General features: G+C 37.7%; 1 protein-coding gene, 2 long non-coding RNA genes, 1 other non-coding gene and 4 pseudogenes across 9 annotated transcripts, besides 7 other annotated features; 3 read left to right on the top strand and 5 right to left on the bottom strand.

The window, feature by feature from the left end:
* Positions 1–13,229: 13,229 nt before the first annotated feature.
* Positions 13,230–13,336, bottom strand: LOC124900920 (uncharacterized; annotated as a pseudogene).
* Positions 13,337–13,655: 319 nt separating this feature from the next.
* Positions 13,656–18,383, bottom strand: LOC105377397 (uncharacterized). Its single transcript, XR_939161.4, has 3 exons — positions 17,413–18,383; positions 17,232–17,302; positions 13,656–14,075 (listed from the first exon to the last, which is right to left on the bottom strand). It is a non-coding gene; the product is annotated as an uncharacterized LOC105377397 (long non-coding RNA).
* Positions 18,384–76,429: 58,046 nt separating this feature from the next.
* On the bottom strand, positions 76,430–79,395 carry LOC107986192 (uncharacterized). Its single transcript, NR_165235.1, has one exon. It is a non-coding gene; the product is annotated as an uncharacterized LOC107986192 (long non-coding RNA).
* Positions 78,048–78,447: a silencer, noted in NCBI's record as "silent region_15657". NCBI's record gives its function as "represses an Ori minimal core promoter by ATAC-STARR-seq in GM12878 lymphoblastoid cells {active_cell/tissue: GM12878}" and the evidence as "EXISTENCE:reporter gene assay evidence [ECO:0000049][PMID:35858748]".
* PDE5A (phosphodiesterase 5A) lies at positions 78,381–212,782 on the top strand. Of its 4 annotated transcripts, none has more exons than NM_001083.4 (21): positions 78,381–78,665; positions 99,888–100,476; positions 110,573–110,662; positions 140,041–140,112; positions 141,775–141,864; positions 144,215–144,352; positions 146,822–146,889; positions 153,439–153,547; positions 154,548–154,635; positions 164,551–164,726; positions 168,166–168,225; positions 181,490–181,636; positions 186,125–186,250; positions 188,046–188,140; positions 196,051–196,138; positions 199,481–199,581; positions 201,253–201,330; positions 202,586–202,649; positions 204,530–204,604; positions 205,932–206,015; positions 208,447–212,782. In NM_001083.4, the coding sequence occupies exons 1-21, from the start codon at positions 78,514–78,516 to the stop codon at positions 208,582–208,584; spliced, it is 2,628 nt and encodes an 875-aa protein (NP_001074.2). In that variant the 5' UTR covers positions 78,381–78,513; the 3' UTR covers positions 208,585–212,782. The 4 variants fall into 4 exon arrangements, with proteins under 4 accessions (NP_001074.2, XP_016864280.1, NP_246273.2 ...); NM_033437.4 differs by lacking the exon at positions 78,381–78,665 and adding an exon at positions 79,145–79,190; NM_033430.3 differs by lacking the exon at positions 78,381–78,665 and adding an exon at positions 79,448–80,035.
* Positions 79,488–79,537: an enhancer, noted in NCBI's record as "active region_21857". NCBI's record gives its function as "activates an Ori minimal core promoter by ATAC-STARR-seq in GM12878 lymphoblastoid cells {active_cell/tissue: GM12878}" and the evidence as "EXISTENCE:reporter gene assay evidence [ECO:0000049][PMID:35858748]".
* Positions 79,668–79,947: a silencer, noted in NCBI's record as "silent region_15656". NCBI's record gives its function as "represses an Ori minimal core promoter by ATAC-STARR-seq in GM12878 lymphoblastoid cells {active_cell/tissue: GM12878}" and the evidence as "EXISTENCE:reporter gene assay evidence [ECO:0000049][PMID:35858748]".
* Positions 137,360–137,486, bottom strand: LOC124900187 (small nucleolar RNA SNORA11). Its single transcript, XR_007058534.1, has one exon. It is a non-coding gene; the product is annotated as a small nucleolar RNA SNORA11 (small nucleolar RNA).
* Positions 163,804–164,004: a silencer, noted in NCBI's record as "peak5097 fragment used in MPRA reporter construct". NCBI's record gives its function as "represses an SCP1 promoter by STARR-seq MPRAs in K562 erythroleukemia cells {active_cell/tissue: K562}" and the evidence as "EXISTENCE:reporter gene assay evidence [ECO:0000049][PMID:32103011]".
* Positions 174,462–175,071: an enhancer, noted in NCBI's record as "OCT4-NANOG hESC enhancer chr4:120453269-120453878 (GRCh37/hg19 assembly coordinates)". NCBI's record gives its function as "activates a minimal SCP1, AML or CMV promoter by ChIP-STARR-seq in primed H9 embryonic stem cells {active_cell/tissue: H9 hESC(primed)}" and the evidence as "EXISTENCE:reporter gene assay evidence [ECO:0000049][PMID:30033119]".
* Positions 207,593–252,402, bottom strand: SEPTIN7P14 (septin 7 pseudogene 14; annotated as a pseudogene). Its single transcript, NR_037630.1, has 9 exons — positions 252,052–252,402; positions 246,943–247,002; positions 246,358–246,454; positions 245,334–245,468; positions 244,206–244,289; positions 213,748–213,852; positions 212,662–212,752; positions 209,282–209,374; positions 207,593–207,624 (listed from the first exon to the last, which is right to left on the bottom strand). The product of NR_037630.1 is annotated as a septin 7 pseudogene 14 (transcript).
* Positions 216,558–216,657: a silencer, noted in NCBI's record as "silent region_15655". NCBI's record gives its function as "represses an Ori minimal core promoter by ATAC-STARR-seq in GM12878 lymphoblastoid cells {active_cell/tissue: GM12878}" and the evidence as "EXISTENCE:reporter gene assay evidence [ECO:0000049][PMID:35858748]".
* Positions 252,302–252,841: an enhancer, noted in NCBI's record as "active region_21856". NCBI's record gives its function as "activates an Ori minimal core promoter by ATAC-STARR-seq in GM12878 lymphoblastoid cells {active_cell/tissue: GM12878}" and the evidence as "EXISTENCE:reporter gene assay evidence [ECO:0000049][PMID:35858748]".
* On the top strand, positions 252,557–257,615 carry GTF2IP12 (general transcription factor IIi pseudogene 12; annotated as a pseudogene). Its single transcript, NR_135112.1, has 2 exons — positions 252,557–252,939; positions 257,060–257,615. The product of NR_135112.1 is annotated as a general transcription factor IIi pseudogene 12 (transcript).
* Positions 273,077–273,180, top strand: RNU6-1217P (RNA, U6 small nuclear 1217, pseudogene; annotated as a pseudogene).

The raw sequence follows: 288,358 nt of genomic DNA, 5'->3' as shown, positions 1-288,358 counted from the left end.
ACAACTTTGAGCCTGTGTTTGTGGATTTAGGTCTATATAGAGTCCCTTCTTATCTGGAGTTTCACTTTCTGAGGTTTCAGTTACCCATAGTCAACTGTAATCCAAAAATATTAAATGGAAAATTCCAGAAATGAACAAGACATAAGTTTTAAATTGCACACTGTTCTGAGTAGCATGATGAAATCTTGCACCACCCTTCTCTGTCCTGCACAAGATGTGAATTATCCTGTGTATACATGCTGCATATGCTACCCACCTATGGTCACTTAGCCTTCTTGGTTATCAGATCAACTGTCACAGGATCACAGTGCTAGTGTTCAAGTAACCTTTAATTTGATTAATAATGGCCTCAAAGTGCAAGAGCAGTGATGCTGGTATATTGTTAGAATTGTTCTATTTTAATATTAGCTATTATAGTTAATCTCTTACTGTGACTAATTTACACATTCATCTTTATTATAGGTATGTGTGTATAGGCATGTATTACTCCATTTTTCTATTGCTATAAAGAAATAACCTGAGACTGGGCAATTTATAAAGAAAAAGAGGTTTAATGGGCTCACAGTTCCACATGGCTGGGGAGGCCTCATGATCATAGCAGAAAGTGAAGGAGGAGCAAGGGCATGTCTAACATGGCAGCAGGCAAGACAGCGTATGCAGGAGAGCTGCCCTTTATAAAACCATCAGATCTTCTGACGCTTATTCACTATCAGGAGAATAGCATGAGGAAAAGCCGCCCCCATGATTCAATTATCTCTCATTGGGTCCCTCCCATGACATGTGGTGATTATGGAAGCTACAATTCAAGATGAGATTTGGGTGGGGACGAAGCCAAACCATATCAAGGCAAATGCATAGTATATGTAGAGTTCGCGATTATCCACAGTTTTGGGCACCCATTGGGCATCTTGGAATATATGCTCTGCAGATAAGGGGGGACTACTGTACAATTTTGTCACATATATAGGTTCATGTATTCATCACCTCAGTGAAGATACTAAACATTTTCATCACCTCAAGGATCCCTCATGTGGCCCTTTAATAATCAAATCTTCCTCCCTTCAGCTTCCTCATTGTTATCACTAACCAATGTCATCCATTAATCTGTGAATACACCTGGTCCTGGACTTTTTTTTGTGGTAATTTTTTTATTGCCCTTTCAATCTTGCTGCTTGTTAGTGGTCCGTTCAGGGTTTCTAATTCTTTCTGATTTTAGCTAGGAGAGTTGTATCTTTCCAGGAATTTATGCATCTCCTCTAGGTTTTCTGGTTCATGTGCATAAAGGTGTTCATAGTAACCTTGAATAATCTTTTGTATTTCTGTGGTGTCAGTTGTAATATCTCCCATTTCATTTTTAATTGCCCTTATTTGGATCGTCTCTCTTCTTTTGTTCGTCAATTCTGCTAATGGTCTATCAATTTCATTTCTCTTTTCAAAGAACCAGTTTTTTGTTTCATTTATATCTTGTAATTTTTTTGTTTGTTTGTTTCAATTTCATTTAGTTCTGCTCTGGTCTTGGTTATTTCCTTCCTTCTTGTGGGTTTGGGTTTGGTTTGTTCTTGTTTCTCTGGTTCCTTGAGGTGTGACCTTAGATTGTCTATTTGTGCTCTTTTGGACTTTTTGAGCTAGGCATGTAAGGCTATGAACTTTCCTCTTAGCACCACCTTTGCTGTATCCCAGAGGTTTTGATAGGTTGTGTCACTATTATAGTTCACTTTGAAGAATTTTTTAATTTCCGTTTTTATTTCATTGTTGACCCAAAGATCATTCAGAAGCAGGTTATTTAATTTCCATGTATTTGCATGGGTTTGAAGGTTCCCTTTGGAATCGATTTCCAGTTTTATTCCACTGTGATCTGAAAGAGTATTTCATATAATTTCAATTGTCTTAAATTTATTGAGACTTATTTTGTGGCCTATTATATACTCTATCTTGGAGAAAGTTTCATGCACTGATCAATAGAATGCATAATCTGTGGTTGTTGGGTAGAATGCTCTATAAATATCTGTTAAGTACATTTGTTCCGGGGTATAGTTTAAATTCATTGTTTCTTTTTTGACTTTCTGTTTAGAGATCTTCCTGCCTCAGCCTCCAGAGTAGTTAGGCTTATAGGGGTGCACCAGCATGCCTGGCTTTTCTGAGAGGTTTTTTATTTTATTTTATTTTTTGTCATAAAGAGATGTAGAATGTTGTTAAATGCTTTACGTCTATTTCTTGAGAATATTGTATGGATTTACCTTTATTCTGCTAATATGGTTAGAATTACATGAATTGATTTTGAAATGTTAAATCAGCCTTGTTCCCTGGAATAAACACTGCTTGGTCATAGAGTATTATCATTTTTTGTATATTGCTAAATTCAATTTGTTAGTATTTTATTAACAATTTTTGCATCCATGTTCATGAGACATATTGCTTTATAATTTTCTTTTCCTGCAATATCTTTGTCTGGTTTTGATACCAAGATAATACTGGTCTAATAACATGAGTTGAAAAGTCCTCCTTCCTCTATTTTCTGAAAGGTTTCGTGTAAAATTGCTATTATTTTTTCCCTAACTGTTTGATAAAGTTCTTTGCTGAATCTATCTGTAGTTGTATTTGTGGGAACATTTTAGTTACAAATACAATCTTTTAATAGTTATGAGCTTATTGGAGCTATTTCTCTTTGAGTCAATTTTGTTCATTTCTGTCCTTCAAGAAATTGGCCATTTAATCCAAATTATCAAATTTATTGGCAAAAAGTTCTGATTATATTCTTTTATTATCCTTTTAATGTTGGTAGGATTTCTGGTGATCCCTTCTTTTATTCCTGATATTGATAATTTATGTGTATTTTGTCCTTGATCAGTCTAGCTAGTGATTGATCAAGTTAATGGATTTTTTTAAAAAAAGAAACAGCTTTTATTTTCATTCACTTTATGCCTTCCAATTTATTCTTTTCTTTAGTTATTTTTGTTATTCCCTTCTTTTAATTTGCTTTGTTATATTTTATTTTTCTTCTTTAGTCTTCTTTTTCCATTTTAATTGTAAGGATAGGTCACTGATCTTTCCTAATATAAGAAGTTGAACTATAATTTTTCCTGAGAGCGCTGAATTAGCTGAATCTAACGCATTTTTATATGCACTTTTATTTTCATTCAACTCAAAACATTTTGTAATTTCCTTTGTGATTTCTTCTTTGATCTGCTGATTATATAGAAGTATGTTATTTATTTTCCAAGTCTTTAGGATTTTCAAATATCTTTCTCTTATTCATTTACTTAATTTAGTATGATTAGAGGATATGTGCTCTATAATCTCAATCTTTTAAAATTGCGTGTTTGTTTTATGGCCTAGCATTTGGTCTATCTTGCTGAATACTGAATATATGCATTAGATGAATGTGTGTTCTGCTGTTGTTGGGTGGAGTGTTCAATAACTGCAAGTTAGGTTGGATTAGAAGACAGTGTTGTTTAAGTCTTCTATAGTCCTACTGATTTTTTTTTTTTTCTACTGGTTCTATCAGTTCCTAGAAGAGAAACGTTGAAATCTCCAACAATAATTGTGGATTTGTCCATTTTTCTTTCGTCCACATTTGTTTCTTGAAACCGAATCTTGAAGCTCTGTTATTAGGTGAACATACACACATTTAGGAGAGTTTTTCTTCATTCATTGATCCTTTTACCTTTATGAAGTTTTCTTTTGGTCTCTAGCAATACTCCTTTATCTTTAAATCTGTTTGGTTTGACACTAATATGAGCATTCCAGCTATGGTTCTTGTTTACAGGAGAATATTTTCCATTTATAGGTTTAACATACTTTTGTCTTCATATTTAAATTGCATAAATTACTAAATAACATATAATTGGGTTTTGTTTTTATATTCAACCTGAAAATATTAATCCCTTTCTACGAACTGGAGTTTTTAGACCACACAGAGCTAATGAATCATTAGTATGGTTGAGTTTGTTTACCGTCTTGCTGTTTTCTATTTTTCTCACTTGCTTTGTTGTTCTAGTTTTCTTTTTCCTCTTTTCCTGCCTTTTCTCAGACTAATATTTTTTCATAATTCCACATTTTCTGCACTATTCTTTATTAGGTGGATAATGTTTTTCTTTTTTAAGTTATTGCTTTAGGATTTATAATATGTGTACATGTTTAAATTATCACAGTCTCCTTTTAATTAGAATTATGCTAACATATATAACATATAAATTCAAGAATATAATTTCATTTTCTCCTTCCTTGTGTTACAATTTTCTTACAATTTACATCTACATATGTTTAAAAACAAAATATAGTACTATCTTTTTTTTAGTTGCAATGAATCCTATGGTTAAGTGTAGATTTAATTTTTTAAGAAACTGCCAAACTGTTATACTAAGTAGATGTGACATTTTACATTCCTACTGGCAATACATGAGGGTTCCAGTTTCTCTACATCTTTGCCAACACTTGGAATTGTCAGCCTTTCAATTTAGGACATTTTAATGTGTGTATAGCAGTATTTAGTGGTGTTTTATTTTTTACCTGTATTTTCCTAATGACAAATGATGTTGAGTATTTTTTATGAGCTTGTTAGCCATTCATATGCCTTGTTTTATGAAATGTCCAAATCTTTTGCTTATTTCTTAACTGGGTTCTTGGTTTTCTTAATGAGTTACAAGAGTTCTTTATACTACATATATTTATATATACATATGTACATATACATATATATATTCTTTGTCAGACAGATGTTTTGCAAATATTTTTTCCCATTCTGTAGCTTTCTTTTTCATTTTCTTAACAGTATCTTTTTGAAAGTAAAAGTTTTAACTTTGAAGTCCAATTCATAAATTTTTTTATTTGTGGTTTATGATTATGTCTTATCTAAAAATCTTTGCCTAGTCCAAGGTCATAAATATTTTCTCCTATGTTTTCTTCTAAAAATTTCATAGTTTTAGTTTCTATATTTAGGTCTATGACCTATTTTGAATTTTTGTGTGTGTATGGTTTAATGAAAGGGCCTAGATTCATTTTTCCCTTACAGATATCCAGTTATTTCAGCATAATTTACTGAAAAGTCTATCTTTTCTCCATCAAATTTTTATACCATTCTTGAAAATCAATTGACTGTGTGTAATTGTTGTCCTATTTCTGGACTGTCATTGCTGTTCCATTAATCTAAATGTCTATTCTTTGCTACTATTGTACTGCCTTGATTACTGTAGATTTATAAACCTTGAAATCAGATGGTGTAAGTCCACCATGTTTATTATTTAAAAAATTGTTTAGAGATTGTAGATCCTTTGAATTTCCATGTAAATTATTCAGTAAGCTTGTCAATTTTAATTGCATTCATTTTTGGAAGGCATTTTTACTGGATATGGAAGCATAAGTTGACACCTTCTTTGGTCAGCATTTTAGAGAGCTAAACCTATTGTCTTTGAATTTGCATAATTTCTGACAAGCAATCTGATGTGATTTTTGTCTTTGTTTCTCTGGATGCTATGTGTCTTTGTTCTCTTGCTAATTTTAAGACTCCCTTTTTGACAGCTTTTCAGCAGCTTGATTCTAATGAAACTTGGCAAGGTTTTATTTATGCTTATTTTACTTGGACTTTATTTTGCCTTTTCTATCTGTGAATTTATAGTTTTTTAAATTAAATTTGGGAAAATTTTCGCCATTTCTTTTTAAAATATTTATTCTGTTTCTTTCCTTCTTCTGGAATTCCAATTGTACTTACATTAAGACACTTGATATTTTCTCATAGGTCAAGAGAGATGAATCTTTTTCAGTCTTTATTTCTCTGTGCTGCATTTTGGATACTTTTATCACTACATCTTTATGTGCCATAATACTGCCTTCCACAGTATCTAAATATGCTGTTTATCCCATGCAGCAAATTTTTCATTTCAAAAATTGTTTCATTTTTGTCATTAGTATTTCCATTTGGGTCTTTTTTATGTTTTCCATTTCTGTCCTCATTTTATTCAGGATTTTATATATATATATATTTCATATATATATGATGCTATATATATATATTTCATATATATATGATGCTATATATATATTCAGATATATATATATCAGATATATATGTATATATACCCCATATATATATTTGGTATATATATTTCTATATATATATATATGATGATATATAGAGCTATACATATAGCAGCATATATAGATACATATTTTTACACATAGATGTAAAATAAAACAAGATAAAACAATAAAACAAAGCATTAACAGACAAGAACTTTAAAATAGCACAAAACATGTATGATTTTTGCCATCTTTTTAATTTTGGGTTTATTCTATTGACTGACTTTTCTTCAACATATGATTCTCATTTTCCTGCTTCTTCACATATGGAGGAATTTTTTTCCTGGATGTTGTACATTGTAGTTTTACATTTTAGGGTGCTGTGTTTTGTTATATCTTTTAGTGTGGATCTAGATAACCTTTACTGTAGTGCTCTTTTAGCCTCACTTTTAATGAGAGGTTCTTCTAGGTTTCTGCTACATGCATCATATATTCATGAAAGTCTCTTCACTTTGGCTTGTGGGAATTCAGATGATTCCCAGACCTTTGTAAGCTCCAGGGATTGTTCAGCTTACAGCTCCTTCATAGTTGTTTCTCTCTCTGAAATTGCTCACATCCAGTGATGTCTTTGTAGATTGACATTCAGCCGAAGACTCAATGGAATTCCTATGAAGCTTCCTGGAACACTTTTTCTGCATAACTTCTTCCTTCTCAGTAATCTGCTCCACAAATCCTAACTGCCTTACCTTCCCCAGATGCCTATTTCTCTCTCCTCAACTCACTGACATCACCAAGCTTTGTTTGGATTTCTCTTCCTAGTGCATGCTGCAATGGAAATTAACTGCAGGTAGAAAGTCTGGGCAAAGGTATGGCTCAACTCATTTGTTTCTCTTTCCTCAAGGTTCACCGTCTCATGCTACCTACTATCAAGTATCATAAAACAGTTATTTCCTCAACTTTGTCTAGTTTTCTAGTTGTTTATGGATGAAGGGTGATTATGTATCCCCATTATCTCCCGTGGCCAAACTCTGACATAATTTAGAATGGAGTTTCATTTTAGAAAATCCTGTCATACTCATAGGCATGGGCAAAGACTTCATGACTAAAACACCAAAAGTGATGGCAACAAAAGCCAAAATTGACAAATGAGATCTAATTAAACTAAAGAACTTCTGCACAGCAAAACTGTCATCAGAGTGAACAGGCAACCTACAAAATGGGAGAAAATTTTTGCAATCTATCCATCTGACAAAGGGTTAATGTCCAGAATCTACAAGGAACTTAAACAAATTTACAAGAAAAAAAAACCCCATCAAAAAGTGGACAAAAGATATGAACAGACACTTCTCAAAAGAAGACATTTATGTGGCCAAGAAATGTATGAAAAAAAGTTCATCATCACTGGTCATTAGAGAAATTCAAATCAAAACCACAATGAGATACCATCTCACACCAGTTAGAATGGCAGTCATTAAAAAGTCAGGAAACAACAGATGCTGGAGAGGATGTGGAGAAATAGGAACGCTTTTACACTGTTGGTGGGAGTGTAAATTAGTTCAACCATTGTGGAAGACAGTGTGGCAATTCCTCAAGGATCTAGAACCAGAAATTCCATTTGACCCAGCAGTCCCATTACTGGGTATATACCCAAAGGATTATAAATCATTCTACTATAAAGACACATGCACACGTGTGTTTATTGCAGCACTATTCACAATAGCAAAGACTTGGAACCAACCCAAATGCCCATATGTGGTACATATACACCATGGAATACTATGCAGCCATAAAAAAGGATGAGTTCATGTCCTTTGCAGGGACATGGATGAAGCTGGAAACCATCATTCTCAGCAAACTAACACAGGAAGAGAAAACCAAACACCGCATGTTCTCACTCATAAGTGGGAGTTGAACAATGAGAACACATGGACACAGGAAGGGGAACATCACACACCAGGGCCTGTCAGGGGGTAGGGGACTAGGGAAAGGATAGCATTCAGAGAAATTCCTAATGTAGGTGATTGGTTGATGAGTGCAGCAAACCACCATGGTACGTGTATACTTATGTAACAAACCTGCATGTTCTGCACATGTATCCCAGAACTTAAAGTATAATACAAAAAAAGAAAATCCTGTCATACTTTTGAAATATAAAAATAAAATTGAAATGTACCTTCAGCTGTAAAAATAATAAAAAGCATTTATTATTTGATCTCATAATCTCTGGAGTCCAATTCCTTCTACTAGCCAGCAAAGTGAATAAAATTGACCAAGTAAAATTATAATAACTGAGGTTGTTTTGATTTTAAAATATTTGGGGGAGGAAACCAGTCAACATAAATTAGTCACAACTGTTTCTCCACCACTACAGAGTCTCTCCTAACTCTCTTTCCTCTATAACTGACATTGGGGTCCCAGTCAGCATGGTAGCAAAGAGAGAGACCTTTGGTCCATGCGCTGTCTTTTGCTGGGATTTTCCCTTCCCTCTCTCATCTTGGATATCCTACACCAGTGCCTTCTGAGGTCTGACTAGTCTGGTCCTGTCCTGTGTTTTTGAGATGTCATCTGTGGATGCCTCTGGATCTTGTCATGCTCCCTAGTTCTAAAGTCCCTATAGTGGCTTTTGTCTGCTCTACTGATTATCTAAATCTTTTGTCTGCTCTACTGATTACCACCCTTGTGGGTGACCCTGCAGCCATCAGCTGATTTTCCTCACCATGACATAGAATGCAGAATTCTTTCTGGTGGCCTTGAAACACTTCCTCAGGCATTGCTCTTCTGCCTAGAGGCTACATAGTACCAACACCAGTCTAAATGCAGGGCTTTGCTAAAGAGTTTACCACATTCCCCCTTCTCTCTCCCAAGGGCACTAGTATCCAAATAGGTGAGTCAAGTCACTCATAACTATAACTCTCCCATTCTCTTTCTCTAGTTTCTAAATTCTACTTCCCTTAGTGAAAGGGAATTCTCCTTTCTTGTCATAAAGAAACTTCCCCTGCAATATAGTCTCAGTTTTCTTTATGCTTTAGCGTCATGTAAATACAATACTCTAAGACTTGAAAGAACCAAGCCCACGCTTTTGAATGTAAAGGGAAATATGGGGGATTCATAAAACGCTTTTGTTCTTTAACAAAGAGTAGCTTTATGACTAGTCTTGCAATCGATTAAAAAATGTCAGCCTGGGGACTCAGAGAAGAATAAAAGACCTGTTTGTTCTGTATCTACCCTCACCCTGAATCAATACATGCCATTCACCAGGTGATTGATTCAACAAATGAGGCAGCTACCATACACCTACGGACTAAGGAACAAAAAATAAAGAAAACACTGATTTAATACCTGAAAAATATTATTTTTTACCTTTTCTATAGTAAATCTTTGCATGAGGATTGACTTCCATCATATCCTTCTCTTTTCTCCTAGCATTCACATGGCCTAGTTGTAAAAAGTAGTAAGATCTAAGATGCATAGATTACGTGAGGTATGTCAGGCACTGCTCTCATTGCTTTAAACTCATTTAATCCCCACAACAATGCAGTATGGGTTATCGTTACCCTCATTTTACAGAATGGAAAGCTGAGGCCCAGAGAGATTAAGTAACTTGCTCAAGATCACACAGACACTTTATCTTGGTTAAATTAGTGGATCTTTAATCCTCAGCATTTTCAGCTATAAAGTAAGGATAACAATTACAATAATATAAATGAAGTATTATGTATAGTATTTCAGCAAAATCTTCCCAGATGCAGATGGCCTGGGTTCAAATTCTATGTTTCTGAGTTACTGTCTGGTAACCCTGGGTTCCCTGACCTCTCTGTACCTCAACTGTAAAGCAGGAAAGATGATAAGTATATTTTCCTCTGAAGATTATTATGGGGATAAAATAAATAAACATAAGACTTGAACCAAAGCCTAGTACACAGCAAATTATCAATAAATGTTACTGTTTTCAAAGGCCCACCCTACCTTATCAGAAATCCTGGTGGCAAGGTGAATTTTGGAATTTGGACTATTGTACACAAGGGATAGAGTCCACATGGAATTATGGAGTATTACCCCAGTGAGGTCACAGAAAACACCATGACCAAATATTAAGATTTTTGCCTCAAAATGCATGAATATTCACTCTAAGTGAGATAAATAAAGACTAAAAACACCCTCTGGCAGTTCAGTTCAGGTTTTGCTACTGAATCAATCATTGCAAAATGTAAGTTTTCAGAGGCTTTTTATTTTAGAATTTCAGATGGGGTATTTGGGGCTGTATTATTTTATATTATGAGAATTTAAAAAGGTGACCTATGTAAGCCAAGCTAAGCACAATGCCTGGCATATAATAAGCTCTTCATAAGTGTGCATTTGCCATCGATTTTGAAATTAATACCATTAGCATTAGCATTATATTAAATTCACAATATAGCTACAGTTAAAACAGCATCTTCATTGTTATTTTACATATTCTCCTAGTCATTTCCCCAGATGACTTCCTGTAAAAGTTTTCAGATTTCCTTATTCTATCATATTTTTGCCTGGGCATGAATCTCATCTATCCCCTTTATTTCATTTGCCTTACTTGGTGACCAGTCCCTTATTTGACTCCCCAGCCTTGTCTCTGTGATAGGATCAGTCACAGTTAAGGAAACAGCATAGTCTCATAGTAAAAAGGAAGAAAGAAAGAATATAATAATGGCTGTCATTTATTGCACATTTGCCCTGGGATCTGTGCTAGACACTTTATATAATTCTCCCATTTAATTCTCCCCACTACTTAATAAAGCAGGTATTATCACTCTTATTTTACAGATTGAGAAACTGAGACACAGAGAGATTAGATGATTTGCCTAAGGACTTTAGGAAGAAGTCCTTGAATTTGTTCGTGTGCTTTTTTTTTTTTTTGTCCACTTCTATGAGAAAAGATCTTAGTTTATTTACATTTTCTAAAAGATACACACAGTTGCAAGGTTTAAGAACCACTGAGACTATAGATGTTGTAAAAATACTTGATATTTGTGCAGACTAATGGGTGCTCTTGATTCCCAATTCAGATGGGATTTATTTACAAGTATCCCCCTCAGACCTAGGCAGTGTAGCTCCTAGGGCACTCAGCAAAGAGAGGGATTAAAAGACATCCCCAACAATAACACTTTGCCTATCAGAACCACAATTGCAGCCTTGGCTACTTAGACCACTTTCAGCATTTTCCCCACAACTTCTATTTCATTCACTCCCTAAATCTGATTGTATACTCTCTCCAATCAGTCTCCTCACCAGATTAAAATCTCCTTTTAAACCAGAGGCCATGTCTAATTCCTCTTTCTATCCATCCCCAAACTACAATGTTTTACACATTGTGACTTCTTAATATGCTTTTGATGAAACAGAACTAAAGCTGTATCTCAAGGGATATCTCAGATGGGCATTTCAACCTCAGTTGTGTCATTTCTCACAATAAGGACACGATTGAAAGATTAAAATTCAGCTAAGGCTTTTACCTTTCTCTGAGCTCCCAGAAAGTGAGGACTCTAAGATTTCTTGTCAAATAACTGTAAAAGAAAATTTTAAACAGAGTATTTCCTTAGGCTAATATCTGCTTAATTACTCCTATCTACCAGTCTCTGAGATCAAAAAATGTACTCTGTTTTTCCTCTAGTCCCGATATGTGTGAGTTTTGTTTGTTTATTCATTCATGTATTTATTTTATTTCTTAGAGACAGAGTTTTGCTCTATGACCAAGCTGGATGATAGTGGTGTGATCATGGACTGGAGTGTGGTGGTGCAATTCTATTTCACCGGGCTGAAGCACTCCTCCTGCCTCAGCCTCCCAAGTAGCTAGGATTATAGGTGTGCACAACCATCCTTGGCTAATTAAAAAAAAAAAATTATTTTTGTAGAGACAGGGTCTTACTATGTTGGCCAGGCTGCATGTGTGAGGTTTAGATGTATAGAAGTCAGTGGTGGATAGAAACTGTCAAAACCCAAGCCAATTCAATAATTTTTTTTTTTTTTTGAGATGGAGTTTCACTCTTGTTGCCTAGGCTAAAGTGCAATGGCACAATCTCAGCTCACTGCAACCTTCACCTCCTGGGTTCAAGCTATTCTCCTGCCTCAGCCTCCTGAGTAGTTGGGATTGCTGACATGCACCACCGCACCTGGTTAATTTTGTATTTTTAGTAGAGACGGGGTTTCTCCATGTTGGTCAGACTGGTCTCAAACTTCCGACTTCAGGTGATCCGCCCACCTCGGCCTCCCAAAGTGCTGAGATTACAGGCGTGAGCTACCACGCCTGGCCGCCAATTCGAGAATTTTTAAAAAATAATAATAACACAGACAATCCCCCTCATTTCTGTATTTTCTCATATAGCTTTTCTATGAAACATACATATAAAAATGATAGAATAAAAGCTTAGTTATAATGATATGACTTCATCTCAATCGTCTGTGGAACATGGACGATAAAATTATTTGAGTCTTTCCGTTCTCCAGAAATGATCTTTGTCCCTTTTCCTTCAGTAAGGAGTTTGTTTGCGTGAAAGTATGAGTCTTTATAATACACTGGCACTATTCTTTTTGCTTTCTTTGAAGACAATAAACACTCAAATTTATGTTTCCGTATTCATTGAAGTATTTGCTGGAATCTCATGTTCACATGGAGAAATTTAGGGGCAGAAGAAAGTAGAGGGTGGGAAAGTTCAGGAACGTGTCTTACCTGTTTTTAATTAGACCACAACTCACAGATCAATGAAAATAGAAGTGTTTCAAAAGATAATTTTTATATAACTGAGAAAATGTCAGTTGTCTACATGGAAAAAGTATTATGAAATCTTGTGGAGCGGCTGTAGGAAGAGGCAGGGCACTAAAAGAGGCCCTCAAGCCTCTGTTTGGTGTTACCACTATTTATATGGTATTTGATGTGTCAAACCATATGACCCCTCTATTGAAAAATGTGAATAAATTTTGCATTTTTAGTTAATAAGCATTGAGAAATAGAAGGTGTTTCTTTTTATTCTTTCTTTTTTCTGTTTCTTAAGGTGATATCTATTTACCTCACTACATATTCTGGGTACCACAAAGATACCAGAGATTTCAAAATAGAAAATGTACGCCTAGCCTTAACATTGGCCCGTAAAACTCCTCAAATTGCATCTTGTAACTCTTTTTCAAGTGAGTCCATTGAAAAGGTAATATCAATTTAATCTTACATAGTTTTTGTTTTTATAATGAAATACTCCCAAAAATCTGAGAAAATTCTTAGTTTTTTCTTTATCTGAGAACCCATTCTATAATAATAATACACTTGATCTTAGCCAAAAGGCCAAGAAGCGATCTATAGTAATAATAGACACATACTGACATATTTCTTAATTTCTGAATAAAAAACTAAAACTTGGAATAGTGAAATCAATTTTCTAAAGTCACTCAGTAAAGGACAAAAATTTTGGAGAAAAAGAGTTTCTTTTCACTTTACAAATAGTAAATCCAACTGAAGTTAAAGAATTTTTTAAAAATGTAACAAAGTTTAGTTTCTGTTTCATCCTGTGTGCAGTAAACATTAAACTCTAAAACTCAGATATATTCACTTTAATTTTCTAAAATAGATCTATCAATGTTAAATATTCAGATTGTTACACACTTGTTTGCATATCAACTTTTAAATTAAATTTTTATTACAAAGCTAATAAAAAAAGAAAAGAGGGAGCATTAACAAAAAAAAAAAAAAAGTGGTACATTCTAGTTTTCCAGTTGAAAGGAAGAGCACTTCCTTTTCTCATGACAACAGAAGCTCCCTGGATAGTTGGTTCACATCTGATTAGAATTTGTTTCTCCCTCCAGCAGAACAGTTATGTTGCTTCTCCCAGCAGCTGATTGGGTCAGTCCTCCTCAGGGTTCTCAGCTGACCCCAGGTTATTACATTCCCAAGGCTGAAGACTTTCCTTTTTTCCAGTACTTAAACTTCACTTCTCTCTTTAGACATGCAGGCTCCTTCTTCTGAGAGGTAATGTAGAAAGACTGCTGAATTATGGCTCTTTCAAACTGAACACTGATCTGTTCTCTCTCTTTCATTCCTGGGAATAAATGGAGAAAGATATGTTTAATTCCTGATGTGACTTTGACCTCTATTGTCTCAGTTAATAGAATGGACATTTGAAATTTTGCACTAAAAAAATTGTTACAGTTATTTTATTTCAGCTTTATTTCAAGAAAGCAAGCATGCCATTGTATTGAAAATTGTAAATAACATTGGAAAATAAAGGAATCATTGAACAAGAATTAAGTCACTAACCCAGTTTATTTTTAATACTATAGATATAGATTCTACAAAAGAATGACATACTTCCCTAGTTTACATAGGAATGGACTAAGATGTGTTTGGTGAGGGGTCATTTTTGTGGCTTACAACTCTGGAGGGTTATTTTTGCAGCCTGTGGAACCAGACTGGAGAAATAAAGCTGAAGGTACACTGATGTCTAAATTCCATTGATAACTTTTAAGCAAAAAATAACAGTAGAGTGAGCTGTGGAAATAGTAGTGGAAGAGAGAGGATGCTTCAAGAAAAATATTCACATAATTATTTAATATTGAGCTGATCAAACAAAATAAGATTGTGAGCCATTTTCTTCTATGGAAGAAAAAAAAAGATGTTCGCATTCTTAAATTTTCTTTTCAACTGAGTCCAAGTATGAAGAGACTAAGGCTGGCTGAATCTTCCAGTAATTCTCCTTCGGAGAAAGCTTCAGTGAGGAATTAAGAAAACCAATATTAGGGAAAGGAAGCTATTTTGATAGGAATGTGGAAAGCTAGGGAGAAGGAGACAAGAATATAAAACAAAGTCAAAAAGGGAAATACTTCCAAAAATCTAAATTTCTTCTCCTTTGCTAGCCATTTCCACCTCTGACTCAACTCTGACAAATTAAATGCAGTGGTTTTTAACCAAGCATAAGCATTGGAACTACTCATGGAGCTCTGGCACCACACAGCTGCCACGATGTCACCCTAGGCTTTCTAAATCAGAATCTCTGGAGGTGGGGCATGGGCATGGGTCATTTTAAAATAAGTTCCATCAGTTGTTCTGAAGCATACTACTTTTCTAGTGTAATCCCCATTTACCCCAGGCCTCACCACCCTGTGTTTACAAACAGAACCACAATACAGCATAGCTCAATCTCATGGCCCTATGTATAATTGCAGAGTCTCATTTATATATTTCTGTAGTCCCCAGATAGATAGAACAGAGTTGGCAAGAACTCCTCCCAGATCTTTCTGCCTGGCATCCCTTGTTGAGGGCTAGCAGAAACACTTGAGAATGGTTCTGAACATTAGCTCCCTGTTCATAGTACCAACACCTATCCTGGTGCAAACCTAAAGTGCAAACCCTCAAGTTGAAACAACATTTATCACTTCAGAACCAGGCTGTATTATCCCCAGATACGGTGAAAATGGTGCTCTTCCCTAACCTGTATCCTGCTTCATCCCTTTAGCCCCTAAGCCACATGATAGGTGACTCCATGCCTGGGAAAACGGAATCTTCAGTGTCCTCCTGTAGCCCCTGCCTCCATCAGGGTTCAGACTGAGACCATGAGACCCATCAGTAAAGGAGAGAGCCTCTTGTCCGTTCATATCCCTTTCCATCTCTACCCCCACACACCCTTTTATTTGAAGACACTTTCCTACTTATGTAAATTATTTCACACAAATCACCTCTTTGAGCTTTTAGCTGCACCTTTTTATCAAACACACACCAAAATTTAAAAATCCCAGTTTAAACTCAGGTGATATCCTTATTACACATTATTCTTCTAAAATAATACCCTTTCTTTCAATGTACCAAAATCTAGCTAAGTCTAAGGGGATCACATATGTCAGGTTCAAGCCCCAGCTGAGGTCTGAGGGGAGTAGGTAGATGGGGCACAGTGAGCTAGAAGAACACTCAAGAGACAGCAGGTAGATGAGACATGGCTTTATTCAGCAGCTCCTTCACAGTGTCAGTGTTACATTTATACACCTCACAAACCACAGTGGCTGAGAACCAGGTGATGAGCTTCTCTATGTTATGTCTACATAGCTGTGATTATATAAAACATGGGAATGTGCACCTGCACTCCAATCCTGCTGAGTCATGCAGGATGTTTACCTCTGCCTATGCCCGCCTGGCTGCAGCAAAGCCTTTTTCCTTACAACATGGTCTTAGATCAAGTGAGTTGATAAATGTCAACCTCTACAGCTATCTAGAAAATGCAGTTAGCATCTGCATTTTCAAACTCAAGGCTCAAGAACCCTTGGGATTGCCATGTGGATGAGGGGAGAAAAAAAGGGGTTGAGTGGGCATTTGATAGAATATGTATTCCCAGATCTACAATCCAAAAAATAAAACCTATTTGAAAAATTCCCTGTATCATGGCGGCAGTTCACAATCTCCTTCCCCATCCTTTGCTCCCTGCCTCATTTCCACTTCCCAAATCCTCTTGTTAGGATTTTTCATCTTTGCAAATGACTCCACCATCCAGCCAGTTCTTCCAGCCAAACACTGGTTGTCAAATGTGGCTTTCTTCTCTTTCTCCTCTCCTCTGACAACAAATCTATAACCAAGTCCAATCAGTTCTATACTCTAAATTTCTACTGATTTTCTTTCTTTCTCTTCATCTCAACTGACTCTAATCCAGGCTGACATCCTGACTTGCTGAGACTAATGCAATAAGCCACAGCTGGTTTTCTCATATCTGCATTTATACCCTGAAAATGTTTTCTCTGGTACAATCAGAGTAATTTTTAAAAATATGTGCTTCCTCTGCCCTTAAAAATCTTAAAATCTTCCTAAATTCTCTTAACATCAGAGTTTTCAACTATAAGTTGGGGATAATGATTCCTAAATTGATGTTTATTGTAAGAATTTGAAAGATTATAAAATACATGTATAGAGAATATGTATATAAAAAGCCTAATGCTGTACTTCGCTTGGCATATGTCAGAAGGTATTATGCTTATCTTTTTTCTTTCTAAGGCAGCCAAAGACATGGGACTCAATGGAGAAACAAAGTTCATTTTAGCTCTAAACTTCTATGATTCTACATTATGCAAAGAAGCTGGGATGTACCTAAATTTTAAACTTGATGTCCTTTTTTGGGGGGTTTTCCATTGGTAATAAAATTTGGAACCAGAGGGACACAAATATGACTCATATAAGGTTATGTCAAAGGTGATAAAAGTCACACTTTTCTTCATACCTCGCTCTGCCAGCCCCAGCTCTGTCATCTTTTCTGCTGCTAGCTCATGAGTTGCTGGTGGATTGTTCGGGCTGAGGGATCAAAAGAAGAGAGTCAGAGCTTCAAATAAGTTACCTTAAAACAAATTCACATAAGAGATTTCATATAAGCACCCCTCATCTCATCTTTGTCTCACTTTTACTTTTTAATGAGAAAAGGATTTTGAAAGGTGAAACTCAGGGGCCAGGTTTTTCAAGTTGACCCTGAAGAAAAGAGAGAAGAACAATCAGAAAGAGGCATAACAGATGGTCTTCTGAGAAAGGTAATACTTTTTTAATTGAATTGAACTGAATTGAATTGAAGGAGTCTCTAGGGTTTTCCTCCACAAGAATCTGAGTGTTAAGACACTGAGGAGTGAAAAGTTTACAGTATTTTCTGTGGCTCCTAAAATTATTTCATATCTCCTGGATCTGTATATATTCAAAGCCAGTAAATGAGCTAGTTCCTGCATGTGCAGCAATTATTGGAAAAGGGAGAAGAATAAAGAATAAAGAACACACAATACAGAAAGAAAATCATGTTCCTCAGCACCCACCTTGAGATTCCAAATGAAGATATGAAACATACATATATATGTATATATACAGTACCTTCTTCCAAGTGCATACGTCTATGCTCTGCTCTTTCACTGATCTTCTCCATATTTTAAACTTCTACCCTTGAAAGGAAACCTTTGGTTCAATCATCCATCACATGCTCAACCACACCTGGAGTTTCTGCAGGTGTGTGAATTGCACCATTTCCTCTATCTGTAGTGGATAAACATATCTCTCTCAATGAATGAAGCATAAGTTTACTTGCTTCTTGAAGACACACAAAGAAATGAAAAAATGAAGTTTGAGAAGTACCCTTAAAGCTTATCTGTCTTTATCCATAATTTGTGGGTAGAATGCCTACCTTGTTGGTTGTTATAAGAAACAGAGATATAAATGAAAAACCTTATACATAGTAGGCAGTTATTTTTTTCTCTTTATAAAGTTCAATGATCTCCCAAATTTGGAAATTGCAGGCATAGCCCCAGAACAAGTATCATAAGGATGTTTCAAATACTCCATAGCTCATAGTCCCAACATACATGTTTTAAAATGTCATATAATTGAAGAGCATTTTTAACAACCCATTAGACTTCCAAAGACATATTTGGCTTTCTATTATGAATTCCAATATTTAAAATTCTTGGGAGAAAGTCTTATGTAATATACTATGCCAAATGTAAGCCTTGTTTTATTTACACTAAATAGCCTCTAACCCCAGTCCACTATGTTGTACAAGATTTATTTACAAAGTCTTCAGCCAAAGATAGAGTTCCATGAGTTCTGAGTATACATGAACTTCCCTCCATTCCCCTTGGTCAGTTTTTTTGATGTGACTTTGATTTTGCATGTTTTTCATTTACGTTTAGAAAAAAAAATAGCTATGAAAAGAATTTTTTTCCAGTGAGCACTATTTTCATTTGAGTACAATATTTAGAACTAAAATTAAATGTATTGAATATATTCGTATATAGATTATAAATGCTGTAGGTGGTGACATGATTCTTATATCATAAGTAAGTCAGTTATATAATTTTTGAAATATAATTTTCAAATAAAATATAATTTTCAAAATGTTTCATGAGTTCAGCTGACCCTTCCCTTGAAGATCACTCAAATTTCTTCCCTTGGAATACCAGAAATAACATACAAATTTCCTATCTTTTAAAAGGTAGAAAAATCCAAGTTTCTCCTGCTAGGTGAAGTACATGCTATTCTTCAAGATAATTGTCATGTGGCTACTTTGGATAGCTATCTAATCTTGTATTCTACCAGGAGAGAATGTTATTTGAAAGGAAACTGTATTTGTATGAGGTGTGGGGAGGGAGATTCTAAAAGTATGAAAATCCTCAACCAAATCTTCAGCATTTTATCAAAACCAAGTCTTTTCAGCATATTAATAAAATTAAAAAGGCCAGACATGGTGGCTGATGCCTGTAATTCCAGCACTTTGGGAGGCCAAGGCGGGTGGATCACCCGAGGTCAGGAGTTTGAGACCAGCCTGGCCAACATGGCGAAACCCCATCTCTACTAAAAATACAAAAATTAGCTGGCCGTGGTGGCAGGCCCCTGTAATCCCAGCTACTTGGGAGGCTGAGGCAGGAGAATTGCTTGAACCCAGGAGGCGGAGTTTGCAGTGAGCCAAGATCTTACCATTGTACTCCAGCCTGGGCAACAAGACAGAGACTCCCTCTCAAAAATAAAATAAAATAAAACTAAAAAGTAAGGTAAGCATATTTGAAAGTAATATTCATTTTTATCACTCATTTTGATACTATTCTTTGTATAGGTGTTCATAAAATTATTTCCTAATTGAGATATTAATACATAAAATTTTATATAGTGAAAAGCCACTTTCTACATAAACCTGACTCAACTATAGATTTAATGTTAAGCAAAGGCATTGCCTATTCTTGAGACTACCAGCTATGCCTAATAACATAACCACAAACATGTGCAGAACAATGAAACTGTTTAAAATGCTTTCATATGCATTACCATTTATGATTTAACCAAATATAGTTATGGACTTCAGTAAATTCTTTTGAATTGGTCAAAATGTAAAAAACACCCCAAAACTATATTTATATCTCAAATAACTCTTATTAGCATTTTGCTGATAAATAAATAGAGCATTTTACCAGAAAAATAAACATAGGTTTTAAACACATACATCAGAAAAGTCGTTTCTCATTTGAAGATAAAAATGCACATACCATGGCTACTGTGAATCTTATTTCATTCACCATTTTAAATATATAAAATATAACCTGCAATATAACCTGAATGGGGTCACCCAGGGCACTGGCCAGATATCACAAAGCTTGGGGACTAGAGCCTGACATGTTAAAACCAGGCTAGGAATTCTGCAAGAAGGAGCCAAAACCAGAAAGGAAATGGAGGGTCCAAATCATTGGTCTTAAAAAGCATGAAGAGTCATAGATGTAGAAACCAAGTATGAACAACAGAACCACAGCCTGGATCAGGGCTGGCAATGAGAATATAATCCAAGGGGCAAAAAATAGGTAGAAGTGGACTGGAATGGGAGCATGCAGAAAGTCCTGGGATTACTGGGTATGGAATTAGAGTGTGAGTTGTACAACTTCATCAATCAGCTGGTACCAAGGCATGAGGGTAACCCTTACTTAAAGATGCATGTAGGAGAAGAGAGATAATATAGACCAAGTCTTGTTAATTTTAACTATATACCTCATTATGTTGTTGTTAAAACGCAATTCTAAGATATTTTCTTTTCTTTTTCATTTTTCCTTTTTTTTCTTTTTTTTTCTTTTTTTTCAGGCTGATCATAGCTCACTGTTACCTCAAACCCCTAGGCTTAAGCAATCCTCCCACCTCAGCCTCCTGAGTAGCTGATACTACAGGCATGTGCCACCATACCCGGTTAATTTTTTGTAGAGATGGGGTCTTGCTACATTGCCCAGGCTGGGAGATTTGATTTCTTTTTTTTTTTTTTTTTTTGAGACGGAGTCTCGCTCTGTCGCCCAGGCCGGACTGCGGACTGCAGTGGCGCAATCTCGGCTCACTGCAAGCTCCGCCTCCCGGGTTCACGCCATTCTCCTGCCTCAGCCTCCCGAGTAGCTGGGACTACAGGCGCCCGCCACTGCGCCCGGCCAATTTTTTGTATTTTTAGTAGAGACGGGGTTTCACCTTGTTAGCCAGGATGGTGTCGATCTCCTGACCTCATGATCCACCCGCCTCGGCCTCCCAAAGTGCTGGGATTACAGGCGTGAGCCACCGCGCCCGGCCGGGAGATTTGATTTCTTATCTAGAATGCTTTAGAGTAGTCATGCAGTTGCTGACTGCTTCTTATTGATCTGAAATTTTCAAACTAAGATTTTTAGGAATCATATTCTGTAATTAATATTTATAAGTGGCTGAGCGCAGTGGCTCACACCTGTAATCCCAGCACTTTAGGAGGCAGAGGCAGGCGGGTTGCCTGAGGTCAGGAGTTTGAGATCAACCTGGCTAACATAGTGAAACCCGGTCTCTACTAAAAATACTAAAATTGGCCGGGTGTGGTGGTGCATGCCTGTAGTCCCAGCTACTCGGGAGGCTGAGGCAGGAGAATTGCTTCAACCCAGGAGGCAGAAGTTGCAGTGAGCCGAGATTGTGCCACTGCACTCCAGCCTGGGCAACAGAGCAAGACTCTGTCTCAAAAAAAAAAAAATTATAAGTAATTATATATAAGTACTTAGAATGATTATTAAATATCTACTAAATTAAAAGAAAATTATTTACATGTCATTTTGAAGACACTGAATCTTAAATTCTTCATTCTGATAGACAAGAAGAAAAAAGTATTTTATAAAAGCAGCAGAGCTAGCAGTTTGACTGGCAAATGATAAATACTAAAAATTATTTGTTGATTGAACAGTGAACTATTTCTGATTTGTTGCGACTTACAATAGGTCCTTTAAAAGTCTTCTCATGGCACTTTTAGGAAGTAAAGAAATAATTACTACAATGTGACGTAACTTTTTGTTGTTTTTCTCCTTTTTACCTACATGTGTTGATATAATTTCAGCAGAGCCATTTACATGATTCTGAATTCTGACTTTAATTATACACATAGGGTCTTCTTAAACTAAGAACTGTGCTTAATTGTCCCTCCTTTTAGTTTTCACAAAGGATGTTTCTGCCTCATGTTACTTTTGATTTGTAAACCATACATTTTTCTGAAATATCAAACTGTGTTTTGTGAGGTTAAAGGAACATAACTCTCCTTTAGAGGATGTCAGTTGGTACAGGAAAAATAACATGGTAAAATAGCTGCTCAAAGGTGAGTTTTCAAAATGCATATCTCTATTGACTCAGTGTGAATTAGCTTGATCCACAAATCAAACTCCAGAAGTAGTAGTAAGAAATAAACTGAAGGGCATGAAAAAAGAATAGAAACATGCTAAGATCTCAAGGAAATTTTAGGAATAAAGTATAACACTCCTAAGGGCCTGAAAAATCAAAAGTGGTACTTTACTGCAACTTGACACCAACGTGTGTCTTGAATTAAATATTTGAAATAGCATTGTTATTCAGAGGCAAGTATGTAGATTAAAAAGAAGAGGTAAAATTCCCCCAACTAATACTAATACAGAAAGCCATTTTTCTTCTCCTTTTTTCTTGACCCCTATCCCACACAATAGAATTGACCTTCACTATTTACTGGCCCAGAAAGAGAAATCACACATTGCCCCAAAGGTCGACCTGCCAAGAGTAGGAAACAGTTATTCTGGGAACTAAAGAGCATTGATGAGTCTCTCGGAAATTGCACCTACACCTCTTGGTTTCCTTCTTTCAGCTCCTATTTTTCTATGCAAATCAGTGAAGAGAGTTTTTTCCTAGTTCCAGTGCAACCAACAATGTGGCTGCCGTAGACATGAACGATTGGGGGACATGGTGATGTTGATTAAATTTAAGTCTGATCATCGAGAATGGGTTCAGGGAGCTAGATTCTTCTGTGCCCAATACAGTACATATTTGCACTTTCCTCAGATGCTGCGTTGGAAATTTAATGTTAGTTTTATGTATTTGTTTGTGAACTAGGTGTTTTCCAATATCCTGAGAGACTGCTAAAAAAAAAATACAAACACAGGTACTTGTACATAGTGGAGAGACAAATAGACCAAGTAAGTTGTAGTAAAGCTTAGTTGAATCTTCAAACTAAAAAGATGGCATCACCATCAGCAAAAAAAATCTTCAGAATCAGACTGCCTGAAACCTCACCCAAGGTAGAGATACCCAAAGTGATTTTTATCATGGAAGCCTTAGAAATTGTCAGAAAAAGACTTTTAGAGACTGTCTGCTTAGCTTCAACTGTCAAAAAAAAGGTGATGCTAACCTTATCTGTTTTCCTCCCTACCTCACTCCCATCTTCCACCACACACACATAGGCGCATGCACAAGCACGCACATTCATGAATAGGAATGGTCCCTACAATACTTAACACCCTCTGGACAAGGTCAGTCAGTGGTCCTTCATTTATCTTCTTTCTGCTCTTTCCTCAGACCAGAGATTCAAGATTTGAACATATGTACACATTCGTTTGGCTAACAGTCCAGCAAATTCCAGTACTCTAAGTATTAACTAGTCACTTTATTTATTTTGGAAGGCTGTGCTATAACTGAAGCCCAACATTTTGTTTATCTTCCACTGTTTATCTTCCAAGGAGCATGCTCCAATGCACTCATCATGACAAAGTACCTGCTGTGGAAATGTATTTTAAGATTGTGAAATGTGAAAGCTTTTTGGAGGAAGAAGAGTTATTATCTAATTTTAAAAAGTTTTGTTCCTTTGTAGAAGTGGACAATATGTAAGTTTCTTAGAGATTTTAAACAAACTCAACTTTATTGAAGTAGCATTTCTAGTCCCTTTTTTGTGTATAAAGTTAAACAGATCCACCTTTATGGTAAATGGATATTTGAAACTAATAAATATAAACACTTTCCTTTTAAGTTAATTGCTTTGGCCTCCTCCTCCTATGACAACAATTTTTGGAGAACTGCTAAAAAAATAGTAAAAGAAATACTTGTGTTTCAGAGCTCTTTATTTCCCTGGTCAGGCAGTAGTGTGGGTTCTGAAGAATAATGCAAAGATTCAGTGGCAGGAAGCTAAAAAGAGAATAAAGAAAAGCAAAGATGACATAACCACCCCACAAGCTCGCCCATTAATCCATGAATGACAGAAAATGGATTATGAGTGAGCTTATTTTTTTGTTTCAATTGACAGCTAAAGAAGAGTAGCTTTACAAAATTTTGTAAACCATGATGGAATGAAGTCTCTCTCAAAATTCTGAAGTCCCTATTTTTTTCTCTAAATTAATGTCAACAATAGAACTGTTTAAACTAATGTATCATTGAGAAAATGAATTAGTAAAATTTTAGTTTCTTCTAGATATAGTTTCATGAAAATAAATAGAAAAAAGGAAATTCAGTGACTCTGTTCCTTGGCATAATAGCTAGATTTTTGGCATTCAAATATAAACAAATAATTCTAATATGATGTAAGTGCTATATTCAAAATACATGTTATGAGGAGACAGATTTAAAATGTTATCAGTGGTAATGAAAATATACATTTTTAGCCTTTATTTGACTTACATGTTATTCAATTAACACTTGATATTCAACAAACATTTATTGATCATATATTATATGCCAAATACTTACATTTTAAACAATGCCAACTTCTATCTCAAATTTTCTTTTGAAACAAAGATTATTAAATAAATGAGAATTCATGGAGAAAGACAATGATTTGCCTTGGGAACATCAGAGGGAGAAAGAATTCAGAGGTCTAACTAGGACCAGAGGTGTGTTGGTAAACGTTTTACAACCCATTCTCCACTACCCTGATTTGTAGTGTTTGCCAATTTGCATGGTGTAAATATGAACACAATGTCTGATTCCAAGCTACCAACCTGACATTACTGAATGCAGAGTTGGAAAGAGATGCACACAAAGCATTCTCTGATCCATTATGAGCTTGCTGTAGCAGATCACTGTTAGTACCCACCAGACAATGGCTTTCTAGCGTCACCCTATGACTCTATTTACGACTACCTAACAGTCAGGATTGAGAGGTTGAATAGCTTTGCAGAGTGACTCATAATTGCCCATAGACATATTTATATAGGACCCCATTATGTTTATCTCTTTTCTTCTCTGGATTTTAGAGCATTCACTCCCATATCCTGGCTGTCTTCAGCCTTCTGCTACTTTAAGCACCTGACCTCTGTTACTGTAAAGAGAAAAGTAGCTTCTGCTTTGGGAAGCTGGTGATAACTTTGAGCTACTTCAGCAAAATGCTTCCCTATTTTGTCACACAGAATATTAAAAAGATATATAGTCGGGGATGAGATTTAATAAAATTAATAAATGTTTCTGCTTCATCAAGGATATTCTTAAAGAACGCTTGCAGTTTTTCACTGAGAATGTGTAGAGATGAAGAATTTAATGACTGTAAACACAGTTTAGTGCCTCAGCCTTGATTAGAGCTAAATTTCCAGAACTATGGCTTTTGTACCAGCAGTGAAAATGTCAAAACAATTTAAAGGGCCAATAATGTCTTAGTGTGACTATGAAAATAATTTTTACCAGGCAGATCTCATGAAAGGATCTCCAGGAACCTCTAGGGACCCACAGATGACACTTGGAGAACGACCACCCTAGCCCAAAGTCACAAACACGTCTTGGTTTGGTTATTGCCATAGCCTCCTAATCAGGTTCCTAAATTCATTCTGGCTACCTTGTAATCCATTTACCAATGAAAGCCAAACAGAGCTTTTAATAAGGCAATTCTAGTCATGTCATTTTCTATTCAAAACACTTTTATGGCTTCCCGTTAGTCTTAGGGCAAAATTAAAACCTTCACCATGGCTGAGAGAGCTTTTACCACCTGGTGCCTGGCTATTACCCAGCCTCATCTCTCTCAGATCTCCTTAATCTATTTGCAACAGCCACACTTGCTTCTTTCTCTTTTTCAAACATTGCAGATTCATTCTTGCCCCCAGGGTCCTTGCACATGCTCTTTTTTGTTCTTGCAATGCTTTCCCTATGTTTCATTTACCTAATTCGACCCGTCCCTTAACTATCAATTTAATCACACTCTAAGAGGCTTTCTTTACCTGAATTCCATCAGATTAGGTTCCCCCACATATGCTTTAACAAACAGTCTTGTAATTATGTAATTAATGTAGTACTTATTTATTATTATTATTATTTTTTGAGACGGAGTCTCCCTCTGTCGCCCAGGCTGGAGTGCAATGGCGTAATCTCAGCTAACTGAACCTCCACTTCCCGGGTCCGAGCGATTCTCCTGCCTCAGCCTCCTGAGTAGCTGGGATTACAGGTGCACACCACCATGCCTGGCTAATTTTTGTATTTTTAGTAGAGACAGGGTTTCACCATGTTGGTCAGGCTGATCTCAAACACCTGACCTCATGATCTGCCCGCCTCTGCCTCCCAATGTAGTACGTATTTTTGAGGTCCTCCATGAGACTATAATTATCAAGGAAAAGACTATCTGTCTTGCTCTTCGTTGTGTCCCTAGTGCTTGGCATAGATTAAGGGCTTCTAATGTTGTCTGATTTTACTTAAGGGTGTCACCTAAAATGAAAAAGAAAGAATTGGAAGATTACCTACACGTAAGTATCAGTCTGTCTGCTCTTTTGAACGTATACAACACTGACTTGTGGCCCTTCGAAGGAACAAGAAAGCACCTTAATCTAGCTTTGAAGTACTTGACCAAAAAAATAATAATAATAAAAGAAAAGAAAAAAGAAAACTAAGCAAACTGGAAGGTGCAGAGAAGACATCTCTCAACCCCAAGAATTCAGAGTTAAGATTATGGAAGCCAGATCAGGATAGCTGTATTCAAAATTGAAATTCAACCCCAGTAATGAAGATTTTGTTCCAGTTATACCTTAATCCCTCTTCTCTTTAAGATGATGACTCTCCAAGGAGGTTGCTGAGTTCTTCATTCAAATAGACTCAGACCATCTGTATACAAAGTCCAGCAAAAGTCTGAGCTTTAGCAGTAGGCATAGCTTAGTTCCAAGCATGGATTTCTACTACACTTTATCCACTCATTTTATTCCCTTATCTATTCCTCCATGCCAGATAAATATTGAAGTCTTGTTCTAGCTCTGAGTCAAGTCTGTACTTCTTGACTTTCTGAAAAAATTATCATGCTCCCAAGCTTAACTCTACAATAAGTTTTTCACGTCTAGAAAATGTTGTGGCTATTAAAGAAACATGTGCCCAAAATTAAGTAATTCCAGGAAGGCTCAAAGTTCTTCTGTAGATTATACTCATTAAGGCTTGAACATGCCTTAGGCTAGGTGACGACCAGTATGTAACTGGACACGGTAGCCTAAGAAGAAATTATTAGAAATTATAATTTTCTATATTTATTTTTTGCTCAGTTTAAACTATGGCACTAAAATGATTCAAGACCTCCTAAAACACTCTGGTAAATATTCTCTATTAATTCTACTAAGATAAAATTAATGCATCTTACACAACGCAGTGTATGAACAATTCATAGTAAGTTGTAAAACTTAGGGTCACTTGGTGCTGAAAAGTGAAAGCTTTGTTTAAATGGCTAAATATTTTATTTTAAATGTCTCAACTACACTTAGAAGCAAATATGAGACATTATTTCCTGTAGTATTTTTCCCAAAGCTAGAGTTTGTTTTAATAAGACAAAGGTTAAACACTGCAGTGAATTATGTCTGCACCAATGTGCAAACACCTTTTTCTTTTTGCTTGTCCTTGCAAATTTTTGAAGTCTGATATTTATTATGTCATGTCTGAAAAAGAGATAGATTAAAGTGAAGCTTGAAAAAGAGAAGATCGTGACTGGAAGAGATCTAATTACAGTGACCTAACACAATTGGGTCAGCAAGAGGGTAAGAATTAATGCATTTATAATGGAAATGGGAACTTTTCTGGAACATAGCTGATACTGTGCCATGGCCTTGGAAACCCACTCAGATGTAATCAGTCATTTTTTTAGACTACGTTTGAGACAGGAATCCCAAGTTGAAAAGTTCAGGGTAGGATGTTAGCATCTAGGGGAGAGCTAGTGGTTGTGCCGGAAACCTAGAAATCAAGAGACAACTGAAGGGGCTGATCGCTGAAAGGAAGAAAGCACCAGAAATTCCAATCCTGTAAGTGTGTAAACTTCAAGGAAAAATTCAATCTTCTGCAGCAGTTAAATTGTATTGTTATTTAAAAATTTGGAATATACCTTTGTCCATTTATATTTGCTGTTTCTAATTTCCTTTTCTATGTGCAGCATTTAATTTTAGGCTAATTACTCAACTGATGAATCACATAGTACTCCCCAGTACTATTCTACTTCCTTTAAGGACATTTTTACTCACTGAAAGCTATAAACTGAAATAACTCATCTACGATGTATCATAGACAACTTTCTTGATCACAGAAAAGCTTACTGTGCAATTTGTGCATTACCCTGCTTCTTGCTTTTGCTTTCCTTTTTTGCCTCCTTTAGGCTTGCTTTGCCCATCATTAGCACCTTCTCCAGAGCTAAAGAAAGGGGACAAGCAAGGCTTTAAACTCAGTCTAGTCATGGTATTTATTAGTGGGTGGCTTTGAGGAGGAAACAGAAAAGAAGAGTTTATGAGCAAAAGTGAGGTTTGTAAATTATCCACAAGTCTAATTGATTCATGTGATCATTTCTCCCTTTTTTCAGAACAGCACTGTCTAATGGAGCATTTGGATGTATTCTGTATCTATGCCATTCAATATGGTTGCCACTGGTCCAAATGAGTAACTGAATTTTTAATTTTATTTTATTTTAATTTTAATAAATTTAAATTTAAATAGCCACACATAGTTAACAACTATCAGACAGGACAGTGCAGCTCTAGAATATGCCTTTCTAGTTATCACATCCAGCAGTACAATGCAATTTCATAAACTCCAAATTTACTATTTTGGAAACCACAGTCTTTTCACATGGATTGAACTAGTTTACCATTGACATTTGTACTTTGAAGAAAATGTCAGATAATTGCATTAATAATGTAAAAACCATTATAGATTAAAAGTTTAACTTTCATAAGGGCATGAGCTAGTTATAAGAACTAGCATAAAACTATTAGAATTATTTATAAATTAATATAGATAATTGATAATAAATTTGTTAGATAATGAATCACATTAGTGATTCATTAATGTGAAGCAGGTCTAAAGGAAACTTGAAGTCATCCTTTATTTATTTATTTAAACTGTATATGCCAGACACAGGACTAGTGCTGCAGATTTTTAAAAAAGACTAGCCATCAAGAAACTCATTTATATTTTTAAAGATATCATCAGTGCTTTATCTAATGTATTTTATATTTCATACTTTTTATATAAATAGGACTGAACTTTTCCCAAATTAGTACAAAATAATGATGTTTTTAATATTGTATTTAATTGAACTTTGCAGTGATTATTATTTATGTGACTATAAGTTATTTTAGTATACTATATTACCATATAGTACAATCCTATGGTATATCTGTATGTTTACAACACATATATAATTGTTTTAAATTTTCTTTACAGATTTAGGTAACAGTTAAAAAAATTTTCCAGTTTTTAAACCCTGATTTAGTTTTTTTTACAGCACATAGCATTTATATATTAATATAAGTATATATACTAATATAAATACGGCATTACTTATAGTAAGTCGTATAACTATACTCATATAAGTATAACCATATAAGGTATAGTGTAACTTTATATATACTTATATAACCATAAGAATAAGCATAAGTATTAATATATGACTAATATAAGGATAAATACTAATAGCTTCTTCTTTTAATTTCCTGCATTAGTTTTTTTTTTTTTTTTTGAAACGGAGTTTTGCTCTAATTGCCCAGGCTGGAGTGCAATGGTGCAATCTCAGCTCACTGCAACCTCCACCTCCTGGGTTCAAGTGATTCTCCTGCCTCAGCCTCCTGAGTAGCTAGGATTACAGGCATGTGCCACCACGCCTGGCTAATTTTGTATTTTTAGTAGAGACGAGGTTTCTCCATGTTGGTCAGGCTGGTCTCGAACTCCGGACCTCAGGTGTTCTGCCCGCCTTGGCCTCCCAAAGTGCTGGGATTACAGGTATGAGCCACCGTGCCTAGCCTTAGCACACCTAATATGTACACCTAATATGTACAATTATTAATAAAATTGATGACTTGATTTATACTTAATGAAAATTAATATTAACTTTTTCAGGAATATTGATGATGGGCTATAGAGCCAGACAGCCAGACTATTCAGTAACTAGCTTTCTCACATACCAAATACAACCCTGAGCAACCCTTAGCTTATCTGTGCTTCAATTTCTTCACTAGGAAAGTGGAAAATAATTACAGCCTCCTTATAGGGTCATATTGAGAATTAAATAAAAAGATTCATAACAAGTGCTTTACATAGCCCCTGATACATACTAAGTGCTCAATAAAATTTCATTATTATTATTATTAAAAATATTGCAAGCTAAACAATAAATTTGAGACCCTATGTCACCTTCCTCAAGGTAATAGTGGAGGAGGAGCTTGCCAATGCTCAATGTATACTATACCAGGTGGTATTTGACTACACACAAAACTAAATTAGGGTTTAAATACTGGAAAATTTTTACTCACTGGTATCTTTACTTTCTTATAGAATGTTAATTTCCTTACTCTTTTCCTCTAAGATTGGAAAACTCACAACTTTTTGTACTTTATTTTGAAGAGTACATATTTGACAAGGAGTCATTACAGAAGATGTGTCCCATGCTGAAAACAATTTTTTTCCTGGCAGACATGTATATGAAATTGAAAATATGGGCTTTACTCAGTATGCCTATAAAAACAAAGAATGAATATATTAAACAGTTTTAAAACTTCTAAGGAAATGCTTTTGCAAATAAATACAATCCTAGAAAGGATGTAATATTTGAGAAAAGCTCTGATCCAAAAGCATGATCAGAGATTTTCAAGTAGAGCATTGAATTAGATTTCTAAATACCGCCATGTATTCTGTAAACAGATTTAGCTGACAACACAAATTAAATTGGAAAAACTGAACATCTCAGTTATGTCAATTTGCTCAGGCCTCAAAGATATACATCTTTGAAGTAATGTTTAAGTCAATACTACGGAATACGCAATATTTCATGAGATCCATTTAAACCTTGCATTTAAAAGCACATGCTTGTAATTCCACTACTTAACTTTAGTCTTGTAGGAGACTTGAAGGAAACAACTGCCTCCAAACTACAGAACTAAATAGGGAAATGTGAGCAGTAAGCCAAGTGTGCTTTTAATCCCCATTTCTCTCTTTGTATTAATTTTGAGAACATTAGCTGCTATAAGAAATAAACTTACAAATACAGAAGTTTATTTCTCACTCATGTAAAGTCCAAAATAGGAGTTCTCAACTGACAGATGATCTCCTTTCAGCAGAAATTCAGAGACCCAAGCTTCTTCCAGTATTGGCTCCATTGTCTTCAACATGTTGCTTCCAATATGGCCATCCTTGTCTTCATCTAATAAAAAAATCAAATAACAAGTAGTTCAAGTAGAAAGATTTCCTAGACCAGACCTGGGAGAGAGACAAATACCACTTCCATTTATATTCCATTGGCTGGAACTCAGTCATATGGCCACACCTCACTGTAAGGGAAGCTGGGAAATTAGTCTAAAATATTCCTAGAATGACAGTCATCAATGCCATATGATTCTGGATAAGCCTACAGAATACAGTTTCTTCTTAGTCACTAGTCATTTCCCAGCTGCCTCTGTTGCCTCTTTAATTGCTGGAGGAAATCCATCCCATTAATTCATTCACAGTTATGTGTCAGCCCTGGATGTGCATTTTAAAAGCAAAGGGCTTGAAGAATGATTACTCACTCCATAAAAAGACAAATGAAGGAATTTTTTGTTTGTTTGTTTTTTGTTTTCGCGGGGGGGAGGGGTGTTTTGTTTATTTGTTTGTTTTTGGTAGGATAGGATCCAAAAATATTTTAAGTAAGATCTACTTAGTTCATGAATAAGGCAAGTTCTAAAAAGCAGTCCGTTTCTTAGAAATAGAGAGAGAGGGCCGGGCACGGTGGCTCACGCCTGTAATCCCAGCACTTTGGAAGGCCGAGGCGGGCGGATCACGAGGTCAGGAGATCTAGACCATCCTGGCTAACATGGTGAAAGGCCGTCTCTACTAAAAATACAAAAAATTAGCCGGGCATGGCGGTGGGCATAGTCCCAGGTACTCGGGGCGGCTGAGGCAGGAGAATGGCGTGAACCCGGGAGGCGGAGCTTGCAGTGAGCCGAGATCGCGCCACTGCACTCCGGCCTGGGTGAAAGAGCGAGATTCTGTCTCAAAAAAAAAAAAAAAACAAAAAAAAAAGAGAGAGAGAGAGGATACAAATTAAAGAACAAATATTATAAACAACATCTATTCAATTCTGAGTTTTTTCTCATTTCTTTAGATATTCTTAATGTACAGTATTAGTAGGTTAGTGTCTCTGCTGGTATTGGGTAAAAGGCACACTTTATCAAGCCAATGAGAGACCATTGTGTTTTAATTCCTATGTTGGGTTAACATATATAAGAGGTCTCACAGAAATCTCCAATGCAACACGTTCCAAAACTGAAATCTTGACTTTCCTCCACAAATCTTTTCCACCCTCATCTCTTCCCTTGCCTGTTGATGCAACTCTATCTTAAGAGTTGCACAAGACCAAAACTTTAGAATCTTTGACTCCTCTCCTTCTCTCAGACCTCTTATCCAAGCTTCCAGGAGATCCTGTTTACTCTACATTCAAAATGCCCAGAATAAACACAAGCTTGGGCAACACAGCAAGACCCTGTCTCTATTTTTAAAATAATAAAAATAAAATAAAAATTAAAGAAACAAAATACCCAGAATATGAACACTTCTCCTCATCCTCATTCCTGGTTTGAGCCCCCATCATTTCTTACATGGATCACAAAATAGCCTCCTAAATACTATTGTGTCTGTAATTCCCACCCCTAAACATGCACACACACACACACACACACACACACACACACACACACACCCCTACTCTCAACTGAGGGGCAAAAGTAGAAGCAGTGAAATTAGTTAGGAGACCACTGCACTAATTCAGGTAAGAGATAACTCCTACTGTTCTTCCCTCACATGGTCCACTTCACCCATATTGACGTCTTTGCTGTTTTTGGACAAATTAGATATTCTCTCACCTTCCTTACTAATGACTAATGTCACCATTTCAATAAGGCTTATCCTGAGTGTCCTATTAAATAGTCCAATGTGCCAACCATCATTCCATCCAGAATTTCCAAAACCTCTTAAACTTATTTTCCTTTTTAATGTAATTATATAATGCTTACTAACGTACTTGATATTGTGCATACTTCTTTGTGTTTACTGTTTGCCTCTCTTCCAGAATATAAGCTCCACAAGAGCAGAGATTTCTTTTGTAGTTTTTTCCCCCCGGGGCTGTCTTTCTAGAGCCTAGAAGAATACCTAGCACATAAAAGATGTTCTATAAATATTTATTGAATGTTCAATGAATTTTTCTAAACAGAAATATATAGTTTAAAAATTGATGATCCTATCAGGTTTAAGTTTTTCTGGTTCACTATCACCTGATAGAGAAGATTAATCAAAATTCTTGGGACCAAAGTATTTCAAAGTATATTTGATGGAAAAATAATCTCACAGAATATCCTTGCCAAATAAGCTTATGATACATAGCAGACCATACCTCTCTCTTGGAGAGTCTATTCCACTGTAAAACAATCTTCGTAACACTAACCCAGCACTTCCCAAACTTACTTAACAAATCTCTTTTTTTTCATGGAGCAACTATTAGAATTGCATGGAATTAATGCTCTGAAGCTTCCACTTAAAAATCATTGCTGTAGGCTGGTGATGTGAAAATAATGATATTTAAAATGGGGTTTAGCACAGGAATGTAAGATTGGTTCAACATTTGAAAATCAATCATTGTAATATACCATATTAATTGAATAAAAGATAAAAATACATGATTGTCTCAATAATTTCAAACAAAACATTTTACAAAATCCAAAATCCTTTTATGATTTAAAAAAACACTGAACAAATGAACATATTAAGGGACTTCCTTAACCTGGTAAAGGACATCTGCCAAAAAACCCCTACAGCTTGCATTATAATGGTGAAAGAGTGAAAGGTTTCCCCCTGTAATCAGTAACAAAAGAATTTCAACCCTTGCCACTTCTATACCTTACAAGGGAAACTAGGCAAGAAAAAGAAATAGAAGTATCCAGATCGGAAAGCAAGAAATAAAATAATCTTTATTTGCAGGTTGCATAATTTGCATATACAAAACATGAAGAAATTCACACACATACACACACACACTATAGCTAATGAGTTCAGCACAGCTGCAGAACACAATACCAATATACAAAGATCAGTTGTAATGCTATAGACTAGCAATAAACAAACTAGAAATAAATGTGAGGAAACAATTCCATTGATAACAGCATTATAAAGACTAAAATACTTAGGAATAAACCTAACAAAAAAGTGCAACATGAGTACACTGAAAACTACAAAATTTCATTAAATCAATAAAGGCCTAAATAGAAAGACATTTTATGTTCCTGGATTGAAAGACTGAATGTGGTTAAGATGGCAATGCTCCCCAAATTGATCTAAAGATTCACTACAATCACTATCAAAATACCTGCTGACATTTTTTTGCAGAAATTGACAAGCTAATCTTTAAATTCAAAAGATCCAAAACAGGAAAGCCAAACTTGAAAAAAAACAAAACTAGAAAACTCACTCTTCCTGATTTCAAAACTTGCTACAAAACTACATTAATCAAGACAGTGTAAACAGGCAAAAGGATAGACATGTAAAGGAAGAGAACTGAGAATTTTCTCAGCAAATTAATAATAGAGATTCAAACCTAGACTAGACAACAAAATCCATGCTTTTCCCACTACCATGTAAGTTTTTTTGGTTACCACTGTTCTCTATATTCTGCACAACACTTAGCCTAGGGCCATGTACCAACCGATGAATGAATGGGCAGCGCTTCTGGTGATAATGACTAATCCCATAAGGCAGTAAATGGTACATAAAGAAGGATAATTTTATTTTTAAGTACAACCCACCAGTTACCCTGAAGCTAAAGAAAGAAATTAAAAGCTATCATTATCTATGTGCTGAATAAAAAAACACAGATGAAGATTCTATACTCTAACATCCTTCATCTTTTGGTAAAAATATGAGAATTGAAAAACTATCAGTCAGAAATATAGATACTATCAATCTTAAGACCAAAACCAAAATTAGATTAGCCCGGAGATACCACCTTATATTCTCACTTTGTCTGCCAGCATATCATGTTCAATGGGGTTAAGTATTTGCTAAATGGGAAGAATAGTGTGTATATACATATATTCGTCACACACACAGCTATACACACCCCTGGGAAGTCTTGAAGAGCACTGTAAATTTGAAGGTCTTTGGAAAATTTTAGTCTTGGAACAAGACAGTCCAGGATAGTTTAACATCATCATTAATTAATGTGCAACATGACAAACCTGCCTCCTCTGACACAGAAAATGAAATGTTTCCACAATCAAGCCTGAAGCTAACAGTGTTGGAGTACTAAATGGCTTTCTAACAAATTTAGACTTGACAGTTACTTTGTCTTTCTCTTGTCTTAGCAGATTCATGCTTAAGAAGGCCCCATATTCTCTGGCTATTCAGGGATTATAGGCCAACCTATCCATCTGCCAGGCAGCCATTCAGGATGGGTGTCCTGCATATCCAGCTGTAGGTTTATATCCATGTAATTATATACATGGGTATGTAATAAAGACAGAGGAAGGATGTCCAGAGGAGATTGTGGGTGAATGTTAGGCCAAACTTCTCAACTCCTCATTAGTCTCCTTTTATAGACTTGAGGGCTAACCACATGCAGTGGCACACTTTGATAAAAGTGAATCATAGAAATGGAAATAAATGCATTATCTGGCACACATTTTTGGCTCATTTCTTTAGACAATGAATATAAACAGTTGTCTTTTGTAAGGCAGTAATGTCTAACAGGTATTTTTAAAGAATTTCTATTTTATCTAATATTATGATATAAATTATATCATTTCCAGGTAAAACAAATAGCATTTGAATTGGTATTTCAATGTCACTGACTGTAAAATCAACAAGAAAAATGTGCTTCATTTTCTGGAGCCTAAATTTTCCCACTTACAAAAACAGCAACAATAAAAGTGTTTTCTCTATTTCTCCTGTTAGCGAGAAAACTATTGCACATATCATGCGAAATATCACTTTGATATGAATTTAGGCTTCAGCAATGTGGGCCTGGGCTAAAAGAGTACGGGACATTATAGGGTACCTTCTTGAGAGCCAGACTTTAAAAGCTAATCTGCCTTTCTACCCTTGTTTCTCCTCTGGTCTTGTTTTATTCAGCTCTTTTAACTTTATATATTACATATATATTTGTAAGATACGTACCCAAAGTCACTTTGGAATAAAGTGTGGGTATAAATAATCAAATGTTATTGAAATAATATCATCATTAATTGAGTTGTCTTGAGCTGGGTGATTATGGGGATGAGGAAACAAGGGAACAATAGAAAATCCTAGTTCACTGCTTAGGAGCACCAACTTGTTAACCACTTAAAATGCATAAATCACAAATAATAAGGCTCTTCTTAACATATGGGAGACATTTTTAAATTAAAAAATGCTGGAAGTGAGAATTAAGTATTTATTAATAGCCTATAAACTACATGCCATGTGCCAGACACTATTCTAGCTGCTGTATATGCATCAGTTCAGGTAATCCTTTTAGCAATTCTCTGTTCCGTTCTATTACTATCACCATTCTCATTTTACAGACAAGGAATTGAGGATCAGAGTGGTTAACTACCTTGCCTAGAGTCACACTGGTACAAAGTGGCAGCCAGGGTTTGAAGCCAAACAGGCTGGCTATGGGGTCTCTTATGCTATTCTGCAGCCTTACTTCTCCAAACAGCAGAAGACAGCTGTGTACACAGCTCTCTGATTCTCAACTCTGAAGGCTCAGTGGTATCATCTTGGGGAAAGGTGGAAGGTGGTTAAAAACACTTCTGAGCCCAGGCCCAACTCAGACATTATTGTCTAAATTTTTTAAAAGCCTCCCAGGTGATTCTGTTCTTGCACCCTGGGTTAAGAACCACTGAGATAAATAAAAAAATTGATTTCTGTTCATAAACTAAAGAGCAGCAATGACTTTAAAGGAATAGTCCATATTCTGAGCATGCTCTTCAAAATCTTTGGAATATAAAATGATTAACATAAAGGCAGTGTCATAGTAATAAAATGGCCAAGAGAATAATAAATCATGACCCAAAGAAACAAGCCGTGTACAGGCCCCGCGTTGGCACTCTGCTGAGTAGAAAAAGACACACCATTTGCCAGAGTAGGAAGTTATCATCTATAATCAAGAGAACATAGAAATAGCTCAGAGGTGAATGCAGACAGATCAAGCCATACCTCATTTACATCGTTCCATTAGTAGAAATGGAAATAAATACATTATAAGACAGCTACCCATCCAGCTAAAGTACTGCTGCATTTTCTGTTTTTACTACATGAAAAAAGAATGTCCTTTTTGTTTTTTTTTTTGTTTTTTGTTTTTTTTTCTTTGAGATGGGGTTTCACTCTTGTCACTGAGGCTGGAGTACAGTGGTGTGATCTCAGCTAACTGCAACTTCCGCCTCCCAGGTTCCAGGGATTCTCCTGCCTCAGCGTCTCGAGTAGTTGGGAATACAGGCATGCCACCATGCCTGGTTTAATTTTTGTATTTTTAGTAAAGATGGGGTTTCACCATGTTGGCCAGGCTGGTCTTGAACTCCTGACTTCAGGTGATCCACCTGCATTGGCCTCACAAAGTGCTGGGATTACAGGCGTGAGCCACCCTACCCAGACAAGTATATCCTTTTAAAACTACTTTTTGCAGTCAACATTATGCAAAATATCTTTAATGACTTTAATTTGTGATAGATGATTGCAGAGACTGAAGGTACTGAATTAATGTACTCTGTACTCAAAAACCAGACTTTATCTGGAGGAAAGAGCAAGGGAGTAAAGGAGCAAGAAAAAGACCCAGTAAAAGAGAAAGAAGCTGAACAAAGTATTAGCAAGTAATAAACCAACGTGTGTTTCCCCTAAGGGTTGTTGATTCCACATGGAGACAATTGACAATGTGCCTTCCATTGTCAACCTTCCCAATTATTTTAGTTCCTGGAGTTTTCCAAATGCACAGAGTTTAACAAATTTGAAATATGTAACTTATTCACTGAGCCTTTTATTGAATAGTTCATTCTTATCCACACTTCTAGATGCAAATGTGTTAGGTGCCAAATTCCTGGAAAAAAAGAGTTATCCTTTTCTCAATAATGGTTTACGTGCATCAAATTCTTTGTGGCAAAATGGGCATATAAAGAACTAAATTAAAAATGTATGTCCTTAAAGCCTGCCCCTGTTTCTTCCTGCTGTAATATCAAACTAATTTGCTTAATGAGGTGACTTAAGAAAGGGGTAGTTCCTTATATTTCATTACTAGATTCTTAACTTTAGGGAATAAGCTGCTATTTGTGTCCAGAAACTCATTCTTTCTCCTAATTTTATCATGACTACCATGTGGTAAAAAGCCCTCAACCTTATCTATCATTTTTCTTCCTTTCTCTTTGGGCTTTGCAGTTTTATAATTCAGAACTATGAACTAGCTCCTGGAGACTTGGGAGAACTAACTCCATATAAATTTGAATAAGCAACAGCAACAACATTCTGTAGAATTTTCAAAGAACCTTCATTTGTGAAGTATTATACTAAGTTGTTTGATGTTAAGGGAGAAATCTACAAAACAATAAGAAAAGTGATAACCAAAAAAAAAATTAATCATGATAATTTAGGCAGATACTAGGTTAGCAATTTCCCTGATAAGATACAAATGGTTGACAGAGGCAGGCTAAACAAATTAATACTCTAGATATAATTACAGAGCAAATAGTACTTAAAATGAATATTTTCTGGCATTTTGAAAGCATCTGCCCATCGACAAGGCATTCTTTCAGACAGAAGCCACAAGGGCTCATCTTTCTCCTTGAACTGCACTCTGTGGTGTCTGATTTGGCCAGGCAGGCCTCGTCTCCTTCACAAGGCTGGCAGGGCAATCATATGTGGAGTCAGCTTTGCACAGCTAGCTCTGCTTATAGCGGCTCCAAGGGCTTGATTTGGAGGCTTGGTTACAGCACGCTGCCACTTTAACCTCCAGCTCATCTGCTTTTTTTAATCTGACATTATCTGCCATTAACACAGTGGTCATTTCTTCAGCATTTGTGACTACTTTCTACTGCACAGAACTTAGAGAAGGGGTGATTCACTGACTCCTAACTTTCAATGGCCACATCAGGCAAGTTGCTTCACTTCCCTAAATTTTTCAGATATAAAATGAGACTGATCACTGCTGAAGTCCCCCACAGCTATTTCATTTACAACTTTTTTAGGTAACACATTTTTAAAAAGCCAGGTTCAACTGGTTATAATCAAAAGTAGCCATATGTGCATTTCCTTAAAAATACTATAATTGTGTCTAGGTCTTCAACAGAGGTTTGTCCAAATTTGTAACACTTTACATATAGAAATTAAAAATACAAAATAAATCCTCATCTATTTCTCTGTATTCCTTTGAGATAGTAAGTCAAGTGTTTTCATTCCTATTAAAGGAATTTTACAAACATCTTTATTATGTTCTTATCCCATTTGAAATATAAGTTTCTTCTGGAAAATTCAAAAGACAAAACAATGGTAGGAAAAGATATATGGATCCAACATGCATCCATGAAATAAATATTCCACAGCCCATTATCTTCAAAGCCAGATTGCTATGTCAAATATCTAGACAGCAAATGGTTGCAATGACATATTTTGCCTAAAAAGGAAAAGGATGGAAAAGAGAAGAGAGGAGAGTTCATCTTTTGAACATCTAGATGTGCTAAGTATTGTGTTAGAGACATTTATATATCTATTTAATATAAATCCTTGCAAAGGTTTTGTAATGTAGTTATTTTTATTCCCATTTTTATAGGGAAGTCAACTGAAGTTCAAAGAGATTGAATCCCTCGTTCCAGAATACACTGTTAGTAAGACCTAGAGTTTGAATACTTATCTGGCCACCCCAGAACCCAAGTCTTTTCCAAACCATTCCCAACATGCTGCCATGGGCTACCCTGGGTGGTGGTGATAGAAAGTGTGTGAAGCTATCTGCAACACACTGTGATGACAGAGTGGTTTTTCCCTGCTGACAGGATAAGCTTCTTTTAAACTCCCATCATCTGGACTGCTTCTCAAAGGGCATCTGTTCAGACCTAAGCCTCACATCCTCAGCAAGCTAGTGTACCGTCATTCTTAGGGGACCTTTGTTTCCTTAAATGTTAGATGGAATGAGGTCACACATCAGGCCCAGCATGACTGGTCTTTGTTTAATGTCTGATAATGCATTTGTCTTAAGGTCAAGTGGGATTATTACCAGAACTCTGCTGAAACATAAAAGGCAAATGGAAAAGTGACAAAAAGCAGGATCAGGTTAGAACTCCAAAAAGAATTCAGAATGGATTTTATGTAGAAAATGCAAACGCCGGGGACAAAAAAAAATAGGAATGTATTTTATGAGTGTCATAAAAATGTGTTTAAAAAACAGATTTCAGTTATGCAAGGCAGAGGAATGACATCGAGAAAATTATTGCTTCTTTGCTATAGAGGGAGAAAACCCAGTAACAGATGGCATTGAAACAGGGATTTTTAAATAATTTTATCCATTCATATATTGTATTTTTATTGAAAAAAATAACTTACATCTAGGAAAGTATATGTGTTATGTCTGCACATACATAAGTATACAAGTCAGTGAATTTTCACAAAGTGAGCACACCCTGGTAACCACCACCTACATAAAGAAATAGCACATTTCCAGCATCTTAGAAGTCTGCCTCATGCCCTGTCAGCCGCTACCCACTCCTATCCAAAGTGACATTCAGGCTTCTAAAACTAGAGATCAGTTTTGCCTGTTTCTGACCCTCATATAAACAGAATCAGACAATGTGTGCTTTATGTCTAACTTCTTTTGCTGCACACACTGTTTATAAAATTTATGCATATTGTTGCATGTAGTAGTTGTTTAATTCATGTTCAGTGCTGAATGGTAAGTCCTTCAATGAATAAAACATAATTTATTTATTCATTCTGTTTATAGACATTTGGATTGTTCCAGTTTTGACTATGAGGAGTGTTTGAGTATGCATATTCATGTACATTACTCTGTTGCTCATCCATCTGTTACATATACAGCTAGGAATAAAACTGCTGAGTCAGTGTGCATTTGTTCAGTTTTAATATTTATTGTGAAAGAGTTTTCCGAAGTTTCTATCCCAATTGTTACTTCCATTATCAATGTATGAGAATTCTCGGTGCTCCACACCATAGCCTGAGTTTGGGTTTGTCAATCTTTTACATGTTAGCCATTCTGGAGGGTGTGGAATGGTATCTTACTGTGAATTCAATTTATATTTCCCTGATAACAAATGAGGTTGAGAACATTTTCACATGCCTCCTGGCAATATGAATATTTTTTTTGTGTGTGAAGTGCCCATTCAAGACTTTTGCAACATCTTCTATTATGTTTTCTATCTTTTTCTTACTGATTTGCTGTATTTTTTCTTTTTCTTTTTCTTTTTTTTGAGGCAAGGTCTCACTCTATCACCCAAGGTGGAGTGCAGCGGTGCCATCAGAGTTCACTAGAGCCTTGTATTCTTGGGCTCAAGCTATCCTCCTGCCTTGGCTTCCTGAAGCTGGAATGCAGGCACATGCCACCATGCCTGGCTAATTTTTTTAATTCTTGATATTCCTTTTATTTTCAATATGCCAGCTAGAGTCCTTTTTTGGTTTATGTGTTGAAAATATCTTCTCCTATTTTGTGGCTTGACTTTCTACTTCTTAATACTATGTTTTTATCAACAGAAGATGTAATATAATTCAATTTATCAATACTTTACCTTATGATGAGTAGTTTCTGTATCCTGCATAAGAAGGCATTCTCTAGTCTACGTATATAAAGATAGTTTTCTGGGTTATCTTTGTAAACTTTATTATTTTACCTTTCACATTTAGATTACAATACCACTTTGAATTGATTTCTGTGTATAGTAGGATTTTCCTTTGTCTTTTAAAAAATATCAAACATAGGAAATCACAGTAAAATGAGAAAAACAACTGAATTGTAAAGCAATCTGAAAATACTCTATGTTTGAATTCCTTGGATCGTTTTTTACAAAACATGTTGAAACCTGTCACTAAAGCATCAGCAGTTTTATTCTGAAAGGATAAGAAAGAGAAATAGAACATTTTTTGAATGGTAAAAAATGCAAAACCTCTAAGTTATTTATTGCGGTAAGGGGGTAGGCAAATTCCTGTTCAGAATGAGTTCAGGAGCTTTAGCAAGAATTTTGGATTCAAAAAGAACTGGATTCATAGCTCTGCTCTGCCACTTACCAGGTGGCACTGCTGAGTTATTTACCTCACAGAGTTCTCATTCGTATCATGAAAAGAATATGCATCTCACTGGATTAAAGTGAAAAGGCAGTTAGACACATTTCTGTTTTATCACTGTGTCTCCAGCACTTGCAGCAGTATATGTCACATAATAGGAACTTAATACTGCATTCCCCTCTGTCTTACACTATTATTATTATTTCTTTGCTCTCTAATTAGAACAAGTGTAGAGCCATCATTGAGGAGAAAAGGCAAGACATCATAAGGTAACCTGGAAACCAGGAAAACCAAAGACCATTTACTTTCACAATTTTGTCTAAGCAAAATTGGATGAGTCAGCTTAATGTTAACACCCCGAAAAGAAAGTAGAACATCACCATTTTGAAATGTCCTTGAAGGGCCAAAAATAGAGTAATTTGCATGGTTGTACAAGCCCAAATAGTGTTAGAAAGAACAGTTTAATTTCCCTTCCTGATATATGGCAAAGTAATGTTGATAAAGGGAGTAAAGGGAAAACTGTACTACATTTAATCTCTTTACACATCAAGAAAGCCTTTAATTTTATCCCACTGAACGTTCCTGCGAATATACTAGATTCTTAGGTTCCTCAAAGTGTGTGCTTGGCCCAGGACCAGTAGCATCAACATCACCTGGGAGCTTATTAGAAACACGGACTTAGACCTACTGAGTCAGAACCTGCATTTTACCAAAATCCCCAGGTGAATCTTACGCACATTAATTTTGAGAAGCACTGAACCAGACAATTAAAATATCTACTGATCTGATAACCCACATTTTAAAAATAAAGTTAGGAGAGAGAGTAAGGATAGAAAGGGGGGTCAAACTAAATAAGTGATAACCATCCTATATCAGGTTCAATTTATCTGTTATCAGGTCATTTTGATTGCACATCCAGAATCTGAGCACTGCGTGCTCTCAGCCTGGGTTATCTGTCTTTCCAATTATCTTCATTTTTTGCCTCTTTTCTCCACAACTTCAAATAAAAGTCATTATAATAAAAATTGTTATTGAATCTTACTTTTATTTTTGATGTTTATCTTAGCTCCGAGGACTGCAGACAAACTGAAACAGAAAGAAAGAGGAGAGGAAAGGAAGGAGGCAAAGTCTGTAAAAGAAATTGCTGCTGACACACTGTCTTGATCCCTCATTCAGTCACTGATTTAGCCCAAAGCCATTCTCCTTCTCAATCTCTGACTTAGAATCCTAAACTATCTCTGCCTTCTATGCCCTCCCTTTAAAGAGAAAAACAGCATGAGTAGGTTGGGCTACAGCATGAATAGGCTGGGTTTTTGAAAAGTATTTTTTGTCTGTTGGTTTCTGGCAGTAAAGTCTGGTGAGCTAAATAAATGAAGCAGGTGACTCAGGTCACTGTAGTGATCTGTGAATCTAAAAGTTTGTGAAGTACTAGATGGTTATGTCTACTCTGCTAAGTGAGTGCCCCAAAGATTAATCATTTATAGTTAACTGCCTTTGTTAGAGAATGTTTGTAAAATAGTGATAGTAATAACCATCACTAATATGTATAGTTTAATGAATATATGTCAGGCACTGTGCTAAGTGTCTTAGATATTTTCTCTCATTTAGTTTTCTCAGTAATATACTTGTATTAGTTTGCTCTCATACTGCTAAAATGAAATACCAGAGCCTGGGTAATTTCTAAAGAAAGACATTTAATTGGCTCACAGTTCTGCAGGCTGTACAGGAAGCATGGCAGAATCTGCTTCTGGGGAGGCCTCAGGAAACTCACAATCATGGTGGAAGGCAAAGGGGAAGCAGGCACATCTTACATGGCCAGAGCAGAAGGAAGTTGGGGTGGGGAGGTGCTACACACTTTTAAACAACCAGATCTCACGAGAACTCACTTGCCATCACGAGAACAGCACAGAGAAGACAGTGCTAAACCATTCCTGAAAGATCCACCCCCATGATCCACTCACCTCCCATCAGGCCCCACCTCCAACACTGGGGATTACAATTTGACATGAGATTTGGGCAGGGACACAGATCCAAACCATATCAATAATTAGGTGAGTTACAGAGACCTTATATTAGTATCATTTACTGGGTCCCCATGGTTAAGAGGAAAGTAAAAGTTACTATAACATGAGATATTAACTAATGACTTCCCCACTTGTAGAATGGCTTCCTACTCAAACATATGTCACTCTCACTTAATGCCTGCATCTATCCCAGTGCAAGAGCCAACGTTTTTGTCCCTCAGTTTCTTCTTCATTGTATCAAACATCCAGTAAACACAGTGAAAACCAACAGCAAGGCACAATTGCAGGTCTTGATAAAGAAGGAGATTCATGAAATGGATAAAAAAATATGTTGGAATTCTGTTCACATCACTGGCTGAAGCATTGACAAATGAGGATCTGGCAGAGATTAAAGTAGCTAACTACTGAAAAAGAGAAAATTAAAATTGTCGACAGGATATGTTCTTCACAAAGAATAATTTAAATATTAAGAGATTTCTATCCTGCTTTAAAAGCTAAGTCTCAAGTGAAGATTGTCTATCATATCATCATATAATTTTATCCCAAAAAATATAGCAAAAATTAATATCTGATTCATTCTCATTTCTGCTGAGAAATAACATACCTTTTGCAATGTTAGCTATGAATTAGAATGAATTCATTTTCATATAGTCTAGCTCAAATTTTTTAAGATGAGTTTTCAAACTTTTTACAATTTGCTTTACAATTTTTATGCTATTTGAGGTAGATACATTTTAAACGGGTTTTTCTTCCAGTATCAATCCTGCTCAAGTAAGGAGGCTTTGCTGTTTTATTATTACCCATTTTATATATGGGAAAACTGAGATTTTACATGATTCCATAATTTGACCAAGATCACAGCCAGGCATCTGTTTTGCAAAATTTGGTCTTGGTCCTAGAAGGTATTACTTCCAAAATTAGAGTTCTAAAATCATTCTAATAATAAGAATTTGTAAAATGAAGTAAACAAGATGAGAGAGAACTTTAAATCCCTGACTTCTAATGTTGTTGAAAGTTATTATGAAAATATGTTATATTACATAGGACCTCTGGAACTCACTGAATATATTAATTAGGGTCAGAATGCCTCTTCTCCCATACAGAAATTGAATGCAACTGGCACTGAAAGAAAAATTCTTCTAAAAATATGACATTCAGTGGATGACTTAATACAAACCAAACTTGAAAGATCTGACAATATCTGGAACCATAAAACCTTATCCTCCAGGCTGCACTCTGATCAACTTTATGGACTGTGAATATGTGATTGATTTATACATTCAAATTGAAACAAATGATGCAATACCAGCAGGAACTCTGGATTTGATCTTCCATTTACAGACGTACTTGTGAGTCCTAGACTTTACAAATGTACATGCCAATTGTAGCAGTGATAAGTTCCTTCATGATATAAACTGCATGATAAATGGGATATGCACTAGGCTTCACTAGTTTTAATTCTAGTGCCTAAAACACATGGCTTTGTTCATTGCTCCTCTTCATGTATTTGAGGGAAGATAATCTTCCTCAAATTGTTAGTTGAATAAGCATAATATCATATCCTTGGGAGGACAGGGGAGAGAACTATTTTTATAGCCCATTATACAAGCTCCTGTCACAAAAATTAGATGTAATTTTGCTAGAAATGCAGACAACAAAAACAAGAAATTTTACTGGTAAGAAAGATAGGCTTGAACTGGGAGGGCTAGTTGCTTGCTAACATCAATCTAGAGAATAACTAAGAATGTCAGCCCCTTTCTTTAAAACAGTCAGAGTTGTAACAAAGAAATTGCAAAACACAAAATAAAGTGTTTTATAATAAAAATGCATGAGTCTGGATCGGTGGGTAACCATACATCACTGATGAGACATATTTAAGCTAATAACTCCCAAGACTTTATCTGTTGTATGAGTTATTCTACCACATACATAATTCTCTTTACTCCCCTTTTCCTCACTGTATATTAACAGGCAGAAGTATAAATGCTGGCCGGGTGTGGTGGCTCACGCTTGTAATCCCAGCACTTTGGGAGGGTGAGACAGGCAGAGTACGAGGTCAGGAGTTTGAGATCAGCCTGGCCAACACAGTGAAACCCTGTCTCTGTTAAAATAAATAAATAAATAAATACAAAAATTAGCTGGGCGTAGTGGCAGGCACCTGTAATCCCAGCTACTTGGGAGGCTGAGGCAAGATGATCGCTTGAACCCAGGAGGCAGAGTTTGCAGTGAGCTGAGATCGCGCCACTGCACTCCAGCCTGGGCAACAGTGTGAGACTCTGTCTCAAAAAAATAAAAAAATAAAAAAATAAAATATATATATATATATAGATAGATAAAATGCTTTTTACTTTTGAATGCTAGAACAAAATTAAAATAATTGTGAATATTAGTAAAAATTATATGGTGTTTAATGCTTAGTTGTACATATTTATGAGCATGATGACAACATTATTTAAGCTAAATATTCAGCTATGCACACTCGTAAGAGTAAAGTTATATTTAAGCTAGGATGTTGAAGGTAAGGTTGTGTAGAATGGGTAGGTTAGGTTATACACAACTATGTAAGCACATGATAGCTTAAAGGAAGGGTCAAAGGGTCTTTGAGGAGCGAATAGTTTAATGTCTCAATAATAATAATAACAATAATGAAAATTACAGTTATACCAATATAGTTCCAGGGTGAATAAATAGTAAATCAATGAATGAAACATTCAGTCAATGACTAAGCTAAAAGCCTCCAAACAAAACTGAGAAATGCTTAAAGTGTTTGAAGGCAAGATCTTTAGATGAATATTTACATAAGCATGGAAAAACACATAGCAACCACTTCATCAGAATATACATGGAAATGTCAACAGAAGACTCTCAAAATCCCTAACACAGCAGATAATGGCCTGAAGCATCTGGCCATATCTTATCAGCTTGCAGAATCCATCTGGACAAATCATTCTTGTCATTTTTTATGTAAACTGGAATAATCCTCTCTTTAACTAGAAACTAAAGTGCTGGCTACAATCACAGTCACCTCATTTGTGGTTTGTAAGACTCAACCAAGGGAATGTGTGCAGAAAAGTACAAACAGCCACTATAACAAATGTCACTCCACCCTACCACATGTTCAAATAAATTTACCTAGTTTTTAAAACCTACTACAAATGCTGAACACCATGTTGGGGAGCAGAAAATTAAGTTCTCAAATAATACTAAGTTGGGTGGGTTAAGCATTGACAAAAACAAGCTAATTACCAGGAAAGATTGGTTATGAATATAAGAAAAAAATAGTCTAAAGAGTCACAAGGGACTATAAATTAACTGTGTTATCCCCATCGCTAACTATATACTGTCATATAACACTTACAAGTAGGATGGATGGGAAGATGAAAGCTAGAAAATATTTTCCCCTCTAAATTAACATAGGTTAAATCTTAATTCAGAAGTTTGCATTTGGGAGGCTTATACTGCAAAAAAAAAATTGAAATATAAGTGACAATCTTAGGAAGAATAAGAAATAATTTAAAATATGACAAGCTCTATGAAACATTAAAGATGCTTAGATAAGAAAAAGGATTGTTCTGTTTTCTGAAATGTGTAACTCCCACTTATTTCAGCATAATATAAAATGAAATATTCACTTGCTGATTTTAGAGAGAATGGAACTTTTTATAACCCTTTTATGGGAGGATGCTATCAAATCCTGTATAACCACAATAAGATATCAGTTCATACTAAGACAGCTATAATTTAGAAGATGGACCATAACAAGTGTTGGCAAGGATGTAGAGAAATTGGAACCCTCATACATTGCTTGTGGGAATGTAAAATAGTGTGATCATTATGGAAAATGATTTGGTGGTTCCTCAAAAAGTTAAACATAGATTTGTCATATGACCCAGCAATTCTACTCCTAAATATACAAGAAAATTTAAAATATATGTTTACACAAAAACCTGCACATGAATGTTCATAGCAGCATTATTCATAATAGCCAAAAAGTGGAAAAATCAATTGAAGAATGAATAAACAAAATGTGGTATGCTCTTATGATGAAATACTACTCAGTCCTAAAAAGAAATAATACATGTTACTACATAGATGAACCTTGAAAACATTATATTGAATGAAAGAAACCAGACACAAAAGGCTACATATTGTATAATTTCATTTATATTAAATGTCCAAAATAAGCAAACTATTAAGACAGAAAGTCGATTAGTTGGGCTGCATGGGAGGCAGTGGGAAGTGACAACTAAATGGGTCAGGATTTATTTTGAAAGTAATGAAAATGTTCTGAAATTGGATAGCGGTGATGGTTGCATGATTTTGTTTTAGAATATACTAAAAACCATTAAATTATATACTTTATTTGTTTGTTGTTTGTTTGTTTATTTTTGAGACAGAGTACCCAGGTTGGAGTGCAGTGGCGTGATCTCGGCTCACTGCAACCTCCACCGGGTTCGAGTGATTCTTGTGCCTCAGCCTCCAGAGTAACTGGGACTACAGGCATGCCCCACTATGCCTGGCTAATTTTTGTATTTTTTGTAGAGACAGGGTTTCTTCATGTTGGCCAGGCTTGTCTCGAACTCCTTACCTCAAGTGATCCACCCACCTCAGCCTCCCAAAGAGCTGGGATTGTAAGTGTGGACCACCACACCCAGCCTTAATCATACACTTTAAAAAGGTGAATTTTGTGGTATATGAATTATATTTCAATTTAACAGAAAAACTTGTATATGTGGGAAGTAACTAATTTTAGAAAAATAACTATTATCTTTTAGAAAAAGAAATTTTGTCTTATAATCTAAACTTCTTCAGCTTATAAAATATCCATCAAAAGGATAGTGCACATCAGCTGTTCCCTGTTCTGTAGAAAAGATGAAATAAAAATAAAAATGCTAAAATTATAAGCTTCATAATACATGGTTTCTTCCTGTATAAATTTTCCTGTCCAGTGGAGTAGGCAGACATACAGACAAATAATGACATGACATGAGATACATGGAAATAAATAAAGAGATCTATACAAGGTATGATAACAGAGGAGAGAGGATGTACATCTGAGTGGCATCAGGGCTTAAGAAGCATCAAAGATAGTATAATTTCATCTGAGTCTTGATGAAAGAATGCATATTCACCAGACACACAAGGTGAAGGCCAAGCATTTCAAGTTGTGGTAACACATGCAAGACAGAGATCTGGAAGAGCATTTCAGCTTCATAGATCTGCAAGTCTTTCTGTTGGGCCAGAACATAAGAGCTTTTGCAGACAAGCTGATGAGGGTTAAGAGGTATTATTCTTACAATGAAAGCAACCATAACCTCCCTCATGGGAGATAGAGTCATCAAAGATATTGTTCAAGGATGTGAAATATTCAGATTTCAATTTAGATAGATTATGCTGGCAGAAATGTAGGGCAAGAATTGGAGGAATCCAAGAATGGAGTCCAGGAGATCCTTAGAGAATAAATGGTTAAGGCAAGGAAATGATGAAGTGGAATAAAGATAAGGTGACCAGCTACAGAGGTACTTAGAAAGGCATGTGAACTGGGGAAAGAGGAGGAATTGAGAATGACTCATCTCTGACTTAGGCAGGAAGAACAAGGTTTGTTTGTGTTTTTTGAATTTGTAATCAAATTGCATTTAAACTTTAATATGGAATTTGAGGTGTCTGTTCCAGGTATAAGAAACCTAGAAGGCAGAGCTTTGAGTTTGCAGTTCAGTGAAGAAAGTCTGGGCTGGAGATATGAATTTGAGAGGGTTTAGAATATACCTCAAGTAGTGGGAATGAATGAGGTTGCCCAGGAAAAACAGAAAAAAGGACAGAAACCATCAGAAGCCCAGATTAGAGGTAAGACAGTACAGAGATGGCACATATTTCTCAATAAGTATTTGTCAAATAAATGAGCATATAAAAATCATATTTGCTTCCAAGGATAGCAGACAGGGTGAGGGGAGGAATATGGAATCAAAAGAGGTGCTATCAAATCTTTTCTAATTGTTTGTATATCACAATGAGAAATAAAAATCCATTTTTCTCAACATTGTCTGGACATATTATGTTGGGAGTTTTCAGCTCAGAGATGAGATTGCCAGAAAATAAGTATGAATAGAGAGAAGGGAGCTGAAGACTGAGTCCTGGTCAGGAGGCAGAGGCAGCTCAAGCAACAAAGACAGACAAGGCAGCCAGTGAAATAGGGCTCAAAGCAGATCAGTGTAGTGATTTGAAAACCAAATGAAGAAAATGGTGAAGGGATGGTCAGCTGTGCCAAATGCTGCTGATAGGTCAAGTTAGATGAGGACTGAGAATTTTATGCTGGATGTGGCAAGACAGAGGTCATTTGTGACCTTAAAGAGTGCTTTTCTGTGGAGTGGAAGGGAAGAAAGCCTAACTGCAGTGAGTTCCAGAGAGAGAGTTCTGTGAGAGAGTAAAATAAATTTGGCAAATACCTTAAAAAGAATATGTAAAAAGTTACATAGATGGGTAAATAGATAGCTGGACTCCAATTTTGCTTAAATGGGATTTACATATCCAGATAAGATTATGTAAGATTTTATTAAAATTCTACAAACTGACAGGTATAGAAAGATATTTGTTTTGAAACATTTTGTAGAAATATTGCTTAAAAAAATCAAGGAGGTTCAGGTAAAAGACCCAGGCAGAGAATGAGGAGGAGAAGAAAAGAGAAAACAGGGAATTCTACCATAAAGGGGGAGCAGAAAAATGGGCAAAGCTGAGGTGGGATGTGGAGTGGAGGGAGGGCTCTTTATAAATATAAATAAATATATATAATATATATTACGTGTAATATACACACACACATACATATATATATAAAAGATTGGAAGGTATCACAGCATGTATTGATGCTTTGGGGATGAAATAAAGTGTGATTATACAGAAGAGGCAGGGGATCAGCAAAGGCTCACAGAAATTAAGGAGGAACAGGACCTGGTACACAAGCAGAGAGGCAAGAGCCATGCTTATCCCCTAGAATGGCAGGAAAGGCAGAGCATGTGGGTCCAGCTGTAGGAAGGGTAATAGATTTGGGGGAATGTAATTTTGCAGATAAGGAAAAAAGAGAGTCATAAATAACTTGCCAAGAACCAGGAAACCAGAATAGCTAATTTAATATCCATCTCAAAATTAATGTGGCATATGTTAAATGTTGATCTAAATGGGACATAGTATCATTATTTAAAAATAATAGTATTATCTTTGTAAAGTAGTTCTAGTCTCTTTGTAAGTGTAAGAACAAAACGCTATAAAAGTTTGAATATAGGTGGAAGCAGTTGGTTTTAACATACCAAATAATGAAAGCATTTACATGGGAATCCATGTGAAGGAACTTCTAATACAACTGCAGGATTTCTATGGTCAGTTGACTAGCCTGACGTTAAACAGGAAGCCATCATAGCAATATTTATTTTAGGGATACATATCCAAATCAAACAAGCTCAGAGGGATACACTTCCTTGCAAAATGAATGGAAAATAAATAGTCTAATAGCTATCTTCCCAGTAATAGTATATTTTCACAAATCGCTTTTAAATAATGACGATTTTAGATAGGAAGTATTCAAAATTCTTCATCAATGAATACACAAATAGATGAATAAATCTTAAAAAAACATTATGGATCCTATGAATAGTTGAATTATTCTCAATAAATGACTTACCTGCCCTTCTAGAACATTGCCCGTTTGGGTCCTAAAGCAGCAAAAACAGTTTTATAAATTCTAAATCCTTTAGCTTTTGTAAAATCATAATAATAATATACGGGATAAATCTATCTGAATAGAGTCACATTTTTACTAGATACTGGGAAAGGCTTGAACAAGCAAGGTGATTTGGATTTCAAAAGGCATTTAGGAGATATTTTATCTCTTAAATTTAAACTTAATAGTGGATACGATTATCATACCTATTCAGGTTTTTACTGACTTGTTTTGCAACTACATTTTCTTTACAGTTAATAATTAGGTTTCCTTTAAATTAAAAGGTTTGGATGCTGTTTCTACCTTTTATAAGGGGATAATGTGGCTTAAATAATCTGGGCTTTTAAGTCCAACAGGGAAAATAATTGTATTTAAATAAAGCACTTTGTATATAGTGATAGTCAATAAATATCTGCTAATTTGGTTTCAACATTGTAGCTATTTCACATGATGTAATAAATGTTTAACATAATGAACTATGAGTTCAAGGATGAGTTGGAAAACAGTTGCTATAAGATTCATCAGGGACAACACAGTGAAAAAATTCTGACCAACAGATTGGATGTCCTACTTTTTATTGAATTATTTAAAAGATAAATTTATTGTTTATTTTAGTAAATGCAAAATATTAAGACGAAATCTCTCTGGAATTCCAAAAGCCAATATTCTAGCTTTCATAAGAGCGGGATTAGTTTTTACCACTTTACTCCAAATAAATACGCCATGAATACTAGTTGGGATGGAAAATAAGCAAACTTAAGAAGACATAAAAACTAATTGCTTTTTGTTTCATTTTTGAGATGGCGGTCTCACTCTGTTGCCCAAGCTGGAGTGCTGTGACCAATCATAGCTCACTTCAGGCTTAAACTCCTGGGCTCAAGTGATTCTCCTGCCTTAGCCTACCAAGCTTTTAATATATTTTTTAAGAGATGGGGATCTCACTATGTTGTCCAAGCTGGTCTTGAATGCCAAGCAATCCTCCTACCTCAGCCTCCTGAGTAGCTGGGATTACAGGTTTGAGCCACTGCACCTGGCCCAAAAATTGCTTTAAAAAATATATATAGTAACTTGATTATAGGCCATAAGTAATCATTTAACAGATAAAAACTTTTAAAGTTTTTAAGTAAATTAGGTTCCTATTTTATACTCTATAGTATATTCAAGGCATGAGCTTACTTTTGGAATATAAATATAAATAAAATGATAATTCACAAATTGCTAATTGCTCTTCCCTGCTAGGTCTTTGAACAAAATGCACATGGCATTTTAGGTTAATTGCTTAAGATAGTCTCAATTTGAAACCCCATATTGATAGCTCTGTGATCATTTAAATTCAGAATATCTTTTTTAAATTATGTATATTTTCATCATCTACTTAAGGGTCAAATGTTGTTTTTGAGCTTAAAAAGTATCATTCCTAATTGAAATAAATTTTAATGGCTGTGATTCCAGTGGTCTTTAAAAGTGCATTAAAAGTAATTTGTGGTCTTGGCTTAATTTGTTGGCTTTTTAAAATCTTTTAAGCCTTTTTAAAAAAATTGTAGTAATTCCATATGGTGTTAAAATATGCAAAGGTTATACAGGAATTCATACATAAATTATGTACCCATCTTCACTCTTCACTTTTCTTTGCCAAATAAATTATTACTTGAGTTTCCTGCTATCACAGGATACATATAATTTCACAAAACATACAATATACAATGTTAGGGAACTAGAACTTGATGACTTCAGATGCACAGGCATATTTGAATTGCTAAGTTTTTAAACTAATGTGGTCTTCAGAAGGGCTGTATTTGACTTGGCAGGCCCCTATGTATAAACTTCTGGGTTTGCAAGACAGTCCTACCATTTTGATACCATGAGTCAGGCCTGTCTTTTTTTAATGTGTTGTATTGACTCAACACCAGAGTTATATTTACAGCAGAACTGTTGATTAGAATAAAATGTGGATGGTGTATCGGTTAGAATAGTTTCACCTACAAATAACAGAAAGCCCAACTCAAACTAGCCTAAACAATCAGGTATTAATTGGCTTCTCGTCTAGAAGAGAGACTGGAAATATTTTACTTCTGGAAGAAGAGAAGGAGGGCAGGTGATTTTATTCTGTGGTTCTAGCTCATTTCTCTGTTCTTAATAGAAGCTTCATGTTCAGGGTAGTAGCAAAACAGCTATAGAAGGATCCTGACAATGTTCGAAGAAGAGGGTCACACTGAGAATCTCTCTCATTACAATGATGAATGCTTCTCAAAGAATCCTTTGAAAATCCACCCTAATATTATTAATTGGGTCACACATCATCTTCTGTACCAATCACTGGCTCTAGGAATGAACTTAGCCTTAGATACAGCAAAGTCATCCCTGGATCCAGCAGTGAAGTCAGGTCCTCCTTAGGCCCATGTGAGGTGTGAGACAGTAGAAGATACCTGCATAAGGCCTGGATATTGTTAGATGAAGGAAAATAATGAATGCCAGTAGAGAGCAGAAATGTCTATGTCAAATGGTGATTGGTGGTCACATGTAAAATGTAGCCCTCCAAAAATCAAAAGCAATACTCTTCCATACATAAAGGATTTTTATTCTGTAGCTGTAGAATGACTCAGAGTTGGGAGACTTTTTGCAATTCCATCTTTCAAGTTCATGGGGTGCTTTTAAACTTTTTTTGAAAGGGGATACATACCAGGTCAGTCATTCTGTAGCAACTATTTTTTAAATCAGTCTGTAACTTTGGAAATGGTATCAAACATTCCATTTGTTTCCCCTATTTGTTACTGTGCATTTCAAAGTATATATTTGCTAACCTTTATTCAACCAAACTTTAACAAGCACTTCCTATATTTAATGCATAATACTGGGCGTTTTTAAATACATCTATTATACATGTTTGACACATGTATGATTCATGTTAAATTGGTAGAGGAGGTGGAGTTTAAGATGGATATGCTGAGCTACTTGCTAATAGGAATGAGTGATTTATTGTCGCAAAATAAGAGATATTCAAATTGTTGTTACATTACATCTTCTATTTATATTATATTTTGATTTTGTCCCTAGACTAGCTACATTTAAGCATCCTACTAGTAGTATTCATACTTCACTTGTCACTTGATTTGTGTGACCTTAATTGATGTTTATACAACCCATTATATGATTAGAGATCATCCTCATAAACATCTAGAAGAAATTCTTAAGCTCTGTAAACCTACTTCCTCATTTATAAAATGGAAAGAAAATCTACCTTACTGAATGTGGGAAAGTTTAAATGAGATGAGGTGTGTAAAATCTTAGGGCCATGTCTGACATAAAGTATTCCCTCAACAGGCCAGGTGCGGTGGCTCACGCCTGTAATCCCAGCACTTTGGGAGGCTGAGGTGGGCTGATCACAAGGTCAGGAGTTAGAGACCAGCCTAACCAACATGGTGAAACCTTGTCTCTACTAAAAATACAAAAATTAGCCAGGTGTGGTGGCGCATACCTGTAATCCCAGCTATGCAGGAGGCTGAGGAAGGAGAATCATTTGAACCTGGGAGGCAGAGGTTGCAGTGAGCCAAGATTGCACCACTGCACTCCACCCTGGGTGACAGAGCAAGACTCTGTCACAAAAAAAATAAATAAATAAAAAATAAAAAGTGTTCCCTCAATAAAAGATAAGCAACTTTTGGGAAATGCCTATTGATGCAGACTCCCAATTAAAGAAGTTAACATTCTAAGGGTAGGAGGCATATAAATGCAAGTCCTTTAATTTCATAGTACTGTATTACAGAATTACTGTAATTACTGTGTGTGTGTGTGTGTGTGTGTGTGTGTGTGTGAGTGTGTGTGTTTATTAACGGCAAGAGTAAAGAATATGGAGACTGGTATAGTCTAGTTTAAATTTCCAAAAGTACCAAAAGCATAGGCTAGAAATCTCTTTGTAAATTTTCTGACACTAAACAAATGTTGTCTGTAGCTAGTATGACCTGCTCCAAAAACTCAGAGAATGAAACAATTGTACATATTTCTTATTTTATCCTAATCATTCAATCAAAAAAATCTTTTTAATAGATAGCCCAGCATACCCTCTTAAACTCTACCCCATCTTTTCCCTTACCCTGACCTTCTTTTCCCATTTACAGAGAACCTTCAGGGATCGTTCAATCCTGAATTGGTCAATCCTTGCCCAGAGACCAGGGGGAAAGGGAAGTGAGGTCCAGTCAGCCTACTATCACCAGTTTTTCATTGCCACGTGTCACTGTTGAAACTTGGTCTTGTCAGTTCCTCAGACCCTTTCTGGGCTGGTCCAAGCCTCTGCTCTGGCTTCAGGGATTCCTCTCACTTGGATTCCTGGAGTTCTCTTTGTTCACAATGTCTTGTTCAGTCATTATTCCCCAAAAACTTGATACTACATCTGGGCCGCTGGAGGCCGAGAGGCTTCTTGCTTAAATAACAAGCTATGTCACACCAGTCCTTCCCCATAACAACACCTGGAATCTTAAGTTTAGCCTGGATTGTCCAAGGCCATCCACTTTCTTAAAAAAACAAACAAACAAACAAAAAGAAAACTTTGTACCTAGGCATGCTATTGTCCTTTTTTGTTGCCACGTGTTGGTCAGAATCATCCTAGTCTTCCCTGACAGGTCCCTCTAACTCCAAATTTCTGGACACATGTCTTGGTCCCCATCTCACTGAGCTCCTGGGCTCCTCATGCAAACTACACATCAGGGTTTCTAAAGAATAACAATATGGAATGCCTCCTCATCCTATATTCACATAACTAGGGAAACCACTCTTAGTGGTTTCACATGGCTACTGTGACAAATTAGCAGCAATGTATTGGCTTAAAACAATACAAACTTACTCTCTTACAGTTCTGGAGATCAGAGGTCAGAATTGAGTCTTACAGGGCTAAAATTAATGTGTCTGCCGGTCTGATTCCTTTAAAGAAGGCTCAATTCTTTGCCTCTTCCAACTTTCAGAGGTTTCTGGAAATCCTTGGATCACGGCCATATTCAATTGTTACATGGTCTTCCATTCTATATCCAACCACCACTACGTCCAATCTCCATTTCTAAATTACATCACCTTCTCCTAAATTTAGCCCTCCTATCTCCATCTTATAAGAATGCTTGTGATATTTTAGGATAATCTGGCTAATACAGGATAATGTCCTCATCTCAAAATGCTTACCTTAATCACATCTGCAAAGTGTCTTTTACTACGTAAGGTAACAGGTCCTGGGGACTGGGATGTAGACATCTTTAGGGGCCCACTATTCTGTCAACCACACCACTCAAATAATTCTTTTCACAGCAAAGATTACTTCAGGGAGACCTTCTGTTTTCACCCTAGGCATAGTGGGAAGAAGCAGAATTCAAAGATATGTCTCAATGGGCATTTCCTTTAAATTTCACATTAACCAGCATCCTGATTTGCACTTTCTTAGCCACATGGCAGAGGGAGAAAATGTATCGAATGTATCAAAACTGCAGTTTTTGTATCCAGTAGGTTACTAAATAACATATAATTAGAGGAAACTATGATCAAAGGCATGATTAGAATATAAAATTCAAAATGTGCCCTTTCCATGGTCTATCCTGGGCCTCTCCTACTTATTGCTTGGTCTTCTGAAACCCAGGAATCAGACCATCCCTTACAGGTCTCTGATTGGGTTCAAGCCTGTCTACCTTTGAAGGACAAACTGCTAAGTAGGTTAAACTATTTCAGTTGGGCACCAAAGACATACTACCACGAGTTGTACCGAGCAACATGCCTATCTCAAAGGTTTCGCTGACTTTATATTTATTTATTATTTTTTATTGACAAAAATTCCATATATTTATCATATACAACATGATGTTTTGAAATAATATATACCTTGTGGAATGGCTAAATCAAGCTAATTAACATGTGTGACTTTATATTTTTGTCTTGGCTTTTCTCAGAACAACAACAAAAAAATTTAATGTTAACCAATTAGAATACCCATTCCTCTTAAGTATTTTATGCAATCCTAACTTCAAACATAACCAACAATAAAAATAAGGAGTAACATTTTTGGTCATTTAATATAAGCATTTATTCATTGGTAACTTTATTGGAAAGTACCCAGAATACTAGGTTGAACTAGATGAAATTGCTAATATTTGCCCAGTATTTTGATAATTTCATATGACTCAACTTATTATAGAGTCTGTCAATGATGGCATTACAAACTCCAGCAGCATTCACCTGAAGCTCTACAAGGAACAATTGATGACCTTCCAAAATACATTCCTTGCTCACCCCCAACTCCACTCCCAGGAATATGTTGGTGTGTTGGGTATCTTCTGTTTGCCTGCCCGCACCCATCATCCACCCTATCCTTTGATCCCAGGAGGCTGACCTGTATGGATTGTTCTGGCCTTATGGCATCCAGTTGGGATAGAAAAGCAGAAGATCAGAGGACAAGAGGGCAGCAAGATAGCAGTGTTAATCCACCCTCCTCCTACTCCCCTGGGTCATCCCTGGTTATTTGCAGTCCTTTCTAAAGGTCACAGCTCTTGTCAGACACTCTACAAACGGTTGCCCTTGGAGTTCTGTTAATTTCTCTTTTCCCTTGCTTCTTCAGTTCTAGGAGATGTAATGGCTCTCTGGTGTTGCTAGTCCTAGGGTTCTAAATAATCTCTTATTTTTTGTTTCTTTGATCCCTCTCCTGTACTTTTATAAATAATCCTTTCACCTCATTTTAGCTTACCTTCTATTTTCTTCAGAAATCTTGACTGAACCCAAGAGAAGTTTTCTAAAATAGTAACTCCCACACGTGAAACTGCATTTCATTTTGTGGGTACCATTTCTCCAAGCACCTCTGGACTCAGATAGAGGGTGAGGGATTGTGAAGGATATTCTAGGCGGCAGACCCAGCCAGGACTACACGGGAGTTAATGAGCCTTCAGATGATTCCAATTCTGAGCCTTCAAGTTTTCTATCTGAGACCCCACAGGTAGTGGGTTAGAGACTCTGCGGTGTGGTACCCTATCTGAATTCCTGAACTACAGAAACCATGAGAGAGAAAAATTTGTTTTAAGCCACTAAATTTTGGGATAATTCGTTACATGGTTACATAGCAACAGAAACTACTGTACTTGTCCTCTCTTGTGTCTATCATCTGAGGATCTCTCAACCTCTTTCTCTCTCCCTCATCTCTGATGCCTGTTGAGAATAGGAGGCACCAGCATTCGATGAGCCCAATCTTACATCAGACCAGGTTGACTCATCTCTCTTGTTTTCTAAGTCTTTCTGAGCAAGGCTTCACGGTATAAAACAGTGATCAAGTGTCCAGAGTCTGCAGCTGAACTGCATGGCTTTGAGTACTAGCTCTGCCACTTGCTAGCAGAGAAACCTTGGCTAATTATGTAATCTCTACATGCTCCAGCTTCCTCACCTGTAAAATGGTAATAATCACACATATCTGATAGGATTAGTAGGAGGATTAAATGAGTTATTACTTGTAAAGGTCTTAGAAGAGTGCCTGGAATACAGAAAGTGTGACACAACTGATGAATAAAATAATGCAGGACACATGCAGTGTGCCGGAAAATGACCATTATCCTCACAGGCAAAGCAGAAGAATAGGTTCAACTCACTGAATCCAGAAAACCTTATGGATGGCTTAAGAACCTAGTCTATTCTGAAGTATTCTAAGGCTTTTTATTTAGGATAACACATTAGTTACTTGATATAAGCACTTGATGTAAATATATAAACATAGAGATTTGCTAGGGTCACTTTTCCTGTGGCTTCTGAAGTATAATTTGAACTTTTTTACATAGACTAGAACTTTCTTCCCTGCTCTCTACCACAGGTACGTCTTGAGAATTATACATGAGGTCTGGAATATCAGCCAGGATGCCAGCAGGAAACACATGGCACTCTCAAACTGGATAATTCAGGAGAGTTTAATTAAGGAACTATTTTTAAAAGGTGGCCATGATTTAAGAAAGCCAATAACAAAGAGTAGTACAGCCAGCAATGGCAGGGAGCCATTACCTCCCACAGGCCAGATGGCAGGAAAAGCTATATGGAGAGAACTATCTTAAAGGGACTTTGGCAGAGGAACTCAGCCAATCATGGATGGCCCAGCTGGGAGGTTGCCAAATGTTTGGTTATTTATTGCTGCATAAAAACCATGCCCAAACTTACTAGCGTAAAACAGTAATCATGTATTATGCTCACAATTGTGTGGGCCAGGAATTCTGGCAGGACACAGAGGGGATGGAATGTCTGCTTCCCAATGCTGGGAGCCTCTGCTGGGTTAGTTTGAACAGCTGGAGATGGCTGAGAAAGCTCGATGGGACCATATATCTTGGGCTTCAGTTCTGATGTTGGCTGGGTTCTTTGGTTCTTCTCCATGATACATCTGCTGGGGTTAGAATTTCCTGCAACCTGGTATTCTCATTCACATGTCTTCCACGGAAGGCTGAATATCTTGGCAATGGCCAGCATTGCTCTCTCCGTGTAGTTTCTGCCTAAGGCCAGCTTGTTGTGGCTCCCTCCAGCAGGGTAGCGAGACTTCTTATGTAACAGCTCAGAGCTCCAAGAGTGGGTGCTCCAGGAAACCAGGGTAAATGGGAGGTCCAAGGCTTCTTGTGATAAACTAGCCTCAGTAGTTCCAAAATGTCACTTTCACCACATTCAATTGTTCAAGTAAGTCACTTAGGCCAGTCAAGGTTAAAAAGGAGGGAGGAATTAGGTCCTGCCTCTCAATGGGAGAAATAGCAGAGAATTTGCCACCATGTTCAGTCTAACATATCAGGTTAGTAAAACTCTGAGTAAATTCTCCTTCTGCCTTACCATCGCTTGCTGGTATTCCCTATTAACTAAGGCAGCCAATAGCCAGAGGGTAAAGGAGCTTGTTGATGTAGTCCTTACAGGTCAGCCTTCTGGGGCAGGGGCCCCCAGTGTTTTTGGCACCAGGTACCAGGTTCACGGAAGACAATTTTTCAACAAACTATGGGGTGGTAGGGAATGGTTTCGGGATGAAACTGTTACACCTCAGATAATCAGGTATTAGTTAGATTCTTATAAGGAATGGGCAACCTAGATCCCTTGCATGCACAGTTCACAATAGGGTTCCCACACTTACGAGAATCTAATGCCCCCACTGATCTGAGAGGAGGTGGAGCTCAAGTGGTAATGCTGCTTGCCCGCTGCTCACCTCCTGATGTGCAGCCCAGTTCTTAAAAGACCATTGATCAGTATTGGTCAGGGGCCTCAGGGTTGGGGACCCCTGTTCTGGGAAATAGGGTATCCAATGACTCCTAATCCCCAAATGCTTGTTTTAGGGCTTTCGGGCACTGTACCAGATTATGAAGCAGCGTATTCTTGATAACAGGAATGACAGCCAGGAGAAACCCATATAAGCCCTTAATTATCTACATTTGTATTCCCAATTATAATGCCTTTCTCTCTTGAAATCTTAATCAGTGTTTATTCAGAGCTTTCATTTGGGCTAGAATTTCATTCCTAGAACACACCCACCATTTGTGGTACTTCAATTTCCCAACTTCAAGAAAAATCTAAAGAGATTTGGATTTTCCAACATGTTAGTCTACGTCTGCTAGTATGATGAGGCTTAGAATGCAGTGCTCTTATACCCCAGGAATCTAGCAACATTGAACACTGTGTGCCCTCTTTTATTGTGAGGTCAGTTAAAAAATAACTAATTGTGTGTGTGTGTGTGTGTGTGTGTGTGTGTGTGTGTGTGTGTGTAGGGCAGGGAAAAGTAGAGTCTCAGGTAAAGGCCTTAAAAATCGTACTGTACATCCTCTTCTTTTTGGTTTAGTAGCTAATACCTTCTTCAGCAAAGTCTAGTAAAAGTAACATTCACATTTTATTTCTTCCAGAATCTTTTGCTAACCATTGAATATCTGTCCAGTGATTTTAAAAACATCTTGTAGTAACATTTTAAACTAAATCTCATTGTAGCTTTCTGGATTCCCCAAATCAGAAAAGCTTGTTTCTCCTGAACTATCCACATACTTCTAACAGCGCATAACGTAGTACACATTCATACCACAATAGAACTTCTGCTTCTTTGTCTTAGTCCATTTTCTGTTGCTATAATGGAATAACACAGACTTTACAAAGAAAAGAAGCTTATTTAGCTCATGGTTCTGGAGGCCAGGAAGTCCAGGAATATGGTGTCAATATCTAGTGAGGGCCTTCTTCCTGCATCATAACATGGCAGAGGGCATCACATCACGAGAGGGCAAGAGCATGCCAGTTCAGGTCTCTCTTCTTCGTTTTATAAAGCCAACACTCTCATCATGGGAGCCCCATCTTGATAACCTTATCTTTCCTAACTCCCAAAACCCTATTTCCAAATGCTATCAACCTATGAATTTGGAGATTAAGTTTCCAACTTATGAAATTTATGGAACACACTCAAACCATAGCATCCTTCAGGTGATTCTAAAGAGTGGGTGATAGAAATATTCTTATATAGGGGAGAAAAAGTAGTATCTTCTCCTCATCCATCACAAGGATTATGGCTGACAGTCTTATAACAAAAGACAGAGAAACAAATGTGTAACAAATTTATTTAATTTTTGCATAACATTGGAGTTTTCCAAAATGAAGACCCAAAGACCCAAGGAAAACTGTATTTTTATGCTAAGTGTGATGAAATAACTGGATAATTACGGAGAAAGATGATTGGACAAACAGGGGTATTACCTAGTTATAATAAACTGAGTGGGGAACTCAGCAAGGCCTGTCTGTTCAGATTTTTCTTGGTCTCTTTATATAGCATTCCTTTTCACCAGGTGTAAGGCAGGACACTTGTCACATTAAAGCCTTATGACCTACTTTTGTAAATAACCTGATGGGTTCTTCTTGCTTACTGCAAAGACAAAACCAATTCATTGAGACTGCAGTATTGTAGTAGAGAAAGAGTTTAATTAATGCAGGGCTAGCCAAGCAGCAGGACTGGAGTTATTACTCAAATCAGTGTCCTTAAGAACTCAAAGGCTAGGGTTTTTATGGATAATTTGGCAGGCAGTGGTCTAGCGAATAGTTGTTGCTGATTGGTTGGGGATGAAATCATATGGGTGTGGGTAAAGGTCCTTGTGCACTGAATCTACCACCTCTGGGTGGAGTGAGAACCACAAGACAGGTTGAGTCAGGAGTCACGTGTCAAGGTATCGTCAGTCAAGTTGCCAGAATGCCAAAGTTCAAAAAACATCTCAAAAGACTAATCTTAAGTTCTACAGCAGTGATGTTATCTATAGGAGCAATTGGGGAAGTCACAAATCTCGTGACCTCTGGCCACATGACTCCTGTGCAGAAAGGGATTATAGAAGCTACATCTACATCTCAGCAGAATTCACCCCCATCTCATAATCATCACCTTCTGGTCTTCATTAATTTTAAAAAGGTGGCTTCAGTCCCTGAGCAAAGAGAGTGTTAGTTTTAGGGAGGGACTATTATCATGCTTGCTTCAAAGTTACACTATAAACTAAATTCCTCTCGTGGTTAGTTTGGCTTATGCTCAGGAATAGCAAAGACAGCCAGTCTGTGAGGCTAGAAGCAAGATGGAGTCACCCATGCTAGATTTCCCTTGCTGTCATCTTTGCAAAGGTGGTTTGATTTTCAGGGGAGCTAGGTCAGAGAGTGACCTTAATCATCAGCTGTCACACAAAAAGGAGGGGGAAAGTCAGAGCGACCTTCTTGCTTCTGAAGCCCTCCCACTCTCTTTTAATTCAAATTACTCTGGAGTAGTGTTTTCTGAACCCCAACACTTGCAAGTCATTCTTATACCAGGGAAGCTAGGAAAAACATAATGATAAAGAGAATGGGCTTTGAACCAGATAAGGATATTCAACTTAAACTTAAATGTATCCCTAAATCAACCTCCCATTAGCTGGATCTCCAAAATGCCTATTATCACTGAAGACACCTGAGAAGGAAATGTTGGGGTAAAGTCAGTTGTTGTCATCAATCAGCAGTTAAATGCATGCATCCATGTGAGCACTTTGCTAGGGACCTGCCCAGAGACTCAGAAGGGGCCCTGCAAGTGCAAGATCCTAAAAACTTCTGTAGCTTTGTGGTAAACCCGCCTCTGTCCTTTTGAAAAAAATTAGAAAGAGCAGAAATTTATTCTCTCATACTGCACTTTCATAGGGAAGAAGGCAGAAGGGCAAGAGAGGAACTCTGTTCTCACATGGCAGAAGAGCCTTTAGGCTCTGCCCTATTTGCAGATAATTTTTCCTCAAAGGAGCCATTGCTTTTTCCTGCCTCTGTACCTAGGTCAGGGACACCCTGATTCAACTTGACAGACCCCACCCACCCAGTGTTAAATCACACGGAATAAAGACACATGTAGTTCCCCTCCTCCAGAGGTACAAGGCTCCTTGTGAAAATTAATCCAACTCCATCTCAGGGACCTTCTTTGCTCACTGGAGGTCTCAGAGAGTGGCAGCCTTTTGTTTCAACTATCATCCCCTTCAAGTGGGATAAACCTTTCTATTCTATATTTACGTAACTAAAGGCAAAACTTCACTTGATGCTTAGCAGAGCAAGATTTGATTGAAAGCAACTTTCTGCCTTCTTTTCCCACATGTTGGAAATTTCACCTAATTTCAATTTCCCCACCACTAAGGATGCCCACAATTAATGTCTGCCTCAAGAGGCATCCTGTTACTCATGACGAAATTAACCCCTCTGAAAAGATACAGCAGGCAGATAGAGGCTTTAGGTGATTTCAATTAACATATGCATGAATATATTTATCAATTATATACTATAACAGTTTAGAAGATGTGAAATATATATAATTTACTGTTCTCAAGGAATTTGTAATCTTGTATTTGTTGTATTCAATACTTTATTAATGCTAAGCATCTGCTATATGCTAGGTGTGTCACAGGAGCTGGGGACCAACTGGTAAAAAAACAAATTCCACCTTGTATAGCTTACAAATAGTAATAAACAAATAAATAATGTATATCTATAGAATATTGTTAAAAACCAAAATGTCTACACATTTGGTTTAAAGATTGAATTGGCTTTTTATTAGCAATGCATGACTTGGGCAGCATCCCATCAAAGGATTTAGAATGAGCTCCAATGAGTTAAGCAGAGGAGGTGGGTTTTGCAGGCAAGAAAAGACTGAGGAAAGCCAAAACAAGAAACAAAAAGCATTATGAATTTACTTTTCTTGTAGGAATAAAACAGAAGGAAATTTCCTGACATCTCAGCTTGAGTAAACTGGGCCCAATCTGACTGATTGCTGTGAATCTCCTGTTTTTTGGAAAACTAACCTGTTTGGGAATTTTCCCTGTTTTTTAGTTTCAGTTTAATTATGTGGGACTTAGAATGAGTGACCTCATTTTGGTTGGATCTGTTGAGGCCTAGTTGCAGGAGCTCAGCCCAAAACAATGGCCTCCAATCAATTTTATTTAACAATATAATGTACAGAATTCATAAGTGCTATGAAGAAAAATAAAGCTGTATTTGACAATGCAGTGACTGTGTGTATTGTTTACCTATGTAATCTGACATCTTTCTGAGATGATTTGTGAGTAGAGGCCCAAATTAAGTGAAAGGATGAGCTATACAACTCTCGGGAGGAAGATACAGGTCTTTTCCAAGGCAGAGAGGATCTGGGAGAATAAAATTTAAACATCCTTAGTAACAATAAAAGTTGTTAATGAGTCCCAAGAACCACAAATAAGACATTAGAAACATTTTTGTGTTCATTCATCCACTTAATAAATAATCCTGGAAAAGAGAGAACATGCTACATTTCAAGAAATGTGGCACTGATGCTTCTGTGATAGGCAAGCCAGGATCAGATTGTGAACATCTTTGTAGATTCTACTGGGAAGCTTATCCTATATCCAGAGGGCAATGGAGAGCCACTAATGGATGGAAGTGACTCCATCAGGCTTGTTTTGTTGTTTTTGTCTTTTTCTGAGACAGGGTCTCACTCTGTGGTCCAGGCTGGAGTGCTGTGGCGTGATCATAGCTCACTGCAGCCAACAACTCCTGGCTCTAGGGATCCTCCCACCTCAGCCTCTCTAGTAGCTAGGACTACAGGCACCCATCACCACACCCGGCTAACTTAAAAAATCTTTTTTTTTTCTTTTGGTAGAGACAGGCTCTCACCATGTTTCCCAAACTCCTGGCCTCAAGCCATCTTCCCACACCAGATTTCCCAAGTGCTGAGATTAGGTGTGAGCCACCGTATCCAGCCTAGGCTTGTACTTTAGAAAGATCACTCTTTCTGCAACATGGAGAACCCAAGGATTCATGGATTAAAGACAAGTATTGGAAGTGGGATGGAGAGAAGGAGATGGTATTCAAAGTTATGATGTAAGGTCAACCTTAAGGATTCTTTGACTGAAAAAGGAGAGTTACAAAAGAAATTAGTCACACCAAAAATGGAGAGCTGACTTGAGAAGATGGATTCAAGGTGACTTTTGAATGATGTGCTGTATTTGAACAGATGGAGAAAGGAGTTTGTTAAAAGGAGAGGGCTAGAAGTCCTTACATACAGTTACCCTCTGGCTAAGAATATTGAGCTCTAGCTATGTTCTGGGAACTGCAGTTGCTACTGTGAATTGATTGTATCACTACATAGTCATGACAAGCCTGTGTGGGCTATTGTTATTCCTGTTACAGATAAGCAAACTGAAGCATTGAACAACTGAGTAAATTGCCCATGATTGCACAGCTAGCAAATAGAAGGACAATATAAACTTCCAACCTAAAAATCAGTCCCATTACTTTATAACCATTTCTTATTTTATGAAAAATAGAAAAAATATTTCCCACCAAGCCGTAGGTAGGATGACTTTTTGCTGTTTAAAATATTCAAAGAAACAAATTCATTCTCAGCATAAAATAAACAAATAAAAATATTGTCACTGCTGAAGAGATGCAAAAAGACTAACACAGATTCTGAAAGCATTCCAAAGAGGAATTTCCCAAAATGTTTTCAGCAATGGCAATGCCACTTTTAAAAATATATGGTTTTCTAAGTAATTTTTTCAAATAAAAAAGACACTTGCATTGATAAATTTGAGATTTTTAAAACATTATTGAAATGTTTTTCAGATTTATTGGGAACTTTTGGCCATAATATGAAAGTGATTACGCAGGCCTTATTGTCATTCTAGAATAGTTTGTGTAACACTTCTAATTTTTCCACCATTTCAGTGATTTCACAGCCAGAGAACAATGAAAACAAATGAACTTGAAGGAATTAGGGCCTGTTCTGTGGATGTAGTTCCTTCTTTCTATTGATTTATTGACTACTCTTCTTGGAAGTACTATCATTTAAAGACAATATTTTCTGTAAGCATAGCTGAAAATTGTATTTCCAGATTGGAATGGCTGCAAGTTATTCCCTTTTAATATGTTAAGTTCCCTAGAAGGACATCATGAGAAAATTGAGTCACTATGACTGTATCTATAAAGAATAAACTTTTGGCTTAATCCAGATCTCCACATAGCATTTTCTTTATTTTTAAAGTGTAGTATTTTCAAAGCATGTATCAAACTTGAGGGAAATTTTTTGTACACCTTTTAATGTACTTAATTTGAGGGTCTTTCTTGATTTTTTAATTAATTGTATTGAATTATAAAATGTTAATAAAAAAAATCAATTTAAAGTTTATCCAAAGGCTACTCCTGAAAGATAAACATTACTTCCAGTCATGAGGTTCTTTCTTTTTGTCTGGCATGATAATTCAATCACACTTTTCCTTACATATTTGGGAGGGGGCAGGCTCTATAATCATGTCTGTTAAGCCATTTGAGATTTTAAAAATGAGACTCTTGAGCACCAACTATAAACTTCAATCGATATAAAGGAAAAGAAGTCCTTCTCTAAACTAGAAATTCAAGATCAGTACACCTGTTTCTCTATATTTTCTTTTGAAAACATACATCTTTGTTCTTCCAATTTTTAAAGAGTCTATTTTAAATGACCTACTTTTAAACTGGTTTTTAGTTAAGTGTGTCACACCTTGATGTAGTTGATTTTAAAATATTTCACTCCATGCTATTTCTTTCTAAACTAATTAATTTATTTTTAGTCATTCTGACTAATGTAAGATATTCTCTCTAGAGAATGAAATCTGTTTTTAAATAGAAAAGTGGATGGGAGGAATATAGATTTGTGTTGGCTACAAGTGTTTTGTATTACTTTGTTTTTCTGTGAGTGGCTAATATTATTTATCAATAAAACAACCTAATTCCTCTGTGTAACATACAATCCATATGCAGGTGAAAGGGCAGCAAGGCACTTCAAGAGCTCCTGAGGTTGAACTGCTTCTTAGACAGGACTTCAAAGCATTATCAACAGATGGTTGTCCACCCCATTTGTCCATGTCTCCAGGGAAAAATTCCACAGTTGTTTTTCATCATAGATCCATCTGTATTACATCTTTGTAGGGAAAGTGTGTTTAATATCTGTCTAAAATCCCTCCTGTCTTAATGCAAGTTCATTTCCTCTATGTGTGAACTTCGTTGATATGGAGAGCAGCTGCTTACTATCTTCTGTGTGATGTCTTTTCCAGATGGATAAGCCCCTGTATATCAACTGAATTCTTGGTTGCTACAAGAGACTTGGGTAGAAAAGCCCAGTTTTGATTTGGGAAAGGGAATGCTGTGTGCTCACCAGAACTGTTGCACTATAACAAAGTGTTATTATTCATAAGGTGTCCCTAAAATTGAGAATCAGAATTTGATTTAAATTCACACATTTAAAATATTAGGCTGCTGATATGGTTTGAATTTGTGTTCCCGCCCAAATCTCATGTCGAATTGTAATCCCCTGTGTTGGAGGAGGGGCTTGGTGGGAAGTGATTCGATCATGGGGGTGGCCTTCCCCCTTGCTGTTCTTATGATAGTGAGTGAGTTCTCATAAGATCTTGTTGTTTAAAAGTGCATGGCACCTTCCGCTTCTCTCTTTTCCTCCTGCTCCAACCATGTAGGACATGCTAGCTTCGCCCACTCCTTTTGCCATGATTGTAAGTTTCCTGAGGTCTCCCCAGCCATGCTTCCTGTACAGCCTGCAGAACTGTGAGCCAATTAAACCTCTTTACTTTATAAATTACCCAGCCTCAGGTAGTTCTCTGTAGCAATGTGAAAACAGACCTATACAGCTGCATTTAAAATATTAGGCTGATCTCTGCTGTGCAACAACTTGAAATATGAGCTCCAGCACTATCAACAGAAAACCGCTCTTTCATATGAGCCTACTGCTGTTAAATGTAAAGGGTTATCTTATTAAGTGTGATAAGACTCACTAAGACCACTAAAAGAAACAACCCTTCCTCAAAGATTAATTGCTGACATATTTATATACAATACTCAGAAGTACAGTCAAGGTACTCCAAGAGAGTAGACATCCACGTGTCTTTTTTAAACTGACCCAACAAATATCTACCAACGTATGCTATGTCCCAGGCCCTTTGCCTTATCACACAGTGATATTCTAGACAAACTCTTGAGATGGTCTCAGTGATTCCTACCCTGGTGTTATCGCTTCTGCTTGTGTGAAGGCAAGATCTTGATTTGCTTCCAAAAAATAGAATATGGCAAAGGTGATTGGATATATGTGATTATCTGTACATGATTGTGTGCATATATTACATACAATTATAGTCATGTGCTGTATAACAACATGTAGGTCAATGATGGACTGCATATACTTCAGTGGTCCCATAAGATTATAATACCATACTTTTACTGTACCTTTTCTATGTTTAGCTACACAAATATTTACCATTGTGTTAAAATTGCCTACAGTATTCAGTACAGTAACATGCTGTACAGGTTTGTAGCCTGGAAGCAATAGGCTATATCAGGGATCCCCAACTCCCCCAGTACTGGTCTGTGGCCTGTTAGGAACTGGGCCACAGAGCAGGAGGTAAGTGGCAGGTGAGCAAGCAAAGCTTCATCTGTATTTATAGCCACTCCTCATTACTCACATTACCAACCTGAGCTCCACCTCCTGTCAGATCAGTGATGGCATTAGATTGTCATAGGAATGCAAACCCTATTGTGAACTGCACATGCAAGGGATATAGGTTGTGTGCTCTTTATGAGAATCTAATGCCTGATGATCTGTCACTGTCTCCCATCACCCCCACATGGGACCATCTAATTGCAGTAAAACAAGCTCAGGGGTCCCACTGATTCTACATCATGATGAGTTGTATAATTATTTCATTATATATTATAAGGTAGTAATAATAGAAATAAAGTGCACAATAAATGTAATGTGCTTGAATCATCCCGAAACCATCCCCCAACCCCAGTCCATGGAAAAATTGTCTTCCACAAAACCAGTCCCTGGTGCCAAAAAGGTTGGAGGCTGCTGGGTTATAATATACAGTCTAGGTTTGTGTAAGTACATTTAGTGATGTTTGCACAATTATAAAATTGCCTACCAATGCATTTCTCAGAACTTGTCCATGACTGTAGTGCCCATTTTGCTGAAGTCTTCCTCCCTTGCTGGCTTTGAGGAAGCTAGCTGCAATGTTGAGGAACTCCATGTGGCACGAAACTACAGGTGGTTTCCAGAAGCTGAGAACAGACTCTAGCCAACATCCTATGAAGGTCTCCAGCCAGCACCCTGCAATAAAGAGAATCCCTCACTTCTGCGATTGCAAGGAACTGAATTCTGCCAGCAGTCTGAATGAGCTTGGAAGTGGATACTTCCTTCTGTTGAGCCTCAGTTGAGACTGAAGCTCTGGCTGACACCTTGATTGTGAGACCCCACCTAAGTCAAGCCTGGACTCCTGATTCACAGAAACTGGTAGATAATGAATGTATACTGCTTTATACCACTAAGATTGTGGTAAGGTTAGACAGCAATAAATAACTAATACACAGTTTCTCAGTCTCTCTTTTTCTTTCTTGCCCTTAAAATTTTTGAAGCATACAGGCCAGTTATTTTATAGAAAGCCCTTCAGTATGAATGATGTTTCCTTATGATTAGATCCAGATTTGACATTTTGGGGAGGAATAACACAGAAGCGGAAATGATGTTGTGTCCTTCTCAGTACATTCTACTAAAAGGTATATAGTTTTGGTTTGTCCCAGTATTAAGTGATATTAAATCTATTACTTGGTTAGGGTGGTATCCACAAGATTTCTTCATTGTAAAGCTACTACTTTCCCATGGTAACTAATAAGTAACTTGTGAGGAGATGAGTAACTTTTAAACTTTAAGACTATGTAAATATCCCATTCATTATCAAACTCTCATCTATTATTTTTAGCATCTATTTTAATGATTTTCTAAACTATGTGATTCCTTTTATATGTATTAGTGGGCCTTTTACTCTAAGGAGCAATTCACTCTCTCTTATTTACTTATCTATTTATTTATTTATTTATATCAGTATAGAATCATAGTTTTTTATTTTAGTCGATAGTTTATAATTTGTTACTTTTATGCATTTTGATGCTCAGATTGCTCCAGATTTGTTCACTGAGAGTACATCATCTATCTTTCTGATATGTTTCCATCATTCTTTAAGGCTTTCTTATTTTCTGGCAAAACAAGATTTTCCAGGCATATCTTATACCTTCTCTGCCCCCAGACCTGGAATCTTTACTCCAAACACTCCTGGTTGCTTTTAGTGGAGACTGATACTTAGAAACCAAATTTGGGTATGAAGCGTACTCACTGCTACTGGAATGTTATTGCTTCTAGTAGTTCTTGATGATAGACAGAATATACATAGATGCAAATTTGAAAAAATATATGCAAGACATTTACTGTAAAAACAACAATTTTAAAAACATGAATAAACAGATAGATATACTATGCCCATGGATTGTAGAACTCAATATTATTAAAACATCAATTATTAAGATGTTTTCTGCTTAGCTTCTCACAAGGCTGCGATTAAGGTACTATCTGGGACTGTGGTCTCATCTGAGGCTTGACTGGAGAAATATCCACTTCTGAGTCACTCAGGTTGTTAGCGAATTCAATTCCTTGTGGTTCACAAGACTGAGGACCTTCATTTTCTTCCTCGCTGGAACTCATCGTAGGCTATCAGCTGGAGGCCGTCCACAGCTCTTACAAACTGCCTATATTTCCTTGTCAAGTGGATTTTCCCCACATGATGCATGTATTAAAATTTAAACTAAATTAAAAATTTTAACCTCCAATTTCATTTCAACACCACAATGTAACTTTTGGTCTTTCCCCTTTCCATATATGTTATTCTCTTCTCTAACAACCAGAAACCTGGATCTCACTATATTTGCTCACTTTTCTCAAGCCTAGAATATAAAGAAGTTTCAGAACTTTTAACTCATACCCTACAAAAAGCAACCCTACTAACTAGTTTCAATATTTTTAATAGATTTTTGGGGTAAAAATTACATAGTGATTTCATTTATGCACAATTTGATAACTTTCGAAAAAAAGCACATACTCAACCCACACCAGTTTTCAAGACACAGAACATTACTATCACCCAATAATGTTCCCTCATGCCTCTTCGCAGTCAACTTCTCTGCCAGAGCAAACCATTTTTTGAATTATTTTCATTGTAGATTAGCTTTATCTGTCCTAGAGCTTCATGCAAATGGAATCAATCATATATATTATTTTGTGTATATAGTATAATGTTTATAATAGTCATCCACATTCTTAAATGTATCAATATTTCATTCCTTTCTATTGCTGAGTTATATTCTATTTAATCATTATATTAAAATTTATCCATTCTCCTCATGAAATAATTGGAGATTTGGAACTTTTGGTTATTAAAGGTAAAGCCACTTTGAACATTTTTATATAATTTATCTTCAGATATAAGTTTTTGGATAAATATATTTTGGGTAAATATCTATAAATGAAATTAATAGAGGAAAGGGCTTATTCTTAACTTTATAAGAAAAAGGCAAAACCTTTTTCAAAAGTGGTTATACCATTTTAACTTCCTACCAGCAATGTGTGAGAGTTCTGACTGCTACATATCTAACACCAAACATCATGTGGCGTTAGCAGTCTTTTTAATTTTGACCATTCTAGAGGGTGGAGGCAGATCTCACGGTGGTTTAACTTGCATTTCCCTGAAGACTTAGGTGTTGAGTATTTTTACATGTGCTTAGTGAACTTTCACATGTCTTACTTTATTAAGTGTCTGCTTAAGTCCTTTGCTAGTTTTTCCCCTATTGAGACATTTATCTTTTTATTATTAAGCTGTGGAGTTCTCTATGTATTCTGGATACAAGTCCCTGTTAGATAAATGTTTTGCAAACATTTTCTTCTAGTTTGTGGATTTTTATTTTCCTTATAGTGTCTTTCAAAGAGTAAAAGATTTTAATAAAATCTAGATGTTGTTGTTGTTTCCGTACAGTTAATTGATTTCTGTGTCCTCCTAAGAAATCCCTGCTGCTCCCAAGTTGTAAAGATATTCTTCTATGTCGCCTCCTAGAAATCACATTTAGTTTTTAGATCTGTTTCATTCCTAATTAACGTTTATATATAATATAAAATATTGGTTGAGGATACTATTTTTCCATATAAAGATCCAGTTGTTAAAGCATTATTTATTGAAAAAAACTTTACTTTTATTTAAAGAATAACTGGTACCTTTGTTGAAAATCAACTAGTTGTATAAATGATATTTCTAAACTCTTTATTCTATTCTATGGTTCTGTTTGACTAACCATATGCAAATGCCATACTGCCTTGATTATTATAGCTTTATAGTAAATCTTAAAGCTAGGTAGCATAAGTTCTCTAGTTTTATTCTTTTTCAATATTGTTTTGCCATTCTGTATCTCTTGCATTTCCATAGAAAATTTGTTATCTGATTTTCGCTTTCCATGAAAATGTCTGCTGAAATACGATTGGGATCATATTGCTCGGTTTGGAAAGAATAAACATCATAATAATATTGAGTCTGCCGATCAATGAATGTATCTGTCCATTTATTTAGGTCTTTTTGCATTTCTCCCAGTAATGTTTTATAACTTTTAGTGTATATTTCTTATGTATATTTTGCCAAATTTATCCCTAAGTATTTAATGTTTTTTACACGATTATAAATAATATTGTTTTCAAATTGTTCACTGTTAGTTGTATTAGTTTGTTAGTGTTGCCGTAACAAAGTACCACACGCTGGGTGGCTTAAATAACAGAAATTGATCTTGCCACTGTGCTGGGGACTAGAAGTCCAAGATCAAGGTGCCAGCAGGTTGGATTCCTTGGAGGTGTCTCTCCTCGGTTTGCAAATGGCCATTCTCTTGCTGCCTCTTCACACGGTTATCCCTCTGTGGGAGAGTATCACCGGTGTCACTTTTTTGTGTGTGCAAATTCCCTCTTCTTATAGTGGCACCAGTCAGATTGGATTAGGGACCACTCTCATGACCTCATCTAACCTTGATTGCCTCTTTAAAGGCCCTATCTCCAAATACAATCACATTCTGTGGTACTAGGGGTTAGGGCTTCAACATATGAATCTGGGGAAACAAATCAGCCCATAAGACTAGTATACAGAGATACAATTGATTTTTGTATACTGACCATTTATGCTGCAAGCTTGCTGAATCACCTCTTAATTCTTGTAGTTGCTTTGTGCATTCCTTTGGGTATTCCTCATAGATACTCATGTCTGCAAATGGAGAATGTTTACTTTTTCATTTTTATGCCTTATATTTCTTTTTTGTGTTTTTGCTTTGTTGCATTTGTTTTTTCTATTTGTATGACCAAAATCTTTAGCAGTACAGGTAGGTAACAACCAAATAATGTAGAACCCCATAAGCCACGTTACAGAGTTTGAATTTTATTTTAGCACAGTGGGAATACATTGAAGGTCTTTAGTTAAGCTGTTGCTCATGAGCAACAAATGAGCAATGACATATATGTATGTATATACACATATATATCATTGATTTTATATATATATATATATATATCTTAGTCCACTTGTGTTGCAATAACAAAATACCACAGACTGGGTCATTTACAAAAATTAAATATATATATACATATACACACATATATATATCATACATATACACATACATACATCATTGCTCATTTGTTTGTTATAAATAGCATTAACAGCATTTTTCAAGTTATATCCTGGGAGTGTTTATGATTTACTTATTCTTCAACTAATTCCATAACAAGATTTGAGGTGCTTAGAACAATTCATGCCAAGTTAAAACAAAATAATTGGGCAAATTGGGATAAAGAATAAAATGGAGTTGAAAAACAAGAGGCCCAGGTAATGTCAGTTCAAAATATGCTTACCTTTAACTACTTTAAATTTACAGGAGGTATAGTTACACATTTTGGCTGAATCTCCCAGAGACTAGAACTGTTTGAGACACTTCTGTTCCCCAATCCCTTGTGATATGTTTCTCAGGTAATAGGCCTTCACAGTAACTCCCAAACTATCATATATACCACACAGACTTGAGATTCACTATTGAGAGAATCTATGTACTGTTTTTCTTTTTTTTTCTTTTTTGTTATAGAGCCGGGGGTCTTACACTGTCACTGAGGCTGAAGTGCAATGGCACGATCATGGCTCACTGCAGCCTTGACCTCCTGGGCTCAATCCTCTTGCCTCAGCCTCTCGAATAACTAGGATTACAGGTGTGTTCCCCCATGCCTGGCTAATTTTTAAAAATTTTGTGTAGAGATGGGGTCATGCCATGTGGCCCAGGCTGGTTCAAACTCCTGAGCTCAAGTATCCTTCTACCTCTCCCTCCCAAAGTTCTGAGATTACAGGAATGAGCCACTGTGCCCAGCCTATAGATTGTTTTTCTTGAAGCAATTTTTCAGAAACCTTCCTGGTTTCTGATAATTTAACCCTTTCAGGTTAGGAGAGAAAAATGAACATTTTGATATTACCCACTGTCTTAGTCCATTTGTGTTGCTGTAATAAAATATCACAGACTGGGATATTTATAAACAATAGAAATTAATTTCTCTCAGTTCTGGAGGCTGGAAACTCCAAAATCAAAGTGCCAGCAGATTTGGCAACTGGTGAGGGCTGCTCTTTGCTTACAAAATGGCACCTTGTTGCTGCATCCTCAGCAAGGGTCAGTGCTGTGTCTTCACATAGTGGAAAGAATAGAAGGGGCCAACTGTCTCCTTTGGGCCTTTTTTTAAAAAGGCACTAATGCATTCACAAAGGCAGAGCCCTAATGGTCTAATCACCACTTAAAGGCACCTCCTCTTAATACTGTTGAATTAGGGATTAAGTTTCAACATGAATTTTGGAGGGAATACAAACATTGAAATGATTATACGTGTTTATTTAATCAAGTATCCAACAAAAGCAAATAATTCAAGCCCCAAATTCACTGCATCTTTAGTAGATAAGCAGAGTTTTAAATTACGATTGATCTCCTGTTAGGAGGAATGCATGGATTTCCACAAGAAAAAACTGTACTGAGGAGAAACTTTCCACAGTAATGTGCCACTTTTCAGTCAACGACAGACCACATATATGAGTCCCATAAGATAATACTATATTTTTACTGTACCTTTTCTATGTTTAGATATGTTTAGACACACAAATATCATTGCATTACAATTGCCTACAGTATTCAGTACAGTAATATGCTGTATAGATTTGTGGTCTAGGAGCAATAGCCTAAGTGTGTAGTAGGCTGAGCCATCTATTTTGTGTTAGTACACTGTGATGTTCAGAGAAGGATGAAATTGCCTAAGGATACATTTCTCAGAATGTATCCTGTTGTTCGGTGACGCATGACTGTATTCCATGAGCACTATAATCACTATCATAGTAACACATTAGGAGAGAATTCTCATTTCTAAATCCAATATAATTTATCACCCATTAGTTCATACTCTACTGCTTTGATTGCTTTTCTTTGGTTGTGGCTACCTGCATACAGCAGTAAAGTTTCAGAAAAACTGAAGTCGCAAAAGGTCAATTACTCAATGAAGGAAAGATAAACCATTGCATTGGGGGACTAGAAGATACTTTTAAAAGTTCTCAGATTATCAATTTAATGATGTGTTTCTATGTAGTGAATAATGCCTTAAATTCTTGCCAAGAGTATTTAGAAGGAAGTTGTCAGAAGTATATCAGCTAACTCATTTTTTTTTATATCACTGCTAATGGTGTCATTCACACATTGTGCAACCCATAATTCCAGATTTAATTCTACCAAAAAATATAGGTCATTGCAAAATGCCATATTAAAACTGCCAATGCATGACAGGAAGATGGGGATGCAGACAAAGCAAAGGATGACACCAATTCCTTTTTTAAAGAAGCAAGATAGGGATTGGACAAAAAGGCTGAGCCATTTTTAATGGATACTTTTGAGGGAGTGTTAATTCCAATTTAATTAAAATGATGCATTAATTTAAAATTGGGATAACTGGTTGCCCTCGACTGCACCTGGGTTGCGCCAGTGCTCTCGGATTAACCTAATTGTACAGAGGTGCCCTTGTTTTCTAACTTCATGCACAAAGCATTGGAAATTATTTGTTTGCTTTTTCTTTTCCAAGTAAATCTTTTTCCAGTTATGCATAAGGGAAGTTTGAGGCAATGGTTAAAGGCACTTAAGTTATAATTATTGCTGTTATCATTAACATTAAGCACGGGTATGGCTTTGTTGCAAGTTACCCACCTACACCTGCAAATCTCTCTTGCTAGCACACGCCCCAGCTCTCTCCACCCGCAGTGGTCCGTGGCTGGACCGCTTTAAGTCACTGAGCGGGCTGGGCTCTGAAGGAGGTCGGTCCCGCTCCTCCCAGACCCAAGCGTAGGGCTAGGGAAAAGCTAGGCGGGAAGGTCATTGCACTCCCAGGCCCCAGGAAAAGGGCCCAGGGTCTCATCATCTCTTACTTTCGGGCAAAACTTCCCACATCGCGACCTTCCCTCCCTGGGGCACTCTGAGAACACACCCAGTCACCTAGCGCGCTCCCCAGAAGTCGGCTTGGCACACAGCGCACCCCAGCGGCCGCGCGGCCTCCTTCCAGCCGCCGCCACTTGGCTTCCGGAGAGCTCGCCGGGCGCTGCCGCTGCCGCCGCCGCCGCCGCCTCCTGGGAACCAGGGGACTGAAGAGCCTGCGAGAGCGGAACACTGCCGGACCCCGGGTGGGGGGGGCGCAGCAGCTGCGCCTGGCCCCGCCCACCACACCTGGGCGCCCGTAGAACCGCGCGGGGCGGGGCGGGGCAGGAGGCTGGCCTGGCGCTCCGGCCGCTTTGTCGAAAGCCGGCCCGACTGGAGCAGGACGAAGGGGGAGGGTCTCGAGGCCGAGTCCTGTTCTTCTGAGGGACGGACCCCAGCTGGGGTGGAAAAGCAGTACCAGAGAGCCTCCGAGGCGCGCGGTGCCAACCATGGAGCGGGCCGGCCCCAGCTTCGGGCAGCAGCGACAGCAGCAGCAGCCCCAGCAGCAGAAGCAGCAGCAGAGGGATCAGGACTCGGTCGAAGCATGGCTGGACGATCACTGGGACTTTACCTTCTCATACTTTGTTAGAAAAGCCACCAGGTAAGAAGAGGACCCACGGAAGACCCGGGGCTGATTTCTCTCCCCTGTTGAATTGTGCCCTTCGTTCACCCCTGTTCCCAGGCCCTTTGCTTTTGAAGTAGGTCCTCGGTCCTGTTACGAGGTAGAAACCTCAACTCTAAGCGAGCACAGTCGAAAAACTCAAGTGTCGGATTTGATACAACTTGCTCACAAAGTTCAAATACAAAAATGTACTTGCCGACCTCCCACCCTCACCCCCGACCCTCTTGGTATTCCCCGGGAACATGATTATTTTCATACATCCGTGCTCACGGGCCTTCCCCTAGCCCCTCTCTAGCCCTCTGGTTCCCCAAAATCCAATCAGCAAAACCCAAACAGTTTCTGAGCCCCTTCCCTGCAGCTCCGGAAGCACCATTTCCAAGTCGGTCTTGATGGCTCCGCTCCTCCCCCGTCCCCCCTCGCCCTGGCCCTGGCTGGGCGGGGAAGCTGGGGTGAGGGACGAGTCCACGGGACAGCCCAAAGGCAACATGACGGAACCTTGCCAAAGTGAGTGCGGTTGCCTTTTCCCCCCTTCCAGTCTCCTGCTTGTCCCGCGCGCCTCCTTTCACTCGCTTTTCCGCCGAAGGCTGTGCCGCCAAAAGTAGAGCTCTGCAGAGGGGTTTGCGGCGTGCACACAAAGGGCGCAGGGGAGGCGCCGCCTGGAGCGGACCCCAAGGGGCAGCGCAGACCCCAGAGGCCAGCTCTTTCTGGTCCAGAGCCAAGCGCCGGGGCGGCCCTTGCGGAGGGCGGGGAGGAGGGAGCCTGTCCTTTTGGAGGCGGCTGCGCAGCGGGCAGTCGGGGCGCTCGTGGGAAACGCTCGCGGGAGAGTTGGGGAGGAATTGAGACTGGGAGCAGAGGGACAAGAAGAGTGGAGCAGAGAGTGCTTGGCGGGCGGGTGCCCCGAAGCCTGAGGAATTGATGCATAGTCGGGGTGCGTGGACTCCAGGACGCGCCCCTTTGCAGAAAGAGTCCGTGCCCCGCTGCCGCCTGCTCTGGGCAGCGGCCGTCGGGCAGCGGGTGCTGGCCGTCTTGGCCGGGAGGGTGACACACGCCCGGCAGTGATGGTCGAGGAGCCCGCCCGGGTTCGACGCCCGGGTCCCACTCGCCGGCGCGCGGCCGCGGCTCTGCCGGTCGCTCCCCGCCAGGGGGCGGCGCAGCGCGGGGCGAGCGGGAGGCGACGGGCGGCGGCGCGGAGGCCGGGGCCGTGAGGGAGCTGGTTCTGAGTCGCCGACCTCACCTCACCTCACCTGCGCGCGTTGTTGCCCCTACGGAGCCTCCTGGAGTCCAGGATCGGCGGAGTTCGAAAACGAACTTCCCACGTTTGCTATGTTGCCCTTTGGAGACAAAACAAGGTACTTCCTTCAGCATCCCCCTACGTCCCTTCCCACTTTTTCCGGGGGCGCGGCGGGTCTCGGGTGCTGGGTGGTGGCGCCCCGGTGGCACCAGTGGGACGATGTATCATTGAAAATTGACTGTATAACTTTTGTTGTTGTTGTTATTCTTTGCTCTCTTGCAGATGTATTAATAAGGGTCTTAAATTGGGCCCTTTTTAATCTTGTTTTGTTTTGTTTTGTTTTGTTTTTTTCCTAAGGAACATCCAGAGTTGGTGTCAATTTAGTCACTTTCAGGGTTTTTTGACAGAGGGGAAGGCTCCGGGATTAATCTTTTCAATTTAATAACCCAGCCCTTCTTTTAAAATCGTCTTCCCCCGCTTTCACCTTCTTCCTTCAAAATCCTAAATCTTGAGCGCCCAGAGGATAGCCCTGAAAGGGCACTTTTTTGCGAGTTTAGCGTGAGACACTAAGGCCATGGAGGTCTAGAATGATCGGTTGCTGTCGACTAACAGTTTTCAGGGGTCACCTGCCCCTCTGAGGCCATCTGCACCCACTTTCCTTTCACTCTGCGCATTCCCAGCCTTCTGCTCTCCTTGAATTACAGCGCATAGAATGATCAGGGGGCCAGAGAACCAGGCCGATTTTTAAAAGTATGTATTGGACCTGTTCTTTAGGCAGATTATAAACAGTTTAAAGAAAAAAAGTTATTGTTTAATAAATCAGCATAAATGTCCTTTCTTCGTTCCCTATTTTTCTTTTAAAGATGTAAACTAGGGATGGCTTGTTGGTCGTTTTTGACTAGTCATAGATAGGAACACTGCATTTTCAGAACCTACCAACACTTTGAAAGTGTAGCAACATTTTAATGGAAAATAAATGGAAAGAGCTGAGTTACATTTCTTTTCCCATTACTTTTTCTCCCAAGCAGCATAGGATCAAAATCCTATTTCTCAAATTTACCATGCTCACTGTAAAATTTAGATCATCTGAGGCTCTAAAAAAACTTTTAAAAAATTTTCGGTTAGAGTTTTTAAATTACAGTTGATGTTGGCAACAGGCTGAACACTTTCTGTGATATATATATGTATGTGTGTATACATATTCTTAAGAGGTTATGTTGAGTGTAAGTTGGAAAATGAAAGTGTAAAATATTTAATAGTGCAGGTCCTCAATTTTAAGAGTTATAATAAAGTGCTGAGAGTTGTCAGAGTAAAGAATATAACCTAAGAATTTGTGTGTAGCCAGAGGTCTTTCATGAAACAATATTCCAATTTGGTTTTATATTTGGTGGCATTAACAGGAGACTTAAAATGTGAATAAGAGGATGGACATTTGTTGATTATAAAAATGCAAACCACTAACCCCAGTGTGGTTCACATTTTGTGGTAAAAACTTATTGCATACGTTTTAACTTTACAGCTAAGGATTTTTTTTTTTAAAAGTAGGAGCTCACATTACTTTGCTTTTCCCCTCTTTTTACACTTTGTAAGTGTAAAATGAATATTGTATGTGATTCAGGAAACCCATGAAACAAAATAGTTCTGTAGATGCATGCGGCATGTTTTAAGATTTAAAATATATTTATATTCACCCAGATCGTCCATCTGCACCAGTAATCAGGCTTGCTGATAAAAACAATTTCTGCATTATTGTTGTCATTCGACATTCATGCATGATTTTCCATCCTTTTCTCAGACTAAATGATCTACACTCAATGGTAGTTATTGAACATCAAGGTTCTGGCATTCCTAAATTCTCAAACACCTGTGAATTTGGGTTGACCTTGAAAGCATTTATGCCATTATATTACATTGTTTACTATCACTGTCTTCAAGTAGAGAGCTACGCATCTTATTAAAAGCTATAGGTTGGGCCTGGCACGGTGGCTCATGCCTGTAATCCCAGCACTTTGGGAGGCCGAGGCGGGCAGATCACGACGTCAGGAGTTCAAGACCAGCCTGACTGACCAACATGGTGAAACCCCGTCTCTACTAAAAATACAAAAATTAGCCAGGTATGGCGCGCGCCTGTAATCCCAGCTACTAAGGAGAATCGCTTGAACCCGGGAGGCAGAGGTTGCAGTGAGCCAAGATTGCTCCACTATACTCCAGCCTGGGCAACAGAGTGAGACTCCATCTCAAAAAAAAAAAAAAAAAGCTATAACTTGGAGCTTTTTAGTTATCACAACCTGTTTATGTCCATTTGAAGGTGTCAATTGAATGATTCAGAACATAGTCGGTTGGCATAAAAATTAATTTGAGGCCAATAAATCACATCTGGAAAACTCCCAGGTCACTATTGTAGACAATTTGCAGTCCTGAAGGCCTCAGCTACTGTGTTAATTGAGGGCTTTAATGCGTATGCCTTTTACAACTGAAGCTTTCCTGGTGCTAATGCTGCTTAACAGCTGTTGTTATTCTTGACAGCATATTAGAATAAAGTTACCTTTCATTAATTACTAATCAGCTCTGTGATTGTGGGTGATGTTTTAGGTCATTTAATATTGTTAAGGATGACATGATTGACTTTATTGCTTTGTTTTGTACAGGCAAAAGCTCGAGAATATTTGGCATATACTGGAAATAAGAGATATTAAGTGAGGGCAAGTTTTTATGACAGCTTGGATCAAAGTCCAGAAACAGACGTTTTACACTCCCATATAGCTTTCTATGATAGACTTTATTTGATACTGCAAAGCTGTGCTGAATTAATTGAGGTTCCTGGTCCTGTGTTTGGAATTCCGTCCTTCATTTTTTTTCCTTGTAATTCTTCTCTCACTTCTAAAAGCTGTAGCATTTTTATTGCACGGTATTTACAATACAATCAGATTATGTATATAAATATTGCTATGTATTTTTTTAAATTATTGTTTCTATAATTATATAGGAATATAAACTTTCCACAATTTTCAGACAAATGAATTGTTAAGCATATTTTGTGAGGCAGTTGTTAGTGTTGATGATAATAAAACCCTCTGAGCATTGACCCAGTCTAACTTTGATATTGTTTATAGTATTTTTATAATGGTAATTCTGGTGCAATAATGGCCTTTTTTTCTTATGTTGTTCATAACCAGGGTCCATATAACCAGCTCTAAGCTGCTTTTAGTGTCCTTGAAGCACTCTTCTGGATTGCATTCTTCCTGCCTGGAGAAATCCATAGGAGCCCCTGAAATAATGTTTCTCATTGCTCTTCTATCTCTAGTGTTTTCAAAGTTTCAAATTCAGACCCATGTTAGAGCCTAAACTACATGATTCCTAAAAATGTGGTAGAATTAATGCAATGGCAATTAGTGTAGATGGATATCTTCAAATAAATCGATTTGCTTAGTATAACACAAACTTAAATAGGCTTGTGGTATCATTCAGTAGCTTTTTTTCAGTCTGTCATCTGATGATCTGTAGAAATTGTCAATATTTTCACACGTTTATGTCCTCAACACCTCAAGATGAGGAAATTTTTAGTATTTTGATTATGCTATGCAACCAAATTTCCTTTTTAAATTATTCTGCTTAAATAAATGATTTGACTCTGGTCTGAAGTATTATTTCTTTTGAAATATTTGGAATTCTGTTAAGGTTGTATAGGTAAAGCTTGTAGCTTCGCCCTTATCTGATTATAGGGAGTGTGTCCTACTTTGAGGCACCCCTTCCTCTAGATTTGAAAATACAAATTAACTTAGAAGTTAAACCTATAATTGCTGTGTCAAGCTATATTTGTTCTTTGTTCCAACAGCCAATTGTGGGATAAAAACCTCTTCCTAGGATAAAAAAACCTTTAGTAAGGACTGTAGGACAATTAAATAAATCAATGAGTTGATTGATAGTGAAGGGTTGAAAAATGACTAATTTGTGAATTTAGGATGCAGACTAGTTACTGACTTTGCAGGACTTCCTATGAAATTAGTTTAGCTGCATAGATGTAGATTCAGTTGGCCACTATTACAGCTGGTGAATGTGGCTTGGAAATATCTGTTATACCAGGTTCTCAGGGAAAAGTGCCTGTGAGCCACATACCTAGGAATAAAAATTGAAGAAAGTCTTTCCATATGAGTCATTCATTTGATATTTAGCTCTGTAATCTTATTTACTGACTGATATTCTCATTTTAAATTACTTTTTTTTTTTTTTGCAATGTAAGTGCTTAATTCATTTTCTCTGAGTGGTAGGAATTTATATTTGTTGCCAACCAAATGTTTAAGGTAGGTAAAGCAAACTGAGTGTTAAGTTTATAAGAATCATTTTGATAAAAATTCTAAAAATATTTTAAAGCTTTTTTTTTCTTTCTTTCTTTTTTTTTTTTTCGAGACGGAGTATTGCTCTGTTACCCAGGCTGGAGTGCAGTGGCGCAATCTCGGCTCATTGCAAGCCGAGTTTACGCCATTCTCCTGCCTCAGACTCCCGAGTAGCTGGGACCACAGGTGCCCACCACCACACCCAGCTAATTTTTTATATTTTTAGTAGAGACGGGGTTTCACCATGTTAGCCAGGATGGTCTCGATCTCCTGACCTCGTGGTCCACCCACCTCGGCCTCTCAAAGTGCTGGGATTACAGGCGTGAGCCACCGCACCCGGCCTTTAAAGCTTTTAAAGATATATTTTCTCTGGTTTTTAGTTTGCAATGAAAATGCTTTTAAATGTCTTATGTACCATTGTTAGATTTTTTAATCTTCAGGAGAGGGGAGACTTTTCCCTTGATTCTGAATTATAAAGTAAGATTAACTTTTTGCAAATTTTCTTCTCTGAATAATTGTATTTTACCTAAAATCGGGAGAGAAAGGATCACCATTTGATATCATGTTCATAGTGATAATTATAAAAAATAAGAATTATCTTCTCTACTTTTAGTTGAATACCTATACTGAAAATATACAAAGAGAGAAGACCCTGACATTCTGAGCTGATGAAATAATTAAAACACACACACAGGATCACTGAAATTTAGAGTTAGTAGGGATCATATAATCTCATTTTTCTTTTCTTTTTTTTTTTTTTGAGATGGAGTCTCGCTCTGTCGCCCAGGCTGGAGTGCAGTGGCGTGATCTCGGCTCACCACAAGCTCCGCTTCCCGGGTTCAGGCCATTCTCTTGCCTCAGCCTCCCGAGTAGCTGGGACTACAGGCGCCCACCACCATGCCTGGCTAATGTTTTGTATTTTTTTTTATTGGAGATGGAGTTTCACCTTGTTGGCCAGGATGGTCTTGATCTCCTGACTTGGTGATCCCCCCGCCTCGGCCTCCCAAAGTGCTGGGATTACAGGCGTGAGCCACCGCGCCCGGCCAATCTCATTTTTCAAACTTAAGTAATGTACTCCTATTAAAGAAAGACATTCTTTTTGATTTACAATATATTAGAAAGCTTTTGGTTGCAAGTGACAGAAACTCAACTTGAACCCATAGAGAATTGATGCACATAATTTTAATTGCTTGCGGGATTGGGTTAGCTGTGAATTTAGCTAATCAAATAATGTTGCCAAAATTCTGTCTGTCTCTGTGTCTATCTAACTATCTATCTGTCTGTCTATCTATCTATGTATCTACCTATCTCTATTTATCTTTTCATCTATCTACTCTGTTTACCTGCCCTTCCTTGCATCTATTTATCTGTCCATGTATCCATTTGTTCATGTATTCATCTATCCATGTATCTTTTGGCCCTGTGCTGTGTTGGCTTTATTTTCTTGCATGCTTTCTTCATGTGCTGAGAGTTTCTACTTGTTAACTGTATGTGGGTCTTAAACTTCTGATATTAGAGAGGTGCCTTCTTATCCATATCAGTCTTCCCCAGATTACCCTGGTCTCACCTGGGTCACATCCCAACTCTGAACCAATCATTGTATTCGGGAGAGTAGGGTTGTTTGACTGTTTTGTTGGGGCACGTAGCCCATAAGGTGATATATCATTGGGGAGGGTACATTCCCAAAAGAAAGTGATGTGGGCAGACCCAGAAGTTCTAGATGTCTACCATAACTAGTGTTGACTTCCTTTTATTTTAATGTTAGTGAAGTGTGGAATTCTTAGAAGTAGAATAAATAAAAGCAGATATAATTTAATCATAGTTACAACATTTATGCAACTGTAATGCCAAAATACATTCTCAGTTAATTACGAACAAAATGATAAAACCACAGCCAAATGCAGATTTACAGCATTCATTAAAACACTCTTGCAAAGTAGATATGGTTCTAACTATCTGAAAAACAGTATGGTAAGTCAGCTGGCCTTTGCTACAATTTGGCCTATAATGATTTCACTTCTCCCACTGGGTCTCTCTGAACAATCATGAAACTTATTCCTCTAGCACAGCATACCAGCTTTCATTTTTTACTTGCTATGAAGGCATATATGCATATTAAATTTACGTCTTTTATTTTCTCATTAACACAAATATAAACCTTAGAACTAAAATTGCAGGGCAGTAGTTGGTAATAAGATGGTCTTCCCAGTAACTGAAAGCAATTTCTTTCACTTTCTTTTGTTTTGATTATGATTATTGTGAAAATATAAAATTAGAACATTTTATAGAACAAAGTAAAGATCTTCAAAACATACTTGTTTTGAATTCTGTGGGCTCTCAAACCTCAGATAAATGCCATTGTAGTCCAGTCTCTCCCATATCTAAACTGCAAAGCCAACTGATTTACATGTTTAGTGCATAGATTTGAGTTATTGTTTTCTTTCAGAAGTGGTAGGTTTTCCTTTAAGCAACTTCTTTTATACCATGTGTTGTGAATGTACAGAAAATTACAAAATATTTTGTCCCTTCCAATTCTCAGTCAAATTTGAAGTTAAAATCATATGAAGCAATTCTGCATTTTAAGGTTCTCAGATGTTTTCATAGCTGGAGCAAACTTAGAAATACTAAATAACTTTGGGCAGACTCTTCATTTCCTTACCATGCCAGACCCAAGCGAACTACTCACTGTAACATCAGAGTAGAGGTTATTGGAGGATATCACTTAGAGGTGTCCAAAATCTCCCGTTTTGTTTAATAATAGTCTGTTAATCTCTTAATCATCTAAACCATTGCTTCTCAAAAGAAGATGTTGGCATTTGGTGGTGACACTTTTTTGTTGTTAGAGGCTGTCTAGTGCATAGCAGGACATTTAACATCCCTGAACTCCAGACACTAAATGCCAGGGCCACCCCCATCCATGTGATGGAAAATCTATTCCCACACATTTCCAAATGCCCCTCAAGGGTTGGCACCACTACTTGATTAGGAGCCACTGTTGTGAACCCTTTGAAATTGATTTCTGTTTATGGTGAAGGGCCCTAGATAGGACAGCCTTAGGCTTCAACCCCAGACCTACTTTTCTAAGAGGAAGACTTTAGGTGCATTATTTACTCTCTCTGTAAAATGGAGATAATGTCATTTACCTCATAGTGTTCATTAGAAAATTAAAGGAAATAATGCGTGTTTCCTTATCTTTTTAGTGGTAATTTTCAGTAGTTTACCATTTTACCTTGAGCATCATCAGTGCCTTAAATGTAATCACAAACTTTGATAGGCATTTCCTTATCCTGGTAGATGGGAATTAAGTTCTGACAGCATAGTGATTTCATAGACTTTAAATGTCATTTTCATTTTTTAGATGAATTTTATTAATGGTTCGAACAGAAGTTTTTGTGGGATTGTGTAAGGTACTGGAAAGGGAACTGGAATGGGAGCCCAGACCCCCAGATTTTGTTTCCAGCTTTGCTATTAGCTAACTTTGTGACTGGCTCAAGTTAATGAACCTCAAACTTTAAGACGGGAGGTGAAAGAGGGTGAAGACTCAAGGCGGAGAGATTCATAAGTGAGCTTAAAAATCTCTTTCAGCTGTAAGAGTTCTTTTTTCTCACCAGGAGAGCCGAGTATCAGTTTCTCAGATTGAATAGTTTCATTCTTTTAAGTATTTTTCCAAATTTGAGTAGTGGATCCAGGTCAAATTATGCAAACAACGTAACTGAAACTGTATAAAATAAGGATCCAAGAGCAGGAAAAGTAGCCAACATAATTTTTTATGTGAGTTATTTTGTGTTTTCCCTAATTTTAGCAGATTTCCATATAAGTTATCAATCATACTTTCCAGTCAGAAAATTTAGTATACTCTTTGCAATGCTGGTATTAGTGATTAATTCACATGACTAATGAAAAAGGCATTGAAAAGAGAAAAGAGGATGGCATTTTAGTAGCTGACTTATAAACACAAAAATACACCCTGCAAATCTCCCCCAAAAGTTACTGCTCAATGGACTTGCTATATGGACATTTTTGAGGTCCAAGGATTGGTATCACCCTACTTTTAGGATTTACCCAAGTAAGTACCCATGGATAAGAACTAAAACAGCCAATTTAATCCATAAATTACCTATAGCAGAGTGTTAAAGCGTTGTTTTATCAGATATTAAAACTGTGCTCCAGTTTAGAATTATGAAGTATTGCTATGGTGTTCATCATAGGTAATTATTGTATTTTTTTTACATTTGTTGTCAAACAGTTTTAACTTTTATATTTTGGGAAAAAATAGTCCCCAAATCTATAACTTATTTTTGACAAAAAAAAAGTCTCTAAGTAGTACTGAAAAAAACAAATTATATTCTTGCATTTATTTTTTTCAGTTAAATGTTTATCACCTAATCTTAATATGAAATTCAGAAAATTTTGTTATATGTAAGTGTAGATATTAGTCTGAGGAGTCCATTTTTTAAATTGTAATTTGAAAAAATACATGAAAACAGCCCTCTCTCTTTTATTTTAATATGAAATACCTCTGTAGAGAAGTTATTGTTTTTAAATTAGGGGCTTAGGAAGAAGCAAGAGCCAACATCTACTTATTCTGCTGTATAAATCCATTAAATAATTTTTCTTTATTTAAAAAAACCAAAAACTTAATCAGTTTAAAAAATATACTCCACTTAATATTCAGTTAACTTAAAAACAATAACTATCATGAATGAAACACTGTGTATCTGACTCCAGCATCATTTCCTTTACTTTTATCATGATCTCCATTTTACAAAGAGAGTAAATAATGTACCTAAGGTCATATTCTTAGAAAGAGGTGATTCTGGGGTTAAAGCCTAAGTCTGTCTCATCTAGGGCCCTTAATCACTGTGCTATACTGAAAGTCAGTGTCAATATTAATGCAAGCAAAGCAAAGGCTCATAGATTTAATGTCATGAGGTTTCTAACTCAGGAAGAGGTTAACATTTTCTTCTACGGCCTCTTTCTGTGGAAGCACATTACTTAATGATGTGCCTAAAGACTGCCCAAGTGAGTTTAGTTTCCATATATAATTTCAGAGTATAAAAATTGGGAAATCTCAAATGACATTTTAAAATAGAGTGGTTGAAAATTTCGGTACTAGGCCATTATAATTATCTTTTTAGCATTAGAACACAAATACCCTAGTACAGTATATTTTCAAAGGATTTTTATCCTTTGATACATTATTTTAGGCCAGAGTGCAAAACGTATTAAACTAGTTGCTCTACGAGTAGGTTTCACCTAGTTATACTTTTAACTCGTGAGGGTTATTATGTTTATATCAAAAGTTTACTTTGCCTTGTCAATTTTTCTTCTCTTTTCCTTACTTTTCTAGAAGCCAAGAAATATTCTATAAACCTTATAAAATATTTTAATTAATTTTCCATTTCAAGACATCTGGAATATTGAATATGTATTTTAAAGCCTTTCTGTCTTTTTCAAGATTCATTTTGTAATGTGAGTGAGCAGTTCCACTTTGGTAGAAAGTAAAGTTATTGCCACAGGGAGACCCTTCGGACACAGACACGTGTGTGCGTGTGTGTGTGTGTGTCCCTTTAGCTAATTATATTTGAAATGCAGTTCCAGGGCTTGCATCCCTGCATCCTGTCAACAAGTTTTGTAGTCCTATTTAATACTTCTAGATAGAGGGCATTTGGAAGAAGCCGTGACTTGTGTAGATTAGTGGAAAATTTCTAAAAACCCAAAACATAAGGTGTAGTTTTCTATTTTGTGATAGGTTTATAACAATCTTGAGTGGAAGCGATAAATTGGAAAGGGGGGAAGGTTTTGATTCTTCCCAGATTATATGCCATACAGTTACATTTCATTTTTTTCAATGAATATTATTAATCAATTTATAAACTTTTTAGAGACTATGAGATGAAGTGTACCCAATATGCAATACAAATCTATTTAAATATCCATAAAAATGTATTACAATACTAACTTGGCACTATTTAATTTAATCATTAACTTAATTGAGTCCATCATTTTAAGAGTGCCACACTTTTCATTTAGTTACAAAATATGAGCACATAGTATGTGTAAAATGAAATAGCATTGTATTTTTGCCGTGTGTAATTTTGATAAAATAAACTCTTTGTTAAAACTATTGTAAAAGTTGATAACCATTCACCTTCTAAGCTTCCTAACCTCCAGAATTCCTTTTTTTTTTTTATCATTCACGAATGAATTTGTTCATCCCTTTGTATTACTAAAGACACAAAATGTCTGTCAACTTTCGCCTTTTCCTGCAGCAGCTGCTGGAACCAGGGTAGTGCACATGCTCATTAGTTTTGCTGGGTGCTCTACTCACACAATAACATCATCCTCTTGACAGGTGCGGTGCTGTTAGCTTCATGAAATCAAAATGTGTTAAACATTATGCTTAATGACACTGATTTTTATATTAAATCATTATTTTATAAGCAGTTTGAGCTGCAAGAGTCTTCTGTAAAGTAGAATATCTGGATAATAAACTTCTGATTTGATTCATTGTGTAAAGAGTTTCGAGAGTAAGATTTGAGTCACATTTATGACAAGAGCTCAAAAGGTTTTAGGCAACTTCCATTTGGTTTTATGTCCTACCATCTAATTAATATGAATTTTGGGGTTCTTTGCTTGCTCCGTATGGAAAAGGATATCTTCGTGAGCCTTAAGTATCATCTGTGGAATATGCAAGTTTGAAATAACAGGTTATATCGACATTAGTGTTATCTGAAAGGAATAACTTCCAACGGTGATTTTGGGGTGCCCACCAGGGTTTCTTCGTATCTCAGGATGTGTTGTAAAAGTTTAAAAGCAAAACTAAATTCACTCTTGTTAAAAGGGTATGTAATACAACTCATTTATGGGTAAGAATTTTTTGTGTAATAAAATATGTAGGAAATAAGTGATTGGAGGATAATAAAAGATTTTGGTGAGAAGAGAGGAAGATATGGATGTGATGTAAAACTCAGGCTCTTATCATTGACTATAAATTATTGGCTTCAATGTTCATTGCATTTTCCATGGCTGTGGCTTTCTTTGAAGTGTGGAGGGCCTGTTGTCTTTCATTAATAGCTTTGTAAAAGTTAACTGAAAGACTTCAAGAGGGCAGCTAGGCTTTCTTCTGATTGCTTCCAGGTTTGCAGGGCAGTTAGCAAAGATACACTTATACATGAAAGTGGAGAGTCCAGATTATTAGTACTTGTGGTAAAAGCTACAGATGCTTCAATGGAATTTGTTTCTGTTTTGTTGTTTTTGCTCAGATGGCTATGATGTAATTTAAACTGTTCTCTTTTTTTTTTCTTTTTTTTTTTTTGAACTTAGTAGGAGTCTGTCAAGAATGCCATTCTGAAGTATTTGCTTTGGCCAAGGACTTTTGAGTGTTCATGGTGCATGTTGCTGGCCTATATCCCAACCCAGTTAGGGCCCCTCAACCTGTGGGCTTGTATCACCAAAAACAACCTTTTTACTCTCATCCTTTTTCTGATTCTCTTGGCTGACCTTTTTGAGGAAATAACAGCCATTGCTCCTTAACCCAGCCCTTTGTCTTCATTGGAATGAGTACTAAGGGTGTAAGAGATAGCAAATTCTTAGATATGTTGAAGAGATCTTGAAATGCTTCCATGTGCATTTTCTAATTTGACTCACACATCAACCCTGTGCAGTGAGTGAAGGAGCCAGAAGACTTTTCCCCTATTTAAAAATGAGGAAGTTGAAGGGCAAAAAGAAGTTAAGTTGACAGACCCAAGGACCACTTCTTGTCCTATTCATACTGCAAACTGTGGTGGGGAGTCTTAATAGCCTGTTAATACAGCAGCCCATTTTTACCACTGAAGATCTCAAACTCCAGTGAAAATGAACTCCAGAGAAGTTGTAATTGTTTTAGCATCAGATCCATGTAGTGTTGTAGCTGGAACTAGAATTATCACCTGATTGTTAGTCTAATATTCCTGACTTTATACTCTGCTGAAGACAGTCAGCACCTTACACTTCATAAAAGGCCAGAACTGGTGCTATTTTTCTTGTTTTATCAGGGATAAAATGGAAACTCAGGGGAAGAAAATTGCTTAGTGCTAGTCACACATCCTATTAGTAACAAATGCTGAGATTAGAACCCAGGACTCATGGCTGAAAGTGCAGCCTCTCAATGCTTTGTAATCCCAAGAATTTTTGTCAATTAGTAAATCTCCCTTTTATAAGTAGTTTGCAGTTTGTTTTGTCCCTATGCAATACATTATGTGGGATGGTTTTAGAGCAAAATGAATGAACTTGATTTAAGGAGATATTTTATGCTCTAGTTTTATTGCAAGTTATGAATCCAAGTGCTTTCAAAAGGTTCAATTATCATACACAGGATTACTTTGTGGTAGTCCTTTGTGCGCTCTCAATGATAAAATGAGCGATTTGATAGCCTGGAACTTACTAGTATGCTGCATAGAACCTGCCTTCTCTTTGTTGCCTATCCGCCAACAATTTCAGTTAGGAAAAGCTATGTAGAATGACTGGAGTGGCCAGATCAAATACAGGACAGCCAGTTCATCTTGAATTTCAGATACTACTTATACTGAAAACTTATTCATTATTTATCTGAAACTCATTTTTAGCAGGTTGTCTTTTTTATTTGCTAAATCTAGCAACTCTGGGGATGACTTTTTCTCGAACACATTTATTATACTTCTTTTCAGTACATTGCTTTAGACTTATAAAATGTGACCTGTTTTCAGAGAAACATAGATATGTTGGAATTTAGTTAGATTTTTTTTTTATGGACACTATCCTTAAGAATCTTTGTTCCCTGAGTCCTTAGAAATAGTGTTTTTACCTTAAGAAAACAGTGTGTGGTCCTTTTATGACCTGGAGGTAAAGGATTTCATTTGAACATGTGTCGTAAGTCATCTTTCTCTATGCCTTCTCTGCTTGAATTTGATTTTTACTTCTAGATTCAGCTAGATGTTACGGAGTGCCTTCTTCATGGCAAGCACTGATGCTCTGGGAACTTTTATATTCTTAATAGGGTATAGTACCTGGAATAGGAAACCTGGATTTGATTCCTGGTGTTGCCACCAAATAGTAGAATGGGTGTGGTTCAGACATTTAATTAGCTTCATATTTTAGAAAGTAGGACCATTAATGCCTGCCTCACCAGGTTTAAATAAAATTATGGTTTTTTTTTCAGTAGCACTAATGTGAATATTTTTCAAAACCCCCTAGAATTAATAAAGGGAAAGGAAAATAGAGGTCCTATCCTAGACCATCGAAGTGATTACCCAGTCAGAACTACTACTGAGGTTTCTGGATTTCCATCCGTTGCTTTCTACTTTTATATTGGACATGTTCACAATCATCTTTTCCGTTACTTATTTGTGTACATTTACCTAACTTCATATGCCAGAAACATCCAATATGTATATAACTTCTGAACACAATATAAACTTTTAAGTTTGAAAGGAAAGATCATGATAATTTTTCTGGAGTTGCTCATTATTCTGTCCCTGGTGCCCAATATAGTACCTTGTGGAAATCTCTGTCTTATGGGAATAATTCGTTCCAGAAAAAAAAAGACAATTAAAGTTAATTCTATCAAAATAGAAAAAAGTTCATGAGAAGGTTTTGGTTGGAGCTTTATCTTGAAAAATAGAACCACAGATTATGAAAATAAGTTTATATTTGAGCTATTAATAATAAAATTGAGATTGTAATGACACTCTGCTAATTCTTAGGATGAAACTCTGCTAACTCTGTTAAATAAATTGTAACAGAGTGTAGCCATAAACAATTATCTTCAGTTCATGTTTGGCTTTTGCAGCAGGGTCATAAAGATAATTTTCTCCCTAAACTAGTTTTTTGAATTAATATTTGAAGGCTTCATCAGCTTTGCCCAAGGGGCTTTCTTAATTCAGAATATAATTATTTGACTAATATTCTCTTTGTGAGTATCTGCTATGTCATTATCCTTATTGATTGTTTCTTCAATTGTTAACTGGTCTTTAATTGGGCATAACTCTTAATTGTCAGTGGCTTTGTGTAATAGTAGAAGGATTCTCCAACATCACTTTAGTCTATGTCTAGAAAATCTATATTGTCTTAGTCCATGCTGGCTGCTATAACAAATAGCTTAGACTGGATAATTTATAAACACAAATTTGTTGCTCACAGTTTCAGATGCTGGGAAGTCCAAGATCAAGGCACCAGCAGATTCTGGTGGAGGCTTCTTCCTCATAGATGTCAACTTTTATGTGTCCTCACAGGAGGGCAAAAGGAGTTAACAAGCTCCCATAGGCCCCTTATAAGGGCCCTCTAATAGGTTGTTCTTCCATTGATTTAAAGAAATACCCAAGGCTGGGTAATTTATAAAGAAAAGAGGTTTAATTGGCTTATGATTCTGCAGGCTTTACAGGAAGCATGGTGTTGGCATCTGCCCAGCTTCTGGGGAGGCCTCAGGAAGCTTTCAGTCATATGGAAAGTGAAGTGGAAACCTGCATATCATATGGTGAGAAAGTTATAGCAAGAGCAGGAGCAAGAATGAGAACAAGGACGGGATGGTGGGAGGTACCATGTACTTTTAAACAAACAACTTTTAAACAAGGCCATGAACTCACTCATCATGAAGGGGATGGTGTGAAGCCATTCATGAGGGATCTGCCCCCATAATCCAATTACCTCTCACTAAGCCCCACCTTCAACACTGGGGATTACATTTCAACATGAGATTTTGAGGGGACATCCAAACTACATCAGGCACTAATCCTATTTATGAGGGCAGAACCCTCCCAAAGGCCCCACCTCCTAATACTATCACCTTCGGGGTTAGGGTTCAAGAGAAGAATTTTGTAGGGACATACATTTTAGACCATAGCATATGTCTTATATAAGAATTTTAATTTCAATTTGCAGGTGATTTGTATTTGCATACAGACTGAAGTATTTTTTAAAAATCAGCGGAGTATAGATATTAGTCTTAAGGGCAAAGGCCCACTTCATTTGGCCATATAGATTGTGCACTGCAGAACTCCAAGGAATGCTCAAAGGGAAAGATGTGTGAGAAATGATTTAATTTTATTTGTGGTTGGTTCATCAGTGATTTTGATGTTATGATAACATGTTTTCCTCTGCAAGTATGTAATTACAGGGACTCAGATAATCAATAATGTAGTCATGAGAACTCTCTTTCCCTACCACTGGTGGTTAATACGGATTGTTGATTGACTGACTGAATATGCTACATCTGCTTTTCCTATGTCATTTAATATTGAGTTAATGTCTCTAAGAAAATATCCGTAAGCAACATTTATGAGACAAATAGAGTAATCACAAACACATAATGTAGAACTTTTAGGCACTGGCTCTGCTTAAGACATATGCTGCACCAGGCACTGCAAGTATACAAGCATAAATTAGTCACGGTCAGTTGTGAGACTTACACATCCAAGGGGTGATGAACAGTAATCGCTAAAACACAACGTTGATTTTCTGTAATAAACACACCAGCATTTAGATATTCAAAAGACTGTTGTACCTTTTGATGCTTCAGGAGGCTTCATTTATTTATTCATTTACTTCAAGAAATATTTTGAGGACCTACTACTGTATGTGGTAAGCATTAATCTAAGTACAGGAGATGCAGCAGTGAACACGTAGCACTAATGAAATATCTAGTCAGAGGGGATAGATGATATAACAACAGATTGATAAACAAGAAAAATAGCAGATAGTGAGAATTTAAATTATGTAGGATAAGAACATGATGTGTCAGGACCACTTTAGGTGGAGCAGTCAGAGATGACTTGTTTGAGCAGGGGATGTGGAAGTGGATCAGCCATGTGCCAATGAGGGGAGAGCATCCCAGACAGGGCAGTTAGTGCTTGGTGTGCTTCAGGAGCGCCAAGGATGCTGGCATGGGCGAGAGGAACCTATTTGTAGGGGATTACAAGAGCTCAGGTTTTATTCTCAGTTCAATGAAAAGCCAAGTAGGGTAGCTAAGATGTTGACATACTTTGCTGAAAATTTACTGTGGCTGCTGTGTGGAGAATGGGATTGCAAGGGGGTAAGTATAGGATCAGAGAGATTAATTAGGGGACTATGGCAACAATCCAACTGAGAGATAGTGGGGTTTGGACCAGGGTGGTAGTAATGGAGATAGAAATAAGCAGATTGGGATATAGGATTTTGGAAGTCAGGTTGACAGAACTTGACTGCGCAACTGAATGTGAGAGTTGAAGGAAACAGAAATTTAGAGTAATTCCTACGTGTTTGGTTTGAGTAACTGTGGAGGTGATGGTACTCCATATGTGGGAAAACTGGCAGGAAGTAAGATGAGGCAAGGTGAGATGGGTAGGGTCTTAGGAATTCTGTTTTCACCATTTTAAGTGGTCTAGATATCCACGTGGAGTTGTCAAGTAGGCAGTTTAATTTAAAATTCAAAAGGAGATCTCCATTTCCCGTTGAGAAGATAAGAAATAAGTTGGGGCTAAGTTTTGGGTTTGTGGCTGAAATTGTTAAAATGTCTATTTTTATATGATTTAACAGTTTAGTAACATGTCCATATTTAAAATCACATCAGATATGTTAACTTAGACATATTGCTTTTTTCCTGTCTTATCTTTTCCAAACAGTTTTATTTGAAAGCTTCCTATGCACTGTTGGCAGCTTCACATGCATTTTTAGCATCAGTGTCTTTGGCACTATTAGTGCAATTCTGGGGGCTACATAAGCAAATCCCAGAGTGTGTCACCTTCACTTCTAAGGTTTTCAGATACTGAATTATTTTAATTAATGTATGTTGTCTTCACCGGAAATTTTGTCCTAAGTCACAGCATGCATCTATGAAACATTAGGACAATTATATGTTTTTAAAAATCTGTGTAGGTATATGCTTGTGATTTGTACAATACACTTACCTACCACATTGCTTTTGTGCTTCTTCAAATTTGTAATACCTCTTTATTAGAAAGTCAGTCAATTCATAAGGCCAGTGAGGTTGTTTTCCTTTAAATTACTCATTGGATATTTTTAAATTTATTTTTTAATTGACAAGAATTTTATGTATTTAAGGTGTACAGCATGATGCTTTGATGTATGTATACATTGTGGAATGGCTAAGTCAAGGTAGTTTACATATGCATTGCCTCATACTTATCGTTTTTTGTGGTGAGAACCCTTAAAATCTCTTTCAGCAATTTTTAAATATACAATACATTATTATTAACTATAGTCACCATATTTACAATGGATCTCTTGAACTTATTTCTCCTAAACTTTTTGGAGACTTTTATAACTGTATTCAACTCTTGAAATTATAAGGGGGGTAATATTTTTATCTTTTCATTTTGACCGATTACATTCTAGATGGGGTATCATTTCAGAGTAATGTATATTTAACAAATAATACATCATTGTTCAAAATGAAATAATTAGGGGAACATCCCATAAATGAAAGACTTAGTAAAGACTCAGAAATAAGACAGTGTGTTCTTTTCAAACTCTTTTACATCTTCTGTTTTCACTTAATTAATTCATATCATACATATCAGTACATATAATTATGTTTTAATGTCTGCCTAGTGTTCTCTTGTATAAGTGTGCCATGATGTATTTAGTCAGCCTTCTATTGGTGATATTAGTTTGCTTCTTATCTGCTGTAGCAAACGTACTTACTATATACAGTAAATACCCTTGTATTTCCTTTGTCACATGTGTAAAATCTCTGGAACAAAGGATACATACATTTAAAATTTGTTAGATATTGCCTATTTTTTTTTATTTTTTTTTTTGAGACGGAGTCTCGAACTGTAGCCCAGGCTGGAGTGCAATGGCGCGATCTCAGCTCACTCCAAGCTCAGCCTCCTGGGTTCAGGCCATTCTCCTGCCTCAGCCTCCCAAGTAGCTGGGACTACAGGCGCCCGCCACCAAGCCCGGCTAATTTTTTTTGTATTTTTAGTAGAGACGGGGTTTCACCATGTAGCCAGGATGGTCTCGATTTCCTGACCTCATGATCCGCCCGCCTCGGCCTCCCAAAGTGCTGGGATTACAGGCGTGAGCCACCGCGCCTGGCCTAAGTAATATCAATTGTTACTACAACCAAAAACTTTGGAGAGTGACTACATCCCTATACTATCTCCAAAATAGTACATTGTCAAACTTGTTTATCCTGGACTTTTGTTTGGTATAAACAGTCAATTATGTCATTGTAGATTTGAGATTACATTGCTTTTTGTATAGGCAAATTATTTGAAATATCCTCAGTTATAGCAACTTTTTATCTTTTGAAGGTAAGTTTGAGTTTTCTAAAGCGTCATGTCTTATCAGAAGATAGAGAATTAAGTTAGCTGTTACCATAGGTTTTTTTGTTTTTGTTTTATTTGTTCATTTTGGGAGGAGGAGTTAGTGAGAAACAAGGTCTAATTTTTAGATAAAATTAGTATTTTTATTTGGATTATAAATTGTTTCAGAAGTTTGTTTCAAAAGAAGAGTTCCAAAAATGTCTAGAGTAATGACACCATTAACTGGTGTAAGACTACAGCGTTCTAAGGGGAATTATTTGAATTGAACAACATGCTTTGGATTGTGTATGATCTGGTATGTTTGTTTTAAAAAGTCACCTACTGTGATGGCTTTAGCTCAAATGAGTTTCTTTCATAGTAGGGTACATTAAAAACATAAATGCCTTCAGTTTTCTTGGACTGCAGTTTTAAACTTAGATAAAGCCTACTTTAAAATAGTCATAGATAATCTAGAAAAATAGATCTTTTTTACCATTATTAAACAAACATTATTGGGATAATATTTACAGAAGTCTGATTTTTCTATACAAGATTAAATTATTTGTTTCTTTCATTAATCCTTCTAAACTTATCTACTTTTGCAATATAGATATAACTATCTAAAATAGGCATAGTAGCAAGCCAAATTTAGACAAATATTTGTTTTAGTTTTCAAATATTTAACTTCAGAACAAGTTATGTGTTTTAAACATCAAATTAATGTGCATATTTATATTTTCCTAAAACTATTGGCAAATTTAGTGTCTTTTACTTTTTAATATAAGCTAATTTTGAGAGAAGCAGACTTTATGCTTGGTATGCTGCAATCAGATATATAAAGTTATGTATATAGAAGTCAGCCTTTATTAAGATGTTCATTAAAGCAATTGTCCTCTATTGTTTTCCAAAATAAAATTGTCTTTTTTTTTTGAGAGAGTCTCACTTTGTCACCCAGGCTGAAGTGCAGTGGTGCAGTGGTGTCATCATACCTCACTACAGCCTCGAACTCCTGGGCTCAAGCAACCCTCCTGCCTCAGTCTCCCCAGTAGTTAGGATCATAGGCACATGCTATCATGCCCAGCTAATTTTTTAATTTTTCCTAGAGACAGGGTCTCACTAGGTTTCCCAGGTTGGTCTCCAACTCCTGGCCTCATGCAGTCCTCCCACCTCAGCCTCCCAAGGTGGTGGAATTACAGGTGTGAACCACTGTGCCTGGCCAAAATCATATGTCTTAAGTAAACCATCTTGTTTTTATTTTCTATAACATATCAAATTATTATCTCATCAGTTTACCATGAGAAGATGTTTAGGAGCTCTCAGGCATAGCACCCTTCCTCTTCAAGTATCTAATGTGTCTGCACGTTCTGTTCTGCAGAGAAATGGTCAATGCATGGTTTGCTGAGAGAGTTCACACCATCCCTGTGTGCAAGGAAGGTATCAGAGGCCACACCGAATCTTGCTCTTGTCCCTTGCAGCAGAGTCCTCGTGCAGATAACAGTGCCCCTGGAACACCAACCAGGAAAATCTCTGCCTCTGAATTTGACCGGCCTCTTAGACCCATTGTTGTCAAGGATTCTGAGGGAACTGTGAGCTTCCTCTCTGACTCAGAAAAGAAGGAACAGATGCCTCTAACCCCTCCAAGGTTTGATCATGATGAAGGGGACCAGTGCTCAAGACTCTTGGAATTAGTGAAGGATATTTCTAGTCATTTGGATGTCACAGCCTTATGTCACAAAATTTTCTTGCATATCCATGGACTGATATCTGCTGACCGCTATTCCCTGTTCCTTGTCTGTGAAGACAGCTCCAATGACAAGTTTCTTATCAGCCGCCTCTTTGATGTTGCTGAAGGTTCAACACTGGAAGAAGTTTCAAATAACTGTATCCGCTTAGAATGGAACAAAGGCATTGTGGGACATGTGGCAGCGCTTGGTGAGCCCTTGAACATCAAAGATGCATATGAGGTAAACAGGGGAGCATGAGAGCAGGACCAGTGCTGGGGAGGGGACTATGGCTGGGGCGGGTACTATGGCTGGGGCATTGGATAGCAATCATGAATGGTGGGGATATTTGAAACTGAGATGTAATAATTTGCATACTTATTTAAAACTGGAATGTATGCTAAGAATTTTCCCATCTTTAAATGCCAGAGTTTCTTTCCTGGTGGTTCAGTTGAGGATATGAGCCTTAAGGAAATCTCATCTTGTTTTTCTCCTTAATGATAATTTAATATAGCTCATCTCATGGTTATATTCTCCCATCTTTTTATCTGATCACTATACATATCCCCATCTATGTTATCCCCACATGAACCTCTTAGGATTTTACTGAGATTCTAAAATGATAGGTGCAAAAACAAAAAAAAACTCATAGTCTCTTTTCATTCATTCATTCAATTAATCATATTCATTCAAAGTCCCATTGATACCAAAGTCTGGTTTTCTTTCTTTCTATCCTCTCTTTCATTTTTTAAACAGATAAACTTACAGATGTCTTCAAAAAAATGGAAATTTTTGCTCTAAAAGTTTTCAATGGAAAGATTTGTTATTTCTTCTACTTTTGCTATACCTATGCACAAGTCTTTAATTAAGGGCTTAAAGGTTACACTGTAAGATTCTTCAAATTTCCCATTTAAAATAATCCTTTTTATTAATGGAATTTTAGTTTTAAAACCAAGCATCTTAACTGAATGGCACTTTATATGTTTATGAGGTATCTTACAGCATCTTGATAGAACAATTGTTCTAGCTTTCTACTGTGTGGTACACTATAAAGATTCAGTGGTAATTCTGGCTTAGTTCATTTAATTCAGAGAGTCATAGCTGTTTTATTGTGTTCCTGGTGCCTTATAGTGCCTGGCACATAGGGCTTAGTAAATATTGGTTGAATTAAAATAATAGTACATGCAATAGATAAATAGCATAGAGAGCAGGTCATTAACAGATGCCAAGAAAAATGTGATAAGCTTCAGAGAAGCAGGATAGGACATCTAGTGGGAAAGATAGAGAAAATTTCTTTTTTTTTTTGAGATGGAGTCTCACTTTGCTATCCAGGCTGGAGTGCAGTAACGCGATCTCGACTCACTGCAACCTTTGCCTCCCAGATTCAAGTGATTCTCCTGCCTCAGCCTCCCGAGTAGCTGGGATTACAGGTACCCGCCACCACATCTGGCTAATTTTTGTATTTTTAGTAGAGACGGAGTTTCACCATGTTGGCCAGGCTGGTCTTGAACTCCTGACCTCAGATGATCCTCCTGTCTCAGCCTCCCAAAGTGCTGGGATTACAGGCATGAGCCACCATGCCTGGCCAGAGGAAGATTTCTTTGAGGGAGCAATGTCTGGTACAGATCCCGGAAAATTTGAATAAATTGAATAAATTGAGATTTGTGCATGGTGAGATCCAGAGGTAAAGAGAAGTTAGAAGAGATAGGCAAGTAGGACCATGTAAGTGTGTGGATAAGAATCTGGACATGAAGGAGCTGTGGGAGCACAGCCAGGAAATTAGAGGTCTTGAATGCCAGGCTGAGGAATATATATTTGGTTTAGAAACATGAGGAGTAACTGAAGATGTTTTGAAAGGGGAACCAGTATGATTTAAATTGTGCTTTGGAAGGATTAATTTTACAGTAGTCATAAAATGAATTAGAGGGGAAAATGCTACAAGTTGGGAGGATAGAAGATTATCTTAATAGTCTAAGTAAGTATGAGGAAGTAAGGACCTTAACAAGGACCTTGGCCTTAAAGATCAAAAGGAGGGAATGGATTTCGGATGAAGAAGTATTAGGTTGGTGCAAAAGTAATTGTCATTACTTTTAATGGCAAAAACTGCGATTACTTTTGCACCAACCTAATAGAATCTGCTGAACTTGGCAGCTAACAGGAGATGCAAGTGAAGGGAAAAGAGGAGTTGAAGATGACCCAGGTTTTGAAGCTGGGTAAATGAATAATGGTACTACTAGTGAGTAATACCGAGGGCCGGGATTTGGGGTGTGATACTTCATCTAGGTTAAGTCCTGAAATGTTTTTTCAGAATCCATTCTATATAAGCAATGTGTTCAATTTTGATTCTCTTGGAAAAATTTACTGGTCTTCATAGAGTATCTCTATGACCTCTTTGAGCTCTGTAATAACTTCACACTGTAGCAGATTCCAAGAGGGGTATTAAGGACACAGCTGAAGGATTGCTGCCAAGTTTGCAGAATCCCCTTCCTGTCTTAAGTGACAGCTGGGTATCCACTTTTCAATGGCACTATGGTCCCAAGAGTACAGTAGGATCATAAATATTCTCTAGCTTTGTTGAGAAAGTCTTTATTTGTCTTCATGGTCCTAAGTGTCTCCAGCCCTGAGAATTCTTCACTTATATGTGTTTTATTTAATCTGCCTACCATCTTCAAAGTTTTGACAATGTATTTTCTGTTTTGCATTTGATAATGATTTAATTCTTGTACTATTGTTTAAAACAGCTAGTGTCCTTGATTTGCACTGCTCCCAGGGTGATGCCTCTTAGCCTGTGGATTTGTCATGTTGCTACTTCACATTTGGTACCCTTGATCTGTATTTATAGTAGCCTTGCAGGAGTTATTTCATGTCCCAAGAATTTCATTAGAACTTGTGGGGGTTGATCTGTGATCTAATTTACATTGTGATCTAATTTATATTGATATTAGCAGTGGAAGTCAGTTGGCTAATGGATAATTCATTACTAAGCACCATCCATAATTTGAATAATTAAAATACTATGTTTTTTGAAAGTAGTCAGGATATGAAAATATATTCTAATGTTTTCTGAGTCCTAGCTCTTTAAACATGCATCTGTAAAAATGACACTGTATGGCAGTGTTTCTTAAGCTTATTTGATCGTAGACCACTTTAAAGGATGTAATGTCACTGTGGGAAACCAAGAGAGGTGTCTGTGAAACAGAATAATACTCAGATTGATGCTGAGAATTTTTTTTAAAGTCTCATAAAGTTAATTATAACAAATGACCTATATTTAGTTCACTTTTAAAACTTTGTAACAGAAAATGATATAAACTGATATAAATTTGAAAATTCTATAGTTTTATTACTGATAAGAAAACATATTCGTATATTCAAAATACAAGACAGGATCCACTACTCAGACCAGTGATTCTCATGTAGACCCATAAATACCAATGAAAAGATTAGTTGGTAAATGCTACCTGTACATTGATGTTCAGTCACACACGGTCTCATGCATCAGCCCACCATCATGCAACTACCTTCAATGTGCCACACCATGTATGTATGTATGTATGTATGTATGTATGTATGTATTTATTTTAAGCCAGAGTCTCACTGTGTTGCTCAGGTTGGAGTCCTGGATTAGCTGATCCACTCACTTCAACTGCACGAGAAGTGGCTATGGTCCTGAGTAGGTGGGACCACAGGTGCATGCCACTGCAGCCGGCTTGGCACGGCATTTATGAATAACAAGAAGATATTAACACATTTATTAATAAGATATTAACACTTATACTAAGAAGCTATTAATAGTAAGATATATAATCAGAACTACTATATAAATGTGCTTGGTATTTTCCTTTTATAGGAAAACCAGATAACATCCAATAACTACACAGGATTGCCCTGAACCCCATTCCATGTCCTGAGGAAGTCTTAAACCTTCCCATGATTCATATGTCTTAAGGATTTACATTGTCAAAACATCTCTCCTTCTCCCAAGTCAATTAGAGTGCAAAACTCAGACTCATGTCCTGTTTCTACTCCAGGACAGACACTCCATGTGAACCATGATTTCTAGAGAGAAAACTTAGAGGGTCTTAGGGAAGGGTCAAATTGCCACTTATGTGGCCTTGACCATGTAGCTATTATTCCTTCCTTCCCCACTTCATCTTTCCCTTTCATTTTTATTTCTCCAGAGAAACAAATTTTCACCTTCTTTCACCATGCAGTTTCTTACTTTCTATTTCAACTATTTATCAATATATTTTTCTAAAGAAATACGAATTGTTTCAACTGAATTTCAGATGATTATTTCCAGATGAATTTTAGAAGAAAAAGAAAACCCCTAGCAATTGTTGTAATTTAGACAAATCTCCTAATAGAAGTGTAACTGTGCCCCTGGGAACACAGTTTGGGAACTGCTGTGTCTATGCTTGTTCAATGTTTCAGGCATTGTCTTAAAAATTCCACTCTGTGGAAGAAAACCAGCCTTATAATTTGTCAAGTCATCTGTGTTGTTTCCTTTTTAAAATTTTCTGTTATTTTTATTTTGATATAATTTTAAACTCACAGAAAAATTGCAAGACCAGTATAAGAAACTGCCATACACCCTTTACCCAGATTCTCCAGTTATTTTTTTGCCCCATTTGCTTTATCGTTTCCTCTTTTTCACTCTATAATGCATATAAGGAATATATGCTTATTATTTCTGAAAGATTTAATAAGCTAAAGATATGTTTTTACTAAATAGTTCAGTGTATATTTTCTAATAAGAATATTCTCTTGCCCAGCCATAATAAAATTATCAAAATCAGGAAATTTTATATTGATAGAATACTATTATCTAATCTGATACAAGACTATTAACAGTCCATAGTCAAAATTTCATCAGTTGTCCCATCCTATTAATAAGCTTTAGAGTTATTTTCCCCCAATCCAAGATAGTATTCAGGATCCCATATTGCACATAGTTGTAATGTCTGTTTAGTCTCCCCTCCATCTGAAACAGTTTCTCAGCATTTCTTTATCTTTTTAAATTTAGACATTGTTAAAGGGTACAGGCCTGTTATTTTGTAGAATGTCCTTCACAAATAGATTCAAGCTAGGCCCTTTTAGCTGGAATACCATATATGTTAATGCTGACACCTTAACTAAGCAACGACTATTTAATTTTCCAGTTCTTTGACACTGCAACCCAGTTCAACCCAATTCAGTTCTGATTCTTAACCTCATGGAGTTAGCACTGACCCTACATGTTAAGGGCTCAATCCCACAAGCCTGCCCCGACTTCAGACGTCAGCTGCAAGTGGGATCCCTAGGCTACCACACTTCTTCCAGGCTGACTACCAATTCAAGGATTCTAGTGACCCCCGCTTAGGTTCAGTAATTAGATAGAATGACCCACGGAACTCAAGAAAGCACTACACTTATGATTACAGTTTTATTAAAAAGGTTACATACAACTCAGGAGCAGCCAAATGGAAGAGATGCATAAGACAAGGTATGGGAGGTGGCGGGGGGTGGGGTGGTGTGCAGAGCTTCTATGCCTTCTCCAGAATGCCAGCATCCCAGCACATCAATATGTTCACCACCCTGGAAGCTTCCCTAGACCTCATTTTTCCCAGCTTTTTATTGAGGTTTTATTATGTAGGTATGATTGATTACATTATTGGCCATTGGTGAGTGGATTCAATCTCCAGCCAGTCTCCCCTCTCCAGAGGTTGGGGGTGGGACTGGAAGTTCTAAACCTCTAATCACAAGGTTGGGTTTTCTGGTTCCCACCCCTAATCCTGAAGCCTTCTAGGGCTCACCTCATTAGTGTGAATTCGGGTATGGTTGAAAAGGGCTTGTTGCAAATATGGAAATACACTAGTATCACTCAAGAAATCCCATGGCCTTTAGGAGGTCTGTGTCAGGAACTGGGAACAAAGATCAGAAACATGTTTAATTGTACCACACACCTTCGTAGTGTATCTTATAAGGAGGCATATTTATGTGATGTAAGTATTGATGATGTTAAATTTGATAACTTTTTTAAAGTGATATCTACCAGGTTTCTCCAATAGTTTTTCCCATTGTAATTAATAAGTATCATATGGGCAGATACTTTGAGACTGTGTAAATACTGTGTTCATCAACAACCTATTGACCAGCTTTAGCATCCACTGATTTTCTAACTCCATCATACCTCTTATATTTATTAGCTGAAATTCTAATGTAAGAGAGAGTTTTGCCTTCTCCTTCATTCATGCATTCACATCAATTATGGACTCGTGTAATATTTTATTTAGTCAATTATGTTCTCTTATTATCTTTATGCTGATGTTCAAATTATAACAAATTTGCTGAGTCCTTTTTGTTATGTCCTTATTAATTTTGGGGCATTTTTTTCACTTTCTGGCTAATCAGAATGTTTGAGGCCTATCTTACACTTTCCGTGCCCTAGCCCTAGAATCATTCTTTTTTCCCAAGGAGCCCTGGTTTCTTTTAGTGGGGGGAATGGTATTAAGAAACCAAGATTAAGGCACTAGATGTGCTTATTGTTGCTGGTATATTAGCAGACAGAGCTAGGAAAATAACATATAAATATACATACACATCTATATTGTATTTATTTCTGTATCTATCTACTTATTATAATAAAAACAACTGAATTCATACTGATACTTCCAATTTCATCCAACAACTAAAGATGCATTATTTTTCTTTTTTTCCTCTATTGGGTGTTTCATTCTCCAAAAATGAAAGACTAGGCTTCCTTACTCTTTTTATATATATATATACTCATGTGCTCAAGCCACATTTCTAGCTCTTTCTAGATTTTAATATCTTTCTCTTTAGACTACAGAATTTCCTTTCGCACTTCTTATAGTACATACAGTGCTGACAAATACTCTCAGTTTTAGTTTATCTGAAAATGCCTTTATTTTGCCTATATTCTTGAAGGATATTTTCACTGGATAGATGAACCACTATCAGTTGATAGTAGTTTTCTTTCAATATTTTAAAAAAGAGTTTTCTCATTTTTTTCTTGTCTTCATTTTTCTTGGGAGAGGTCAGCCATCCTTTGTATCATTTTCAACTTATATGTTTCACCCTACATATCATTTTCACACCATGTGTGTAAGCTTAAGGTTTTCATCAATTTGGGAAATTTTTCTTTATAAGTCTTTAAATATTTTTCAGCTTCATTATCTTTGGGACTCCAAATATATGTATGTGTGTGTGTGTGTGTGTGTGTGTGTGTGTGTGTGTATACACACTTGATAGTATCCTAAAAGACACTGAAACTTTGTTAATGTTTTATGGTTTGTTTTCTCTTTCAATCCTTCTGAATGGATACTTTCTGTTGATTTATCTTCAGAGTCACTGACTCTTCAGCTGTTTTCGGTGGGCTGTTAAATGTATTAATGAACTTGGTGTTTTACACACTATACTTTTCAGTTCTAGAATTTTCATTTGACTATTTTAATAGTTTTTTCTTTCCTTGCAGAGATTCCTATCTCTGCAAAGAAGTTATTACTATATTTTTCTTTAAATCCCTACATTAATTTTTAATAGCTGCTTTAAAGTCCTTATCTGTGAAGTCCAACATGTGAATCATCTTGGGGTCATTTTTTATTGACTACTTTTTCTCTTTACTATGGGTTTCATTTTCCTGTTTCTTTACATATGTGGTGATTTTGTATTGTCTGCTGGTCATAGTCTGTTTCACTACATTTGGATTATATCCTCTTCCTTTAAAAAAGGGATGAGATTTGTTCGGGCAGGCAGTAAAATTACTGGCAGATTCTTTTGATCCTGTCAGGCTTGGTCTTATTATTTGTCAGAGTGGATCTTTTGAATTTAGTCTTAGGGAGTACCCCCAACTATATGGTATAGTCCTTACTCCTAAGGAGTGGTCTTTTCCTGCCTCAATGCCTGCGCTGCTGAATGAATTCTCTACTCTGGCTGGGCTGGAACTCCATTGTCTCCAAACACTTCACTAATTGGTGTCACATTCAGTTTTTAGCCTTCAGCAGGTAATTTTTGCTAGTCCTTTAGGTTTTTTGCCCTATACATGCCCAAAGTGACTAGAAACTCAGTATCTTTTGGTCACTGCTTCCTAACCATCTTCCTTCCAACCCCCCAGCACAGCCCCTGTGCTTTATACTTTCCAACCACTTCAGAAGTTTGGAGCTCCATTCAATTCTGTTTCAAAGCGTTGCTCTCATTGGGTAGCACCTGCCTTCTCTAAAGCAGGAAAACGCCCTCAGGCAGAAAGCCAGAATGTTGAATGGCAATTACTTATGTTGTCTTTTTCTTTGCTCTGCCCATGGCTTTGTTGTCTTGTATTTTGTCTAGTCTTATAGATGTCTTCAGCAGGAAGGAATTCTGGTACCTGATACTTTGTTATGGCAAGTGGACATCCAAGGCTTGTGTTCTTTCATACTGTCATGTTCTTGTAAACAAACAGTGAAAGGAATAATCACAATGATTGTAGTGTTCCATTTTTTTCTTTGATGTTTACTGGACCTAGAGGGGTTAGAACTCCTTTATGTATATTGTCTTTGCACTGAGTACATTGTTAAAGGAGAACTCCTTGAGATGTCAGGAGTTTGGAACTTCACCTCAAATGAAATTTGAAGGATGTATTTATTCCCACCCTCTTCACTGGAGAGTGAAATTCAGAACTGCTGTTGATTTTAAACTAACAGTAGACACAAAAAATATGTGAAAGTCCTACTAAATTTAATCTGTCAAACTCTACTGCTTTGATTAGGTAGTTGGGTTAAGTCTTCTTTATAAATTGTCTCATAATTCAAATGTTTATTAACAAAGTAACACTGAGGATGTATTTTTATTCATGTTTTACTTATTGGTTTGTAAAATAATTCACTATATATCAATAATTTTTCACTTCTTTAATTCATCAACATTATCTTGTCTGCTTTCTTTAGACAATATCTAAAGATAAAATAAGAATTTTATTAGGAAGATTCAGCTAAAGTTTTTCTCTGCATCTCAATTCATATAACTTTGAGCATGTTTGCAGAAAAAGCAAAAATGTAGTAGTGTTTATAATATAAAATATTTATATTGATTTTTCACCATTTTATACCTTTTCTTTTGAAATTATCTTTAAGCTAAGTTGGGCCCTCTCAGTTGAAAATTGGCCTCATTTCTGACCCCAATTGATGGAATCTAGTGTAATCACTTCATTCACAGCTTTACTGTGACTAATTTATTTTTTATTTTTTTAAAAAGAAATGACCTTCAAAGCTCATCAAAAGATGAGCTTTTCCAGTGTGGATATTCCATATTCTCTGAAGGGAATTCCAACTGCGTAGTTTTTGGAGCAGTGATGCTATTATTAGATTAAGCATGTAACTCCCCAAGGCTATCGCTTTGAAGGGAACAGCACTCATTCAGATGTTTATGTCCTGGAATGCTTGATTCCATTCCACTCTAACCTCATGTTGTTGTAGCTATTGATTTCCTCTACTTTGGTTTTCCCTTTACTGACAAGATTTGCTTTAAACTATATGGTAAGGTAAAAATGATAACATTTGATAACCGTGGTATTATTTGTTAATGAATTCCTTCATTGATTTAACGCATGCTTTTGATTGAGTTCCTGTGCTAGGAATACAGTAATGAACAAAAAAAGAAAAAAAAAAAAACCCTCACAGAGTTTACAGCCTAATTTGAGATCTTCCCAATCTAAAGTGTAATGGAAAATTAAACTTTACCTTTGTTTCTTTAATTCATACTTAGAAATTTAACACCTCAGAAGTCCTTTATGATTATTGGGTGTGTATAATGTGCCTTGTAAAAGGGGAAATTCAAAAGATTAAAGGATTGTTTACAATCTGACTCAATGAGATTGTGTATATATGTGTATAATTTAAACTCTTAGGAATACTTGAGATAGAAGTACAGAATACTGAAGAACTGTAAAAGAGCCCTTACAAGGGAAGTAAAGTCATTTATTGAAAAGGTTGTTCTGGAGGCACAATAGAATCAGGTTGTGAGATGATATTACAGAGGTGGAGAGATGCCACTTTTTCCTGAATTTAAGTACAGCTATCTAAAGTGGTTAATATTTTGAATTTTCTTTATTTCTGAACATTTGTTCGAGTCTGTATTTTTTTCTCTTAAACACTAGCTGCTTATAAAAAAGCTCAGCAACTTCAATTTATCTTTGTCAAATATAATATGTACTTACATGATGATGCCTTTCACAACAATAAAATTGTTACTCAGAGTAACAAGGTAAGTCCAAGGTTAGATTTCTCTAATCTAATAAATCAGAAAAATCAAATCAATCTTTGAACAGGTCAGTCATTAAATTGAATTTCTTTTTCCATACTAGGATCCTCGGTTCAATGCAGAAGTTGACCAAATTACAGGCTACAAGACACAAAGCATTCTTTGTATGCCAATTAAGAATCATAGGGAAGAGGTAAGCCAATTTTCCATTTTATAAAAGGTCATTGGAAATATTTTTCTTTTTGAAAAATATTTTGTATTTACTTTGCATATATATGAAATAATGCTTTAGTGACAAATTAGCTATAAAGTTCTTAAATGTTCTGCTTGATTTTTTTTCTATTTAGATTTTTAGTTACAGGGCCTAATTCTGATAATTGCTTTACTATGCCCATTTACTTAGAAATAAATTTTATGCATGTCATATTCTACCTCCCCTCTTCCTGAAGGCGTTATTCTATCTTAAGATATGTAATTATGGTTGTGATTAGGATCAATTCATTGCATATTATGTTTTAGGAGTATGAGTAGTATTCATAAATGCTCATCCAACTACAGTGGTCATTAACGGATTTCATTCAAATTGAGGTTTTGAAAAAAATGGAAATCATAGCTAATTCTAATTATGTAAATTTCAATTTGAAATTTTAACAGGCAAATGAAAATATGTTAGTTTATATTTCACCTAACTAGAAGATTTGGATTCTGTTATCACTGAATTCCCTCTTCATTTTACACTTATTTGGAAAAAAGAGTTAATAAATTATCAGTTAAACTGAATATTTCAATTGAGCATTCTCAATCCTGACTGTGTATTACAACCAACTGGAGAAGTCTAAAAGATTACCAATTGTATTAATTGGGGTTCTCCACAGAAACAGAATCAATAGGATATATGAGGATATATGAGGGGATTTATTTATGGAAATTAGCTCATGCAATTATGGAGACCAAGAGGTCCCACAGTCTGCCATCTTCAAGCTGGAGAACAGGAAAACCTGTGGTGTAATTCAGTCTGAGGCTGAAGGCCTGAGAAATGGGAGATTTGCTGGTGTGAGTCCTAGAATCCAAGGATCTGAGTATTTGAAGTTCTGTTGTCTCAGAGGAGGGAGAAGATGGATGTCCCAGCTTCCGAAGAGAGAGCAATATATGCTCTTCCTCTGCCTTTTTGTTCTGTTTGGGCCCTTAGTGGATTGGATGATGCCCACCTACATTGGTGAGGGAGAATCTTTTTCACTCAGTCTACTGATTCAAATGCTAATTTCTTCTGGGAACACCCTCACAGACACACGCGGAAATGTTTTACCAGTTATCTGGGTATAGCATTTAAAAATTCTAATGCCGAGGTTTCACCTTAAATCAGAATCTCAGGGATTGGGACCCAGGTATTAGTATTTGTTAAAGCTCCCAAATGACTGCAGTGTGTGGCCAAGGTTGAGAACCACTGCCAATCATATTAGAAGTACTTGATGCTTCTACTTGATTTATATTCAAATTCTGACATTTATTCTCCTTCCTCCATCTAGTGTGTTACCAAACCCCATTGATTTTTTTCATTAGAATGTTTCTGATTTCAATATTTTTTTCTTTTTATTCGTGCTACCTGCATGCACCATGATTCAGATTTTGAAGTAATGCCTAAGGTTTTTAAATGTTCTTGTAAGGTGTTTCTATCCTTGCAGTCAATTTCCCTTTAGTCCATTCTACATATCACTGCCTGGAAATTTGCCTAAAACACAGCTTTCTAAATCAGTGCTTCTAAAACTGTGTTGTGCATAGGAATCACCTGGGGATTTTGTTAAAATGCAGATTCTGAATTCAGTAGGTCTGGGTAGAACCTGAGATTCTTTTCTAACAAGTACCAAGTTGATGATTACCTGGGTCTGCTGATCACAATTTGATTAACAAGGCCCTAAGTCAGTTACTTCTCAGTAGTCATTCTCAGTGCCTTAGAGTTGCCACATGGTTTCTTAAAAAGTGTAGTTCCAGCAGTAGTAACTAAAAATGCCTGCAGCAATGACGTAATATGAGATTAATTAATTAGTTTAATTAACTAAGTATGTGAATGAATACATAAAATTGAAAAGGCCATACATGGACTGATCATTATTGTGTTATTAATATGGTTGCCAGGTATATCAAATTTTTAAAGAAATGTGTCCCATGCATTATTTGGGACATCATTATACTAAGAAATTATTTGTTGTTTATCTGAACTCAAATCCAACTCAAATTTCATCTGGCAGGCCTAGTTATAAACCACAGACTAAGATTCCGTGCACTTAGGAAGACAATGTTCAGCTTTTAGTTATTAAGGATATTTTAAAATCGTGGCCCCCAAAACAGCTTTGTACCGGCAAAGGGATTCAGCCTGAATTATGCCCTGATTAAGCTTCTCTTTCTAGATAGTGTGAACAATTTCTCCAACAGTCAGGATTGGGGGAACTGATGAGAATGCAACAGAATCACTAGGAAGAAGTGAGTAGGATGGCCCTTTCTACAGAAAGTATCCTCAGGATATACATTCTTCCATATTATGACTGCCGGTGAGGATGATTTAAATTAAATAAAAAATTAAAAAAACACAGCTATATTGAGATATAATTCGCGTACTGACATGATTTGTCTGTGTCCCCACCCAAAATCTCACCTTAAATTATAATCCCCATAATCCCTACGTATCAAGGGCGGGACCAGGTGGAGGTAATTGGATCATGTGGGCGTTTTCCCCCATGCTGTTCGTGATAGTGAGTGAGTCTCATGAGATCTGATGGTTTTATAAGCATCTGGCATTTCCCCTACTTGTACTCACACCATCCTGCCGCCCAAGGTGTCTGCTTCTCCTTTGCCTTCTGCCATGATTGTAAGTTTCCTGGGGACTCCCCAGCAATGAGGAACTGTGTGTCAATTAAATCTCTTTCCTTTATAAATTACCCAGTCTCAGGTATTTCTTCAGAACAGTGTGAGAACAGATTAATACACATATAATATAATTTACCCAGCTTAAGTGTACAATTTGATGAATTTGAGATATGTATATTCGATCATGTAACCACCACTGCAATCAAGATATAGAACATTTCTGTCACTTCAAATGTTCCCCTGTACCCCTTCATAGTTGATCTCCTCCTCCCTTAACCCACAGCTCCTGACAAGCACTGATCTGCTTTTTGTCACTATTGTTTTGCTTTTTCTAGAATGTCATTTAAATGGAATCATACAGTATGTGGTCTTTTGTATGTAGCTTCTTTCACTTAGCCTAATGGGTGTGAGATTCAGCCCTACTGTTGGATGTATCAGTAGTTTGTACCTTTTTATTGCTGAGTGATTTATTCCATGGTATGGATATACTACAATTTGTTTATGCATTCATCAGTTGATAAACATTTCAGTTATTTCCAGTTTGTGTCTATTACAAAACAAAGCTGCTGTCAGTGTGTTTGCATACAGACCTTTGTGTGGACTTATGCTTTCACATCTTTTGGGTAAATACATAGGAGGGCAGTTGCTAAGTCATATGGTAGGTATTTATTTAATTTGATAAGAAACTTCCAAACTCTTCCAAAGTAGCTGTACCATATTTCATTCTTATCAGCAGTGTATGAGAGTTCCCCTTACATCACATCCTTGGCAACACATAGTGTATCAGTCTTTTTAATTCTAGGCATTCTACTGAGAGATGATTTAAATTTCATTACATGAATATGTAACCCCACTCTTAGCCAAGGACCTGCTGCCTTCTTACAGATCTGATTGAAGTGGGTTTGGCCACAGATCCCCAAATAGCCCGAAGCTCTCTCCTTTAGACTTCTGCTGGGTTCCTGAGCTTTCTCATGTCTCTCTCTGTGCTCTCACATCCTCTCCTGCTGGTGTCTGTTTTACCTTGTGGTGACTTAATATGAGCCTTGGACTCTTACACTAAGCATTTCATGAGATGAAAAAATCTTCAGTAGCTTCACTGGGGACTAAATACAGATTGAGTATACCTAATTTGAAAATCCAAAATGCTCCAAAATGTGAAACTTTTTGAGTGCTAACATGACCCTCAAAAGAAATGCTCATTGAAGCATTTTGGATTTTTCTGTTAGGGATGCTCAACTGATAATAATGCAAATATTCCAAAATCCAAAAATAATCTAAAACTTGAAACATTTCTAAGTCCCGAGCATTTCGGATAAGGGATGTTCAATCTGTAACTTTATTCAAGAGAGGGCTTCCAGAACACAGCTTTTTTTTTTTTTTTTTTTTTTTTTTTTTTTAAACAGAGTCTCGCTCTGTCACCCAGGCTGGAGTGCAGTGGTGCGATCTCGGCTCACTGCAGCCTCCGCCTCCCGGGTTTGCGCCATTCTCCTGCCTCAGCCTCCTGAGTACCTGGAACTACAGGCGCCCGCCACCACGCCCGGCTAATTTCTTTTTGTATTTTTAGTAGAGACAGGGTTTCACCGTGTTAGCCAGGATAGCTACGATCTCCTGACCTTGTGATCCGCCCACCTCAGCCTCCCAAAATGCTGGGATTACAGGCATGAGCCACCACGCCCGGCTTTTTTTTTTTTTTTTTTTTTTTTGAGACAGAGTCTCACTCTGTCACCAGGCTGGAGTGCAGTGTGGTATGATCTCGGCCCACTGCAACCTCTGCCTCCCGGGTTCAAGCAATTCTCCTGCCTCAGCCTCCTGAGTAGCTGGGACTACAGGCGTGCGCCACCACACCCAGCTAATTTTTGTATTTTTAGTAGAGATGGGATTTCCCCATGTTAGCCAGGATGGTCTCGATCTCTTGACCTCGTGATCCGCCTGCCTCAGCCTCCCAAAGTGCTGGGATTACAGGCGTGAGCCACTGCGCCCGGCCCAGAACACAGCTTTTTAAACATCTTGCTGACCCTCCCCATTCTCCTTCCTTCTCATCTTGCTCCCTTTCCTCCCAGGTTCACACTGCCAAGTTCAAAATTATTTCTCCTGAGAATTAACGTTTTCAGAGAAAAGAATGAAGAGAGACAGAACAGACACACTATCAAGCGTGGCTGTTATAATATAAAAAGTAATTTGGCTGGCCAAAAAATAAACCCAGGCCACTAACAAGGTGCAATATTTGACTTCCAGAATTATCTTTAAATTTATATCTGTATAAACAAACTCAGAGTAGTGTTTGCTTTTTATGTACACATAACTACTCTTTGTCGTGAAAATTTTAAACCAAAATGGAAAGTTGCAGGGAGGCTTTGGGGACTAATTATTAAGATTGCTTGCTCTGGGCTTGAATCCCATCTTTACCACTTAGTTGCTGGCTGACAAACCAGGATGGAACTGGTTAATCCCTTTGATCTTCAGTTTCCTCATCTGCAAAATGAGGGCAATAAAAGGATCTACCTTAAAGGGTTATTGGGAAGATTAAATGCATTCATGTGAGTGAAGGGTTTAACGTAGTTCCTGGCACACTGGAAGTGCATCAGCTACTATTCTTTAAAAGGAGATGTAGAACTAATAGAGCTTTAAAGAGAGACAAGGAATAAGAGCTGCATGAAGAGGTCATTAGCCACATAATAATCAGCTAACTGGGACCAAAGCCAGTACTCAGCTAACTGGGATCCCAACACAGCCCCTGACATAGTCTATTGATTACCCTCTAAGAAACTTTAAACTTAAGAGAAACATGTTTTTCTCTATTTTTCCTCATAAATAAGGCAAAATGAATTTGGTGTTTTCTCTTTTTCTAAGTCCACCCTTATCGAGTAAGCCAATACCCATTCTGACTAATTACCAAGGAACCTAAAAAGAACTGTGATTATTGAATCATTAAATATTGATTGTTTACAAAATATCCTGGTACCTTTCAGTGACACTGGTTTTTAAAGACATTGGTACCAACTCTGGAAAGCTGTTTTAATGGAGTAGTTGACTGCTGAATACTAAAGTCTGAATTATAACATAGGCCGGAAAATGCAGGAAGATTTTTAAGATTCACTGAAATATCTAAGCTCTTTATTTGCCTCTTATTCTTGTAAAGTATTTCAACTAATTAAAAATGTTTGGGAGTTCTTTTCATTAATGTTATAACCATAACTGTTATAGATACAGCAGTGCTTTTTTTACAAGTAAGGATCATAGATATTACTAAACATCTGTGATGGTAATTTTTGAAAAAAATCATAGAGGTTAAGTTTTTGCAATCTTCCCCTCTCCCTACTCCCTTCTAGAGAATGGAGTTAATGGGCAAAGTGGAAAAAGAAACTGGAGAAGTGTTAGAAGGCTAAAATAATTTATTTTGGAAGGTCAAAGAGCTACTGGCTGGAGAAAATGAATAAAGACAGAAAGAAAAAAGTGATCAAGGGAGAGAAGAGAGCCAGTCCAGAGTGTCTATGAGGGAGTAGTTTGAGGAGTATGGGGTAGGAGTTTGGAAATAACTGCCTTGTATGTAGGAGACAGTAAACATGTGTGATATTTATTAAGCAAATCTTGTGAAAACTGTGCTAATGATCTGGCAAGTATTAGTTCATTTAATCTTCATGACAACCATAAGAGGTAACCCATTATCTTATTCCTACCTAACAAAAAAGGAAACTGAGACATGAAACATATAGGGAACTTGCTCAAAGTCACATAACTAAAAACTGGCAAAGCTGAGATTCAAACCCAGGCATTCGGACTGTAGGGGTCATAATAGAGAGAAGAGCATTTCTTAAAAGTCTGCTATGGATGATGGCTGCACTCTGCTTCCCTCCTGATTGGTGTTTTCTTGAGACTCTGCAGTAAGCACTTAAATTATTGTTGATTTTGTTGGAGTGGAAGGTACACTGATGTGTTTAATGTGGCTACATGCAGAAGCAGGACTTGAGGTGGCAACAAGGAGATCTGCCTGTATTCTGCTGGCCCTTCAATGTTAGTGTTTAAACCGCTCTGCAGACAGACTTTTTAAGATGAAAAATGAGATGACAGAGAAAAAGAGAGAGATCATAGTCACATCCTCTGTATTGCCTTAAGAGGAATTTATAAGAAAATTTTTACCAGAGATAAAAGAGTTACAGGAGCATGTTTCATACTAATCTGAGCCAATCTGCTCCAGAGAAGAACCATGACTACAAATGAAGCATAATGAAAAAAAAAGTTACAGGTATGTGAATTTTTACGGCTGCTATTAAATTTATTTCAAAGTTAATTCTGGATTTTTCAGACCTGGGCACTTAGACCAGTTTTTATCTTTGTCATTTGTATTAATTATTTCTATAACCAGACAGAATTCTTTTTTTGTTTAGTAAAGAATTACAGAGAAGCTCAGATCTTTCCCCCTAGCTCAGATGACCTGTTTGTGAAATACTGCCCTCCCCTGAAGTATTGCTTGTTCTGACATAGTGAAGATGAGTGTTCTTTTTTATTTATAGTGGCTTCACTGATATAACCAACCCTAAATATTAACTCTTACTCAGAGCCCTATTTGTCACTCTGGGCCTACTGATTTTTTTTTTTCTCTAGATTATTTGGGGAGGAGAGGATAAGGGGTAGAAAGCAGGACTTTATGAAATAATGCAAATTTCTTATTTCTCTGAAATTTCTCTGAATTCTCTGAATTCTCTGAAATTTCTCTGAATTCCTCAAGAATTTTCTCTGAAAATTTCTTACTGATATGAACTAGAGATTATATCCAATAATGTCTTTCAGGCTAGGCTGAACCACCATTGTTGAATGTCAACTCCAGTTATTAAGTAGAAATTCAGTTTGGAATCAGAGCTCTTTCCTCCTTCTCTCTTTTTATCTTATCATCTTGATTTTATTTTATCATACTTAGTGATATACTTGCAATTCTTTGATGCAAATATGGCAGTTAAAATCAAGAATTTAGGATAAATTCATTACAACGTGGTAAAAGATCATTTTAGCTAATATCTTAGCATTTTAGCGTATATCTTCCTTTTAAAAACTAAAAAGATTCAAAAAGTATCAGCTAATTTTTATGAGATTTATACTTTGGCGAATCCAAGTGATTAACACCTACCGAAACTCATAAATTGAGGCATTCATGAAATCAGATATGTAATTCCAACTACAAAATACAAAAATAAATGTTTTTTAGAATTTAAGTTTTATGATTGTGTCTGCTCATTTAAAAATATTTTCATTTATTTCTCCTAAATTATCTTGTTTTGACAAGTAACTGCTGAATCACTGCACTTTGTAGATTCTTTTTTTTTTTTTTTTAATGAAGCAAAGAAGATACTTGCTTTTAAATTTTTTTCAATTTGGAGAGGTAGGCTAGGCGCGGTGGCTCACGCCTGTAATCCAAGCACTTTGGGAGGCTAAGGGGGGTGGATCACTCGAGGCCAGGAGTTCAAGATCAGCCTGGCCAACATGGTGAAACCTGTCTCTACGAAAAATACAAAAATTAGCCGGGTGTGTGGCATGCGCCTGCAATCCCAGCTGCTCGGGAGGCTCACACAGGAGAGTCGCTTGAACCTGGCTGGGAGACAGAGGCTTCAGTGAGCTGAGATCGTGCCAGTGCACTCCAGCCTGGGTGACAGAGTGAGTGAGACTCCGTCTCAAAAAAAAAAAAAAAAAAGAAAAAATTGGAGAGGTAGCTCTTGTACACCAAAAATTAAATATCTATATAAGGTGACAAGATAAATGTTAAATGAGTCCAATATTCAACACACAAGTTCGAAGGAAAGACTGAACTAGGGAAGCTAGAGAAATCCCTGGGGAGAGATGAAAGTGCCCTGCTGTGTTTATCTCACAGCCTCAAGAGAGGAACCACATAAATGCTCCTGATGACAAATACTTGATCTCCATGGAGTGTGGAGGCCAAGGAGTCCTTGTCTATGATCTCTCACACTCACAGTACTGACTGCCGCTTTCTTAAATTTGGCAAGTAAACTTGGAGGAAATAAATGTTACAGTTTTATTCATAATCCTTCAATTTTCAGTCAAAATAGATGAAAATATAACTGCAAAAATAAGCAGAGTTTAATAGCAGACTACCAGTTGATCTAGATCTATTTTAGTGTTAAAGAATTGGCTAGTTACATGTTTTTGAAAACTTAGAAATTGGCCAGGCATGGTGGCTCACACCTGTAATCCCAGCACTTGGGGAAGTCGAGGCAGGTGGATCATGAGGTCAGGAGATCGAGACCATCCTGGCTAACAAGGTGAAACCCCGTCTCTACTAAAAATACAAAAAAATTAGCCGGGCGCGGTGGCGGGCGCCTGTAGTCCCAGCTACTCGGGAGGCTGAGGCAGGAGAATGGCGTGAACCCGGGAAGCGGAGCTTGCAGTGAGCCGAGATTGTGCCACTGCAGTCCGCAGTCCGGCCTGGGCGACAGAGCGAGACTCCGTCTCAAAAAAAAAAAAAAATACAAAAAAATTAGCCGGGTGTGGTGGCATGCACCTGTAATCCCAGCTACTCAGGAGGCTGAGGCAGGGGAATTGCGTGAACCAGGGAGGTGGAGGTTGCAGTGAGCCGAGATCTTGCCACTGCATGCCAGCCTGAAAAAAAAAAAAAAAAAGGAAAAGTTACAAATCGTTCACTGCATTTATTCCCCACAGTATTCTTTCTTGTAGTTTTGTTTTAGAAACAAAAGTGCTGCGCAGAGTTTCTGTTTGTTCTGGACTTGAGGTTGTGATAGTGACAATCCTTTCTTTTTCCTTCTGCACACTGCCCTTTAAATAACAAAGTATATATTATGAAGATGTTAACTGCTTTCCTAAAAGAAGAATGTTTCTTAAGAGCAGCAGATGAAAAACACTGTGCTAATATGTGAAATCCCCAAGTCTACATTACTGATCAAGAAGAAAAAGAAAGTGAATAAAAACTTGAAACTGAAGATTAAATTAATGTGGTAGGCTTTGTGTACCCAAATGGTATCCTATTTTTAATGATAAGAAAATTTGGTTCATACTGAGTGCTATATTTTATTCAATAGGAAGCTTATCTTCATTGGTAATTTCAAGATAACCATTCCAGCACTTTTTGGAATGCATTACATTTTTAATTTAATAGATGATTTATAAATTTAATTTTGAGAAGTTTTACATAGTCCCTGAATAATGGGTATTAGGGGTCTGGAACCAGAGAAGTATAAAACATTTCTTTGTATAATATCTAACCCGACATCATATAATTGCACCCTGGGGTGAATTTTGACTATAAAATAATTTTCATGTTTTCATGTATTCTTGAAGAGTTAAGGTGATTGTTAATGAAATTGCTGCTCTCAATAGATATGTACAAACATCTATACTCATCCATTAATGTCTAAGATTCCATAGGTAAAGTGCTTTATCAAGTGTTAAATACCCTGTATTCCTTGTTGTTAAATGCTTATCTAAAAATCTCCATTTGCTTCTCTTCTACCATAGAATGGAAATTAATAGTCTATGCTAAATCTCCACTTGCTTTTGATCATAGAATGGAAATTAATAGTCCAGGCTGAATGTAAATCAAAGAGCAAGAGATGAGGATCTTACAAAAATTTTTAAATTTTTTTGCATCAGTTTATAGTAATGAAATGGAGTGAAAATGACCTGGATTTAGAAGTCTAGATCTATTTGATTATTACAAATTATTTGATAATCATGAGTACTATGCCGTATTGGTTATCTCTTGCAACATAACAAATTACACTAAGTGATTCTGAACAAACATTTATTATCTCATAGTTTTTGTGGTTCAGGAATTCTGGAGTGGCTTAGCAAGCTTGGTTCCTTCTGGCTCAGGTATCTCACGCGGTCAGGATGTGGGCAGGGGCTGCATGACTTATGCTTGATCATCCATTTTCAAGAGGTTCTTGGGAGAAATGCTTCATTCCTCACCATGTGGGCTCTTCATAAGTTGCTCAGTGTCCTTACATCATGGCAGCTGACTTCTCCAGAGTGAGCAATTTGAGAAAAAATGAGCAAGGAGGAAGCAGTAGTGCTCTATATAACCTCGTCTCCAAAGTTGTCCATCACTACGACTTTCCCGGCGTTCTGTTCTTTAGCAGTGAGGCTTTAGGTTCTACACCCGACTCAAGAGGAAGGGAATTAGGCTCCAGCTCTTGAAAGGAGTAGTATCAGAGAATTTGTGGAGACACTTTAACCTACCAGACATAGTACTAATGTACTTTCATTATTTATTATATAGAACATATATATCCATATTTATTTTTCTCTTTCCTTAAAACTAGCCAGAGGATAAAAGAGGAACTCTGCTCATTAATTAAAATGATCTCTTAAAATCATTTTGAGTTCTCACCTTTCATGTACTAAAAAATGTTGTGAACTACCAGAGGAGAAGCGATATAGACTGGGTTTACACAAAGGTTTATACAAAAATTGGTGTTCAAGGTTGTCTTAAATCAGAGGGAAAAGAGGAAGTAGAGCATGAAAAAGGGAACACTAAGGAAAAAAGAGAAGATGTTTGCCTCTTTGTATGGTGGCAAACTATTGAGGTATTAAAAGACTTTTTTTTTTTTTTTTTGAGACAGAGTTTCACTCTTGTCGCCCAGGCTGGAGTGCAGTGGCATGATCTCAGCTCACTGCAACCCCCATCTCCCGGGTTCAAGCGATTCTCCTGCCTCAGCCTCCCGAATAGCTGGAATTACAGGTGCCCACCACCACACCTGGCTAATTTTTTGTATTTTTAGTAGAGATGGGGTTTCACTGTGTTGGCCAGGCAGGTCTCAAACTCCTGACCTTGTGATCCGCCCACCTCGGCCTCCCAAATTGCTGGGATTACAGGCGTGAGCCACCGCACCCGGCCAAGACTTTTAAAATATTATGCCACAAATACTAACAGTTCTACATAAGATCTCTGTTTGCACGTAATATAAGTACTCACTACTTAATATTCACAGGGAATGCTCATTGGTCTGTCTCTATTATATCTTTCTGCACCATCGTTTTCTGCCTCTGTTGACAGACTGAGAGCAGAGGGAATATGTCTATTACTTTGCTACACTGTTTGAGCATCCACTAGAAGGAGGGAAGTGCCTGGAAATGAGGTCAGACAGGTAGACAGAGGCAAGATCAAGCAGAGCCTTCTAATGTCATGCAAAGGAGGTACTGAATTTTTTTTAATGCCAGGAAATATTTCCTATTGTTTAAAAATCTGGGTGGCTACAGCAGTAAGTTTGAACCATTTTCTTCACTTCTAACCCAGAGCCACATAATTTGACACTTGATATATTTTGATAATTAACTTCCATATTTGTTCATAAGCAGAGAGAGTACTTTGTTTAGAGGCAGGAAAGCTGCTAAAGAGGTTTTTGTGGATTTGTTACACTTCTGTTTAGTAGGTTTAGTGATTGATTTGATGGAGGAATGAGGGAGAGGGAAGAATCTGAAATACTTTCTAGCTTTGTAGGTAGGTTATAAAGGGGGAGAGTTGTCATATTTCCTAAAATAAGTCATTGGTTTGTGGGGAACAAAACAGTTAGCTCTTTTTCTTTTGCATGTATTGTTTTACAGACTAATCCTTTCTCTTCTCCCCTGAAATCTCTACATTGCCTCCCCATCCCCGCTTTCAGATGATGGCCTTGCTTACTGTTTCAGTGAAAGCCAACACAATTAGAAGAATATTTCCACAAGAGAACTTCCCCTACTTCTTTCTCCTGCTCCAGCATCTGAGTCCATATACTCTGGTTACCCTTTTACTTCTTGGGATGAACTGTCTGAACCAGCAAGGGCCAGCCTCCCATTTGTGCGCCAGATCTCATCTCAGTTTGCCTAGTCAAAGAAATTAGCTCAGCAGTTCTCTCCTCTATGTCCAGAATCATTAAAGTTTTCCCTGCTATCAAATCTGCTCATCAGCATACAAACATGCTGCTATTTCTCCCATCTGCTTTTGAAAACAAAAGCAGAACACTCATTGGACCACACATCTGCTTTACCACCTCATTTCTCTGATCATCACCAGAACAAAACTCTTTGAAAGAGTTATACAGGCCATGTTTGCCATTTCCATTTCCTTCCATTCTCTCTTGAACATACTTCACCAAAGCTTTCACCTTCTTCATGTTCCCCTGTCTCTCTCCTTCTCCTTTGGCCTCCCTATTCCCTGAGAGACAACAGTATTATAATTAAGCCAGTTGATAACCCTATAGTGTTCTCTAAGTGTTCAAGTGTTCACTTTAAATCAAAAGCTAGAAATGAATAAGCTTAGTGAGGAAGGCATGTTGAAAGCCAAGATAGGCCAAAAACTAGGATTCTTGGGCCAGTTAGCCAAGTTGTGGACACAAAGGAAAAGTTATTGAAGGAGACTGTAAGTGCCACTCCAATGAATACATGAGTGCTAAGAAAGTCAAATAGCCTTATTGCTGATACAAAGTTTGAATGGTCTGGATAGATCAAGCCAGTCACAACATTCTCTTAAGCCAAAGCCCAATCCAGAGTGAGACCCTAACTTCTTTAATACTGTGAAGGCTGAGAGAGGTAAGGAAGCTTCAGAAGAAAAGTTAGAAGCTAGCAGAGGTTGTCTCGTGAGGTTTACGGAAAGAAGCCATCTGCATAACACAAAAGTGCAAGGTGAAGAAGCAAGTACTGATGGAGAAGCTTTAGCAAGTTATCCAGATCTAGTGAAGATCATTGATGAAGGTGGCTATGCTAAACAACAGATTGTCAATGTAGACTAAACAGACTACTATTAGAAGAAGATGCCATTTCAGACTTTCATAGCCAGAGAGGAGAAGTCAATGTCTGGCTTCAAAGCATCAAAGGATAGGCCGACTCTGATGTTATGGGCTAATGCAGCTGGTGAATTTAAGCAGAAGCCAGTGCTCACTTACCATTCTAAAAATCCTAGGGCCCTTAAGAATTATGCTAATTCAACTCAGCCTGTCCTCTGCAAATGGAACAACAAAGCCTAGATGACAGCACCTTTGTTTACAGCATGATTTACTGAATATTTTAAGCCTACTATTGAGACCTAGTGCTCAGGGAAAATGATTTCTTTCAAAATATTACTGCTCTGTGACAGTACACCTAGTCACCCAGGAGCTCAGATGGAGATGCACAAGGAAATCAATGTCGTTTTCATGCCTGCTGATACAACATCCATTCTGCAGCCCATTGGATCAAGGACTGATTTCTGCTTTCAAGTCTTATTGTTTAAGAAATTCATTTCGTAAGGCCATAGCTGACATAAATAGAGATTCCTCTGGTGGCTCTGGGAAGAGTAAATTGAAAACCCTCTGGAAAGGACTCAACATTCTACATCCCATTAGGAACATTTGTGATTTATGGGAGGAGGTCAAATTATCAACATGAACAGGAATTTGGAAGAAGTTGATTCCAGCCTTCATGGATGACTTTGAAGGGTTTGAGACATCACTGTTGGAAGTAACTGCAGATCTTGTGGAAATACCAAGAGAATTAGAATTAGAAATATAGCCAGAAGATGTAACTGAATTGCCGCAATCTCATGATAAAACTTGGACAGATGAACTGTTGCTTCTTATAGATGAGCAAAGAAAGTGGTTTCTTGAGATGGACTCTATCCCTGCTGTAAATGCTGTGAATATTGTTGAAAGACAGCAAAGGATTTAGAATATTACATAAACTTAGTTGATAAAGCAGTGGCACGCCTTGAAAAGATTGACTCCAATTTTGAAAGAAGTTCTACTGTGGGTAAAATGCTATCAAACAGCATCACATGCTACAGAGGAATCTATCATGAAAGGAAGAGTCAATCCGTGGTGGCAACTTCATTGTTGTCTTATGCTAAGAAATTTCCACAACAGCCCCGTCCGTCAGCAACCACCACCCTGATCATTCGGCAGCCATCAACATCAAAGTTAAGACCCTTCACCAGCAAAAAGTTTATAGCTAGCTAAAGACTAAGGTGATTGTTACCATTTTTCAGCAATAAAGTATTTTTTAATTATGGTATGTACATTGTTTTTTAGACATAGTGCTATTGCACACTTAAGAAATTACAGTATAGTCTAAAAATAACTTTTATATCCTCTGGGAAACCAAAATATCTGTGTAACTCGCTTTATTGCCATTGTCTGAAACCAAACCCACAATATCTCTGAGGCATGCCTACAAATACTTCATTGTATATTAACTGGCACAGCTATGGAGAAGAGGTCATGTCTTTTTTTGCTGGTGACACCTACAACTAGGAGTTTCGCTAGTGAGACAGATGTCTGCATCTGTGCTTTCATGCATGATTAGCTTCTCAGGCACATCTTCCATTTGGAGGGAAAATATTTTGAGATGAAATTATGTTTTGGCTATGAGAACATAATAAACTATGTTCTCCATATGAAGGACTTAGAATGTAAAGAAATTATGTATGTACATATATATACACGCACACACACATGTTTTTCTTGAATATCTTATGTTAAATTATATGGATATCTAGCTTTCAGTGGCTACATATGTGGTTAGCTAGACCAGTAGAGGCAACAGCAGTGATCCAGACACTTAGTTCAGCTCTAGTAAAGAAGGCATTCTCTCAACCCCTTTGATACCAACTTTAATTTTTAAATTCTATTCAGCCTATTTAGTGTTTTGATGCACAAAACTTGCTTTTTACCATTTTTGCTGTGTTACTTCTTTTATGTTTGTAGTAGGTGCCCATTATGGGCACACCACTCTATACTGTAATTATCAGGAAGCTTTATTGGCAGGACATTTTACAAGGCTATAGAGACATGGACTCATAATAAGTACAGGCAATGATGGAACAAGCTTGATCCTGATTTAACAGACTCCAAATCCAAAAACACCGTCCGGGGTAAGCCTATGCTTTGCAGGCCAACACCTGGCGTCAGGCAGGATACCACCCTTAAAATAAATCTTCATTATTAAATAGATCCAGGGCTCTGAAGTCGTTTTTGGCAATGTATTGTGTAAAGGTGAACATAAACAGTGGTGGAATTATTCTGATATGAAATACAACTTGTATAACCTATGTTGATATACAAAATTTTTTATTGACATTTTGGGCTTACTCTCACTTAAGCAGAGAGGCAGAGTGGGAAAGAAAGAGGTCTGACTTTGTAGCAAAAGTGACTTGGTCTTGTGCTGGCTTAGGAGCAGTGATTCCTTGAGCAAGTTTCTTCTCTCCATGCTTTAGGCGACTGGTTTGTAAAGTTTCAGCATAAAGTGCAAACACACAGGGTGGTTTTGAATTCCTAGTGAGATGAGGAATGTGACAGTGCCTACTGCAGAGCTCTCACCTCTTGGGGGTCAGAAAATGTCCATTTCCTCCTTATGAGAATGTTGCAAAGCCAGACAAATGGAGGAATGGAAAGTTAAACAACAACAGTAAACACTGAATGTACCCTGCCATGGGAAAGACAGCAGGCTGTTTTCTGCTATGTAACCTTTGTGTCTCTGGCAGTTTTTAAAGGGCTTATTTGGAGACTTTGCTCGCAATGGCTATGCGCTGTTCTGTCTCTGGACAGAATCTCTGTATCTCAAGGGACAGAAAGATCTAATAAGCAGGCAAAAAGTCCCTTTAGTTCTAGGTTTAAGAGCTTTACCTCATTACTTAAAAGCTAGTGTGGCAGAGAGTTTAGTATTTGGCAGGAGGGGGATTTTTTTTTTAATTGTTCAAAGGGATGAGGATAAACACTAGGATCAATAATTATGCCAAGCATTCCCTCGTGGGGAAGAACCCCAGTCTCAGGTTGACTCTAGTCCCACAGGATGTTCCTGGGGCAGGACAGCTACTGACCCCCAGAGGCTGGATTTGCCCTGGCCCCGTCTGGGGAGCGACGTCCTCCCTAATAGCACAGAACAAATGATCAGGACTTCAGCCTGCTTCAACATTACCCAGACAGCTGGGAACTTGGCACATGGGCCTCCACTTTCACATACCTTCAGCAATTACATATTCATTTGCTTTTAAAATGTTTTAAAATTCACGTACAGTGAAACTCACAGATCTTTTTTTTTTTTATTATACTTTAAGTTTTAGGGTACATGTGCACAACATGCAGGTTAGTTACATATGTATACATGTGCCATGTTGGTGTGCTGCACCCAGTAACTCATCATTTAACATTAGGTATATCTCCAAATGCTATCCCTCCCCACTCCCCCCACCCCACAACAGGCCCCAGAGTGTGATGTTCCCCTTCCTGTGTCCATGTGTTCTCATTGTTCAATTCCCACCTATGAGTGAGAACATGCAGTGTTTGGTTTTTTTGTCCTTGTGATAGTTTGCTGAGAATGATGGTTTCCAGCTTTATCCATGTCCCTACAAAGGACATGAACTCATCATTTTGTATGGCTGCATAGTATTCCATGGTGTATATGTGCCACATTTTCTTAATCCAGTCTATCATTGTTGGACATTTGGGTTGGTTCCAAGTCTTTGCTTTTGTGAATAGTGCCGCAATAAACATATGTGTGCATGTGTCTTTACAGCAGCATGATTTATAATCCTTTGGGTATATACCCAGTAATGGGATTGCTGGGTCAAATGGTATTTCTAGTTCTAGATTCCTGAGGAATCGCCACACTGACTTCCACAATGATTGAACTAGTTTACAGTCCCACCAACAGTGTAAAAGTGTTCCTATTTCTCCACATCCTCTCCAGCACCTGTTGTTTCCTGACTTTTTAATGATTGCCATTCTAACTGGTGTGAGATGGTATCTCATTGTGTTTTTGATTTGCATTTCTCTGATGGCCAGTGATGATGAGCATTTTTTCATGTGTCTTTTGGCTGCATAAATGTCTTCTTTTGAGAAGTGTCTGTTCATATCCTTCACCCACTTTTTGATGGGGTTGTTTGTTTTTTTCTTGTAAATTTGTTTGAGTTCTTTGTAGATTCTGGATATTAGCCCTTTGTCAGATAAGTAGATTGCAAAAATTGTCTCCCATTTTGTAGGTTGCCTGTTCACTCTGATGGTAGTTTCTTTTGCTGTGCAGAAGCTCTTTAGTTTAATTAGATCCCATTTGTCAATTTTGGCTTTTGTTGTCATTGCTTTTGGTGTTTTAGACATGAAGTCCTTGCCCATGCCTATGTCCTGAATGGTATTGCCTAGGTTTTCTTCTAGGGTTTTTATGGTTTTAGGTCTAACATGTAAGTCTTTAATCTATCTTGAATTAATTTTTGTATAAGGTGTAAGGAAGGGATCCAGTTTCAGCTTTCTACATATGGCTAGCCAGTTTTCCCAGCACCATTTATTAAATAGGGGATCATTTCCCCATTGCTTGTTTTTGTCAGGTTTGTCAAAGATCAGATGGTTGTAGATATGCAGCATTACTTCTGAGGGCTCTGTTCTGTTCCATTGGTCTATATCTCTATTTTGGTACCAGTACCATGCTGTTTTGGTTACTGTAGCCTTGTAGTATAGTTTGAAGTCAGGTAGCGTGATGCCTCCAGCTTTGTTCTTTTGGCTTAGGATTGACTTCGCAATGCAGGCTCTTTTTTGGTTCCATATGAACTCTAAAGTAGTTTTTTCCAATTCTGTGAAGAAAGTCATTGGTAGCTTGATGGGGATGGCATTGAATCTGTAAATTACCTTGGGCAGTATGGCCATTTTCATGATACTGATTCTTCCTACCCATGAGCATGGAATGTTCTTCCATTTGTTTGTGTCCTCTTTTATTTCATTGAGCAGTGGTTTGTAGTTCTCCTTGAAGAGGTCCTTCACATCCCTTGTAAGTTGGATTCCTAGGTATTTTATTCTCTTTGAAGCAATTGTGAATGGGAGTTCACTCATGATTTGGCTCTCTGTTTGTCTGTTATTGGTGTATGAGAATGCTTGTGATTTTTGCCCATCGATTTTGTGTCCTGAGACTTTGCTGAAGTTGCCTATCAGCTTAAGGAGATTTTTGGCTGAGACGATGGGGTTTTCTAGATACATAATCATGCCATCTGCAAACAGGGACAATTTGACTTCCTCTTTTCCTAACTGAATACCCTTTATTTCCTTCTCCTGCCTGATTGCCCTGGCCAGAACTTCCAACACTGTGTTGAATAGGAGTGGTGAGAGAGGGCATCCCTGTCTTGTGCCAGTTTTCAAAGGGAATGCTTTCAGTTTTTGCCCATTCAGTATGATATTGGCTGTGGGTTTGTCATAGATAGCTCTTATTATTTTGAGATACGTCCCATCAATACCTAATTTATTGAGAGTTTTTAGCATGAAGGGTTGTTGAAATTTGTCAAAGGCGTTTTCTGCATCTATTGAGATAATCATATGGTTTTTGTCATTGGTTCTGTTTATATGCTGGATTATGTTTATTGATTTGCATATGTTGAACCAGCCTTGCATCCCAGGGATGAAGCCCACTTGATCATGGTGGATAAGCTTTTTGATGTGCTGCTGGATTTGGTTTGCCAGTATTTTATTGAGGATTTTTGCATCAATGTTCATCAAGGATATTGGTGTAAAATTCTCTTTTTTTGTGGTGTCTCTGCCAGGCTTTGGTATCAGGATGATGCTGGCCTCATAAAATGAGTTAGGGAGGATTCCCTCTTTTTCTGTTGTTTGGAATGGTTTCAGAAGGAATGGTACCAGCTCCTCCTTGTACCTCTGGTAGAATTTGGCTGTGAATCCATCTGGTCCTGGACTTTTTTTGGTTGGTAAGCTATTAATTATTGCTCAATTTCAGAGCCTATTATTGGTCTATTCAGAGATTCAACTTCTTCCTGGTTTAGTCTTGGGAGGGGGTATGTTTCGAGGAATTTATCCATTTCTTCTAGATTTTCTAGTTTATTTGCGTAGAGGTGTTTATAGTAGTCTCTGATGGTAGTTTTATTTCTCTGGGATCAGTGGTGATTTCCCCTTTATCATTTTTTATTGCACCTATTTGATTCTTCTCTCTTTTCTTCTTTATTAGTCTTGCTAGCAGTCTATCAATTTTGTTGATCTTTTCAAAAAACCAGCTCCTGGATTCATTGATTTTTTGACGGGTTTTTTGTGTCTCTGTTTCCTTCAGTTCTGCTCTGATTTTAGTTATTTCTTGCCTTCTGCTAGCTTTTGAATGTGTTTGCTCTTGCTTCTCTTGTTCTTTTAATTGTGGTGTTAGGGTGTCAATTTTAGATCTTTCCTGCTTCCTCTTGTGGGCATTTAGTGCCATAAATTTCCCTCTACACACTGCTTTGAATGTGTCCCAGAGATTCTGGTATGTTGTGTCTTTGTTCTCGTTGGTTTCAAAGAACATCTTTATTTCTGCCTTCATTTCGTTATGTACTCAGTAGTCATTCAGGAGCCGATTGTTCAGTTTCCATGTAGTTGAGCGGTTTTGAGTGAGTTTCTTAATCCTGAGTTCTAGTTTGATTGCACTGTGGTCTGAGAGACAGTTTGTTATAATTTCTGTTCTTTTACATTTGCTGAGGAGAGCTTTACTTCCAACTATGTGGTCAATTTTGGAATAAGTGTGGTGTGGTGCTCTGAAGAGTGTATATTCTGTTGATTTGGGGTGGAGAGTTCTGTAGATGTCTATTAGGTCCACCTGGTGCAGAGCTGAGTTCAAGTCCTGGATATCCTTGTTAACTCTCTGTCTCGTTCATCTGTCTAATGTTGACAGTAGGGTGTTAAAGTCTCCCATTATTAATGTGTGGGAGTCTAAGTCTCTTTGTAGGTCTCTAAGGACTTGCTTTATGAATCTGGGTGCTCCTGTATTGGGTGCATATATATTTAGGATAGTTAGCTCTTCTTGTTGAATTGATCCCTTTACCATTATGTAATGGCCTTCTTTGTCTCTTTTGATCTTTGTTGGTTTAAAATCTGTTTTATCAGAGACTACGATTGCAACCCCTGCCTTTTTTTGTTTTCCATTTGCTTGGTAGATTTTCCTGCGTCCCTTTATTTTGAGCCTATGTATGTCTCTGCACTTGAGATGGGTTTCCTGAATACAGCACACTGATGGGTCTTGACTCTTTATCCAATTTGCCAGTCTGTGTCTTTTAATTGGAGCATTTAGCCCATTTACATTTAAGGCTAATATTGTTATGTGTGAATTTGATACTGTCATTATAATGTTAGCTGGTTATTTTACTCGTTAGTTGATGCAGTTTCTTCCTAGCCTTGATGGTCTTTACAGTTTGGCATGTTTTTGCAGTGGCTGGTACCGGTTGTTCCTTTCCATATTTAGTGCTTCCTTCAGGAGGTCTTGTAGGGCAGGCCTGGTGGTGACAAAATCTCTCAGCATTTGCTTGTCTGTAAAGGATTTTATTTCTCCTTCACTTATGAAGCTTAGTTTGGCTGGATATGAAATTCTGGGTTGAAAATTCTTTTCTTTAAGAATGTTGAATATTGGCCCCCACTCTCTTCAGGCTTGTAGAGTTTCTGCTGAGAGATCAGCTGTTAGTCTGAGGGGCTTCCCTTTGTGGGTAACCCAACCTTTCTCTCTGGCTGTCCTTAACATTTTTTCCTTCATTTTAACTTCGGTGAATCTGACAATTATGTGTCTTGGAGTTGCTCTTCTCGAGGAGTATCTTTGTGGCGTTCTCTGTATTTCCTGAATTTGAATGTTGGCCTGCCTTGCTAGATTGGGGAAGTTCTCCTGTATAATATCCTGCAGAGTGTTTTCCAACTTGGTTCTATTCTCCCTGTCACTTTCAGGTACACCAGTCAGACATAGATTTGGTCTTTTCACATAGTCCCATATTTCTTGGAGGCTTTGTTCGTTTCTTTTTATTCTTTTTTCTCTAAACGTCTCTTCTCACTTCATTTCATTCATTTGATCTTCCATCACTGATACCCTTTCTTCCAGTTGATCGAATCGGCTACTGAGGCTTGTGCATTCATCACGTAGTTCTCGTGCCTTGGTTTTCAGCTCCATCCGGTCCTTTAAGGACTTCTCTGCATTGGTTATTCTAGTTAGCCATTCATCAGATCTTAATGAACAATTTGATGAGTTTTGAAAAATGTACATATATCTGTATAACTAATTCCCTAATCAGTCCTCACCACCCATGGGCAACACTGTTCTGATATCTATAACCACAAATTAGTTTTGCTTTTTCTTGAAGAATCTACTTATTTTTGATACTGCATTATTATTCACTTTTCCTTGATACATAGGATTTTTTTTAATGTTGCATAAGTGGTTCTTGGCTGTGAAAACTTGTTACGAGACTTATAACCTAAGTCCAAGAAACCAGCTTTTAGCAGCCACTTTGGATTGTCTTTGTTTCTTAGAGTTATAATTTTGAAATTGTTCCATTCCCTTTGATGAAAATGTGCATTAAGAAGATAAGCATCCTTATGAGATCTAAAGACTAAGCGTTAGTATGTACTGGATCTTGGTCTCCATGATTCCTTGAGTATAAAAGAGGAGTCCATAAGAGCCTATATTTTGGCCAGGCGCGGTGGCCCACACCTGTAATCCCAGCACTTTGGGAGGCCGAGGCGGGCAGATCGCAAGGTCAGGAGTTTGAGACTAGCCTAACCAACATGGTGAAACCCGTCTCTACTAAAAATACAAAAATTAGCCGGGGCGTGGTGGCGGGCACATGTAATCCCAGCTACTCAGGAGGCTGAGGCAGGAGAATTGCTTGAACCCGGGAGCCAGAGGTTGCAGTGAGCCGAGAGCGCATCATTACACTCCAGCCTGGGCGACAGAGTGAGACTCTGTCTCAAAAAAAAAAAAAAAAAAAAAGCCTATATTTTGTACTAGGGCTGATTTCACTTTTTCCTGTGGGGAGTAGTAGAAAGAATTGTAGCTCTTGGGATCAAGTCTGGAGAGTGTCTGGGTCTGCATATTCTTGAACTAGTTATGTAAGTTTTCTGAACATCAGATTGCTCTGTGATAAAATGGGAATGAAAATTAAAGAATTATGTCAAGGATTAAATGAATGAACAGTTACAAAGTGCCTGTTACATGGCAAGCCCACCCTTCTCCTTTTTTTAATGGCAAGCTTTTTAGCATTTGAATTTTTCTGGTTTTAGCGAGGAGGAGATTTCTTAACTGTATTAGAAACAATGGCATTGATCATGTTATTTCTGATGCCAGTTATCTTCAGGGCACTGCTTTCTTATATCTTGCAATTCCTTAGAAGCTTCTCTCCAACCTACTTGGCTGCCCATTCGTAGCCACGAAGGCTGTGAGAGTAAACTAAAAGCATCATTCTCCTCTGTTTATCCTTGTCTCATCCCCCAACCATGGAATATCTGTAAACATTCTCTTGAGATAAATCATAGGTATAAAGGTGCCTGTATATACAGAAGGATAAAATCAATCTTACCAGTCACTTAAAGAAATATCTAACTTTGATTCTAAAATTCATTAAGAAGAGCCCACCCCAAAACCATAACTAAAATGGTCAAAATTGGCTAATGTACACATAGGCAATACAGAAGAGGATACCAGCTTAGCCAATAACAATAAAAAAGATGTTCATTCTCTCCAGTAATCAGGAAAATACAAATTAAAGCAACAATGAGATGCAATTTTATGCCCATCAGATTGACAAACATTGAAAAAGTCTGATAACACCAGATGCTGATAAGGATGTGAGGTTAATGGAGACTCTTAGGCCTTGCTAGTAAAGGTATAAATTTCTGTAATCTTTTTGAAGATTTAGCCAGAGAAGTTGCTGCACATGTGCACAAGAAGAAAATCAAAGATGTTTCTTAAAGATTGTAGTAGCAAAAAGTTGCAAACAACCCAAACATCCATTCTTTGGAGATCAAATGAATACAGTTTGATATGGAATGCAATATTGTATATAAAATGAATGAACCAGATTTATATGAATTGATCTTAAAAAACAACATTGAATATAATTGCAAGTTGCAAAATGATTCCTATATATTATTTCATTTAAGAAACCTTTTTGAAAGATAAAAGTACTATGTTTTGTGTATAGATTTATGTATTTTTAACAGTATAATGAAGAAGGTTGACTATGGTAGGAGGAACAGGGGGGAGAAGAAAGACTGGAAAGAGGAAGTCCAATTTAATTTTATCTTAATTTAATAGTATTAATAAAGGAAACATCACCAAATATTAACATTTAGTAATTCTGTATCAGTAGTTGTCAATGCGTCTTTTGTGCCTGGACCAGCAGCATTTGTAATCATCTGAGAACTTTTAGAAATACAGGCCCCAGTCTAGATCTACAAAATCTGAAATTTGGGGGGTAGACCCACGAAACTGTGTTTTAACAAGTCTCACACTAACACTGTTTTAGATGGCAAAGGCATGGATGTTTACTGTCTCATTCTTTGTGATTTTCTATACTTTTTAAATTAAAAATTAAATAATCTCAAGCTTTTCTTTCTTCTCTCTTCCAGTGTCGCCTTAGGCTATAAGTTTCAACTCCATAATTAATGGCTTATTAAGAAAATAAAGTTTTTACTGCCACACAAAGTTCTCAGATATGGATGGATTTCTTAATATTAAGCAAAGGCTAGAGCCAAAAATGGGAAGACATAATTAATTATTATTTGAATATGCATTGTTCAGTTAGTACATTACCCTAAAAAATTTTATTCTTTCTGGCATTTTTCCCATTATCATCAACAACACATACTATTCAACTTTTGAGTACATGTAAAATAATGCAAAGTGTTGATAATAGCATAAAATATAAATCAAGTACTTAGAAAGCAATCTAATTGCAGGGCTAGGATGTGAGTAAAGAAAATTAGGTTAAAAAGGAATACCCTGCCTCGTATAGGGCGTATACAACTGCCACATGGAGTTTCAGAGGGGTAGGTCTGAAGGGAAGATTTTTTGGAGATTTGGCCTCAGTAGAGAGGTGATATTTCAAGGAATTATGTGAACACAGGACATTGCGGTATTCTAACCCAAAGACCCATGTAAGTGATATAGTTAAGTTGAGAGTGTGGAATGTTAGGTAGAGTCTTTAATTTTTATTCTGTAGATGGGTGAAACCATTAAAATTCTTGAGAAATGAGATGATCTGTGTATGCACAACAGTGCCCCAAGAATATAAATTTGGCTAAATTGTCAAAGATGGACTGAAGGCAGGAAGATGATTAGGAATGAGATGTCAAGTTCTTCAAAGACAGTGAGGATTTACATAGTGAAACAGAAGAGATAAAATGAGGTGAGGAGAAGAAGAAAAATAATGCAAGAATATAAGAATCACAATTGAATGGAATGTATTGGTTTCTTAATGCTGCTGTAAAAAAACTACCAGAAATTTAGTGACTTAAAATAGCACACATGTATTATTTGAAGCTTTGGACTTCAGAGTCTAAAATAATTCCCAGTGGGCTAAAATCAGGGCATCTACAGGGCTGTGTTTCTGTGTGGAGTCTCTAGAAACAGACCTGTTCTCTTGGCCCTTCTAGCCTCCATAGGCTGCCTGTACCCCTTTGCTCATGGCCCCTTCCTCTGTCTTCAAAATCTGCAGAACAGCATCATCAAATGTTTCCTTGACTCTGCCTCTCCTGCATTCCACTTTTCCTTACAAGGACCTTGTGATTACATTGGGCCCACCTAGATAATTCAGGATAATCTCCCCATCTCCAGATCTTTAACTTTATCACATGTCAAAAACCCCGTTTGTCATTTAAGGGTCACATATTCGTAGGTTCCAGAGATTAGGACAAGGACATCTTTGGGGGCCATTATTTGCCTACCACATGGAATATTACCATAACTTGATGATTCCTTAGGATTCAGAAGAGAAGTCAGAAAGCCTGGATCGGTTATGTCAACTCTCTCACTCTCAGTTTTCTCATCTGTAAAGCAGGTGGGGAGAGGATGTGGGGGTGGGATTCCCAAGCCTAACACTGATTAGAATGTCAGCTCTCTGAGGACAGGGATTTTCATCTGTTTTGTTCACTACTGGTACATAAAGGCACTTAGTAGTTAGCTGTTGAATAAAGTATTTATGGCAGAATGAATAAATGAGTCAAAGAAAAGTTTGAAAAGAGCACTAGGGAAAATTCTCCCCTAACTCCTCTATATATTGTTAAGTTCTAGTTTTCTTAGTAAAGTTTGTATTTGGCTCAGATTAGACTGTCTAGAGTCCTGTCATTGCAGTGGAGATCTTCTGAGGCTGAGAGAGAGGGATAGCTATGATTTGTAGTCTGTCCTTTCCTCCTTTGCTTTTAGTTTCCATGCTGAGCATCCCCTGAACCGGGGATGGGGAAATGTATTGGGATTGATGTATGACCTCAGTAAATGTCTGGGGCAGCTGCTTATTGAAGAAGAAATTGCTCACTGTGGCAATGATCAGTTGCCCTGAAACAACCAGCTGTCACATTCCATACTGCTCGCCCAGTGAGAGTCAAGTCTTGGCCTTTGCATTCCTAAAAGAACACTCGACCCTGTGAGGACATAACATCCATTTGTGCTGTGCATAGTGCCAGTAAAATAGAAAACAGAAAGGCTTTTTTGCGCTTTTACAGAAATAGCGTGGAGTGCCCATATCTGAGAGTACAGTTAGCCAGCAGGTAGGCAAAAGTGAATGGACATTCTGATATGGAAGCTAATGCTTTTAGGGGTGCTGCCTCTCACATGGAGTCTGAGATATACTTAGAGTAAAAGCTGTCATTAAAAATGGACATTTCAAAGCCTATAGTTAACAGTTACTTGATTTAAAGACAATGATCTAATTTGTTTAAAGAAGCAATGGATGACAGCAGAAAGAAGGACTGAATTTATTTGAACATGAGGGCAGAGGATGCCAGTTTTGCTCAGGATCCTTAAAGTCAGAATTAAACTGTTAATTTGTCTTTTATTGTGTATGCAACCCTGGATGAACACTATGCCTTTTCTTCTATTTTTTGTCTGTTTTTATCAGTGTCATTTTTCAAATGTCATCCTTCTGGGGATGGAGGCACATATACATGTTAGATATACAGTTGTCTCTTAGTATACAAAGAGGGATTGATTTGAGGACTCCACTCCATCCCCTCATACCAAAGTCTGTGGATGCCCAAGTCCCTTATATAAAATGGCATAATATTTGCATAAAACCTATGCACATCCTCTCATACACTGTAAATCACCTCTGGATTACTTTTTTTGTTACACTTGTAGGACATTTGTTCTTAGGGAGTCACAAGTTTTGTGCCCCTTGTCACAGTGACCTCAGATGCCTGTTCCATGTGTTATAAACAGAGGAGCCATTCTTCAGCCCCCTGCTCTGAGCACACCCCTAGATTACTTATACTACCTAATATAATGTGAGTGCTCTGTACGTAATTGTCCTACTATATTTATTTTATGTTATTTTTATTGCTGTGGGTTTAAAATTTTTTTGTCAAACATTTTCTATCACAGTTGGATACAAAGGACCAACTATATTTTCCTGGTCTAATAGTCTCTTGACAGAACTTGTTTTTTTTTTAATATTTCTTTATTTATTGGTACAAATTTACAGGGTATATGTGAAACTTTGTTACATGTATATAATGCATAGTGATCAAATGAGGGTATTTCTGGTGTCTATTACCCCTAATACAATACATTTTTGTTAAGTATAGTCACCCTCCTATACTATAAAACATTTAATTTATTTCTTCTATCTTACTGTATGTTTGTAATCCCAGCACTTTGGGAGGCCAGAGCAGGAGGATTGCTTGAGTGCAGGGCATAGTGAGACCAGCCTGGGCATAGTGAGACCTCATCTCTACAAAAAAATTTTTAAAATTTAACCAGGCATGGTAGTACATGCCTTCCAAGTAGTCCCAGCTGCTTGGAAGCTGAGGTTGGAGAATAGCCTCAGCCTCGAAGATCAAGCCTGCAGTGAGCTGTGATTGTGCCACTGTACTCCAGCCTGGGCAACAGAGCAAGACCCTGTCTCAAAAAGAAAAAAAAAAAAAAGACTGAAAGGAATCATCATCTCACTGTAAATTTATGTTGATATGATGATGGACTAAAATGTTAATATAGTTTGATTAGTGATCATTTAATAAGCAGCTGATTTTTTGTCTTCTTATATTTTTGAGTGAGCAGGAGCTTTCTCTTTATTTTCTTGCTTAGTACATTGCTTCATACAGTTCCAGGTACAGATAGCATATCAATGTATACTTTTTGTACTGCATATTTATCAGAAACTTTGCATAATACTTTCTATATCTGTTTGAAACTCATCTTTCTTAAAACACAGATTTAAAGTTTATGTCTTTACTTTGTAAAACTATTTATTAGAGAAAAAAAATTTAAATGTCATTTCTGAGACTCCTTCTCTTTTACCCACATTAAGTGCCCCTTCAGTGCTCCTAGCAATCCATGGCCACTGTATCATGAAACTGATCCCACCATCCTACTACGCTATAAGTCTATGTTTATGTATCACTCATTCTTGATTCTGAGCTCGTTCAGAGTAATCACTTCCCCAGTTTTTTATTACTTTTTGGTACGTAATAGGCACTTCACTATTTGTTGAGTGGATGAATGAATACCTGAGCATTTAAAATAACCAAATTATACTACTCTATATTAGACCCCAATGACCTTCAAGTGGCTCTTATTATAGTTCCCGTGAACATTCGTAACTACAATCCAGACATTTTTGACCTTAGAGGAATTTTACTAGAAATTTAGTCACTGAGGTTAGAGCATCTAGAAATCTGCCACTCTTTTCAAGAGCTAAAGAGCATGTAAAAATAAGAGAGAGTTGCTCTAAGGGAAATGAAAAGGTATAGGATAATTGCATAATTCTGCTTTTAAAAACAATTAATATCCCTTTACCATATGGGCAAAAAAAAAAGAGAGAGAGAGAGAAAAATGTTAAGAAGACTAGAAAACTACATAAGACAAGAAGGTATTTCCCCTTCCTTGTTCTGCTATCCTAGAGGAGAATTTTATATCTTTTTCTTAAAGCTAAGATACTATAATGAGCTGAGAAAACAAAGTGAACCATCCACATAGAACTAAAGATACATATTTCTGAAGTATAGCCAGTTAGAGGATAATAGCTTATTCCACTGATACTAAATAGCAGAAGAAAGGAAAGAGTAGAATTAATAAGTAATAAAGAGGAGAGAAGAGTAAGTTGAAGGTCTTTATAGGACTAAGGTAATAACTCAAAATGAAGGTGGAACTAAAAGGTAAGTAACTTCCAAATGCCTTCTGATCTATTTGAAATAAGCCTCAGCATGTTAATTCCTGTTTTGATTTTTCAGTACCCTCTTTCCCAAAAATAAGTCTGTTGAAGGTAAAATAATTTTCAAGGGCAGAAATTTCAAAAGAAGTTGGACTGCATCCCTACATTAAGAATTATTTTTGCCCTAATGATCCTCCTGCATTCTTTCCATGATTGGCCACTAGGTCCTGTTTCATTTTTAGTAAAAGAGCATTTAGCCGTTTTGGAATATTATATTTAAAACCCATATAAAATGTTCATATTCTTATATACTTTATTGGAACTGTAATCAAAATGTGTTGTTTATATTTAAAAACTATGGAAAATATATACTTAAAATGTGATTGCTAAAATAATTTCATTCAAAATGCAGGGTGAAATCACAGGATCAAACATAGTTTGGGCCCTAATAAATTAAAAACATTCGAATTCTTATTAGGATGAAAGAATGTGGTAAATGATGTAAAGCTTGCTCAAATGCTGATGAGGGGTTTTGCTTTTGTTTTGTAGACTAGTGTTATTTTAAAGCACATGCAGGATATCTTCTATAAATACATTTTGGTGAATTTTTACAAGTAATTTCAGTCAATAAAAAAATTGTCGCTTTTCTCTCCTTATACCAGGTTGTTGGTGTAGCCCAGGCCATCAACAAGAAATCAGGAAACGGTGGGACATTTACTGAAAAAGATGAAAAGGTACCAAAACTTGTGTCAGACATGAGCCAATTTAGGAAGATGCTTTCTCTTTATAGTATATACACCTCTAGGTTTAGCTGTTGCTGAAATTGTTGGTCACACAAAAAAATTAGAGTTAAAAATGATCTGAAATGTTCAAGTGTATCTTAGGCTAAATAAAGCGATGATTTCACATCTGAGTACTTGTGTTATTCAGTCAGCAGAAACCCCCAAATTCCCTCCTTGCTGTGCTGCCAAGCCTGCACTGGGCATGTTGGGGCCACACAGAGGGTGACTTATGGTATTTTAACTATATCATTTACCTTTCATCACTGCTATAGAGATCCAACCTTGAGTAAAACCCCATAAAAACACTGCTCCAAGTTCAGCACTTTTGGTTGACTAAAAATTGGAATTGCCTCCTGGCGTAGCAAATTTCTGAATGTTTTATAAGCCTTGCGCACAGACAGTGGGGCGCCAAGGTATGAATTCAGGCTGGATGATGTAAATTTAGCTTCAGAGAGAGCAACAGCCAGCATTATTTTATTATACTTCTCGTTCAACTCTGAAGGAGTACCTTCCACACGCCTCATTGACATGCTTTCCATTTAAGGACAAAAGCCCGTAAACCTGTCGATAAATTCATTCTATGAGTAGGTTTTATTATTTTTCCTATTGAATAAGTAATTATGTGTATATCATAGCCTACTGAATTATTCCTATTCAAAGCCCATTGCTGTTTATGTTGTTCCCCTGAAAATTACTAGGAGCTTTTGAATTTGGAAGACGTTCAAACAAGACAGTTATTTTTATCTCTATGCTATAGGCTAGGTTGGCACCTGTGTTGCTCCCCTTGTTATAATTGCTTCAGAACATAGCAAATACTTTTTAAATCGAGTAATAGACATCTAGGCTCCTGTTCTGTTCATGGCACTTGAGAATATTTGGTGTGAAAACATGGTTCCTGGATTGGCTTTGAATTCCATTATTATGTCTATAATCCATTAATATAACTCCCTCTTGAATTGATTTGAATTTTTAAGGCTCTATCACATTGTGGATAAGATATGCTGTCTAAATATTTATTTCAATCAATAATTAATACTATTAATTATTATTAATTATAATAATATTAATTAATAATAATTAATAGTCAATCAATAATTAATATAATTAGAAACACATTACCCTAGTATAGTTTAATGAGGATGATAGATCCATGTTAAAAATGACATATTTAATGTTTGCAACTTTATATAATATTTAACTTTATGCTTTTATTGTGAATATTCTTTTAACAAGTATGTAAGCTGTTGTTTGCTGCAGTAATGAGTTACAAGCTATTTATATAATAATTTCAGCATAGATCCAAGTCTTAATATCATGGAGAGGCTAAACCAAATTTTGCATGGAATAAATTGTAACTTCAAGTGGTATAAAGAGATAAAGTCTTTATCTTAGTTCCTCTCCTTTTTCTCCTTATTGATTTATACCTAATTTATACCTTAGGAGACTATTCCAATACCTTTAGCTAAGACTTAGTTTATATCATCCTAATTTTATGTAGAACAAACATCTATTCTTTTGGCTTTCTAACTGTAAATATTTGAGGATCTGTATTTCAGGCAATGTAACTAGACTGTTTTATGTACCGTTTTTATTTGTCTATTATCTGTTTTTTAGGACTTTGCTGCTTATTTGGCATTTTGTGGTATTGTTCTTCATAATGCTCAGCTCTATGAGACTTCACTGCTGGAGAACAAGAGAAATCAGGTCAGTCTGATTACTAAAGAAAGTGCATAGAAATACTTTTTAAAAATTGTTACATTTTTATCCAAGTAATGTATGCAGATGATTAAAAATTTAGATAGTACAGATTCAGTTTCTCAATACTTTATTTTTTCTAGTAGTCATTTGTATTTCCTATTTTCCATGCTTAGTTGTTTATCTTATTAGACAATGTTCATTAACTTGGGAGATGAGAATTTATTTGACTTACACCACACGTTACTTGCCATTACTCTTATCCTACTGGAATCATTCTGTCACTGTTTTAAGTCACTGTATGGGTTGCACTTGTGTTGTTAAATAATGGTTTTAGTTCTTGCTCTGTCAACTGTAGATATTACTCTTGATTTCATACTTTGTAAGACAGGTGTCTTAGCATCCCCTGTTCTCTTTATCTCTTTTTCCCAACTACCGCTCCTTAGCCCTGCTTTTTCCATCTGGACTTTTTCTTTTACAATTGCCCACATTGGTAATATATACTGTTCTACAACCATGATGAACTTTTCCTGGGCTTTGTCTAGGTTAATTCTAAAGTTGCAATTCTAAAGAAACTATTTATAAGCACTATAATTATGTAAATGTTGTTCATACTACCTTTGTTACAGAACTTTTCATTTTTCCTGATGTTTCTGAATTTTTTTCCTTGAACTCTTTGCTCTAGTATAGCCTCATGTTCTTGTTTCCTCCTCTCCCCAAACTCCATTATATTAGGCATCCTGTTGAGTTCCCCTTCTGCTTCTGTTTGCAGAGGTCCAAACTGAGGTTCTCCAACCTTTCTTCTTCCAAGCTACACTATTTAGCCCTATGCCTGCTACACTAGTGTCATCATAGAACTTTTCTTCATTGCTTTCTTAGATTCCACTATCTTTTGGATCCCCTACTTCTTTCTCACTTCCTTATTTTGTTGCAGCACATTCTCAATTAACTACTTAAGAAAGGGCATTGGTAAAGTAAACTTTCTGAGTCCTTGCATGTATGAAAATATGTATTGTAGCATCCTGCCACTTTGGCTGGGTATAAAATTCTAAACTGAAAAATCAGTTTCTCAGAATTTAGAAGTAGTGCTTTGTCTTCTAACTAGCATCCATGTTGTCCTTATTCTTAGCTCTTTTGTAGCTATATTTATTATCTACAATATAAATATATAACATGGCATATAATACATATTTTGTATTTTTATATTATTATTTATATCTATTTTTGTCTATGTGTCTATAAGCTTTTCAGATTATTTATATTTGCTTTTGTAACTTAATTTCACAGTATTTTTTTTCATTCATCATGCTGGTATCTGTATGTTGGTTCATCTCTTTGGAGGTTTAAGCAAACTGTTTACTTCTGTGTAATTCTTTTTTCATTATTTCTTTGATAATTCATCTTCTCTACCCTCTATTTTCTCTGTTTAGAATCTGTGTTAATAAGATATGGGACCTTCCATTGACTTTAACTGCAATGTTCTCCCTGTTCTATTCTTGCCATCCTTTCATCCAGTCCCCATTTTTACAAACAGATGGGATCACACCACTTCCTTCCTGCAGTGCATCACAGTCGAAACTGCTTCAAAAGACATACAGTGCTTTTCAGGTTCTTTTTCTACTTAACGCTGCAACCTCATCTCCCAGTTCTTCTCTTTATAGTCTGTGCTCTTATAAAATCTAATCAAAACTTTCAGTATACCACTTTCTCTGAATTCTATTATTTTTGCCTGAAATATTTCTCTTCCCTATTTCACCTGAATGATTCCTGCTCATCTTTCAGACCTCAGCTAGGATAGCGTCACCTCCACTAAGTTTTTGGTAATACTTATGAGGTTCAGAAGAAAGAGAAATCTACCAGAAAAAAACACAAAGGAAATTCTTAAAACTTTGTTTACTTTGACGGGTAATATTTACTGTGCTCTGTAAAAATATTGATAATGTTGACAAATGTTGATCTGAAAAGTTTGGAACAACATTAACAGTGCGTTTTATGTACCAGATAGTGTTCAAAATACTTTATAAATATTATCTTAATCCTCCTAACAGCCCTATGATTTTAATGTCATTAATATCCCCATGTTGAAGAAATTTGCCCTCAGTCTCAAAGCTAGCAGTAAAGGAAGTCAGGATTAAAAACTGATTACTCTGGCTTCAGAGGCTGTGATCTTAACAACTATATTAACTATATTAACAGTCAATAAAGGATTTTGTTAATAAGTGGAGACGTATTTATATTTGAATGCAGACTTGATCATAACCTGCTAGGTTATATAAACAATTTATAACCCATATAAATAATTGTGCTTTAATAATTACAATCAATTGCTAAATAATGAGCTCCTAATTTTTTTGTCTAGGTGCTGCTTGACCTTGCTAGTTTAATTTTTGAAGAACAACAATCATTAGAAGTAATTTTGAAGAAAATAGCTGCCACTATTATCTCTTTCATGCAAGTGCAGAAATGCACCATTTTCATAGTGGATGAAGATTGCTCCGTGAGTACAGAGTATGACTTTTTTATTTTTAGAAAGACAGAAACTTATATTTCTATAAGCACTACTTTTAAACCTCATTTTGGTCTTAGAACCCTCTCTCAAACCCAAATGTGTATGAATATGTATATAAAACTAATCAGGGTATGAGCTGTTCTGGTTGAAGACAGGTAGGGGTGGAGGGTGGAGGGTGTCTTCATCAGCCTTTTTTTACCTCTGTTCATGTCCCCATCCCAACCTCCTGAAAATAGTTACCATGGGAATGTCTGTGTGCTGCTTCTACCAATGGCTACACTGTCTTCATGGAGAAATATATTGTCATTACAGTGTGCTGACTTTTCATGGTCAGGAATACTGGTGACCTAGTTGCTATGAACAGGCAGACCAGACTCCTCATTCTGGATGGGTTGGGTATAAAAATTTCTTCTTACTAGAAATTGTATAGAAACCAAAAGGCATAGCCAGTAGGAGTATTACTAATGGTCCCCATAAGTCCCATATTTTTACCAACAGTGGAAAACCACTAAGCTGTTCTAACTGGTAGATTTCAGTCCATTGATTTTGTAATGTGAAGAAACATTTTCAGGTGTCTGGGGTAAGATAGACTGTTGTCACAGAGTGCTAGTTACAGCCAGGCCAGCTGTCTTGAGTTTGCCAGTAGAATCAGGGCCCCTGGCCTAAGGCAGTTTTTCTTTATGCACTTTCTCTCCCTTCTCAACCTATGAACCACTGTTTCTGGAATATTTCTTTTTGCTGTAGTTGTTTGTTTTCTTTTTCCTTTAGTCCCTAAGAATAGGTTGTTCATTTGTGGATTAATAGGAAAGAGAGCGTGCACTATCACTTGTATAGGTCAATTATAATCTACATATGATATCCGAAGTTATGTTTTGGGGCAAAGTAGAATAATAAAAGGTATTCAGTACTTAATTTATATTAAGAAATTTTAGTTGATTTAGATATAAGGACTATACTGTATGACCCAACATCTCAACCATTTGGGATGTGTATATGTGTCAGATGAATGCATTGTTTAATACAAAATTCTGATTAATATCAAATGAGAACTCAGTAGGCTAAAAGGTAATCAGTATTTTCATAGATACTATTTCATATTTTTCAATCAGTTATAAAATCCTTAATATAGAGGTGATTTTAATATAGTAGCCATGCCATCATTTTAAACTTCAGGTCAGAATTCCTTAATGTAGTATGTCACTTAATCTGTAATTTTTGCTCTATGACCCACTTTTTGCATTTAATTTTTGAAAGTTATATGTGAAGCACTCCTTTTTTTACACAACTTAAATATCACTTTAATTCGCACTCAATGGATACTTCTACCAGTTAACACCTGTTATGGTAGTACACTGATTTGGATCAGTGCTACTTGGAAGTATAGCGCAACAATATGCTTATTAAGATATTTTGCTTACTTTTTGACTACTTAAGTTGTAGGATTTAGAAAAGGAATTAGGTGACTTTATATTCATTTGTATTACATTTATTTGTTGTTTAAAAGTACATCAACAACATGAGCAAAGGTGAAAATGTAAGAAGGAAAGAAATGTACAGATTTCTTCCATCCCCAGATTAAACTATCATTTTTTTTTTCTGTTTTCTTCCAATTCTGTATAAATAGAGCATGGGCATAATGTGCTGTTCTGCTTTTTAATGTGATTTAAAAAATTTTTTTTCTTTCTTATTTTCGAGACAGAGTATTGCTGTATCATTCAGGCTGGAGTGCAGTGGCACGATCTCACCATCGCAGCTCACTGCAACCTTGGTCTCCCAGGTTCAAGAAATTCTTGTGCCTCAGCCTTCCCAGTAGTTGGGATGACAGAGGCATGCCCACAACATCCAGCTAATTTTTGTATTTTTAGTAGAGTAGGGGTTTTGCCATGTTGGCCAGTCTGGTCTCAAATTCCTGGCCTCAAGTGATCCACCCACCTTGGCCTCCCAAAGTGTTGGGATTATAGGCATGAACCACCACACCTTTAATGTAATTTCAAAAGTATTTCTCTATGTTGTTAAAATTTTCACAGTTATTTTAATAATCACATAAAGTATTACTGAATGAAACATCTTTTTAAGAAGGGATTCTTTACCTGGGATTTAACAACAATCAATGTACTTAAGCGTTAAAAGCCAAAACTTGAGAATTTTCAATAAGTGTAAAAAATTTTGAAACTAATAAATCCATCAGCACCTAGAAAAAAACAAATAGTCCTCATATAATCATTCTTCCAAGAGAAAATCAGAAATTATATGAACGAAACTTTTATTTTAATTAAATGGGAAGCAGTTTTGAGGATGTCATAAAATGAGTACTTGGGTCTATTTTGTCCAAGAATAAGTAAAAATATACTACAAGTATTGGGGTCTTTTGTCAATTCCATAGCATGTATGTCTGTATCTAGATAGTTTTCATTACCTTGTCAAACTTATTTCTCAGCCTGTGTTGTCTGTTTTTAGGATTCTTTTTCTAGTGTGTTTCACATGGAGTGTGAGGAATTAGAAAAATCATCTGATACATTAACAAGGTAAAAGCACGTATTCTCTACTTGTCTTTATCACATGATATAATATTGGCTAAATAGTTATTTCATGACCAGTTTGATTTAAGAAATATAAGCTACAGATTATTTTATTGTCTCTTGTCTTTTCTCACATTTACGGTCCTAAGTCGTCCTCCATCAAGATGGAGAGACTATTGACCACAGTGACTTAAAGTTGTTACTTTGTTAAGTATTTATATTTAAATCAAAACTCATTACTAGACTATTATTTTGACAATGTGGTACAAGGAAGGGCCTTTTCTCCTATTAAAGGATTTTAGGAATTAGCAAAGGGTGGGGTGTAACTTGGAGGCAGATGGGGAATTCATTTGACTCAGAAGGTAGACCTGACTTTAAGCCTTGACTGCTGACTTGGGCATGAAGTGAGTAGTCAAGGGAGATAAACCATGGATTGTCTAACCAGAGAGTTTTCTGATGTCCTGGAATTTGGGGTTCACATGGTCATAATTGAATTGCTGACCTTTATTTCCTTCTTGGCTTTGCTGATCATGCATTGAAGATTATATCCCGTCTCCACACCTATTCTGTCCTAAGCTCCTGTGCCATTGCATTTTCTAGCAGATTTGACATTGTTTTAGTTAGTATTGAATCCTTTTGAAATGTCTGAAAATGTGCACATTAATATATATTATTTTAATTTTATGATGCTGTAATATCTTTTTTCCTTTTTGGAAAGAAGATTTTAGAAAGTTTCTAGGTAGGACATATGTAAATATTTGAATATTTTACTTTTTGGCTTGCATAAATAATGAGTTCCTATACATAAATAGAAATATAGGCATCTCTGTTTATATATTTACCTTTACCTCCATGGGACAATAGGAACATCAGTATGATAATCATATTAAAAGTCCAAAATGATGAATTATCTACATTATCTTTTAATATTTGTGCAGCAGCATATCCCTGTGTATTATATTTTAGGTATTGGCTTTTGATTTTTTTCTTATAAATTCAGCCAGGCCCTCTAATTTCTTTTAGCAGTAGCTGGACAAATCCAGTGAATTGGTGTGATAGTGACCTCTACTGGTAAATATGCATTTAAAAAAACACAAAAATGTCTTGCTATATATATATTTGTTTCTAAATACCACATTCCCTCTCTGTAGGAAAAATGGAAAGGATCTTTCCACTTATTGATTTAATGATTCCAAGACAGTCTTAGTATAAAGATATTTTTTATAAAGGTTAAATAGGTCAGTGTGATTACCTTAAAAGAGACTAATTTACATGGATCATTTTAACTGATTTATTAATTGACTTTACAATAATGAAAATCATTTCAACAGTAATAGCTTATGTTAACTAAACATTTAAAGTTAGCTTTTTTTTTTTTTTTTTTTGAGACGGAGTCTCGCTCTGTCGCCCAGGCTGGAGTGCAGTGGCGGGATCTCGGCTCACTGCAAGCTCCGCCTCCCGGGTTCACGCCATTCTCCCGCCTCAGCCTCCCAAGTAGCTGGGACTACAGGCGCCCGCCACTACGCCCGGCTAATTTTTTGTATTTTTAGTAGAGACGGGGTTTCACTGTTTTTAGCTGGGATGGTAAAGTTAGCTTTTATTATAGTGATACAGTAAAAGGCCTCTGAGATTTTTTTTATTTTAATAAAAATTAGGTAACAGGCCTAAATTTGCAGTAACTGAATTTAAAATGGTGTTTAGTAATGTTAACATTTTGAAAAAGGGCAAAACTAATATTGATACTTATTTTTCACCAGCAAATTCTTTATTTTGTTCCTAAAACTGATTATTGGTAGGATTTAGGACTCCAATTCTCATTATTAAAAACTTTGCCAATCCAAACTTTGCCATCTCTCAATTTGATGAAGTACTAGGCAATTTGATGTTAGCAGTAAGCAAATCATTCTTTTCAGGAAGTTATTTATCAATTAAAAAGTATAGCTCATTCGAGATTTTTCCAACCAATCCACTAATGACCTCATAAATTAATATACTGAAGATGGTTTTGAAATGTTAAATGTAAAACAACATATTCAGGGTGAACATTACACATAATTATTAGAAGCATATCATAAAAGGGATAAAGCATAGTAAGCTCTTGGGAGTTGAGTTGCCCAGGAATTTCCAAAGGGAGGCTCATTTCCACATGGTGGGAAGTTTTAGAGTTTTTGTGCTTCAATTCAAGAGCCACCCAATTAGAAGGAAAAAAATGAGTATAATGTTGTGCCGTTTATGTTAGCTCTTTAAGAAGTAGATATTTTAGTGCTATAATTCCATACTAATTAACTTTATGTTCATTCACAAATGCACATTTGTGTCATAAAATGATAAATACATAGAATTAATCCTTTTAGGTCACTTTCTTGGAATATACATATTAGTTTATACTTGTTATTGATTATCATATTAGAAAATATAAGTGTAATTAAATAAGTAAAGACTACTACTTTAAAAAATTGTGGATACAGTGTAGAAGAATGTAGAAGTCAGATTGATTGTATTTAAATGTAAGTATTTAAGTTGCACCACATACTGGGCTTACTAGCTGTGAGACTTCATGTAAATTATTTAATCTCTCAAAGCCTCAGTTTCTTCATCTGTAGTGGTAGTAGGATTGTACTAAGAATCAAATAAGATAATGTATATAAAATGCTTCAGAAAATTTCTGGCATTCAGTAAGTGTTAGCTATTATTTCCATGTCTCTTTGATTTTTTTTTTATTTGTCTTTGGTTTACATTACCTGCAGTGACTCCCATTTAATTCTAAAGCACAGAAATTTATCTTTTCAAGCTCCACGTACCTAATTCTCTCATCCCAACAATGCACTCATATACAGTTCATTGATACACATTGTACAAAAAGCCTTAGATGTGTGAGTTAGTCCAGGTCTTCCAAGAAACAGATGCCAAGATTAGATTAAATGTGCAGAAATTTATTAGAGAAAACACCCTGTGAGAACCAGAGGGAAGGAGCCAGGAAAGCCATCAGACCAACACGAAAGTCTGACCCAGAGTTAAGGAGAGGAAGAAGGAAGGAAAGTTGTACAGAAGTATCCTAGACAGCTGAACAGTTCTAAGGAAGGTTTGGCAAGGCTGCTGGGAAGTCCTCTAGCTGAAATTTACTGTGAGAAGAATACTGGGCCTCCCAGGATTAGGCCTACTTTAGTGTCCCTAGTGTGCTCAGTCTTTTTCTCTGGGATCAACCCTGGTAGAGGTGACCTCAGTGCAAACTTGTTGATGGCTTCCAGAGCACAGCAACTTGAGACATTGGTCAGCTACTCTTTCTACAATTGGAGCTCTGAGGCACATTCTAAAGGACACTATAATATTCCCATCAGTAAAAGAATGAGATCCATATTCCTTGTATTACACTTTCAAAATCTTTCACTATCTGTCCTAGCCTAACATTTTCAGCCTGAAATCATCATTTTATTCTTGACAATCTGTAACTATTTAGTGTTTCCCAGTTACACATAGAACTCTTCCATGTCAGCAATGTGTTTTATACTGTTTCGTTTTGTTTTGTTTTTTCCTGCCTGGAATACTCTACCTTTCATTCCTGATGTCTCTCCTTTAAAAATTCTGAACCAACTGTGAATTCATTTCTCTAATGCTACCTCTTCCCTATTCCACTCCATTTAGGTGCTACCTGTCCATCTTCTCCACACGTGTGGTGCTTGCATTGTTACACCGTATCACTTAGGATTAGGCTTAACTGTGGATCATGAAAACCCAAAATAAAAATAGCTTAAACAAGAACACAGTATTATTACTCTCTCCTGTAAAAGCCCAGAGGTAGCCAGCTCAGGCTCGGTGCTGTAGCTGTGCTCCACAAAGACCTTGGGGACCAAGACACCTTTGGACTTTCTACCTTACATCCCTAGGATATGGCCCTTTCCTTCAGGGTCAAGGATGCAGCTCCAGTCATTATATCCACATTTTAAACAGTAGGATGGGGGACTGGGAAAGAAGGGACAGACAGCATGTATCACCTGTCTCTTAGGAAGGTTACTAGAAGCCATCACAGACATTTACTCTTACATCCTGTTGTCTAGAACTTAGCCAGATGGCAATACTAAGCCACTAGGGTGGCTGAGAAATGTGGTCTTTATTCTGGGTGGCCATATATGTCCAGACAAACAGAAGGGGAGGAGAATTATTGAAGGACAACTGGCAGTCTCTGCACTAGACTCTACCCAAATAGTCCATGTAATTTAAACACATTATTCATTCTGTTTCAGTCTTCTACTAGATTGTAAGCTCCTATGACAGTTACTAACCTATGTAAGTTTGTCGCCCATATACTGCTAAGGGTGCCTCTGATGGAGAAGGTATTCAATCTTTATTTATTGAGTTCAGGAACTAAAAATTTATCAACATTTCTTATAGAGTAAGAAACAAACATAGTATCATGTAACTTTAATAAATCTAATGCTCATTTTTCACTTAAAGTAACCATCAGGAAAACCTAAAAATTTCAAGGAGTTAAATAAGGTATCAGGTATTTGTTGATTTAGAAGTAGTTTTTCTACTTCTCTTTCTCTATATTAACTAGTGTAAGTCTGAATTTATGAACTCTGACAAATTGCTTAACCATTTTGGATTTTTTCCTGGCTCCTACTCTTAAAATAATGATGATGATAATTAAAATAATGATGATGAAGAATAATAATAGTTATTGATATGATAATTATCATTTTAAAAGAGATTTTACAAGGATACTTACTTCTCCAATATACTTCATTCTCCTGGTGGTCACCTTTTCATTTTTCTTCTTTTGTTCACTATAGCTTCTTATTTTCTTCTCTCTAGGCTGTTGCTATTTATAAAATATTTGTAGTTTTAAACATTGTTTTATTAAACTAAACCCTGCATTTATATAACCTTTTCTTGAGTGTCACTCAAATAATATGTATGAAGTAGGACCTCAGGAGTGTATTAGGTCTGATGTGTATGGTAACTGGCATGCCTTCACAGACTCTCAGCCTAGTCTCAAGAAATATTCAATTTAAAGTTCATTTACTATTATGTCACTCTTCTGTCATTTCCTTTTCATTCTTTTTCATGTATACATAATACTAGACAAGTGGTCAGTACTTGGTTTGACCAAATTACACTTAAAGTAAAATGTACAACAAAGGGAAGACTGAAATATTTTGACCAGGAACCAGGCCACAGGGTTCAGGAATCTTTGTGGAATCACTAGCGCTGAAGGACGCCATATGAAACCACTGTCCCAAGAAGCAGCTGGGTCAGGTTGGGTGGGAAGGACAGAAGATAGCAAAACATTGGAACTTTGGAAACTTAGAACAAGTGGACATTTTTCCTGAGATGTATGCTGTTGTCACTCAGTATCCTTGGGAAATTAGTTCCAGGAACCCCTACAGATACCAAAATCTGCAGACACTAAAGTCCCTTGTATAAAATGATGTAGTATTTGCCTATAACCTATGCACATCCACTCTATATTACTTATAATACCTAATACAATGTAAATGCTATTTAAATAATTGTTATGTTGTACTATTGTTTAAATTTATGTTATTTTTTATTTTTGTTTTTTTTCTTTGGTTTATTTTCAGTACTGCAGTTGGGTGTATCCAAAGACGTGGACTTGTGGGTACAGAGGGCCAACTGTATTTTATTTTGAAATGTCTACTATTGTTAGGTTTTCCTACTTCTTTAGTGATATTACAATTAAAATAAGCATGTTCTTATAGATAGAATAAATTCCCATAACCTGACCCTCTTTGCTGAATTTATCATCACCACAAGGGAACATACGGAGTTTCCTGATGAAAAAACATGTTCCATTCTGTTTTCCATCCCTTGCACTGACACTGTACCCCCTGGCATCAGATTAATCTTTCATGTTCACTCTGTTAAGCAAGAGACTGGAACATAACTGGTAAAAATATTGTAAGTTCATAAAAATTTCTTGAGGAAGATAAATTTTTAATTTTAAAAGTATCTTAAAGCATCTCAAAGCAGAAAAAAGGTGTAGAGAGGAAACTGAACAAAGGGAAAGATGCTAAGGAAGACACGACAAAAAGACAGAAGGAGAAAGAAAATAGACTTAACTAGAGAGAAGAGCTTTAAAAATTTTTTCTAAGCTGTTTGATTTTTCCCTTGGTCTTAAAATGTGTAAGATACTGTTTTATTGGAATGGATAGAGAAACCAAATAATGAGGAAGTGAAACAAGCACTAGACCTTAGGCATTCTATAATCTGATGGGAAAATAAGATATGAGGGGACATATGAGTTTACATTAAATGACACCAAAAATCACCATGCCCATTTGCGATGAGAATAAGGCCATTCACACTTATAAAACTTGTTGGAAATTTGTGGGATTTTGTTTTTTCAAAACATTTAAATTATGGTAACTGACAAAGTTGTAAATCATCAAACACATTTAAAGCTACATTTTCCAAATAAGTATATATGCCTTATAATTTAAGGCTGGTATTTTTCTCCCTTAATCATTTATTTAACTGTTTGCCCATGCTTTTTTTTAACTGCACAGAGGGAACTCATATCTGTTATTTTCACAGGGAACATGATGCAAACAAAATCAATTACATGTATGCTCAGTATGTCAAAAATACTATGGAACCACTTAATATCCCAGATGTCAGTAAGGATAAAAGATTTCCCTGGACAGTAAGTAACCCAATTTTAGACTTGAAGCTAGAAGGCTGTTTTCCCATCACATCTGTACTTACAGTTATTCTTGAACTGAAGGACTGGCTCTAGAATTGACTGTTTAGGAATGATCTGTGCTTTCCCTCATCTGAGGAAGGAGAATAAAATAGATCATAACATCTATTGAGAGCTGTAGCTGGACATTTTTCTTTGTACTTTTTTCACCTTTTTAAATGTCTATTAATAAGTTACCGTACTATTTTTGAAGTAATTTAGCTATTACCTACATAATGTCAATGACATTCCTTAGATAATATTGCTAGAGTTTTTGCCTTATTTGCAAAAATTAGTTTCTGTGTGGCTTGAACTGATGCAATTGGTAATCTGTCATAGTGAGTAGCTCTGGGAAAATGGATGTCTGTTTTTCTTGACCTCAAAGCTACAAATATCTAGTTCTCAGACACTGAAAAATTTGAATTATAGTATTTTCTCTCACCTCTTCAGGAAAGCATTGCACTTTGAGGCAGCTGCCTTGATTTTGTTATTTGGATGATTTTGTTATTTGGGTGTTATTTGGAGACATTGTTAGAACTTTAGCAATATAGCAATAGCAACAGTGGTATTATTAAAGGACAGGTTTGTAACACGGTGCATTTTAGGTGGCGTTTAGATTCTGCCCCTCTCGTTAAATTATTTGGGGCATTTACTACACTAGTATAGTAGATACTGTACTTTTACTTATTTTTTTTAACTTATTTTTATATTTTACTTATTATTAAGCTGCTTGGAAAGTTTAAAGTGAAAAAAATTCCGATATTTTTAACAAAGTAGACATTGCTTTATATTGCATTTATGTGAACTTCATTATAATTTATACATTTTCTGCTTTCCAATGCTCTCTAATATAAAAGTTGAATATATAGTGCTTTCAAATGTGTCATATAGTTTATATGGCATCTAATGGACAAATCAATCTCTTTACCATTTTAGCTGTTTTGTTCTTTTTATTTTTGTTTAGACTGAAAATACAGGAAATGTAAACCAGCAGTGCATTAGAAGTTTGCTTTGTACACCTATAAAAAATGGAAAGAAGAATAAAGTTATAGGTAAAACCTTTCCTTTAACCTATACTCTAAACTTATTTTTAAAAATGTATTCCCAGCTATACTTCTTTCTTTCAAATGTAAAGAATAAAATGTTTTAAAAAAGATAAAATTTGGAATGATAGAATAATTAAAATAATTGATAAATACCAACAGACATTTGTTAAATATCTTATAAACTATGGTGCACTTTTATAATTATTATCCTATTTCAGCAGAATTTTTTGTTTAAGAATGATTGATGATGTATTGAAATTTGGTAGACTGTATAAGAGATATTAAGTAGATAATGTGTATTGTTTTAGAGTCTTATTTCCTGGATGTTGACTTTTTTTAAGAATGTAGTTTAGGTTATAGGTTATATTTATTTATTCATTTAATATTTATTGAGCACTCCACTGTTCTTGGCAGTTGGGATAAATCAATGAACAAAGCAGAAATTCCTGCCCTCAGGAGCTTATGTTCTTAACATGATTATAGAAAAACCTCTACTTCAGGAATGATGGAAGAATGCATTCTCAGAAAAATTGAATGATGTTTCCTTTTATTGACATATTTGTTTCCTGGTATTGCAGTTATGTAAAGGTTAAGTAGGATTTTATATGCCAATCATCCGTGGTTGATGTAGTGAAAAAGGTCTGGACTGTTAACATTCTCCTAGGAACCTGGAAATAAAGAAAATATGATAACTTTTTAAAGGTTAAATTTAGAATTAAAACCCTAATGGAGCAACATTTAGATATATAAATATAACTTTAAAAGTCTGAATACTTTTCCAATTGCAAGATTTGACTATAATTTTATTGAATGAGAGTTTTAGTCAGAAAGAAGGGGCAGAGGGTATATCAGTAATGAAAATAGAAAAAGAAAAGACAGATATTAAAAGTGACTGTCCAAGTTCTGTGCAAGAGTAAAGTAACATTTGTCCCTAACACAGAGATGGATGTAGAGAGTTGTATCAGTGTGCATCGAGTATTCTGACCATATGGTGAGCCTTCACTAGGTGCAATGGATGCATCAGATTATAGCCAGTAATATCTTTCCAATTCCCAGTCCCTCTGCCTAGAATGCATCCTTATTGTGAAAGGAATACATCAGCTTAGCACAATTCAACATTCTCTGACTCTGATTTCCCTTGTTCTGATTCCAGTCCCACCAATCCAACTTGTACTGATTACTTTCTTTTCCAGTGTAGGTTAGCTCATGGGAAGAGAATGCATTATTCATGTCCTCTCAAATATACTGGTTGCCCTGACAGTTGTTTCTTATTGTATGAACTGGACTTGAGGCAATGGGCTGGAGCTGCAGGTGCTTATACTTCTGTTTCTGGGACAGATCTGTTTCTTTTTGAACATTGATACTATTTTGGTTTTATAAATCAGTCTTGTCAACTTAGTTACTGTGACTCCACCCCAGCAGTCTTCAGTATGCTAATCTAGTGCCTAAGCTAAAAGGTTGAGGGTCAGCTCCTGACCCTGGTGAATTGTGCATTAAAGCCGCTTAGAAACCAGCGTGCCAACCCCCTGCTGGGCTGTTGAGTCAACTCTTCTACAGTTCTCAGAGAAAAAAGTGGAGGCTAATGAATCTGTGAGATCTTTTTTAAAGATTGTCACTGATCAGATCTCTAACATAAGCAATAAAAGAAAACTGCCAAGGGTGCCTTACAATATGATACCAAGTAAATGTTATAAAATTTTATTTCTTAGGGAGGTCAAGGGGAAAACTATATTATAAATGTTATGCTGTTTAAAATGCTTTTTTATAAGTATAAAGATTTACTACAAGCTGTCTTTGGCCTTTGAAAATGTGAAATTAAATTCCAGAAGGAATGCATTATTTACTAGTAAGTTATCATAGGAAGGAAGGCAGAGTGGCAGCTTGCCCCATCAAGTCACATCTTCACTTTTCCCCAGCAACATTTCTTTGGAATAATAACTGGGAACGGGGAGTGGCTGGAGGAAGTTACGCATCAGGCCCCTTTGTCACTTTATGTGAAGGTAAATGAGAGCGAGTTAGACGACATGGAAAGAGTGCTGGACTGGGGGTCGGACTCACAGCATTGTGTTAGCGCCACTCATCTTCAGCCACACTTATGGGCACATTACTCACCTCTGTGGAGTTGAACTTAATAACTTTTCAGATCTGTTCAAAATTCACATTCTGTGATCCTGTCACTGTGTCAGACAAGTAAGAAAAAAATAAAAAATGAAACAATCAGACTTTTCTTGGCATACATTTTGTATCACCCTACTTGATGACAGAGCCAAAAGTAGGCAAATGTAGATTTTGGAGAGAAAAATTCTTTGTAAATAAAAAGAAAGGAAAAGAAATGATTTCTTTAGTCGGGTTTTGTGTGGGGTGAAGGGAGGTTCTCAAGTAGATCCCAAATATAAGGGGGAAAATTTCCAGTGTTCCTGCTGCTTTACAAGGGTGACAAAACTAAGAATTTGATTTCTGGACTATACTTATGTACCTACAGTTGTAGCATGGAAAATGTCATGGTTGTGGATAATTTGTCTTACATGTCATAGACCAGATTCCACTATTATGTAATTCTAATAGAGAATCCCTATAGAGTTACATGCAGAAAGACAGACGGACACATGTGTTGTTTGTAATCTTCTTCCTTCTTCTCATTTTTTCCATTACTGACATTTAGATGGAATTATAGACATTAGACCAGTATGGGGCCTGCTGTCCCATCACATTTATTCCCTGAGGTATTGTTTCGTATCAAATGTTTTCTTAGTGCTCTGGCTAATACACAGTGTTTCCACTACTTTGCTTCCAGTACTTTTAAGGAAATATATTTCTCATTGAACGTTCATTTATTTTAACTAATTATTTTCCCTGCTTATTATGCTAAATGCCTTTTTCCAATATTATATTTACCAGACATTTTTATGCCTATTTTTTCCATATCAATTTCAGGATAAATTTTGCAGAAACTAGTCCTATTCCCATTGAAAATTTATTTTAAAAAAAGATACTTAGAACATCTCCACTTTAAATAGCTTACTTTTTCATCTCCTTGTTAATAAATAAAAGCATAAAAATAAAAATTACAGTGCTGTACCACACATTGTTTGACAGAGAAATATGAGAAAGAAATATGTATTTGTCAACTGGTTACTATCTTAATCCCTTCTCATGTACACTGTAAGAATGTTCTGTTTTTTACTTCCACAATGAATTTTCTAAGTCTCTTACACTTTCAAACTTGTTCTGTTAGCCTGTTTGAACTGGCTAAACACCTACATCATTCCAATGCTCCAAATGGCACCTTATTTTAGTTCCTTTCTATCAATAAAATTTGGGAGACCTGCATGCCTGCAGAGTTTTTTTGAGTAGGCCTTAATGAATTTTTGAATCATTGATTGTCACTACCACGTCATCTTATCTTACTCTGTTAATTTATTTTGGCTTTATTTAATAAATTACTCGGGTGGACCTTTAAATAGGTGAATACATGGAGAGATAAGCTGCTCATCTGTGTGTTGCAGTAGAATTCCAAGGCATAAATAAGTATTCTAATGTTATATCGCTTAAGTTTGACTACTACTTCATTGTACTTTTCATATTAAATTTTATCACTTGGCAATATCACTATTCATTTGTTTATAATTGTACATTGTCTTCCATGGTATACATTGCTTGTATTACTTAAAGTATCCAGGTTTTTTCCCAGTTAGAGAATTGTAAATTATGCTTAGTTATAATGAGCACAAGGAAATAAGACTGTAGGGTGTAAGGGCAGTAATAGGTGGAAGAAAACTAGAAAAAAATAGAATTAAGATATTATAGTTTAGAATTATGGAAGTGAAGATCTATATAATAAAAACAATGTAAAGATTACAGATTTAATAATTGACTGAAGAAAGACAAAAATAAGGAAAACTTTTTAGTAGCACTAGAAAACAGAGAAGTAGTCTTTAGTGGATCAGAAACACTAAGGAATTCCTGGAACCTGTGAAGTATACGTCATTTGTAAAGACACATTTTATACAACATGGGCAAAAATTGAATAGGGATAACAATATTTCTATCAAACAAAGTAGAATTTATGGTAAAACATAATGTAAAGAATCACCTTTCATTGAGTAAAATTAAAACTCATAGAGGAAAATGTAATTGCTGTGAATGCTAATAAACTAAATAGCATCATTGACATACAAAAACTAAAGCTGTTAAAAATACACGGAGAAGGCTGGGCGCGGTGGCTCACGCCTGTAATCCCAGCACTTTGGGAGGCCGAGGCGGGCGGATCACAAGGTCAGGAGATCGAGACCATCTTGGCTAACACGGTGAAACCCCGTCTCTACTAAAAATACAAAAAATTAGCCGGGCGCGGTGGCGGGTGCCTGTAGTCCCAGCTACTCGGGAGGCTGAGGCAGGAGAATGGCGTGAACCTGGGAGGCGGAGCTTGCAGTGAGCCAAGATTGTGCCACTGCAATCCGGCCTGGGCTAAAGAGCGGGACTCCGTCTCAAAAAAAAAAAAAAAAAAAAAATACACGGAGAAATGGACAAAGTGATCATCACAGTGGGCCTGAAATATACTTGTCAGTGTTAAATTATAGGAAAAAATAAACATTAGAATTGATAAAAATTAAGTGGATTTAATTGACATATATAGCTTTACTTTCATGTTTCAGAATTTAAAAATATAAATTATTCTAAAATATATGTCAGAAATCAAATATTGGTGATATGCAACATAAAGTCAGTCGTTTCTGAAAAGCAGAATTGTTGGCCACTTTCATAGATCACAGTGCATTAAAACTGTTAATATATAATTAAAAGATAAATTGGAAGGAAAAAACTCACTTAGAACCTGAAACGCATTCTCCTAAATGACAAAGAAGAAATCAAAAGTCATAATTAAATTACAGCATTTTAGAAAAGTAATTGTTCTATTAACATAACATAAAAACTGAAGGTACATGGTCAAAGCTATACTCAGAGGAAATTATGTAGCTTTAAATATTTTATTATTATTAAGAAATAATGAAAAAATTTTAACTAAGCATTCAACCGTAGAAATTAGAAAAACAGCACCTTTCTCTTTCTCACTCTGTTGCCTTCCCCAAATAAGTATATACATGAGAAGAAAGAAAGTAGAAGAAAAAATTGAAAAAATAAACTTATGAAATGAGAAGAAATAAGAGATAATGGGCAAACACAATAATAATAGATGAACCTCCAACGGATAATGAGGATATTAAGAGAGAAACACAAATAGTAATGAGAGAGGGAATGTAAGTACAGATATCAAAGACATTTTAAAAGATACTTGATATTACAGTGTAGCAAATAGGAATTAACATTTGGTGAAATGGGGAATTTCTATAAAAATTGGTAATAACCAATACTAACTCAAGAGGATTTTAGAATTGTTCATGGGAGTAACTGAGAAAGAATTTGTTATTTAAAAAAAAAAAAAAAAAAACTATTGCCCAAAGAAATTCTAACCAAAGCAATTAGAAGGGAGGCAAGGTTGAAATAAGATGAGACACAGAAAAAAAGGAGGCAAAATAAAATAACTTACAAATTATATTAGTGTTAAATGGAAAACCCAAAAAGAATTAGCTGAAAGTACCTGTCTAGTAAGAGTTTTATAAGAAGCCTAATTATCAAATTATTAAAGAGAAATAATTTTAATATATGCCAAGACAAATTTGTTAGAAAACAATGGAAAAAAATAAAACCATTTACTACAGTAACAAAGAATAAACTTGGCCAGAAATATATGTCATCTATATGAGGAAAGCTACAAAATTCTGAGTGACTTAAAAATCATTAAGAAGTGAATACATTTCTGAAATGATTAAAATCTAGTTTACGAGATATCAAGTCTCCCAGATTAGATTTGCATCAATTTTATTATCCTTGTGAGACATGGGTGGGGGTGGGGAGGTTGTTCCTGATCAACATTTACAAACATTGGTAATACTTACAACTGGAGGTGTAAAAAGAATCATAGCTGATGGTTATTGCCCTTTCAGAAATTAAATTTAGATTTAATTCAGAAATTAAAATGATATAAAAGTAAAATAATTAAAAATATGGTATAGGTGCTAAAAGACATGCCAAGATTGATGAAACAGAACAGAAAGTCTAAATGTAGACCCATAGTCTGGCATATATAATTGTGTTACTGTATGTAACAGAGTAGGGTATATTTCATTATTTTTAAGTAAGATACTTTTGAATGAAAGACACCATTTTATGTATCTCCAAGAAAATAAAATATGATTTCAATTTACTATGTCAAGCTATTGATCATAACATGCATACTGATTTCAAAAATATTAAAATGTGGAAAAAGTATGTAATAGTTGAAACAAATATGAATTTAGTATATGGTGACAATTCAGATCATCAAAGAATGGGTAACTCTTCAGATGTTATAAGACTCCAATAGCAGTTAGGGGAAAAATTAAGTGGGATTATAAGATTAAATGTAATACATCTATAAAAGTACTAGGGAAAATATAGGTTTATATATAATATTAAAATGAGGAAGCCTCTTTTAAAAGCAAGGCACTATAGTTGAATATTGTAAGGATAATTATTCTGGCTCCTTAAAAAATTAAATCTTTTATACAGCAAAAGCCTCTCCAAATTAAGATGATTGACAAATGAAAAGTGCAGAAACAAAAGTATTTGCAAGATAGGTGATAAAGGTTCGTTTTACATTTTAATAAGGCAGGATGCTAATTTTGGAGTCCATGTTATGTGGTAGAGAGGACATAAGACTGCAAGCAGGGTATAAGCATTGACCCCCTGTTCTGCCAAAGAGCCAGGAGGAAGACTGTGGTTGGTAACAACATCCGATCCCAAGAATTATGGAAAAGAAAATATAACTGTTTAATTTTAGAAGCCATCTAGTCCCTTCAGCATAATTTCCAGAGGTGCCTTCAATGCTAACCAACTCTCAGACCTACTGTGATGACCACATTCTGAGTACTTTATGAACTCTATAATAATATTAGGTAACACTGATAGTTTGCTAACTTCACTACTTCTTGGTTCCCCCAATACATTTTTGAATGTTGTTTTATTTTGTGATTGCACTTATTAATGGGTTTTTGCTGAATGGTTCTCTTTTATTTTTGGTTTTGCATTAAACATTTCATTTTTAAATATAAATTATTCTGAGTTTGTATGGTTTATGAGTAACGTGGCATCTCAAATTTCAGTTTTAAATTTCATTATTGTACTCCTTAATCTTTCAGATCATTAAGGAAGAAGTTGTGAACACTCTATCTGTAAATGTGCCCAGGTTTTTAGTTTTCTTAAACAGGGAACCCTGTTTGTTATAAGCCCTCTTTTTCTTTATAACTTTTTGTTTTTACATGGGTATTTTTGCTTGATAGAATTAAACTTTCCGAAGAGTGTAAAGAGATCAATGGGATTATCATGAATGCTATTTAAATATGGCTGCTCATTTCACTTTCAAAAAGATAATTAATTTATATGCCTAGATGGATGATTTGTCTTCAGTACCCATTTTTGTTGCTGTTGTTGTTGTTGTTTTCCCCAGAGCTTAACTCTGTGCCTATAGATCTATATCTATAATGGTAGATCATAACATGGATATACTTTAGTTGTTCTGCTCTGAGCTGTATTTGTTATAGCAGAACCTTGATATTTCTACACATAACATTCCATTTAAAGGACTTGCGGGCAATTCCAAAGGTATAATTTAATGACTCTTAATATATTCATTCAGTGAATTTTGACCAAGGCATAGATTTGAACTGCTGTACTGGAGAGATACTTAGCTAGGTCATAAGCCTCGCAGATTGCCTGGTATTCACATCTCAACCCCTCTGTGTTGTACTTTTCTTGCTATACGTGTAGTAATTCTTGTGAAGTAATTTTTAAAATCTTGTTTATGAAAAAGGCTATCAAGTAGGAGAAAACTTTAGTAAAACTGAAAGGCAATTCCATTGTGATGTGAGGATAAGGGCATGAAATGTGACTCTCAAGAAAATAAGATTTAGGAGACAGAAGCCTGTATAAACAGTTCCATATTTATATTTTGGGGATTCACAAAGGTTGAAGGACATAACCCTTGGTTTGTTTTTTGCTTTTTGTTCTTGTTTTTTGCCACACACAGGATATATACATTTAAGATAATGAACGCTGATTGCCATTTAGTATATGGCTTTTACTTGCAGTGTCCAAATTCATTATATCTTGTCTAAAGTTTCCCTTGACTATGGAATAATTGATAAAGTAACTTCTGCAGCACTATTGCAAATAGATAAGCATGTAGATGTCTTTACTGTTTAAAGTAGATAAACAAACAAAAAGAGCAAAAAGGAGAGTCCAGATCATTTATAGTATGAAAAGTAAAGAAAGTGAACATTGATGGTGGTAAAGGGGCTTAATGTGCAACCGTCTTCCAGACTCTATGAAATCCTTTTGTGCTCCAGGAAAAATAAAGGATAATAGACTATTATAGTCTTCATGGGAAACTAGTTACAGTCAGAGCTGCAATTCTACATTCTTTCATTAATTCGGAAAACATTTTTTTAGTTCCTACTATATGCTAGGCGTTTTGCCAGCTGAAGTGGAGCTGAAAAAAATAAATAAAACTCTAAGCCCAAGATACTGACAGTCTAGAAAGAGAGAGAGAAATAAAATTTACCATGATACACCAACTGGTCATGTTAAGGGAATAGAAAAATGCCTGCCTCACCTGTAAGTTAGAGGCCTCCTGGAGGTCATTGGGAAGGAGGTATAGGGATCAACTGGTGAGGCGGGAGGGAAGGCAATGGGGAGCAGTGCAGACCTGTGGAAAAGCATAAGCAAAGGTGTGGGCAAGCAAGATGCAACCAGGGCACTGATAGCAATGATCTGACAGGTAATATGGCAGTTGAGAGTGGCCCTTGTGGCAGGCTGAGCTGGGGATTGAATTTTAGACCTACACATACCAGCTAAGTGGCTTTGAGCAAATGATGTAACTTTCTGAGATTCAGTTTCCTCATCTGTAAAATGAGAATAGTCACATCTACCTCACAGAATAAATTGAGAAGACTGGAGATCATGTGTCTACCAAAGTATTTAGCACAATGCCTATCCCACAGTGGGCACATGGTAGAAGTTTGTTATTATATACTCAGAGACAGAAGTGATAAGGACTTTAACAACACTTTGTTTACACAGAGGTAGGCTGGGTCATCAAAGTGACCTCTGTGAGGTCACTCCTCACAGAGACCACTAGGCTCAGAAACTCATAGAACAACCAGTTAAGATTTATCCTAATGTTGATGTAATCTTCCATTTTTATTGACTACGTGTTTAACTTTTATTTCTAAGTAGTCATTTTTATTTGCATAATTATTTGCAGAATCAAAAGTTTTCTGCAAATTTGATTCTGTTGGATACAGAGGTGTAGATTTGAAATTTGAGACTGCTTATGTCAGTTGCCTCCTTTCTGCATTCTATTTTGTATGTAACCGTGTGTGTGTGTGTGTGTGTGTGTGTGTGTGTGTGTGTATGTTTAACTTCTGGTTTCTCAGTAAGGAAAGGAGATCTGTTTGACCCAAAATTCTGATGTGCATCAAAATCGTTCTCTTGGCAAGTGTACAAAAATCCAATTAGCTTCCAAAGGACAAATTGTCTTTGGGGACTCAACTGATCTAAAATTCGTGACCGAGTCTGGAAGAAAATAGTACTCTAGGATTTTTTGAACGCCAGCAATGTACATTTTGAACTACATGAAACTAGTTCTCATATAAATTCTGTTTACTTCTCTAGCTTATATTTGTGGGGGTTAATTTGCTTATTTCGACATACTAAGCATTCCTAAGAGAAAAGTGTAAGACAATCTTTGGGTGTGTTTGTTAAAGTCCACAAAAACTATGATAATCAACAATAACATTTGCTCAATTTCTCGGATTGTTATAGGGGTTTGCCAACTTGTTAATAAGATGGAGGAGAATACTGGCAAGGTTAAGCCTTTCAACCGAAATGACGAACAGTTTCTGGAAGCTTTTGTCATCTTTTGTGGCTTGGGGATCCAGAACACGCAGATGTATGAAGCAGTGGAGAGAGCCATGGCCAAGCAAATGGTCACATTGGAGGTGGGTGAAGTTTAGGGACCTCTCACACTGTACAGCCAAACCCTCATCTTTTACCTTTCCCTCATAATCACTCATGGTGTGTGTGTGTTCCGTCATTGTGTCCTCACCAAAATTATGTGATTTAGATGATGAGATCCTTATTGTCCTCAACTAAAGAATGAAAGAAACTAAGACTCAGAATATTTAAGAAACTTGTCAAATGTCATATAACCAAACCACAACTCAGGATGTTTATCCCTTTATGCCTTTGCTTTTTCTGCAGAAAGCAATATTGACTTTAATAATCCATTGACACAGATGACTACTGCCAATTATCTGTCTCTTTCCCATTGCCTGAGCCTCCCCATCTTTCCGTGAGAACAGTTGTGGAAAAAAATTAAAAATAAACAAACAAACAAAAAACAGAAACCCTAGGCACTCTTAAGAGAATTAGAAGTGAGGAAAAGAAAAAATAAAATCAACGAAAAGCAGGAAGAGTTTTAACTCCTGGAATCATCTGAGAAACTATTTCAAACTATAAATTTATATACCCTACTTCTGAAAGTTCTGATTCAGCAAGTCTTGGGTAGAAGCTGGGAATCTGTATGACTACCAAGCTCCCCCAGGTGACTCTGAATGTGCAGGTAGCGAGTGAAGAAACCACTGGCTCCCAGGGACTGACCGAGGAACACTCTTTCTCACAAAGGACCAGCCGACTCCAACAGGGTCAGTCCTTTCTATATATGTTTCACTAACTGCCTTGAAATTATTCAGTTGATGTAACATGGAGATTTCTTATCTAGTTGAAATTAGAGAAAATCAGTGTTTGGGATATAATAACATTTCCCTCAATCTCTCTTAAGTACATAACTAACCTTAAAGAGCTAGAGAGACATATATTATATAAAATATACCAGATGGTACCCTTTACTTTCTATGCTGAATATATTATACTAATAGGTTTGCTACAGTATTATATAAAAGACTTTGAATATATAAACCAGTGGAAATCTGTTTCAAATATATATGTACACATATACACACAAATATATATTTCAAATATAGTTTCAATTAGGTGCATATACACATGTACATATGTGTTCAAATAGCTTTAAATATACAGATACACATATATACATATATCTATATATGTGTTTATTATAAAATATATAAATATAATTTTTAATCTAATTTTTTCAGTTTCATGGTTTTTCATTGAAAAATTTAATCTAAGTCAGCTATCAATTAGAAGTTATTTCTTTTTTAAATGTTTTATTATGGAAAGTTTCAAGCATATACAGAAGTAGACAGAAAGCTTAATAAGCCCTCACATACTCATCATCCATTCAGTAATTATCAACCCATGACCATTATCACTCCATCCATTCCCACCGCACTCCTCTGCACTTCCCTTCCCCTCCCACTGGCTTAGTTTGAAGCAATCCCAGACATTGTATTACTTTGTTCAGAATCTCTGAATATTTTCCTGATTGAGACTTATTTCTATCTTTGTAGCTCTCTTTCAGTTAAATATATGGATAATTAGGCTTTTACCTAGTATAAAAAGTTTTTGATTTCAGGTCATATGTGTAGTCATTTCTATGATCATAGATATAACTTTGAAAAAAATGGTCCTTTCTTTATGAGACCATTGGACAAAAGCCAAGGGCACAAACCCCTCAGGTCTTCAAAAGACAGTGAATTATTTTGACCTGGAAGTTGTGATCATTCTAATAACAATAAAATAATGATGACAATAAAAGTAACTAAATTTATCAGATGTTTCAATTGTATTCTAATGCTTACATGTATTAACAAAGTTAATCCTTATGCCCCATGTGTAAGTTATTTTTATCTTTTGTGTGTGATAAAATTTTTTTAACTTAGAATGTATTGTGTCATTTCTTTATTCATGTATCCATGTTGCACTGCACTTGTTAATATTAGTCTAACTCATGGACACAGTATTAGCTTTTCTTGGGAACCACCACTGTAGTCTCAGTAGCAACAGGTTATAGCCATGACCCATCAATTTCACACGTGCAGGAGAGAGCAGCTGTGAGTTTCTTGAGGTTTCCTAGTGACTAATGGTTCAAATGGCAAGAAAGATGCAATGTAGTGCAGTATGGTAACAGTTCTAAATCATAAGATAGTACAAATATGTATCATTTGGCTTTAAATTTTTAATTACTTAAAATTTTAAAGACTGGTTCAAGAAATACTGGTTTGGGTTGCTGAATTACTTTACTCACCATTTAAAGTTTGAAAATGAGCTACCTTTTCATCAATGCTTTTTAAGCTTTTGGGGTTTTTTTTGTAAATCTGTGTTGTCTCTCTCAAAAATGAACTTTAAAAAAATATGCTTTCAAAGCATGATAGATACTTTAAATACAACCACTACCTTGGTTTAAAAGAATGTTTAAAAAAAATCCCATTGCAGTTTGGGTAACCCTTACATGAAATGCTTGAGACCAGAAGTGTTTTGTATTTTGCATTTTTTTTCAGATTTTTGGAACATGTGCATTATACTTAATGGTTGAGCAGTCCAAATCCAAAAATCTCAAACTCAAAAATGTTTCAAAATCCAAAATTCTCTGAGCAGCAGCATGACACTCAAAAGGAAATGCTCATTAGAGGATTTTGGATTTCAGATTTTTAGGTTTGGGATGCTCAACTTGTAATTAGAAATGATTGCTTTTGAAAATGGAAATTAAGTTAATAAGCCTGATTTTTTAACTCTAAGTAATGGAACGTGTATAGGTTAGGAATTGAAAGCTGGGTCCTAAATCTCCTTGTCCTCTCACTAGGTGTGAGCTTACAGCCAAATCATGTGACTCCCTGAGGCTCAGTGTCCCCAACTGTCAATGGATGGCTTTACAGGCCAGCACTACTCTCTTCTCACCTCTTAAATTGTAGGAGTGTAAAGGGATCCTTAAATCTGCATGACTGTGTCCCAGGCATCCAGTTTTTCTGTGTGAATTCTAGAATGGTTACAGGCCTCATCTGAGAGCCACTTGTAGACTACTTTCTTTCCAAATATTAATATCAAAATGTCAGATTATGCAGAGATTTTCTCTTTAATTCTGTACACAAGCAGAAATAGCTAAAGTCAATATTGTCTTAAAAAAAAAAAACAAAATAAATTTTCTGCCAAAGTTTGAGCCAAAAGTTATTTCTAGGCTGGCTTATAAATAATGTGTTTGTTATAGCAATAATGTCAGACTGGAAGTTACAAGAGTTTTCTTTAAACATAGGGAGTATAACTTTTTGTTTTCCAAAACAAGCAATGGAATCTAAATCTGGGTTTTTCACTGTTGAAGAAAACAGCAAACAAGATTTGGCATTCTGAGGAGTCTAATTATCTCTCCAAGAAGACTTAGCAGAATTCCAAGCTTGAAGTTCTAGTCTACATGTGGTAGTTCTCTCCTGTGTAACCTGGACTTCTTTTCCTACCCTGTAGGTTCTGTCGTATCATGCTTCAGCAGCAGAGGAAGAAACAAGAGAGCTACAGTCGTTAGCGGTAATTATCCTCTTTCTTTTTAAAAATTACTAATTACAGACACCTAATTTAACCAAATTTGGTAAATATTTAGATGGATACTTATAAAAATGTTTAATTAACTCTGCTTTCTTGCAGGGATGCAAAGTCACTGATAATACAAAGCAAAAGGCATTAAATAACTTATACTGACTGTGTAATATAGTGTATGATTCTGATATTTGTTTTCCAGTAATTGTTATAATCATTACATCTTTTTGGGGCCAAAATTAAATTTACTTTTCTTTTAGTTCCTGGAGAAATGGGGACCATGAGGTGGTTGTTTGGCTAGGGTAATAACAAAACAATTTATAGTTTGTTACTGATACCTACTCTGTATTATCAAGAATTGAGAGTGATTTTAATTTCTGACCATATGGCTTATAAAATGCTGTTTGAAATTGGGGTCAAATAAGGTCAGTTCCTGAATTCTCTTTGCATTATTTAGCATACAATGAGAGAAAAGCACATGGATATGTAAGTAGATGTATGTTGTAGGTCTTGGTTTGGAATGGCTTGGTTGAGATTAATGAAAATTTGAGGCACTTTAACACTTTACAACCTAGGTTGTCCTCCTGTGTTTAAATGTATTTGCGATGACATAGGTAAGGGCCATGTGAGTTGTGACAACAGTTATGTAAGGAATGAGAAAAGTGTGAACAGATCATTGAGAGTCTTTTTCTGTCATCCTCATCATAGTTTGCCACATGCTAAACTCTTTGTGCCCTTATGTACATCTTCTCATGTAAACTGCACAACTGTTTTCTCATGTAAACTTCATAACTATGTTATGAAGGCCGCACTGAAGCCTGGAGAAGCCCAGTGACTTGCTCAAGGTCACTGCCATGCAGTGAAAGAATGAGGATACAAGTTCACCATCCAGAGCTTGTGCACAGAACACTGTGCTGAGACAGGAAAGATGATCCAAATATTTTGACCTTGGCAATTCAAAGAATGATGGTGACATTAATTCATAAAAGTGGAAATATTAAGATGAATATTAAGAATCACATGATTCAAGCAACACCCTTCATAGCTGCTCCTCCACTCTCTTTTACACAAAACATTATAATTTTTGAATAGTCTATATTCATTTCTTCCACCATTTACTTTTACCTTTTGCAGTTTCACTTCCCTGAAACTGCAGGTTTGATTTAGGACAAGGTAAGTTTGAGGTGCTGGTTGAACAACCAAGTGAACATCTTCAGCAATCAGAAAAGGCAGGACTCAAGCGATGAGGTGGTGGTGTTTAGAACTAGAGGTGGAGATTTGGGAGTTAACATCCCATGGTAGTGAAATCATAGGGGTGCATCAATTGGGAGAGAATGCAGAGAGGTAGAGAGACTGAGAACAGAACTCCTGTGAATATAGCCTTAGATGGAAGGAACAGGAAAAGAAAACAGCCAAGAAGGTAGAGAAGTGGTAGTTAAACAAGGAGGAAGATTTAGGATAGTGCAGTGGCACAGAAGGCAAAATAAAGTAGTTTCAAAAAGGGAGGAGATCTCATCAGTGGTAGGAAGGATGAGAAATATGAGGATTGTGAAAAAGCTGCTGTGGATTCGTTGATTAAGTGATTATTGAGAACGCAGTTTCAGGGAAGTGAAACTGCAAAAGGTAAAAGTAAATGGTGGAAGAAATGAATATAGACTATTCAAAAATTGTAATGTTTTGTGTAAAACAGAGTGGAGGAGCAGCTATGAAGGATGTTGCCCGAATCATGTGAAGTTTTTTATTGTTTGGTTAGGTTTTGAATGTGTGAGCTGGCATTGCTCACAAGCAAGAGAGGCAGAATGTTCTTAGGCAAAGGCGGAGGCACAGGAGTCAGTGTGAGAATAACAATGCAAGACAGTGAAGAGATAAGGACCTTGAAGAGGGCTAGGCATGAAAGAGCAACATTTCTTTTGCCCAAACAAGAGGATACAGATAATAATAATAGCTACATTTGTTGAGCACTTCCTGTATACCGAGCGTGTTTTAAGTTCTTTGTGTAAGTCAACTAAGTTTACTGAATCCACAACCTAAATGATCAGTATTGTTAGCATTTTGTAAGAGGGAATTTGTGGCTTAGAGAGTTTCTATTGTGCTTCTCAGGATCTCATTAGGTTGTAAGGAGGGAATGGTGCCAGTACTAAATCCAGGCAGTCTGGATCCAGAGCCCACACAAGATTGCACAGCACTGGAGAGAGAGTAAGTTAGACAGAACAAAGTAAAATGAGGACTTGTAAACATTTTCAGTTAAATCCATGAGTAAGAAACTGAGTCATTTGCCAGTGAAACTGAGTTAACTGCCAAGAACAATTCTATGAACTTTAGATACTAATTGCACCTGAAAGGTTAAGGTCCTTTTTGAGTTAACCTCATATGGAATTGTCTATATTTATTTTGTATGTTGATGACAGTATTTGAAGTGATGAACAGTTTTTCAATTATTTACAAAGCTTTACAGGTTTAAAGTATTATTCACCTCAGGCTTAATTGGCCCATTTGTCTATTCTTCCTAGAAGGATGTAGTTTTCGAGCAATATGTTTGGTGATTTAGAAATTGTCTACATATTGAAGTTCCTGCAGGCACTGCAGGGTTAAGTTATTTCTAAAATGAAGGTGAGGGTTACACTCTATCATTATATGTGTTGTTCTAGGTTAAAAAAAAAGCTAGCAATAATTTCTAAAGATGATATTCAAGTTTGTTTTTCACTTTGAAAATAGTAGTCTTTCAGAAAAATCTGAAAATTATTTTCTCAATGTTTATAATTTTAGCAAGAGAAAAATACTTTTGAATAACTGAAAATTGCTATATTCCAGTATTGTTCAAAACCAGCTGTTGTTGCATTTAGAAAATAGATTTCTGGCAGCTGCATTGAGAAATTTAGGGTTACATAGCTTGTAGGTCAAGTAATTCACTTAAATTGGTTGAAATTCAGCAACTGATTTCAGTTCTAGTTGTCTGTCAACCAAATAAAAATGCCTGTACAGCCCTAGCTACACAGGTGTTTGTATCATCCAGCAATCACCAAAATTGCTGTCGTTTGTCTGGTTATCTCAATTTAAAACCCAAAATAAATGGAAAAGCTATCAAATATTTTCTTAATTTTTATTTTAACAAATTTATTCTTAAGAGAATTAAATCTACTAAATATTTACGCCTGTGTCCAGAAAAATTTCTCCAGTTATAACAAAGTAATTAGTGGATAGGAAATTCAGAATCTTTATTTTTTCCACTTCTGTTGCTTGAGTGTTGTATCCCATTATAAATCTAACCTTCTCTTGGCTTAAAATTGGGTGTAGCATAAATTAGGTGTTAAACTGAGCATTTTGCATATATCTTTTAATGATCCTTAGTTGCAAGTTGCGGAGATAATAATAAAAGGACCCCGGCTGACCTGTTATGGTTATTAGAAAGTTAATTAATTATCAGAATATAATAAGTGCTTATTTATTATCTGAAAAACTAGGAAGTAAATATTTGATTCATTGATTGACAGCCTTTTTTGCCTTCTGTAGGAGATCAGTCAGGGTGGCGGGAAAAACTGTGGAAAGATGCAAACCTTCTTGGAAGGCTGGGAGGTTTTACAAAAGCTTCGGAAAAGGATTTGGCTGAAGGCAGCCAGATTCTCTTATCCGGTGCCTAAAAGCTTAGGTTAGATAGAAAGGGGATGAGGGGTGACCATGTTAATTACCCACAAGTGTGTTGACTCAAGGCCTCTGTCATTAAATCTGTACTAAATAAATGCCTGCAGCCCCAGCTTGTCAGGGCTGCAGCTGCTACAACTCTTTCTGTGGGTTACCTGGTCCCCTAGCCTGCTCTTTCATTGGATATCTGGGTCAGAGTGCATTTTCTCATCTGTTGCTCTGTCAGGGTCTGTGGGTCAGTCCCGGCAACCTTCCTTTCTTGTTAGAACAGTAAAATATATACCAGGGTTTGGTTTTATAAAATAGCTTCTCATTTTTGTCACGGAGGCAGTGCTGTTTCAGTTCAGTCCTTATAGCTTAGCTGACCATTTAGGCAGGATTTCTTAGGCCAGAATTTTCCTCATCTTGACCTTAACCTTTCAGAGCCAAAAACTTCCCATGACCCTGTCTTGATCACACATGTGTGTGATTGCTGCAGGTGACAGCAGTAAGGGGCGGAGCCAGGTACCTGACCCAAATCTCTGATGCCTAAGTCAGTGTTATGGCACTGATCAAGTTCCTTATGTCAAGATGACCATCATATTCCTTCATTTTTTGAAAACTCTGTATGGATGGCCAGATTATAAATGGAAAAATTTTGAGCAGATAATTTAACAAAGAAGTATTGGCCCGACTATCTTGATAACCACTATCACTGAACTGTAATTACCTATGGCATCCAGTAAGGCAGTGGTACCCAACCTTTTTGGCACCAGGGACTGATTTTGTGGAAGACAATTTTTCCAGGGGTTGGGTTGGGGGGCGGGCGGAATGGAGATATAGTCAGTATGGGAATAGTTTTGGGATGAAACTGTTTCACCTCAGATCATCAGGCATTAGATTCTCATAAGGAGCATGCAACCGAGATCCCTCACATGTACAGTTCTCATGCTCCTATGAGAATCTAATGCTGTCACTGATCTGACAGGAGGCAGAGCTCAGGCAGTAATTCTCACTCCCACTACTCACCACCTCCTGCTATGTGGCCTGGTTCCTAACCAGCCACGGTCGGGTACCAGTCCACAACTCAGTGGTTGGGAAGCCCCAAGGCATCATCTTCCTCAAACAGTCCTAGAAATCCTCTGAAACAATACTTTGGACTTTCTGTACACCATCGATTGAGACATTGATTTTTGTAGATGTATGTAACATTAACTGGGCTACATGTTTTTCACATTGGCAAGACCTACTAGATTTTCTGTTTGATTCTTTCTGCCTTCATGTGACAAGCTAATCTTGTCTGTTTTGATTTGATTTTACTAGTGGGTTACTTCCAGTGATAAGCTTAGCTCCAAAATATGAGGGCACTGTTCTTGAGCTTCTTCTTTACTAACTACTGTGTATAGTTCTAAACACCATAGTTTTAGTGTCATTTTTTTTATTTGGAACTCAATAACCAAGATGGTAATCAGATCTGTGTATATTATTCCCAATTGCAATCATAAATTTACTCTAAAAGTTTTCTTATAAATGTATGCATATTATATCAGAATCTTAACATTATTACATGCTTTCTATATGATTTTGAAAAACTATAAGCACATTATAAAACTTTCTATAGTCGGTGCCTCTTTCTTATTGAGATTTAAAGGGATTCACTTATATAATGTTAGAAAAAAAGGAAAAATCATATAACATGTTGATGCTGTTATTAAAGAAAATATACTAGTCCAGTCCCACTGTGCCTGATTCATTTCTTTACTGTCTGCAAGATTTACTGAATTTCATACTCATTCCCGTTTTAAAAGTAGTTTTCTTTCTTATCTGTCTTTGGATTCACTTCCCTCTTCGAAAAAGATAAATTCTAAAAGCCTTATAAACTAATTGTGTGGTTTCTTCTTTAAAAACACCCCTCTTGGGCATGCGGAAAGTGGAGAAAAGAGATAATGGTCTTCCATAAGGTGTAATGTGGCAGCTGTCAAGGTGGCTTTATTCAAAGACCTGGAATTAAACTGCTCTCCATTAAGAAGTATCCTGTGAGGTAGGAGTGGTGGTCAGAGCCAATAAGAAGGGCTTAAAACACCTGGCAGGAGATGTCTCCTTACAGCCACTGATATAACCCATCAAATATATAATAAAAATAATTTCTTTAAAAATGGATTATTGAGATTGAAACCTTTTTTCCTGTGGACCATTTATATTGAATAAATACCAAGGAGCAATATAACAAAATACCTTTATACAACACTGAGGCTAATTGGAAGAATTTGACATTTTATGAAAGACCAAGTTCCATTACTGCCATTCTTTTCACACTACTTTAATAAATAACTTTCTGAATAAAGAGCCTTTTCTTTTCTTAGCAGTTGGCTATTAGGAATTGTTTCCAGTTTCCGTAATTTTTATTTTGGCTCTTAAGATTTCACGCTTCAGACCTAAGGCAAGCAGAATGCCTTTGATAGCAGTATGACCTTTTTTTTGTACAAAGATTACACAATTGAGCAAATTGCGTAGCCATGTAGCCACATGTCTTTATTTTCTGCTGAAGTTACCAGAGACTTTGCTGTAGCCTAAATATAGACCTTTCTCATGAGGCATCCACTAAAAATTAGAAACGTAATAATTTTTAAATGATCATTATATTTACTTTACCCAAGTATATTATTTTCTACAAACACATGCTTTATGGTCTTCAAGGAGACCATACATTTTATAAATGTATTATTTTCTATAAAGTTTCTTCTCTATTGAATAAACAAAAAGGCACTCTCTATACTTGTGTAAAAGGGACACAAGTATGTCCCTTTTGTTGTGTGAATGGCCATTATAATGATAAAAAGTTGAACAAAAGAAGGGCTGTCATTTGTCTTAAGTGAGGCATTGATAAAGCTCAGGAAAGATTCTCTTTAATGAAAAAAGTAAAATGTGGACTCACATTCTCTATCATTGTGTTGTTAGGGATCACTTGGGCAAGCTACTAACATACTTCCTTCTGTTATTCCACTTAAAAAATATGTATTTCATTTATGTATCTATCTTTCCCTTCAGGCTGTTAGTTCTTGGTGATAATAATAATAGCTGTCATTTAGTGATTGCTTAACATGAACTTGGTTTATGTGTTTTGTCTAATGATTGAATCAATGAATGAATCAATGAATGGATTCTGGAAAACCCAGACTTTTAGAAAGCCTATAATCTAGCATGAAGGAAAAAGAAACACAGATCAAGCTCCTTCAATACATTTAATAAGATTTTGCTTTCTTTTCCCTTAAAATGATGAAGAAACTAGAAATAATTTGAGAGTTGATTAAATATATAAAACAGCCTACAAACTGGTGATAGAGCCAGCCATGTTGAGGGACACTGAGATAACATTTTCATTGTCAGCTTTCATATTTGTGACTGTAGCAAGATGGAGAGCATTGGGTACTAGAGAGAGAGAGATACCTAGGTTCAAATTCCAGGTGTGTGATCTCAGGCAAATATGTGACTTATTTGTGCTTCAGTTTCTTTCTCTGCAAAATTAGGATAATAAAAGAATTTACCTCACAGAATCAGAGCAAATGTGTTCCTGGTACATTTGCTCCATTAAGTATTAGTTATTGCTCATAGTGGCAATAGGTGGGGGAGGGAACATCAATTTTCAATATCTAGTAGCAATACCATTGAAATCTTTATGTTCCTATGATGTTCCAAGCCTTTTTGCACTAGCGATTCCAATAATAAGCACTCAAAAAATTATACACTCATTTTTTTGGCCAGGCGTGGTGGCTCACACCTGTAATCTCAACACTTTGGGAGGCCAAGGTGGACAGATCCTTGAGCTCAGGAGTGTGAGACCAGCCTGGCCAACATGGTGAAACCCTGTCTCTACTGAAAATACAAAAATTAGCTAGCGTGGTGGCATGCATCTGTAGTCGCAGCTACTCAGGATGCTGAGGCAGGAGAATCACTTGAACTTGGGAGGTGGAGGTTGCAGTGAGCCAAGATTGTGCCACTGCACTCCAGTCTGGATGACAGAGTGAGACTCCGTCTCAAGAAAAAAGAAAAAAAAGAAATTATACACTCATGTTTAAATTAGCTTAAGTTGAATTAGGTAGGTGGAAAGCTTACTGGGGGAAAATATGTCATATTTTGTAAGCACAAAAAAAGTGTAAACTTTTTATTCATAATGTATAACCAGTTCTCTACTTATGGGGAACAATCTGGAATTCACCATTTTCAGTAACTTCCTACGAAAGCAGCTAAAAATTGGAAAACTTTTTGGTCACTGCTTTCTCATCCTGGGTTTTCAGTGTTGTTGGAAGTGAGAGAATCAAATCTTAATGATTATTAAGACAAGCTGTAACTGATTTTTAAAAATTACAGCAATGGAGTATTTGTTGTGCAGATGAAAGAAGAAACTCAATTATTAAAATTTTTCAAAAGAAAATAAATTGAATAATTGAACTTTAAGAGAAAAAGGCATGTACCACAACATATTGGTTGTTTCCGCCATAGTATAGTTCATTACTAATATGAATACTGTACTATAGCTCTATGCCAAATTAAATTTATATGAAATAGTTCTGCATAATATGGAGAAACTGATTAGGTACTAGATGATTTAAAAACCCATTTATTTATTCATTCAATATTTAACCCCTATTCTATGCAGGCATTATATTAGGTGCTCCAAATATAACAGTGAATAAAAAGTCATATATAAGATAATTATACAATTTGTATAATTACAATTAGGAAAAAGAGGTGGGACTGTAAAGTATAAAACATTGTGAAATTACATAGAAACATATTCTAGAGTGAATGGTCTAAGATACATGTCATTATCCAGATCTTTTCATATGTCTCAATTTCATTTCTTGGTGCTCCACTCCTTCCTAATCAGTGCTTTAACTTTCACATAGGAGATGTGGCAAGTCTGTGATTTCAACCTACACTGTAATTCACCAACCTGTAGGATAAGACTACACTTGGGTTTTGGCTACATCAGTACTACAAGAAATAGGCTGTTTTAGGAAAGCCATAAAACTTCTCTAGTTTTCAGACCATTATTTGAGCCAAAAATTTAAAGCCCAGAGCCCTTCATTTTCTTTCTTTAATCTCTCTGACACAGCAAGAAGCAGCCAACCCACTTACAGTTTCTGCCCATCACACTGTGATATGGCAGTCACCACTGGGTCCACAAAAAGGCATTTTTTTCTAAACTGTTCACTTAAAATGACTGTTAACTACTATTTACTACCAATAACCTATCCCTAATGCAGTGGTTCTCAAAGTTCAGCATTCATCAGAATCACCTGGAAGGTTTTTGTAACGCAGATTGCTGAGCCCCACTCCCAGGGTTTCTGATTCAGTAGGTCTGTGTTGGGACCCAAGAATTTGCATTTTTAACAAGTTCCCAGATGCTGATGCTGCTGGTCCAGGAACTTAACTTTGAGAACTGCTGCTCTAATGGAAACGGATCCCCTCTGCCTTCAAACTCATCAGGTCAAATATTCAAACTTTTGAGAGTCTGTTGCCTACACATGCTTTCGTTGCAAAATAGAGCATCAACAGGGTTCAACTGCAGGTAGTAGCAACTACTGTAGCTATTTTAAGCAGAAAAGAATTTAACTAAGTACTTTCAAATCATTGGAAAGGGTAGGTAAGTCATCCCAGGAATAAGTCCTAGAACAAAATTGCTGTTCTGGCTCACTATGGAAACTTCTACATACATAGGCCAGAGTCAGAAAGCTGCTAGCAGAACTGCAAGCTGCAGGACTGCAGTATTCCCTCTAGAGTCACGTCCCCCCAAAATAATGAGTTTCCCATGTGTCACTACATTAGTTTGAAATTCAAGTCTCACTCAAGTTTGCCTCATTGCCGAAACCAAATCTATCTGGAATCCAAGTTGCAAGAGAGTCAAGGAAATGTATTTTTGTTAGCTGTCTAGCCTCTTCGGAAGATGAAGACTCACTAGAAAAAGGTTGAAACAGATGTTAATGGAGCCTTGCTATCACAAGGACTAGTGAATGTTTCCCTGATGCAGCTGAGACATAAAAAAAGTTAAAGAATTAGCTACGTGAAAACATGGGAATATGCATTCTAGGCAGAGAAGAAACAAAGAGGCCTGGAAGAGAGCCTTCTTTTTCTCTCTTGTGAGAGAGATTATTAATTAACCTTAAAAACAGATGACAAATACATAGACACTTCCCCCATCCCTGAAAAAAAAAAATGACAATTTCAGAAAAGTCAGTTTTTAAAATTTAGAACATTATTGCAATAAGAAGAGAGGCTACCACATATTGAGTCTAACCCTCCACTACTTTAACCCAGTAGAGGCTAGTGTCCTCCATTTAAGCCAGGAGCTGTGAAATATCCCTCCTCCTACCTGTGAGGAAGCAGGACCAAAGTGATGTGTATGGAATCGAGCATGAAAAATACAACATAATCTTAACTGCCAAGGTGCACCTGTCCATGTACCTTAAATGCTGAGAAAACCAGAGATTGAGTTTAGGCCCTGTACAGGAAAGTCACTGGCAAGATCTAGATGCCACTTACAGTAAGGCATTTGGTTCCAGAGTGAGGAGGCAGTAAGAGGTGCTTGAGCCCTGTGGATACAGAGATAAATGTATTAATATATCAGAGAATGTTAAACCTTAGAGATAGTCTACTCCAACTTCCTTCTTTTACACGTTCAAAAAAGCAGGCAGAGAGATTGAACATCTTGTTCAGGGTGACAAAGTCAGTGGAACATCTGGACTAGCACCCCCAATAGCCGACATTCCTTTTTATCACTTGCTTCACCTTCCTTTTAAGTTTCTGTTTCTGATCATCATCTCATGCTGAAATGTAAATATGGTAGTTGATCTAGCATTTTGTCAGCTGCACATCAGTTTACTATTTAGCTCATCAGTTAGATGGTATTTAGAACAATTAGTTTTAAGGTCACTGCAAAATTAAAATATTTTTATAACTCTCACTACTGCTTTAACTCAAGACATTCCTGCACTCAAAGATTAACTCTCGTTCCACTCTTAGTGACTTTTCATGTCCAGAGTTGAATTTTTTTTAATTTTTAATTTTTGCAAGAATGGTGAAAAGAGGGCCATGGTATTAGAAAAGGATCATAAAAAGACTTATGATATAATTCCTTTAAAGAGTCACTAGAGGCCCACTAGTTTATTAGTTTGAGTGGCAGATACAATTGAAGAACTCAGAAGAATACATATACCATCAAATTGTTTGTCAGATTGAATCTTTAACCCAATGAGCTTTGTTTTTTTATTTTTTTTTTGCATTCCATATTTGGTTAATTTGACATTAAAACCATAGTCCTGTAAGAGCTTAACCATATTTGAATTAAACACTAATATCTAAACTAACTGTTTTGTCCAAGAATTCAGAGACATTGTGCTCTCATATAAATAAGCAATATTGGGTGGTATTAGGTGGTATCACAGTTCCAGTGGTTTTGAATTGGATTACCCAACCATAAAAATACATATACATATTTATATTTATAGTACCTTATTGTTTTACAGACTCTGTAAAATATGTTCTTTCTGTTAGGCTTCAAAACCGTAATGCAATAATAAAATCCCCTGAAGAAAATCAAACTCAGAAATCTAAATTTGCTAATTCTAATGAATAAAAGTCACTAAAACAAGAAACTGTGAAAATCTGGAACTGTATATACATCCTATGCCAGAAATACCACATACTTTATTCCCTGCTTAGTAAATTTATTTCCTGCTATTAGTAAAATGTACAATATTTTATCCTACAATGTGATAAGTAAAAATAATAGGTAATTATGTTTTACTTAAAATCACCTTTATCCCAAGCCTTTCTAAGTTAAACAGAAAGTTGAATTCTCTTGTGATGGTCAAAGAAGCAGAGTACAAGAGCTTGAAAGGATTTCTGACTTCTCATGGCTTGTTAATAATAGATCCCAGAATTCTGAACCTGTATATCACTGACCACAAGGCTCTTATGGAAAATGTTTGCATGTCCCCACTGGGTCAGCTCAGAATGTTTGAGTTGTAGTGTGGTGTGACCAAACAATCAAAAGAAAAGATTCTTTTCTCTTAGTAGAGAGAGAGATTAGGAATTACAGTAGATAATGGAAAGAGGCACAAGCTATGCTGGCTTCCATCCTGTAGCTTTTAGAATGTTCTTTGTGAAAGGAAAGAAAGAAAACTTCCTGCTGTAAGAATAATGATGCCCTAAGGAAAAAACATCTGTTCTCCTGTCCATTGCACTGTATTTTAAGGAAAGCAGCTGTTATCTGCTTTGAGTTAAAAGGTGGGCTTTTCCCCACCTCCACACTTCCCAAACTTGAGTTACCGCTCCATCTCTGATGTTGGAGGCTGGAATAAACAACTAAGCCCTTTATCTAAACATTTTAAATCCTTCTTTCTTCCCCTATTTCGGCCCACACATTAGCCTATGGAATTGACTTAACAGAATGCATATTTTCTGGTCAGTTTTGGTCTTGGGAAAAAATTCTTAGCTTGAATGAAGAGGGTGACATTCATGGAAAGTTTAAACAAGTCTGGTATATGTAAGTGAAATCTGAAGTCCAGAATAAAAAGGAGAATGTGCAAGTGCCTTCAGATTTGTAGGGAAATCTACTTTAGATTGCTCCATAAGATTTTATTATTTTGACCTTTTGACTTCCCAAAAGCAAAGTAGTGCTATCTCAGATACTCATAGGAAACTTAAGGGGTTTGAGAACCTGGCTGAAATTTAATTTTTCTTCCCTCTACTTCAAACCACGTAAAGGCCTCCGTTGGTCCAGTTAATAGCCTGATCTAGCTAAAACAGTTAACAAAGTGCTGACAGGGTAAATGGTCCAAGGTCAGAGGAGTGGAGGTTCCTTTAAATTCCCATCCCACAGGGCCCAGCAAAACATCTAGGAGAGGAGCCTGTGCGCTCTGCTCAGTCTGAGGGAGCCAGGGCTCCTTGGTCCAAATGAATGTTTTTTAATAGGCACCCAGGTGATTCTTATGATCAGGCTTGTGTGAGGCAAGTATGGTGGGAGGCAGGTTCTGCTAGTCTGGGCACAGGATAGTCTTCCTGGACTGGAGGCCTGGCATCCTCATTCCTTAACTAGCTGGGCTGCCACTGGCAAGAAAATTAACCTCTTTGTGCTTAAGTTCCTGTACTTGAAAAATGGAGCTAGAGTGTCCACTTCATAAGGCTGTCCTGAGAACTAACCATAAAATGCTTAGAACATTATCATTACCCTTCTTACCAGATGATTTGCAGCCCAGAGCACTGGGATGGTTCCAGAATATTTACTCAATAAATTATAAATTTCTTTTGAGTGAATAAGACTGGGGAGGTATAAAGGAGCCAGATCACTAGAGGAGTTCTTAGTGTTGCTCACTGTTCCAGGTACAGTCTAAGGGTGACAACTCCCTTTTCTCCACTTAGCCTACTTTGAACCATATTAATTACCCTTATGTGGCTCAGTTTTAAAAATGCAGAGAGTGGAGTTGCCACTGTACAAAAAGGTTTCTAGTGTCTTTCATTAAAAAGGAAAAAAAAGCCACAATATGCTATTTCTCTGCAGCAAAACAAGAAAACCTTGCAAATCACTGCTGCTTTAATTAACAGCATTTTTTTTTTTCTTCTTTCCTTACCCAAGGCTGCTGTGGTGCCATCTGCCCAGACCCTTAAAATTACTGACTTTAGCTTCAGTGACTTTGAGCTGTCTGATCTGGAAACAGCACTGTGTACAATTCGGATGTTTACTGACCTCAACCTTGTGCAGAACTTCCAGATGAAACATGAGGTAGGAATGCAGCAACATCCTTTGGAAAAGTCTATGTGTATGTGTGTGTGTATGTAAGAGAGAGAATTGGTTTTGAATGCAAATATGGAATAGGGATTTTTACATTTTAGTGATTAATATACTGTCACCTAATATATACCCGAGACTTTTAAAGAAAAATTATCATTATCAAAAAGACATTTAATGGGCTCCTAGCATGTATCAAGTATCAGGGTGAAGACTAAGGGAGAGTGTTCCTAAAAATAGGAGCAGGATGTTCAAAGGCATGACAGCAGAGATTGGGGGTGAGGGCCAGGAGTACTGTTGAGGGGTAAGAATGGCAAGAGAAGCAATGGAAGAAGGTGAGAAGCAAATGATACGGAACCTTGTAAGCCGTACAGATGAATTTGGATTTTACCCTGAAAACAATGGTGAGTCACAGGAATTTTATGCAGAGAAGTAGCATGATCTCACTGCAATGGTTATAACAATAGTGTACAGGGAAGGACCGAAGCAGAGTGAACTCCTTTGAAAATGAAGGAGGAAATAAAGGGGCCTGATGGGAGGCCAAGCTTTTAGTTGGAACAGGGTCACCCATATGGGTGAAGATGAAAACTGATTTTAACCTCTGTTGCTTACCTTATTCACTTCTCAGAAAATAGAAAAACTTAAATATCTTCTAATATCAGTTTGGAGATACTAGGGAATTCCGTTGTTTCATAATGGCTATGTATTATAATATATAGCATCAAAGAATAAGAAGCAGCAGAAAGGACTATTTAAAAAAAAGAATTCAGTAATCTTGCCTTTAAAAATTACTTTTTCTGATCAGTTGAATGTCTAGTCTCCTTGTACAGATTTCCTATCTGAAAATTTAAATATCTTGAAGGCCTCCACTATTTAGCATTGTATTAATTCAGGACTCTGCCAGGGGCACATTTCAGCGATGAGTTGTCCCTGCTCTCAAAGGCTTCACAGAAATGAAAACTAAGAGTGAATATAGCTAAGATTAATACATTGTCATTTATGGTATTATTGGAGGCCCAAATCTGGTTCTTCCTGAATTTAACCAAAGTTTATGTTACTCTTTCTTAGGTGAAAATAAAGAACAATTGTCCATAGACTCTTACCTAATAATACTTTACTCTTGTTAGAGTGCGTTGATTAAGGGATATCATGCCATTTAATTATTTCAACAAGTTCTCTAGAAAGGCTGTTACTGGGATTACTGTTATCCCCATTTTACAAATGAAGAAATTGGGACAGCATGGTAGAGTAGAAAGATCATGGATTTTTGAGTCATACCTCTGCTACTGGTTAGCTCTTTTTTCGTTGGGCAATTAATCACTCATATTCTCAGTTTCCTTTTCTGTTATTAGGGGTAATGGTATTATTCTCCCCATGGGAGTCTTACGAGAATTATACGTGCATCTGTGATTATCTATTTGTATGCATGTGTATGTATGTACTTATCTATAATATTCTGTTTAACAAACAGGTGTAGAGTCCATGTCAGTTATCCCATTCTTAGGCCAAGTTTGACTGGTTACATCACTCATCAAATTTCTCAATAGTAGGTCATAAGGCTCTTTTTTTAAAGCCGTATCTATTGATGAGATGAAGATCTCATTTGGAGCCAGAAGTTCTATGTGAATCTCACTTCTGCTTCTTGCTAGTTACAGGACTTTATAAACCTATATAGTATCTCAAATCCTTTTCCATTCCTGAGTACTCCCATTCTTGAAACTAATAATGATTCTGTTGAAAGGACTTGGCTAGAGTAGAGGAATGTGATTCTTGTACTTTTAAATGAAATTCATATAAGTTGATTTATTTCTCTTTGGCCTTTAGATAGCATTTGAGGGTTAGGTAATGAAGATAATCACTCAAAGTTTCTGTAGAAATCTTTATTCTTACCAGTTGTTGGGTTTTTATCCATGAGGAAAATATTTCCTCTTAATGTCTGATTCATCATCCTACCTTTTCTGGTTGAATAACTATTATTCTAATTCTGGCCAACATCAAACTTGAACATTGCCATCATTCTGGCTGGCCTTCCTTCCTTAGTGCCTCTTCTGTTTTGTTTCTTTCAGATATTATTGTCAGTATAATTTTAGGATGATGAAATAAAAATGTTAATGCTAGAGAGGATGTTAACATCATGAAGCTGTTGTGACTAAGAATATTTCATATTGAAAGATCTTCATGTTCTCTGCATGGCTTCTAAATCTTTAGTTATTCTCCTATAATGACTGTAACCATTGCCTCTTGCTGATCTCTGAAACAGATTCTTCATTCTGCTCAAGCCAATCTGCATGTGCTGTGCTTATTTTCACTTTTTATCTTTTACATCTCATTCCTCCCTGAATAATGTCTGTTCCACTCTCTACCACAACAAACATTTCTCTTCTTCAGAGCCTGACTTAAGAATATCTGTTTGTAAGAGAACCCTAGGCTTGACTTCATGCTGCTTCAATTGCTATTTGGCAATGTATAAACTTGCTCTCAATTTTATGTTTATTTACTTATTTCCTTTATATATGCAATTTTGTTATTTTTCACTACTGATTGAGTTTCTTGAAGCAGGAGCTAAGCTGTTTTCTGTTTCTTCTTTTTCTCCGGTGGCATCTTGAGTTCACCACTCAGGAAACCTTCCATAATTGTTAGAGACTGATTCAACGTATTGAACATGCTCTGTAGAGTCATCCAAACTGCAAATAAGTACTCAGTAGTCCTGTACAAAATACTGTCTTACAAATTTTAATGGTGTCCAGCATATCCACTGAGAACTTACCAGATATGACCATAATTTTCTTGTATGCTGTTGAGAACATCCTGGTAACAGAATCTAAAACTGTACTTAAATATAGGTACTAACTACTTTGTCCATTGGGTTATCCAATTCTATTAGGTCCGTCTTAATAAAAGGAAAATAGAGTAGTCCATTAGGAATTATGTTTCATAGAGTCATTTTGGTCATTGTTTCACAATATATGGTATTATATATTTAATTATATCTGTACATTTATGATTAGTAAAAAGATATATCCAAAGTTTAAATTTCTGGGTTTTCCTGTTTTTTTTCTTGCTGCTTTAATTAATCACCAGTAATTTTCTGCAACATATTTTCTAAACATATCAAAGAGAGTTTATAGATCTTACTTAAAAGTCTCTCAGTAAGATTAGTCTCCCAGTAAGATTCATCCATCACCTTCCTGACAGACTCTATTCAGATATGAAAAAATGGTGTAAGAAGCTGCAGTATGCTTGGGGTGAACACATTCAATCTTAGGCACACAGAAATCCTCCGCTTGGAATATGGCAACTCAGTGGGTAAAAAGGTTAGGAGACATTAGTGTTCTTTGTTATCAGAATTTCCTGTAAACTGAGCAATAGAACAGGAATAAAATGACCTGAAAAGGGAGGATATGGAAGCATTGATTTCCCACCAAGTTCTTTATAAGCAGTTTCTACCGACAATGAAGAAACCTTGTTTTTGGCCTACTTCTGTAGCTAATCGTATTGTGTTGAATATTGTCAAAGCAACATTCTTTTCCCTGGTACTTTTTCCATTTCCCAGGGCAATGTTCTTTGTGTTTGAAGCAACTCCAGTGATACATGTAGGGAGAATCACATATTTATTTTACAAATCCCCAAAAGTATAGTAAATCACTCAGATTTGAAGAGAGGCAGATTCTGATGCTAACACAGACCATGTTTAGGGCCCATGAGTCTCTGGGGATTTTATTTAATACACCACTTAGAAGTTGAATTAAACCCAACTCTTGAGACTTGCTGAAGTCTATCCTGCCCCCGGCCATCTTTTAAAGTGTTTTTTATATGGACCCCAGGGCTTTATTTGGCACATTTTTTTTTTAATTACTTCTTTGTAACCAGGCAGTAACTACCTGAATAAGTATAATTTAAAAGGACAAAGAGCTAATGACGGCATTGTCTTGTAGCTCCAATTTGTCCTCGGACATGTGCTATATACCTTGTTACTAGTCCACCCCCAGGGCCTTGCACTAAATACCTTCACGGATATACAACATGAGAGCATGGGAAGAACTTGGGAGTGGCCGCTTTTATGGCTCTCAAATGGTGAATTCATACCTATGTGAACCTTTGGACTCTCCTAGTTGGTGACACATGGAAATGGCACATGGACACATGGACCTTTTATTAAAAAAAAAAAAAACCTACCCAGTGCCCTACCCTGCCAAAAATACCCTTCTTAGGGATGTCTTGTGTTTTATATCAATTTAATTAGCATGGTACTTAACATGGTAGGCTGTGGAGTCAAATTGCTCAAGTTAGAATTTTGGCCCCATCCCTAACTAACAATATGACCTTCAGCAAGTTACCTCTCTGAGTGTCAGTTTTCTTGTCTGTAAGATGATCCAAATCGGAGTATCAGGCTAAATGTGAATGCTTTGTAGTGTCTGGAACATAGTAAATGTGTGAAGATGTTGGCAATTATTGTTACTACTTATGTTTTATTCCCTAAAGGTTCTTTGCAGATGGATTTTAAGTGTTAAGAAGAATTATCGGAAGAATGTTGCCTATCATAATTGGAGACATGCCTTTAATACAGCTCAGTGCATGTTTGCTGCTCTAAAAGCAGGCAAAATTCAGGTACTTTTTAGAGCCATTCATATATCTAATACATTTTGTTGCTTAGTAGTAAAATTTATAGCATATTCTTTCAATTTCACTTTAAGGTGCACAATGATTTAAAATAATATTTGCTGCCACTTACATAATAAGTTATATTTCGTTAATTAAAGAGGACTAATCTGGCAAAACTACTTCGTTGCTAATTTTCTTCCATATATGATATATATGGCATATTAGAAAACCTTCAAAATAACTTCATGTTGCACGTAAATAGTCTTTGGGCAAATAAATATTTCCTTCTGAGGAAAACACTGCCTTATTAAGAAAAAGTAAGAAAAAGTATCACATTTCTCTTGTTCACATTCAACCTGCTCCATAGTAGAATTCCTCAAAAACCACCTAGTTCCTGAACTTGCTTCATTGATAAGTTAGGGGTCTGTATCGCATTTTCTCTGGAGCACTCAGTAAATTTTGTAAGTACTGTTTCATAGAAAGGGTTTTGGTTTCATATACATTGACCAGAGACTGTTTAAAAGGAAGATCAATGCAGAAAACGTTCAAGTAATTCGTTCCTTTCCAGGCCAAATTTTATCCATATCTCTGTCCTTAGATTCTAACTTCAGTGGGAATCGACTAGTTATTCTAGGTAAGTGATTCCAGGCATCCATCATATAACTGTTTTTAATTCAGAGCTTCCCTGCCTTTTTCTTTTTGTAAATAAATTCTTAAAATGTTATTCTCTGTCTCTACTTTCATAGGGTGCACATTTTAACTGGCTAAATCTAAAAGAAGTGATTGTTATTAAAGAAGTGAGGTGCAATTAAATACAATAGTAGTATTTTCCTACCTTAGCAAACACGTGTAGGTTGAGTATCCCTTATCCGAAATGGGACAAGAAGTGTTTTGGACTTCAGATTTTTTTCAGACTTTGGAATATTTGCATTATACTTACTGGTTGAATATACCTAATCTGAAGATCCAAAATATTCCAATGAGTATTTCCTTTGAGACTTATTGGTGCTCCAAGAGCTTCAGATTTGGAAGCATTTTGGATTTCAGATTAGGGATACTCAACCAGTGTAAGAAATCATGTAAACTTATTTTGGGGTAGGGAAGGTCACAAGGATTATCAACACTGAAAACTGTCCTAGTTCTCTGTGAGGAATAACAAAATGATGATTTTTGTGTTTGTTGTAAAACCTATTTAGAGTACTGAGAGTTCTAGGAAAATACAGCTGATGATAATTTTAACTTGTGTTTTTTGCGAATGAAGGGGAACAGTATTAATGATAATACTCATAGCAGATACTAAAAAATAACCTATATTTAGCTTGAGAGTATATTATGTAACTTTTTAAAGCCAAGTTTTCATTTCAAATCATTTTCTTTCTATTGTTTTGCTTGAATTAACATTGTCTGCATTCCTTAAGGACACAGCAACTGATAGCAGAGAGTGAACAGAATCTGCAGGGAATTAAAAGAGGAAAAAAACAATTATTTAAAGTTTATTATGATTATTTCACATAATAATTAAGAATTAGCAATACTTACTATAGGTGGACAGATTATTAATTTATTGAGGCATTTCAGCTTTTCCTGTTGATAAGTGACATTTGTGGTGATCCCATTCTGAATGACAAAGGACAACTAATTCCCTGAAGAATAGGATTCTAGGGTTAGTCCTTTGTGACTATAGAGAAGTATGTATGTAAAGCACTGAGGGGAAAAAAAAGATTACTGAAAAGAGGTAATATAATGTCCTTCACCACATTATATTTGTTCTCTCTTTCCTCCAATGTCTTTGGTCATGCAGAACAAGCTGACTGACCTGGAGATACTTGCATTGCTGATTGCTGCACTAAGCCACGATTTGGATCACCGTGGTGTGAATAACTCTTACATACAGCGGTAAGACTTTCCCAGTAAAGCAAGAAAATGTTTTCTTTTAATTGTAGGGCTGTCTTTTTTTAAGTTAAAGCCACAGCAAAATTTGATGGTCAAGGTCCCATAACATACTCTGGTTATATTTAAAGGAAATGGAAAAAATAATGCAGGTTAAGTATTATGTTTATAATTTTTCAGCCCTGAAGTTCAAAACATATTTATGTTGAGAATCTTATTTCATTAGATAATTACCAGGAGTTTTACTTTAGTTTATATATATCCAGCTTAACAGCTTCCTTAGAAAACTATTAAGACTAGTTTAGAAAAGGTAACATTTTACCCTACAGTAGAAAAGATAATATTTGAAAAGTGCTTAGCTCGGCCCTACATACTTATTAAGTGCTCAGTAGAAGGAGGCTTTTGGTCTTAGTGGAAGCTACATAGCACTCTGTTGGAAAACTGGTCCTCTGTCTAATTTCTCTATACCGTTATGTCCTGATCTGTAAAATGGAGATAATAGTTGTAAAAGATAATGCACATCAATACCAAGCAGAATGCTTGGTACCTATTTAAGTCTTAAATATTAGAAGCAGATGCTAGAGATGTACTGTCATCAGATGTCTGCTCATTGACTGAGTTTGAGAGTGAGACACTATCCGTTAGGACAAGTGTCAGGCTCCTTTAAGAGCCATACTTAAGTGGCATTTGAGATGACAAATGAGAGGATAAAGGTGACATCACTTTTCATCAAATGTTTGAGCCACTGTGATATTTTTATTTTCTTACAGGAATTTAGTTGAAAGGTCTACATTTTAAGTGCAAGATCTCTTACTACTGAGCATTTTTTAAGTACACAAGTGATTCAACTAATGGGCAGATCTCTCAAGGAAATTCCAGATGTCTGATATCTAGAGGGAATTTCAGAAAGCTCTCTAATCACATTCTTCTTATCTAAATAAATGGAAAACTTCATGTAGAAAGAATTGTAGTGATGTAACAACCATGTCCTCTGCTGACCTTTGATGGGAAAAGATAGCAAGCTCTTGCCTGAGTATCAGAGTCTGGCTGTTTCCTCTTGAAAAATCTCATGTTTTGGAGAACTGACTGGGTGACATGTCCTTTGTCCCCTGTGCTTTGTCATGTGATTGCAATCCTGAGCCTCACACAGACACAGAATAATTATGAAAGGGGACACTGATATGAAAAGATGTATAGTACAGAGTCAAGCCACATAGTACGCCTCTCCACAGTCAGCACAACCAAAAGATCAGAATAAGCATGTGCTACACTGAACATAATATTATTAGTATGTGTATTATTAGTGTATGGATTGCTCTAAGATGCTATATTGCCCTGCTTTAGAGTGAAAAAAAAAACACTCAACTATTTTTTCCTTTGTTTATTTAAAAATAATTACCCCAAAAACATCTGGAGAAACGTCATCTTCTCCAAAAAAAAAAAAGAAAGAAAAAGAAAAAGAAAACATCCTGGGAAAAAGTCATTGACTGCAGAATCTTGCTTTCACACACACACCACAAAGCAGACTTCAACTTTAAAAAAAAAAAAAAAGTTAAAGCAGTTTCAAAGATTTTTATTTCTTCCTACATCCCTGTGGTTTCAGTAGAGGAAACCAAGAATTTTCCAGGGATTTTTCTTTTTTTTTCTTTCCTTGTTGGTAAATGAGTGATACTTAAAGTAGAATTTTCTTAGCCAGGAGACCCAGGAAACTATGAGTACCATAAATATTCCCATGTAAAGTACTATCTTCTAAAAAGGTATACTGTGTCCAGCCCTCATCAGATATTCAAACTAATATTTAGAGAAAATCAAAAAATAAAACAATGCACAGAGATGAAAGTAATTTATCAAAAAGAGAAAAATGGTCATGTGGTGGCAAAATTAGAAACTGAGATTTTCCTCATTCATTCTTGAACATCTTTTCAGAAAATTACCCTGAAATTACCTTGGAAGAAGATATTTCTCCAATAGAAAGTTGCCCCTTGAGTCATCATTTGATTATTTGATGCCTTCTTTGATTAGGAAACTACCCTCGTAGAGGAGTTCTACAGGTATGCCAGTGGCATATATGAGAGAAGAGTTCACTGCTCATGCTTACTTCTCCCACTTGGGTGAATCAAGAAGAGAATGAGGGCTGGGCGCGGTGGCTCACGCCTGTAATCCCAGCACTTTGGGAGGCCGAGACAGGTGGATCACGAGGTCAGGAGTTCGAGACCAGGCTGGCCAATATGGTGAAACCCCATCTCTACTAAAAATACAAAAAACATTAGCCGGGTGTGGTGGCGGGTGCCTGTAGTCCCAGCTACTTGGAAGGCTGAGGCAGGAGAATCACTTGAACCCAGGAGGCAGAGGTTGCAGTGAGCTGTGATCTCGCCACTGATGCCAGCCTGGGCAGCAGAGCGAGACTCTATCTCAAAAAAAAAAGAATGATCTCAGATAGATACTGAATTCTTATTTTAAAAATAGGCAGTAATAGGAACAAAATAGCTAAAGTGCAGACAACCACTAGAGAAAACACAATTGTAGCATTTGGGTTATGTAGAGAGATTACCTGCATTAGGTCTGCATTCAGTATAAGAAGACTGTTGTAGATGCATTTATTTGGTTAGATTCAAGTTTGGTGTTGATAAATAATGCAGTGAAATTATGTTATATTCTAGGCAGATAGATAATGAATAATTATTATACTAGGGCTTTTGCCCTTTGCAAGGCAGAAAGAAAGTGATAGAAGTATAAAATGTGATTCTTGCCATTAAGAATTGTCATAGTCTCATGAAGTAATAGTGATCACTACAAGAAAGTATCTAGTCCTGAGTTATTTAGTGCATGGACTGTAAGTGTTCAGCAGAGAAAACTGGTCAAGACAGATGTAGTACATCTCCATTGTTAATGGAGGAAATGAGACTTAAACTTGGTCTTAAAATGTGGGTAGGATTTAGAAAGGAGAAAGGATAAATATATTTCAGGAGCACCATGAGGTAAGCATGTTCTTGGAATAGTGGTGATGGCTAGCTTGACTAGAGTTAGAAGGTTCACACTGATTAGGAATGAAAAAGAAGAGAATGAACAAATGGAAACTTTTTGATGCAGGGTTATAAAATTAACCAGTGCATTATAGATTTGATATGGGTGGGAAAAAGGAGCCACTGCAGTGTGTAATAAATGCACAGTTTTAGGAAGGAAGTCTGAATGTAAGCTACAAGGTGAATGGGTAGAAATTAGAACCACAGAGCTCAACTAGAAAGCTGTTACAGCAAGTCAAGTATAAGCTGAAAAATCACATACTGGCTAGAGAGAGGAAGAGACTGAAGGAGAAAAAAATTTTTTAATTTAATAATGAGCAGCTAGTTATATATAAGCATGAAGGAAGGAGATATGACTTCTGGTCCAAGAAACTGGAACAGTGATGGTGCCATTGATGAAAATGAAAGAGCTGGGAAATATGTATATGTGTGCACTGAGAGAGAGGGTTGGCAAGAATGGAAGTTATGGGAGTTTTGGCAATAAGTCCAGTAGAAGATAATAAATAGGGTGGTAGTTAGAAGTGGTAAAATGATCGAACGAATGTGTTTTTTTCAAGGTTAGAGATGCAATACAATCAGGGGGAGAAAAATCTCCTGGTAGCCACAGTCACACTGTATATTTGTCCTGGGAGAACTTGTTCTATCCCATGACTGTCTTCTCTGCTCTAATAGAGGACAGAAGTGAGCTGAAGTCATGGTCTGGCACAGTGGGAATAGAGGGTCAGCAGGATGTGAGAGACTTAAAAGGGCACTACACACAGCACAAAATCATGTGTGAAGTTCAAACTGGGTAAAGTCCATTTTACCCATGAATGAGATGATCTCTGGTCAGGTTGGAGATCTTGAGAGCCTGGAGATCTGACTATGAATAAAGTGAAAGTTCAATTCAATTAGTCCTATGTCAGTAGTAAATACTAATAATAGAAGCTAAAACTTTATATAGGCCTTATGCCATTTGAAACGTTTTTGCACTTTTTATATATTAGTTCATTTAGTCCTTATACCACCATGCAGTGGCTGTGATGGTTATGGTAGTTAAGAGCCAACTTGAGCCAGATGCCTAGCTTCAAATCTTGGCTTCTCTCTCCTCTTACTCTGTGACCTTGTGCAAGTCATTAAACTTCTCTATGTCCCTGTTTCCTTCTTTGTATAATGGAATAATGAAAATACCTATCTTCTGGGATTTTCATAAGGATTAAAGGGGTATAAATAGATGTAAAGTGCTTAGAACATTTCCTGGCACATGTTAAATGCTCTACAGGTTTTAGCTATTTTCACAGGGGAATGTTCTTAGCAACAGATAGGAGTTCAAGATCTTGCTTTGTCCTGTGGTGAATAAAGGGAGTGGCAAAAATACTGTGCCCAGTAGAACCTAGTAGCTGTGGAACAAAGAAGCGGAGCCCTGTCCATCATTATGTGCAAAGAGATAATCAGTAGTGTCAAGGAGGTCAGAGAATTCTGAGGTCAAAAGGTGAAATGAATCATCATTATGAATATTTATGTCATTGAATATGATTATAGACAATGAGAAGGCAAAAAAAAAAAAAGGTTGATTGGGAGAAGAAAGCAATAGTGATGATTTGAAGAGAAATGATGAAGTAAAGAACTAAATGGGATTGAAGGTTACAAAGAGGTTGTTAGAGAATTGAGCCCAGAGTAATATATATGGCTAAGAAGCAGAACCAAGGATGTTGTTTGTTCTTGGTGACATAGGAAGACTGGGGTGGCAATATAGTTTCCCACCCCCATGGGGCTTTCATTTTCTATAGATTTCTAAGGCTTTCTATTTTTAAAATATTGGTCTGATTTCTGCATTGGACATCCTAATACTACTGTCAGAGATGGACCAACAACTGTGCAGAACAGAGGAAAATGCAAAGTGAGTATGCTGGTCCATTAGTGCTCACTGACAGCAGTGTGAGAACAAAATTCTGTAGCAGTAGTGGTTTAAATGGGTCCTTCTGATGCAACCTTAAATAAAGAAGCCACATAGCCTTGTGTTTGAAAGAGGAAAATACAACAGATAGAGAATACACTGGTTTCCATGAATGTTTTTATATACAGGAAATTCGAGTCATTTGTCACTCTGTTATGGATTCATAAATCTGTATTTTTAGAATGTAAGTAAAGGCAAACACAGTTTGCATTCATCTATCTCAAGCCAAGAATTTTCTCTAATGTGAAACAGTCCCTTCTGCGTCGTCTAAAAATGTAATGTGTGTTTGAAGTTCTAACTTGTTTGTGTTAAATAACCACCTAATTGCATTTCGTAGTCCAGCCCCTAAGTGGGTCAATGAGTGGATACTGTGTGCCTTTAAAGTACTTTGGTATCCTAAGACAGTGTGATGGGTTGAAGAGGATATACTTGAATGCCAGCTCTACCATTTATATCAACCTTGAGCACATTATTTTTCACTGAGCCTTTGATTGTCTAGAAAGCAAAAAGATGGCAACTTTAGAGAGGTCTCAGCTGAGGTTACCCTGGAGACACAACCTGAGATGAAAGTCAGTGTGCATATAGGCTATTTGTGAATATGACCCCAGGGAGCAGGAATGCAGAACTGGGAAGGAAGCAGGGAAGAAAGGAAAGGCAGTAGAGGGATGAGCTATCCAGATGTCCACCCATACTGGTGCTTAGTCTTCCCAGGCACTTTTGAGGAGTCTTATGAAATAAGACCCAGAACTGTTGACTGGCAAGACAAAGGCAGTTGTCCCTAGGTCTTTGTACCCCCCTGGTCCAAGGTGGTCCACAGGCCTTCACTCTTTGACACTTTCAGGATGAACAAGTATGAGTGCAGAGAACATTCCTCTGGGCACCAGTTGTGGGGTCAGAAAGCTCTAAGGCAGAAGTGAGAGGTATTAAAGATAGGCTGGGACAAAACACCTTCTAATTGGTACTTGCATGAAGTCTGTTAAAGCGTGCATGAAACTGGACACTACATCAGTGGATGAGTAAGAGGTGGGATTGAGGGTTTTGATGTCGTAAATGGGCATGCCCTGCACAAGGTTATTGTAAAAATTAAATATAATAAACTAAAAAAAATTAAAGCAAACTACCTGACATGTTGTAGGCTCTCATTATAGGCCATCTCCCTGGATGATCTCACCTACTCGCATGCCAGGATTACCATCTGCATTGTTGGTGCATTCCAAATCTATATCTCCAGCCCAGAACTGAGTTGACATTTATATCCATTTGGATATATTTCAGGCACCTTAAAATGAACAGATCCAACATTCAGCTAGTCAGGTTCCCCTGCTTCATCCCCCATCTTTAATCATCTTCTCCCTTTTCCTGTGTCAGTAAATGAGGTCAGCATCCCAAGGCAGAAAGTTTAACATTCATACTTTTTCCCTTTATCTCCCTCATCCCCTTATCTCCCTCATCCCACTCCTAGTCAGGAGTCATTACCAGTTCCTATCTGATCTACTCTTAAACAGCTCTCAGATGTCTGCTTCTCTTCCTTTGGGCTGCTACCACTCTAATCCAGGCTCTCTCTGACTTAGATTACTAGAAGTTTCCCAGTAGTCTCCTAACTAACTCCCATAGTCTCGATACATACGCAATCCTGTTTCCAGTAAGTTCATCCTTTTTCAGAAATATAGTCCTGTTACTCTGTTCATTGTCATCCCATTTTCTGATGCTGAGCACAGTACCTGATCCATAGTCCAACTCACTAAATATGGAAGGAGCAAAGAAGACAAGAAGGGCAAGAATTAATTTGGGAAAGGTTAGGACAACAGTAAATATAAACAACACTTTAAACAATAAGAATAGATGAGATTATCTGTCCTATTACCTTTATTTTCACTTTACTATTTTCTTTTTCCCTCAGATTTCTCTCACTTTACCCATTTTTTCCCCCACATTACATTTCTTCAGTCTTAGGTAGCTTCTCTATCTTCAACAAATTAAATGCAAAGTAAAATAATCGTTCAGATAGTAATAGGAAGAAATAACAAATCAGTTGTATTATCCAACACTTGTATATGGAGCTTTACAATTCACAAACCCCTTTCCTATAAATTTTATGAACAGAGGCTTTCAGAAACTTCATCTTTTTCTTATGAAGAAATAGTGAAAACTATGCTTAATATTCACGTGTGAAGGGTCATGAGAAACATGAGGTGGAGGATTGTGCTTGTCGTGCTTTAAAGCTTTATTTGTGACTGTCTCAGAGATATAATGAACTGAGTATAATATCCTTTCCTTTCTCTTCACTCAGCCAAAGGGTCTCTACTGCTTCACCAAGTTCAATTAGCAGAACTAGCAGGATATTCTGCACTAAAATGACCTGGATCCTACATGGGGAACTTTCCAACTCAGCCGTCTCCTTCCTTCCTTCCTTCCAAGGGAGCATGTACACTGACTATCCCTCTTTTTCTTGCCTTTCATCAATCATACCTCAGTTAATTCCATCTCAGTCAGTCCTTTTCTTATTTGCAGGCACACATGAATAAGCTGACCTTCAGCCTGAGCATTATTTCAGAGGAAAAGCTAACATGAATTTGTTTCAGATTTTATATCAATTGCAGTTTTGAAATTGAAAAATATAATTGGTACAACTATTTCAGAGGGTTTTTTTCCATGTTTGGAGGTATTAATTTTTTTGTCTTTACTCCTTACTTCTATTTTAATCAGTATTAAAACCAATGAAATTGTTCATACTTTACTCTGGCAATGGTCACATTGGTATTTGAAAACAATTTGACTCTTTGTATTTGTTTCCCAGAGATTATCTCACACTTTTCTCAGTAAAAGGAGAGAAAATTGTTAGTTGATTAATTTTGTGAAGTAGCCTCTTTTGTAGTTAAACAGTAATAAAAATGTACTGATAAATGGCATATTAAGGAAACTGATCTTTTTTCCTTTCTTCAACAAAATACTTTCAGAAGTGAACATCCACTTGCCCAGCTTTACTGCCATTCAATCATGGAACACCATCATTTTGACCAGTGCCTGATGATTCTTAATAGTCCAGTAAGTACCTAATTTATTGTTGTGGAATTTTAAAAGAGAGCTTTATAAATTCAGTTTTATTTTTAGTTCTTGGATTTATTCCCAGCATCATAAATTCTTGCACATACTTTATTCCTTTTTGGGTAAGGAAGGCGAAGCCAAAACATTTGAGATCCTCACAGCCTCACTTCTCTAGACAACCAGAACTGTCTACATGTTGCCCAATAAGGGAAATTTGGTTATTCTACTCTACGTGGCTATTCCAAATTAGAAACAAACAAAATGTGTATTTTGTGGCTCTCAGTTAATTCTGCTTTTTTTGTTTAATCGAATGAAGTGGTTTCTATAGCTCAAGCATTTGCTTTCACAAAGCAATACCCTTTCTTCTTTTTATTGAAACTTCCAGTCACTAAGAGAGGATTTTATTAAAGAATAAAGCTATTTAACTACTTGGTGAAATGAATATTTATCAACATAAGAAAGCATATGCTATGCTATGCTAAACATACTTATGTTAAGGAAAACAAGATTAACATAATATGCACCAGGATATTAACAATGGCTGTGCTGGTGTAATGAAATTGTTAATCTTTGTTTGGGGGGGATGGTTGTTCATTATTTACATTGTCGGCTGTGTGTATGTATTACCTTAATAATAAGAAAAAATGAAAGTTTTAACTATTACATTGAACATACACAATGCATGACATATAATCTTAAAGCAATTTTACAATATTGCTAAGTTTACTCAGTTGGGCTAATTCTTTCCTGAGCCCTGGAAAAAAATTCAGGGATTCCCATCACTTTTCTGGTCACTATTTTATAAGTAAAAGCCCTCTAGTTACTTTAGGTTCCAACATATAGTATAGAGTTCTCAACTCAGAAACAAAAATGTGTACTCCTGGGTAGCAGTCCAAATTTTGAACATGATTTAAAGTTTCAGGTTTTCTGTTACTGCACTGGTAGGCTTCTCCCATTCCCTACCTTGTGTTTCTTCTAACTCCTTCCTCTCTCCCCAACCTCCATGTGGTTTCTTACCTCTTCATACTTGGAGAATGGGAAGGGAGAATAGGTAAGAAACATCAAAACATTCTTAACAGACTGGTACTGATATGAGTGCCTTGCTTTTAGACTTTCCAGACAAGAGTCAGACACAAGTCTACTCTAGCCCCACCTCCACCCACTAAATGATAGGAGACATACACAGGAACTCCACACCCCTCTCTCTTACCTGAGGTAGAGGGGAACACACTCTCACGCCTCCCTCAACACCTCAGTGTCGGGGAGGAATTAAGAGTTATATAGCCTGTTTTGGCAACCTCCTTATAAAATCTGTATATGGTCTAGTACAGATTGTTTTTCTACAACATGTGACTGTTTAATGTGAATTATATCATGTGTGATTGGGAGGTAGAAGAATGGTATCAGTATACTATAGACGTTCTATCATTTCATACACGACTTCTCTGGGGTAAGAGGTGCCAGAATTATAGAAGTTGAATTCTGACCTTCAGCAATAAAGGAAAAAGCCCTCCCTTTGGCTCGTGCATATACAGCCCTTTCCATTCTATCTTAGGAATATTAAAAATGAGCACTTGCACCTGAGGCTCTCTCCCTCGCTTTGGACTGCTGTAGCCTCTTGGTAGCTTGCTCTTCTTTCAATGCCCACCTTAATAGCAGAGTTACTGTCTCAACAATCAATTCTATATGCATTATTGCAGGGCCCCTCAAACCAGCATTTCTACTTGATTGTTTTTGTCCATCTTTAATGTCCTCAGAAGCAGCCTCCAGACCTGCCAGACTGGCCTGTCCAAGTTACTTCCAGAGGAACCAATTCTTGGTTTAGTTTGTGCTCTGGTTACAAAGTTGCATAGGTTTTGAGTGGTCTTTCCCAATACCATTTTTTCACAAAATCCATGTTATTTTTAGTGTACGGTTTTTCAGAACTGAAATTTCTCAGGAATGTATATGTCATGTTATAGTAGGAACATCTGTACTTTTGCTATCTGTGTGTTTCCACTAAAACTTTCATTTCAGTATCCCACTACAAATTTAGCTCCAAAGAAAGAAAATATGCTTTTTTAAAAGCATATTTTACAGTATTCCTATCAACTGACCTGTTACTATATAACTTATTATGTAATATGTTGTTACTTAATATATAAGGAATCTGATTATCTATATGGCTGGCTCAAATTATAAGACCTATCTATATATTCTATCTTTGTAAGCATAATTACACAAGAAATTATATCCTCAGCTTTTGAGAGTAAAAAATAAAAATATAGCACCAAAAGACATTTCATCTTCCACTTGAAATTGTTTTATCTTAAAGTAAGTATCAGAAGGTATTTTCTGAATAGTTTTCTGTTTAGCCTAGAATCTAAAATGATTTAGTATTTAAAAATAATGTTTATGGTTGTAATTATAGATTATTGTCATTAATTAGATCCATGCCACAATTTCAGCATCTAGTTATCCTTTAATCAATGTGTTTTGGCCCCAGCCTAACATACCCAGAAGTTCTCCTGTCTTCATAACAAATCCCTTGCCTTCAGATCTCATTCCTAAGCGTCTGGGTTTTTTCTTGGCCCTAAGATATAGGAAGCACATCTGACTCAACTTACAGATGTTGTTTTGATTGTATTCTGAGTGCATGGTCTGTGTATTTTACTTAGTTCAAGATTAGAGAACCACTATGCTTTAAATTACAGATAAGAAATAAAAAATGGTTACATAGTGAAAACTTTGAATGATTTGCACATGGATTAGCTACCTTTTAAATATTCCTTATAGATGTTTCAACCCACGCTTTCTTTCACCACTGACCAGTAAGCACCCTTTGGCTCATGCCCTTTACCCATCTATATTAAGATGTTCCTAAGGAATATGCACTGTTATCATAACTGACCAAGTTAAAATTATATAAATTTGCACCAGAAATGTTACTGGATTTATTTAAAATGCCATAGAGAAGTTTAAAAATTTTACCACTTCTTTCTTCATATCCATTAATATGGCTTTTTTTTCAAAGTTTTACATGCTGTTAAATTATAGCGATTAGTCTGCCCTACGGAAAAGGATAGCTATTAGATTTTAAGTCTGGACTAAGGCTTAAGGAGTATAAGAGTTGGAAAAACATGCATATGTAGGCAGATGAAGCATTATGAAGCGGTTTACATGTATGACAGAGGGGTTGGGTGGGAACATAGAGGGGAAACTTTATTTCATGGTATTTAAGTGTGTCCTCCACATTCATTAGAATACTGGGCATGTGTTTAAGATATGTGAATATATTTCTAGATTTTGTTCTTGTCAGCAGCTTCTCCAGGATGTTAATACTGGTTTTCTTTTTTTATAAAGGGCAATCAGATTCTCAGTGGCCTCTCCATTGAAGAATATAAGACCACGTTGAAAATAATCAAGCAAGCTATTTTAGCTACAGACCTAGCACTGTACATTAAGTAAGTTTTAAGAAATAACCTGAGAAATAGGTATTTGAAGTCTTTTCATTGTTTCAAACTTTTGACATCCATATTGAGAAATTTCAAAGCAGAAATGTCCTGGCAAAACTGCTTATCAGAATACGGAGCAGTTTCTGAAAGGGTAGCCAGAAAAGTCTACTCCTTTGGCTTATACTGCTGAAAATTAAGAATACCTATTATTTCTGATGTTTATCTACCACTGTGTCTCTGAAACTATATACAAATCTAATAGCCATCTCAAGGTCAGTCATTCCAAGCCATGTTGTCCAAAGATTATATAGATCATTTGCTTTTCCTCCTTTCCCTTGCTCCCCACAACTTCTGACCATTTCATGACTCCTTTATACCGTCATTCAAGCTTAGTTGGGCAGGAAAAGGAGTTACTGCCAAGCAAGTAACTCTTGTTTCTTTTTATTTGATTTTGGCAGGAGAAGAATATTTATGTAGAACTTTGAAGTTGTTGATTCTAAAATAAGAGTATACATTAGAGTTGTCTCTGTGATTATGCATTTTCATGATTAAACTGCCTTTCTAAAAGCTAGAAAATACTTTCCTGCATTTGAGCAATCATAAGTTTCCAACTCCTAGCTGAGATCTTTGACGCATGTGTGGGAATGAGGGGAGTCAGGGAATCACTCTCAGGATTTCCTTGTAACATGAGTCTCTCTCCCTCTGTAAGGAATTCACATTCATGGTTGTAGTTACTCTTAGGAGAAGTAAAAACACATAGAAAAAACACAAAAACATCTGCCAGATATCTACTGTTATACATCTAGAAGTAACTGCATGTGCCTACTTAATTGGTTTTTAGAGCATTTTGAGGTTAAGACAAAATAATATATATTAATAGTAAACTTCAGTTTATTAAAAATAATTGCAGAATAAGGATTATCAAATTACCAAGAATTTGAAAAATACCTGTAACCACAATGCCTTTCTAAGCTTTACAGGCCACATGGGTCTCTCCTTTGAACCCTTATGAAACATACTTTTCATTTTTTATAACCATATACTATCAGTTTTATTACGTAAGTTTTTCTTGAGTCTTGTGTCTCCAGGTAGATATTAAACACTGCGAAAAGAAAAATTTTTGTCTTATGCCTTCTCAAAATGCTTAACAATACTGGGCACATAAAGAGGTATTCACTGTACACCAAATATTATTATATTCACTGAATAATAACAAATATTATTTTATTTTAAACTTTACCTAGTCTTTGTTTACTTCAGAAGCACTTCACAACTTTAGATATTTTTATCCCCTACCATGAAATAAATGATAAACTGAAACCTATAGATCTTATTATGCCATGCACTTAAAATACCTGAAATCATTCTCAGCATCAAATTTTTAACTCATACTGTTTCATTTTTCTTAAAATAACAAATATTCAAGAATTGAAATTACCATAATTTGTGATCTATAGTTAAAAATTAGGTGAGGTTTAATGTTTTATCGAAAGCAAATGATAGAAGGGGGAAAGTGAGGTATTAAAGATTTGTAAATGATGATTTTATAGTGGGCTCTAAGATGGGAAAAAAAATCAGAGGTTTTTTTTCACCAAAATTTAGTCCATGAGTCTTTGTGGACCAAAGGGATAAGACCCTGGGTACTCATTATAACTAACAATTTTTTTTTAAACATTGTAGGAGGCGAGGAGAATTTTTTGAACTTATAAGAAAAAATCAATTCAATTTGGAAGATCCTCATCAAAAGGAGTTGTTTTTGTAAGTAGGTTTACTATCTTTAAAGCTGAAGTTTTTTACCCAGTTAATTTTCTCACTATTTTTTCCTCACTGTTAGTTTTTATTGCAATTATTTGTTACAATATGATGATCTTAAAAGCGGTCAGATTTCTCCAGAGGGTTGTACAAAGAGTAAATTTGAATATTTACTTGAAAAGAAATGCATTTGCAAATCCAAGTGAATGAACTGTTCCTTTGTTCTAGAAAAACCTTTAAAATGTGGTAGAGTATCAATATATGGCTATAGGTTTCCCTTATTCATTTTCCTAATTCATTGTAATGGAAGTGCTGAAAATGGAATTATAAATGTTGTGGAAGTAAGATATAGCTGCAAAATGTTTACTTCTCTTAAAGAAAATCTGAAAAGGTAGAGCAGTGAGGTCAGGGTCCAGACATGGAAGGAATACTATTAAGTCTCTATGATTAAAACAGTTTGATATTGGTGGCAGACCAGTGGAACACAGCTGAAAATCTAGAACTGCATAAGACATATAGTGTATAATAAAGATAACATTTCCAGTGACTGGAGGAAAGAGAGAGATAAGTGGATAACCAAATGGAAAAAGACAAAATTGGATCTACTCTACAGACTTAAATTCCAACTGAAGCATAGAGTTCAATGTAGAGAATTAAATCATACAAGCATTAAATAAAAATATAGATGGATTCTTCTATAACCTAGGAGTGAGAAAACTTTCCTAACTATAATTCAACATGCAGAAACAATAAAGGAGAAAGCTGAAAAACATGATTAATCATTCAAAGGCTTTTCATTTAGAAGTTACCATGTGTGTTGAGTGAATTAGGATGACCTACTATAATTTCTGATATAAGACTTTTATCAGTATGATACCTGATGTTGTACTTTAATGGTTATTAGTAATCAATGTACTTTCATCATACTGTCGCTGAGAATGGAATACTAAGGTGACAAAAATAATAAAAGCAGGCAAGATTTTACCCAAGGTTAATAATTTTTCAGTCTGCCAATCTGGAGCTAAATGAGGCAGTTTGAGGACAAATTCCAAAAGTTCAAAGGGAAACTGAAACAATGATGCTCTGTTATCAATGTATTAGTTAGACTTTCATATAAATTGTTTCTTTTTCTTTGGTCTTTATAAACTGCCATTTCCATTGTTTAGAGGGTTTTAACTTTTTTTTATTAGTAACTATTTACTGAGGGTATATAATAACACAAAAGTAAATAGGAGTTTTGGGTTTCTTTTTTCCATAACAGGGCAATGCTGATGACAGCTTGTGATCTTTCTGCAATTACAAAACCCTGGCCTATTCAACAACGGGTATGTTACTTAGTGACAATAACAATAATTAAAAAGTCAAAATAACATTCTACCCAGCAATCCCACTACTAGGTATCTACCTAAAGAAAAATAAATGACTATATAAAAAAGACACTTATATGTTCATCACAGCACCATTTATTATATAATAGCAAAGTCATGGAACTAACCTAACTGTCCATCAACAGTTGATTAGATAAAGAAAATGTGGTACATATGCACCATGGAATACTATGCAGGCATAAAAAGAATCAAGTCATGTCCTTTGCAGCAACATGATTGGAGCTGGAGGCCAATTATCCTTAATGAACTAACTCAGAAACAGAAAATCAAACACTGCACATTCTCACTCATAAGTGGGAGCCAAACAGTAGGTACACACGGACATAAAGATGGAAATAATAGACACTGGGGACTCCAAAAGGGGGAAAGGTGGGAAAAGAACAAGGGGTGAAGAACAACCTACTGGGTACAATGTTCACTGTTTGGGTAATGGGTATACTAGAAGCCCAGTCCCCACCAATACACAATATACATATATACCAGACATGCACATATACCCCCTAAATCTAAAATAAAAAAAATTTTTTTAAGTAAGTTTTTACTCTTAAAGGTAGCTTCTGAAGTAAGTATGGAATTTTTTTTGGAATTTTTAAGTAGTATTAAAAACAGATAATTGGACATACAAAGGCTTTTCTTTTTAGAAGATGCATTTGCACATAATATTTGTAAGATATATTAAGAAAGAGAGCATCTACATTAGCACAGTTTTCATTTCAGTGTGAAAGGCTGAGCATACTTAATGCAAAAACCCAAAATGTTCCAAAATTCAAAGCATTTTGAGTACTGACATGACACTTAAAGAAAATGCTCATTGAACCAGCATTTTAGGTTTCAGATTTTTGGATTTGGAATATAACTTATACTTCTGGCTTACTTGTTTCTTAAGGTCATCCCTTTAATGACCTTGAAAATTAGAAGAAGCAAAATTACTTTTCTTATGGTTAGCCTTCTACGCTGTGCCTCAGCTCTAAATAGACATTAACAAGTAGAACATAGAGATTTCTGGGGCTTGTAGATGTAGGAAGTATTGATATAAGATGTCGAGAAAGTTCTGAATGGAGCCTGTTACCAGGAGGCTAGAAAAAAATCCTTCCCTCTAAGTAACTGCTATAATGTTTTGCAGAGGCAATACAGGCTCAGAAAAAGTGATGGATGTCCATGCAGTGACATATATATTGTGTTTTTGTTTTTCAAGATTTCATTTTGAGTCCGTAATAAATATGCTATTTAGGATTGTTGACAGCCTGCTGTTGGTCAAGACTCCGGGCTGCTTAGTCAGGGAGCCTAGTAACTCTTCCTACAGGCTCATCTCATGAAACAGACATGCCGAGAAAACAAGATCAAAAACTCATTCTCCATGTGCCAAAGCCAACACGCCATAAGCACTTAGGTGATCTTTACCTACCTTCCTGCCCATAATAAACAGGACTATATGCCTATTTATTTCTAACCAGGTAAGAGAATAGAAGAGGGAAGAATGTGTCTTCATATATCCTTTCTCTCCCCTGAATCAAACCCTTGTACATACTGTTTTATGGGGAGAAAATAAATGAAGAAAACATTTTTAAATAAAATTAAAAGGGAAAAATGTTGGAAGCTACCAAAGACAGAGAGATGTACCTAAGTGAAAAAGAGTATAATGTAATAGTTAAGAGAGCACGCTTTGGACATGGACTACTTGTCTTCGGGTATCAAGCTGCTGCTTATTTGCTATAAAATGGAGATATACAGCTCCTAACAGGGCCTTCATTCACGGTCTCTGTTTTAAAGAATGATATGCTTTTCATTGTCAAAACTGAGTCTGTTATTTATTTCAGATAGCAGAACTTGTAGCAACTGAATTTTTTGATCAAGGAGACAGAGAGAGAAAAGAACTCAACATAGAACCCACTGTAAGTATGAAACCTTGTTGGTAGGAATTATTCAAATTGTTTTTTTTTTAATTGTAGACTCCTTTTTATGGCTCTATGGGATCTTTCCTTAGGACCACAATTTCTCATTTTATTTTTTAAAACTTTTTTCTCATTGGAAGAATTATACATGTTCATTACAGAAAGCAAAACCAATAAAAGGCATAATAAAGACTCTTGGGTTCATCATATTGTATCAGTGTTCTTTGTAATTTGTTTTTTTCCGCTTAAGTATTAGAAACCACTTTTCATTTTAACAAATATTCTTATGTATTATCATGATTACATGAAATCGATGTAACCATAATTTACCTACGTCCCTTGGTGTAATATTTGCAGTGTTCACTATTACAAACAGCACTGTGATAAACATCCATCATAGATGTTTCACTCCTACTCCTTGGTTCTCGCCATCAAAAGAATTTAATAGAGAAGCTGTGGCTGACAGAGAAAGGAAGGAGAGATACCAAAAGAAACATGGAGGAAAGATGACCAGATGTCATGCCACCACCACAGTCTCCCCAGTTTTCTCAGCATTCTACTTGTTTACTCCTTTGTTCAAAGTTCTCCTCAGAAGTGTGTTCAGAGCAGTGTTTCATCTATCATAGATGTTTATCACAGTGCTGTTTGTAATAGTGAACACTGCAAACATTACACCAAGGGAATAGATAAACCGCCAAACCTCATTCTTCATTATCTTGTTAGCATAAATTCCCAAAGTTGTCGTGTTGAAGGGCAAACAGAATTTAAAGGTCTTTGATACATACTGCCTTTTTACATAGAGTATGGATCTCAGATACAAGTAAAGATTCCTCTCAGCCCACTTCTGTTTTTTGGAATGAGTTTCCTTGAAATAAAACATAAGAGTTTTCCTCTTTTTTTCTTTTTGTATTAGTTGCTGTCTGACCTTCCTAGGCTAACCCACTGATTCACCTTTCTAGAGCCAGCTTTGTGTTCTTTAAATAAATGCACACAATGGCTCATGCCTGTGATGCCAGCACTTTGGGAGGCCAAGGCAGTCAGATCCCTTGAGGTCAGGAGTTCTAGACCAGCCTGGCCAACATGGTGAAACCCTGTCGCTAATAAAAATAAAAAATCAGCCAGGCGTGGTACTGCACACCTGACTAGGGAGGCTGAGGCAGGAGAATAGCTTAAACTTGGGAGGTGGAGGTTGCAGTGAGCTGAGATGGTGCCACTGCACTCCAGCCTGGACAACAGAGTGAGACTCCATCTCAAAAAATAATAAAGTAATAACTAACTAAATAAATAAATGCACATCTGTGTGTCTGGTCTGTATTTGTATTTTCAGGATCTAATGAACAGGGAGAAGAAAAACAAAATCCCAAGTATGCAAGTTGGGTTCATAGATGCCATCTGCTTGCAACTGTATGAGGTATTTATATGAAAACTACTAGACTTGCTAAACTTGGACTGTTGTGAATTAGAACCTAAAATTGAAGAGATTAATATTAGGCGCCTATATTTTGCTTCTAAATCAAGAAATAAAATTATTAGCAGTATGGTTTCTTTTACTGATGAACATGTTTGTATTGAACAAGGAACACATACTAATATCTATTGAGTGCCTACTATGTGCTAATCTCCAACAAATTGATTTGGGGATGCTAAGAAGAATTATGTGCCAGTGTTACCCTCAAGGAGCAATACTGTATATACTATGCGTTAGCATATTCTTTTTTTAAGTCTAAATTTTAGCCTAAATAAAGAAAAGTAATCCAACTTTTTCTCATTGTCATAATGTGGCTTTACTCTAGTTATAAAAATTCTTCTGAGATTAAAAGGAAGGAGGTAGAATATTGCAGGTTCCCATTTCCACGTATCTGCTGGCTTGGCTTTTGGAGGGGGGGTGGTTATTGTAGGCAAATAGATTCTCCCTAAAACATCTAACTTATTAGTTTAGATGTTTATGACTCAAATGCAGAAAGAAGAAGTTGTCTTTGTCTTTGAAGGTTTAAACGGAAATGTTTTAAGTTTTAATTATTTGGAAAAAGAACATTTGTCATGGAGTTATCATAGAATGTCAAGAGCAGAAAAAAAACCTAGAAATATTCTAATCCAGATATTTCAGATTTAGTAATTGAACTTGTAAAGTTCATCTCCCAACGAGACAGACTATTTGCCCCAAACAGGTGGTTAGTGGGAGAGGTGCATCTACAGTCCAGTTCTCACTCCTACTCCAGGATTCTCGCCATCAAAAGAATTTAATATAAAGAACTGTGGCTGACAGGGAAAGGAAGGAGAGATACCAAAAGAACCATGGAGAAAAAAAAAAAAAAAAACTAGGTGTCATGTGCCACTGTCGTCTCCCTATTTTTCTCAGCATTCTACTTGTTTACTCCTTTGTTCAAAGCTCTTCCTCAGAAGTATGAAGTGTGTTCAGAGCATTGTTTCAAACACTTGGACATCTCATTCTTTCCATAACAGTTGCTTTCCTTATTGATTGGATTAAGAGTTTCTCCATTAAAAATACTAATGGCTCTTTTGAGTTTTCTCCATCCCTGTAAATACAGTCAACATAGTAATCACCTATTATAGATGTTATCCTTCTACATTTATATATATATATATACACACACACAAGGATTCATTTTATTTGAATCTGCTGTTGAAAATTCTATGTGATACTGACAAGTATTTTTAATATTATTACAGAAATAGTTATGTTCTCACTATAGAAAAATCAGAGGCCGGGCATGGTGGCTTACACCTGTAATCCCAGCACTTTGGGAGGCAGAGGCAGGTTGATCACTTGAGCTCAGGAGTTCGAGGCCAGCCTGGCCAACATGGTGAAACCCCATCCCTACAAAAAAACAGAAAAATTATTTTCTATTATAAGCGCGGGTGTGGTGGCACGCGCTTGTAGTCCCAGCCACTTAGAAGACTGAGGCAGAAGAATTGCTTGAATAGGGGAGGAGGGGGTTGCAGTGAGCCAAGATCACGCCACTGCACTCCAGCCTGGGCAATGGGAGTGGAACCCTGCCCTAAAAAAAAGAAGAAAAAGAAAAATCAGAATTACTGAGAAGCAAAAAGGAAAATAAAACCAGTTACAATCCATTACCCAGAGAAAACTACAGATAACATATCAATGTATATGCTTTATGACATTTTCATATACTTTTCATTTAATAATTCAGTAATTGCCTTTTGCAATCCATAATGTCATTATATCCATATTTTATGTATCAAATGTGTTTCTGTGAGGTTTCTTTTTATTTTTTTATTCTGCGGGAGGTTTTACAGTGACAACCTATTGTTGGGTATTTGTCATTTTAAGTGGTTCACTATTAGGAAGAAATCTGAAATGAACATTCTGGTGGCTAAATATTTATGGCACTATAATTGGTACATAATAATGCCACACCAAATTATGAATCTTTATTATAATATAATCCTGGATAAAAGCCTATTTAAGTACATTGTATGAAACCATTCCCTAGAAAAACGCAAAAACTAAGCAGTTCCCTGATGCAGTCACACTTAGGAAGAGCCAACTGTACTACATAGAAACAAAATGTCTTTTTTCCCCTAAAAGTGGATTCCACACAGATCTGTCTCCCTAGCACAGTAATGTTATTTTGGAATGTGTGTGTTTGCTCTGTCCCTCAGCATGTACTCCTTATCTGTAGTGTTTTAGAAGAATCATGTGTAAATGATCTGTGTATGTGCTCACAAAGCTTGTGAAAATTTCAACAGTGAGTCTGCTTATGAAATGAGTGTGGGATGTGGCCCTTTGTAACAGGCCTGTGGGAGAGGACTTATTTCCTGGCTTCTCTCTAGCTGTTTGCTTTCTTTTTTCTCTTTAGGCCCTGACCCACGTGTCAGAGGACTGTTTCCCTTTGCTAGATGGCTGCAGAAAGAACAGGCAGAAATGGCAGGCCCTTGCAGAACAGCAGGAGAAGATGCTGATTAATGGGGAAAGCGGCCAGGCCAAGCGGAACTGAGTGGCCTATTTCATGCAGAGTTGAAGTTTACAGAGATGGTGTGTTCTGCAATATGCCTAGTTTCTTACACACTGTCTGTATAGTGTCTGTATTTGGTATATACTTTGCCACTGCTGTATTTTTATTTTTGCACAACTTTTGAGAGTATAGCATGAATGTTTTTAGAGGACTATTACATATTTTTTGTATATTTGTTTTATGCTACTGAACTGAAAGGATCAACAACATCCACTGTTAGCACATTGATAAAAGCATTGTTTGTGATATTTCGTGTACTGCAAAGTGTATGCAGTATTCTTGCACTGAGGTTTTTTTGCTTGGGGATTATTTTAAATAATTGGTTTTTGTGTTTTCTGAATTACCATTTTTTCAAGAATGTTTGGAATCTTTCCTTTTTCAAAAGTAGGTTAGGAGCAAATTATCATACATTCTGTGACATTTAAAGCCTTTATAGGATAGTGAAAAATGCTGGCTGAGTGGATTTTAAGAGAAATAATTGTATTTGTTAACAGTGTCTTTTTTTAAAAAGTTAAGGCACTCTGAAACAAATGGAAAGTCCTATGAAACTGTATTGTAAAGAAAACATTATTTAATTGATATGCTGTTTTGTGAGAGAACAGGCAAGACAGAACTTTGTCACTTCAGTGCAGTACATTTTTCTGAAAGCTACCCATAAAATCACTTTCATCTCACCTACCTGATGCAAAGCAGGTGAAACCTTAGGAGATGATCCAGTCACTGACTTGATTGAGGGATAAGTGTGATTTAGAAATGGAATGGCCTTGGATGTCTATCAGTGAAGAAAAATGTTCTGTTAGAAGATCTCTCTAAGAGTTTTTTTCCTTCTGAGCTTCCTTTTCAAAATAAAAGTGACAATTGTAGCATTGACTTGAAGTGAGACATGGTTATAGATAAGAGAGTACAAAATGACTCTTTTTCCTGTCAATTGAAATTTAAAGAAAAGTTTTAATTATATAAATAGCAAAGGGCTATTGCCAATACTAGGGTCAAAAATGAATTTGAGGGAACAGTGGGTAAGAAACTTTATGCCTGAATAACATTTAGCAGTATTGTGATTGAAAAATTGCCATATTTTGATGTATAGGACAAGTCAACTGAGATCCAGAGAATCCTGGATGTGAATGCTAAACACTGGCCCTTAACTCACATTCAATGTATTTTCTTCCCATAACATTTAGTATAGTTAATATTTTCTTAGAATTTGAGCCCATTTAAGTGGATTAATATTCTACATGTGTGCCCCTAAAGACACATTTACTCAATATTGGAGAAGTAGATAATGAATTAAGCAACTGGTCTAGGAAAGGAAAATTTGTTTCAAATATGCAGGAATGTTTGGATTTGGGGAGAGTAGAAGGAGAGATTTGCTTGATTTGTTAACTTCTACCTCCAACCCACAAAAAAGATATTTGATCTGAGTTTCTATCACTAATTTGGATAGAAAATTTCTAAGGGACATGGTAATCCAGCATTCTCAAGGACCTTTCGCCAAAATGTGTTTTCCATCTATGTCCCGATTCCCCTAAATTTTGCCTAAAATTCAGTATGTTCCTTAAGTTTTTAAAATTCTGAGTGTGTACAAATATCTTGACATAATGCAGTTTTATTTTTATCATTCTGGTAAAAAAACAAAAAATAGAAGCAAAACACATTGTATTGCCATTATTTTGTATTTGGTAAAGGTTAATCTAGGAAGTTACCAACTGTTTAATGCTATATGTATTGTATACTTGTATTTTCAGGATATTTTATTTTTTTTGCCATACAGATAAAATTTGTAAGGTTGCCCCTTTGTGGCACTGGTGTGTAAAATACACAGACTATCACTAAAATAATAGTTATATATACATACAGGTGTATACTTATGCATGCATACATAAATCCTTAGTATAGAAAAATTGCATAAAGAATAGCAATCTTTAATAAACCTTTTTATTACATTGTGATTTAGCAGTTATGCTAAAATATGTACTTATGCTTTAGTAGTTTGTTTGGTCCCCTCTAGTATGTGTCACTGAGAAATTTTTTAAAGACATGGTAGATCGTGTTTAGAGGCTTTGTATGTGTGTCATTTTAATAAGCAAGAAGATATATTTAGATTAGAAATGGTTTGGTCTGCCTTTGAATATTGTTTATTTTACTTTACTAGTTGAGACATTAAAGGAAGCTGGGCAATGCCTATTTTATTTCTTTGTTGGATATTTTAGTTCATACAAAGCAGAGTACTTCTTTAGGGCTGGTTAATTGGTTCAAATAATTTTTAATTTCCTTTCTAGTATCTTCTCAAGTTGGAAAAATATACATACAGTCCTCCTTCACCTTACTCTGTATTTATATTACCCATAACTAGCAAGAAGTTCTTGTTCTAGATTTTTTGTTTGTTTAGTTATAACAGAGTAACATACCATTTAATTACAATTTTTAGCCAGAAAAGTCCCCACTATTTTACTAACTTGTTAAAAGATATCTATATAATTGCCTGGCCTTATATTTTTCAGTAGATTAGACCGTGCCAATCACAATCCTGGGTGGATTTGTGTAAGTCACTTAACCTCTGTGTGCCTAAACAAGTTGTGCTTTTTTAAAAGGAGTTATGTTTGGGCAAAGCCTTTGTCTTCAAGCAGAATGTCACAGAAGGCAGCTACTTTATAAGCCCCAATGGGCCATGGAGACCACTGTCAGAAATGGGATATTAGTCTAGAGAGAAGGTGATCTATTCCCACATGTCATTTCTAATGTTGAGTTTCCATGACTGAACAAAGAGAATATATTTATTCAGCTTCACTTGCAGATCACTAGTGAATGTGAGATTTAGAGCTCATTGAGTATATTGCTTCAAGGTACAAACCCAGGATGATGATGTTGTCACCACTGTCTCTTAATTTTGAATAATAGTTTCCTTTAATAGGAGTATTAGAGATAAGAAAGTATATGAAAATATACTGGAAATATTGGATTCTTGGAGAAAACTGTTCAGTCACAGATATATTCTTGCCTAGCAGTGAAGTGCCTTTATTTTCAGCATAGCAAATAAATATTAGACCTGTTCCAATTTGATCTACAATTTTTTTCTGTGTTTTTCACCAGATTGTACTCCTAAAACTTAACAGGCCATCACAAGCAATTGTCTTTTGTTTACAAGATTGATTTAATATGAGAGGATACAAAATGTCATCGTTATCCTCTCTTATGAACAACTGTAGTCAAAATAAGGTGGCACAATTTAATTGTTTTGTATCAGAAATACACTGACCCACCTTTTATTGAGTCCTGCCACATGTTAGGTACCGTGCTCTGCTGTGGAGACAGAGCAGTGACCCCAAGGAGCTCACGGTCCCTGAAGGAGGTGCTAGAGAAGAGACTTAGCTTCTGATACTGCCAATTTAATGTGAGAACATGGGGTATACTGCATCATTTCCATTTTCATCAATAACATATGTTTTATGCACCTTCTTTACCTGAAACTTACTAAGAATCTACCAGTAAACAAACATCCTGTCTTTTTGCAAGTATGAATCACTTAACCTGCTGATAGTTGAAGAACACTTTAGGAGTTTTGTATTCTTGTATATAGTTTATTTTTTCCATGTGCTAGCCAGGTAAAGATTACACAGTTCTTCTGGACTGTTAAATTGTGCATGGTTTTGGACCCCTTCTGCTCTACTACAGAGAGTGAAGAAGAAAGTATTAAAGCTCACTTTACCATTCCATATACTTACTAAAAGCCTGTGTAAACATGTCTTAATGAATGTTGTTGAAAGCAATGTAAATAGTTGAAAATATAAATTTATATTACAGTTTAAGAAAACCTTATGAGGCATCACTAGCCACTGTTAATATCTATTTGTATTCTTATACCTTTTCAATATATTTGAACAAATATAGTTTCTGGCACTATTTTTATACTAGGAAAAGGAGTTACTATGTATATTATGCTTAGCTTTTAAGGCATTTTAAATAACCATGAATGTTGATTTCATTACTTTCCTTTCCTCCATCACGAGAGTCATTTCAGATGACTCTTTCATGACAAAATCACTTTAAAGGAACACTTACCTCCGATTCCTGTATAAAGTCATGAGATGGTCAAGGTGGTTTTCCATTGTGCAAATTCTTCACCTGTCAGTGGTTTCCTCATTTTGCCATGCTTTGTAAAAATAAAAAGAATGATCAAGTAGGTATGAATACTGTGTGATTATTAGGGGACTCTGAATTTTAAGGGAGGGGAATTAATAGGGGAGTTTGGATTTTAGGCAGAGAGAATGGGCCCAATACTTTGAGAGACTTTAATCAAGCTAACCTGTGATCCTATTAGCCGAAGAAAAGTAATCCTTTCCTTAGCCTAGACTCTTCTCAATAATAGTCTTCCTTTTATTAATACTCTTTGTTGCCAATTTGGGGGCAATGTTTTCCATCTCCTTCTCACTTCAAGTCAATAATGACTCTTTGGAGGGTGATTATTACCAGCCTGATGCTCCATGAGGAGCTGAGGCTTGGAGCTGAATACTTGGCCAAATGGCATGAGCTGGATTTGAGCCCAGATCTGTCTAGTTGCAAAGCAAGGGGTCTATTCCTTAGTTCTCTTTTTGAATTTAAATTTATAAAGGTCTCAAATCCACTCTTACAAGCCAAATGGGCTATCTGGAAGCATTAGAGACAGGAATTCCCTCACCCAGCAGGTTTGGTTTGTCTGAGTTTTTACAGTTAACATTTCTTAATTTAGTTCATCTGGTAATAGCTAAGAAAATGCCTTCACAGACTCCCACACCACTGTATCTCAGTGCTTCTAGTCTAGAGGTGTGAAATTATGAGTAAATGCAGAATTTCTGATTTCATTATTTTGCCATTAGACAAGCCTTCTTCATGTGGGGCAGAATATCTAGGTTATGTCTAATTCATAAAGCTAAAGGAAGAAGTAAAGTATAAGCTCATGTAGAACAATATTTTAGATTCTCTGACCACTAGAGAGTGCCAGAGTTTTAGTTATATTTAAAGAAGTAATCTTCCTTCCTGACCATAAAGAACTAATAAAACTGTGTGTTTTTTTTTAAGATTTTTAGTGGCTAAATAAAAATAAATGGAAAAAAATCAATAGAGAAAATAAAAGGTAGGGGGGAAAATTGTTTAAGACTTGCTTATTACCTTTTGTACAGTGATCACGTCCTCAAGATTTTCTCCAAACAAACAAAAGTTATCATTTGAAGTCTCTGATACTCAATATTCCATTTGGGTAGACATCTACCCTTCCTATGGAAAAGGGACACATTTGACAACTCTTGAACCTGCTTTGTTGCTCTTAGTTCTGTAGCATTCTTAGCAAACAGGGATTCTTACATTTGATATATGGAAATGTCAGCCTATGATTTTCTATTCTTAAGGCACATAACATTAAATTAGAAGAAATACTTAAAACTTGAAGAAAATATTCTTCACAGTTTTAAGCTGTATTCAGATTATAGCTCAGAAAAACATGTTTCCAGTTCACAAACCATTTGTTCAAAATAAAACCCACAAGTTACAAATAGAATAAAAATCATGATTATTTTAATCAAAAGAAATCTGACTGACTAGCATATGTGATTTCTCTTCCTGGCTTTCCTCATTTTAAGTATGTGTGTTTGTGTGCATGTGCACACACCTGTGCAAAGGTGTGTTTATGGTGGACAAAGGGATTTTAGGCAGTAGCCACAGGAACTGAGTTGGTTCTTTCAGTTATCTAACGGCAATCCCAATTTTAGGATTCCTCTTCCTAAACTGGAATCTCAGGGACAAGCTTGCATAGCTAAAGAAAAAAACACTGAACATGAACTATAATAACAGGGTTTGGGTTTTTTTGTTTTGTTTTGAGACAGGGTCTCACTCTGTTGCCCAGGCAGGGGTACAGTGATGCTTTCTCAGCTCACTGCAACCTATGTCTCCTGGGCTCAAGTGATCTTCCCACCTTAGTCTCCCAAGTAGCTGGGATCACAGGCCCATGCCACCACACCCATTTTTTGTAGAGACAGCATCTCGAACTCCTAGGCTCAAGCCATCCACCCACCTCGGCCTCCCAAAGTGCTGAAATTACAGGCATTGGCCACCATGCCAACCTTCATAATAGTTTCTAACTTTAATATACCTGATACTAACTACCTGCAAAGCTATTTTTCACATTTCCACTTCATATCATTTTTGTCTTACCCAATAGGAGTGTTTTAAGGCTTTATATGACACCAATCAGCATGTAACTGTAAGAAGCAAACTTCCCCCTTTACCACCCAGCTCTGAAAGTCAGGAATTCTCTGGTCTCACTGATCTGCCATGAAACGTGGTCATCAACTCTACCTCAGCTACAACTGCTCTCTATCTGTCTCTCTTTCTCTCTCTCTCTCCAGAAAAGCCTACAGAAATAGCTACTAAAGTTGCTCTACTGAGCCTATGAGAATAAGTAAGTTGGCTGGGTATGGTGGCTCACGCCTTTAGTCCAAACTACTCCGGAGGCTGAGGCAGAAGGGTTGCTTGAGCCCAGGGGTTGAAGGTTACAGTGAGCTAAGATCAAGCCACTGCAGTCTAGCCTAGGTGATAGAGTGGGACGTTTATCGCTAAAAAATAAAATAATTTTAAATAAAGGACAAATAAGTAGATCCAGCGATCCCACTACTGGGTATTTATCCAAAAGAAATAAAATAATGTCAGAGAGATACCTGCATTCCCATGTTTATTGCAGCTATTAACAATAGCCAAGATACGGAATCACCCTAATTGTCCATCAAAGGATGAATGAATAAGGAAAATGTGGTATATATACACAATGGAATACTATTCAGCCATTCAGAAGAATGAAATCCTGTCATTTGTGGCAACATAAATGAACCTGAAGACATTATGTTAAGTGAAATAAGCCAGGCACAAAAAGACAAATACCACGTAATCTCATTAATTTGTGGAATTTTTAAAAACCGATCTCATAGAAGTACACTGTAGATGGTTACCAAAGGCTGGGGTTGGGGGGTCGGGAAGGGGAAGAGATTGGTCAACAGATACAAAATTACAGATACATGGGAGGAATAAGTTCTGGTGTTCTAGTGCACAGTAAGGTGACTATAGTTAACAATATTGTACTTTATATTTCCAAATAACTAGAAGAGAGGATTTTGAATGTTCTCACTGCAAAGAAATGATAAATGTTTGAGATGATGGATTAGACAATTACCCTGATTTGATCATTATGCTATATATATATATATATAATATATATATGGAAATATCACACTGTATCCCATAAATGTGTGCAATTGCTAGGTGTCAATTGCTAGGTGTCAATTAAAAATAAAACCTATAGAAAAGAATCAGTAAATCAGTAACACTCCTTGGAAGATGAGGAGAGGACTGTAACTTTGTTTTCTGGAGCCTCTGCTGCTCTTTTTCTACTCTGGCTCCATCCTCGAGAAACATTCAGTTCTCCCCGGCCCCACCTGAATTACACAGCCTTCCTGAACTACCAGCATCTCTCTGCATTCTTTCTTGTACTTTGAAGGGACTCAACAAATACCTATGGAGTAAAAGAATAGATTCCCATTGTTTCTTACCTGACATAAAATTGAGTTTTTTATAATGAAGAAGGTAATTTTAGTGAAGGGCAATAGAAAAATCAATATAGCATTTTTAAAAGAATCCTCAGTTGAACAAGAGCTGAAATGTAATATGAAAAAACTGACTGAATAATAAAAAAGTTTTTAGAAAAATATATTTCTGTTTCTACTGTGAAAAACATGTTAGTTGCCAGGCTTTCATTAATAAATTGACAACCAGTGTGAAGTTACTCCCAGTGGGAGCTTTTATTGCTAGACACCAACGAAAATTCATAAAGGCGGAAGGCTAAAAATCTATGGAAACAAACAACTTCAAGCCAAGAGGCAGGATTAAAAAAAATAATAATAAGCAAACATGTCAACAGAAGACATGCATTCATTCACAAATAGTTGGTTCTCTACTAAGTGTCAAGCTAGGGTACACTAAATAGGCATGGGCTCACAGAGCTTGCAGTTCAGTGGAGGAAACACACGAGGGCAAACAAGCCATTAGATCTATGCACTGAGGGTAAAGAGTGGAGGGTATTTAATTCAAACTTGAAGCTCACAGCTTCCTTAAGGATGTGACCTCTGGTTTAGTCAAGTGAAAAGGGAAAAGAGCGTTCCAGGCAGAAGAATTAGAATATCTAAAGATCTAAAAGTAGCAGACTAGAGAACTTGAAACATCTACTACTACTTATTTAAATACTTACAAAATTATTATACTTATGAATGATGAGTATTAAAAGTATATTTATAAAGTATAAATATTTCATACTTATGTTTTATAAAATAAAGCAAATATCCTTTGACATAGCTCTTAAGAAAGTAAGGGAAATTCCCAGAGGCCAAAACAAAGACAATTAAATATCCAAGTAGAAAGCATGTAAGCGATGCTATAACAGACCTGGGACAATTTGCAGACCTCTATCATAAAGGGTTTAATGCCCACCCCAGCTGGTGTCAACCTAAAATAAACAGCAGAGAGACTGGCTTCCAGATCAGAGTTTATCTGGTAATAGCAGGGGATTGTAATCAGATATACATGCTATAGAGGGCCATAGGTGCATCCAGAGAAGCAAAGAAGACAAGGGGTTTTTTTAATGGAATATATTTCCTATTAGCGTTTTTATTATTCACAGCATAATTTATTTTAAAACCAATTTAATTCCTTTTAACCTATTAAACAAAACTAGCTAGGTTAAATTAAACTTAGCAGTGTGCGAAATAACTTAAGGATAACTTACAAAAGGGAATTTGGAATAACCCAGAAATTATATTATTACTTACACATAATTCAAAACAATATGAAAATAAAGGCAAAACGAAGGAGGTTACATTCGTTGTTTTGAAATGATATCCTTGGCTACAAGGATTAATAACAAGAGTGGCATCAGTTCATTAGTGGACAGACAGCTGCTGGGCAGGCATCCTTATAGATGTAATCTTTGTACAAGGTTGTGGTTTTGACAATCTGTTGTGATAGTTTCTGTTATCATGCAAACATGTAAGAAGGTCCTCCCTTCATGGTCTCCAAGCTCTCTTTCCTTACGGTTTGACAGAAGTGACTCCATTTTTGTATAGACAACTTTCACACAGGAAACATGGTCTTGAGACCCCAGGAAGCCTTTAAGGAATGGCCCTCCCAGTAAGGCTGAAACCTCTGAAGAGCTACATCCTCAATGAATATGTGTGAGATGGGGAGGCAAGAACCCACTCAGATTCACAGGGAAACATAAAGGAAGCATGTCTGTCTTAATCTGGGCCCTGGTTAACAAAAAATTTACATTGGGTTTATCCTCATAGTCACACAGATTTGAGTTTGAATATGATCTGGAACTACCCACATTAAATTGTAAGCACAAAAAGAAGTCTCATGCCAGTAATGTCCTCTGTACATCTGGCAAAAGCAAAGGCAGAATGTCTTTGGAATAACACATCCTCAAACAGGCCCATCAAATTTCCACAGAAATTACACTACTTAAGAAAAATTCTTAATTCATAATTTCAAGACACACGAGGAAACAATCAACATGTAAGAAGTCAGAAGTCACAAGACTAAGATCAGATCCCCAAGAAATTCACACAATAGATCTATCTGTTTGAAGCTGTTGGGAGAAATCATTGATTCCTCACTCCTGTGTCTCCATATGGAGGAGCACCCCTAAAGTGACATTCTCAGCCTCTTTCTCCACCTCTAATTCAACCCAGTCTGTTTGTAATGTGATAGCCGTCAGTCCACACTCCTTAAATGGGTGAGGTTGATCTAAAAAAAAGCAGTAAAATGTTGCGGATGTGTTTCTTTTCCTTACCTTTCCACCCTGGTCCAGTGCAAGCTGGAAAGCCTAAGTTTGTCTAGGTATGTGGGCTGTCCCAAGATCTAACCTGTAGAAGGGATGGGGATTGAAGCAGAGGGTAAGAGTAAGCCCATTTAAGTGTAGAATGTTCCTGAACCTGAACATGTTCTCCAAACCCCTTACTTACCTGACTCTCTCCACAAAGCACACTAGCTAATGTCACAGAGTTTTCTGAGGTTAACTATGCCTGTCCTCTAAGGGCTTTCTAGATTGTTGATCAGCAACACCAATGGGCCTTTCCAATCAAGCCTTCTCCTGCTTCTCATCAATGTGGTAAACCTGTGATTTCCTGGTTCTGTCTTAAGCTGTGCCATTCTAGGGACAAACATTCCTTGTGCCAATGAGAACATTCTTACTCATCTCTCCTTTCTGCTGGTGGCTGTATGGGGGAATAGGGGACAGAAGAGAGGTCAACATTGAAAGGGATCACATTTTAGGAATGCAGTGAATATGATCTAATGAGTTCAAGAAAAGTATAACTGAAAGATGTGTTTCTAAGTTATAAAATTCTGAAAAATAAATTTAACATGACCAGAAATTATCATTCCTATTTTTTTCTTCCTACTCCATGGAACACTTGCATTTGTGATGACCATCAACAAAGCACACTAACAAACCTTTAGTCATTGGAAACCAATATTCACAGGCAACACAATGGATGAAACAGCATCACGAATAATACAAACAACATCAATGAATGGTATTAGGGAACTGCAGAGGCAAGATCTATATTATTTTCATATAAACAGATTCTAAACAGCCACAGCATTTTGAGTATGAGTATTGTTATTCTTTTTCTCCCAGTGAGAGATGAAATTAGAGAACAACTCATTTGACAATAAAAAACACAAGCAGACTGTTCCTGGACCTAAACAGGAAGAGATAGTATCTGGACAATACTACCAAGATGAATTATTTTCACATGCACTAATTGGAAAATGAAGTATGTAAATCACTCTTCTCTACCCGTTTTTCTACATTTTCTTTTAAGTTCCGGGGTACATGTGCAGGATGTGCAGGTTTATTACATAGGTAAATGTGTGCCATGGTGGTTTGCTGCACCTATCAACCCATCACCTAGGTATTAAGCCCAGCATGCATTAGCTCTTTTCCCTAATGCTCTCCTCCCAGCACCCTCCCATGACAGGCCCCAGTGTGTGTTGTTCCCCTCCTTGTGTCCATGTGTTCTCATTGTTCAGCTCCCACTTACGGTGTTTGGTTTTCTGTTCCTGCATTAGTTTTCAGAGAATAGCAGCTTCCAGCTTCGTCCATGTCCCTACAAAGGACATGATCTCATTCCTTTTTATGGCTTCATAGTATTCCATGATGTATATGTACCACATTTTCTTTATCCAGTCTATCATTGATGGGCACTTGGGTTGATTCCACGTCTTTGCTGTTGTGAATAGTGATGCAATGAACATACGCGTGCATGGATCTTTACAATAGAATGATTTATATTCCTTTGGGTATATACCCTGTAATGGGATTACTGGGTCAAATGATATTTCTGGTTCTAAATCTTTGAGGAATTGCCACACTGTCTTCCACAATGTTTGAGCTAATTTACATTCCCACCAACAGTGTAAAAGTGTTCCTATTTCTCCGCAACCTCACCAGCATTTGTTGTTTCATGACATTTTAATCATTGCTATTCTGACTGGCGTGAGGTAGTATCTCATTGTGGTTTTGATTTGCCTCTGTCTAATGATCAGTGATATTGAGCTATTTTTCATGTTTGCTGGCTGCAGTATCTGTTTTTGAGAAGTGTCTGTTCAAATCCTTTGCCCACTTTTTAATGGGGTTGTTTTTTTTCTTGTAAATTTGCTTATGTTCCTTGTAGATTCTTGATATTCACCCTTTGTCAGATGGAGAGATTGCAAAAATTTTCTCCCATTCTGTAGGCTGTCTGTCTGGTCTGATAATAGTTTAATTTGCTGTGCAGAAGCTCTTTAGTTTAATTAAATTCCATTTGTCAATTTCTGCTTTTGTTTTAATTGCTTTTGGCAATTTCATTATAAAGTCTTTGCCCATGCCTATGTTCTGAATAGTATTGCCTAGATTTTCTTCTAGGGTTCTTATAGTTTTGGGTTTTACATTTAAGTCCTTAATCCATCTTGAGTTAGCTTTTGTATAGGGTGTAAGGAAGGGATCCAGTTTCAATTTTCTGCATATGGCTAGCCAGTTCTCCCAGTACCATTTTTAAAATAGGGAGTGCTTTCCCCATTCTTGTTTTTGTCAGGTTTGTTGAAGAGCAGATGGTTGTAGATGTGCAGTTTTATTTCTGAGCTCTGCATGCTGTTCCTTTGGTCTATGTGCCTGTTTTTGTACCAGTACCATGCTGGTTTTATTTTTTTTTTTTTACTGTGGACTTGTAGTATAGTTTGAAGTTGGATAGTGTGATACCTCCAGCTTTCTTCTTTTTGCTTAGGATTGTCTTGGCAATGTGAACTGTTTTTTGGTTCCATATGAATTTTAAATTAGTCTTTTCTAATTCTGTGAAGAATGTCGATGGTAGTTTAATGGGAATAGCATTGAATCTATAAATTCCTTTGGGCAGTATGGCCATTTTCATGATATTGATTCTTCCTATCCATGAGCATTGGATGTTTTTCCATCTGCTTGTGTCCTCTTTGATTTCTATAAGCAGTGGTTTGTAGTTCTCCTTGAAGAGGTCTTTCACTTCCTTTGTTAGCTGTATTCCTAAGTATTTTATTCTCTTTGTGGCAATTGTGAATGGGAGTTCATTCATGATTTGCATTTCTTCTTGTCTGTTGTTGGTGTATAGGAATGCTTGTGACTTCTGCACATTGACTTTGTATCTTGAGACTTTGCTGACGTTGCTTATCAGCTTAAGAAGCTTTTGGGCTGAAATGATGGGGTTTTCGAGATATAGGATCATGTCATCTGCAAACAAAGAAAATTTGACTTCCTCTCTTCCTATTTGAATACGCTTTATTTCTTTCTCTTGCCTAATTGCCCTGGCCAGAACTTCCAATACTACATTGAATAAGACTAGTGAGAGAGGGTATCCTTGCCTTGTGCCAGTTTTCAAGGGGAATGCTTCCAGCTTTTGCCCATTCAGTATGATGCTGGCTGTGGGTTTATCATAAATGGCTCTTATTATTTTGAGGTATGTTCTTTCAATACGTAGTTTATTGAGAGTTTTTAACATGAAGGGATGTTGAATTTTATTGAAGACCTTTTGTGCACCTATTGAGATAATCATGTGGTTTTTATCTTTAGTTCTGTTTATGTGATGAATGACATGTATTGATTTGTGTATGTTGAACCAGCCTTGCATCCCGGGGATGAAGCCAACTTGATCATGGTGGATGTTTTTTGATGTGCTGCTGGATTCAATTTGCCAGTATTTTACTGAGGATTTTTGCACTGATGTTCATCAGGGATATTGGCCTGCAGTTTTCTTTTTTTGTTGTATCTCCATCAGGTTTTGGTATCAGGAAGATGCTGGCCTCATAAAATGGGTTAGGGAGATATCTCTCCTTTTTAATTGTTTGGAATTGTTTCAGAATGGTACCAGGTCCTCTTTGTGCCTCTGGTGGAATTCAGCTGTAAATCCATCGGGAGCTGGGCTTTTTTTGATTGGTAGGCCATTTATTACTGCCTCAATTTCAGGACTTGTTATTGGTCTATTCAGGGATTCAACTTCTTCCTGGTTCAGTCTTTGTAGGGTGTTTATGAGTGCAGGAATTTATCCATTCTTCTAGATTTTCCAGTTTATTTGCATAGAGGTGCTTATGGTATTATCTGATGGTTGGTTGTATTTCTGTGGCGTCAGTAGTGGTATCCCCTTTATCGTTTCTGATGGTGTTTATTTGAAATCTTCTCTCTTTTCTTCTTTATTAGTCTCGCTGGTGGTCTATTTCATTGATTTAAAAAAAAAAACAGCTACGGGATGCATTGATTTTTTTGGAAGGGTTTTTCATGACTCTTATCTCCTTCAGTTCCACTCTGAGCTTAGTTACTTCTTGTCTTCTGCTAGCTCTGGGATTTGTTTGCTCTTCATTCTCTAGTTCTTTTAGTTGTGATGTTAGGGTGTCAATTCGAGATCTTTCTAGATTTTTTATGTGGGTATTTAGTGCTATAAATTTCCTTCTTAACACTGCTTTACCTGCATCCCAGAGGTTCTGATACATTGTTTCTTTGTTCTCATTGATTTCAAAGAACTTCTTGATTTCTGCCTTAATGTCATTATTTACCCAGGAGTCATTCATTCAGGAGCAGATTGCTCAATTTCCATGTAGTTGTGTGGTTTTGAGTGGGCTTTTTAATCTTGAGTTCTAATTTGATTGTGCTGTGGTCTGAGAGACTGTTATTATTTCAGTTCTTTTGCATTTGCTGAGGAGTGCTTTACTTCCAATTATGTGATTAATTTTAGAGTAAGTGCCATGTGACGTCAAAAAAAATGTATATTCTGTTGCCTTTAGGTGGAGAGTTCTGTAGATACCTATCAGGTCCACTTGTTCTAGAGCTGAGTTCAAGCCCTGAATATCTTTGTTAATTTTCTGTCTCATTGATCAGTCTAAACTATTAATTTTCTGCCTCATTGACCCATCTAATATTGACAGTGGGGTATTAAAGTCTCCCACTATTATTATGTGGGGGTCTAAGTCTCTTCGTAGGTCTCTAAGAACTTGTTTTATAAATCTGGGTGCTTCTGTATTGGGTGCATATATATTTAGGATAGTTACCTCTTCTTGTTGAATTGAACCCTTTAACATTATGTAACGCCCTTCTTTGTCTTTTTTGACCTTTGTTGGTTTAAAGTCAAAAAAATTTTGGTTTAAAGTCAAAAAAAATTTTGTTAGAAACTAGGATTGCAACCCCTGCTTTTTTATGCTTTCCATTTGCTTGGTAAATTTTTCTCCATTCCTTTATTTTGAGTCTATGTGCATCTTTGCACATGAGATGTGTCTCTTGAATACAGCACAGTGATGGGTCTTGTCTTTGTATCCAGCTTGCCATTCTGAATCCTTTAATTGGGGTATTTAGCCCATTTACATTTAAGGTTAATATTGTTATGTGTGAATTTGATCCTGTCATCATAATGCTGGCTGGTTAATTCTGCAGACTTGTTAATGTAGCTGCTTCATAGTGTCATTGGTCTGTGTACTTCAATGTATTTTTGTAGTGGCTGGTAATGGTTTTTCCTATCCATGTTTAATGCTTCTTTCAGGAGCTCTTGCAAGACAGGTCTCTGGTGGTGACAAAATACCCCAGCATTTGCTTGTCTGAAAAAAGATTTTATTTCTCCTTTGTTTATGAAGCTTAATGTGGCTGGATATGAAATTCTGGGTTGGAATTTCTTTTCTTTAAGACTGTTGAATATTGCCCCCCAATCTCGTCTGGCTTGCAGGGTTTCTGCTGAGAGGTCCGCTGTTAGTCTGATGTGTTTCCCTTTGTAGGTGACCTGGCCTTTCTCTCTGGCTGACCTTAACAATTTTTCCTCCATCTCAGCCTTGGAGAATCTGATGATTATGTGTCTTGGGGTAGATCTTTTCAAGGAGTATCTTATTGGGGTTCTCTGGATTTCCCAAATTTGAAAATTGTCTGTCTTGCTAGGTTGGGGAAGTTCTCCTGAAGGATATCCTACAGTGTGTTTTCCAACTTTGATCCATTCTCCCTATCTCTTTCAGGTACTCCAATTAGTCATAGGTTTGGTCTATTTACACAGTCCCATAGTTCTCGGAGGCTTTGTTTGTTCCTTTTTATTCTTTTTTTTTTCTAATCTTGTCTAAATTTTCATTGAAAAATCATTATACCAGTTTCCTATTGCTGATGTAACAAATAACCACCAATTTATTGGCTTAAAACAACAGCACTTTATTAACTTAAAGTTCAGATAGTCAAAAGTCTAAAATGGGTCAGCAAGGAATATAAGGTTGAATTCCTTCTGAAGGTCATTTCCTTGTTTTTTGGAGCTTTTGAGGTTGCATGCCTTGCTTGACTTAATAGCCACTTCCTCCATCTTTAAAGCCAGCAGTGTAACATCTTCCTCTCTCTCTCTCTCTCTCTCTATCCCCCCGTGTGTGTGTGTGACCTCTGCTTTTGTGCCAATTCCTCTGACAGTCTGCCTCCATCTTTAAAGGACCCTTGTGATTACACTGCACCCACTCAGATAATCCAGGATGACCTTCCCATCTCAAAATCCTTAACTTAATCATATCTGTAGAGCCCCTTTTACCAAGTAAAGTAGCAGATTCACAGGTTCCAAGGACTAGGATGTGGTCATCTTTAGGGGCCATTATTCTATCTACCACAGTCACTATCTTTCACATGAGGTCATGAATTTTGCAATTCATTTTTTGGTGTGATCCTTTTTAATACACTTTATTCTTTTAAGAGCAGTTTTCAGTTCCCAAAATTACAGAAAGTTCCCATATACCATTGTCCTCTACACACATCAGTTCCCCCAGTATTAACACTGGGCACCAGAGTGGTATATTTGTTATAATTAATGTACCTATGTTGACACATCATTATCACCCATAGTCCATAGTTTACATTAGAGTTCACTCTTGATGTTGCACACTCTATGAGTTTTGACAAATGTATAATGACCATGGATCCACCAATATGAATCATACAGAATAATTCACTGCCCTAAACATCTGTGCTCTGCCTATTTATCCCTTCCTCCCCTTTAACCCCTGACAACCACTGATCTTTTTAATATCTCCATAGTTTTGCCTTTTCCAGAGTGTCATATGGTGGAAATCATACAGTTTTATAGCCTTTTCAGATTGGCTTCTTTAACTTAGAAAAATGCATCCAAGGTTCCTCTATATCTTTTTATAGCTTGGTAGCTCATTTCTTTTTAGCAAAAAATATTCCGTTATAAATGTATCACATATAACACATTTTTAAATCAAATCATCTATATAGACAGAGACATCACACACCCTAAGAACTGCACTGCCCTAAGCCCTCAAGAAAAATTTAAATTCTGTCCAGTACACTCTTAGGTAAGCAAATAATATACATGATAAAATAGATTTTATGAGGTTTTTGAAATATATAATCAAAACATATTAAGTGCCCATTGCAGAAAATACAATAAATAGTGCACTAGTATTGTTATTGTTGTTATTACCATCATGGTGATGATGGTGAAAGATTTCAATCCCAGGGATTAAAATGCAAGCTTTTAGTCTTAGGTATATAAAACTTGCCTATTGAAAACACATCTAGAATAAGTTACACTTAGATTGTGCTTTTCCATTTACCAAGGCCTTTCCCATACACGACCTTGTCTGATCTTTATAGCAGTTCTGCCACATAGGCATTATTTTCATTCCTGACTTTCAGATAATAAAACTGAGTCTCAGAAACTCAGTTGTTTCACCTCTTGTAATCTGCTGAATTGCCACTTGAACCCAAGTTTTTCTATATCAAATCTTGCACACAGCATTACAAAATATTTCCATCCTCTAAGGATTCCAAATGGTCAGGTATTTATTACACAAATTAGTAATTTTCCAAGTGTAGTTCTTAGACAAGCTGCAGCAGCAGCATCTCCTGTTGAAAGTTCTTGGGCCCCATACCCATCTACTGAGGGTGAGGCCTGGGCAATCTGTGCTTTAATCAGCACTTTAAAGTTTGAGAACCACTCTTATAAAACATTGGTTTTTTTGTTAGTTTTTTGCCTAGTTGCTTGCAGTCCCTGGATTAAAGAGAGACAAGACATAACCATACAAAGCAGTTAACTAACGATTCAATGATTACAATAACACTTTTATTAGAAAGGGTCCTATAAGTTTAAACAGAAAACTCATTACAACTTTGTCTTTTTCTAATTATTTAGATTTTTCAGCTCAAAAAAGTATAACATATTCCATCCATGTAGAGAAGAGAGAAGCAAAAACATGAAGGGTTTCGGATTGAATTTCCACAGGGGCAGAACTAGGATAATCATAATTGTTTCCAGAGTTTCTTCTCCTATGTTATCTACAATTGCTTAAGCAGAACTTTGAAAGATTAGTTCCACTATCAGTCCTCTCCCCATAGATCATATCCTTGGAGAACATTTAACTGCAAAAGGCCAGAATGATGAAATTAAGACCTCTCACAGTTGGAACGAAGACAAATTGGATGTGGCATGTCATAGGCTAAGAGGGGCAAAGGGAAAGCAGACATTTTATCTGTTACAGATATTGCTTACTGATAATTCCACAAATTGTTCCTAGGATCTGTAAGTAGAGGGCAAAGATGCTCCTTCTAATTCATCATCCAAGTATGTCCTAATGAGTTGAATCAACATTCAAGAGCAACTTGAGAGGGCAAAGACATTGACCAGCCACCATTCCAGAGGTCTGATGTTCACCACTCATTCCCAGAACCAAGGGATCAGTCCAGTTTTGAAAGGAGCCTTGGGAAAGACTTTGGCAAAATCAATCAATAAATCCCTGAGGCAAAACAATCTGTTCCATGTCTATCACAGAGAGTAAGCATTTCTGAAGAGATTTAGGAGAGAAGGTGAGGTTTAGTGGTGCTTTCATCAGAGGCCAATATCCAGGGTAGGGCTGGTTCCCCAGTCAGCTCTAGACTTTGCTTGCTGCTCTAGTTTGGAATCTCTTCAAAACCTGGGGTAAACACCAGGTGAGAATGGGGCTGTTCCAAATCCCTAGGGAAAGAGTGCTTACTCTGGCCAGGGAACAGGCCCTGGTGGCCATCCTGCCACAGGTATAGTGAAGCATCTTTCTGCTCTGAACTCTGCACCTTAATTAGCCTCCAGGAGCTCTGTGAAGCCTGTCCTCAGCACAGCTGGCAGGTGATTTCATGCCTAAAGAGGCCTTTTCAATGAAGTTACCAGAAGATAATTCTCTGCATTACAGAAAGCAGGGAGAGGGAATGAGGCCAACATTACTGAGGAGTAACTATGTGCCACCCCTTTCCATACATTAACTCATTTGATCTTCATGATAACTGCATTAGGTAGGTGATTTTACACCCATTTTTTAGAAAGGAAAACAAGGCAGAGATGGTTAGTTACTACTCCAAATCACACAGTTTGTAAGAGGCATAGCTGGAATACGAACTTGGGTGTGGCTCCAAAGTCCATACTCTCCTAACTACTGTGTGTTCACAGTAGAAAGGGCCCATATGCTAATTGGCCATCTCTGAGAGAAAAGTCACTTTAAGTCTTTTGCTGTGGGTTGCTACCCAGATATCAATGGAGATTACAGTGTAGACATCACCTGTGCCATCTTTCTTAGCGTGCAAACCATACATACTAATTATGCTGTATTAAGAGAGAACTGTTATGCACTTCTATCATCTAACAAAGACAGCTGAGTCAGGAATTTTCTCATGAATTACCCTTTTTTATGTTGTCTATTCCTCTTTTTCCATTGAAATCTCCTTTCTCTATACTATCACCATACATCCCAGTTAAACAGAAGTCCAGCATCAGTGTTCTTCCATTATCTCTTACATGAGGGAAAAAAAGACTAAGGTGAACCCTTTTACAGAGGTAATCAGAGAGCACTTGCTGCTTGCTTCAGTATAATCAGAGGTAATCTGATTTTACAGAGGTAATCAGAGAGCAATCTGCTTGCTTCAGTATAATCCTCTAAGTGCTCTTTCCTTTGCCCTGAACAAGCTTGATACATAACAGAGTTGATATATATACAAGCTTGATATATAACCTCAGTGATAGTTCAGCCAGTTAATCATTCATTTGTGATGGTCTAAATCAGGAGAATGATTTTCTGTGAAGTTTGTTTAATCATTTTCAAGTGAGCCAAACTAATCCCTTGTGGAAACAAACTCCTTTCTTCCTAGAATATGTATCTATTATTCCCCATTGGGGGTTTATTTAACCATTACAGAATACCTCACTTTGTATTTGTCAACTACAATTTTATCTTTCTTTTTATAAGCTATTTGCAAAACAATTTGGTGATAGAATCCAGTCCTACAGAGCAGAGTTCCTAGGCAACATTAACCCAGGGTATTGCATGCCAGGGCAGAGCAAACAATCTGAAATGAAATAGGAGGAGAGCACTTGTAGGCAGCCAGGGTGTTCTGACACATCCTAGAGGTAGGAACACTCACCCTCATCTGTGAGAGAGCTGACTGTACCATGGCTATTTCTCCAACAAATCAACTCTAAGAGTTTCTCATCAGTAAATAATTAAAGATGTGGATTAAAAAAAACCTGTACAAAGTTATAATAATGGAAGTTTCAAATGATATAAATGCCCATCCCTTAGAGGACTAATTAAATAAATTACAATACATTCCTATAGAAGAATACCATGCAGGCATATTTCAAAATCATGTAAAAATAAGCTCTATTGAGATGACAGTATTTAGTGAAAAAAACAGATTACAAAATCCTATTATATAGAACTTTTTTAATTAAAAAAAGGATATGATTGGATAGACAAGTTGCTAATAATGGCTATCTCTGAATGGAGAAAATTTTTTGTGATTTTGTTGGAGTTGTTTTTGCTTTTCTACATATTCTGATTTTTCTGAGATAAGCCTATATTGATTTCATAATCAGCATAGGAGAAAAACAATAAAAATATTCTGGAAAAGATTCCACAAAACACTAGCAGCTTTCATTCCCATAGTTCCCATCTGAACCAAAAGACAGAAGTAGCTCTTTGCATGTAAACTGGCATGGTAGTATTGTTTCTCTCAACATCTTAATTTCTGTACCCTTCTTTTATGGTCTGTGTCTCTCTATAAAAGTTCCCAAGAAGGAACCTTGAATTGGTCCTTGAGTTGCAATATTCAATACAGAATGCCCTTGCTTCATAGGGTCTCCTCATACACAGTTTGCTCACTATTGCTATTGCTTCCTCCCTTCTGAAAGTAATTCACTCACCCATGACCTTCTGCAGCATTAATTCAACACAGACTAAGAAATATTTCTTTTAGACATCTTATCACTTTAGCTTGGAAACATGTCTGTGTATAGCCTAGATTTGTATGACACTCTGACCATAATCAAGTCTATGGGAGTCACTGGTGAAAGAAAATTTCAAAACTTTGACTTTCCTGTCTCCCCTGGCCTATCAAGGCTCTCAAAATGAAAGTATGCTCTAATAGAAATGGAATTCCCATTTGGTTACACACTGTGAGGCTTGGTTTTGTAACCAGAAATAACCAAACCAGGTATATGCTACTGTGTTAGGCATTTCATACATTTTCAATCTCTGCAAAAACCCTCTGAGATATACATTATTGTCCTTTAGATATGATAAAACTGGAGGCCAAAGAGGTCAAGTAACCGGCCTCAGGTCATTCAATTAGCTATAAATTTTCTACTATAATTTGAACAAGGTGATTTCTCCAACCCTTTTAACCACTGCATGTTATAGCACCATAAGATTTAATTAACACAACAAATCTAAAAAAGGAAAAAAAAAATCTGCCCTCATCTCTCCATGTCAGAAACAAGGCTTAATGATTGTGGGATTATTCCAAAGAATAGGAGAAATGAAATTTATAGGAAAAGCTATAAATTAACAGTGTTTATCTTGCTAATGAAGGAGAAATAAATATTTGTTTAAAAAAATGCCTAAATACAATTTTGTCAAGAATGCATAATTTTTTAAAATTGTAGGCAGATTAAATTTAAAGAAATAAGGCCAGGCCTGATGGCTCACATTTGTAATCTCAGCACTTTGGGAGGCCGAAGTGGGAGGACTGTTTGAGCCCAGGAGTTTGAGACCAGCCTGGGCAACAGAACAAGACCCTGTCTTTACAAAAAATAAAAAATTAGGCTGGCATGGTGGCACGTGCCTATAGTTCCAGCTACTTGGGACTGAGGTGGAGTATTGCCTCAGCCTAGAAGGCAGAGATTGCAGTGAGCCATGATCACTGCACTCAGCCTGGGTGACAGAGTGAGAACCTGTCTCAATAAATAAATTAATAAAGAAAATAATTTATCAGTCCAGACATGCATCAAGGCAGGCCTAGGGGTAGTATGGAATAGGGATCCAACTCATATTATGAAAGACAGGTTCTTATCTAGACTGTTAGAGTTTCAGTCTGGGACAAAACTAAGTCACACGAATAAACAGTCATGATAGAGGGATGAAGGCTATGCATGGGTCCGTGGATTCCCACTCCAAGCTGATACAGTGCTGCCTCTGTCAAATGTCCAAATGAGACCAACGATGAGCTCCTAATAACATCATCCCTGGAGGAGATCTCTGGCCTGTTGATTATTTTCAGCCTGTCCTACCCTAGAAGGGGTTGCAATTAAGCTTGACTGGAACAGACACATTTTGAGGGTATGGTTTTGCCTTTCCTGCTGGCAAAGCCTCAGCATCTGGGGGCTACAGAGTGTTTGATCCATTGTTATGGAATCCTGTGTGACATCACATCAGACCAAAGAACTCAGAGCAAAAGCAGTACACCCCTGGGTACATGATCATAAGATCCACTGGATTTATAACCTGCCACATAGCCCAGAAGCTGGCCTTTTGAAGGGACAGCTGAAGAACAAGATTGGAGCTGATATACTTCAAGGGTAGGGCTGCATCCTCCAAGATGAAGTATACACCTATTACTAATCATTATATGGTAGTCTGTCTTCAACAGACCAAATACATGGATCTGGAAACTAAAGGGTAACAGCAGAAATTGTCCTTTTGCCATCACTTCTCGCTCCCTCAACTCTGGGCTCTGTGAGTTAGAAATCCTATTTTTTAAAGGAAATGCTTCCTTCAGCAGACACAGCAGAAATTCCATTAAACTTAAGCTGTGGCTGCTACACAGTCACTTTGGGGTCTGTGTGCTGAGAGACCAAGGAAAGAAGTCACTATCCTGGCAAGAGTAACTGACCCAGAGCATCATAAAAAAGTAGGGTTGCTATTCTACACTGGGTACAGAAAGAAATATGTTTGGTACCCAGATGATCTACTGGAGCATCTTTTAGTAATTCCTTGCCCAATTTTGAAAGAAAATGTGAAATGCAGCAGCCACAGCTTGGGAAGCGCATAATGGTCAAGGTCTAGACTCTTTAGGGAAAGTCTCCAAGGACTTTATATTCTGGGGGAAGATATACCTTATTATAGCAAACCAGTGTAGTTACTAATATTTTTAATATATTAGTATAATTATTACAAACAGGAAAGGAACAAGAAACACAAAAAATCAAAACAGTAACTCTTGGTGGGGAGACGGACAGAGCTGAGATTGGGGATGAACACAGGGAACTTCAACAGTTTGGCAATTCCTCCAGAAGAAAACCCCAACATAAGGATTTGAGCATAAGTAGTTTATTCAGGAGGTTATCACAGGAAACACTAGTGAACTACTTATTTCCCTGCGAAAGCAGAGAAGACAGATGAGAAGAAAGTAAATCCATATAGGCTAAGTTAATAAGCGGGTTATTACTGTGGACAACTGGGGCTCGATTTCACGTGGAGACTGTTTCCTCTTTGAGACTATATAACCGCAATTATTTTTGCACCAATCTAATAAAATATCAGTGTTCCTACCTGAAGGCAGGGGGCTTGGATATTTATCCACAAGCTTTTCCTCATTATTAGTTGAGGGCTGTTCCTGGTAACCTTAACTCCCTGGCACTTCCAGCATGCTCTGCCTGCAGGAGATAAGCATATTTCTAAGGCTAGAGTGCACAGAGGCATATCATCTCAGGTGCTTAGAGGAGACAGCCATTACTGCCTTTTAGAAATACTGAGTACCAAGGAGATATGCCTTCTATTATACTAGTCTACTTCTTAAATTGGGGGTAGTAAAAAGGGTATTTATTGTATTATGTGTCCTATATACATGAAATGTATATTAAGTGGACATATTCCTTAAATTACCATTTTATTCTTTGCAAGGTGTTTGTTAGAAATGTGGACTTCTTAATATGTTTTTGTTTTCACCGATCTGCTCATTTGCAGCAATGGGACCATAGACTCCCTAGAGTCACTGGGCTGTAACACATTATTTGAAAAAGTTGGCCCTTCATTGCAGGAAGGCAGTTGTAATTAAGTTTAAATATGGTATTTTACCAAGCAGCAGGAACTAATTTGCAATAACTTTAGAAACTATATTTTAGGAAAATAGCATGATACGAAATTAAACTCGATTTGTGTGTCTGGTTTTTTTTTTTTTTTTTTAGTATGTGGATCATTTTTATATAGTAGGATTTTGGTATTTGGGGTTTCAGAGTTCATATACCATGGGCTATGAAAGCTTTTTTAATTATAGTTAACTCAAATTCCAATTATAGTATTCCAAGCAGAAACAGTTCTATAAAATCCTCTATTGTGTGGCTGGCATGTTACAGTTTCATTTATTAAGCCAAATGCACTATAGGCTAAGCTTAAGGAGGAGGATCATTCAATTGACCAAGGCAAACAGAGCTGACAACTGGACTATACTTTACAGAACAATACATTACAGTTGGACTCAAGGGGGAAACTGGGAAACGTGGTAATTTGTACCTGGTTACACAAATGGCCAAAGGTGCCTGAATTATTTTTAGAGAATTATTGTTGTCCTTTCAAAATCCTTAGAGCCAATAGCTCTACATAAGGTAAGTTAAACAGACAACAAATATTTATTCACTATATTATCCCTTTAATAGAACAGCTTTTAAAAAAAAAAAATTGAAGAAGTTTTTCAAGGTTCGTTTTGAAAAAAGTCCTAAAGCCTCTAATACAATGCATATCTGTATTCTTTAATACAAGTTTTAATATAATGCTCTGTCAACAACTACCTCCAAGGTAGCTGAAGGTTAATAAAACACTTTTTACAAAGGAATTGACAATTCACTAGCTTGAAGGTCCTTAATTGTTCTCTGAACAAGACCAGACTCACCAGTCTATATCTGAAGGTGGATCTCTATTTACATTGTCTAAAAATTGACCAGAAGCTGTGGAATAAGCTGTTTCAGAATAGCTCACAAAGGCTAAATCTATAGAGGTAGAGATGAGGGCATAATAGAAGAGTTGGTAACGTAACATGTTTAGTGGGACATTTCTAACAGAGATCATGAGAGTAAAATGCACTGTGATTCCCTTTAATTTTACCTACCAATTTTTGCCCAGGCCTATTTGATGAGGCAGACCAACTTAGTATGCCTTTGTAACTGTACACATTTCCATTTTATAGTCGTTAAAATGGATTAATCATTAGCATTTGAAGATTCTATTTTTTCTCCTTCATACACAAACCCAATAAATAAATGGACAGATGGATGGATGGATGGATGGATGGATGGATAACTATAATTTAAATTGGAAATTTTGACTGATACAACAATATACAAAATACATTTCAAAGTGAAACGTTGGACCAGAGAGCCTAAATTTCAAGGATGGTGACTGATATTAAGTTCTAATACCCACAACATAGATATGTAAGATTATGGTAATTGAGAGAATTTTGTGAGGATTATTTCAGTGGAAAAATAAATGTACTGTGAAGGAACAGTGATGATGGTTGTATGTACTACATTTCAAGATAGTCACTGAACTCCATAAGTATTTCCTGCACAATCTTGTATTTAAATTTTTGGTATCTTGTTCATCATGGTTTTTTATATTAATAATTATTTTTAAAAATTTTCTTAAGGTATGTTTATCTTGGCCAGGCACAGTGGCTCACACCTGTGATCCCAGCACTTTGGGAGGCCGAAGTGGGCAGATCACCTGAGGTTGCAAGTTCAAGACCAGCCTGGCCAACATGGCAAAATCCCGTCTGTACTACAAATACAAAAATTAGTTAGGCATGGTGTGCCTGTAATCCTAGCTACTTGGGAGGCTGAGGCAGGAGAATCGCTTGAACCCAGGAGGTGGTGGTTGCAGTGAGCTGAGACTGTGCCACTGCACTTCAGCCTGGGAAACAGAGTAAGATTCCATCTCAAAAAAAAAAAAAAAAAAAAGACATGTTCATCTTAATTACTGAGTTTTCTGGTACTTTCTTAAATTTTGCACTCAAAAGACATGTATTACTAATTCCACTCTAGTCACAGCCCTGACTGGGGGCATACAAGGTAATGCCTGACCCTTATCAGAGCCTGATAAAGCAGCCTACGACAGCAGGATAGAGGTAGGAGACCAGGAAGGTAGTGTATGCTGTTTTAATAGTGGGTCAAAAGTATGTGAATTCTAGGGACTAGATGAAGAACAAGAGGTAGAAATATCAGCCTAGGGTTATTTAAAGAGGTTTTCTGTCCAAGAGTGTAGTCTGTGAGGGCTGAGGCAACCTAGAAATAAATGGCTTTGGGATATACTCTTGCAAGACAGAAATTGAAGGGCACAGAGAGTGGCCAACTGAAACTGAGGCACTGCCACACTTGGAGAGTTAGACTGAGAGCCTGGGTGGTTGCAGGGCCCCTAACTCTCTGCTCTTTACCCTACCCTCCAATCCTAGAGGGGTTAAGCATGAAGGTTTATGGCATATTCTTCCTTGAAGACTGCTGGCCTGCCTACAGCCAGGTCTTGGGGCCTGCCTACAGCTAGGTAGTGGGCTGGGGAGGAGAACTCTTAATTTTGAATATATTAGACAAATATAGTAAATACTGAATTAAGACTGATTTTTTTATATTAAAGTGAACTTAGGCCACAAGGACTATGTTGCAAAACTATAGGGGCACCATCCCATTACAATCTATTGAAGCTGGGCTCCAGGAGACTCCATTTATAAAGATTACAATGCAAATGTTGCCCCCTGGAGTTGTGCAACTCAGAGGCTCTGATAAAACATTTATTACTTGAATGACCAGAAAAATCATAGGGCTGCCTAGGTTTTTAATGCAGGCCCAGGAATAAAACTTCTCCTAGTGAAAGATAAAGATGAAAAACAATTTTTATTTCATTTAAACTCCATAAATTGTGCCTGTTCGACTTATGGGTAGAAAAGGATGGATGAATGAATAAACGTAGATATTAAAAAGTCAATTTAAGTTACTAAAGAGAGTGATCCTACTTAAACAAATGTGAGATGACTTAAGAGGCAAATTCCTATTGAAAAGGATAGACACATTTACTGAAGCAAATTTCAATCTCTGATGGACAGGATGCCATTAGGGGACTTTATCTGTATTTCAATAGTTGATATCCCATATAGATAAGCTAGTTGAAAAGGGAATTCTGTGCCCCGATGCTCTTGGGAGATACACACCCATCTAACACAGCTGACATCTACTGTCTTGTTTGCTAATCAAATCTCTGACAGCCACCTAGTGTGTTGCCACATTTCTGTGGTTCTCTTTTCTCCAATCTCACTTCTACCATCTTAGTTTCAGTCATTTCTCAGCAAGGTTACAGTAATATCTAATTAGCCTTCTCCTCCAAGGGGTCCCTCAAGTATCACCCACATTTGGCGACAAATGAAGCCTTCTAAAATACAAATCTGATCAAAAGAATGTAAGTGTGCGGGTATGTGTGTAAGTGAGAGGTTAAGGTTTACCCTTTAGGTTGTACTACATTAAATGAAGAATTACACCTTTGCCCTGCTTCTCTTCTGAAGCAAAGTGCTAACCTTTTCCAGAAAAGCTTCTCATTCTGAGAACTGCCTCCCTTAAAATACCTGAAGAGGATATTTTTCCAAGTTCCTTTCACCTTTAAGTCTTTATCCAACTCTTAGACTCCTCGAGTAGTCTGGCAATTATCCAATAGCCTATTGTTATCAACACATACTCTAAAATAGTTGAGGTTTCCCAGGGTTTGGATCCCAGTGTACTGCTATGTTTTATCATAAATATCCTAAAGCCTTCCTTCAGTGACTGACTTCTGCAAATTCCCAGCTGTGGACACAGGTGGCTTCTCAGATGAGGTGACTTTCTGACTCTGCCTAAGAATACACTATTGATGATAACTGAATTCTCAGACAGGAAGAAAATAAAGACTCTAACAGGGCTGTCTCCCTCAAATAGTCAAGATTTCCAAACCAGGCAAAGGTTTAAACCTACTGTAACAATTCTGAGAACACCACAGAAATGAAGTAAAACTTCTTTAGATATTTATTATTGGCTTTGAAACAATGGTTTTCAGCAGAGTGAAAGAGAAAGATCAGAATCACCCAAGCAATTTTTTCAAGCCACAAATAACCACCCCTTCTCATATGAAGAGTCACACAAGCCCTTTTTAGAATTAGCTATACATACATGATGGCATCTCCAGGAGTATAGGGGAAAGCCAGCAATGCGTGATTTTTAAAAATAATAACAATAACAAAAATCATGTAGTATGTCCTGCCACCAACTTACCTCCCACCTCAGAATCATCCCAGATTAAAAACAAATGCTTTAGAAAATATGTTGCATTTTTAGAAAAAAAAAAATGCAACTATTCATGTGAATGATGCAGCTGCAAAGTTTAACAGGAGATCAAAGACATTTTGACATTTAGGACATAAACACTTGGCCCTTGGGTGGCCACCATCACTGTTCTCCCCTTTGCCTGTTCACCTCAAAAGCTGCAAGACTCCCCTGCTTGCAATGAGTCACCCACTATTACTCACAAATTTCTGCCAAGTTCACGTCAGCAGCTGTTGTTTTCAAAGTCAACATCCATGCTGTACTGTTTTGAGGTTTCTCCATTACTTTATAATATTTCTTCTATTTCTCTGCTGTCTTCCCAGCCAAACTTGCATTCAGAAGCAGGCATCTTACTAGCATTGCTCTCATATACAAATCCAGGATATCAGAAGTACAGAGTCAACCATAACTAACATTTTAACTAAAATTTGTTATGTCATTCTACAGTTTCTCAACAAAATACTCTCACATCCTTCAAACAAATAACCACTATATTACTTAGAGGCTGTGAAGGTAGAAGACTTTCTCAATTGGAAACACGTTTGGGTCTATGGTAGGGTTGTGATTTCAATTTTTGCAGTTAGCTAAGGCAAAGAGACACACTGCAAATTTTCTTCACATGTCTGGAATTTAAACTTTTATTAGGTATGGAAAGAGTAGACTAACTAATCTACAAACATATGTTCATATTACCAAATAAATATAGCTTTTTAAAAATGTTAACATTTGCCCTATAGACATGTAAGAACTTGGATTAGGTCTTCAGTATGTAGAACTGAATATGAGGTATCTTGTGAGATAAAAACTTCGATCTCTTTTTTCTTTTTATTACTTCTCCAAGAAAGAAAAAAAACTTCTGATCTTGCATCAAGTCACAGAATGCCTTTCAGACAATATCATAATGCCACTGAATATTTTAAATATATATAGTTAAAAATTATTTTTTCCAATTTTCCAGAGCCGAAAAGGAAACATCTAGAAAAGCTTGAATTGCCAAACTTTACTAAAATACATTAGCAGTTAAAAAGCAGAGCCCTGAACTCACTGAAGGGCAGAGGGAGGTATTAAAAGCACCCTATTCTCCCCAGAGAACTCGGTTGTGTGGCTGTATGTTAAGTGTGTGGGGAAGCATTGGCAGGAGGAGGAGGTTGGGATGTCTGAGGTGGATGGAAGTTGGAGTATAATTGCTCTCTGACAGTAGAACAATAGAGCTGTAAAAAGCTCTGCTTCAGTTCAACTCAGCTTTCTCTCCCTCTTTCCCTCCCACCTACATGACAAACAGAACACAATCAGGCACTTTTTGTCCCTGACAGTGACTATTACCGGGAAAAGGACCACGGTAAAAGCATGTCTTATGCAAGACCAATCTCCTAAGGAATATTTTATAAATAACTAACAAAGCACTGTCAGAGTGGGATATTTGTGAGGTGCTAAAATAGGTAAAAGGAGGTCGATGATCCATTTCAAACATTTCCATTTATTTTATCACTTATATTTCTGACTTTTCTTTTGCCCCTCTTCCTAGTATTGCCATCACTTGGTTGGTAAGGGGGAGGCAATATGACTCCACAATTCAGTTGACTGGGATACATTTTCCAGCACTCAAATGAAAAGGTACTAGATGAGAACCAGAATGAGAAAGAAGCCCAAAATTGTAGTTCTGTCTATGCCAAATACTAACCAAGAGACCCTGGATTAGTCACTTAGCCTCTCTGGGCTTCAGACTACTTATAAAATTTATTTCACAAATATGTCTGATGTGAAATGTAATATGAAAGTCAAAGATAGTAATACCTCACCTACCTATCTCAGGGAGCTGTATAGGCACTAGGCACTATATGAATATAAACAAAGTTTAGAAGAAAATTGTTGAGTTCAGGATCTAAATTGAATATGCAGATATATTTTTATGGATCTTATTGGCCTTCATTTTTAATTGCAACATTCAATTCAAAGTTAATAGCAATATTCAAAATGACCAAAGCCAATAAATTAAGTATTTAAGTGCTGCCTAGATGCCCACTGCATGCCATGTACTAAGAAGGGTAAGAAACATTAGGAAGCCTGAACTGAGATCTTCCTCCATTTACCATCTAAACAGGAAGGTACGTGGGAAACCACTAAGGAATGGCACAAGTCAGTACATAGGTGCAGTGGCAAACACCATAGGAATGCAACGATGAGCTGGAATGAGTTGGAGTAAAGAGGAAAGACTTGGTGAAGGAGATGGGGCTCCAATGGGGCCTTGGAGGAACTTCAAGTTGTTGTAACGGGGAGAGAAGAAGAGAAGCATAGGAAAAGGCTGGAGAATCCTGGCTTGTGGACAAGGGAGAGTTTTAAAAGCACATGATGATCTTGGATATATAGGATAAGATAAAATGATGAAGGGCTGTGACTGCCTGAGTCTCTGGTTTTGATAAGTCACTTCACATGACTCTAAGATGTTGGAGGGTTAAAACAGTGTGGGGACTGAAGGATGAGGAGAGAATACATAGAGCTCAATAGAAGACCAGTGAAAAAGTTCAGGTATCAAGTGATGAAATCCATTCATCAGAATAGTAGCAACCAGAATGGACACTTGAAACCAAGACCACAGTTCCTGGGAACTGATAAGATGTGGAGGATGAAGAAAGAGAGAGAAATCAAAGACTATTCCAGTGTTTTGGTTAGCAGGGACCAGAAGAATGGTTATCCCATTGAATAAGTGGAAATGTTATAAAATGAAGTCAGTTTGTGAACAAACATCAGTTTTGGATGTATTGGGTTTAGAGGCATGAGCTAAGAGTAGAGATGTGAGAAGTTCAAAATTCCACACCAAAGCACAGACCTAGAGCCCAGACTTAAGATATAGATGGAGCTAGAGCTCAGAGATTAACAGTTGATTGAAAAGAACTGGCCAAGGCCTACTTCCGTGAGGAAATACTGCCCACAAACAGTGATAGAAGAGAAGTCATGCAAGACAGAAAAAAGTGATACAACAGAGAGATTAGAATCCCAGTTTTTCTAATACTTGATAAGCTTGAGAAAGTAACTTAAACTCTACTTCTTCATCTGATAAATAAGACACCTACCACTATAAGGTTGTTGACAAGACTAAGCGAGATTAAGTGATAAAGTATGCAAATCACATTTAGCAACCTAAAAATCAGAGAAGGAAAACAAGAAAAAGAGCTATCATAAAAAGCAGGGGCTTGTTTTTCAAGGTAAAATCAGAGAATGGAACTGGTCAAAGGAATATTTTAGCAAATGCCAATAGTCCAAAATGTAAGAAAGTACAGTGCGTAACACACAAAAAGTTACGGACCCACTCACTGCAGCAATTATCTCATCAGGGGAAGAATTCAAGAATGCCTTTGTGCTTACTATTCTCTCTAGCTGGAATGCTATTCCCCCTCTGGATTGTGCTAAAATATCACCTCGTCAAAGACACCCTGACCCTATCTGAATTATTATTCTTATTATTCTCTACCCTTTTATCCTGCTTCATTTTTGTTTACTGTAATACTACTAACAATATTACATATTTGTTTGCTATTAGTTTCAATCATAGGAAAAGGAACTTTGTTTTCTGAGATATCCCCAAAATCTGGCCATAGTAGGCACTCAATAAATATAAATTAAAAACTCAAACTACCTCATCATAAAGAGTAAATGCATTTGGATTTGGTAGAACACTACAGAAATGCAACATAAAGTGAATTTCCTTCTCTGGATCACCTTGAAAAAACCTTCTGCCTGATCTTAAGAAAGAAGTTCAGTGGTCTTCATAAGCACTACTAGTGTAAATCCGTAACAGCCATAGATGAGTAAACTTACAGTCACCTTCAGAAAAGTACATTTACTAAACTTACTGAATGCCTACCATGTACATCAGAAACAAAAGGTTTGGGGCATTTTGCAGGGAGTAGGTGGAGTGATTTCCCAGCATCAGATATTTTTTAAACTACTACATAAATGCTACCTATTTCCAGAATTCACTTCTTAAGTCCCCAAATGTACCTCAAAGTTGTCCCTATATGTAACACTTCCTTCAACACACATTGATCCACATGTCTTCTTTCACAATTACCTCGTTTGTGGGCCATTATTACTCCTAAATATTTTAAATGTCTTTGTCTATCACTGGGGAGATTCACCTGTGATATGAGAGATGCCCAATGTACATTTAATTAAACAAAAATAAGAATACACTCCAATGCACTATAACAGACAAACAAATGAATACTGGGTATCCTGTAGCAAGGTTCCAAATTCATAGCAATTGAATCTTAGAAAGAACATTAAAGGTCATCTGGTCCAGCGGACTGCAAATGTCAGGCTTCAATGAACTTTTTACTGATCTATGTCAAAATGAGGACAATGTAATAAGTTTTCATAAGGCTAAGTTTTTTAAATTTAAAGACAATCCTTTAGTCAGATTATATTCTTCCTTATATTTGAGGAAGTGGCTTAGTCATAGCTCACCATAGCCTCCAATTCTTCCACTTCGACTCCTGAGTAGCTAGGACTACAGGAGTGCACCCCCATGCCCAACTAATTTTTTTTTTTTGAGTTTCGCTCTTATTGCCCAGTCTGCAGTTCAGTGGCACAATCTTGGCTCACTGCAACCTCCGCCTCCCGGGTTCAAGTGATTCTCCTGTCTCAGCCTCCCGAGTAGCTGGGATTACAGGCATCCACCACCACACCCGGCTAATTTTTGTATTTTTAGTGCAGACGAGGTTTTACCATGTTGGCCAGGCTGGTCTTGAACTCCTGACTTCAGGTGATCCACCTGCCTCAGCCTCCCAAAGTGTTAGGATTACAGGCATGAGCCACTGCGCCCAGCCCCAATTAATTTTTTAATTTTTTGTAGAGACAGGATCTCACTATGTTGCCTAGTCTACGGCCTCAAGCAATCCTCCTGCCTTGGTCCCCAAAGTGCTGGGATTAGAGGAGTAAGCCACTGCATCTGGCCTGAACCTATCCATCTTTGAAAAAAAATTTAAGTTTTCCTTCTTTTCATTAATCATTATATAAAACACTAAATATAAATGCCATGAAATATTCAATCTCCGATTTCTAAATTATGATTTTTCAATTTATACTCATGACAAATTTAAATTGTCACTGCCTTATTAAGCTATTATGTCAGATACAAGCCTGCTTATTAATCCAGTGACAAAAAAGCAGAGTTCAGTTAATCTAAAATTTTAATAAATCTTAAAGGCATTTAATATAAAGTATTAAAATCCAAATAACAAGATTTTATATTTAAATGCAAAATACTTGCTGAATATTTATTATAGTATCCCAACTTTTAAAGAGAAAGATATTTAAAAATAAACATGACAAGGAAATTAGAGAAGTCAACTTCTTAAATATAACCAAAGGGTCAAAAAACATTTAAGTCAGTTTAAAAATTAAACTTTAGGAAAAAAGGTAAACCTTGTAAAAGTCTCATTAAATTTCAGAAGCCTACAAAACGTCAGCAACAGAAAACATTTAGTTCACATGTGTATTACATTCTGGGTGAATTTTTTCCCTCTGTCCATTTAGATTTATATTGGCTAGTCTTTTCATCAACAAATTTAGTTTTTAAATCTTGTTTTTTAGCAATAGAAAATCCTTTATCATTTCTAGAAGGTAAACCCACAGTAGAGAGAAAAGACTATTTAGCCTCAAATTCTACAGCATAATAAACAACTACAGGGAAAATGACAAATTTTTTTTGTATGTATGTATATATTTCTAAGGGAAAAAATCCTTCTGTATAAAACTCACTGGATGACACCAATTTTTCTAAAACTGGGAATCAATACTAGAAGGATAAAACACCATTTTAAAATTCATGTTCCAAGTCAGTATTTTACTTTAATAACAGTTACAAAATAGTGAACAACGCACATGAAGCGATAATAGCCGAAATCATAAATCAGCCATGCATGCAGTTCATACTTGGTAGAGGGAGGTAGAAGGCACTGAAAGTGCACTGTTGGACGAATTTATAATCACTCTAAAAACAAAACCCTCTAAAAAGGGAATCTAGGGACTACCCAGACAAGATGGAAAGGCTCTGATTCATTTGTTAGACTGCACAGAATTTCAGTCCGTAGTGAGCAGGGTACCTGGAACTCTATACATAAAATTCTGTGTCATATTCTTTTTTTTTTGAGATGGAGTTTCACTCTTGTTGCCCAGGCTGGAGTGCAATGGTGTGATCTCGGCTCACCGCAACCTCCACCTCCCAGATTCAAGCAACTGTCCTGACTCAGCCTCCCTATTAGCTGGGATTACAGGCATGCGCCACCACGGCCAGCTAATTTTGTATTTTTAGTAGACACGGGGTTGCTCCATGTTGGTCAGGCTGGTCTCGAACTCTCGACCTCAGGTGATCCGCCTGCCTAAGCCTCTCAAAATGCTGGGATTACAGGCGTGAGCCACCGCGCCCAGCCTCATATTCTTTCACTTAATCCACAATATCATGTACCAATGGGCAAAACTTTGCTCCATTTCTAAAAATAGTTAAACTGAGAAATTATTCAAAGGTACATTTTTATATATAAGATATAGCAATTTTAAACATCTTACCCCTTGTGACAAATAAGAAATGGCACAAAGCCACTACATCTCATTTGAATATAAAAATTTTTTTCTTTTAAAAAAGCTCTCATTTCCCATGCAATTTTAAGAAATAAAATTTTCCCCAAGGGGATGGCAGGAATGTGATTTCATGAGAATTACTATAGTTGGAGAGAGTCCAGAAAATCTAAAATAATAAAATTGGTTATAAGCTGACAAATTTTATTGGCTTAACTGCAGGTTAAGATTTCACTCTGCTGGCTTTCAGGAAAAGGCCCTGACAAGTTAAATGAGAATGATTTAAAAATATAAATTCAAGAAGCTACACAAATACTTATAAAAGGTTATGCAGTGTGTTGTATTTTTGAGATGACTTTTTTTGAGCCTTTTAAGTCAAATAGTCAGTTTAGTGATTTAAATATGTAAACTGAGAACACCATAAAATGATAGACTGGATTAAGAAAATGTGGCACATATACACCATGGAATACTATGCAGCCATAAAAAAGGATGAGTTCATGTCCTTTGCAGGGACATGGATGAAGCTGGAAACCATCATTCTGAGCAAACTATCGCAAGGACAGAAACCCAAACACCGCATAGGTGTTTCTCACTCATAGGTGGGAATTGAACAATGAGAACACCTGGACACAGGGCGGGAAATATCATACACTAGGGCCTGTCGTGGGGTGGGGGATGGAGGAGGGATAGTATTAGGAGAAATACCTAATGTAAATGACCAGTTAATGGGTGCAGCAAACAAACATGGCACATGTATACATATGTAACAAACCTGCACATTGTGAAGATATACCGTAGAACTTAAAGTATACTACTACTACTAATAATAATAAAAACTGAAATTACCTCAACAAAAGGCAATGCCAGGTAGTTACAAACACGTACTACCCAATCCTGCCTGAAGGTGGGAGTCTTCAGTTATGTAATGGTCTACGGCACAGCAAAAAAAAAAAAAAAAAAAGAGTATTAGACATAAAAGAAGAAACATTTTTACCCCACTCCAATCTGACAGTGCAAAAATATAAGTATATAATTAAGGCTCCCTTATCCATCTAGAGTGATAATGGGCATTGACCCATCTATAAAAACAAACAAAAAAAAGAGAGTGAGAAGCCAAAAATGGAAGAGAAAAGTATACCTGAAGGAATTGGTTTACTCTACTGTAATGTGTTAGATAACTTAATGCTATTTAGCCTGATGCTACTACAGTTCTTTTAGTGGAGAGATGGTGGCGTTACAATTACCAGGTGGCTGAATTATGTATGCTGAGTTACTTACCCAAAGGAAAAGACTGAGGAAGAATAATTGGAAAAATCTGCAGTTACAAATGACACATATATGTACTCAAAATGAAAGGGGAAGTACAAAGAACAAAAAAAGGGAGTACAGGCTAACTATAACAAACAGAACAATCACATCAGATTAATGTCTAGATTCTTAGGTCTTATGTCCTAATAAACAAAAGGTTAGTACTGACAATATGATACTTAAACGACATGTCTATGACAGCTAAGGTGAAACAGAAGCCAAACAGATTTCTTGCAGAAAGAAATGGCACAAGAAAACATTGGCATGCAAGTGCTTTTGATAACCATCTCTTATGAGACTTATAATAAATAGCATCTTTGGATTTATTTTGAATATGTCTAACTGGTTTGGCTGCTTCTCTTTATTTGGTAGTTCAACATGAAAGCTAAATTTGCCACATTGAGACCTCAAACCATGGTGGCAACACTGTTTATTTCCATGAAGCAGGGAAAATCCTTATGAATAAGAACTAAGGAGTAAAATCACTGTTAGCTTACACAGGACTTAAAAAGGCTTTTCAACTAAGACATTTCTACATGAAATTTGGTACTTAATAATGGGTATAGTTGTATGTACTTCACAAACTTAAAGATTACTCAAATATGCACATAAAGGTAACAGTAAGCAACAACAACAAAAAGGAATCAGAACTATCAGGTTACTGACCCATGTCCTGAAGGAGCAATGAAGTATAAACAACACTGCACCCTGTTACCAGGCATCTGACATCTGTTCACTCGCGATTCTGCATTTAGGTAGTCCTCAAATTTAATATCAATGTAATTGATAACAGGCTGCCAGCTATAGAATGCAAATAAACAAAACAATTAAGTTGCAATTCTACATATGAATTAACTGATGACTGTTAAAGGACAATAATCAATATTTTCAAATAAGCAAAATGAATTTACCAAGGGAAGATATGTCAAGTTATTCTATATAAAGATTCAAAAATATAAATTATGTTGAATAAATCTTTATTCATTATTTCAAAACTTTCCAAATGAAAGAAAATATTTATTGCTGAAATTATTAGCATATTATTGGCACTAGTAAGTGTATTAATAACACACTTCATAATATGAAAACAATTATATTCAGTTTCAAATTTCAAATGAGAGATTACTTTAAATAATATAAAAACTTCATGATGAACTTAGGAGTTTTAAGAGTTGACAGAAAAATACCTCAAAAACAATGTGAATTCAAACAAAAATAAAAGTTATTTATAAAATACTAAGATAATTACTTCAGACTAAAATTTCATAGTTGTTTTCTTCACTTAGGACTTATGGAAAAACTGAAGGTCTAAATATCAGGTTTAAATTAGGATTGAGATAGAATTTATACAAATGGATAAAATTAAAGCAAACAGTTTTAAATTTCTTACAATAATGAGAATTCTTCTATCTAGCTACGTTATTTTGGAATATGTCTTAAAAACAATTTTATGATAGGTATTATCTCCATTTTATCGAAAAGTAAATGGGTTCAAAGAAGTTAAACTTCTTTGTTTAACTTTGAAGTTAAACTTTGTCAAATAAGTGGCAAAGTTGGTATACAAACCTGTCATGTTACTTGAAGTTTGGTGACCTTTGCTAAGAAGAGTTTTAAAATGTTAAGAAGAGAAAGTTTAACCACCCCAATACCCCAAATACACTGGAAAGTTGTGAGGACAAATCCTTCTTACCAATTACTGTTATCCACTGCATCTCCAAATCCTGGGGTATCAACTATTGTAAGCAGCAACTGAACACCACCTTCTTTGATTAAAACTTTGGTTCCACCTATAACAGTAATTGGTGCAGATGTTAATATCATACATTACACCAGTGATTTCCTACCAGGGGTGATGGTAGGGATGTTTGAGTTTACCTACTCCCACATTTTCTTTAGGATCAATGATTGTGGGCATTGGAAATCCAGATTATTTGAAAGAAAAGCATATATACAAATAGTATGCCAATCTCTTGGCAAATTAATACTGGGTTTATGAGTCATACTTGGTATAAAGAAAGACAGAGGAACTGATAAAATAGTGATCACCACTAAAGACATGTAATACATAACTTAAATGTGCATTTAATAATACAAATAAGCAGTTTGAGTGATTCAGTCATTCAGAGTTCAAATGTAATTCATCAGGCAAGAACATTTAATCTACCGTTTATAGTAAATGTCTTCCTAGACTATTCTCTATCAAGTTTGGCCCAAACCACTCACTCAAATGAACTTACTATCATTCCTAAATCTTTCTCAGCATGGATGTAATTACCCTTATATTTATGTTATGGCTAGGATCCAATCCTCTTCTCAAATGTGATTTTTCAAGCTCCTATAAATCAGCAAGAAAATGACAGAAAATATTAAGATTACCAAAAGACTTTAATGAAATCTGAAGTTATTGAGTACAAAAGACATGTTCAACCTCACTAGAAATCAAATAAAATAAACTCAAATACCTTTATATCTTTATGCACACACAACAGCAATGAGTGCCTAAGTCTACTAAGACATGCACAAGAATGTTCCCGTTAGTAAAAAACTGAAAACCCAAAGGCTTATCTACAATAAATAATAAAGGATATACTGATACATTCACACAATGGAGTATTATACGACGATGAAAAAAACAACTACACCCAACATGAGTAAATAATACAGACATAATCTTCACTGAAAGAAAACAGATACAAAAAAGTATACGTATATAACGTTCAAGAACAGGCAAATTTATGGAGAAGGCAGTCAGTAAGGTGTTTATCTTTGGGGGTTGTAATACTGAATGCGAGTGAGCACATGGAAGAAACTAGGGTTCTGGAAATGAACTGTATATTAATTTGGACAGTGGTTAGTTTTACCTTTCATATCTAAATTCATAAATACTTAAGTGAAGGTATTCATAATAGATACCCAAATTAAGAAAGTTCAAAGTTCATTTTCTTGCTTAGGTTTAAAATTTCCAATATTTATCACAAAATAAATAAGCATGTAGGATCAAGTTTTTAGAGTAGAATTTTGCAGGTAATTTGAAATCTCAAGCCCTCTGAAGGTTACTAAAAAAAAAAAAAAAAAAAAAAAAATTCCTAAAATAGAAACATTAAAAAGGAGAAATAAGATTTACTTCACAAAATTACTCCTTTGGGGTCTTGCAGTATGATATATATGAGTTACTGCTCAGAATATATAGACTGTCCTCCTATCCTGTGCACTGGGATGATCACTACCACTTCTTCAAATCCAGCTAAAAGCATCATGGCCTCAATGAAGCCTACTCCAGCCAGAACTGTTCACGTGCCTCCTCTCTGCTCGTGTCCTATATATTACCTAAGCAGAGCTCACCAACAATATTTTTCATCAACAGCTTAGAGCAGCGCTGCCAAATAAAAATACCATGTCGGTCATGTAAGTAATTTAAAATTTTCTTAGTAGCCACTTTTAAAATAGGAAAAAGGTGAAATCAGTCAATTTTATTTAACCCGATACATCCAAAATATTATCACTGCAGTATACGATCAATATAAAAAATTACGGAGATTTTCTTTTCCATGCTCAGTCTTAGAAATCTGTGGCATATTTTATATTTGCAGAACATCACAATTCAGACTACCCACATTTCAAAGATTAATAGCCACATGTGGCTACAGGCTGCTGTACTATTTAATAAAAAGTGCATATCTAGAGTCTAGCCCCTTGCTTTATAAAGTGTGATCTACCATCCAGCAGCATCAGCATCACCTGGGATCTTGTTAGAAATGTAGAAAGGCAGCCCATCTCAGAACTACTAGAAGAAATAAATTTAACAGGATACCCAGGATTGGAATGCATAGCAAAGACTGAGAAGCAGTAAATTAGATCACATATAGCTTGGGAGTCTTACAGAATTGCTATTGCCATTCAACTATGATATGGTATTATCCCACTGACTAATATAGAACACTGTATTTAAATAACAATAGTTTTTCTATGAATCATGTTTTCTCTCCACTGTCCAATGCAATTTTCTACAATGATGAAAATCTTCATATATGTGCTGCACAAAATGGCAGCCACTTGCCACATATGGCTGTTGAGCACTTGAAATATATCTGGAGCAAATGAGAAATTGCATTTTAATTTAATTAATTTTAATTGATTTAAACATGTGGCAAATGACTATCATACTACATAGCACAACTCCAGGGGAATTGGTTACTATGTCACAGTGTCATCTCTAGGAGAATCCTTAGGACAAATTTGGAAAGTTCTAGTCAAGATAATTCGATTAACTGTACTTCTTCTGTTTTTTTAATTTTATGAAGTCATATTTACCATCTTACACTGGCTGAGGGCAAATTTGCATCTTACCTCTAAGGAAGCATAATAAAAGTTACAACACGTGCTTTGTGTGTATTAATATTATTCCAGCTTATCATCAATTAAAAATACCAATATCTAGACCTGTACAGGCTTTTTAATTCTCTGAGAAGGACCCGGATACTCTGGAGAATACAAATCTGGGAGGAATAATGAGTTGATTAATGTCAACTTTCCCAATCCAGATTCGCCTAAAAGAAATAAGGGAAAATATCTGTTAAACTCACCCACTTTACCCAACCTTAAATATTCAACAGATGCTGTAATTGAACTTGCTTTATGCAAGTATTTCTTGGTGAGACAATGAAATGACATTAGAAAATATGCTACAAAGAATAAGTATCTTGTCCTCAGTTTCTTAGCTATCAAATTAAACTCACGTTTCCAAGGATTCTTTTCAGCCTTCTAATTATACCACTTATATTCATTAAAAGTAATGTATCTAATAATTACATTTTTAACAGTAATGTATTCCCAAAGAAAAAAGTCAGTCATTATTTAAAAATCCAAGTTGGATTATATATCACTGCTTCAGTGAAATAAAGTTTTTCTTTATTAATAGACAATAATGAATGAATAATAAACAAGAAATCATGCAGCTATAAAAAGCAAAAATCTGCTAATACAAAGATTAATCACAATGAACATCTCTGTATAAAAGTCTAAATCACAAAAAATACTTTCTAATTTTGCCGCCCATCAGCCTAAATATAAGGGTGCTTCTCCACAAACCAGAATCCAAAAAATCTTAGGTAATTACTTTTTCTACCACTTCTACTCAAGGTAGGAGGTAGACACGAAGGAAGCTAGGGCATGATTTCTACTCTGACCACATACTCTTTTTTGACTCTCCGTGTTTAGTCCAATATACATAGTCCAGTGTATAGTAATTATTACAAGTATACCAAAATATAAATGGCTTCAAGGTATATATAACCTAAGGTTAAAACAAATTATAAATCAGATTATGATAAGTAACATGGCACAGAGTTAAAGTATTTATTGTTAATAACTCACTTAGCATAATAGGCATGTTTAGCCTAAGTAACTGATGTCACAATATTTTTATGCCTAGGAGGAATTCTTTTTATATTAGCTCTCAAAAGAGATAAGATTCTCTCCACGTGGTTTGGGCTTACCCCTTTGACTGAGAGCATGCCACTTTTTACTAGAGGTTGATGTATGACTCAACTTAGAGTTGAGGATGAAAAGTGGGGATCATAGCACCTGCCTATACCCTGGTACAGATCATATGATGTTGATTTATTTATTTGTGGAGTCAGGGTCTCGCTGTGTTGCCCAGGCTGGAGTGCAGTGGTACGATCATGGCTCACTGCAGCCTTGAACTCCTGGGTGTGGTGGTGCGCACCTGTAGTCCCAGCAACTCTGGCAGGCTGAGGCAGGAGAATCGCTTGAACTCAGGAGGCGGAGGTTGCAGTGAGCCGAGATTACGCCACTACACTCCAGCCTGGAGACAAAGACTCCATCTCAGGAAAAAAAAAATTTTAAATTAAAAAGTTCTAGTATCTAAAATGAGCAAAATCGCCAGGCGCGGTGGGTCACACTTGTAATCCCAGCACTTTGGGATGCAGAAGTGGGTGGACCATCCGAAGTCAGAGGTTGAGACCAGCCTGCAGTGAGCCGAGATTGCACCACTGCACTCCTGGGAGACAGAGTGAGACTCCATTTCAAAAAAAGAATTAGCCAAGCGTGGTAGCATGCACCTGTAGTCCTAGCTACCGGGGACGCTGACGGGGAAGGATTCCTTGAGCCAGAAGGTCAAGGCTGCAGTGAGCCTTGTTTGCACCACCTCACTCCAACCTGGGCAAGACCCCATCTCAAAAAAGAAAAAAAAAAAAACACAAAAACAACAAAACAGAACAGAACAGCATCACTTCCTTATCATTAGTTTGAAGTAAATTGCCTGTAAAAGTTTCCATTTTCAAAAAAAGTATTAAAATATAGTGCAAAGCCAGGCACGATGGCTCATTCCTGTAATCTCAGCACTTTGGGAGGCTGAAATGGATTGCCCCAGGAGGTCGAGGCTGCAGCCGAGCGATCCTCCCGCCTAAGCCCGGCAAGTAGCGGAGACTACAAGTGCGTGCCACCATGCCCAGCTAATTTTTTGTATTTTTGTAGAGACAGGGTTCCACCATGTTGCCCAAACTAGTCTGGAATTCCTGAGCTCAAGCGACCCACCCGCTTCCGCCTCCGCCTCCGCCTCCCCAAAATGCTGGGATTATGGGCGTGAGCCACCAGGCCTGGCCCAATTACTTTCTTCAGTCTGAGCATGAGCGCTGGAAGAAAAGCGCTCACTTGCATATAATTTTTTAGAGACAGAGTCTCCCTCTGTTACACGGGCTGGAGTGCAATGGCGCAATCTCAGCTCACTGTAACCTCAACCTCCAGTGCTTGATCGCTTATATAATCTCAGCTCACTGTAATCTCAACCTCCCGGGCTCGATCGCATATATATACACACATATATTTGTTTGTTTAGACGGAGTCTTGGTCTGTTGCCCAGGCTGGAGTGCAGTGGCGCGATCTCCGCTCACTGCAACCTCCGCATCCCGGGTTCAAACAATTCTCTGCCTCAGCCTCCCGAGTAGCTGGGATTACAGGCACCCGCCACCACGCCCGACTAATTTTTGTGTTTTTAGTAGAGACGGGGTTTCAGTGAAACCATGCTGGCCAGGCTGGTCTTGAACTCCTGTCCTCGTGATCCACCCGCCTCGACCTCCCAAAGTGCTGGGATTACAGGCGTGGGCCACCTCGCCCAGCCGACCGCTTATATTTTTAAAAAGATGTTTTCTTCGTTTCCTAGCCCCTTCTACCCCGCTACAAAGTTTCAAAGACTTAATGCTATTACAAAGGGCCGTCAGAGGTCAAGCTCAGGGGTGCAGCTCCCTCATGCCGGGCAGCCTCAGAGGGGGCCAACCCTACCCAGGATGAGCGGCGCCAGGTAGCCGGGGACGCTCCCGGGGGTCCCCGGGCCCTGCCTGGGGGAGGTGTTGTGGGGCGCACGTACCCAGGCTCAGGTGAGGCGAGTGGGCGGCCGGGGCTGCAGCTGGCGCTGGCCATTGAGGAGCTTCGGCGCGACAGTGCGATCGGTTGCACCTTCTGCGACAGGTGCCGGCCGGTTGGCGCGCAGCGCCTGCTAGCGCAGAGTCTGGCCCTTGCTGCGCCCGGCCCCGAAGACCGGGAAGTCGTAAAGCTCCTCCTCGCAGCTTATGTGCGGCGGCGGCCGGGCCGAAGCCTAGCGACACAGAGCTGCCAGCTCAGCAGCGGGTTACATCCCGCCCGGCCACCGGTAGGCAGCGTCCGCTCAAGCGCGCTCCTGGAAGACCCAGCAGCCCCGCCGCGAGTTCCGATTGGCTCCGCGTGAGTGGCGGTCCCCTGCGACCTCACAAGAGCGCGCCTTCCGTGACGCCGCAAGAGCGCGCCTTCCGTGGCGTCACAAGAGCGCGCCTTCCGTGACGTCACAATGGCGCGCCTTCGCCGACACCATAGAGGTGGGCCTCTGGCGACGTCAGAGGCGTGGGTGTTCGGCTACGTCACTGGGGCCCTACGGTGCCTGGAGCTGGGCAGTCTTCTCGTCAGAGTGGGGACTGGTAAGAGCGACCTCCCCGCCAGGTCCTGTGTGTTGCCAGCCGAAGAAGGGTAGCTGAAAAATTCAGACCCAGCACAGTGTTTATGTTGGTCAAAAATAGAAAACTATGTCTGGCGCCGCCGAGGCGGGAGGACCCTTCAGGCCAAGAGCAGCCTAGCAACATGGCGCAACCCCATCTCTGTAGTCCTACCTCAGCTCCCCCCAGCTGAGGGGGGCTCAGCCCCCCAGCCCTCAAGTATGAACCCAACGGTTCAAGGCTCCAGTGAGCTATGATCCCATCACAGCATTCCAGCCTGCGAGATTGAGGTAAACCCTGTGTAAAAAAATTAAAAAACTATCCAAGTGTGCAACAGGGAGGGACTGCTAAATAAAACATGAGGCTGGCTGGGCCCTACTGTAATCCCAGCACTTTGGGAGGCCGAGGCGGGAGGATGGATGGCTTGGGCTCAGGAGTTCGAGACCAGCCTGGGCAACATGACGAAACCCCGTCTCTACAAAAGATACAAAAATTAGCCGGGCGCGGTGTGCACCTGGCCTAATTTTTGTATTTTTTTTTTCTAGAGATGGGGTGGGGGGGGGGCCTCGCTATGTTGCCCGGGTCAGTTTCGAACTCCTGAGTTGAAGCGATCTTCTCACCTTGGCCATCAGAGTTGTCGGGATTACAGGCGTGAGGGACAGCGCCCCACCTGGGTTAGGCTACTTAATAACATAAGAAAGTGCTCCGCCAGGCTCAGTGGCTGACACCTGTAATCCCAACACTTCGGGAGGCCGAGGCGGGTGGATCACCTGAGGTCAGGAGTTGGAGACCAGCCTGGCCATGGTGAAACCCAGTCTCTACAAAAAATACAAAAATTAGCCAGGCGTGGTGGCGCATGCCTGTAGTCCCAGCTACTTGGGAGGCTGATAAAAGAGAATTACTTGAACCCGGGGGGCGGAGGTTGCATTGGGCGGAGATCGCACCACTGCACCCCAGCCTGGGCGACATAGCGAGACTCCAAAGTTTTGACACCAGCCTGGGCAATGTAGTGAAACCCTGTCTCTACAAAACAAACAAACAAAAACGCAGGAGTAACTGTGTCCACCTGTGGCCCTAGCTAGTTAGGAGGCTGAGGCAGGAGGATCACTTGAGGCCAGGAGCTCAAGGCTGCAGTGAGCTATGATAATCCCACTGCTTCCCATCCTGAGCAATAGAGTGAAAGCATGTCTCTAGATAGCTAGCTAGCTAGCTAGATAATTGATACGTAGTTTTGTATCAAATTTTTTCCCTAGATTTGAGCATGTTTTTCTAAAGTAGCATTCAACACATCAGCATTTTACAGTCTTATTAGTTGTTAATATGATTATGTTTTTCTGAAATACAGTATCCTTTACAAAAGCAGTTTTGTCTTTCAAGGCACATAGATAAGGCCCTCAAGTGAATTTGTCTGATGTTGGCGACCTTGGTACCATTTTGTCCACTTGATTGGAAAAGTCAGTCAATAATTTCAGGTCACTGTTGGCCTTAGAAGAAGAGCCCAAAGGCAACAAGCAAAGGCGCTGGTGTCCAGTCACCTTCTAGAAGCATTTTCACTTTCCCTTAAGGTTTCCCTTGATGAACATAGAAGTACTGTATGTAGAATTGACCCAGTGCTGCCCTGGCAACTTTTTATATTAGGCCAAATTTACATTTCTTACCTTTATGAGAGGCACCCTGGTAGGCTAGTGGAGTTACACACAAAGTCTGATCTCAGCTGCACTGTCCAGAGATGCAACACGGTCCAATCAAATAACATTCTCTGAGCCGGTTTCTTTAGCTGTAAAAGAAGAATAACATACCCATCTAAAAAGGCAGCTTATTGTATTTGATTGGTCTTTTATTTTCTATGAAACTGTGTTTAACACAGTAATTATTTTCATTTGTATACTACATTTGTGTTGTGTTTTTGGTTTTAGTTTTGTTTTTGAAATGGAGTCTTTTTTTAGTGGTTTTTTGTTTTGTTTTGTTTTGTTTTTGAGATGGAGTCTTTCTATTGTCACCCAGGCTGGAGTGCAGTGGCATGATCTCCACTCACTGCAACCTCCACTTCCCAGGTTCAAGTGATTCTCCTGCCTCAGCCTCCTGAGAACCCGGGATTACAGGTGCCCACCACCACACCCAGCTAATTTTTTAAATATATTTTTAGTAGAGATGGGGTTATAACATGTTGCCCAGGCTGGTCTCAAACTACTGACGTCAAGTGATCCACCCGCCTTGGCTTCCCAAAGTGCTGGGATTATAGGCATGAGCCACTGCGCCTGGCTTGTTTTCAAATAAGGGTTTCTTGGCTAGGTATGGTGGCTCACACCTGTAATCCCAGCACTTTGGGAGGCCAAGGTCAGTGGATCACCTGAGGTCAGGAGTTCGAGACCAGCCTGACCAATATGGAGAAACCCTGTCTGTACTAAAAATACAAAATTAGCCAGGCGTGGTGGCGCATGCCTGTAATCCCAGCTACTCAGGAGGCTGAGGAAGGAGAATTGCTTGAACCCAGGGGGCAGAGGTTGCAGTCAGCTGATATCGCACCATTGCACTCCAGCCTGGGCAACAAGTGCAAAACTCTGTCTCAAAATAAAAAAAAGATTTCTTAAAATGATATTTTCAGTATTTTATAGATGATGTGTAAGCAGCAATCTTAATAGGATGTTACCCGACACTTTGCGAGACTGGCAGCTAATTTGATTCAGATGTTTCTAATTCTTTTTTCTTTTTCTGTTTCTGTTTTTTTTTTTTTTCTTTTTTTTTTTTTTTTTTTTTTTGACAGAGCCTTGCTCTGTCCCCCATGCCGGAGTGCAGTGGCATGATCTCGGCTCACTGCAGCCTCCACCTCCCGGGTTCAAGCGATTCTCCTGCCTCAGGCTCCCGAGTAGCTGGGATTACAGGGGCACGCCACCATGCCCAGCTAATTTTTTGTATTTTTGGTAGAGACAGCGTTTCACCATGTTGGCCAGGCTGGTCTTGAACTCTTGACCTTAGGTGATCTGCCTGCCTCAGCTTCCCAAAGTGTTAGGATTACAGGCATCAGCCACTGTGCCTGGCCCAGATGTGTCTAATTCTAACATGAGATGTATTGCAGGATCATAGCAGAGTGAGTTGCTGATGTATCCAGAAGGAAACGAGCTTGGAACTCTCACGACAGCTGTCTTGAGAAGTGTGTGTGTGCTGTGCTTGAATATCTCACTGCTCATTTATACACAGGCTTTCTGGTGACTGAGTTAACAGTATCTGTTTCATAAATAATGTAGCCCTCTTTCTTTCTTTCTCTTTTTTTTTTTTTTTTTTTTGAGACAGGGTCTTGCTCTGTTACCCAGGCTGGAGTGCAATGGTGCAGTCTCGGCTCACCTCAACTTCAGCCTCCTGGGTTCAAGCGATTCTCCTGCCTCAGCCTCCCAAGTAGCTGGGATTACAGGCATGTGCCACCACACCTGGCTAATTTTTTCTTTTTTTGTTTTGAGATGGAGTTTCGCTGTTGTTGCCCAGGCTGGAGTGCAATGGCACAATCTCGGCTCACCACAATCTTTGCCTTTCGGGTTCAAGGGATTCTCCTTTCTCAGCCTCCCGAGTAGCTGGGATTACAGGCATGTGCCACCACACCCGGCTAATGTTGTATTTTTAGTAGAGACGGGGTTTCTCTATGTTGGTTAGGCTGGTCTCAAACTCCTGACCTCAGGTGATCTACCTTCCTCAGCCTCTTAAAGTGCTGGGATCACAGGCATGAGCCATTGCTCCTGGCCTAATTTTTGTATTTTTAGTAGAGAGGGGGTTTCACTATATTGGCCAGGCTGGTCTCGAATTCCTGACCTCAAGTTATCTGCCTGCCTCGGCCTCCCAAAGTGTTGGAATTACAGGCGTGAACCACCATGCCTGGCCAGCTCTATTTCTTTAAGCCTACATGTTTTGCACTTGTTAAAAGTATTTGAATATACAATTACTCAGTTTCCCTTGTTTATGCTTGAATTTTGTATAATCTTAAATATTTTTTCCAATCTAAGCTTTATTTTATCCCGTTTCTTCTATATTTGTATAACTTTAGGTGGCTATCTTCATTGAAAATTTTTTCTCAAAAGCCTTAAAATAGAACATAGTTCTTGGCAGCAATTTAAAGTTATTTGAGGAGAAGGGGAGACTTACAATGATGCTTCAATTGAAGCAAACTAAAAAGTAATGAAGCAAGACAGAGGAAAAAGCAGTATTCACTTGAGCACATCCCAAAAGAATAACATTTCAAATGTAACTAGAAAAAAGATTGCTGAAGTTTGCAATACAGAAATAATTATTAAGATAGCTTTAAAGCCCTGCTCAGCTTTTGAATGTTGGGAATTGACCCAGAGGTGGCTGTAAACTAAGATGGTTCCTTCAGTAATGACCATTTTTTCTTTTTCAAGATGATGATTATTCCCCACCTTCTAGGACACAAAGACCAACGAGCCACCACAGCCACCAGTCCCAGAACCCGCTAATGCTGGGGAACGGAAAATGAGGGAGTTCAACTCTGGCAAGTTCTCAGCGAAATCCACGACCTTTTCCTTTATCTTCTGGACTCTCAATGTGACTGATGAAAGTTACCACATGCTCTGCAGGGGGAAATGGTTTAGCATGTATTACTACATCTTAATCACATCTTTGTAAAGCCAGGAGCATTTTGAAAGTCACGTTACAGACATTCAGACATTGTTTAAACATAGTCTGTATATACCAAAGTATAGGACGTTGTATCATCTCATATTAATTAGTTAGTTGGCTCAAAATTAGTGCTAATGACTTAGTAATTCAGTGATTTCTGTTAGCTTTAAAACCTTTATTTCAGAACTATTTCACCTCTTGGTTTTCATTTTTGCTGTGTGTCACTGCCTGCCAGCTGCTAATTTATTAACTCCCAGTGAATCACGTGTCCTGTGAAGGGACTGAATATTAGTGGCAAATTATGTTGATGATTTATATTTTGAATAAATAGTTTGAATACATAGAACATTAAGCTTGTATACATTTTGAAAATAGTATTTTAATATTCTACTGTGTCATAGTCACAATGATTGGATATATATTGAATTTATATGTACTTTAAGTTGTTATATGTTTATGGTCTTTAGCATTCTAACGTGCAGTTGTATATCTGTTAAGTCTTTTTTTTTTTTTTTCAAGATTAGACTCTGATTTATTGAGGCATCTGTTTGATGCCACATTAAGTGGCCCAGGCTTTGTGTAGGGATTGAGGTTAAAGCAGGAAGAAGGGTGGTGAGAGGCAGGGGTACCAGGATTAGGTTGGAATACCTGGGGGTGCTCTGAGGCTCCCCAAGTTTCCCTGGTCTTGGCCGGCTGTGCTGCTGGCCTGGGCATCTGATGGGCCTGCAAGGGTGGTCCAGGGGCTAGGGCAGGGACTTTGGAGTCACACCGTTGGCTTTGAATCCAGACTCCTACACTTGGTAGCTGTGAACTCTCCATGCCTCAGGGACCTGCAGAACTGAGCTCTGTCTGAGCCAGGTTCCATCCAGGCACTGTGGATCCATCCAGAGGGGCACTGCCTCAGGTTGCTCACTATTCACTGCCTTCTCAAGCAGACCGTTGTCTCCTTCTAGGCCCTCACAATCCAGTGGAGGAGACGAAACTCATCTGCCTCTGTCCCTCTGGGCACGCCTCATGCCAGGTGCATCTGTGGACAGGGGCCATGCTCCTGGGCTTCCAAAGTTGGAGAAAGCTGCCAGGCTCAGGTGGGTACATCACAGCAGCTGCTGCCCTCTGGACACAGTAACAAAAGAACACTCTGGGCCTGGAGCCCTGGTCTGGGGCATTGGGCAAGGCTGTTGCATTTCTCTGAGCCCATTTCCCCATCTGGAAAGTGCGCTGATTGTATCTCCCTGTGGGCACTGAGGGCTCAGTGTTAGTTTGACAGCCAGCATCTGGGGTTTGGGCTGTAATTTCCCATCAGCCCCATAGCTGCGGGGAACCAGGGACTTTGTTGGGATTACCCTAGGCATCAGTCTAGCTTCCTGCCCCTGGCTTGGGCTCAGCACCTGAAGTAGTCTAGGGGGTAGGTGGTCCTGGTGGGGGCTGGGGCTTTTACCCAGACTGAGGTCACACCCAGAGCCAGAAATCTTGGTGCCTGCTCTGGGCAAAGGTGCCAGCCTGTGCGACAAGAGTGAAACTCTGTCTCCAAAACAAAAACAAAAAACCTTGCATCATTTCAAGGGGCTCACACCTCCCTAAGGGCCTGGTAATTGGCTGGCTCTGGCCTGCATCTGGCCCCGAGGGTGTAGGTAACACCCCACCTTAGCTGGTTTCTTCCTGCCAGGGCCAATCTTCAGACCTCGGGACTTTGCAGCCTATCCCACCTCCCCTCTGGCCAGCCTTGAGCCCTTGTGGGTCCAGCACTTTTTCCAGGCTGTCTCCTGGTTGTCCTTCTGCCTCGAGGCCTGGCTCATGCTGCTCCCCCTCCCACTCACCAAGACCCACAAGGACCACTCCACACCCAGCTCAGCCCCATCCCCTCAGATAGTCCTTTCTCTTTCCTCAGGTGGCCAGGTGCATATCTTGGTGTGAGGACCTTCACTGTATCTGGGAATGCCTACTGGTCACCTCGGTGACAGAGACCAAGGCATTTACCTGATATGAGTGTCTTGGTTCACTGTCTACATGGCTAGGGAGGGAGTCAATAATAGGCTTTTCACTTGCTGCAAGGGCCAGTTCTCCTGGCCCCTTGGCTCTAGGGATGGAGGACGCTGCAGGAGATGCACCGCTCACTTCCCAGCTGAGGACTGTGGGTCATCTCAGGGCGATTTCACAGTCCCCACATGCCCCACCCCCTCAGCTCTGCAAATACCAAGCAGTGCAGCCTGCCTAGGGGATGATGGGCTCGAGAGTGCCCAGGTAGTGCCCAGAGTGCCCTTGGCAGGCCCCTCACCTAGCTGCTTCCACAGCTCTGTAGCAAGAGTTCTAACCTTTTTTGACCGTGAAGCCTGCTGAGAATAAGAGCTGTAGACTGTTTTCCCAGAAAGGCATGTATATGCTCTCCACACAAAACCTTTCATCGTGGCCAAGCACAGTGGCTCATGTAATCCCAGAACTTCGGGAGGCAGAGCCAGTCGGATCACCTGAGGTCAGGAGTTCAAGACCAGCCTGCCCAACATGGCGAAACCTCGTCTCTACTAAAAATACAAAAAATTAGCCAGGCGTGGTGGCAGCCACCTGTAATCCCAGCTACTCCGGAGGCTGAGGCGGGAGAATCACTTGAACCCGGGAGGCGCAGGTTGTAGTGTGGTGAGATCACGCCACTGCACTCCAGCCTGGGCGACAGGAGCAAAACTCTGTCTCAAAAAACAAAACGAAACAAAACCTTGCATCCTTTCAGGGGGCTCACACCTCCCTAAGGGCCCAGTAATTAAACCCCTTGGGCCTGAGGGTGAGAAACTTTGTCTAATTTCTTCCCCAAGTGATCAGCCCAGGGGTAAGGAAGGAGAAGCCAGAAAGCAGGACCCATGAGAAGGGCCCCCTCCTCGAGTTTGAGGCCCACTCCCTCCTTCCCCTGCCTCTCCTCTGTCCAGGACTCCTCTCTGCTCTGCCCCACTCCTGGGGCCATAACCATGGGGAGCTGTGGTTTTCTACAGGCCCTTGGGCACAAAGTGGGCAGGCTCACCTGGAGGCGATCAGAGTAACATGGCAGGAAGTGAGGGGGAAAGCCGCCCTGGAACTGCGCCTCTCTGTCCCCTGACGTCACTGGCGTGCACTCCTCCCTCCCCTCACTCAGGCAGTGGCATGAGTTCCATGTGAGCGCTGTCCTGCTCCCTCTGCTGCCTCTTTTTTTCTTGGGGCTACCATAACACTTTCCCTTGCCCAGCCCTGCCAACCTGGTGGGACATTGGGCTTCCCTCTCACAGGGTCCTGGGGACAGGCCCATCCTTTATCATACCCACAGAGAGACCCTTTTCTCCTTCAGGACCTGGGGAGCAGCCAGGTTCCATTAGTTAAGTGCAGATCTGAACCAAGCTGGGATTGGGGTACACACTCTTCTCTACTGAAAAGTAGCTAGGGATTCCAACTAGGTGAGAAGGAGAGTGGGGCAGAGCCAGACCAGACAAGGACTGATCACCTGGAAAAAGCCTGCCATCAAAGGTCTTGGCAAATGCTGGGTGCAGTGGCTCACTCCTGTGATCCCAGCACTTTGGGGGGCTGAGACAGGTGGACTACTTGAGGCAAGGAGTTCGAGTCCAGCCTGGGCAACATGGCAAAACCCCATCTCTACTAGAAATACAAAAATTAGCTAGGCATGCTACACTCCTGTAATCCCAGCTACTCAGGAGGCTGAGGCAGGAGAATCACTTGAACTGGGGAGGCAGAGGTCGAAGTGAGCTGAGATTGTGCCCCTGCACTCCAGTCTGGGAGACAGAGTGAAACTAGGCCTCAAAAAAAAAAAAAAAAAGAATATGGCCTTGGCAGAGAGGGGCCAGCCTGGCAGTGCCTTCCCTTGGGTTTCTCCTGGGTAGGCCTCTGCCATGAGGAGGCGCTTCCTTCTGCCTGTCCATGGCCCACAGCAATGGAATGTCTGCTTCTGGGGGTTGGGTGGGAGACTGCTGGCAGAACTGAAAACCTTCAGGTGGGGTTTTTTTGTTTTGTTTTGTTTTCGAGATGGAGCATCGCTCTGTCACCCAGGCTGGAGTGCAGTGGTGGAATCTCAGTTCACTGCAACCTCCGCCCCCCGGGGTTCAAACAATTCTCCTGTCTCAGCCTCCTGAGTACCTGAGATTACGGGCATGTGCCACCATGCCCGGCCAATTTTTGTATTTTTTGTATAGATGGCATTTCGCCATGTTGGCCAGGCTGGTCTCGAACTCCTGACCTCAAGTGATCCACCCACCTCGGCCTCCCAAAGTGCTGGGATTACAGGCATGAGCCACTGAGCCCAGCCCCTTCAGGGGGGTTTTGAGGCTTCACTACAATACTAGTTTCCTGTGGCTGCTGCAACAAATTACCACACACTTAGTGACTTAAAACAACCAAAATGTATTCCCTTACAGGTCTGAAGGCCAGAATTCTACAGTAAGTCCTACTGAGTCAAGGTGGGAGCAGGGTCGGTGGCTTCTGAGGCTCTGCGGGAGAATCCGTTTCCTGGTCGTGGAGGTGGCCTGCACTCCTCAGCTTGTGCTGCCAGTCTCGAATGACTGGAGTTTCCTGCTTCTGTCACTACACCTCCCACCCTCTCCATCACCTGCTTTGCTCTTATAAGGATCCGGGTGAGTACATCAACCCCAAAAGCCAAAGACCCTTAACTTCATTATATCTGCAAAGCCCCTTTTGCCATATAAGGTCATGTTCACCAGTTCCCGGGATTAGGATATGGGCATCTTGGGGGCATCAGCCTGCTACAGCTAGGCTGCAAAACTATTAAACCCTCCTGGTGTTTCAATGATTGGGAGAAAAAGGGTTGGCATTTTTTGCTTAGGGGTCCCTCTTAAACTTGTATCTGTAAGGTCTGGGGTCCCTCTTAACCTTGTGTTTTTGTTTTTGTTTTTTTGAGGTGGAGTCTTGCTCTGTCATCCAGGCTGGCAGTGGCGTGGTCTTGGCTCACTGCAACGTCTGCCTCCTGGGTTCAAGTGATTCTCCTGCCTCAGCCTCCTGAGTAGCTGGGACTACAGGCGCCCACCACCATGCCCTGCTGTTTTGTATTTTTGGTAGGGACGGGGTGGGGGTGGGGCTAGGGAGGGGGGTTTTGGCTATGTTGCCCTGAGATCAAAGCGATCCGCCTGCCTCTGCTGCCAAAGTGCTGGGATTACAGGCCTGCATCACTGCACCCGGCTGCTGTAAAGTCTTATTTCACACAGCTGAGACATGTTTTAGGAAGTTTGCTGAAAGACCCCTGGAGACCTCCTCATTGTGACCTCCCTGTTATTGTGTTTAATTTGATTGAACTTTTCTGCCCTCCTGCTTTTCAGCTTCTCTAATAGTCTCCCATTAAACCAATTCTAAGAACCACCAAAAAAGGGAAATTTTTTTTTGAAAGCAGTAAAATGATATGGACTGTTAGAATGTAAAATATATGAAATAAGTCATTATATGTTAGTGCTGCTCTGACATAGGGACGTATTATTGAGAATCAACTTTTGCTTTTCAGAGAAATGGAATAATTGTATCGCTCATCTACGTAAACAAATTGAAGAATTGTCTGAAAGAAAATATGGTAAGTCTAAACTGGAAAAGTCCTGTAATCTTATGTTCATGGGCGTTTACACAATGGAGTTACTGTTCATCATGGAGGTACTGTGGACAAGCCCAGGGCTGCCGGCGAGTCATGCCATCCTTAGACGTTTCTCCTTGTAAGGTGCTTTGTAGTGTCTACACACTGTTTCTAGATTGCTGCAAAGCTGAGGAAAAGTTGTATTTCTTTAATTATTAGTTAGCATTTCTTTTAAACTTTCAGTATGGAGATTGGAAATTTATTTACATATTTATTGCAAAGCCCTGGATCTTAGGGATTTCATTGAATTATTTTTTTTTTTTTTTTCGAGACGGAGCCTCACTCTGTCGCCCAGGCTGGAGTGCAGTGGCACGATCTCGGCTCACTGCAACCTCCGCCTCCTGGGTTCAAGCAGTTCTCTGCCTCAGCCTCCCGAGCAGCTGGGATTACAGGCGCCAGCCACCACGCCTGGCTGATTTTTGTATTTTTAGTAGAGATGGGGTTTCATGATCTTGGCTAGGCTGGTCTTGAACTGCTGACCTCCTGATCCACTCACCTCAGCCTCCCAAAGTACTGGGATTACAGGTGTGAGCCGCCATGCCTGGCCAAATATTATTTTTTTAAATGAATTGTTTCTCTTAGTCTGCTTTGTTAAATTTGGAATTCATCTGGGCACGGTGGCTCACACCTGTAATCCCAGCACTTTGTGAGGCCAACGCAGGCAGATATCTAGGTCGGGAGTTCGAGACCAGCCTGACCAACATGGAGAAACCCCGTCTCTACTAAAAATACAAAATTAGACGGGCGTGGTGGCGCATGTCTGTAATCCCAGCTATTCGGGAGGCCAAGGCAGGAGAATCGCTTGAACCCAGGAGGCAGAGGTTGCGGTGAGCCGAGGTTGCACCATTGCACTCTAGCCTGGGCAAAAAGAGCAAAACTCCATCTCAAAATAAATAAATAAATAAAATGTTCCGTACTCACCAGGGTGCCCCTATTGTCTCTACTTTTATCTTGATGCATCACTGAATTGATGTTAGATTTCAAATTCATCATTGCCCTTATACTGTTCTATTCTGAAGCCACCTTTATATAATGAAAGAAATTAGCGATTTGTTATTATCCTCTCTCTGTTGGTATACATCAAATGCTCACCTAAAAAGAGCAACAACCAGTGGAAAACACATGATGTTTTTATTTGGATGACTATTTACTTGTAACCTACTAGCAAACTATAAAATTGTATGATATGCAGAATTTTAACTGAATTGCTTTAAGTGAACATTTAAACATGATAAACCATATTGATGGTATTTATGTTAATATACTTAAAATGATACTTTCTTCATCATAAGAAATATAACCTACTCCTCAATGAAAACCTAGCATTAAATTTGCTAATGAATTCAATGACATTTCCATAATATTTTTAGTTACATGCTTAAGGTTCTCTTAGTGTTTCTCCCACTTTTTAATAGCTTATGCCTTTTTCGCCTTTGGTTTTTTTTGGTTCATTTTAAAGCAAAAATCTCACAACATGTGATACCTGGAAACACTGTAACCTAGTGGTAAGACCATAGGCCCTGGGGACACAGGCTGGCCATGTCTCTTCTCCTGTCTGAGCTTTAGTATCCTCTTTTGTGGTCATGAGAACTGAAGATCTGTCCCGAAGATTTGATAAGATAGTAAAGTGCTTCACATAATACCAGACATATAAATACACAGTAAATCCTTCCTCCTTACATTTTTATTGATTGTTTGATTGAGACAGAATCTTGCTCTTTTGCCCAGGCTGGAATGCAGTGGCGTGATCATGGTTTCTGCAACCTCCACCTCGTGGGTTCAGGCAATTCTCCTGCCTCAGCCTCCCGAGTAGCTGGGATTACAGGTGCCTGCCACCATGCCCAGCTAATTATTGTATTTTTAGTACAGATGGGGTTTTACCATGTTGGCCAGGCTGGTCTCGAACTCCCGACCTCATAATCTGCCTGCCTCGGCCTCCCAAACTGCTGGGATTACAGGTGTGAGCCACTGTGCCCAGCCTGTCTTTTCTCTTCACACCCACAGTTCGTGATGAAATATTAAATATGTACTAGTGGATATTACTTTGCTGAATATTGCCTAGTGAATATTAAGTATTTATTCTCACCTTTCAGACATGAACTTAATGAATTCAACAGGTGAAGATTTACAACTTGATAAATCAGCTTCCTGAGGTACATCTTCAGTCTTAAGTCAGATTAGAAGATTATGTGAAGTAATTAACACTTAACGTTGATTTAATGATAGCTTCCACATGAAATAGTATGCCTCTAAGTATTAATTATGTCCTAGGACAGGAGAATTCATGTTGTCAAAATTCTCATACTCTCTAGAACAATAAACTCATTTTCTTTTTATTAGTAAATATTGCATTTATGGGTAGAGAAAACTGAAAGAACAATATTTGTTCTACTTTTGAGATGCAAGATTCATCTGGCATAATGCATTGAACAGGTTATTATTGAAGTCTACACCAGTCAACTGAATAAGCATTCATCAAATGTCCATGATATGCAGAACATAAGTTTTCTTTTAGAGTATGGAGCCATGCATATTATCTTTTAATTAGATGATTTAGTTAGATATGTTTTTAAAGAACTAGAAATATAATTGATTTTCTTGTTTTGGCTCTGGAGTGGAGTGGGGATGAAACAGAATGGATTCACACTGTTTAGATTTACTAAAATGGAAGGATTGCAGCAAGATCATATCCCTAGTCTCCCCGTAGCAAATGTCACCTGCTAGCTGTTTTTTTTTGTTTTGTTTTGTTTTGTTTTTTTGTAAGTTGAAGTTTTGTTCTGTCTCCCATGCTGGAGTGCAGTGTTATGATCTCAGCTCATGGCAAGCTCACCTCCTGGGTTCAAGCAATTCTCCCTGCCTCGGCCTCCTAAGTAGCTGGGATTACAGGCCTCTGCCACCACGCCTGCCTGATTTTTGTATTTGTAGTAGAGTTGGGGTTTCACCATGTTGGCCAGGCTGGCCTCGAACTCCTGACTTCAAGAGATTCACCCGCCTCAGCCTCCCAAAGTGCTGGGATTATGAGTGTAAGTCACTGCACTTCGATTTAATGGGATATTTCACTACGGACTTTGGTAAACAGAATATTAGCATTTTTGGTGTTCTTTTTATTTTACTCATACTATTTTTCTTTGGACTCAATCACAATAACAGAATTACAGATCAAAGTGTAAAAGTTAAAGACCAGTACAGATTCAATAATTATTCTTTTCTACATACTGTGTTTAAATGATACCCCTTTTTCTTTTTGTTCTTATAGCTCGAGCTGTAAAAGCCAAAGGTCCGGTGATGATCCCATACCCTTTTTTCCAGTCTCATGTTGAAGATTTTTATGTAGAAGGCCTTCCCAAAGGAATTTTTTTTTTTTTTTTTTTGAGATGGAGTTTTCACTCTTATCGCCCAGGCTGGGGTGCAATGGCGCAACCTTGCTGGTCACTGCAACCTCTGCCTCCTGGGTTCAAGAAATTCTCCTGCCTTAGCCTCCCAAGTTGCTGGGATTACAGGTGCCCACCACCACACCAGGCTAATTTTTGTATTTTTAGTGGAGATGGGGTTTCACCATGTTGGCCAGGCCAGTCTCAAACTCCTGACGTCAAGTGATCTTCCCGCCTCGGCCTCCCAGAGTGCTGAGATTACAGATGTGAACCCATGCCAGGCCAGGAATTTTGTTTTTTAGGAAGGCTTTCTACTAATGGAATTCCTGGCCTTGAGAGGATATTACTTTCGACGGAAAGGATTTTTTTGTTATTAAAAGGTAAGATTCTTGGATTCTTATTGGACTGTTATCTCTGTTATGAGTAATCCATCTTTAGTCATTCACCACTAGGGTTGTATTTAATTAAGTCTGAGTTATTTTATGGTGGTTTTGTTTTGTTTTCTTTTCTTTTCTTTTCTTTTGTTTTTACCGAATTTTGTTCTCATTGCCCTGGCTTGAGGGCAATGGCGCGATCTCAGGTCACCACATTCTCTGCCTTCCGGGTTCAAGCAATTCTCCTGCCTCAGCCTCCTGAGTAGCTGGATTTACAGGCATGCGCCACCATGCCTGGCTAATTTTTTGTATTTTTAGTAGAGATGGTGTTTCACCATGTTGACCAGGCTGGTCTAGAACTCCTGACCTTGGGTGATCCACCCGCCTCGGCCTCCCAAAGTGCTGGGATTACAGGCATGAGCCACCGCACCCAGCCTGGGCCTGCTTCTTCCTCTTTTTCTTTTTTTTTCATTAGCAGCTTAAAATTGGTGCCTTATTCAGACACAAGCAAAAGGACATTAGCCCAGCTTTGGAAATAGGTGTGAGCCCATCTATGATTTTCCTAGTTTCTCCTCCCCCTTTGCTTTTTGCTCTCTTGTTAGTATGTTAATTGTTTTCACTCTGAATCTTTTTTCCCCATTTCTTTGGCAGACATTTTTACTTGTCTTGGAAGAGTAGGTGAAGAGCTGTTTTTAGGACTCTTTGAAAGGGTACAGTATGGGTGACAGTCTTGGCTAATGGTAACATCCAGGGAGCTGGGGTCAGCGTGAGCTGGAATCAGTTCAAATTAGCAAAGCACTGGCACTCAGTGGCAGGAATACAAGTAACTGCAAAGTGTTAAACACATCTGGAAAGGGCTGCTGACATCATCCTCAGAATCTGTGGGGAGTTCACATAGCCAGTTAAGACCCATTCCTCTTTGAACCTATAAAGATTCTTTAAAGAATAATACCCTTAGTGGTTTTCTAGCCAGCTTGCCTGCTCATTTATCTTTGAGGACGACATGCCTTGTGGAGCTCCACAGGCCCCAGAGGGGTGTGGATTCTGCATTTGAAAGTGCTGAAGCTGAGAGACTGGGTCTTGGTGGACCCCAAGAGGTCTGTTTCTCCTCTACTCATTGTTCCTTTTTTTCCCAGCAGCTGGCATTGCTGTTTAAATGGGTTGTTCTTTGCTGTTTTAAGTTGTTTCATAGTGGTGTGTCAGGATTTGGGTTTTCTGAATACTTTCCAAGCTGGTGACTTGAGTGGTGGTTAGGGAGGAGCTGTTTTAGGGCTGTTCTGGAGCTATTGAGGTCAGGTATCTAGATACTCCCAGCTTGTCTGTTGAGGAGAATGCTGTTCTCATTGTGCTGCCTTTGGTGGTGCTGTGTGTGGCTCTTTAGATGTGGGTGGAGGTGAGCTGGGGGAGTTAATGAGATCTTTTTTAGGTGCTTTTGATAAAGTAGCCTGCACTACAGGATTCATTGTGACATTTTTCCTTAACCTGTGCATTTCTCTCTGCTAGCTTTTGCTGTCTTTCTCATGCCTTTGATTTTCCCAGCTCCTCTTGGTTGAATCAACCTAAGTGCTCTGCTGTGGTTTAAATGTGTCCCCCAAAGTTTATGTGCTGGAAACTCAATCCTCAATGCAACAGTTGGGATGTGGGGGCCTAATACAATAGCCTTCATGAATGAGTTAATGTTGTTGTGGTGGTAATAGATTAGTAATCACAGAGTGGGCTTATTATAAAACAGAGTTCAGCCCCTTTTGCCCTCTTGCTTTCTTGCACTTTCTTTTCCTTCTGCCTTCTGTAGTGGGATGATGCAGCAAGAAGACCCTTACCAGATGCAGGCCCCTCAACCTTCGACTTCCTAACATCCAGAACTGTTAAGAAATAAAATTTATTCCTTTCCTTTTCTTCCTCCTTTCCCTTCTCCTCCCTTTTCTTCCCTTCCCCTCCCTCCCTCTCTCTCTCCCTCCCTCCCTCCCTCCTTCCTTCCCTTCCTCCTTCCCTCTTTCTCTCTTTCCCTTCCTTCCTTTCCTTCCTTCCCTTCCTTCCTTTCCTTCCCTCCTTCACTTTTTCCCTCCTTCCTTCCTTTTTTCTTTCCTTCCTTTTTTCCTTTTCATAAATTATGCAGTCTGTGGTATTCTTTTATAGAAGCATGAAATGGACAAAGACAGACTCCATTTTCAAGAGCAAGCACTTTTGTAGTTTCTGAGCGAATTATGACTGCAAAGGAAGTTCTATAGGTAGCCTCAGATCCACTACCTAGGAAGCATGCTACCAAGCAGACCTAGGATCTAGGATTTGATCAAGTGCTGGGCAACATGATACCTCTGCAATTTAGCACCTCCCTATATACCTCCAGTTGGCTCAGCCCATCAGGGCTAAAACTACACCTCATATCCTAGTGTCTCTTGTAGGCAGAAGCCGTGCCTAAACCCTAAGCTGCTTGGCTCACATTCTGTCTTGTGCTTTTTTGTAGGGGGTTCAAATATACACAAACGAAATATGTTGAACCTCCATGCACCCAACCCGCAGATTAAGCAGTTACCTCCATTTTTCCAGATTTGTTTCATCTGCTTCAATCTCCCTAAAAATTTATGTTTGTACAGGAAAGACTGAATAAATAGCTAATTCTCCACCCTACCTCTCATCTTAAGTCACTTTTCAGAGTAGTAAGTTAGTGACCTAGTAACCTTCCCTCTAATGACCAGTAGTTTTTTTTCTGAATACCATTATGAACTCATAGATTATTGTTTGCATTTGATGTATTTCAGGCCATTGCAGTCTTTATTGTTTTGGATGCTTACATTGTCTCATCTAGGTTAATAATTATCTCTTCAAGTTTACTTTCATGTCTTTTTGACGTGATCCTGTTGGACTTTGATGGCTTCCTTACTTTCTGGCAAAAAAGATGTTCCAGGATCAATATACTGCACCATACATGGAGTCAGCCATTTCTCTAGGGAACCTTGATTCCTTTTAGTAGAGAACACAGTTTGAGGTCTTGGACTGAATGACTTTTGTGAACCTCCTTTCCTGAGACTACAGCCTGCATCCCTGCATATAGCCCGTTTGGAGCTCTTGCTGGGCACCAACAGATCTCCTAAAACTGCTATATAGTTCTGCCTCACTCTTACAAAGATTGATCTCTTGAGAGTTTTGTGCTCTACTCCCAGATGTGGTCTTTCTGGTTCTGAAGCTTTTGCTTCAGTCACCCTGAATTTTGCCAGCCCTATGCATGCTATACCTTGGATTGCCAACTTGCCCTCACTGAAGCCAGTTTCTCTGGTTAGAATAGTTGCCCCAACCCATGCCTAATACTCTAGTAAACAAGGTTCTACCTGGGCTTAGGTTAACTTTTGCTCCTTTGGGCCCTGTGTTCTACCAGCATTCCATTTATCTGAAACTCTCCGTCACCTTAAGAACTTATCTGTTCTTTAATGATTTGCTGCTGCTTCCTGGGTTCGAAAGAACCCAGTTCAGGAGTTTCTGTTTTAGTTTGAGATCTTATAGGCCTGTCTCATCAGGTTGGTGTCAGCCCAGCTAGGATTAGGCAGAATTGGGTGGGGGCTGTAGTGCATTTTTGGCACAGCATGTACCTGTCTGACTAATTCTCTGTCTTTTCTTTCCTGTTGCAATTCATGGGTCTTAGCATCTTCTGAATGGTGTTTAGTAGGTCATCCTGTTGATTTCCTGCTAGGGAGTAGCATACTCTGGCTCTGTACCATTGGCCAAGGGACTTAAGGATAGATGAGGGGCTACAGTTTTGTTAAATGGAACAATATGAAGAGATGGCATTGTAAAAAAAAAAAAAGGCTTGGCAGCAGGGCCCATTTGAATGGTTGGTCCTTGGCTCCTTTGTTGATATAGGCAGATCCTTGATGGGAATTTGGAATGATCCCAAATATTGTAGATCACTGGTACATCAAGTCATCCTCAAGGTTGTCTGTGTAACAGTCTTGAATGATATTTTGTCAGTCTTTGGAGATTCTCTGTATAGGGTTTAATCATTTAGTTATTTCAGTTGAGCCTGTTTAGTTTCTTTGCAAGGAGATAAGAAATGTGAAAGAGATGCAGACATTAGGGGAAAAAAGTCAGGAGCCTTGTTTCCCCACCCTCTACTTGGGTTCTGGAACTAGACTCATAGGTGAGTAGTGAGGAGCTGGGCCCAAGCACATTAATCCTAAATCTAGCTCTGCTTTGCGCTTGCTCCAGTTCTTGTATCAAATTCACTTCAAGCCACCCAGAGTAGTATGTAGAGGAGTCATTCAGGACCGTGCTTATACTTCATTGTATCAAATGGGAGATCCAGTAATTTATAGCCTATTGTTTCTGGAGCCTGGAGATGGCTCTGCATAAGATTTGCTGAAGCAAATTTTATTACATTAGAAGAGAACCTAGCTGGCTGCATCCTACACTGGAAGCTTTTAGATGCTAATAAGGAGGTCATGTAAAGGTCACAGAATGACTCTGGAATCCATTCCCCGCCAAGAAAGAATAATGACATTCTATGTTGGCCTCTTTTCATTTCCCTTTGATTTTGAGTAATAAATTCTCTCCTCACTTCCCAGCTGAACTGTTTGGGAGTCTCTATTCCCTAGAAAGACTCTGGTGACATACCCATCAGATTAAATTAGGTGAAAACTCTTTGGCCTTCATGAATGTTGAAGGATTTCAAAGGGCTAATGGAAATTCTTCTAGAAGTAACTGCAACCTCCGCCTTCCAGGTTCAAGCGATTTTCCTGCCTCAGCCTCCCGAGTAGCTGGGATTACAGGTGTCCACCACCATGCCCAACTAATTTTTGTATTTTTAGTAGAGACGGGGTTTCACCATGTTGGCCAGGCTGATCTAGAACTTTTGACCTCAGGTGATCCGCCCGCCTCAGCCTCCCAAAGTGCTGGGATTACAGGCGTGATCCACCGCGCCCAGTTAAACTTCAGTTTTTCATGTTCCATGCATAGGTCAGGGTCTTAGGGAGTGATTCATTCTAGCAGAACTCCCTGGATTTTAAGGCAGATGTTCCATTTATTAATTGACAAAGGAGGCATATTTCTCCCCTGGTAACCCAAAGATTTAGGTCATTTTCCCAGAGACTCCATTTCCACTGTGAGGGTTCTTGGAAAACTAAGCAGAGGATGAGGAAAAGTCTGTGAACAAGCTTGCTGGTCTCTCCCTGTCCTAAAAAAGAGCATACCTCTTCTGTAACCAGAAGGCCGTTTTGATTAGTCAAGGCTGGACAGACTGAGATTGGGTGTGTGTGTGTGTGTGTGTTTGTGTGTGTCTTGAGACAGGGTCTCACTCTGTCACCCAGGCTGGAGTGCAGTGGTGAGATCAGAGCTCACTGCAGCTTCCACTTCCTGGGCTCAAGGGATCCTCCTATTTCAGCCTCCAGAGTAGCTGGGACTATACGAATGTTTTACCGCACCCAGTTCATTTTCTAATTTTTTGTAGAGATGAGGTTTCACTGTGTTGCTCAGGCTGGTCTTGAACTCCTGGCCTCACGGAATCCTCCTGCCTTAGTCTCCCAGTGGGCTGGGATTATAGGTATGAGCCACCTCACCTGACCTGCGACGATCTTTCAACAATGTAATTTCTCTTTTACAGAGCCACCTAAGCTGAAGATTCCCTTGAGAACAAGTACTGTCCTGCGGTTTCATGGCCTTTCTTCCATTTGTGGTTCTTGCGAAGTGGAATTTAAATGACATCTTATCAAGATCGATAAATACTAGTTTCCCAGTGCTGGAATATAGAAAATGGATGGACAAGTAAATCCCACTCAGCACCCATAGTCCAGGCATGGGGACCTCAACACACCTGAGCCCCAAACATCACCTTTCATTGTGAGTAGCTCTGAGATGACACTTCTGCTGTTCCCAATTCCAGCATTAATTGGATTAGATAGTTATTTTATGAAGAATTTTCATATGCCACAATCCTGACCATATCTTCAAGTGAACAGAAGAATTCTATTAAAAAGTCAACCTTCTGTCTCACTCTGTTGCCCAGACTGGAGTGCAGTGGTGCAATTATGGCTCACTGCAGCCTCAACCTCCTGGGCTCAAGCAATCCTCCTGCCTCAGCCTCACAAGTAGCTGGGACTACAGGTGCTTGTCACCACACCTCACTAATTTTCCCATTTGTGTTACATGTAGATTCCACAGGACTGACTTCGAAAACTTGAGTATGCGTGGATTTTGGTATACACAGAAATGGGAGAGCTGGAACTAATCCCCCCCATATACCAAGGGACAAATTGTATCTGTTTTTACAATTATGCAGTAGGAGACATTATGTTCCATGACAATGGTATTTTTTAATGACAGTTTTTAATTGAGTGAAATTACCATAAAAATAATAATAGTAGCAGCTAATATTTACTGAGCTGTTACTAGGTGCCTATAAATAGCATAGATTTTTAAATTCTCCATAATTCTTCCTTATTTCACTTAACCACTCTATCTTAAATTACTCATGCTTGCCTCAGTAGCACACATACTTAAGTTGGAACAATAGAGAGATTGGCACGGCCTCTGTGAAAGAATGACATGCAAATTTGTGAAGCATTCCATATTTTTTTAAAAAAAGAGAAAAAAATTACTCCCAGATTTTCACTGTGTTTGTGCATATGACCTTTTGTTTAGGTTGAATTATATCCAAAGATGAAATTTCCAGAAGTGAGATTACTGTGAGTCACAGGGCATGAGCATTCTTATTACCCTTGATGTAAATTGCAAAAGCTTTCAGGCATGGTGGCTGTCAGCCTGTAATTCCAGCACTTTGGGAGGCTGAGGTGGGAGGATTGCTTGAGGCCAGGAGTTGGAGGAGGCAGTATAATGAGTCACTGTCTATATGATTTAAAAAAAATTTCCAAGCTTTATGCTAGAAGGCTTATATACATTTTAAACACCACTAATACTACAAGAAAATGGCCATTTCACTGCACCTTCACCCACGCAGGTATTATAATTTAACGAGTTATTTGTGTGATAAATGAAAGACCTCATATTATTACTTTGTCACCCATTCTTTTTTCTTTTTTGAGACGCAGTCTCGCTCTGTCAACCAGGCTGGAGTGCAGTGGTGTGATCTCGGCTCACTGCAACCTGTGCCTCCCAGGTTCAAGCGATTCTCCTGCCTCAGCCTTCTGAGTAGCTGGGATTACAGGCACATGCCACCATGCCCGGCTAATTTTTGTATTTTTAGTAGAAACGTGGTTTCACCATGTTGATCAGGCTGGTCTTGAACTCCTGACTTTGTGATCTACCCACCTCGGCCTCCCAAACTGCTTGATTACAGCTGTGAGCCATGCGCCCAGCCTATTTGTCACATATTTTATCTTTCCTTATGTTAGCTTATTAGCTTTATTTCTTTATTGTCCTTTTTTTTTTTTTTTGAGATGAAGTCTCGCTCTGTCTCCTAGGCTTCAGTGTAGTGGCACAGTCTCAACTCACTGCAGCCTTGACCTCCTAGGCTCAGGTGATCCTTCCACCTCAGTAGTTGGGACTATAGGCACATGCCACTATGCCTGGCCAATTATTTTTATTTTTTAATTTTTACTAGAGACGAGGTCTTGCTTTGTTTCTTAGGCTGGTCTGGAACTCCTGGCCTTAAGCAATCCCCCCACCACCCTCTCCCAAAGTACTGGTATTATAAGCATGAGCCACCATGCCTGGGGTATCTGTGTCTTTTCCATTTATTTGTAGAGTTACTTTGTCTTTTACTAATTCAATGATCTGTTTAATCTTTTATTAAATTATAAAAATAATAAATACTTTTAAATAAGTGAAAAATGTCCTTCACTCTTGAGACCCATAATCTTATCTCAGGAAATAATTGCAATTGAGAAAATGGGCCATATCCTTCAAGATACGTACATGGTGATTGAACATCACTTCATAATTTCATATTTTGTGGACATTTGTGCCAATACCTGTTGATCTAGCTTAATCCTTTTCATGGTTGCATAATATTTTATTATATGGATGTATCACAATTTACCAGTACCAGTCAACTGCTGGAGGCATTTAGGCTCCTTCTAATATTTGCTTTGAGCTCTTTATATAATTAAAAATTAACCCCCTCAGCCAGGTGTGGCAGCTCACACCTGTAATCCCAGCATTTTGGAAGGCTGAGGTGAGAGAACTACCTGAGTGTAGGAGATCACCACCAACCTGGTCAACATAGTGACACTTTGTCTCTACTAAAAATAAAAATAAAAAAATGAGCTACACGTTGCAGTGCACACCTGTAGTCCCAGCTACTGGGGAGGCTAAGACTGGAGGATCACTTGAGTCTAGAAGGTTGAGGCTGTAGTAAGCTATGATCACACCATTGCACTTTAGCTTTGCTAAGAGCAAGACTGCATTTCTTAAACAAAATAGAAATTAGATGGGAATATTGCTCAAGCCCTGGAGGTTGAGGCTGCAGTTAACTGTGATTGCACCACTGCAGTCCAGCCTAGGCGATAGAGCAAGACCCTTTCTCTAAAAATAAAATAAAATAAAAATTAACCTTCTATCATATTTCCCAGTAACACCTTCCCTCCTACATTTCTCCTAGAAGCCCTTAAATTTTGTTTTTCACATATCGTTTAAAACTTTTAAGTGCTGATGTCTGTCTGTGTCATCCCTCTTTTTTTTTTTTTTTTTTTTTTTTAAATGTCTTTTTGTCACTTCTAGCTGGACCTACCATGAAAGACTTCTGAATCCAGGAAGAGAAACTGACTGGGCAACATGTTATTCAGGTACAAAAAGACTTGGACTGTAACTCAAAAATGATCAAATAATAGTGCATGCATCAAGTGCAATGGGAAGCTCTTCTGGAGAGGGAGAGAAGCTTCCAGTTAAGGTGACATTGAAGCCAAGTCCTGTAAGATAAGGAAGAGTTGTATGAGAGTGGGGAGGGAAGGGGGAGGTGGAGGGATGGGGATTGGGCTGGGATGGGATGGAGTGAGCTGCCCAGGCAGGGAAACCAGCACTATACAGACCTGAACAATGAAGATGGCACATTTTGTTCAGGGAATGGTGAATTAAGTGTGGCAGAAATGCTTTGTAGAGACAGTAATTTGCTTGTATGGAATTTTGCCCAAGAGACCTCATTACAGTTTCTAATTTTTTGATGTTATCATGCATCACTGCCCTTGTCAGATAGTATCATGATCACAATAACATCAAGCATAATATTTCATTGATTCTCACAAAAACAGGTGGGTGCCACAGTTATCCCCATTATATGCACAAAATGATGAAGACTTGGGGTTAATGAGCGATTTGCCCAAGCTCACCTGAATATTAAGACTGAGTCAAATGTTAGTCTGGTCTGACTTCAATGCTTGCCTTGTTCATGAGCACCATGCATTGCCTCTCCTATGCAGTTAAGCAGGTAGACAGGTGAGAGAAGAGCCCGTGTGATATCGGGGGAAATTCACCCCGATATTTCATGTAGGTTCTTTTCTGTTTTCCCTGAGTGTTGGCCGGTCTGAGAAATAAAGGAAAAGAGTACAAAAGAGAGAAATTTTAAAGCTGGGTGTCCAGGGGAGACATCACATGTCGGCAGGTTCCGTGATGCCCCGCAAGCTGCAAAACCAACAAGTTTTTATTAGTGATTTTCAAAAGGGGAGGGAGTGTACGAATAGGGTGTGGGTCACAGAGATCACATGCTTCACAAGGTAATAAAATATCACAAGGCAAATGGAGGCAGGGCAAGATCACAGGACCACAGGACCGGGGCGAAATTAAAATTGCTAATGAAGTTTCGGGCACGCATTGTCATTGATAACATCTTATCAGGAGAAAGGGTTTGAGAGCAGACAACCCATCTGACCAAAATTTATTAGGCGGGAATTTCCTTGTCCTGATAAGCCTGGGAGCGCCACGCGAGCCCAGGGCTTATTTCATCCCTTATCAACGACTGTAAAAGACAGCCGTCCCCAAAGCGGCCATTTCAGAGGCCTCCCCTTAGGGATGCATTCTCTTTCTCAGGGATGTTCTTTGCTGAGAAAAAGAATTCAGCAATATTTCTCCTATTTGCTTTTGAAAGAAGAGAAATATGGCTCTGTTCCACCCGGCCCACAGGCAGCCAGAGTTTAAGGTTATCTCCCTTGTTCCCTGAAATTGCTGTTATCCTGTTTTTTTTTTCAAGGTGCCCAGGTTTCATACTGTTTAAACAACTTGTGCAGTTAACGCAATTATCACAGGGTCCTGCAGGGACATTCATCCTCAGCTTACGAAGATGACCGGATTAAGAGATTAAAGTAAAGACAGGCATAGGAAATCACAAGGGTATTGATTAGGGAAGTGATAAGTGTCCATGAAATCTTCACAATTTATGTTCAGAGATTGCAGTAAAGATAGGCCCAAGAAATTATAGAAGTATTAATTTGGGGAACTAATAAATGTCCATGAAATCTTCACAATTTATGTTCTTCTGCCGTGGCTTCAGCTGGTCCTTCCGTTTGGGGTCCCTGACTTCCCGCAACACGTTTCTCTCTACTCACAGACTTCTGACCAAATGTGTGTGCAGAGTTTCTACACCAGTTCTCCAACTCTCTGGATACCAACCGCGTATCCCACAATTCCATTCTGACACTACCTAGAGTTAGCGCAGAACCCACAGGTTAGGGGCTCAGTCCCACAAGACCACTCTCACTTCAGATGCCAGTTGCAAGTCCTAGGTTGTCACCTGTATTTTGACCAACCAGTTAGAAATCAGGGTTTCCCATGACCCTCTTCTTGAGTTTAATTATTTACTAGAACAACTCACAGAACTTAGAAAAACAGGTTTTTTTCTTTCCTTTTTAAGAGACAGGGCCTCGCTCTGTTGTCCAGGCTGGTGTGCAGTGGTGCAATCATTGCTCATTGAAGCCTCAACCTCCAGGGCTCAAGTGATTCTCCTGCTGCAGCCTCTCAAGTAGCTGGAATTACAGGGTTCCCACCACCACATTTGGCTAATTTCTTTTATTTTTTGTATAGACGGGGTCCTCTTATGTTGCCCAGGCTGGTCTCAAATTCCTAGGCTCAAGTGATTCCGCCCACCTCTGCCTCCCAAAGTGCTGGGATTACGGGCATGAGCCAGCGCATCTGGCCACCTTATTTTCTGTTACTGGCTCAGTGTAATGGCTCCATCTCAGGAACAGCCAATGAAAGAGATGCACAGGACAAGGTAAGTGGGGAGGGGCACAGAGCTTCCATGCCCTCTGTTGGGCACACTACCCTCCCAGGACCTCCTTGTGTTTAGCAACACAGAAGCTCTCCAAACCCTGCTGTTTGGGTTTTTATGGAGGCATGATTGATAAAATCATTGGCCATTGGTAGTTAAGTCAATCTCCAGTTCCTTTTGCCTCCTGGAGTTCAGCAGGTGAGGCTGAAAGTTCCAAGCCTCAAAAAATGTGGTTGGGGCCAGGTGCGGTGGCTCACTCCTGTAATCCTAGCAGTTTGGAAGGCTGAGGCACATGGACCACTTGAGGTCAGGAGTTTGAGACCAGCCTGACCAACATGGTGAAACCCTGTTTCTACTAAAAATAACAACAATTAGTTAGGCGTTGTGAGACATCCCTATAATTCCAGCTACTCGGGAGGCCAAGGCAGGAGAATTGCTTGAACCCGGGAGGTGGAGGTTGTAGTGAGCTGAGATTGTGCCATTGCACTCCAGCCTGGGCTACAAGAGCCAAACTCCGTTTAAAAAAAAAATGTGGTTGCTTTCTCTGGCAGCTAGCCCTCCTCCTGAAGCAGTCTAGGAGCTTGCAGCCACCCTGTTAGCTCAACAGCATCCCACATGCATTCTTACCATGCTGCAGATCTGAAAGACCTTAGAGGCCCTTGTGTCAGGAACCTGGGACTAAGACTAAATATCAAAACAGAAAATGCTCCTATTACCTCTGTCACGAAGGGCTTTATAAGAGCTTTGGAAGCTCTATGCCAGGAACCAGGGGCAGAGACCAAATGTATATTTCTTTTCTTATATTGGAGACAGAGTCTCACTCTGCCACTGAGGCTGGAGTGCAGTGATGTGATCATAGCTCACTGCAGCCTTGACCTCCTAGGCTAAAGCAATCCTCCCACCTTAGCCTCTCCAGTAGCTGGAACTACAGGCGTGCATCACCATGTCCAGCTGATTTTAATTTTAATTTTGTAAAGGCAGGGTCTTCCTATTTTCCCCAGGCTGATCTCTAACTCTTGGCCTCAAGCAATCCTTCCTCTTTGGCCTCCCAACTTGTTGGGATTACAGATGGGAGCCCTCATACCCACCAATCACAAGGATCTTTATAAGAGAAGGAGGTAGGAGAGTCAGAATTAGAGAAAGTGATGTGGTAATGGAAGAAGAGGTCAGAGAGGGAGATTTGAAGATGCTGCACTTCTGGCCTTGAATATGGAGTCACGAGGTAAGTCAAGGAATGGGGGTGGCTTCTAGAAGCTGGGAAAGGCAAAGGAGCACATTCTGTCTAGAGCCTCCCCCAGAAGGAATGCAGCCCCTCTGACACCTTGACTTTAGCCTTAATAGACCTAGTTGGGCTTCTGGCCCCCAGAACTGTAAGATGGTAGATTTGTGGTGTTTGATGCCACTAAATGTAGGGTACTTTGTTGTAGCAACAACAAAAAATGAACATGAAGCTGGGACCTCATGTTACAGTTGCTCACGCCTGTAATCCCAGAACTTTAGGAGGCTGAGGTGGGAGGATCGCTTAAGCCCAGGAGCTTAAGACCAGCCTGGGCAACATAAGACCTCATGTCTAAAAAAAAATTTTTTAAAAGGCCAGACGCAGTGGCTCACGCCTGTAATCCCAGCACTTTGGGAGGCCGAGGAGGGTGGATCACGAGGTCAGAAGTTCAAGACCAGCCTAGCCAAGATGGTGAAACCCCATCTCTACTAAAAATACAAACATTAGCCAGGTGTGGTGGTGGGTGCCTGTAATCCCAGCTACTCGGGAGGCAGAGAATCACTTGAACCCAAAAGGCAGACATTGCAGTGAGCCAAGATCGCACCCTTACACTTCAGCCTGGGTGACCGAGACTCCGTCTCAAAAAAAAAAAAAAAAAAAAAACCATGTGTTGTGGCATGCAGCTGTAGTCTCAGTTCCTAGGGTGGCTGAGGCGGGAGGATTGTTTAAGCCTGGGAGGTTGAAGTTGCTGTGAGCTGTGATTGCACCAGTGTACTCCAGCCTGGGCAATAAAGCAAGACCTTGTTTCAAAAAGAAAGAAATGAGCATGGTGGGAATGGGGACAGAGGGCAGTGTTAAGTAGAGTGGTCAGGGTTGGCCTCGTAAGTGAATATTGAGCAAAAGTTTGAAGCAGGTGATGGAGCTGGCCAAGGTGCTGAGGGAAGAGCATTGTAGGCTGAGTCAACAGGATAAAGGCATTAGGAGGAAACTCTCTGGTGTGTCTGAGGCTCTGAAAGGAGGCCAGTGGAGCAAAGAGATAGAGGGAGCGAAGTCAGCAAGGAGGCCAGGGAGTTGCTGGGCTGGGATCGGTACAGATCGTGTAAGCCCTGGGACGCTATTGCTGGGGCTTTGGCTTTTACTCTGACTAAAATGGGAACCACCGAGGGCTTCTGAGCAGAGAGGCGACGTGATCTGTCTCCTGATTTAAAAGCACGACCTGGCTGCCAAGTTGAGAAAGACTATGGGAAGATTTGGGTAGAAGCATGGGGGCCAAGCTGTGGCAACATCCCGCTGGGAGATGATAGTGATCCTGACCGGGTTCACGGTGGTGGTGAGAGATGGTCAGAGCCTGGATACATGTTGAAGTCAGTCAGTAGGATTTCCTGACAGACTGGATGTGAGCTGTGAGAGAAGGCAGTGGTCAAGGTTGAGTTTGATTCTGATTGAATTATTAAGTAATTTTAAAAAACACTACTGCCTTTCCCAATCCTACCAAGTAAAGGATGCTAGATAAAAGAAATCTCAAGTTAGGCCAGGTGCAGTGGCTCACACCTATAGTTCCAACAGTTTGAGAGGCAGAGATGGGAGTATGTTTTAAGGCCATGAGTTTGAGAGCAGCCTGGGCAACACAGCAAGACCTCCTCTCTACAAAAATAAAAAAAATAAATTTAATAAAATAAATATAGCCAGGCATGACGGTATGTACCTATGGCCCCAGTTACTCATGTGGCTGAGATGGGCAGATCTCTTGATTCTAGGAGTTTGAGGCCAGCTTGGGCAACATAGCAAGACTTCTCTCTCTACAAAAATGAAAAAAATGCCTGACATGGTGGTACTTGCCTGTATTCCCAGGTATGGGGGCAGCTGAGTCAGGAGCATCTGTTGAGCCCAGTTGGTCAAGGTTGCAGTGAGCTATGATTATACCACTGCACTCCATCCTGGGTGACAGAGTGGGACCCTGTCTCAAAATACAAATACAAATGAAATCTCAAGTCAGACCAGTCCCTTCTAGGCTATGTAGGCCTTGTAACCACATAGCTGCATGATCGGGTTTGTGTGGCTGTGGATGAGGAGACCCCTGTCCAATTGTTGGCTATGTAATCAGTTTATTTTTCGATATAGTAGTCAAATATATTTCATCATACTTGATGGTCTCAGATATGTATGGATTTTGGAATTCCCCTTGGAACAGGTTGTAACATCTTATTGGCTCCATAATTCCATAATTTTTTTAATCTGATGAGTTTTTAATAAGATCAGAATTGATATTAGACTACTTAATCGGTTTTGTTAATGAGAAAATGAAATTGTGTTGTTTGCATTTTATCCAAGATGGGTGTCATATTGGCTAAATCTCATCAATACTTGAACAAATGCAAAATTAGAGCTTCTTTATCATGAAACACGATGTAATTCTTGAAGAAGATGCCATTTCTTTTTTTTCTTTTTTTTTTTAAGATAAGAGTCTTTCTCTTGTCACCCAGGCTGGAGTGCAATGGTGCGATTTTGGCTCACTGCAACCTTCACCTTCTGGGTTCAAGCAATTCTCCTGCCTCAGCCTCCCGAGTAGCTGAGATTACAGGCGCCCGCCACCATACCCAGCTAATTTTTGTATTTTTAGTAGAGATGGGGTTTCACCATGTTGGCCAGGCTCCTCTGGAGCTCCTGACCTCAGGCAATCTGCCTGCCTCAGCCTCCCAAAATTCAAGGAGTACAGATGTGAGCAACCACGCCCGGCCTCCATTTCTTTTTTGTAGTCTTTAATAAACAGCTGCTATCATTGCAGACTTGCTATTTAGGCACTTAGGAATTTTTCACTAGAAGGCATGTAAATAAAGACCATGGGCATTTGTAATGAATTTAGCATTCATTCTTTGACTACATGACTGTCCCCAGAGCTGTAACTTTATTGAATTTTTTAGAAGCCATTTAGCTAGCAACTGAGCCTAACCAGCCACTCACTGTCATTATTCAGTGCTCTTTTATTATTGTCTATTTCTCCTCCAACTTGGCTACACTCATAAAGTGATAAAAACTTGCATTTGTTTTCTTTCCTTGTCAGAGACAGCGTCTTGCTCTGTTGCTCAGGCTACAGTACAGTGACATGATCATGGTTCACTGTAGCCTCAAACTCCTGGGCTCAAGCGGTTCTCTTACTTCAGTCTCCCAAGTAGCTGGGACTACAGACATGTGCCACCATGTCCAGCTAATTTTTTATCATAGAGACGGGATCTTGCCACGTTGCTCCGACTGGGCTCAAAACTCCTGACCTCAAGTGGTCCTCCTTCCTCAGCCTCCCAAAGTGCTGGGATTACAGGCAGGCATGACCACCTGTGCCCAGCCCCCTATTATTATTATTTTAAATAATAGCTTTATTAAAATATTCACATACCATTCACTTTATTTATTGAAATCTGCAATTCAGTAGGTTTTAGAATATTCACAGAGCTGTGCATCGATCACCACAGTCACTTTTAGAACGTTTCATTACCCTATAGAGAAATCCATACCCCTCAGCCACTACCTCCTACTCTCCCCACCTACCTTCGCCCCCAGCCTTAGGCAACCATTGATTAATTTTTTTGTCACTATAGATTTGCCTAATCTGGACAAATAGAATTGTACAATATGTGATCTTTTGTGGCTTTTTTTCCCTCTTAGCACAGTGTTTTCAAAGTTCCTTTATGTCATAGTGTGTATCAATATTTCATTCCTTCTATGGCAGTATTCCATGGTAGAGACACACTGCATTTTGTTTATCCGTTCATCAGTTGGTGGATATTTGGGTTGTTTCCATGTATTCCATGTATTGGTCATTATGAATAATGCTGCTATGAAGATTGTTGTACAAGTTTTTGTGTGGACATATATTTTATTTTTCTGGGATATATGCCTAGGAGTGAAATTGTTGCATTATAGGATGACTGTACATTTAGCCTTTTGAGAAACTGCCAGACTGTTTTCTAACGTGGCTACACCAGTTGGGTGCAATGGCTCACACCTGTAATCCCAGCTACTCAGGAGGCTCAGCTAGGAGGATGGCTTGAGCCCATGAATTCAAGACCAGCCTGGGCAAGATAGTGAAACCCTGTGTTGATTTTTTAAAAATCCAATTAAAATGACAAGAAAAGAAATACCCAAACAAAATGGTTACACGATTTTATGTTCCCACCAGTAATGTATGTGGGTTCCAATTCCTCCACATCTTCACTGACATTTTTTTTTCTAGATAGGGGCTTGCTCTGTCTCTCAGGCTGCAGTGCAGTGATGCCATCACAGTTCACTGCAGCCTTGACCTCCCAGGCACAAGTGATTCTCTCATCTCAGCCCCCTGAGTAGCTGAAAATTACAGGTGTATGCCACCATGCCTGGCTAATTTTTATATTTTTTTTGTAGTGATGGGATTTTACCATGTTGCCCAGGCTGGTCTCATACTCCTGGCCTCAAGTGATCTGCCCACCTCAGCCTCCCTAAGTTCTGGAATTGCAGGCTGCCACCATGCCCGGCCTTCACCAACATTTGCCATTATCTGTTTTTTTTTCTTCCTTTATACCTTAAAGCAGTATAAGAACAAGTGTCTTCAATTATAGGAAACAGTATAATCCCAGGGCATTGGGAGGCTAAGACAGGAAGATGTCTTGATGCCAGGAGTTTTTTTTTGTTGTTGTTGTATTTGTTTTTGTTATTGTTGTTGTTGTTGTTTTTGACAGAGTCTCGCTCTGTCACCCAGGGTGGAGTGCAGTCATGGGGTCCACTGCAACCTCCACCTCCCAGGTTCAGGTGATTCTCCTGCCTCAGCCTCCCGAGTAGGTGAGACTACAGGTACACACCACTACTGCCCAGCTAATTTTTGTATTTTTGATAGAGTCAGAGTTTCACCATGTTGGCCAGGCTGGTCTCGAACTCCAGACTTCGGGTGATTTGCCTGCCTTAGCTTCCCAAAGTGCTGGGATTACAAGCATGAGCCACCATGCCCAGCCTGATGCCAGGAGTTTTAGACTAGCCTGGGCAACCTAGCAAGACCTTGTCTCTACAGAATATTTAAAAATTAGCCAAATGTGGTGGTGCCTGTGTATAGTCTCTCTCCCTCTCTCTTTTTTTTTTCTTTCTAACTTTTTGTGACATGGTCTGGCTCTGTCACCCAGGCTGAAGTGCAGTGGTGTGATCATGGGTCACTGCAGCCTGAAACTCCTGGGATCAAGTGATCAATCCTCCCACCTCATCCTACCAAGTAGTAGGGACCACAGGTGTATGCCACCCAGGTCTTGCTATGTTGCCCAGGCTGGTCGTGAGCTCCTGGCCTCAAGCAATCCTCTCACCTTGGCCCCCCACAGTGCAAGGATTACAGGTATGAGCCACCATGCCTGGCCCCTACCCTGCCTATTGAGAACCAAAAGAAGGATCCAAATTCTCCTTAGCTCAACTTGAGCCATTTCCTGATTGCTTCATCAGCAAGGAGCTGGTTATTGGGCTGTCCAGGCCTCCCAAGCAGCACAGAAATGAGGTGAAGGAGTTTTCCTGCTGCTCCACTCTGTAAGGAGTTGGAGGGTGATGTTTACTCGTTTGCAGAGAGAGATGCCTTGTAGGCACTCAGGATGATCCCTGATTCCAATGTCCTTTTTTTCTTTAGAAACAGGACCTTGCCCTGTCACTCAGGATGGAGTTCAATGGTCCTATCATGGCTCATTATAGCCTTAAACTCCCAGGCTCAAGCAATCCTACCATGTCAGCCTTCCCAGTAGCTGGGACTACAGGTAAGCATCGTGACACTCAGTGAATTTTGTTTTTATTTTGTTGTAGAGATGGGACCTCAGTATGTTGCCACGGCTGACCTTGAACTCCTGCACTCAAGGGATTTTCCTGCCCTGGCCTCCCAAAGTATTGGTATTACAGGCATGAGCCATTGTGCCCACCGTCTCTGGTTCTTAACCTTCTGCCTCCCTCTTCCAGTTTTAAAGAATGCTTGTAATTACATGGGCTCTCCTAGATACTCCAGGATAATCTTGTTTTAAGGTCAGCTGATGAGCAACATTAATTTTATCTGCACTCTTAATTCCCCCTTCCTATGTAATTGTGCTGTGTAACATAGGACATGAGCAATTGGTGGCGGTGGGGGTTATTACTTTGGCCACCACAGTAACTATTTTACGCCAGGTACTCAGCTAAGCACTGGTGAATTAAGCATGAATAACACACACTCCCTAATCTCCATCCATTCATGGGAGGAGCACCTCACCTGCCATGCTCCTGAGAATCTCGGGAGTCAGAGAAGTCTTCTATGAGGAGGTGATGCCAAAGCGGACAAGTGACAGAGGAGTCGAAGCTAGCTAGGAAGAGAGTAGAGGTTTAAGGGGAAGCATAGTATAAGCAGAGGATATTACCCACTTCAGAGACTCCTAGAGGAGAAAGAGTGTGCGTTGAAGGGGCAGATGAGGCTCAGTTGGACTCCATAGCAGATGAAATGGAGAGGGGCAAGCAGTGAGGCTGCCTTGCAAGGCAGGGCAGAGCAGGGGCTGTTAAGGAGTTTGGACTTAATCCCTGAGGCAAGGAGAAGTGATGTAAATGGGGGAGTAACATGATGAGATTCATGGATTAGAGACATGGCTCAGGCTGCTGTAGAGAAGGCGCCAGGGAGAGCAGATGGCTCAATGGGTGTGCAGGAGACCTCTCACTGAGTTTAGGGAGAGGTTTTTAAAACAGAAGAAGTTTGAGTAATTTAAATGATGATGGGAAGGAGCTAAAAGTGGGGGATAGGTTAAAGATACAGGAAAGTGGGAGGAAGAACTGACAAGTGAGGTTCCAGAGAGGGCAGGAGAAGAGGAGATTCCCATAGGGGGATTAACACTTTCTTTTCTTTTTTCTTTCTAAGACAGGGTCTCACTCTGTCGCCCAGGCTGGAGTGCAGTGGCACAATCTTGGCTCACTGTAGTGTAGACTTCCCAGGCTCAAGGGATTTCTCCCACCCCAGACTCCCAAGTAGCTGGAACTACGGGTGTGCACCACCACCACACCTGGCTAATGTTTCTTTTTTTGGTAGACACAGAGTCTCACTATTTAGCACTGATTGGTCTCCAACTCCTGGCCTCAAGCAATCCTCCTGCTTAGGCTTCCCAAATTGCTGGGATTACAGGCATGAGCCACAATGCCTGGCCTCTGCTAGTTCCGTATTCTCTAGAGTTGTCTTTACTTTGTGCTAGCGTGTCCCTCATTGTGCTGATCCTCTGTAAAAATTAATACCTTTTTTTTTTTTTCGAGACGGAGTTTCACTCTTGTTGCCCAGGCTGGAGTGCAATGGCGCTATCTCGGCTCAGCGCAACCGCCACCTGCCGGGTTCAAGCGATTCTCCTGCCACAGCCTCCCGAGTAGTTGGGATTACAGGCATGTGCCACCATGCCCAGCTAATTTTGTATTTTTAGTAGAGATGGGGTTTCTCCATGCTGGTCAGGCTGGTCTCGAACTCCTGACCTCAGGTGATCTGTCTGCCTTGGCCTCCCAAAGTGCTGGGATTACAGGCATGAGCCATTGTGCCTGGCCAAAATTAATACTTTTTATATTAAATTTACATATGTATACGTTTTTTCTTTTTGATACCGGGTCTCACACTGTCACCCAAGCTGGAGTACAGTGGCACAACCTCTGCTCATTGCAGCCTCCACCTGCCAGGCTCAAGCAATTCTCCTGCCTCAGCCTCCCGAGTAGCTGGGATTACAGGTAAGTGCCACCACACCCAGCTGATTTTTGTGTTTTTTTGTAGAGACAAGGTTTCACCATGTTTCCCAGACTGTTCTCAAACTCCTGAGCTCAAAGCAGTCCACCCACCTTGGCCTCCCAAAGTGCTGGGATTACAGGTGTGAGCCATCTTGCTCATTTTAGTTTAAACTTTTGAGTGGTTTGTGTCTCCTGATTGGACTCCTACAAATACAGAATTGATGCTAGGAAGGGTACCAGGAGATAGATGCACACAGATGGGATTTGGGAGTAGGTTTGGTTATCCAAGGAGCAGTGCTGAGCTCCTTGCTAATGGGATATGGGATGCTGGTGATTTCCAGGAAGTGACCTCACAATGACTCAAGCTACCACATACTGTTGATTGTGAAATGCCAGTTGAAGCATATGTCCTGCGAGCTTAGGGGTGCTACAAGTTGACCACTGCAGCAGTAAAGATGACTCTGAAGAATGGCATGGGATGGATCCTTTCGAATGCACTTGAGCAGCGGTCTCCAACCACAGGGCCACAGAGCTGGAGGTGAGCAGCAGGCGAGTGAAGGGAAACTTCATCTGTATTTCTAGCCCCTCCCATCGCTTGCATGACCACCTGAGCTCCATGTCCTGTCAGACCAGCAGCAGCATTAGATTCTCATAGGAGCACAAACTCTGTTGTGAAGTGTGCATGCGAGGGATCTAGGTTGTGTACTCCTTATGAGAATCTAATGCCTGATATTCTGCTACTGTCTCCCATCACCCCAGATGGACAGTCTAGTTGCAGGAGAACAAGCTCAGAGATCCCACTGAGTCTACGTTATAGTGAGTTGTAGAATCATTTCATTATATATTACTATGTAGTAATAATAGAAATAAAGTGCACAATATATGTAATGCACTTGAATCATCCTGAAATTATTCCCTCACTCCCAGTCTGTGGAAAAATTGTCTTCCACACACTCAGTCTGTTTTTTGGTAGAGGCAGGGTCTTAATATATTGCCCAGGCTGATCTCAAACTCCTGGCCTCAAGTAATATACCTCTCTCAGCCTCCCAAAGTGCTGAGATTACAGGCATAGGCCACCACCCTCAACCAAGACTTTCTTAAACCAGATAAAAATTAAGTGAGATTACTTGAGCCCAGGTGGTCAAGGCTGCAGTGAGCCTGATTGCACCACAACTCCAGCCTAGGTGACAGAATGAGACTGTCTCAAAAAATAAAATAAAATAAAATACAAATTAACCCTTTATGACATTCCCAGTAACTTTCCCTCCTAAGTGTTCCCCACAAGTCTTTGAATTCTGTTTAATTTTCACATAACATTTAAGACATGTAAGAACTTATGTCTGTCTGTGTCATCCCTTTATGTCAAAAGATGTCTTTTTGTCACTTCCAGCTGGATCTACCATGAAAGACTTCTGAATCCAGGAAGAGAGACTGACTGGGCAACATGTTATTCAGGTACAAAAAGATTTGGACTAACTTAAAAATGATCAAATAATAGTGCATGCATCAAGTGCAATGGGAAGCTCTTCTGGAGAGTGAGAGAAGCTTCCAGTTAAGGTGACATTGAAGCCAAGTCCTGAAAGATGAGGAAGAGTTGTATGAGAGTGGGGAGGGAAGGGGGAGGTGGAGGGATGGGGAATGGGCTGGGATGGGATAGCGCAAACTGCCCG

Source organism: Homo sapiens, chromosome 4, assembly GCF_000001405.40.
Source record: "Homo sapiens chromosome 4, GRCh38.p14 Primary Assembly".
Lineage (NCBI taxonomy): Eukaryota > Metazoa > Chordata > Mammalia > Primates > Hominidae > Homo > Homo sapiens.
This window is presented reverse-complemented; position numbering and strand designations above follow the sequence as displayed.

What these genes read in the sequence shown, in the direction of transcription:
- PDE5A (NM_001083.4), top strand. Translation starts at nt 78,514, where the DNA reads ATGGAGCGGGCCGGCCCCAGCTTCGGGCAGCAGCGACAGCAGCAGCAG. An exon ending in TCATCTGATACATTAACAAG is followed by an intron (nt 146,890 to 153,438) that starts GTAAAAGCACGT and finishes TTATTTTCACAG; the next exon opens with GGAACATGATGCAAACAAAA. An exon ending in GACCTAGCACTGTACATTAA is followed by an intron (nt 199,582 to 201,252) that starts GTAAGTTTTAAG and finishes TAAACATTGTAG; the next exon opens with GAGGCGAGGAGAATTTTTTG.